Here is a 288,358-nt window from a genome sequence, read left to right as displayed (position 1 = left end):
AAAACAGTCGGCATATTGATAGTGCAGTAGGCTTCCTATAAAGCAAGTGTGAAAGCATGTTCACTAGGGTGGAGAATTAGGCGAGTTGGTACTGCATTCTAGAACTGTTACAGCGCAACTTAGAAAGGAAGAAACACTTGGAAGTCAGCGCTCTGTTTCTGTATTTGGCCGGCTCGGCTTGTTTCTTCCTTTCTATGTTGCGCTATACCAGTTTTAGAGTGTGAAAGCATGGGCAGGTTTTCTTGGCGCAAATCAAGTTCATGAGCTTAAACGCACGTGCCCAGCCGTGCACTTCTGCCTTTACAATGGATTATTCTACATTATACAAGAAGCTCCTGAGTGCTAGGTACATCACAGCAGATGTGCGAGAACATTTTGTGCGCTTCCGATTACATTTCTGATCGTTTCTGGCATCAGGCTCTATTTCCTGGTGTCATTGGGAATAAAAAGTCGGGGGACGCTTAAGCTTTGCCTTTAAGAGTGGAGCGCTATAGCATTCAAAGATCCCCGACTGCTTCTCACGCTTCCCGGCAACTGCAGCTTATGTAACTGTAATGTTTACCGGAAAACGCTGGCGGCGAACGTTACGCACGAAGGCGAGTGTTCTGGTAGAAACGCGGCCTCTTGCCTGAGCCGATCTCGGAGGTAGTGCACAGCCGCGCCAGTAAAATTGGATCATTTTCAGGTTTCTCACGTTGTTTAGCGCTTTTAATATTTCTGTTTTAGAAGAAGAGAAGGAAGGAAGGAAGGAAGGAAAAATAGAAGCAGAAGGCAGGGAGGTTAACCAGAATAATGTTCGTTTGGCTACCCTACACCGGGGGATCGAAAAGCGAAAAACAAAGATACAAGGGAGCGAGAGGAGTGAAGGAAAGAAGGAAATTAGCGGTGAGTTCGCTGATGCGTGTGATCTAATAGTAATTGTACTTATAGCCACAGTAGTTCACACAAGCCCGTCGTCCTCAAGAAGCACAAAAGCGCCTTCACCGCTTTATGGGCCGATGAGCGATGGGGGCGGTGTTCCAGCAGCACCTGCACGGAAAGCGGCCGATTGTCCAGTTTTTGGGGAGCGTTAACAAGTTCTTGTCTTTCTGAGGCATATCGTGGACAGTAGCACAGCAGATCGTCGATATTTTCTTCGCTGCCGCAGACCACGTATGCTGCACTGTCGGTCACTCAAATTAATGTAGAGTATGCCTTTGTGAAGGCAACTCCTAACGAAAGGCGACAGAGAAGCAAAGCTTCACGTTGAGGAAGTCCGAATGGAGGTCGGAGTTGCAGTGAGGGGTTCAATCGATTCAGTCGTGTAAGTCTTGAGAGACTGCGTGCCAGATGTCGAAGCTGCCTTGCGGCGTCTGTCCTCGAACGCTGAATTGGAACGATGTGCTCTTCTTGAAGTGATGTGCGAGCAGCGTTATCGGTGGAATCATTGCCATTGATTCCATAATGGCCAGGTACCCATTGAAAGACAACCTCGTGACCTTTTTGTTGGACGTGATGGTGAAGTTTCACGATTTCGTATGTCAGCTGCTCACGACAACCGCGTCGGAGAACTGAGTGCGTGCACTGTATGCCGGTTTTGAGTCAGAAAACACAGCCCGTTTTCTCAGTTTTCGATGATTTAACATAATAGGTATGCGCTGTCAATCCAGCAAGGCATGGCATATACATATGCCGAAATATGTACAAAAATGTTTGCTCACTGACAACGCTACCGACGCCGACACGATATGTTCTGAGACACGGGGCCCTTAACGGTTAAAACAGCGGCCTGCAGGGGAAAGCATTGCGTGCATGTATTCTTCAGTGCTTTTACCCGCCGTGGTTGCTCAGTGGCTGTGGTGTTGGGCTGCTGAGCACGAGGTCGCGGGATCGAATCCCGGCCACGGCGGCCGCATTTCGATGGGGACGAAATGCGAAAACACCCCTGTGCTTAGATTTAGGTGCACGTTAAAGAACCCCAGGTGGTCAAAATTTCCGGAGTCCTCCACTACGGCGTGCCTCATAATCAGAAAGTGGTTTTGGCACATAAAACCCCAAATATTATTATTATTCAGTGCTTTGTTACCGATGTAGCATGAGTGATCGAGGCATATAATTCGGCTGTCTAATGTTAAGACCTAAAAAAGTAAATACCGTGATTTTGTGACATTTATTGCTGACATATGTAGAGTAACGTGAAATATGAGCTCCGACACAGTGTCCGTGATGGAACTGGCCCCTACACTACAGGGCTTCATTGACACGCGAAATACTGGTTTAATAACTACCAGTAATCTGAAAGTGTTTAGCTCTGGAATTTTTTGTATGTCTGCGCCGCTGTGCAGTCTTGCGGGCCCCTTTTACCACGCGCAATATATTTCAGCTAATATTTGAAGCAACAGTACATTATTATCTTTTTTTACGGGTGAGCTTTCTTTACCGTCTCACCACGGTTCCAAAGTTATTGCTTAGCACAAGACGCGCCTGCATGTATTTCAAGTATCCAGAATGTCGTCACGGGATCAATAGCGAAAGAGAGTTATCTAACCAGATTGCGCGGGTGAATCGAATACTGGCGTATAAATTCTTGATTACATTTCAGCGCCCGCGATTGCGCTGCAATGTACGACCATTCCAATCTGATGAACCGATTGATTCATAGATTGATTCGTGGTGAGCCTTGATTCGTAGATCGGACTCAGAGGAAGCACTATTTTACGCGCCTTCATTGTGCTTTGATTGTTATTATCTTTTACAGCGCAAGCTCGCCTTATAATGAGTTATATTCGTGACTCACTCTTTTGGAACAGCCTTGTTCTTCACGTCACTGGAACTTGACAGTGTAGACGTTCTACATATTCATTGAATGAATACTAAGAAATGGGCTAGGATTTTTGTTGCGTGTGCGTTTACTCATTTATACAAATAATTCATTATTCACAACTGACTTTTTAATCTAAGAAGTTGTAAATGACAGCAACATGTACCCTCACAGAAGGTCTCAAGAATAAAGAAAATTTACATGCTTATTAGTATGCTTTTGCCTGATGGCAAGGAAGGAAATTTTAATAAAAATAGCCATAGGATAATTAAAAGCCTATCCACTTGAAAACGTTTCATCTGAGTTCCTCCTTTGTAAGCTGATACCCACTTGAAGCTGTTTCGTATTGTGGGTCCTTGACGTACGTCCAAGCTTTGAACAAAGGGTCATTCCTAATTTTTTCATTTCGGGAAGGCGTGTTACCCTCCTACCTTTCACTCCGGTTCACAACCATTCAAAAGACAGAAGTTCTGCGTGAGTAGCTTCGTTAGTCCAAACCCGCGAGCTACCGTAACTCGCCTCACCTGTATCGCTGTCATTTAGGCTTGGATATGAAATGTATCTTTTAAATCGACGCATCAGGAATCCAAAAAGGAAGCTGCCCTTGACTGTTACAGCTAGGTTTCTTTCATTTTGTGCTTCGTACTGTGAGAGATGAGGCAGGCCACCGACAAAAAAAAAATGTGCAACATACTAAAGAATAGGGCAGATAATGGAAGTGGGAAAGGCAAGGAGTTTAACCATGGACATGCCCTTTTGTCCACCGTACATATGGAGAGGAAAAAATATGAATGGTCATTTAGCGGTGGATGAGGTAAGCATTGCGTCGCACCTCTGTGAGGTCCGCGATGCATGATTTATGCCAAGTTTGCTGAACTGCAGTGTTGTTCAGTGCCTCACTCAACACACGTCCTGTCTCTTCTAGGAGCGAAGTGTAACCGACAGTGGGATCTGGAGCATGCCACCACGCATATACATACATACATACATACATACATACATACATACATACATACATACATACATACATACATACATACATACATACATACATACATACATACATACATACATACATACATACATACATACATACATACATACATACATACATACATACATACATACATACATACATACATACATACATACATACATACATACATACATACATACATACATACATACATACATACATACATACATACATACATACATACATACATACATACATACATACATACATACATACATACAATTTTCTAAGCGGTTCCATCTCCTCTCTACCTCTCTCACGTGACCAGCTTGCCAAACTTCACACGCTTACACTTTTTTTTCCTCTGTTAGAATCGTAATGCTACGTTATTAAAATATAAACAGAGAGATAAGGCAAAAGAATGAAGAAGCAGCGAGAGTGAACCCTGCAGTAAACATAGTGCAGGCACTTTCAAGAAGCACAGTTGGTCTTTTGTGGCCTTGTGAATCGAATAACGCTTCGACCAAGTTCGCAGGATATTTTTCTCTGATAGTGGTCTGCCTTCGAATCGGGTGATAGTTGCTCACGGAGCAGAACGCTGAGTGTGGAAGTGGCAGAGAAGGTGCTCTATACGTTCTCGTCACCCACCGAAAATTGCATGCGCGCTGCTGGACATTCCTAGAAAACTGTATATGCGACGCCCAGCCATATGGAACAAAACAGCACTGTTTTGCGATGGCAGATTCTAGGTGCGAGAAAGGATCATTATGGAGATGAAGATACGCTATCTTCTGCAGCAATTTAGGATTGAATAAATCAGTGAATGAATTCATTAAAAAAAGGAGGACCGAACGTCGGTGGGAGCACGTCTCTGTACATTGGGAAAGGAGTGAGGCACAAAACGAGAAAAAAAAAAGTGGAGTCCAGGTGGCAGGAGAAGTCGCAGTTAAGGGTCGAGAGAATATAAGTGGGAATTTCTGAAGCCATTTTAATTTCAGCGTAGGTGTGTGATGCAGCGAGCAAATGATTAGAGTCGCCGCCCAGCATGCGTCCTTTGCGGTAGTATCAGCACCCGCCGTTCTTGGTAATTAACCTTTACAAAATACAAATCTTGGCAATTATTTATTCATCGGCCATATCTCGCCGCGTATCCCTTAGTGACAGGCTCTGTGAACTACAGCTGTGCTGTCGCGACAACTTACGACCATACTGTGACTCTTGCGGTTACGACTGCCATACTCGTGACCCTTGCGTTTGCGGGAATACTATAAACATCGGTTTACTGCGCAGGTTAGAGAACAGACAGTTTAGAACAGTGTTTCTCGCCTTACATCCGCTCAACGCAAGCACATTTGCAGTATGTTCGGTGCGCGTCCCTTCAAGACAAAAGAGAGTTATAGCTCAGCGAGCCAGCAGACCAGCATGCCCAGTGGGCTAGTAGACGTTAGTGCGCATGCGTGGTACAACATGCGCATTGGCGTCTACGCTGGCCCGCTGTGCCCGGTGTTGCGTACTCCAGGGTTAGCGTATCGCACTGCTGCCGAGTTGTAGCGGCGCCTGCCTATCGAAGCTCGACCGACGTTACTTATTGGGTAGCGTGGCGTTGTCGGCGGGCTGCAGGCATCCAGTAGACCAGGGCGACCAAGCAAGGGCGAGACGATTTCTAGTGCTAAACTTGCACGGTTTATTCAAAGGTTGGTGAAAATGAAGAGAAGAGAATGAAGTGATCTAAAAAGTACATTTCGGAGCCCTTTACATAGGCTCTCTACAATCGTAAGAGGGATCTTGCTTCCGTCGACGTCACGTGACCGGCATACAAAGCCTGCTGCAAGGAGGAGGGCGTCGCGTCTCCTGGAATTGTAGACGCTCGCCCGTCTCTTTTGCGCGTTGCTGGTTCGTGGAAGTTCTCCTGTAGAGCTTGACCGTTCGAGGAAAGGATCCCTCTAAACTCGTACACACACACACACACACGCACAAAAGAGGCCTGTAAACACTGCGGGGCTTCCGCCAGACCGGCAGACACTCGAAATGGTCATGGAAAATTAGGAAGTCACGCTTCCTTTCGACGAGGCCTGGTGTCTGAAGGTCGGGTGAGAGAAATTCCTTTCTGCACGTGGTGCTGGATGCCAGCCGCAGCAGGAGCAGCCACGCCTCATTTCGACGAGGCATGGCGAGAGAAGGTCGGGTGAAATTCCTTTCCGCACTTGGTGCCAGACGCCAACCATAACAGCATTTCCGGCGGGGGAGGAAGATCCCGACGCGTAGGGGCCAGCAGCCGCTGTGCGAGGGATCCGCGTTTCAATAGCGGAATTCCTCTTAGAGGTGACGAACCCTTAGTTCGTAGCTGGTAGATTCCTGGGAGTTGTCATCAGTCCCCGTGGCGCTCTTGTGACTTTTCTCCCTGGTCCGGTCCGGTGAAATTGGTCTTGCACGCAGGTCTCGCAACTTGTCGTCTCCTGCGTGGGCAAGCAATCACCCCAGAACAGTGCCGGACCCACAAACACGAAGCAGCGAGCACAAGGCCACGCTCCTCCAAGATACACCAGGCTTTAAACAAAAAAGAAAACCCGCTACACCTTTCCCATTCCTTCGTGCGTCCTCCCCCACTGAACACTAAAAACAGCCATTTCTTGAAAGCGTTAAGATGTGGCTAAAACCCGGATGAGCTTGAGGCTTTCGTTACTCTAGCGGCAACGACTCAAGCCGTCGGCATTGCCGTTAAGCTTACCCTTCTTATAGCGAATATCGAAGCTGTACTGTTGAAGAGCCAAGCTCCATCGCAAAAGACGACCGTTTTTCGTAGACATGGACAGCAGCCATGTGAGGGGACAGTGGTCAGTCTCTATGTTGAACCTTGAACCAGCGATATAGCAAGCTAGCTTCTGCACCACCCATACTATATAGGCAGGCGCATTCCTTTTCTGATGCACTGTATGCTCCCTCACGAACTGAAAGCTTTCTACTGGCCTACAGTACAGGGTGTTCGTTCTCGTCATCTCTCTTTTGACAGAGCACCACCCCCATACCCCTGTCGCTGGCATCAGACTCAAGAATGAATAGCTTAGAGTAGTCGGGCGCTTTCAACAATGGCTGACTCGTTAGTGTTTTCAACAGCATACTAAAAGCATTTTCTTTTGCGTCATCCCACTTTACCGTTTGTGGCTCTCTTTTTCTGAGAGCATCCGTTAAAGAACTGGCAATCTCGGAATACCGCGGGATATATCTTTGGTAATAACCCGCCAAGCCAAGGAATGATCTGATGTCACCCTTGGTGCGTGGTTGCGGTAAGTTGTCTATTGCGGTCAGTTTAACCTCAGAAGGCCGGCGATGACCTTGCCCTATTACATGACCTAGATAAGCTACCTCCACGTGCCCTAATTAGCATTTGGGAGCCTTAACAGTTAAGTTGGCCTCTCGTAGACGACACAGCACGGTTCGCCGGTGCTTCATATGGTCCGCCCATGACGAAGAAAAGATTGCTATGTCATCAAGATACGGAAGTGCAAAGTCCTCCATTCCTCGTAGCACCTGGTCCATAAGGCTAGAGAAGCAATATGGCGCATTCTTCAATCCAAAGCTCAGGACTTTCGGACGAAAGGTTCCCATCGGGGAAATAAACGCTGCAAGCCTGCTTGCCCTCTCGGTCAACGGAACCTGCCAATACCCTCTGACTAAATCGAGCGTAGAAATGAAATTAACACTGCTCACTTTCTCAAGCCTTTCCTCGATATGAGGTGTTGGATAAGTCTGGTCCTTCGTGATTAAATTGAGCCTGCGGTAGTCGATACATGGCCGCGGCTCTTTTCCTGGGACCTCAACCAAGAGGCGAGGTATAATTACTCTCTCCTGGCTCGATTACACCTAGCTCTAACATTTTGTTTATTTCAGCGGCCATGACTTCACGTTGACGAGGCCAAACGCGATAAGCTTTCGAACGAACTGGGTCCGACGAGGTTAACTCGATATCGTGAACGATCACAGTGGTCCTGCCTGGTGTGGCTGAAGATACGTCTTTAAATTCACACATGAGTTCCCTCAGCTCGGCCCTTTGATTGCAATCCAACTCCGCCTGTTCTACTAACTTGTCAATGGTCTCGTGAATGTCTTTTGCCTCCGTCACTGCTGTTAACTCTGTAAAGTCGACAGGCATCTCCTCAGGTTGGTTGAAGGACATGTTCACAATGGCTTCCCTCTGCCGGTAGGGTTTAAGTAGATCGCTATGGTACACTTGGGGGGAGGGGGTGTCCTTCGTTTTCCCGGTACCGTGATTACGTAGTTTGTTTCAGATAATTTCTGAATTATGTCAACCGGTCCTTCCCATTGAACCTCTAGTTTGTGTTTCAAGGAGGGTTTCAGGAGCATTACCTTTTCCCCAACTTCAAAGCGTCGCGTGCGAGCCGTCCTGTCATAGTAACGCTTAGCCTTGCTTTGTGTCTTATGCATTTCCTGCCCTGCTAATTCCTGAGAAGCGTGCAGACGGTCCAGCAGCTCTAGCACGTATGCCACAACCGAAGGGTCGTCTGCACGGCCTTCCCAGGCTTCTCGAACAATGCGAAGAGGGGAGCGAACGCAGCGTCCGTAAACGACCTCTGAAGGTGAAAAACCTGTTGATTCGTGCGGTGCAGTTCGAAGCGCGAACATTGCTGCACGCAAGCAACTCTCCCAATCGGCTTTGTGCTCGTAACAAAGGGCTCGCAAAAACCGTTTCATGACTGAGTGGACTTTCTGTACCGCGTTTGACTGCGGGTGGTACACTGAGCTATGAATAATTTTAATACCGCACCTTTCCAGAAACGCTGAGGCCAGCGCGCTCGTAAAGATTGATCCTTGATCTGATTGGATTTCTGCGGAAAACCCTACTCGCGCGAAGATAGACAAAAGCGCGTTGACGACGTCCACCGAGCTTAGTTCTTTGAGGGGCACTGCCTCGGGAAATTTCGTTGCGGGGCATAGTGCAGTAAGAATATGTCGATAGACAGACTGCGTTGCAGGAAGTGCTCCCACTCTATATTATATTGACCGCAAATAAGACGGGGAAAGAGGGAGAGAACACATAAACAGCACGGGCGGTAACTTTCAACTGTTTTATTCACAGCAGCCCGTGGGCATATATAGGCAAATAGAACATGCGCAGATCGCAGCAAACAAGAATACACATCAGCTTAGCGTGGCAACCAATTATCAAAAAAATCTATTTCTGATTGAAACAACCTAATGGAGGTATCGCTAACACAGTCTTGGCCTTTCTTTTTTATGTGATAAGCCTTCATCAGTTCACGTGCAGTCTGGTCATGACTTCTCCCCAGAATCTTTATCTCCTCAAAAAGAGGTACAAAGCGACTGGCATTGCAGTGCGCAGGTAAGCGCGCCAATTCATCTTTCGTTAACTTTTGTTCATATTCCCTGGCTCGATCATTTAGGCACCGTGCTGTTTATGTGTTCTCTCCCTCTGTCCCCGTCTTACTTGTGGTCAATATGATATACAGTAAATACCAACTAGGCCAAAGTGAAGTTCTTCTGAAGTTCCCACTGTGTCTATTATGAGCCTGCGAAATGGCTCCGTTATAATGGGAACAAGTCTCATTGGCGCTTTAGCCTTATCTCCGGGCTTGCCTATGTGTTGACATGTGTCGCAGCTTCTTACAAAAGCTGCTACTTCTCGAAAGCAGCCGGGTCAGTAAAATTCCTGCAGTAAGCGGTCCTTTGTTTTGCGAATGCCCAGATTCCCTGTCCAAAAGCCCCCGTGAACCAGATGCAGGAGCTGCTCACGATAGGAATGCGGCACCACGAGTTGGTCGAATTGCACTCCCTTTCGATTGGTGTACCTTCTATAGAGGACGCCTGCCCTCTTGAGGAAATTCACGTTCTGTTTGGCCACACCTTCTTTAGCGTCCGGCCTTAGGTTACGCAGGGTGGTATCCTCTTCCTGCTCAGCAATCAATGTGGCTTGGCGTACATTCAATAACCTTGGTCTGCATTCTTCCGCGCGAGACATTTCAGGCTCTGCTGCTTTCCTGACCTCTTCATTAGCTGGTGTACTTTCCGCATTATCCCCTATAGGGCTGTCCTGTTTGGTGCTGGTTGATGAATCCTCCGTCAAACCGGTGTCCTCCACCACTGGACATTCGTACACTGCCTTGGCCACGAGCTCCCTTGCCTTGGAACGAGTTAAGGCTTGCACTATCCCTTCGCTAAACCCGATCCCCTTGCGTCGCAGCAAATCCTCAGATTTGTTAGAAAACAAATATGGATACTGAGGCGGGAGATATGTGCCGAGACGGCAGCTTCAGTGTCTAGTACTCCAAAAGGGCCTTCGATACGAACCTTGGCCACAGGGAGACAAACACTGGAGGTTTCCACGGCTTGCCTTATCCAAGCACATTCTCCCGTGAACTGGCCTTCCTCTACGTACGACGGATGCACCACGTCCATTGTGGCTGCCGAGTCGCGAAGCACTTTACACAGTTTGCCGTTTACCACGAGGTCTCGAATGTATGGTTCTAGCAAGTTCAGATTTTCTACGTTCCTATTTAGTGACATCAATACTACTTTGGGATTTCTGCACCCCACGGAGATATGCCCCGTTTGCTCGCAGTTGTAGCAAACAACTGGTTTCTTTGCCTCAAAAGTTTTTTCCTTCCGCCTTTCTGCACTCCGTTCGGGTGGTTTCTTCTCTCCCTCGCTGTCCTCGTCACTAGTTTTCACCGAATCTGACCTTTCCATTGTTTTATACTGACTCGACTTTGACCATCGATTTGGCTTGTCGGGTCTGTATTTATTCATCACCTTGTTAGGAGCTTCGTTGCCTTCGAACGCACGGCGGGTTACGTACTCCTCAGCGAGATTAGCCACTCTCGTGATAGTGTCTACGCCTGGCCTATCCTGAACCCAATGCTTGATGTTTACTGGCAGCCGGCGGTAGAACTGTTCTAAGGCAACGCACTGCATTGTCTTTTCGGCGCTGCCGAGTGCACCCTCTTCTCTGAGCCATTCCTTCAGGTTTACCTCCAAGGTGTATGCAAAATCTGAGTATGGCTCGCTTTTGGTCTTCTCGACTTCCCTGAATTTTCGCCAGAATGCTTCCGCTGATAATCTGCAATTTTTAAGCAGATTTGCTTTGACTTCATCGAAGTCCTCTGCTTCTTCTTTCCCCATGCGGGCAATGGTATCAGCTAGCTCACGTGACAGTAACGTAAGCAAGCGTCGGCCACGTGTTTCTCGCGAATTTTGCCTTCTCACACGTGCGCTCAAACCGTACTAGAAAAAGACCTATGTCCCCTCCTACTGCGTAGGGTGCCATCAAGTCTGTCATTCTGCACTCGCTTTCACGTGCCTCTGGGCTAGGTCTTCCAGTATTTTCAGCTTTCAGCAGCTCAATCTCTATGCGCTTCATTTCGAATGCGTCGCGTGCAACGCGCTCTCCCTTTTCCTCTAGGCGCTTACGCTCTTCTTTTTCCTGTAGGCGCTTACGCTCTTCCTCTGCAATGCTCTCTAGGCATTCCGTCAGTTCATCGTCATCGGCCCCGATCGCTTCGATCGCCTCAATGATCTCCGGCTTTCTCTTTGATTCGGCAATTTGGAGGCCCAACTCTTTGGCCAATCTCAACAATTCCGGCATCTTTAGTGCCTTCAAGTTCATGGCTGCCCTTAGTGCTGCTGACTCTTCACTCTATAACAACCTTGACATACTCAAAACTTCCGTCAACGGTTAAAGAAAAAAATCACTGCACTGTACTTTCCAAAAAATACGTAAAGCCAAGTGATATCTTAGTGACGAAAAGCCTTGCACTCACCATATGCAGTCATGAATCCTGACACTTTCCTTCCGAACGTTGTCACCAGGACGAAGAGGCTATGATCTCGTAGTTGTCGTCCAAGTTGGCGTCTCCAGGGTTGCGTATCCCAATCGCTGCCAGTCAGTTTGTTGCGTATACTCCAGGGTAGCGTATCGTACTGCTGCCGAGTTGTAGCGGCGCCTGCTTATCGAAGCTCGACCGACGTTACTTATTGGGTAGCGTAGCGTTGTCGACGGGATGCAGGCATCCGGTAGACCATGGCGACCAAGCTAGAGCGAGACGATTTCTAGCGCGAAACTTGCATAGTTTATTCAAAGGTTGATGAAAAATGAAGAGAAGAGAATGAAGTGATCTAAAAAGTACATTTCGGAGCCCCTTAAATAGGCTCTCTAGAATTGTGGCAGGGATCTTGCTTCCGTCGACGTCACGTGACCGGCATAGAAAGCCTGCTGCAAGGAGGAAGGCGTCCTGCCTCCTTCAATTGTAGGCGTTCGCCCGTCTCTTTTGAGCGTTGCTGGTTCGTGGAAGTTCTCCTGTAGAGTTTGACCGTTCGAGGAAAGGGTCCCTCTAAAGTCGCACGCACACACACACACACACACACACACACACACACACAAAAGAGGCCTGTAAACACTGCGGGGCTTCCACCAGACCGGCAGACACTCGAAATGGTAATGGCGAATTAGGAATTCACGCTTCGTTTCGACGAGGCCTGGTCTGTGAAGGTCGGGTGAGAGAAATTCCTTTCTGCACGTGGTGCTGGATGCAAACCACAGCAGGAGCAGTCACGCCTCATTTCGACGAGGCATGGCGAGAGAAGGTCGGGTGAAATTCCTTTCCGCACGTGGTGCAACACGCCAACCGTAACACCGGTGGCCCAAAGACGCGAACGCAAACATAAGAGCGCGTTAGAAGACAGGGTGCCGTCTCGGGCCTCATGCCAAACATATCCAAGCCAACAATATATTAGCAACAATGCTGTCGTTTCTATCCAAGGAGGTTATATGCTTAAACATCTGGAGTGCCAGTCCCAGCCGCCGCTTACGGGAGTGCGTGAAGCCTCCGGCGGCCATATTGCTAGAAGAAAGAGCGCGGCTCCAGCATATATCTGGCCGCGTTGTACGCGCGGCGCTCCCTGCACTTGAGGTTCCACAATGAAAACTAAAATTCACCCCTTTAAGAAGTATTTAAAAAGTAGTCAAGAAGTATACGATCAATAAATATCAGTCCGCCGTTGTGCGTCCCTGTTGTAGAAAAAAAATGTGTCATGGTGGCCCTTGCATTGTGTAGCATAAGTTGCGAGAACTGAAAAACAGTCATATTTTCTGTTTTCATCATTCAGTAAGCAGCTGCGTGCATCGCCAGTGTGATGCCCTTTCGTCGATATGTGGTGCCGACGCGTATTGGCAGCGACAAGACCTCGAAATATAGTATCTTTATGCCATTTCTTAAAAAATCGCTATTTGATTAAATGAGTGGTCAAGTCGCTGATAATGAAGCTGTTGCTGCTGTAAAGTTTGGAATAAGCGTTTTTGATTTAAACCTAGAAAATAAGCAAAAATATCCATGGGCACCTATCTCTGACTGCCTCTGTTCCTGTTGTCTGAACTGTTCTGCGAACGGACGCTGCCGTAGCCGGGAGATGGGATGCAATCACAGCCATATGGCTGCGAGGTTTGTCGCCAATGTGCGCGCACCCCCACGCGCATGTCCAAGCTCTCTCACGCGCCCACTCGCCCAGCGCTACTGGCATGGCACCTCCTCTCCTTGCTGCCCTCACAGGTGATCACCGCTTTCCTGCGTCCACCACGGAGTGCGCCCAGACACGCATGAGCCACTAAAGGCGTACGCTTTAATACAACAGTATGTCTCATTTTTCTCCAGCATTTCAGTTTTAACCGGAAAGACTCAATGAAAAAAATTTTAAATAAAGCTAAGGCGATGATCTGCACGCAGCCGCAAGTCCACATGCGCTCCGATGAGAGTAGCCTGTCAAAGCTAGCCATGTGTTAGCTAACGGCTCAAGCAATCTTCACTTTTTTTTCGTTTCTGCGTCTATTCTGCCTGCGTCAGTAACGAAAACGAGAAGTGGGAAGGCCTTCGATAAATCCACCACCTTCGATAAATCGAAGGTGGCGGGGGAAGGCGGTAGCGTAGTGGTTAGTCTGCCCAGCTCCAAATGTAGAACGCTGCGGATACAGGGGCTCGAATCACGTGGCTTGTTTGTGAAAAGACCTTTCTGTGCTCTCTGGTGACGACGAAGCTCAGAATGAGGCGGCGGCCTGACGACAACGGTCGCCGTCAACGTAACAGAATAAGCGGACGTGCAAAGTCGCATCTAAAGCCGAGGAGTATATTCAGAGGAAATACAGTATGCTCCTATCGACAAAAAGAACGTGAAGAATAACGAGCACTGTTCCTGAGCGAGGTTGTAGACAGATAATGTCACCAAGGACAGGGTAGCGCTCCTATCCCGGTTATTATAAGTAATTAGAGGGATGTAGGTCAACAGCATGTCAACTGGCGTGTAAGCGATACTTCATTAAGGGCATTGCGTGTTTGTGTTGTGTGTAGCACGAGCGAGTAGTGTAAGGAATGACACTGAAGAGAAAGCGGTGAGCGAAGCCCACGAAAAGTAGTTTAGGATAGCCATATTGAAGGTCAACTCCGTGTTGAATAAAGCCTGCGACTTCAGTTGCTCAGGTTGCCAGAAAGGCTTGAGTGGTAGCATACCGTTGGGCGTATTTGGTAACCACAGTGATAGACACACACTTGGCGAAAACTACGAGAGGAATAGGTCCGAGTGAGTTGAAAATTGATTGAAGATTGAAGAAGACAATCAGGTTAGATGGACGGGCTTTTCAAGCTAAATAGAATATGCCAATCCAAACGAATCAGTGTGGTCATACTTGCGCGACACGCCGTGGTTGCCTGCCACTGGGACATCGTGGAGTTACGGCGATGACAGTTTGCACTGGGTGCTTGAGAATGAAAACGAGCACATCAGAGACGTCCGAGGGACGCTTCTGCGATACAAGATCACATCCTAAAAAAAAGAAAGAAGAGCTTCCGAACAGGGGCATCAGAAAATCGAGTACTATGGCCCTTGTTGATTTTGTTCAGCATGATGTCAGCGTTTTATTCAGCGTTTATCTCTGAGAAAAATGAGTCCAATCTATGTTTATTTGCATAACAATGGTGGGCGTAATTAAGCAAAAGGTGAAAGCATTAGAGGGTGCCAGAGCACTATGTGTAGATTACGCACGACAATGATAGCAAGAATACAACATTATAAAAGAATATAATTCGAAAACAAGTTCACTTATTATTACAATGCAGTATAAAGGAACTGCCTCCACATTCAACCACTGGATGACGCAAATAATGAACATACTGAAAGAAAATTCTTGTTGGTCTGTAGTAAACTGGATAGACCATTCGCGTCTGTCATTGCGTCACATGTTCACAGTGCTCCCTGGGGCTCTCTGGGTGTCGTTAGATTAGCCTCTTTATAGCTGTAATTACCTGTGACCCCCCGCAAAAGCATTGCAGAAACTGCAGAGCTTACCGGTCTACTCACGTGCAAGCCCTAAGGAGAGGTAAATAGAATGGTAGACAGTGAGCAAGGAGATGAGGCAGAGAATGGGTAAAACCGGCGCAATCGCGAAAGGAGTGAATAATAGCCTTGCCGCTCTTCCCTCGCAGTTCCCAAACAGGAGGGAAGGTCGTGACAGGGAGAAGTTTACGTTAAGGAAATGAAGATAAGGAAACGCTACTACTATAGACACGACAACAGTTGCGGGCCAAATGCAAGGTACGGTACTGTACGTTCCGGCTATTTTCAAGAACAAACCCCATGCAAATTCGTCAAGCGGACTATGGACGCAGGGCGTGCAGATGCAAAGCCACATGAAATCACCGTAGGGTCTATGCAACAGTAAGGAAGCGGTCGCACGTCAAATCAACGCTTCTGTGCCCGCCGCGGTAGTTGTGCGGCTATGGCATCGCTCGACGTCGTGGTTTCGATCCCTACCGCGGTAGCTGGATTTCGACAGGAGCGAAACACAAAAACAGTCGCGCATTTAGATTTAGGTGCGCGTTAAAGAACACCAGAGTCCACCACTACCTTATTATAGTTTTAGCACGTAAAGCCTCATAGTTCTGTCAACCCGTCTGCCGCGATGCGATGTGCCATGTAAAGCAACGACAATGCTCAACCCTCTGATAATTTATAAACAATCGCGCACAACAACGCCTCAAGCAAACACGTCTCGCTGTGTGTTGTGTACTGCGCAGACAAAAAGCACGGGTGCACGCAAGGTAACATTTGCCATCAACTCGCTACTCTCGTATTGCACTAAACACTTAAGAAATTATACATTGCCAGTCATCATTACCGCTAATTATCGTCAATAAAAGCAAACAACACAAAAGCTTCGCTTACATCGATTCCCACAGTGCGTGGAGTCCGCATAATTTTTTACGCTGGGAATTTATATGCCTAAAATAGGCGCTCATTAATATAATATTTTCATTCGCAGTGAGGAAAGCGGCTGTAGTGTCCACGGTAGAACGGCTTCAATCCCATGGCCATTGCATCATTTCCAACTTCTGTGGGATCATAGTCATCATAGATATAAGACAGATAAGATAGGTATAAGTGACAGAGAAATCAGGAAGTTGATGAATGGCAAGAAGACAGAAGCTTGCACAAGACCTCAGGAAAATAAAATTACTTTTTGAGCACCATGGTCAGGGGGCCGTGCTATGGTTTCAACGTCCATTAAATATGCCCCAATATATGAAGAGAGGCCGACAGAACTGCAGGCATTTTGGGAAAGGTGAACCCGCTGGATATCTCAGGACAGTACTAGCTTAAATATAAAAGATGACTTAAAGATAAAAAACATAAATTTGGTAGCCATAATTCCGGACAAATAAATTGGCTGTTTAAGGAGTTCAGCCGAACCCGATGGTGCGAAATAAGGCGAGAATGTCGGCAAGTGTTTTAGAGCGGTCAAGTAGGTCCTTTGGCCGACGCCAGCGCCCGGCAACTGTCAGGCTACTTACTGCACATATAAGCGAGATGCCTGGTCGCCAGTCGTTACAGGGTCATTCGGGCATAAAGTGCTGGCCGCGGACTACACCACACCATATGCGATGCATTCTGCGCTGTCATTCTCCGCCATCTCGCGCCACGACGACGCAGGCAAATCGACTCGCGTGCCGTCTGTCGCCTTGCTCGAACGGCCAGCACCGCTTGCCCTCCGCGGTCGCTGAGTGGATGCAGTGCTGGGCTGCTAAGCACGAGGCCGCGAAATCCAATCCTAGTGACGGTGGCCGTATTTCGATGGGGGCGAAATGCGAAAACACCCGTGTGCTTACATTTAGTTGGACGGTAAAGAAGCCCAGCTGGTCCAAGTTATAACGGAATCCCCCACTACCGCGTGCCTCATCAGATCTTTCTTTCTTTATTGATTTATTTAAGACAATGAACAGATTGTCTTAGGGGACACGGCTAAAGGCAAACATTTGCCTGACTAGGCCGTGCCACCCGTACATCGTGGTTTTGGCACGTAAAACCCCACAATTTATTTTGTACCATTCCTTAAGGATGTCCTTAAGAATCGCACAACTCTTGAATGCAAGTAAGTGTCAGGAGTTGTGCGCGGGGTCTTTGAGTATGTGGGTAGCCATTTTGGCGTTCGATATCTGCTAGTCTACATTGCGGCTATATTATATAGAACAGACAAATCCCTCATATATTACTGCACAATAATCTTCAATAATGGTATTTCACGCACGTGGATAACCGTGACAGGACAGTACTTTCACAAATAACCGGAAGTACTGTATGTGTAATGCCCAAAAGTGTACCTGGCCCGGTGGCCAGTAAATGGGGTGTAAAATTGTGAGTAGCTTCGGCTATAGCATGTTAACGGACGACCACACCGAGACAGTTTGTACCATTCTTGTGTAGTGCCTTTTGCCTTAAGGTGCAAAGCCAACATATCCGTGTATCGATGCATGGATACATACAGATGTGCATCTATGTGCATACAGATGCGCATACAGATGTGCGTGTATCCATGCACATCTCGATTTGCAGCTGCTGCTGTAAGCCCATGAGTGCGGATAGCACTGTCGCTAGGGAAATAATTGGCGGCACATTAACGAAATCGATAAGTCAAAATCAAAAGCCGTCCACGACGGCGTCTCTCATAGACGCTGTGCGATGTTCGAACGTTAAGAATGTGTGCCGACTGAAGAAAGGCTGCTGCGGGGTGCTTCCGATGATTACCCTAGCTTATTTACTCCTTAGTATAAAAAAAAGGAAAAGAAAAAGAGAGCTGTGTCAAAAGCCCCGAATCAGTTGTCGCTCGTCGCGACTAAACGCTCTTTGGATGATAAGTCATTTCCAGGTGACGAGCGGCTACATTTTATCAAGAACATTGATAACGCCGGCGGGACAAGCATTGTGGCGAAGTTCAATGCGCAGGGATAGCTCATAATTCTTTTATTTTTGCTTTGTTGACGTCATCACGCGTCACCGCGGGAAGCTTGAAAAATTTAAGGTCAGTACGCCACGTGGTGGCACTCACACGAACTAAACCCTCGTGTCCAGAAAAGCTGGATACGGTTATAAATATTATCTGTAAATAGTTGCTAGTCTTACTGACTCGTCCTTCGCGTAACATTGTGTCGGTGGCGCTGGTTACCGTCAAGCACTTGTCATACCGCGGAACCCTTCTTTCGAGTTAGTTTGGACTTACTTGGCCCTTTTCCTCTTTCTACCTCTGGGAACAGGTAGATCGCTGTGGCCACGGATTACGCCACGCGCTACGCCATCACCCGAGCGCTTCCTACAAGCTGCGCCACAGATGTCACCGATTTTCTTCTACGCGACGTGATTTTATTACATGGAGCACCGCGACAACTTCTCACAGACTGTGGCCGGACATTCCTGTCAAAAGTTATCGCGGACATCCCGCAGTCCTGTGCCATGAGGCACAAGCGATCCACGTCATACCATCCGCAAACAAAGTGTCTCTTCATGTCTCTTCAGACCACACTGACTGGGACCTCGCTCTACCGTTTGCCACATTTGCTTATAGTTTCTCGCGCCACGACACCACCGGTTATTCCCCATTTTTCCTTCTGTTCGGCCGAGAACCAGCACTGCCCCTCGACACAACCCTCCCTGTTCACGCGGCACCGACCAGTGAATATGCACTTGACGCCATCGCCCGCGGTGCCCACGCAAGGGAAGTTGCCCATGACCGCCTTCTGAGAGTCGAAGGAGTTTGCACGACCGGCGACACCGAGACGGGCACTTCCCGCCTGGTTGGGTGGTGCTTCTATGGTCTCCGTCGCGCTCGGCCGGCCTGTCAGAAAAACTGCTGTCTTGTTACACAGGCCCATACCGAGTGCTTCGTGCCGTGACTCCCGTCTCCTACGAGATCGCCCCTGACGCCCCTTCTGCTTCCCAGTCCAGTGATATCGTGCACGTTACACGACTCAAGCAGTACCACCCTCCCAGTGATGACACTTAGACGCTCCGGGACGTCGTTTCTGCCGCTGGGGATTATGCTACACGCGTGTGGTATTTGATTGTTTGAGCGAGGCGCGTGGGCGCCATCACTCGAGAAAAGAGGAGGAAGAAGGAACTGGACTCGCGCTGTGAATCTAACCGGTCTGCGCTGCAACCGCTGTTGTAAATGTAATCTGTAAACCGGTCAGCGCTGCAACCGCTGCTGTAAATATGATCTGTAAATTGTTGCTCGCCTTGCTGACTCGTCCTTCGCGTAACAATATGTTAGCCAAATTAGTTTTTCTGAGTTAATATGTTAATATATTGATATCATTCGATTGTGGTCCAGCAGGCAAACATTCTCAACAGGGAGAAGTAATTTTAATTTGCGCTTAAGTTGTGCAAGCAAATCAATTAAGCTGTTACTCACGAAATGGGACATTTGTAGATGTGTTATACAATGCTGCAGTCCTGAATAGCTTTAGAGTTAAATGATACCTCTATAACTTCTCTGTAAAGCATGCAGCAAGGTTCAGCATTGTAGGAGGCTGGCATAAACCGAAGTCTATTTGCTGTGAAGTTCAAAAGAGGTGTTTCTGTTAGGGTGACTATATAAAATTTGTGGCTTAGTTCTACTCTTGTATGAGGCAGACATAGATGTGGAAATTTGTTTCTTTTGGACAATAGTAGAAATGCATGGGTAATACTTGTATACATAGACATTCCATCACTATTGTTTAACCAATTGGTGCCCCTGCATAGTAAAATTTACAGGGCTCTGATTGAATAATGTCCACTTTTGTTGTAATATTGACACGTGTACTTATCTTTATCGGGCGACCACGTTTCGCCGCCTAACAAATGTTATCGCACAGCGCGGGACGCGCCTGCATGTATCCGAAGTTTCTGGAAAGTTATCGATGCTTCTACCCGGCTGTCTGTTGCCGCCGAACCTTACGTTATCTGATTTCATCGCCTGACGCGAATGGTGTAGAACTTTGTGGAAGGCACGCGGGTCCCAACGATTAGTCTGGAACATTCGACGATTGATGTATAAAAGCCGACGCGCTTGACCCGTAGATCAGATTTTCGACGATTGCCGACCGTGTTCGCCGCTATCGTTGTGCTACAAGTGTAGCCTGTTTTGTGGGCACAGGTTCGCCCAATAAAAGTTAATTTTGTCTTTCACAGTATTTGCTACTGTGTTCTTCAACGTCACTACCACGTGACAATATTAAGGCAACGCCTTTTATATTCTGAGAGATGACCTCATTGCGTACCATGATATTGTAATATTTGCACTAAATGTATTTGATTTGTCTATAAAACCCTGCCCACTGGTGCATCATGAACATTTATCATGTGAAACATTTCATTCAACTTACCAATTTGCATGAATATAACGCAAAATTTTTTTATAGCTTCTGGCCTCGGAAGAAGGCCTCTGGCCTTCTGGCCTATAGCTTCTGGCCACTTCAGGTTATATTCTCATTCGCGACAAGACCATGATGCAGTTTTCTCTCTATATTTTCTGGTACAGCAAAGTGCAGTGAGCTAAACGACTCGGCAGCAATACTGGAATCGCTACAGCGTGTGGAGCTGTGTTCAAACACACGAGGAAACACGGCTTAGCCTTGTTTGAATGGGTCGCAGGCACTTCTGGAGTCCAATAACCTTGGTGGCATGGAAGCGCCGTCCACTTCTATGTCTTGCTTTCTGCTTAATTGTGGCATCACTTCACATTATAATCGTAATATATATGCTCTTTTTCTAAGAGATCCATAGTCCTCCTTTTGTGTTATATCTGAAGTCGCATTATGTATATGCTGATGACCAGTGCTCCAAGTTCCATTCTATTACAATGAAAAAAATATATTCTGGGGTTTTACGTGCCAAAAGCACTTTCTGATTATGAGGCACGCCGTAGTGAGGGACTGCGGAAATTTGGACCACTTGGGGTTCTTTAACGTGCACCTAAATTTGAGTACACGGGTGTTTCGCATTTCACCCCCATCGAGATGTGGCCGCCGCGGCCGGGATTCGATCCCGCGACCTCGTGCTCAGCAGCCCAACACCATAGCCACTCAGCAACCACGGCGGGCTTCCACTTCATCGCAAAAGTAAGCTACTAGTACCTAAACAATTCTGTATAGCAGAAAACAAAAGCCGAACTGTCAAACAATACCAAGCAGCAGCCTCGGTGCAGTCTCAAGTAGACAGAGTGCGTTGGTCATGCAGAGGTGCACAGCGCACCTCTTTATTACTTGCTGAACAATTCAGCTGTGTGAAAACTGTATATTTCACCATCATCATAATCAGCCTGGTTACGCCCATTGTAGGTCAAAGGCCTCTCCTATACTTCTCCAACTACCCCGGTCCTGTGATAATTTTTGCAATGTTGTCCCTGCGAACTTCTTAATCTCATCCGCCCACCTAACTTTCTCCCGCCCCATGCTACGCTTCCCTTTTCTTGGAATCCAGTCCGTAATCCTTAATGACCAACGAGTATCTTCCCTCCTCATTACATGTCCTGGCCATGCCCCCATTTCTTTTTCTTAATTTCAACTAAGATGTCATTAACTCGCGTTTGTTCCATCACTCAATCTGCTCTTTTCTTATCCCTTAACGTTACACCCACCATTCTTCTTTCCATAGCTGGTTGCGTCGTCCTCAATTTAAGTAGAACCCTTTTCGTAAGCCTCCAGGTTTCTGCCCCGCAGGTGAGTACTGGTAAGACACAGCTGTTATACACTTTTCTTTTGAGGGATAATGGCAACCTGCTGTTCATGATCTGAGAATGCCTGCCAAACGCGCCCCACCAGCCCATTCTTATTCTTCTGATTACTTCAGTCTCATAATCCGGATCCATGGTCACTACCTGCACTAAGTAAATGTATTCCTTTACCACTTCCAGTGCCTCGCTACCTATCGTAAACTGCTGTTCTCTTCCGAGACTGTTAAACATAACTTTAGTTTTCTGCAGATTAATTTTTAGACCCACCCTTCTGCTTTGCCTCTCCAGGTCAGTGAGCATGCATTGCACTTGGTCCCCTGAGTTGCTAATTAAGGCAATATCATCAGCGAATCTCAAGTCGCAAAGGTATTTTCCACTAACTCTTATCCCCAATTCTTCCCAAACCAGGTATCTGAATACCTCCTGTAAACACGCTGTGAATAGCATTGGAGAGATCGTATCTCCCTGCCTGACGCCTTTCTTTATTGGGATTTTGTTGCTTTCTTTATGGAGGACTACGGTGGCTGTGGAGCTGCTATAGATATCTTTCAGTATTTTTACATGCGGCTCTTCTACATCCTGGTTCCGTAATGCCTGCATGACTGCTCAGGTTTCTGCTGAATCAAACGCGTTCTCGTAATCAATGAAAGCTATATACAAGGATTGGTTATATTCTGCACATTTCTCTATCACTTGATTGATAGTGTGAATATGGTCTGTTGTTGAGTGGCCTTCACGGAATCCTGCCTGGTCCTTTAGTTGACGGAAGTCTGAGGTGTTCCTGATTCTATTTGCGATTACCTTAATAAATAATTTGTAGGCAACCGACAGTACGCTGATCGGTCTATAATTTTTCAAGTCTTTGGCGTCCCCTTTATGTATATATTTGTATATATTATGTATATACTGTATATTTATGTAGCTTCAACCACGCGCTTTTGGCCATTGCTCCTGGCCTCTGCAAATGTGGAAGATTATCACGGCACTTCTTTTTCTAACTCATTTTTCTTATAGCAATGGGATCACTGCAAGTGTAAGTAGGAAACAAATCACATGGGCAATCAAAAGCCAACAATGTGTAAATTTGGAACATTGATTGTGCAGTTTGATGGCTCAGAATAAGCATATATACACTATAAATAATTGACAATTAACTTTTACTTGACACAGGGCTAAAGCATACAGTAACCATACTGTATGCTCATTCAGTGTCACGTAAATTTAACTTGTAGTGTAGCTTTCCAGTGCATGCTTCTATTTTCGCATTCTGTCAGAGGGCTGGTAACGTGTTTCACACGTCCAGCAACAGTGGCAAAAATGTACCAACTGTATTTTTAATAATTTGATAGAATATGTAGGCAGTTCGCTTTGAAAAATAAAGCCATAGAATCAAGGAGGAAGAAATGCAAAATTACTTCCACACCGTATTCTAGACGGTATATTACAAGATCACCTGAAAAACCTTCATACAAACGTTGTAATTGCTACAGATGCTTCACAATGTGAAGAAAAGTCAGGTGTAGGAATATTTTCCCGGATTCTCGATTGGACATTTTCTCTTCGGCTGCCAGATTTCATACCGATTTTTTTAGCCGAATTCATGGCCGTGGTGCTGGCATTATGCAAATTAGGACCATCAATTACGTCAGCCGTGATAGTCACTGATTCTTTATCATTGTGCTCATCCCTTACTGCTTCTACTGATTCTCGCGTAATGAGGACATTCAATCATTGGTACCTGGTTACTTGAGAAGCGTGCGTTTGATTTGGGTGCCTGGCCATAAAGGACTAATCATTAATGAAATTGCAGACTCTCTAGCCAAGGCATCAATAAGTGGCCCGATTCTTCCTTGCTGCCCTTTGACTGCTTATGTTACTGCAGCTAGATTTCGCAGGAGTATCATTATACAGTCAGTACCAGGCTCCGCAATTACTAACTCTGTGGATTACGGACATCTCCTGCACCCTTGGAACAGAGATTTTTGCCGAACACGGTAAATTGAAGTGTCCATCACAAAGCTGCGCTGCCGTATACCTGCATTGAACTTCTACCTCCACAGGTCTGGTCTGGTCCCCTCACCATTATGCTCATTCTGTGGCGAAGCGGGGACAATCGACCATTTCTTGTTGTCTTGCAGACGTTTTTCTATTATAAGAAAACGACTACTCGAAATCCCGCTTCGCTCTATTGGTCTAACTTTATCAGTGCCTGTGATCCTATCTTTTGGATCCTCCATTGTTGGGTTCAGCAACAGAAATGTTTGCTTGGCGATCCAAAATTACCTAATTGAAACCAAGCGATTTCCGTGTTAGATTGATCGTTCTCCCTCCCAACCATAGCTTTCTTTTATTTCTTATCTTTTATTAACTATTATTGTTAATATTATTATTATATTATACCCGGTTTTCATCTGATTATTTCCTTTTTCTCCAAACACAAAACGTTTACTTTTAAACTCACACGCCCAAATTGTTAACTCCCTTGTTATCATTATTATTTAGGCACCTAATTAAACCGCCCGATTCTTGGCCAATCCCCCACTGTGGGTATGTGCCACGGCCACTCAGGACAACAACAACAACAACAAATAGTGCGGTCGTGCGAACATGGGCTCCCACTTCGATCAATGTTTTTGCGCCGAATTTTTGTGCCACTCCTGAGAACCTGGTGTCGATCGACGCGTCGTATCACAAGGATTCCGTGGATGCCCATTTTTTGCCGGTGGGTCCATTTTTCGCCTCTTTGCAAACTGTTTTCTGCGTGCCACGTAGAAAAGGTGCCAGCCCCTAACTCGCGCTGTAGGCCTAGGCCTCACGCGCAAGACGGAGTGTAGGCATGGCCTCCGGCTTAGCTGTTGAAGGCATGGAGATCACCTCGGAGGAAGATATCGGATGGATAACAGCCATCACTCGCCGAAGGAGACGCGCATTAGCCGCTGGCGGAAAATCCGTGGCTATAAAGGATACCAACCATGGCGGGAAAGGTAGCCGCCGCACGGCCACCTCGCAGAACGTGCTTAAGCGCGTCGCTACCGCCTCTAGGATCCCGATGCTACCGAGGGATCGCGTCAAGATAATTATCCGCCCCCGTGGCGGCCTCGATGTTAAAAAGTTCAGCCTGGTACATCTCTCCAGAGCGCTGGCCATGGAGGCAGCCTTAGCGCCGGAAGACACGACGGAGGACACGTACTGTCCGAACGGCTGTCAAAACATTTTGGTGGTATCGACTCCGCAGGAAGAAAACGCGAGAGCTTACGCTAAGGTACGCAAGATCCATACGAGGGATGGACCCTTCGAAGTGGCGGCCTACACCGCAGCAGGAGAAGATACATGTAAGGGTGTTGTTCGCGGTATCGACCTGGACATCAGCGACGCGGAACTGAAAACCCTTTTCGTCAATCACCAAAATCCGAGCCTCGTCGAGGTACGTCGGATCAAGCAAACTACAACGGTGGTGCTACGTTTTGAAGGACAAAGAGTGCCAAACCACGTTATTTGTGGTAACATACCCATGCCCTGTTATCTCTACCGACGACAGATAGATGTGTGCTACGGCTGTGGTGAAATCGGACATAGATTCGACGTGTGTCCCAATCCGGCAAGTGTTAGAAAGTGTAGGGGCTGTGGAATCACCTCCCCACCTGAAGATCATCATTGTGATTCCAAGTGCGCTATTTGCGGTGACGCACACCCAACTGGGGACCGAAAATGCAGTCGAAGATTCCAGATGCCTTATATTGTGAGACAAAGGCGTCGAAGGCGCCAACGACAGCAAGCACGCTATACACAGGTGGCCGACGACATTGAAGACAGCGACGATTCCCAGCGCAAAGGAATCATGCAAGAAAATGACGCCAACATGCGCTCTCGCACGAGAGGACGCTCCAGCTCACGAGGGCGCTCCCGCTCCAGGGGGCGTTCTCGATCTAGAGGACAACCCAGCTCTGGAGAATCTTCTGGTGTCGACCCGCAACCCCGAGGACCTGGGGCAAGATCGAGGTCCCGTTCACAGTCGACCCCAAGAGCAACCTGGGCCGATCGAGTCAAGAACGGAGGGCTTGGGAAACCAGGACAACAGACAAGGGCAAGGTCTAGGAGTACTAATGGTAGGGCACAGCCGGAACGTGAGTAAAATCCCCGAATATTGGCATTAGAATCAGAAAATCGGAAATTGAGACAAGAACTGTCTGAGCTCAGGGAGGCTTTCAAATCCTTTAAAGAAAGGTCCGAAACACCCCGTAGTCAGATGGAGACAACGGCTCCAAAACCCTTAGCCGGCAAACCTAAACGTAAAGCCCCCCACCCTGTTCCCATTAGCGAAACAGAGGAGGAAGATTTAGAAACCTCTGAGGCAGAGGAGATGGGATAGAGTGATGCACCCCCCAAACACAAAAAAAGTCAGAATAGCCTCAAGGTTAGCCACAATAGACAGGACTCTGGCGAAAATCATGGAGCTCATCCACTAATCTAGATGCTCGAGTGGGTCAACTAGAAGGGCCCAAAGTTAAGGCAAAGGCAAGCGCAGCGGCTGCATCGGCAGTCCACGGAGGCACAAACGGTAGCCCGATTGCGGGCTCTAGGGGTTCGGGTAGTCAACCAATGGTATCATAATGGCTTCAAACGACAAGAATAACATTAAAATATGGCAGTGGAATTGTGCGAGTTTCCGAAGGCGCAAGGCTCCCCTGCAGCAGCTCATTAGATCGGCAAAAGTTAAGCCGCACGTTATTCTCTTATAGGAAACATTAGCTAAGGAGGATATCTCTCTACCGGGTTACAACTCCGAAACCTTGACCATTCCAGGGGGTCGGGGAATAGCGGCTTTGGTTCGAAAGGGTACCTCCTATGAAACTCACGAGCTTCCCAAGTACAAGGTTGGTCTAGAAGCACAAATGATCGAACTCATCCTGAAGTACAAAAAAGCAGCTAACGTGTATATAGCTAACGTTTATAGCTCTCCGCAAGATAGGAAAACGGATTTTAAGACCCTCTTGGGCCGCATTTCCAGTAAGGCAGATACAGCCCCACTCGTAGTGGCTGGGGACGTCAACGCTCCCAACAAAGAATGGGGCTATGGTCATCAGAGCGTCAAGGGTACTAATTTAGCAACCACGGCAAGTGAATTAAAATTTGCTCTTATTACAGATGCTAACTTCCCCACGAGAACTGGTACCTCCACTACCAGTAATACAACCCCGGATGTAACATTCCTTCGGGGAATTGAAGGCTCGTGGGACAACTGCAGGAGAATTCAGGAAGTGATCATTACATAATTGAAGTCATCTTACAGACGCAACCACCACCACTAAGGAAATATGAGTACGTGGACTGGGATCTCTTTCGTAAGTTGCGTAAGGAAACCAGCATAGATGACCAATCTTATGAGGCGCTTTTAGATCAACTAAAGGCAACGATTAAGAAAGCTACTAAAGCAGTGTCAAAAGAAATCGAAGTCCCAAAAATGGACTCCAAGCTAGCTCACATGCTGGAAGCGAAAAATTCCCTCCTAACCAGATGGAAGAGTCACAGACTCAATAGAAGACTTAGAGCCAAGATCACCCAAGTTAATCGTGATATCGAAACATACGCGGCTCAACTTTCACGTCAACAATGGGACGAAACTTGCTCAGAAACAGACGGTAGATTGCGCAGAGGAGGCAAATGGAATCTATTGAAGAGCCTACTTAATGACAAGCTCTCCAGAGGTACTACAAACCTCGCCATAAACAGACTCGTCAATAAACAGATAGCTATAGGGCAGACAGCAAGAGAGGTCGCAAGCGACCTCGCACACATGTACCTGCCACTTAAAAATGAATATGAAAACGAAGAAGAAATAAGCGAACCTTACTCCGGAATATCGCAACCGGACTTGGACAGTGACTTCACTGCAGCTGAGATAAGGCATGTACTTATTAATTTAAATGGGAGATCTGCCCCGGGTCCGGATGGCATCACAAATAAACTTTTGCGAAACCTGGACGATGATGCCATAGACATAATCACGGTCAAAATTAATAGTCACTGGAGATCCGGCACTGTCCCACCGGAATGGAAGGATGCCAAGGTGACGTTTATACCGAAACCCGGCAAACCACTAACAAAGGAGAACCTCAGGCCCATATCACTTACATCCTGTATTGGGAAAGTAGCCGAACATGCTATTCATAACAGGATAATAGAACACATAGAAAACCAGGAGCTTTTTAGGCACTATCTCATAGGCTTTCGGAAGGCATTATCCACACAGGACGCCATGCTCATGATCAAACGGGCTATTATTGACGACCCTAGCAGGGACGTAAAGGGCCTCCTGGGTCTGGATCTTATCAAAGCATTTGATACGGTTGCACATAAACATATCCTACATGAAATCTCAACCTTGAACCTGGGAAGCAATTTTTACAATTATGTGAGGTCCTTTCTAGCTAATCGGAATAGCTCGGGTCAAACTCGGTATAGTCACAGGCGGTCCATACAATTTAGGCAACAACGGCACACCACAAGGTTCAGTATTGTCCCCACTCCTCTTTAACATTGCCATGCACAGGCTCTCGGAGGAATTGTCCAAAATCCCGAGCTTGGGGCACGTCATATACGCTGACGATATCACAGTGTGGGTCCCAAGGGGGTTACTCGCAGCACTAGAGCAGACACTAGAGGCAGCGGTAGACACCACAGAATCCTTCCTTAAGGGCACCGGACTCAGGCTATCACCTAGTAAATCTGAGCTGCTGCTCTTTAGACAGGGGAGACAAGGTGTTAGAAACCTTGCGCCTTTAGAAACTCTGCCAATTAAAATCACAGACAACACAGGACGGGTCATATCCAGAGTAGAGAAAATTAAAATTCTGGGTTTTCTCATTGACGCAAGGAGCTGTAGCGCTACGGCCCTGAACCGTCTCACAGGTAAGGCCAACAGTACTTTAAAGCTCCTGGGCAGGGTCTCAAATCGAAATGTAGGCCTCAAGGAGGACAATCTCATCAGAGCATATTATTCATTTTTCATCAGTCATGTGACGTACATTGCATCATACATGAACTGGGGAAAAGGAGAGAAGGCTAAGCTAAACGCACTTATATGCTCCGGACTCAAAAGGGCTCTGGGACTCCCGCACGGAACGAGTACCGAACTCCTCAACAAGTTAGGACTTCATAACACTATACATGAGCTCATTGAGGCACATTCGATGTCACAAATTGCAAGACTCTCCAACACTAAGCCAGGGTGTAAAATTCTAGATGAAGCCGGAATACTGCCTCGAGGAGGAGACGTCTCTAAGTTCAAAATACCCAAGGAGGTGGAGACACAATTAGTTGTAGACCCCATACCAAGAAATATTCATCCTGTCCACAACAAGAGCAGAAGGGACGCCAGGGCCAAATTCATTCTGGGTAAACTGCACCAACAACACAGCTCAGCTCTTTTTGTCGATGCAACTAGTTATGGATCGGCCAACCGCTACGCCATTGCCGTGGTAGATGAGAGCGGTACATTAATAAGCGCGGCATCACTAAGAACGAGCTCCATTCATGCCGCCGAAGAAGCAAGCATAGCACTTGCAATTACAATGAGGAGAGGCTCCACGATTTTCTCCGATTCCCGTACAGCTATCAGGAATTACTCAGCCGGCTTCGTCTCATTGGAAGCACACAAGTTACTTATACACAGTATTAATACTTATAATTACGACCAACTGGATAGCTCACACCTAGTCTGGTTTCCGGCTCATCAGGGCCACTCGGTCAGCTCCAATGGCTGCAATCCTAATGAGCAAGCTCACTCTGCTGTGCGAGATCTCACATGCCGCACATCAGATCAGGAACTGCTCCAGGATGACTGCGGCTCTACAAAGACCCACTTACTACTTTTCACGAGATCACCTCACACTATAGGGACGGCAGGAGGTCTTTTCCTCCCCCCCATCAGAAGCTCAACCGAGCTCAGGCAGTCACATTAAGAATGATTCAAACTAAATCTTATACCACACCTTTCGTGCTTAACAAAATTGACCAGGATTATCCCACGGAATGTAAAAGTTGTGGACACACTCCATGTCTATTTGATCATATGTTCTGGCTGGGCCCCAACCAAAGGGCTTCGGATCTCAACAGTGAGGATGACTGGAGTCGACGCATATCCAGCGAAGTCCTCCAAGATCAACTCCTGGCCGTCCGGAGAGCTCACGACATCGGGAAAGCCTTTGGCCTACCGGTGCCTACGTGGGCGGAGCCACCGACTTAGCCTGGGGGCTTGTGCCCTCGGACCCTAGTTTCTCTGGACTAAAATAAAGTTCTTGCCATGCCATGCCATAGAATCAATGCAAATAGATGTGATTTTCTCTGAATGTGCTGCAGGTACAAAAAAGCAAGGTGTGAGCGGTTGCCAAGGTTGCGACCAGAAAGGGCAACCAGTATAGAAGGGTTCACACCAGTGATCGCTACCACAGGGGGTAGATAGCACATCGAGCGCCCTCAACTGAAGCCAACCTTGTCCCGGAAGTTGGCGCTTCAGGACTTTGCAGCAGCACTTTGTCTGCACGGGTGTGTGGCATTGCTTCCCCTAAAATGCCTGCCTATTGTGCCATAAACTACCCAAGCAGGCCAGAGCAGTGTTTCGAAAAGGTGTCGAAAATTTTTCCATTGCAGCGCCCACAGCGTCGCTAACATAAGTGACGCGCACTGGAAAAACTCGTAAGTGAGGAAACACTTGATGTAAGAAAACACCATCGTATACGGGTTGACATAAAAGCGCTTACGAGACATGTAGAGGCAACATCTCCTGAAATGTGGAATAGCACGAAGAAAAATTCTTACGGTAGCAATATTATCTGATCACACGCAATAGTTAGTGCACCATACGCCCTGCTTCCAGAACAAGCCGCTGCACGACACCGCACGCAGTGAAGCCCTGTACTGCCACCGGCTTCACTTGCATCCGATGCAGCGAGCGGCATCCAGCAAAACATATTAGAAATCAGTGGTGCACTGTGTTTTGTGTCCCCTTTCTTGACGCCAACTGAACACATGGCAAACTGTTTCCAAAGCAGAAAAACAGAGGGCAAGGGCTCTGAACACACTGCATTTTAAAGTGGCTGGTACTGGGCAAAGCAAGTACTGCGGCACAGTAGATTTGTACGAGGCAAGCTAGGAACCAAAAAGACTGCTCATTTCATGCAAATGGCCAATCAATTATTAGCGTGTTTAAGTTCTTTGTTATACTTATCGCTCACTTGTGTAGTGGAGACAGCTTTCAGAACTGGAAAAGCCTTGGAAGCATGAAACACTTCACGAAACCAGCTTCAATATATCATGTGTCTGCATCACATAATTTCATGGCTGCGTGAGTGACCCCACTGGTTAACATGTAAAAGTACTCATGATATTCGCCATGCATTATCCACTTTATCTGCAGATCAACCCTATCTTGAGACTTAAGCTGGTGTTGCCTTTAGAGAAATTGTAGCTGCGAGCTTGCTTTCTGAGAGCTGGCTTTTGAGAATACAGATTGAGCTCAACACATGAAACGCCAGAAAAAGTTCTTGAGGATTTCAGATCGAGAATCTTCAACGCCCAATTCATTTAGCGGTGTTAATATTCTGCTGAAAGCTGTTGACTGTTCCGTTCATATGGTGCCCAAGCATTGCGGTAACAACTACTTCACTTGGAGTACATAGCCAGTATGTACTCCACATAAGCTGGTGGCTTTCTGCTGTATTTTCGAAAACTCGTTTCTTGTTCAGTTGAGATTTTCAAATTTTGGATTGTTTATTAGATATTGTGTCCTGTTTTCTTTTTCTACAGCTTCTTAGTTAAACATAAGAATAGTGAACACAACTTGACCTTTTGCTTGATTTTCTAGATTGCATGCCCTTGCTGCCAAACAGTTTAACTTCAAAACTGCTTGCACCTTACAGAAAGAATCATATTGAAGCAGGCATAGCCACCAATGACACGTACGATATGAATATGAAAATTGTGATATTGTTTTTTGATCGGCAGGGTGTCCCTTCTGTCATGCACCAAGATTTAGAAATATGTAAAAGCCATGTAACTAGACAGAACCAAGGTAATGCTTGCCGCCGCTTGGAGATACTCAGATTATTTTTTGCATTCCGCCTAATTACATAATTACTCTTAATTAGTTAATAAACCTCTGAAATAATTAGATTAAACGTGTCAATGAGAAAATTGTAGAGTAACATCAAAGCCTCCTGATATAGCTTTATGTTGCTCATCGTGTGCTACATAAAAGTGTTTTTCCAAGAAAGAAGCCCACGAATACACGCAAAGTGCCTTGAGGGGCCAGTCACATGGCAATTTTGTGTCGCAAAGCTACGAACACAACTTAAATGAGTTCTTTTAGGAAAAAGACGTAGCTCAGAAAATTATCCTTTTTTTACGCAGTCTGTGGAGACAATGTTTCTTAGACATAGCCATGGCCCTCAAGAAAGATGCCGAGGCCACAGCAGTTGACTGCAGAAGCCAAGACCACAAGCAGTTCCTCCAGTGAACGTGAGAAGGACCCCTGGGGCACAAGTCTAATTCGGTGCCGCCACCTTTCTCCTGCAGCTTTTCTACATATTTAGCTAACCAGGTGGATCAAACATGGCAAAAGAAAAAGGAATCAACAGCGTCAAACATAGAACTTGCTCAAACTCAATGCAGTTTAAGTGCGAAATTCCTCCATTATCATTTCTCGAAAAATGGGAAATAAGTAGATGGCATGGTCTTCATATGGACACCTCTTTCCCGCAGAGAATTTGCAGTGAAAGAAGCATCTTATGAAGGCTTGAATATCCGCCAGGATGATTTGGCGTAGATAGCATGATGATTATGAACGTTTGTGGTGAAGGTAGTGGTAGTAGAGTGAATAATCAAAGTTTAGATATAGATTACAAGATAGATTTCATTCCACTGCCAGAATTTTATGTCATCCCAATAATTCTTGCGTTTGAAAGTTTATGCGCATCGAGCGACAGTGCTTCCTGACACAGTGCTTCTCGATGTTTGCTTTTTGCTAACATCATTCTTATTCTGCATAATTCACCTGTTTAATTTCCCTGTTTCTCCCGCACAAGCAAATTTACATTCATCATAAGAAACCTTGTAGATTATTTCTGGTAACTGGCTGATGAGATTAGAGGGTGGCATGCACCCCAGGCTTAGATATACATTCAGCAGCCCCGTATCTTGCAAATGCTAAAGATATACTCCTGCTAAGCAACTTCAGCAACTTTTCCGGATGGTTTGAATCACTATTGTGGAATGCTGTTTCTTTCGCTCATTGTTACGAAACTTCACTTCGGTTGTGGCAACAAGTATAATGTAGTTTGTTAGCGCTCCTGCCAACATATATCATGTGTAGACATCTGTGTTTCAAAAAAGACCAGCTAATGGTTTGCCAGGAGCTAAGTAAGGTCCATTTAGACCATTAAATTTTTAGCTTACACTTGTGGGCATTACTGCCGAATGAATGCTCACCAAGGAAAACTGCCCGTAACATTTTCTTCTATTATAATAACACTAAAGCCTTGAACAGCATTTGAACTTAGAGTTGTTTGAAAAATGACCGATTTTCTTGTTCAAGTAGCACAAAGGTTCCAGAGGAAGACAGAAACTTGAAGCCATCAACAGTGGCATGAATATAAACAGCGCTCAACGTTTCGCAAACTTGCAAGTGGTTATCATATTGCCCATCCCATGCTTTTTTCACAGGCTGTTCTTTACTGTTTTATGGTCATACCCAGTTTAATTCTTATGTCCTTATTTTTTTATATATCGTGAATATATTTGTTTTTCGTCAGCTTTCAACAAAATGTGTATTCATAATGTGCCTTCATTTACCATTTACGCTGGACTTAACCAGATGCATCTTGATACATTTTTTTCCCCTTAATTCTTCGTTGCTTTTTCCAAATGTGCAAACAGTTCATCTTAATTCCTATTTTGACTTCTGGGAAGACTAAGCCTACTGGATTAATGATTGCTTACATGTGTAAATCGTTTTCTGTTTTGGTCATCCCTACTCTTTGCAAGAACTGACAGCAGTGCCCCTACCCGCTCCACCACGATCACCACCGCTAAGCACACCTTTCCAGCTTTTAACATTTTGGCTTCTCTTGACCTATTATATGCACCAGCTTCTCCCCCAATGAGGGCAGATACCAGTGAGCTATGCACAAAGAAACGATGCCAAGGAAAACATTTGCTACCCTAATGACAAGCACATTTGTTGAAATGTCAGCTACAGCGGCATCCCTCATTCCAATAATGTTGGTCTACGTACATGTTTTTCTAACACGGAAGTTACTGCTTTGTTGTGTTCTGTGATTATCCTTTCTTTTGTCGCTTTCCTTAGGATGGACATTTAGGCTGGACGAATACTATTTGTTTCTCCTAACAGCAGCAAGTTTATCCTTGCAAGGCGTTTGGGTTCAAGAACAACTTTCACCAGGAAAAGTGCAAGATGGGTGATTGAAGCAAATAAAGTTGCTCCTGTGATCTAAAGAACTTGAGGACTGAAATTTTGCACCTTTTTGTATATATGCTATGCAATGCATTCATATCACAAAGTGCAAAGTATTTTATCTTTTCAGCTATGTCAGTGTGTTGAAAGACAATCTTCTCAGTGGTGATCTACTGCTTTGGCTATGAGCTGCCTTCATGACGTTCGCATTAAAGGGTACGTACTATCGCGGGCAAAAGTACCCTGTAAGTGCGAGCGTCGACCAAATTGCATCTCTGCGTTCTAGACCGCTGGAAACAGTGCGTCACGCATGCACATTCCGAACGCAGCTGTTAGAGCGGCTGATCCCAGCAGATCCCTGCCCACTTTCCCCATCCTCTATTCCATTCTACCTAGCTTCCCTGTGGACTTGCACTTTGGTAGAAAGGTAAGCGCTTGCGGGGGGTCACAGCTGTCAAGAGGCTAATTCGATGACGACCCAGGAGCTCCGTAGGCATTGTGCACATTCGACGCGGTGCGGTCCAAACGAGTTCGCATATATTTTCTTCTCTGCCACGCTTATTCCATGTACGCTCTTAACCACCCCCCAACGCGGTGCGCCGGACAGCAGCAGCCACAGCAGCAGCAGTGGGAAAGTCGAAGGAAAAGGCAAAGAAAGTTTCGCTTTAAGAAACTGAGTTGTCCAATGACGGGGTTAGCCACGAAATTTATGGCGTTTTTCACTGGTCGATCTGGAGCGACCGCCGAAATCCTCGAACGAGCGCTCGGGTTTCACAAATCCGAATCGGTCGGCGGAGTGCAAAAACGCTTCGCGGGGGATCACACAGGAACTCTGCGTACACGTGGCACAAACCGGTTCCGGAAACCATGCCCAACTTTTGCTCTGTACGTTTCCACGGCAACCAAAGTCGCCGCGTCTCGTGCGTAATTTGACCGCTGCAGTCGCAGAGTCCGTCATTTCCATGTCGCACCCGCAAGGATTGTGCATGGACAACGTGCATATAGAAGGCTTCGTACAGCACTTGCCTCACCTCGTAATCGCTGCCATCCGAGCTCTCATCGCTAAACGCGAGCTCTGCAGTAGTACCGAACACATCCATATTGCGAAGCAATGCAATGTTGGGCATACCAACCGGGTACCAATTTCGCTTGAAGACGAAAGTGACGCGAGCTATTTCCGCCCTAATCCACGGCTCGGTGGCGGAGCAAGTGAGAGCGATTCGGCGCGGAGCGAGTTGATCCGACACGACCAGCGGAAAGCGCGAACCCGCTCCAGATCGACTAGTGAAATTCGGATTCGTTGCCACGGAGCAAGAAATCCTGCTCTGAATCGACCAGTGAAAAACGCCGTTAGCCAAAACATGCTAAAACACTTGCGAAAGCCTCGTCGCGGAAACTCGACGGCCTACTGTCTGGTGGCAAGTGCACCGAGCTGCGGAAAGGAAGGATAGAGGGAAAAAATTGGCAGTGGCTTAGCTCGGCTATGCCAGGATGTACGTAGCGAAAGCTACGGCATAGCATAGTTAGCCTTGGTTAATCTTGATTGCAAGTCCAAATTAGTCTGGTTGTCTAGCTATGTTGCGACGTTTAGCCAGTAGTTCGGCGCGCTGTTCGTCTGTTTCCTGGGCGATTCGTTTCCTCTTCATCTCGTTCCGATGTCGATTCCAGGCCTCCTCCTGCTTATCAGAATTGTCGCCGTCCATAGTGCCGCCTCAAGTGTAGTTGCGGCGCACGCGAGCTCTCCTTTTCAATCCTCCGACATGTTATCAGGCATGCGACGCAGCTGGCGAAGCGAGCGGAGGCGAGCGCAACGACGAGGAACGCGGTGTGACGTCATACCAAATGGCGGCGACGGAAAGGCGCGGCGCTGCGCAGCGGCGGAACACCTGTGGCTCGGTGCTACTAGTGGCGCAAACGCAGTAGTGACTAGGGAGCAAGAGAGAGACAGAAATATCCGTGGCGAGGCGCGTGTTGTGGCGTCATGTGCCTCCTCGGAGCACCGCCACGGCGAAATCGCAAGTTCGCGGCCAGTAAAGATTTCGCTTTAAAAATTATGCAGATCCCACGCACTGTGGGAATCGATGTAAGCGAAGATTTCCGTGCTGGATGCTTTGATTGACGATAATCAGCGGTGATGTTGACGGCTAAAGCTTAATTTCTTCAACGTTTAGGCTAACACGAGAGTGGTGGGTTGATGTTAAGCGTTACCTTGCGTGCACCCCTGCTGTTGGTTTGCGTAGCACACAGAACACACAGGGAGAGGTGTTTGCTTGAGGCGTTGTTGTGCGCCATATTTTATAACTTCTGAGAGGATTGAGCGTTGTCATTTCCTCACATGGCACATTACATTGTGGCAGAAGTATTAAAGTTGAATCGGATTATGGGGCTGTGCGTTCCAAAACCACACTCGGATTATGAGGCAAGCCGTAGTGGCCGACTCCGGTTTAATTTTGTCACCGTGATGTAATGTGTCCCAAAATCTAAGTGCACGTGCTTTTTCTATTTCGCCCGCGTCGAAATGCGGCTGCCGCGATTGGGATCAAATCCACGACTTCTATCAATGCCATAGCCGCAAAGCTAACGCGTCGGCCACAGAAGTGTTGATTTGACGGACGTAGTGTCTCCTGGAGCCTGCGGTGCGCTTTAATTAATGCAGCTCTGCTTCTGCACGCACCGTAAGTTGCCCGCCTCACATATTTGCATGGCGTTTACTTTTCAGAAATAGCAGCAACGTACTGTACCGTATGTTGAACTTAAGCTTATCCTGTTTCCCCGCAACCGCTGTCGTAAAGTAGCGGGGTCATAGAATCATAGAGTTACTATATTAACTCTATGCATAGAATAAAGAACCAACATTAGAGAAGGGAAACTGTACCTCCCTCTGTGGTATGAAAATAAGCAGCGGTTTACGTAGGTAACGCCAGATGCCGCTGCTCAACCAGGAAGGCAAAAGCACAGTGCGCAATAGGGGATCAGAAAATTTGGTTGTGGGAGTTCATAGTGTTTTTTTTATTTTTTTTTTTTTATTGTTTAACCTAGGCAGGCCATTAGGCAGTATAATAGCAAGGGCTCGGTGGCGCAACCCACCGCCCCGTTCGAAAGGGGACACTCATAACATCCATCCATCCGGGAAGTGGTTTTTCTTTTTAAAGCAAAATCCAATATGGTCGCTTTTCACCGGTAGCGTACGCTGATACGCGCCGTGCTCGGCCTGCGGGCTATGCGGCATGCCTCAATATTTTGGCTGCCGCGTAGCCGGTGCGTTCTAATTGCCAGGAGACCAAAGAGCCTCTACTGACGCCCATACAAACAAGCCACAAGTGAGTGAACAGAGCGTGCGACTTTATTGGCAGAAGACGAGCAGTGTACATTCTCGTACAAGAGCAGAAATAAAATTTGCACGTCGAGATACGCTGGAATCACTGACGCGAGCTCGTAAACGGCTCGCCGTCGTCGTCTCACGCGGCGGTCAGGTTAGCGAGCGACAGCCAGCAGCGCAAGCAGATTGGACAGAGTGTCCCGCCTGTTTGCAGCAACAGTCGTCGTTAAAGATCAGCAACCTGCATTGCGAAGCAATCGGGTGATGCAGGCAAGGTTCTGACTGCAGTCGTCGAAGTCGCGGGCGAGCGTTTCTCGTTGCTGGGTGCACGTCGGACAAACCTTATCGCACCGGCGGCGCTCGTGCTGAGTCAGTCATGCCAGATCATATCTTTTTCGCGGCTTACGGCGCTCTACCTTCAGTATCACATCACTGATTTTCCAGGGGGAGCAGTAGGGGCCGTAGTAGAGATCGGGCCTGCTGTCCTGGAGTCTGCGGGATCCGGCGCGTGACAGATTCCAACTGTCTGGGGCCAGGAACGCCTAGCAACATGGCCGCTTCTGCTCCGCGCCTTTTACAGATGTGTGTAGCTCATGCACAGGTTGTGGCGGCCATGAGCAACGTTTTCACACGTAGACAGTAATGATAACTTGAACAACGTACCAGAACATGAAATCCTTATTTATTTATTTATTTATTTATTTATTACAGTGCGAGTGGTTGGAATTTGACAGCAAGAACGAACTTGATGGTACAGCTGGACAGAGGTTCCGAAAATAATTATCCCCCCTCCCATTCATTAGCACCAGTAACACTTTTGTTGAAGTGCTCATTTTGTATCCGTATACTACGTGCGTCTGTATTCTTTTGCGTTGTATGTTTTCGTGGGGAAGTAGTGTTGCTTTAACTGGAACACTCAAGGCACACAAGACAGAGAAAAAAATTGATTCTTGGGTTTTAGGTGCGAAAACCGCGATCTCATTATAGGCACGCCGTAATGGGGGACTCCGAATTAATTTTGACCAGCTGGCGTTCTTTAACGTCCCCCCAGTGGACGGGACACGGGCGTCTTTGCATATAGCCCCCATCGAAATGCGGCCGCGATTCGATCCTGCGACCTGCCGCGATCAATCCGTCTGCGCTTACTTTCGTCGCACTGGGCCAGCAACGGCTAGTGTCCCTGTATATGCTCCCGCAGGGAGCATATCTTGCGGGAGCATATGCAGGAACACTAGCAATGGCGGTAGGACGACAACACCCTCTAGAGAACTGGGTAGCAGCACGCTGGAAAGAAAAAATATACAAAAGCGCGACGCGTGCTTCCACGAGGCACAGATTGGCCAATGGGGGAACGGAGGAGGCTGGGGCGACATGAGGCGTGGAGGAGGAAACGCCGGGTAGAGCGGGGGGGGAAATCTAAGAATGGTGCTACTTTTGAAAAACTGAGGGGCTTCAGTCACGAGTCATCATCATCATCATCAGCCTAGTTACGCCCACTGCAGGGCAAAGGCCTCTCCCATACTTCTCCAACTACCCCGGTCATGTACTAATTGTGGCCATGTTGTCCCTGCAAACGTCTTAATGTCATCCGCCCACCTAACTTTCTGCCGCCCCCTGCTACGCATCCCTTCCCTTGGAATCCAGTCCGTAACCCTTAGTGACCATCGGTTATCTTCCCTCCTCATTACATGTCCGGCCCATGCCCATTTCTTTTTCTTGATTTCAACTAAGATGTCGTTTACCCGCGTTTGTTGCCTCACCCAATCTGCTCTTTTCTTATCCCTTAACGTCACACCCATCATTCTTCTTTCCATAGCTCGTTGCGTCGTCCTCAATTTCAGCAGAACCCATTTCGTAAGTCTCCAGGTTTCTGCCCCATATGTGAGTACTGGTAACACACAGCTGTTATACACTTTCCTTTTGAGGGATAGTGGCAAACTGCTGTTCATGATTTTAGAATGCCTGCCAAACGCACCCCAGCCCATTCTTATTCTTCTGGTTATTTCAGTCTCATGATCCGGATCCGTGGTCACTACCTGCCCTAAGTAGATGTAGTCCCTTACCCCTTCCAGTGCTTCGCTACCTATCGTAAACTGCTGTTCTCTTCCGAGCCTGTTAAACATTACTTTAGTTTTCTGCAGATTAATTTTCAGACCCACCCTTCTGCTTTGCCTCTCCAGGTCAGTGAGCATGCATTGCAATTGGTCTCCTGAGTTACTAAGCAAGGCAATATCATCAGCGAATCGCAAGTTGCTAAGGTATTCTCCATCAACTTTTATCCCCAATTCTTCCCACTCCAGGCCTCTGAATAGCTCCTGTAAACATGCTGTGAATAGCATTGGAGATATCGTATCTCCCTGTTTGACGCCTTTCTTTATAGGGATTTTGTTGCTTTCTTTGTGGAGGACTACGGTGGCTGTGGAGCCGCTATAGATATCTTCCAGTATCTTTACATATGGCTCATCTACACCCTGATTCCGTAATGCCTCCATGACTGCTGAGGTTTCGACTGAATAAAACGCTTTCTCGTAATCAATGAAAGCTATATATAACGGTTGGTTATATTCTGCACATTTCTCTATCACTTGATTGATAGTGTGAATATGGTCTATTGTTGAGTAGCCTTTACGGAATCCTGCCTGGTCTTTTGGTTGACAGAAGTCTAAGGTGTTCCTGATTCTATTTGCGATTACCTTAGTAAATACTTTGTAGGCAACGGACAGTAAGCTGATCGGTCTATAATTTTTCAAGTCTTTGGCGTCCCCTTTCTTATGGATTAGGATTATGTTAGCGTTCTTCCAACATTCCGGTACGCTCGAGGTTATGAGGCATTGCGTATACAGGGTGGCCAGTTTCTCTAGAACAATCTGACCACCATCCTTCAACAAATCTGCTGTTACCTGATCCTCCCCAGCTGCCTTCCCCCTTTGCATAGCTCCTAAGGCTTTCTTTACTTCTTCTGGCGTTACCTGTGGGATTTTGAATTCCTCTAGGCTATTCTCTCTTCCACTATCGTCGTGGGTGCCACTGGTACTGTATAAATCTCTATAGAACTCCTCAGCCACTTGAACTATCTCATCCATATTAGTAACGATATTGCCGGCTTTGTGTCTTAACGCGCACATCTGATTCTTGCCTATTCCTAGTTTCTTCTTCACTGTTTTTAGGCTTCCTCCGTTCCTGAGAGCCTGTTCAATTCTATCCATATTATAGTTCCTGATGTCCGCTGTCTTACGCTTGTTGATTAACTTAGAAAGTTCTGCCAGTTCTATTCTAGCTGTAGGGTTAGAGGCTTTCATACATTGGCGTTTCTTGATCAGATCTTTCGTCTCCTGCGATAGCTTACTGGTTTCCTGTCTAACGGAGTTACCACCGACTTCTATTGCGCACTCCTTAATGGTTCCCATGAGATAGTCGTTCATTGCTTCAACACTAAGGTCCTCTTCCTGAGTTAAAGCCGAATACCTGTTCTATAGCTTGATCCGGAATTCCTCTAGTTTCCCTCTTACCGCTAACTCATTGATTGGCTTCTTGTGTACCAGTTTCTTCCGTTCCCTCCTCAAGCCTAGGCTAATTCGAGTTCTTACCATCCTATGGTCACTGCAGCGTACCTTGCCGAGTACGTCTACATCTTGTATGATGCCAGGGTTCGCGCAGAGTATGAAGTCGATTTCATTTCTAGTCTCACCATTCGGGCTCCTCCACGTCCACTTTCGACTAACCCGCTTGCGGAAAAAGGTGTTCATTATCCGCATATTATTCTGTTCTGCAAACTCTACTAATAACTCTCCTCTGCTATTCCTAGAGCCTATGCCATATTCCCCCACTGACTTGTTTCCAGCCTGCTTCTTGCCTACCCTGGCGTTGAAGTCGCCCATCAGTATAGTGTATTTTGTTTTGACTTTACCCATCGCCGATTCCACGTCTTCATAAAAGCTTTCGACTTCCTGGTCATCATGACTGCATGTTGGGGCATAGACTTGTACCACCTTCAATTTGTACCTCTTATTAAGTTTCACAACAAGACCTGCCACCCTCTCGTTAATGCTATAGAATTCCTGTATGTTACCAGCTATTTCCTTATTAATCAGGAATCCGACTCCTAGTTCTCGTCTCTCCGCTAAGCCCCGGTAACACAGTACATGCCCGCTTTTTAGCACTGTATATGCTTCTTTTGTCCTCCTAACCTCACTGAGCCCTATTATATCCCATCTACTACCCTCTAATTCCTCCAATAACACTGCTAGACTCGCCTCACTAGATAGCGTTCTAACGTTAAACGTTGCCAGGTTCAGATTCCAATGGCGGCCTGTCACGAGTAAAACCCCCTAAATGACCTAAAAGTAACGTCATCACCTCCTACGCTGGCGCTCCTTCTCTCGGCTCGCCGACAGTGGCGGCACCTAGAGTCCAGGCACAGCTAGCAGATGCTCCCAACGTTCGCCCCTTTGGCGCACTGCGCGCCTGAAAGATTTGGTTATTGCGTTCATGACAGGAGAGGTTCATAAATGAGTTGCTCCAGTAAATGCCGGTATCCACGCTCCACTGCTTTATCGAAGCTCCTTCCGCTGCGATCACTTTGACTGCTGTGTCAACGGTGGAGGTGGTGTGCGGAAGCGAGCTGATGGAGTGTGTTTTCTCGAACGGCGCCTTTTGATCAGCTTCATTTGGACTTCAACGCAGTCAAGAGAAATTGGAAAGACATACGCTTTGTATGAAGATATTTACCTCTTACTTTTTTTAAACACAGACGTCGGATCTAGGCTTTATATGAACCGATGGTGGAGTACTATACTTCCACAATATATTCTGTCAAAGGCGTGTTTGCTCGTACTACAAGGAGGCTTGGTAATACATCGGGCCTTAATTTCTCCATGCCGTAATTCCGAAGGATTTACCTTTCAAATTTGTCTTTGGTGAAGTGATCCTAAGATGAATAAGCTAAAATTTGGTGTAGTACAACTTTCTGATAAATGATACAAGGCACGAAAGAAAATATACGCCGTGACATTTCACAAATAATTTCGAAAATAAGAACTGTTGTTATGCCGGCCCGCCGTGTGCGTGGCCATAACAATTTTTATCAACGTCGAGCGTTGAAAATGGTCTGGGTCATTGGGTGCCACTTTGTTAGAGGTTTCTTTTACCAGATATATCCGCGTTAAAAAATATTTCGACCAGCATAGATTTGCATGACATCTTTGAACCCAATATATTTTCGGCTGTGTTTAGCGGATGTCTGCAATCTGATTTAGTATGCGCACAGATATGGCGTACTCAAAACATAGCTGCCGTTACAGGCACAGTAGCTGCCTACTTCGGTGACAACCCCACAAATACAATTACGCGCAGCAATGCACGCCACATAAAAGCTAGACCTGCACCGCAAATAGCACCAACAGCGGGGGCTCAAACGACGACAACCGTCATTTTAGTCTGGAATTCGTCAGCAGACTCCAACTAAAAAAAAAATGCGTCTACTAATACGCGTCACTTCACTGATAGACCCTCACAGCAAGCAGCGTAAACAGCATGGCCGAATTAACATATGAAGCGCAACTTTCGTGCCTGAGGCGAGCAACGGTTTCAACTACAGCGAAACGAGTGCGCGAAGCAATGAGCGCGACATCGTAATAATGCCTGCCGAACCAGAAGCATGAACGGCGAGGATCACACGACATGAAGCACAGCTTCCGTAGCGGCGAGTGAACGTTTCCAACTACAACCATGCCGAACGTTATTTAGTGCGAAGAAACGCTGCAGACGCTCGCGCTTCTCACCGGATCTTGCGAAAACATACGAGCGACTTCTGATGAGCGGCCACTTTCCTCACATAGGGGCGGGCCCCGCGCATTTTCAAAGCGAGCAGCCAAATCTTTCGGCGAGCGCTTTTTCCGGATGGAACGACCAACGGACTTTTCCCCTTGCCTCCTCGGTTTGTGCACCCATTAGCACAAGACAGGTTAGGCATCGCCGCAATACGTAAACGGCGCCAGCACTAGCGAAATGCTCCCCGCCGCCGCCAGAAACGAACCAAAGCGCGATTTTGATACCCGGCAATGGCGCCGGCGTCTGCTACGGACCAAAAAAGCGTGGGCTATTACGTGACCACGCGCTTCGACCAATAGGAGGGCCGCCTCTCAGGAAGCGCGGCAGACGAGAGAGAAGGCGGCAAAGTTCAGAGGAAGTCGCTACCTTTAAGTTAACTAACTCTAGAGGAAAAGCTGGCCCGAAAAAATTCGAACCGCAAGGGCGCCGCCCTGTTGCTACTTGTCAATGTGGCCAGCGCAATTACTACTGAAAGGGCTGCAAACAAGTACAGGTCGCCCTATGATTTATCAATAAAAAGAGCATACCTGATCGCTTTATGAAGGTGATGTGGGAATATTAAGTTCAGAGAGAACGCTTGCTAAGTGCGTAATTTATGTGAATCACATGTACGTATTCATTCAATAAAGCATGGCGCGAATTTCGGTTTCGAATCTCTGTTTTTTGCATGCATAGTAGTTTCGTACAGTTTAGATCTTACACGTCATCGCGCGACGACATCGCACGCTATGCCACATTTGTGTCTTTTGCATGCCTTTTGTGCAGCCCAAGCCCCGTGGAGCTCTGGCATATACCTTTACACGTAAGTAAACGAATAAATAAACGAATGTATCTTCTTGTTCAGAGCATCACGCTTGTGAGGCATCACATTTGTTTGAGAAACGCCACAGTAGAGAATTTTTTTGCATGCAAAATGGTCTATTTATTTGCAGGTTTCCCTTCAGTAATAGCGATAGCTGGACAGGTGGATCAGCGCATTCGGAATTATACTGGCGAATCTACTAGCAAGTCATAGAATTTATTCAATTGTTGCACTTTGAACAATCATGCATCTGCAAAGACCACAGCGCAAAAACAGCCTGATGGTGTGCCGAGTATTTCTGTGCCAGGAAGCAACCAAGAGGCGAGTGCCTAATACAGACGAAATCGAGTGCATGAACTCGCATAATAATAGCATAGGCGTTTTATTAACTGTGCAATATTTTCAACACTTCCTTGCATGTCATTGCATGTGGCATATCTTTTCTGGTCACAAATGTGTCCAGCGAATCTATTTGCATGATCGACTCCGGGACTGTGGGCCATTCACTTGCTCTTGATGCTGAGTCTTTTTACATGTATCCATATACTGCAGATATACACATCAGGGCGTACAGACACGGAAACAAGAGAAGTGGACAACACGAACGCAGGCGTCCAAGTTGTCCCCTCCTCTTCTGTCCGTGTCTGCACGCCTTACCTTTTTTGGCATTATTAATCCTTACCAACTAGCTCAGTCTTTTGTCGTTCTAAGCTTCATATTGTTACGCGAACGAAGGATTGAGACTGGAGACTACTTACAAAGTATATTTACGAGGGGCAACTGCAGCGCTGGCCAGTTCAGCTCGAGAGCCAGAGAGCGTTTGTCGTCTTTGTCGAGACGCCCGCGTGCATCGGCCACAAGAAACACGCAATATGCATGTATCATTACCCCCGGCGGCAGAAGCACCGTCCTGGGGCCTCTAAATATCGGTGATAACCGGAGAGTAATATGGCTTGAGGGGTGTGACATGCGCACCCCTCAAGCGACATGCACAACGTCAGTGGAATTTGGGGCAAATGAGGCACTGGTGCTGACTGGGGCGATTTTGTAAGTAACTGGAGTCACGGCCCGTAGCACTCGATATGGGCCTGTGTACCGAGACATGAGTTTTTCTGACAGGCCAACGTGAGGAATCGGGGACCGCAGGAGCACCAAAGATCCAGGTGAAAAGTGGACGTCTTTGTGTTTTCGATCGTACAAACGCCGTTGGTTCTCTTGAAAAGTCAGGAGGCGAGTGCGGGCAATTTCGCGTGCTTGGGCTGCCCTGCAGTGATGGCGTCAAGTGCATACTCGCTGGTATCAGCTGCGGCGGATGGAGGGGATGCGTCCACTGGCAATATGGGTTCTCGGCCGAACAGTAGAAAGAACGGGGAATAACCGGCAGTGTCGTGACACGATGAATTATATGCAAAAGTGACATAGGGTAGAGCTAGGTCCCAATCAGTATGGTCGGACGAGATGTACTTTGCAAGCATGTCTGTTAGGGTTCGATTCAGACGCTCAGTGAGACCATTAGTCTGTGGATGGTAAGACGTAGTCAGCTTGTGCTTGGTGTAGAAGGACTGCAGGATGTCGGCGATGACTAGAGAAAGAAATGTCCCATCACAGTCTGTGAGCAGTTGGTGTGGAGCACCATGTTGCATAATCACGTCACGTAAAAGAAAATCGGTGACATCTGTGGCACAGCTTGTTGGAAGCGCTGTGGCGTAACGCGTGGCGTAACTTGTCGCCACAGCGACACACTTATTGGCAGTCGTGGATGGAGGGAAACGGCCAATTAAGTCCAAGCCAACGCGAAAGAACGGCTCCGAAGGAATGTCGAGCGGTTGAAGACACCCGGCAGGGAGCGTCTATGGTGTTTTTCGGCGCTGGCATTTTTCACACGCCGCAACGTATTTCCGGACGGAGCGGCCGAGGCCTGGCCAAAAGCGTCGGCGAATACGGTCGTAGGTGCGGGAGACGCCAAGGTGACCTGCCGTTAGTAAATCATGAAGTTCTTTGAGAACAGCTGACCGGAGGTGTTTAGGAATGACAAGGAGTAGGGCAAGGACCGTCAGGGCATCATTGTGCGGCATAATGCACCATCACTTGGGGATAAGAGTTAATGGAGAATACCTTAGTAACTGGCGATTCGCTGATGATATTGCCTTGCTTAGTAACTCAGGAGACCAATTGCAATACATGCTCACTGAACTGGAGAGGCAAAGCAGAAGGGTGGGTCTAAAAATTAATCTGCAGAATACTAAAGTAATGTTTAACAGCCTCGGAAAAGAACAGCAGTTTACGATAGGTAGCGAGGCACTGGAAGTGGTAAGGGAATACATCTACTTAGGGCAGGTAGTGACCGCGTATCCGGATCATGAGACTGAAACAATCAGAAGAATAAGAATCGGCTGGGGTGCGTTTGGCAGGCATTCTCAGGTCATGAACAGCAGGTTGCCATTATCCCTCAAGAGAAAAGTGTATAACAGTTGTGTCTTACCAGTACTCACGTACGGGGCAGAATCCTGGAGGCTTACGAAAAGGGTTCTACTTAAATTGAGGACGATGCAACGAGCTATTGAAAGAAGAATGATGGGTGTAACTTTAAGGAATAAGAAAAGAGCAGATTGGGTGAGGGAACAAACGCGACTTATTGAGATCTTAGTTGAAATCAAGGAAAACAAATGGGCATGGGCAGGACATGTAATGAGGAGGGAAGATAAACGATGGTCATTAAGGGTTACGGACTGGATTCCAAGGGAAGGGAAGCGTAGCAGGGGACGGCAGAAAGTTATGTGGGCGGATGAGATTAAGAAGTTTGCAGGGACGACATGGCCACAATTAGTACATGACCGGGGTAGTTGAAGAAGTATGGGAGAGGCCTTTGCCCTGTAGTGGGCATAACCAGGCTGTTGAAGCTATCAATGATGGCGCACAAAGTGGCATCCCGGCGTTGCTCGTCGGCAACGTGTAGCAGCTGAGAAACGCAGAAAACGCGAACGTCTGTATCGGGGTCAGGGTCGGCGGGTGGTTCGTCCACTGGATAGCGTAATAAACAGTCTGCGTCTTGATTTGATTGGCCCGACTTGTACACTACTGCATAGGAATAATCTAGCAGCCGAGGAGCCCAGCGACCAAGCCAGCCGTTAGGATCCTTGAGTGAGGAAAGCCAGCAGAGCGCGTGGTGGTCCGTGATTACAGAGAAGGGCGTGCCATAGAAGTACGGGCGGAATTTGGAAACCGTCCAGACGAAAGCCGGGCATTCACGATCTGCCATTGAATAGTTGCGCTCTGCTGCTGTGAGAAGGCGGCTAGCGTATGGGATAACGCGATCTTGACCCTGTTGGCGCTGGGCTAAGACGGCTCCGAAACCGTGACCACTGGCATCGGTACGCACCTCTGTACGAGAGGACGGGTCAAAGTGGACCAGTATAGACGGCGTGGTGTGAATGTTGGTGAGGTGGGCAAACGCGGCAGTTTGAGCGGGGCCCCACATAAACGACACGTCCTTCTTCAGAAGATCAGTAAGAGGTCGGGCAATCGCTGCAAAGTTTTTAACGAAGTGTCGGAAGTAGGAGCAGAGACCTACAAAACTTCGGACGTCTTTGACAGACTGAGGTACAGGAAAGACGTGACAGCATGAATTTTCTCCGGGTCTGGTTGGATACCGGAAGCGTCGAAGAGGGGGCCAAGTACTGTAATCTGCCGACGACCGAAGTGACACTTCGAGAAATTTAGTTGGAGCCCCGGTGCGCGGAAGACTTGAACAGCTGATAAGCGCTCAAAGTGTGTCTCAAATGTAGGCGAAAATAGGAGAACGTCGTCTAGGTAGCAGAGGCATGTTTACCATTTGAACCCTTGAAGCAAAGAGTCCATCATACGTTCGAACGTGGCTGGGGCGTTGCATAGACCGAATGGCATAACTTTGAATTCACATAGACCATCAGGAGTGACGAACGCGGTCTTCTCTTGGTATTTTTCATCCACAGAAATCTGTCAATAACCAGACCGCAGGTCTATTGATGAAATGTAGTTGGCCCCGAGGAGACAATCGAGGGCATCGTCAGGGCGAGGCAATGGGTAGACTTCTTTCTTGGTAATGCGGTTTAGATGACGATAATCTACGCAGAAACGCCATGTGCCATCTTTCTTTTTAACAAGCACCACGGGCGACGCTCAAGGTCTTGGCGAAGGTTCAACAATGTCTTTGGCAAGCATCTTGTTCACTTCATTTTGAGTAAGCTTACGGTCTCAAGCAGAAACTCGATATGGCCGGCGATGAGTAGGACTGACATCACCAGCAGGGGCGTAGCCAGGTGGGGGGGGGGGGGCTTATGGGGCTTCAGCCCCCCCCCCCCCCGAAATTTTTTCGTGCTGTCCATGCACCGCCAACAAAAGCAACCCCCGGCGCCGGGAATCATTCTGGATTTTGTCTAGAGCTTCTTTTTCACGCTCGAAAAGCCAGTTCACCGCGAAAATTGCGAACTCTGGCTGAATTTCGCGGCAACGCCCATGCACCGGGAGTCACATAACGCAAGCAGCCCCATCTGAGCACAAAGTTTCAAGGATGTTTTCATGGCGAACGGGCTCGCCGCGACATTTCGCGGAGGCCGCGGAATCTACACTCAATCATGGAATTTACGGAGCGCGTGGATATCAATTCCGAAACTTTATGGGCATAAAGTTCTCATAAACTTTTGATGTGCAAGGTGCATTGACATTTCCAAACCTGTGCTTTAGATTTTCAATTGCGGAACTTTGTAAGTTTAATGCCCCATAAATATTTGACGCCAAAGGTGCATTGACTTTTCCAAAGTCGCACATCGGGCCATACAACGAGACAAGCCAAATGAACATGCTATCAGACAAGTTGACCAAGCCCGTAGCGAGGCCCGATGAGACGAAGCGTTGTGGTGGTTCATTCGTGCCGTCATGTCACATAAAAAATATATTTTTTTTTCACCCGCGCCAAAGCATCCAGTGAAGACACTAAAGCCAGCCAAGAACTACGTTCTTATTTATTTTTTCTACTTTGACTTTTAATCACGAGAACACATTGAGCCTCTTCAATTTTTTTGTTCTCGCTCCCCTACCTGTGCGCTGCCAGAGCCAGCCAGAGCGCATGCGTTTTTCTCGTGTTGCCCCGACCACCGCGCGGCGCACTTCGGTGCGCGTTCGGTTTTCTCTGGCCGAGTGCATTTTCGTCTGGCAGAGCTTTGGACGCTTTCTAGCTAGCAGACGAGAAAAAGAAACAATGGTCGCTAGCCGCCATCACTGTGGGGACTCGACGGATTGCAGCGCGTTCGCTTCAGCGCAACCTCTCCAGCAAGTCTTGTCTCGCCGGCGTAGGATACCGAGCAGTATGCGCATGGTTCTTGGTGGACCAAGCGTCTAGTGTTTTCTTCGATATTCCTTTAATAGCCATATCAGTTGCCCAAAGTAGGCATTCTATTGTGACCAACATACTTCGCGTTTTTTTTTTCATTACGGTGCCCCGCCCCACAAAAGGAAAAAAGAAGCGTTGTTGTGGTGCAGAGAATTGTCGTGTGGTGAAAGTGCTATTTTGTTACTTCTTTTGCGGAAAGTAATGGGCCATGAGACGCTTCATCTGCCGGATACTCTTATTATATTATTGCCATAGCAATTATATGGACACTCTAGGAGCATTCCTGCCGTCGCCCTCATGTTCCGCATGAAGTCCAAGTGCGATAACATCGTGACCCCGCGCCGCATGTTGTATGTGTGAGTGGAAGCGTATGAGGGGTGGGGAGACGCGCCGAGCGTCTCCGGCGCGTTGCTCCACCCCTGCTTCGTGGTTGGGGTGATTGACCCCGCCATTCGACTCGGCGGTCCGCGCTTGTTTTCTTATTTTCTTGCCCGTTCGAAGGGATAATGCTATTTGCCACTGACCTTGCTTGCTGATGTCCTCGGCGTTCTCAGCGTCGGTGGCGGACTCCTAGTAATTCACCTCATCAGGCGAGAGGAAGTCGTCATCAACACTCGTGACTGCCTCCATTTGATTTTCAGAGTCCTGGTCCTTGTGCGTTGTGGTCTTTGGTTGGTCCGGGTCCATATCGGGTGGAGTGCTGCTCGCCACGTAGCGGTTAGACCGCGTACGGGCTCCTGCAGTCGCGCTCTCCGCACCAGCTGTTAGGGTTAGCGTGGCGAGTCGAAGTACAGGCGATGGTCTTCGATTTCGGAAGAACCGGGATTCGCATCACCAAAAACTTGGTATCGGCGACATCCTTACGCCTTCCGGTATATCTGGTGCAATTTCGGGAGTTGTCCGTTGATTTCGGCCTCGACAGGATGCAATCGCAGACGGAGCCGTCGAGAGCGCACTGCTCGGCGCCACCTGGCGTTCCCTCTTCAGGAGGAGGTCCACCCGCAACGTGAGCCCCCCCTCTGAACGAAATTCCTGGCTACGCCACTGATCACCAGTATTTATGTGATGCTTAACAACTCAAGTCTGGCCCAATTGGCGATTCCTGAAGTCGAAGATGCCCCGGTAGGAAACCAAAAGGCGACACAGAGCTGCTGCTTGTTTAGGCAATAGGTCCGCAATAGCCATGGGACAGAATGTTGCGTCAGGGCAAATAGCATCCTGTGGACAGGCGGAAGAATCTGAGCAGACGTCTTCGAAAAACGTAGTGACGTGGTCATCTCCAATAGCACGGAGCGTTGCAACCGATATACCTTTGGGTAGAACATCCTTTATCAGGCCAAAATTGACGACGGGGAGGCATGTACGGTTATCGGCGACGGTGACGACGGAGTGGGGCACAGTGATATTGCGCATCAAAGGGACATCAGGAACAGGTGTGGCGACGTAATCAGCTTCGGGCACAGGAAAAGATGATAGCAAATCGAAGAAAGTCAAGGCTTTAGGCGGAAGGCGGACGACGGCGGTCGTACTAAAGTTTTCGGCAGTTCGGCATGAATATGCGCGAGTAGAGGAAGTTCGAGGCAAAGGGTACCGGCAGAACAGTCAATCAAATATGAATTCGCTGTAAGAAATTCTTGTCCGAGGATTAGGTCATGGGGACAATTGGTCAGCACTGTAAAAAGAACAGGAACGTGGCGGTCAGCGATACTTATAGGGGAAGTATACATTACAGTGACGTCAACAGTGCTGCCATCGGCCACGCGTACGGCTCGAGTACTAGGAGGCGCGAGAATCTTCCTCAGTCGATCGTCGAAGACGGTGGTTACAACTCATTATAGATACCTGGGCTCCGGTATCAACGCCGTCAAAGGGACACGTCGACGTGAACATCAAGTAAGTCCTGGTTCGTTGGGAGGGTCAATGGAGGATTTCGACACGACGAAGACAATGCTGCCCTACCCCCAGGGGCTGCATGGTCTAGTTTTCCGTCCGGGAGGGTCCTTAATTGGTCGGCGACGAATAGTGGCGTGACTGGGGCGACGAGGACCGACGGCACTGAGGTGACGGTGAGCGAGCAGCACGACTGACATCGACGGATACGTCACAGGTAGGAGGCATACGGCGACACGAGTAACGGCACGGGTAGGCATATGGGCGATGCGACGGTGAAAAGAAGTTCGAATATGGGGACGTCCAGGAAGTGTGGCAGTGGCGAGCGACGTGGCCAATGCGGAGGCAACGGAAGCAAATGGGCTTGTCGTCCGGAGTTCTCCACTCGGTAGGGCTGCGGTATCTGGGAGCTGAATACAGATCGCCGTGAGGCGTAGCAGTCGGCACCGGTCGGGCGTCAGGTCGGGAGATGGAGCAAGCAGCAGGAAAACCTAGGTTCGCGAATTCTTTCCGCTCAACTGCCTGAGTGAGAGAGATCGCTGGGGCTGGTTGGTCAATGGTGGGGTCAGGTGGGTGTGGATAGAACGACGCAGGAATTGTAGCCTCGAGCTGGCGGCGAACAATACGTGTGACGTGTTTATTTAAGGGTGGTGAAGCGGTGAGGTCGACGCAAGACGACGTCGCAGTCGTGTTAGGGAGCCCGGAGAACTGTGGAATGACACGGCGGTTTTTGGCGAGCTCAAATCGGCGCCATTCCTTGACAATGATGTCGCTGGCGGACACATTGTTGAAAACCAACAAGTTTAACGCGTTGCCTACGATCCCTTTGAGTACGTGGCCGACTTTGTCAACCTTGGCCAATTTCTCGTCGAATTTCCAGCAAAGAGCGAGCACGGCTTGTATGTACAAGACATAGGATTCAGTAGAAGACTGTACTCGGGTAGCAAGCTCTTTTCTAGCAGCCAGCTACCGACGGGTAGGATTTCCAAAGAGGTCGCTGAGCTTCTCGTTGAAAGCATCCCTGCAAGAGATCTCGTCCTGGTGTATTCGGAACCAGGCACGAGGAGTTCCGCCCAAGTACATTCGCTAGCATAATCGTAGGGTCCCAGCGGTTGTTTCTGCTAACACGCTAATACAGGCTGAGCCAGTCCTCAACGTGGACATTATCTTGGCCTGAGAATATGCCAGGATCGCGCGGATTGGTAACGGTAGCGTACGTTGTTGTCGGGGTCGCGGGAGTAGAAGGAGACGAGGTCTCGTCACCGGGAGCCATGGCGGAAGGCCGGACGGTGCGACCGCTGCGGAGCTCCGTGGCGAGTACGGGGAACGGCACCCTCCACCAAAATGTTACGCGAACGAAGGATTAAGACTGGAGACTGTTTACAAAGTATATTTACAAAGGATAATGCAGCGCTGGCCAGTTCAGCCGACAGCTCGAGAGCCAGAGAGCGTTCGTCGTCTTCGTCGGGGTGACCGCGTCCATCGGCCACAAGGAACACGCAATATGCTTGTATCAATATCAGACACCTTGTGAAACAATAAAGGAAAAATTCAATTTAGAGTTATGGCACTCGCCGCATAGATCACAGATGGGGGCGCCTTGCACCAATAGTGAGTTACCACTGCATTTACAATTTGGAAGCATCCATGCAGACAAGGATGATTCTTAATATTTTTGGCTACCACTTCAAATGCCTCCATCAAGTGTTAACAGTGCTGCACGCAGCTATACCAGGTATCTCACAGCAACACCTCCAGGTAGAAAGTAAAAGCAGTTAAGTTCTGGTGCATTCTGGACGCTATCTTTGAAAACCTTTAGTCAAGAACATTGCAAGCAAACATAAGAACTGTATTCATTTCCATAATTCCCCATTTGAAGGGCCTTTGCTTCTCTCGCTTAGACAACGCCATAGCCTAGCCACAGCAGCTCCCTTATGCAGACTCTGCAAGCCAAGACGCCGAAGATGTACATGTAGGTAAGAGGCAATAAGCAATGGCACTGGTATTGACAGTAATCCAATTCCTTTATTTTTCTTACCTTTAGGCAGCCATCACACCTCGAACAGCCACCTTGACTGTGGCTGACTTGGCGACTTGGGCGTATCACCCAAGTCGCCAAGGAAGCATTTGAGGGAAAGCGACAGGCAATAAAAACAGCCACTTCTCCATGTAAACCATACTCTTTCTCCTAGATGGCTTCTACCCTCACCACGCCAGCTCACCTGTGCAGACTCCACCAACAAAGATGCCGCGGAGACATGTGCTGGTCAAAGGCAAGAAGCAATGGCACTGGTGTTGACATTCACCCAATTTCTTTCTTTTTCTTTCGCTGAGGCAGCCAGCACACTTCAAACAGCCACCTTGACTGCGGTTGTGTACATGTGCACAAATGCTCATAATAAACTTGAACTTGATAGTAAACTTCAAGGCAAATGGGACACTGGTGCATTGCTTTTTTGAACATTTAGTGTACACATACATGTTATACTTTGCAGCACTACAGAGCATATTTTGAAGCTTCCCTTTATGTTTTTTACCCTTAATTATGAATGCGTTGTGTGGCCCTCAATGCTGCAGCTCATGTTGTAGCAGCTGATTTGTGTATTGCACACTGGAGTAAGCTTGTGATATCCACATGTGCAAAAGGCTTATGCTTCTCTGACAAATACATAATGAGATTTTAGGTACAGTTTTCAGTGTTATAACAAAAAAAGTAAACAATCTCATCGTGGAATTATGCTTATTACGGTAATGCCTATGACAGTTATTTTTTATTGACAACTTGAACTGATCAATCAGTCATGGGAAGGAATCTGTATACATATAGAAAAAAAAGGTGTGTGTGCGAGGGGTGGACAAGACTAGACGTGGTACGAAAAAAACGTACCAACACCGTCCTCTAGACCCATTCCTTTAAGGTACCGTAACAAAGCGTATGGTGCATAGAGTTCATACAACTAACTCCGGTATGACTACATACGCCCGGCGACGCGGCTACATATACCATCACTCGCATTACCGACTGCACTCGGTGCGCTCCATATTCTTCTGGTTAATCGTGGTAGCTGCACCGAGACAAGAAGGGCGCAGGTGCCTTCTCGACTTCGCGAGGCACCGCTGCGCGTGGAGCTGTCCGTGCCAACACTCCCTGGCACGCACCGGCCTCAACCTACGGACCGCACTGATTCGAGCTTTGATCCCGCCACTGTCCCTTGGGTGCCCTGGAGATCCTGCGCCGCCTGCTTTATTATAATCTTATATGCTCTCCTGAGACCACCGTTTGTCGGTTACATGTTCTCTCCTGCTGGATCAGTACTTGTATTAAAAAAAAAAACAACGGCAACAATCTATCGTCGCGACGAGAAAAGCACCCCGCAAAGATAAAAGCGCCCCGCGGCTTCGGCAAAATACCCCGTCCGTGCGAGGAGAGTTACGGAACGCCAACGAAGAATCTGCCGACCACAGCATCGAGCGCTCTCGTCGAGTGATGCAACAGCAAACAGTGCGTCACCGCTGAAAACCGCATACTGCCGGAAACATTAACAGGATCATCCTTCGGTTGCATAACTGACACCTGCACAGCCAACATCCATGCCAACACCGACCACACGCACATCAAAAAATAAAGAGCGAACTTATAGAACCCACACACACGGCTGCACGCAAACCATATCACATCAGTACAAGCGAGACGCCATGCTGCTACGCTGCTACGGTTGCCAGATTAAAACGGACTACTGTCGCCAAGTCTAGCAAGCGTCGTGGGAGCTGGCAACCTCAGCGGTAGCAACAGGGCGGCGCTATGATACTGCCATCGCGTACACCTCTGCGTCGATGTGTGAAGCATTACAAGAGTGGTTTTGCCCTCAGTGAAAAAGTCTTCGCTGCTGTGGCAGAGAAGACCAACTCAATGGATAACTTCCAGTGCCACGGAGGACTACTAATCTTCGAGATGAATATTTCTGAAAATCTTACTTTTTCACGCAGCGGAAAAATTGAAGGTTTTGTTGACTTGGGGAAGTTTACTGCCGAAAGCCAACGCTCCCTGACATGCTGACAAACGCTATTCACGAACAGTGCGGCCCAGCGCGGTGGGCGCATCGCGCTACGGAGAGCAGCGCCATCTACGCCAGGCATCAATCAGAGGAGCGGCGCTCGCCCCCCGTTGGTGTCACCTATGGCTTCTAGCCACCATAGCGGCGCTCTTGCGGTTCTCGATTTCAATGCATGGGCCCTATGGATGGCTCGTCCTAGACACAGTGTAGTAACTGTATGCGGCCGGCGGCTGCTATAGCTGCTCAGATGGAGGCCTCCGTGGCTGCTCAGCTGCTCTGCTTGTATGTCTGGTCGCATTTTTCTCTAGATGCTTGTTTCGCTTCGGTCGTTTTCTGCAAGGCATGTGTTTCGCACATTGGGCGAGTTGTGAGAGGTTCACAATCTAACGTCAGCGCATTTAGGGACAAGTATACGTCGGCCGAAGTAAAGTAAACAAACCGTTGTGAGGGACAATAAACCATATGTATTTACCACATTTCTGACCGAGGATTTGCCGGTGTGTGCTTTGCCCTGTTATGCGAGCTTTATTGATTTGCATTGTCGCTGGATCAGTGGCATCTTACGCATGAGGGCTTTCATGCATGCGATTGACCGCATTGCGAGAGCGAAGTCATCCTGGCAGGCCGAACGCTGTGGAGCTTATTAGAGAGTTTTAGAATAGGGGCCCCATAGGTTTTGGGGTCCCAAAGAAATAGCGTCGAAGCCACTGCGCATGCGCAAGACGCAAACTGCGTTTGGGTTTTGCGTTGGGAACGCTATTTCACCGATTTAGCGGGAGCCCGAATAGCGGACCCAAGAGCTTTGTGTCAGCAAACATGGCGGCACCCATCGAAGCGACGGCTCTAACCTAGCACCAAACTGGGTTCGATTCGTGGTAACGCGTGAAGTTCGCGAGCTAGGAGAAGTGACTGCGGCTATCGCTTTCTCTCAACTAGCGTGTATTATGAAGATTGATTCATTAGACGCCGCTGATTCCGAATTAGATGGTGGATTTTAGGCCTCGAGGCCTAAAATCCACCATCTAATTACCATCTAATCTACCATCGTAGGCCTAACACGGCTAAGCTTGGCTGGTAAAGGCACGTAAAGTTGGTTTGCTCGAAACTAAGCGCAACTAATTGTTTGCTGCTCACATAATAACCTCTAAATTGTAATAAAATGCGAATACACGCCGTAGTGGCGCTGTCAGCGCAAGACGCTATCCGCAAACGCAAAGCTCTATTCTAAAACTCTTCAGTCCTGCGTGCCCCAACGCTAACTCCCGCAAAGCTCTTTGGGGCCCCAAGCTAAATCTCTCTATTGCCTCAGATGACACTGACTCCCGCAAGAAACGGTGAGTTGCATTTGCTACGTACGTGCTATGCTGTTCTCTCGTGAAACGCGGTGCGTTGTTAGTTTATCTGCTCCCAAGAAAAATTGGAGGACGCTTAAGCTTCGCCTTCAAGAGTGGAATGCGACAGCGTTCCCGTCGACCCGCCAAGTGGTGTAAGTGAGTGAGTGTCAACTTTATTATTAGAAGGGGTAAGGGATAAGGGAGGCTAAGCTACGTAGGCTTCCAGGTTGTGCTTCACGATGGCGTCCTCAGCTCGTGCCAGGACCCGTGTTTGGATGTTTTGGTCGGTGCTGGAGAGAAGGGCCTCTCATTGTTCGTCGGTGGGGGGTGACGTGACGAGGTCGGCGGGCGGGGGGTCTTCCGGGCAGCCCCAGAGGACGTGGTTCAAGGAGGCAACGTCGCCGCACAGGCAGCAACGTGGATCAATGACACCAGGGTGGATGTGCGAATACACTAGGGGGCACGGAAAGGTGCGGGTCTGGAGGCGACGCCAGGCGATCTCGGACCGCTTGGGAAGACTGCCATGTGGGGGTGGGTAGGCGTACCGTTCGAGGCGATAGTGCTGGGTAATGTCGTGGTAGGTGACCAGGGGCTCCGGCACCGGGGCGTCCGACGCGGAGGGGCCCACCGCTCGGTCGACGAATCCTCGAGCGTGTTGGTGAGCCGACTCGTTGCCGGGGTGACCCGAGTGGGCGGGGACCCAGACCAGTTCAATGTGACACGGTTCGTCCTCCAGTAGGAGTGGGCGAAGGAGCCGTAAGGTGGTAGGCGAGACGAGACCTCGGGCGAAATTGGAGATGGCGTGCTTGGAGTCGGAGAGTATGACGCTGGCGTCGGTCGAGGTGGCGGCTAAAGCGATGGCCGCCTCCTCAGCCTCGACGACGTACGGCGTTCGAACGGTGGCGGCCGTGATTGTCGGCCCCGAAGGTGCCGAGGAGGGCGAGACGGAGACGACTGCGAAGGCGTCCCCGGGCGAGGCGTATCGGGCCGCATCCACGTAGGCGATGGCCGGCTGGTCGGCGTACTTGGCGTGAAGCATGGCCGCACGGGCTTGGCGACGGGCGTCGTGGTGTCCTGCGAGCATATTCTTGGGTAACGGCTTGATGGAAAACGCTGCCCGAAGAACATGCGGTACTGAGACCAGGTCTGGCGGGTGAGAAGAGGTGTCATGACCGATGGAAGAGAGGATGTAGCGACCGGTCGGCGAACGATGAAAGCGTTGCACCTGAGCGGTGCGGTGAGCTTCGATCAGTTCGTCGAGCGTGTTGTGGACTCCCAGGCGGAGGAGTCGCGCCGTGGACGCGTTGGCGGGAAGGCCGAGAGCAGTCTTGTATGCCCGGCGGATGAGGACGTCGACCTTGTCGCGTTCCGATTTGAGAAGGCGAGTATAAGGAAGGCCGTACGTGAGACGGGAAACGACGAAAGCGTCGACTAGGCGGAGGAGATCGTGTTCGCGCATGCCCATGCGCCGCGCTCGGACACGAGCGAGCATGCGCGCGGTTTGCTGAACCGAAAGCGAGAGCTGGTCGATGGTGTGAGCATTATGGCGGTTTGACTGTACTATGAGCCCGAGCACCCGGAGATGCGAGACGACGGGAACAGGTGTGCAATTGGCGTGAATCGTGATGGTGGGGGGAGGCGACTTGTGGCGACGCCGGTCGGGGGGCCGCATGAGGAGGAGGGCCGATTTGGCCGCCGAGCAAGCTAGACCGGCCGCGTGCACGTGACTTGTCACGACGTCAGTTGCGCGTTGCAACGTCTGCTCAATGTGTCCGTCGGAGCCAGACGTGACCCAAAGAGTTACGTCGTCCGCGTACAGGGTGTGTTTGAGATCGGGGATACGGTCGAGCTTGTCGGGAAGTGAGCGAAGGGCGAGATTGAAAAGGAAAGGCGACAAGACGGCGCCCTGAGGGGTACCACGAGATCCAAGCGCATACGTGGGAGACGAGATATCTCCCACGATGATTTCGGCCGTGCGGGCTGTGAGGAAGGAGCGAATATAGTGGTAGGTGCGAGAGCCGGGGTTGATGGTGGCGAGTTCGGTAAGAATGGCCAAATGGGAGACGTTATCGAACGCCTTGTGAAGGTCGAGGCTAAGGAGAGCCTTAGTGTCCGAGAAGGTGGGCGGATCGAGAAGGTCGTGGTGGAGTTGCAAGACGACGTCTTGTGTGGAGAGGTGGGGGCGGAAACCAATCATGGTGTGGGGAAGGAGGTGGTGAGCGTCCGTGTACGTTTGCAAGCGAGCTAGGACGACGTGCTCCATGAGCTTGCCGACGCACGAAGTGAGTGAGATGGGCCGGAGGTTCTCGATTGTGAGTTTCTTGCCCGGCTTCGGGATGAAAGCCACGCGAGCGTGTTTCCACGACTGGGGGAGGTTGCCGGAGCGCCAGCACTCATTCAGGAACGAAGTGAGGGCAACGACCGAAGGGGCATCAAGATTTCGGAGAAGTTTGTTGGGAATGCGATCTGGTCCGGGGGCGGAGGTGGTGCGGAGCTTGTGTAGCGCCGCGTAGACTTCAGCTTCCGTGATATCGGCGTCTAGTTCGGGGTTGGGGGCCCCGGAGTAGGATGCGAGAGGGGGAGAAGAGGTGCCAGGGGGTGGCAGCTGGAGGTATTTGGCGGCCAGGTCTGCTATCAGCGACGGTGTGTCACCGGGGTAGGCCCGGACAACGCGTTGTAATTGTTGGCGAGCGACTGACTTTGCGGAAGCAGGGTCGAGGAGGTGGCGGAGGAGATGCCAGGATTGCTTGCAGCCCAATTGACCGGAGATCCCTGAGCAAAGCTGCTCCCACTGTTGGCGGGCGAGCACATTGGTGTGATGCTCGATCTCGCGATCGAGATATGCGATGCGGCGGCGCAGGCGACGGTTGTGACGTTGCTTATGCCAACGGTTGGTGAGGCTCGTGCGAGCGGCTAACAGGTGGGCGAGGCGGGAGTCAATTGCCGGATGTTCCTCCGTGGTGGGGATCGAGGCGGTGACCCCGTCGAGGTCCGCCAGTAGCTGGTCGGTCCACATCGAAAGGTCCTCGATGTCGGGGGCGGCAGAGTGCAGCCGGCGGGCTCGGAACGCATCCCAATCCGTATAGCGGGTCGTGTGTGGGCGCGGCTTGCACGGGGAGGTACGGGCTTGGATGGCGAGGACGTAGTGGTCGCTGCCCAGGGACTGATGTGTATTGGACCAGCGCGCGTCGTTCACGTAACGGCAAAAGCTGAGGTCCGGAGTGGTGTCGCGGCACACGCTGTTGCCGATGCGCGTGGGTTGCGTGGAGTCGGTGAGCAGGAAGAGGTGGAGGTCGTGTGCGAGCTGCCACAGCCTCGTACCGGGGCCATCGGCCTTGGAGTAACCCCAGTCCGGATGCCTGACGTTGAAGTCGCCGAGAACGAGGAGGGGGATTTGGCTGCTCTCGCTGCAGCGGCACGGAGCAGAGCAACGAGCGAGAAGTCTTTGGTGACGCGTGGGGGGGGTGTAAACATTGAGAATAAAATGAGAGGGGTCTTCCCGTCGCTGAGGTAGGACCTAGATAAAGACATGGTGGACCGTAGGGAAGGGCAGGTCGGCTCGATTGACTGTGAGCGTCCGCCGAGTGAGGATGGCCGTGACGGGATGGGGCAGAGGGTGATGAGCTACTTGGTCGTGGGCGACGTAACCCGAGAGGTAAACGGTGGCGTGAGTCTCCTGTAGTACGATGACGTCAGGAGAGACCGAAGGGTCCAGTTGTTGAAGGTGTAGAAGGAGGTGGTTACGCTTGGGGCGAAAACCACGGCAGTTCCACTGCCAAACGGTGACGACAGAGCGGTCAGCCATGATTAGTAGCGGAAGAAAAAGGTGTTGCCTCGGCTGGTGCTTGCGAGGGTCGGGCGGCAGAGGATGAGGTGGTGCGGACGTGGAGGGGTGGCTTGGCTCGGATGGTTGCGAGCATGGAAGTTTGGAGGTTATCGACCGTCTCTTGGAGAGATTGGAAGGACGTGGCGGGGGGATAGGCAGTGAGGTCCGTGCGCATGGCATTGATGGCTTCTTGTTGTGCCGTGAGAAGCTGGTATATTGAGTTGAAACTGCTATCCAGCCGTTTTTCGAGGTCCACCAGGGCAGTCTTGATGGCTGCCTGGACCTCTTCGGAAAAGTGGAGAGATGCAAGGGGGGTGTTGGGTCTGCGGCGTTTGCTAGTGCCTCCTTCGGAAGTCTGAACATCCATGTCAGAGGAGGAGGCGATTGAGGAGGGCAGATAGGATGGTATCGTGATGGCTGCCTCGAGCTTCTCCTCAAGAGCTCGCAGTTGGAAATTGGAAGGATTCAATTTGGGTCTTCTGTGCCGCAAGTTGAGCGGTTTGTGCAGTGAGCTGCTGTCGTAGGGAGGCGTTTTCTTGCTGCAGTGCGACGACCTGCGACGAGGAGGACGCCGAGGGAGCGCCGGGGGGGCCGCGGGACCACGTCGACTGGGTGGGCTTAGAGGCTGGTTTGGGCGCCGCCGGGGCGAGGGGCGGGAAGTCAGTGGTCGACTTGGAGGGTGGAGGCGGCGGAGGACCGCGTGCCGCTTGCTTCGGGGGTTGAGGACGCTGCACGTAGCGGTGCTTACGTGGAGCTATGCGTGGAGTGATTCCCGTTGCAAACGATGCAGCGGGGGATGCAAGTCGGGGGCGAGCCCTCGAGCGGTGGGGGGTGAGTGTCGCCGCAACGACGGCACCTGTCCTGGTGTGGCTTGGGGCACACGTCGGTCCTGTGGCCAGTCGAGCGGCAGTTGAAACAGGCCTCCACCTTGTTGCGGAAAGGGAGGAGGCGAAGGTGGACTCCATGGTAGAAGATCCACCGGGGTAGTTTGGGGTCCGTGAGGGTGACCAAGATGTGGGGAGTCTTGCCCGTACGGCGGGCACCCACAATAGAAAGTGCAGGATTGCTTGCCTGCAGATCGTTAAGGATGGCTTCATCCGTGAAATCGTCGAAGGCGTGGTAGAGTATGCCCCTTAGGGCGTCGTCCGGCGGTGGCGCGTAGAGGTGGATGGTGAAAGTGGTGCCGGACACCGTGAGGGAGGTGATGCGGAGGTAGGCTTGAGCGCGAGCCGATTCCGCGACGCTGAGCGTAAAGGTGTTGTTGACCGGGTGGATCCGCACCGTGTCGCGAGATGCGGGCGGGAGGTCTTGCAGTCTCGCTGCTTGCAGCAAGGCGGTATATAAATGCCAAGGCTGGAGTTTGGTGAGGTCGACGGGGGTTTTGGGGCTGCCGACGACGTGAATCGTGTCGGCCGGGAGGCGAGGGAGTGGAGCGTGACGGCGGGGCTGAGGAGGCGAAGCACTTGCCTGCTTCGAACGCGGCGATTTAGCTGCGTCGGCGGTGGCGAGGTGCAACGCGGCGCGGCGTTGCTCTTGGGCGCGGAGGCCTGGCGTCTGCCAGGAAGCATCCGAAAGTTCTTCGGGGGTCACCTCTTGTCCTTGGACAGCAATCTCCATGGCGGTGGGCAGCCGGGAGATGGGCGACGAGGCGGTGGCGGGCGGCCGGGTGGTCGCCCCGTCGTCTGCGCGCTGGCGTGCGGGCGGCCGCACTCGAGCTAGGCCGGGTAGGCCTAGGTCGGCGCACGGCTTGGTCAAGGGCTTCCCAAAACTCTCCTGGGCCACCCCGGGCGAGTATTGGTATAAGATTGGTATCGAAATGGTCCTGACGACTTGTTTCACCCACTCGTGAAGAAACTGTCCGGATAGGGATAAAAGAACCGGCACGAGGGCCGAAAATTGGCGGATCCGACGCGAGGTGCGACTGCTCTCGACGCCGACGCCAGCGTCCTCTCCAAGTGGTGTAAGACAATGGGCTACGGCGCAGCAACTACGCGCCCCGCATCGGACGCGGTGAGCGTCGAGCAACGCAGCGTTCGGCGCGACAACGAAATGTGCGCCTGAGCAAGCGACGCACGCCTGAACCTTAGAAACAGCTCGTTTCTAAGGCAACACCGCGTTCACTAGAGGCGCTTTTGTACCGCTTTGAAGCATCGAACTCGTGGCTCAGTGGATTCCACTTCCGGCCACCACAGCAAACGGACGTGCAATCATGAGCTCCTATGGAGCGGCTCAGGCGGGCGTGTCCCGCGGTAACAGGCTCAACGAGAACGACGATAGTGACTATCAGATTGTTTTGCCGCAGCTGCCTACGGGTCGTGTCGCGTTGAACACCGTGTTTTTACACGGCGACATCCAGGCGACGCCTTTTAAGGTTGAAGATTTTCGTGACGTCCTGCGCCCTACCGGATTACTGCCTGAAGTCGTTGCGCTGGGAGCGTACCAGATAAACCATGTCTGGGCGGTCACCATGTGTGGCGCTGATGCAACAAAGCGTCTGCAGGCCGTCAGGGAGCTTCAGGTGAAGGGGCGGCGCTGCCTCATCATCGATCCGCAGGACCGGACTGTGAAGTTGCGGCTGCACTGGCTACTCCACGGTGTCGACGTCGAGGATGTGAAGACAGCATTTGCGGCCTTCGGCAAGGTGCTGGAGGTCAGCCGGGAGCGCTGGCGCGTTGAAGGCATCAGTGACAAAGGCTCGACGACGAGGACCGTGCTGTTGAACTTCAAGAGTGGTGTCACCGTGGATTACCAGCCCCATCAGATCCGGGTCGCCGGTGAGCTGGCCCTCGTCGTCGCCCCTGGACGGCCGATGCAGTGTTTGCGCTGCAAAGGAAACGGTCACGTACGCCGCGACTGTAAAGTACCCCGATGTTCTCTGTGCCGACGTTTCGGGCATGTTGACGCCAAATGTGAGCGTTCGTATGCCTAAGCGGTAGGTCAGCCTGAAGGTGACAAGACAGCAGAGGAAGCCATGGACGTGGCTGAAGCTGAGGAAGCTGCCAGAGGTACAGGAGACGTGGCCAAACTGCAGGAGACCACCACTACAGTGGCACCTGCTGCAGAGAAGACACATCGGCCCCCTAAACTCGCGAATAAATCTCCGAGGACACCGGCAACGGCAGAGAAAGACGTTGAGAAAGGGGAGTATTTTCCGCAAGTTGTGGTCGGCGCGCTGACCGACTGCAAGGACGAGGCAGCTGACGGGCCCACCAGTACATCGGTTGCTGGCGCGGCCGTCAAGCGACCGCTGGAAAAAGAAGACCTCAAAGGTAGCCATGAGGCAAACAAGACGGATGAACCGCCTTCAAAGGCGCCTCTGGGGAGACGCTCCGGCTACAAGCCAGTGCCGAACGTCGGGGCAGGGAGGCGTGTCGGGGACAATCCGGCGCCGCAACAAAACGACACCGGGCAACCGGACAAGCATGGTGACGTCTAGCGTTGTGCTAGACGTTAAAGGTAAACACCATGCTTCGGGTTTCCCTTTAAAAATATTAGTGAATGATGGCTTCCAACCTGTCTTTTAGTTTCGCCACACTTAATGTGCGAGGACTGGCTGCCAAGAAAAAGCAGAGTCAGGTCTATCGACTCTTGGTGGACCAGGACATTGACGTGTTGGCAGTACAAGAAACAAAAGTTGAAGGGGAGGAGGAAACCGGGGGTATGGTGCTTCGTTTCACGTCTAAGTATTTTGTGTTTGTTAGCCATGCCGTGGGAACATCTGCTGGCTGCATCGTTTTTGTTAAAAAATTGCAAAGCCTTGTGATACAAAATTATTTCTCATGTGTGTCGGGTAGGATTGTGTGGTGCGATTTTTCGTTGGGCGAGCGTGACTGTTGGGTCATTTGTATTTATGCACCAAACGCGGATAAAGACCGAACCATTTTCTTTTCGGAGATTAAGAAGCATCTCAATGTCACGAAACAACTGGTTTTGCTAGGGGATTTTAATAGCGTATTGAGTGGGAGGGATAGAGCGACAAAAAAGACACCGAACGACAAGAGCACCGTATTGTTAAAAGAACTGATAGACGAGCATGATATTGCCCACGTTTCCGAATGTCTAGAAGGGGAACGCGAGGTGCAGTACACGCATTTTCAGGGCTCTAGCCATGCTCGGCTAGACAGGATTTACGCGTCCCTTCAAGTCATACCTGCATGTAACACTTACACTGCACTACCCATCTCTTTCTCGGACCATTGCTTAGTGAAATGCAATGTGGGTGAAAAAAAAAAAGATGTAATAGTTTTAACTGGGATCTGTGGAAATTTAACGCAACGCTACTACGCGACAAGCACTTTATCCGTTTTGTGTCAGAAGAAATAAACGAGGTTAAACTGGATGGTAATAAGCAGATAGGTGCTCATTGGGAATTACTAAAACAAAGTTTTAAAATAAAGGCAATCGAAAGAAGCAGCGCCTTGAAATAACGTGAAAAAATGAGAGAGAACGGGCTGAAGGAAACATTGCGGAAACTAACTGCGCTGGAAAGCAAAGCGCCAGGTCTTTTTAAAGAAGACCTACTTAGGATAAAACAACAGCTGGAACAATTCGAGGAGAACCGCTATCGCGGGGCGCTCGTTCGAGCCAGAGCACAATCATGGGCCGTGGGTGAAACGCCCACGAAACGGGCGCTAGGTATCGAGAAGACACATGCGCGGCGAAACGAAATAGAAGTGATTGAAGAGAATGGCCAAGAACTGAATGACCGGGAGAGCATCGCAGGTGCTTTTCACCGGCATTACGAGCGGCTCTTTGCATACCAGCCAGTCGATATCGAGGCATACAGAGCAAACTATCTTTCCCGTATGCCTCAACTATCAGCGGAAACGAAGTCACTTCTAGAAGCACCCATTACGCATGCTGAAGTAGAAAGTGCTATAGATAACCTGAGCCCTAATAAGTCGCCAGGCCCGCATGGTCTTGGCGCGGCCTTTTATAAAGCGTTCAAGAACGAGTTGGTGCCTTTGTTGAAAGCGTTGTTTGACGAAGTTTTTGCTACCAACAGATTACCACCGTCTTTCTCTGAAGCCCATACCGTCCTTTTTCCTAAGACGAACCAAAAAGCAATGCTGAGGCTAGTCACAGCATACAGACCCATTTCATTGACCAACACGGATTACAAAGTTTTAATGAAAGTTCTTGCAAGCCGATTACAGTCAATGATTAAGGATCTTGTAGGACCACACCAGACTTGTGGTATAAAGGGACGCACTATTGCGACAAATGTACACACGATGAGAGGCGTCTTGGAATGCTGTGACGATTTTCAATATGCCGTTGCCATCCTGCAGATAGATTTAGAAAAAGCCTTTGATTTTGTCCCACATGAAATTTTGTTATTAGTTCTTGAGTACGTGAATGTAGGATCAATCATCGCTGATGGGGTAGCTCTGGCGTACCGGAACTGCTCAACACGGCTGATTATTAACAAGACACTGGGGGCCCCCATTAAGATAGAGCGTTCCGTGCGCCAGGGGTGTCCTCTCAGCCCGCTTTTGTTTGGCAATTATTCAAAACAGTAGCATAAAGGGCTTCAAACTCATGGAAGCCGAAGTGAAACTCCTGGCATATGCAGACGATGTAGCGGTGTGCTGTATAACTAAAAGCATTACAGAGGTAACAACCATTGTTAAACATTTCGGAAACACAACAGGGAGCTTTTCAAATTGGAATAAGTGTCTCGGTTTTTGGCATGGTGAATGGCAGTCAACACCGGAAATGTTCGCCAACATTAGATGGATTAAAGCGCCAGCTAAATACTTGGGCGTTCCGCTCGAACATTACCGGCGGAATGAGGACTATTGGCTAGAAGAGGCCAAACGACTCAAGGAAAAAACAACAGATTGGAAAGGTGCTCATCTCTCGATGTTTGCGAGAGCTACTGTATGTAACTTGTTTTTAATAAGCAAAGTATGGTACGTTATGCAAGTTTTCTGTTGCTCTCGTTTAAATGTGCAAAGGTTCCATAGAGTTTTTGCTGTGTTCATTTGGGCATCAGAATGGGAGAGGTGCAGCCGCACGAACTTGTTTAGGAGAGTCAAGGACGGGGGCTTAGGCCTGTCACATCTTTTTGTGAAGCAGCTAGTAAACCGGTTTTCTTTCTTTCGAGACGTGCATGACCCCTTTCTGCGCACAATGTGCCAGTTACGACTGAGCAAGCATCTGCCGATGTACGTGGTCTGCAATTTAAGTATGCCTGGTGCTCTTCGAGGGTACCTAAGAGAAGTCGTTGACAGTGTCCGTTTTCTGTCCGTACGTTTTTCTAATGATTATCTCTTTTCGGTGTCGCGGAAGAAATTGTACAGGGATGTAGTTGACATGATTATGCCGGTTCCGATGTACAGAGCCATAAACAGTGGAGGACAGGGAAACGACGTGTTAAGAAAATGCAGGTGCAGCCAAGCACTAAATCCTTTTTCTTTAAGTTCCATACCGGAACTTCGCCGGTACGGGCCTTTTTACAAGAGAAGGGTTTTTATTTACCATGGGGAGCAAACTGCCTTATATGTAAAAATTAGAAACAATTGACCATGTTTTTTTTTTCATTGTTGGGCAGGGGTTTTCTTTTGGGACGTTCTTCAAAGAACACTACAGAAAGAATTGCCTTTAAGCCCATTAGGTATTAGATTTTTGACGGTAGAAAATGAGGACGGCATGCCATTGGACTTAATTATGCTAATGGGCCTCCACTGTTTATGGAGGGCTCGAATGGCCGGTTTCTTTTGTGAGCCTGACAGCCGGCCTGCGCGGCTGCTCTTCCGGGAAGCTATTTCCAAGTTCATTGATGTAATTAAAGAACAAGAATGCCCTCCGGATTGGCTGGCGAGGATTGAGCCCCTCGCCACATTGAAGGAATTTTAAACTTGACATGGCCAGCCACAATGCGACTGACCGCATAATATGCATGCGCACAAAGTTGAATGTGTGTTAGTGTATATTTATGTATCGCTTACCTTATTTAAAGAAATGATGTCCTTTTTGTTAGCTTGGTGAAACTTCCGGCAATGAAGAAAAAAAAACTCGTGGCTCAGTGGTAACGTCTCCGTCTCATACTCCGGAGACCCTGGTTCGATTCCCACCCAGCCCATCTTGCAAGTTGTTTTTTATTCATGAAGTGCCTGCTGGGATTTATCGCTCACGGCCAACGCCGCCGACACCGACGCCGACTTTTCTGCGACACGAGCTCCTTAACGCTGTCGCGTTAAAAACAGCGACTACTGCAAACAGCGCTTGTTCCAGCTTTTGGCGTCTGAGACCGATATACGGCCGGCTCATGCGGTCTGCGCTATGCTCCCGAGCGCTGGCCCTGCTTCGAACACTGCGTACTGCGAACACGAACAAGCGGTTGGTCATTGGACGCATACGATCTTACTACAAAAAAATTATGGGGTTTCACGCGCCAAAACTACGATCTCATATGAGGCGCACCGCAGTGGACTCCTGAATAATTTGGGCAACCCGGAGTTCTTTAACGCGCATCTAAATCTAAGTTCACAGGTTTTTTCGCATTTAGCTCCGGTCGAAATGTGGCCGCCGTGGTCGGGATTCCATCTCGCGATGTCGTGCTTAGCAGCCCAACACCATAGGCACTAAGCAACCACGGCAGTTAAAACATAACGTGTATCGGCGAACGAAAGAGAAAGGTGCGCTCCAACTCGTAAACTAAACTTTGCTTTATCCCTTACACGAGAACTGACCAGTTTACAGCACAATTTGTAGCCTCCCTTTATAAGTGAAGGATACGCGTGCTTGGCTTCTGAAATGACAACATACATTACTATGGAATTTACTGCAACACGAACCGCAGCGCACACTTACCGCAAAGCCAGTCAGCAGTGTAGCAACGCCGCGTGCCTTTCGCAGATGCCTGCTGCATTTGCTTTCTTCAACTTCCGACACGCTTGGGAGGCATTCTCTCTGATGCGGCTCGCCGAACGGACACGCATAGCGCAACACTGCGATTCGATGCCACAATCCAGAAACTTGAGCGCGGCATAAAGCGAAACTGCCGCGGTGGTAGCCATGTTTTTTCTTTATTAGAAGAGTTTCGAATGCTTTCGAATGTCTATCGAAAAAAAATCAACCGTGAGTACGAAAACCTACCGCGCGCTCTGACGTTTTTGTCACGTGTTGGGCCGACACAACGGATTCAATCGTGTTGCGGCACGTTCCCTCCTATTATTTCCTTCCTCCATGGGCGCTATTCTCGACACGCATGGAGGCTGCACGGCTGCCATTATCCGCCATGTTTACTCTCTGATAGGCTGTCGAGAGCTCACGTGCCTTGAAATTTGTGCCAGGAAACGGAAGCTTTGCAAAATGCAATTTCGCGTTTTCATCAAGATGACGAAACGTGACATGAGCTGCAAATTTTATCGACTAATACTTTTTTTTTGTCCTTGGCAGCTATATTGCGACGTTACACTCTAAGAACAGTTTACACCCTTTGGCGTGCCCCTTCTGCCACACAACGATAATCGTCATCTGCCTTGATGTGTTTCCTTTCTTTAACGCTGCGAGCGCGGAACTTTTCAGTAACGAACGGCACGCGCGTTATCAGAAGGGGCACTCCAAAGGGTGTAAACTGCTCTATGCTGATAACGCGCATGCCGTTCGTTACTGGAAATTACCGAGCTCGCAGCGTTAAAGAAAGGAAACGCATCAAGGCATATGACGATTATCGTTGTGTGGCAGAAGGGGCACGCCAAAGGGTGTAAACTGTTCTTAGAGTGTAGCGCTTCAAAAAGAAAGCGAGTGGTAGCGTATAGAAATCAGTGCAATGCATCTGCAATTTCGCGAGTATGGGGTGGCGATCCAAGATATGCGCCGTGCCAGCTTGCTGATTGGCTGAAGGAATGTGCTGTGGGGAGCGTCACAGGAAGGGCCGTTTCGTAAACGTCAATTTGACGTTGCCTGACGTTGCGCTGGGCTGCCATTGCAGATATTTTCCGCCATAATTTGTGGTGCGACGAGCCGCGCGAATTATGCTAATGAGCAGCCATATGCAATGGCGGCTGAGAGGAATGCGTATCGCCACATTTTCCCCGTCGTTTTGGCGCCATGAAAATCTTTTGTTCATAACGCGTGCTCATAGTATTTGCATCGCTCTCGGGGGGTATTTGCATTTGTGTTTCGGGCCATCATTTTTTAAAAGAACGCGTTTATACGAAATAATATTGGTTGAACATAGCAAACTTTCTGCAACGTTGTCCGCTTATCACTGCTGAGTTTCTATTGCAATCAAGATTAATGCCTTTTCGAACAATCAAATCAAACAAACGGCGTCTTTTTAATTTATAAAAAGGAATGTACGCAAGGCGGCGCCTTGGAGTTTCCTCCTGCGGTGCGAGTAACCAGCGAACTGAACCACAGAACACCTATACAAACTTAGAGAAAGGAAACTGTACCTTCCATAGTGCTACGGAAATAAGCATAGAGTTTCTCACTATAACACCTAGAGGGTAATCTGGCGCCACCGTCTATGGGAGTTTCTTAAGGGGGCACCGTGCCGTCATGGGAATGACGGTATATGTGTCTGCGAGGCTCGTGTTGGTTGGTGTTGTAAGAGGCTTCATCTAAAACGTGGATATGGCTATGCAAATAATGCGTTCTCAAAGTAAAATCTTCATAAAATGTTTCTATTCACCCATATTACATCTTTACTCACCCACAATGCATGACCAAGCGAATAAAATCAAGAACAGACGACCAACTGTTTCAAAGCGAGCGCAAACCTTGTCGTCTGTCCTCCAACTTTAGCGGCCCGCTGATACTTTTTACGTAACATGTAGTCGTACACACAATAACAAGTTCTCATAGTTAAACAAAACATGTTTTCGCGTAATAATAAAGCTAAAACAGCTTTTTACGTGCTGTTTTAGTAGAAAATAAATTATTGTGACAGACGGAACGGTACTTGCCAAGCGCGTCTTCAAGGTGTCCTGCCTCTACGAGAACGATGCCAATCCGAAGTCACAATATACCGGCGTTCCCATGCATACCACAGTGCAGCAGCGCCAGATTTCCCTCTAGGTAATGTAGTGAGAAACTCTATGGAAATAAGCGTAGCGGTGGCGTCGTGAACTAAAGTATGCGACCACAGGTGGCGCTGTACAACAGGAAACGGAAACGGGGTTTTGCACATTATGGCCGTTGGCTTTACCAGGTGTTCTGTGGCTTTACTGGGTTTCTGGCTGCTGCGCCTCGATCGTGCACCCGCCAGTTTAGTTGCTGTGTGGCAGACGTAGCGCCTACATAGCAACCGAACTGGCGGTAGCACAATCGAGGCGCAGCAGAATACATGTAGCGCTGAGTCATATCGAGTTGAGGCACACTCTCAACTGACTTTTAAGGGCATCCCGAGCGGGTTTTCGTTTATTACGCCGCCGTTACCCCGAGTTGTGCCGCCGCGCTCCAGCTGTTGCATTTCGTGTAGGGCTACTGACAGAATTCGGTTTCCAGGTGGCACGATGGCCTCGACTGGAATAAACGCACACGACACCAAAGATTGAGTAAGCCTGAAAATATTTTATTTGCATTTTACAAGTACAACAAAGAGCACACGTCTACGCATCCACACAAACGCGGTTACATAGTCAAGAACATAGTCAAGAAATGGCTCATTAATAAGGGTAGCACAAGCGCACAAGAAAGAAGACCTAAGCTACAAAACGTACGGTCGGCTGCTAAGTATAATAATTTCCCTGTCACCGCGTGTCACTTTTGTACGGCATCTTTACAGCACTACCAGGCCGGGTAGTTTGGCGGAAAGAACGCAACAGCTTACGGCGGTCAGCTGCCTCTTCCTTACGGGTGTCATAATTATCCTAATCTCCGCATCAACGTCGTGCAAGTCCGCAAACAGGCATCTGTATCTGAACCATATGTGCCAGCTTAATACATGTGTAGTAAAATTATAACCACTGCGTCTTATCAAACGTATTGGTTTTGCAAATGCGCATTACAGCTGACGGAACGACATACTGTAAGTGAAGCACAAGAGAACAAGGACAAAAGGAGGGTACAACACTTGAAGAAGAAATGAAGAATTAGTAGGCGTACAGCAAACAAGCGATGACGGAGAACACACAATGATGCATCGGGTGTTCTGCGACATCGGTTTGCGTACTTACGGTGTTATGGAGATCAACGACTTAAAAACGTACCTTCAAGCGCACTCCCTCAACCTCCGCCGCATTCATTATGATAATCAACGCCCAAAACAAAATGAGGCACTATTTTTTGCCAAGAGTAGACCTCTTTACAGCAAGTCTATGTAATGACTCGCAGACGAAACCAGCATGCTTTCGAAAATGTTTTACCGCCGTAGTATTCGAACGCCAACGGCCAGGAAACACATCGATACCAATAGGCTGTCGGCTGTCGGTAGTTAATCAAGTACAAAAACCTTGACGCTATGACTAAAAAGCAGCTTCAACAATCGAATTTTAAAAAATCAACTGCCTATTTGTCTGAGGTAACAAAACATCCTTAGACACCTCGATTGTTTATGTCAATGGTTTGGGTAAAGTAAAAAATCCGGCATGTTCAGCGCCCCTAGCAGAGAAAGCACAAATTAAAGTATTCGACCAAATTACACTAGCTACACTTGCGCGCTTACGCTGAAACGCGCCTCGATTGATTTTTCGCCCTCTGTGGCCATTTGTTGAACTTGAGAGTGTGCGGGGCCTGACTGAACAAGAGATGGCAGCGCCGGCGCTTGCGTCGCGCTTGCGGATATCTTTGGTGCGCGCAACGCTATCGGTGATATGCGGCCTTTCTCAGCCAGCCGAGTCGGGCTGAGTCACTTACGTTTCACGAGATAGTGATAACATGGCCTAGAACGTGCGCGCATCACCGCTGGTAGGTCGCGTATGTTGTCTCAAGCAAGAAAACAAGCGCGTTGGCGCCAACGTACGATGACTCATTCTATTTCCCGGGGACACGCATCCTAGCTAATGAAGCAGACGACGGCTTGTACACAGCAGACGACGGAAGCGAGAAGCGTTTTCGACGGAATAATCATGCGCTTTGGGCTAGCTACTTTATTTTTACTGCGGAGGAAAACTGTTTTGCTTTACCGAGAAACATACGTTCAGTGCCTTCATTTCAGTTTCTTAAAACTTCAAGTTGGCGTCACTTAAGAAAGCAAAATTGGGCCATCAGCGCCGTTTTATTCGCGTCGCGCCTACGTCACGCATCGAAGAAAATGGCGGAATGTCCAGCAGATAACGCCCCATGCCTCTACCTCTAGCGTTGGGTGTCATAGAGTTTCTCACTACATTACCTAGAGGGAAATCTGGCGCTGCTGCGCTGTGGTATGCATGGGAATGCCGGTATACTGTGGATTCGGATTGGCATCGTTCTCGGAGAGACACGACACCATGAAGGCGCGCTTGGCAAGTACCGTTCCGTCTGTCACAATGATTCACTTTCTACTAAAAGAGCACGTGAAAAGCTGTTTTAGCTTTATTATTACGCGAAAACATGTTTTGTTTAACTATGAGAACTTGTTATTGTGTGTACGACTACATGTTACGTAAAAAGTATCAGCGGGCCGCTAAAGTTGGAGAACAGACGACAAGGTTCGCGCTCGCTTTGAAACAGTTAGTCGTCTGTTCTTGCTTTTCTTCGCTTGGTCATGCATCGTGGGTGAGTAATGATGTAATATGCGTGAATGGAAACATTTTATGAAGATTTTACTTTGAGAACGCGTTATTTGCATAGCCATATCCACGTTTTAGACGAAGCCTCTTACAACACCAGCCAACACGAGCCTCGCAGCCACATATACCGTCATTCCCGTGACGGCACGGTGCCCTCTTAAGAAACTCCCATAGACGGTGGCGCCAGATTACCCTCTAGGTGTTATAGTGAGAAACTATGTTGGGGGTGGATGGATGGATGTTATGAGGATAGATGTTATGAGCGTCCCCTTTGGAACGGGGCGGTGGGTTGCGCCACCAAGCTCTTGCTATTATACACTCTTAGGCAAAGTTACACCCTTTGGCTTGCCCCTTCTGCCACACAACAATAATCGTCATCTGCCTTGATGCGTTTCCTTTCTTTAACGCTGCGAGCCCGGTACATTACAGTAACGAACGGAACGCGCGTTATCAGCATAGAACAGTTTACACCCTTTGGAGTGCCCCTTCTGATAATGCGCGTGCCGTTCGTTACTGGAAAGTTCCGGGCTCGCAGCGTTAAAGAAAGGAAACGCATCAAGGCAGATAACGATTATTGTGTGGCAGAAGGGGCAAGCCAAAGGGTGTAACTTTGCCTAAGAGTGTACTGCCTAATGTCCTACCTAGATTAAACAATAAAAAAGAGGCAAGAAAACACTATGAACTACCCCACCCAACTTTTCTGATCCCCTATTTCGAACTGTGCTTTTGTACGTCTCCGTTTTTTGTCGTTTCCCTACTTTTCTTCCACCAATCCTCTAATCGCCTCTTACTAATGCCTACACTCTTAGGCAAAGTTACATCCTTTGGCTTGCCCCTTCTGCCACACAACGATAATCGTTATCTGCCTTGATGCGTTTCCTTTCCTTAACGCTGCGAGCCCGGAACTTTCCAGTAACGAACGGCGCGCGCGTTATCAGAAGGGGCACTCCAAAGGGTGTAAACTGTTTTATGCTGAGTGGACAACACGAACGCCGACTATCAACTGAAGGGGGCACTGAGGCGAAAAAAGGAAAGAAGACACAAAACTCATCTGCGCATGCTCAGGAATGGTAACACCACGTGTCAGTCGGGTACACGTGCTGGTCTACGTGAGAGATAACTGTTAAGGCACTTAATCTCTTCCTTATGTAAAGTAATCGAAGGCTGACTCACGCACGCACTTCCACCATTATAGATATGCCATGCCTCTACCATAAGACGCGTATCTTCATTCTTATGCCTGTACAATATCGCGCATTCATCTAACTCTTGCGTGCAGTTACAATCTCGGCAATGTAGCGAAAGATTAGAAGGAGATCCACGCGTTAACGACATTTTATGTTCCATTAGCCTCTGATTGATACACCGTCCCGTTTGCCCTACGTAGAACTGGCCACATCTAAGGGGAATTTTATACACCACACCCATACGACAGTCAGTAAAACTGTTGTTCTTATTGTCCTTCACTGGACAAATATCTGTTCGTTTTTTTTTGCCTTTTACCCGCTCCTTTTTATTTTGTATACGGCAGCGCATATCTTACCAACTTATTGGGAGCAGTGAAAGCAAGATTAACATCATATCTTCTTGCAACTTTTTTAAGCCTATGCGACACTGAATGAATATACGGAATAGCCACTACTCTTTTTTTGCTATTACTACTTTCTGTAATCACGTCCATCCCTCTCGAAACCGACTTCTTTAGGCGCTCAGCCACAGTGGCCACCGCTACACTAGGATAACCCGCTTCTAATAGGCGCCGGACCTGCGCATCAAAACTGGCACTCATTTTGTGCATGCAGGATCTGGTGAGGAAAGACTTAAGGCACGACATGGCAATTCCATTTTTTACTAAATTAGAATGCTTGGATTGAAAGTTTAGCAACGACTTCGAAGATCTTGGGGAGTACTGCCAACAAACATGATTTTGTTCGAAGATCAAGGAAATGTCAAGAAACTGAATTACGCGTCGCTGAGGAAATTCCTTGGTAAACTTTAATCCTCCCCCATAAGGTTTAAATTGCTCACTTACTGAGGTAGCAGCGGAATCGAATTCTTCCCTATTGCAGAAAATCAGGTAATCATCAACGTAACGAAATATATTGATAACGCTATCACCTAAGGCTTTCTCTAAGCAGTTGTCAACCTTACTCAGGTAAATGTTGCTAAGAACAGGGGCAACCTTTGAGCCAATACAAATGCCTGATTTCTGCAGAAAAACGCCATCTCTCCACCCAATCAGTGTCGACTTTAAGTACATTGAAAGAATTTCAAAAAAAGTTCCCGTGGAAACACCGTATCTGTCAATAAAAGCCGACTCTTGCACTTGTTCTTTAATGCACTCATTTACGGAATTTAGCAACCCGTCATGCGGCAAGGAATACTACAGGTCTTCGATACCCATACTAAATGCTGTACAATCACCAGGATTTTCCTCTCTCAAATACTGAACTAGTGCCTGAGAATTACGTAAGCAAAAAGGGTCTGAAAAAGCTAGTGAAGCTAAGCAGTTCTGTAGGTAAATAGCGACACAGACCTGCCACGTCCCTTTCTCTGACACTATAGCACGAAAAGGAATTTCTTGTTTATGGGTCTTAGCCGAAAAAAACAATTCTAAGGTGAGGGATTTAGCTTTCTTGACATTACAGACAAGCCTATCAAGATTATGTCTTGACAAGAGGTCAACCGCACGTTGCTTAACTACCGAAGGCTTGAGTTTTACTGGCTGTAAATTCTTTTATAAGGCTGAAATCGCTTTTTCTGAAAACGTCATCTGGCATAATTACGAAATAACCTTCCTTGTCAGATATTACTGGTCTAAGTTTATGCTCCACAAGATAATCAACTAACGGTCGGACAGGGTCAGGCGTCTTAAAATGAGAATTTGATTGTTTAATGCCAGCAATGCAATCCGAAATACAGCGTGAGCGTTCTTCCAGGACGAACCTGGTTATGCAGCGTGGTATGCTTAAAACGTCAACGGGTTTTATGTTAGGCTTAAAACAGTGCTTAGGACCTAAAGCAAGGGTTCTTCTATGGTTATCACTTACGATGGCGTCTCCAAGAACCAGTACGTTATTTGGCGGTGAATTATTAGAAAGGTGTTTCCTCTTACTTTGTTGAAGCTCCGGAAGTTTCATCCTCCATAGGAACTCCGCGTGCTGCACGGCTAACTTATTCCAATCGGCGTAGGGGCGGTTCCAATGGCGACCGTCTCCCAGGGCCGCGCAACGGACCCTTAGACACTCCTGGTAGAACCTAACTTGGCGCCATGATTCAGCGGAAAGAATAGCTGCAATCCTCCTGGCAAGCCCAGTTGATGGTTGAAGGAAGCCGCACATCATTTGAACTTCCAATGGGACGACACGATTACGACTAAAGGCTGTTTCACATGCTGCGACTGCAACGACGAAAATCGGTGCTGTCGCACGCGTCGCAATGCGATTTTTAGAGGGCTCATTTCACATGATTGCGATTTCAACAATGCGACTGGTGCGACGCCCAGGGTTGCTTACAGCCAGGTTTCGCGGCACACGCTGCATAATTACTTTATTGTAGTGAATAAAACGTTTACACTATAATATTATTGACTTATCTTGATTAGAAGCAAATAATATGTACGTTTACTAATTTAAAACCGTTAGTTAAGATTTGTCTTGGAGTGCGCGACGGCGGTTTCTGTAGTTCAGTGCAACATCGCGCACGTAAACAGCTGTTCGCAGGTGGTTCAGCAATTCTTTATTCTATGGTTCAGCGCTGTGTGTTGTCTTATCTACCTTCTATGACCGTTTCGTTTTGCCTGCGCTACAACAATCTACAAGATGGCCTACCGACAAGTTCATATAGCTGCCCTCACCGTATATGCAGTATTCGGAGTTCGGCTGCACGAAGTTGTCGTGTCAGCCCAACAAGATCCTCGCGCTACCCGTGCTCGGCGTCAGCTTTTGGAGAAATGATGCGTGTACAATGCCCGTCATTGCGCATATGTGGTGCCTGCTCCTAGCCATATTCTTACGCCAAACGCATCAAGAAGCACCAACCCGAACGCCCGCGTGTGCCCCTGAACGAAGCCTCAAACGATCTGTGTGATTACGACGTGGAATGAAAATTGTGTTGTGAAATTCAACCTTAGCGCTAGCCTGGTTCGTCCATCGCCGTGCTTGCGCTGCGAATATATATATGGGAGCCCTCTATAAATATTTCTAAAGGCGCAAAAGCCGACGAATCAAATGTTTCGAGCAGTTACCGTCACTTTTGTAGAAACCTGTACGTTGTAACATAGCATTCTAAAAGACACACTTCTCGTCCACTTTGTTGTCCCGTGTCTCGCGCTGGTACTATACTCGGCACTTCTAACAAGAAGACCATATCAATACGCGCTATCCATAATGCAGGATCGTGGGCCCACGGCAGGCGCACTTGCCGTAGAATTTTTCAGCTTTCTGCTCAGCCTCGCACGCCTCTCACGGTTAGCCTGTTCTGTGGAAATAAATATTATTATCAATGTTATTAGATATTATAGTTTCTTCACTGTAATTTATAGCAATCTTCCAGATTTCTTAAGATAGTCATGCATTTAACCTGTATTAGATCAACATTGTTACGACATGCTTATGGGAGTCATTCCAAACTAGATTGCGCAGCCAGAGAAAGTACAAATGCAAGCCTCCATGTTTATTCCAATTTGATATTCCTAAACAGATTATATTGGCAGAATTTTGTGTCTGCTTGCATTTCCTGCAATTCGATGTTCAAAGCTGGAAAAACTGATTCCTTTTCTTGCTGTCGAAAGGCTGCTTCAATGTCGATAGCAAGCTATAATTATTCATTTCGAAAGTGTTAAGCAATGACTATATGTCTAAGCTTATCAATGCATTTTTGTTCCACGAACACAATCAAGTTTTCTCTCTCCGTCTCATTGACAGCCATGGAATGAAACCGTTCACTTTCATAAGTATCAGGATGCAAACATTCTGGAGTTTGTCCTGAGCATTTGTCTGCATCCTATAGTGTGCATGTTTGTATCAAGTTATGGTGTTACAATCTATAGTAATTAACTATAGTGCAACAGAAATACGATGGACAGGAACGAAGTGAACACACAGAGCACTTCGTTCTTGTCTGTTGTCAATCTGTTGCACTTTAGTTAATAATGATTACACACAAAGTCATCTAGTTTTCAGTTATTATGTCGGGCTTATAAGCCTGCTTGTGTCCTGGAATATCTGCACGGTTATGTATCCTGTAATTTAATTTCTGGCCATGTGCTTGCAAGTCGCGTGTCAATCTCCTGATTTTCCTGACAATCTTGTGTGATGTGCAGGCCCAAATAGTTTCTAGTGAATCCATGCAGGGTGTTGTGCAGGGTGTAATCTGCACTACAAGTGCTGCTTTGATTGCTTTCAGTTCAGCTTTTCTAGGTGTAGGATGACCTGGAATGGTACTCACTTATATAGGGTTTAGCTTTATGTAGTGTCATACTACTGTTACACTGCTATTGCCATGCCATATGTGCCTTATGTTTGCTTGCATCTTCATGATTAGCAACCTCCTCTGTGTGTTTGGCAGTTGCATATAGTCTCCTGGCTTAATTGTTTGCCCCCATATTCCACGGTATGGGCCTGTTGTGTTTCAAGTTCAGGCACTCCCGAGGTTGTGTTTCCGAAGAGAGGGGTAGTCGTCTTTGCATCTCATATGCTAGCTGGCATAGTATCTTGGGACGAGGTTCTGAGCTCTTGAGACAAAGAATTTGTGCTGCAGGCTGCAACTCTACTGTCTAGGTGCTTGTTCGTTAGCTCTTTCTCATAGAGGTCTTCAAGCATGGTAAAGTTGGAAAGACCTGTTATTACTACCCGATGCCTGCATTCGACGAGTTGTCTTTTTTGTGTGCTGCTGGTAATTCATACCGTACCATACCTTGGACACAAGCACAGCATCTGCGATTTTCTATAGTATCCACTTGTCCACCCCCATTATTTCGAGATTATTCTTTTCACCAGGTGTGAAAGTTGCGTTCAGGCATTGCATAATTGTTTCACCCACGTGCTGGCTCTGCCGTCATGGGCTCACACTAGCTGAGGATTTGTGGATGTTGACTTGCGGGCATATTTGTCCAGCTATGTGGATCACAATGTGCAATCTGGGGTAGTTCTTGATTCTAGTCTTTCTTTTTTTTTCGACATCGATATGAGCTGACTTATCAGAAAGCGAGAGGCCAGACTGGCCAAGAAAGTCTGCAGTGTTGTCGAGGGCTTGTTGCATCATTCTTGATTTCTGCATAAGATAGCTTTCCCATAGACTGTAATACACCATAGGCTGTAGTGTTTCTTGTAGTATGCCCGTGTTGTTGGTATGTGTGGGCCAAATGTACCTCCAACTCTCACCTGGAATTTTCTGCCTTTCAGAAAGTTACTGTTTAAGTGCTCTACCAAAAATGTTTTTGCTCATCGTTCCTCTTATTAGAGCAGCATGAGGTACTCCTGTTAAAAGCCTCTTAACTCTCTTCATTCTTTCATAAGCGGTATTACACAATGTCCTGCAATAAAGTTCCTGCTGCTTATGGCCCACTCATATCTGCCAGAAGGGACAACTCTTGAAAAAGGTTTTCTTTGTGCTATGTGTGCGACGTATATGTAGTATGAGCATTCATGCCTTGATATTATACATCTGTAGAACCAGCTTCCTGACAGAGTACTTGCTATACCTGATCATGCTTATTTGTGCAGTGCTGTTGAACAATACATATTGATGCAATGAATATTTACACACTCGAATTATCACGAAACATGGTTGTTTTACAATTCTGCCCTTTGCTTTCTATTGGTGTTAGATTTTGCATAAGCATGCCCCCCTATGCAATAGTATATTGAAGTGTAAGGGTTCAATAAAAGGTGATGAACTAAATCTAAGTGCAAGAGCTTTTTTTTTCACCTATGACTCCCATTGAAATGCGACTTCCATGGCTGGCAAAACAACCCCTCGCCTTGTGTTAGCAGCAGAATGCTATAGCCACAGTGGCAGGTGAACAAATTGAAGAACAATATTTCTGTCTATAATTTTTTTTCTTGCCTGTATGTAAGTAAAGTTTGGAATAAGTTTGTCATTGCAAAAAAGCCCAGTTTGTGTTATTTTATTGAATAAACCACATATTGTGTATAGTTGAAATGCAGAAATTTGTTCTAAAATCCTCGGGTGATATATGTTCTTGCAAGTAGCATGGTATTTCATTATTTATAAAGATAGTAATCGCAGCGGATATCGTTATATGGTTTCACACACTAATATATGTGATCACAAACTTATTAGAAACTTACTAGAAACATGTAAGGCATGAATGTTTCTGCACACTTGATCAGCCGTGAACGTGCAAGAACTGCTTGTACTGGCTGACTTCACTGCACAGTTTTGATTTACTTTTCTTCAGCGTGTCGTTTTATACTGTTTTATCCCCACAAGAACAGGCCATTTGCCTGCTTTTCGCATTGTTGCACGAGTTCTACATAATTGTGCAGGAGGGTACGTTGTCACTGTGCCATTATAGCAAGCAATTTACTTAATCTACTAGCTGTACAGTTAAGTACCTTGCAGAGCATGTGTTCATACAGATGCAGTAAGGATACAAAGTCCGCAACATAGTCAATGTTTATTGGTTTCTGTGCAAGAAAAAAAAATATCCAGAGAAGAGGTGCAACTTAACGTGCATGTAATGTTTTATTCAAGCCACGGATTTAATGCTATCGTAGCAAATTCATTACGATAGCCTACACTTTCGCTCTGTCAAATTTAATAAGAGGCAAGATAAGCTTTCAAGATGCATCGGGAAATTCATGCTTGAAAACCGACAAGAAAATGCAGCGCAACGAAACAGAAAAAACAGAAACAGAAAGAAGCGCAACGTTGAAACTTCGGGTACTTTACTGTCTTGTCATTTGCCCTTGCCAAGTTTGAAGTAATTCAAGCTGCTTTGTAAGCGCGATTTCTGCATGCTACTCAGCAAAAGAAAATTGTGACGACCTCGTCGTCTGCTGGGGTTCGAACACCTCCTAGCACTGAGAACTCGCAAAGGCGTACGAAGCAAACGTGAAAATGCACTTCATTTGCTGTGTAGCGTGTCAACAAACGCATAGCAATCGGAGAATGCAATCTGCGGTACAAGTTTTTTATTCTCCCTTCGCGTACGTACCGAATTCGACGATCCACCTCTCCGCGCATTGCACTTGTCGTGCGAGACGCCATTTTCCAAAACAAACCGGCGGAATAGCTCCGTTGACAGCTCTCCGCGCAATTTCGACGGAAAATCGCAGCGATCGGTGCGACGGTGCGACTGTGCGACCAACCGGTTGGTCGCAGCCGAAAATCGGGGGGTCGGCACTGCGACTGCGATTTTCATCGCAAACGACGGAAATCGCACTTCCGGTGCGACGAAAATCGCATCATGTGAAACAGGCTTAAACCACGACATGGTTCTAGCGCGGAACATACATATCGCAATTAAGGAAGCTAACGAAGCAGGATTGTGCAGATACGTAGGGGAACATGGAAAAGGGCTCAAAGTACTAGAAATTAAGCTTAGAACGATAGAGAGCTGAGCAAGTTGGTAAGGATTTATTATGCAAAAAAGAAGTGAGGCGTGCAGACAGGACACAAGAGTAGAGAAGTGGACAACACGAACGCCGACTATCAACTGAAGGGAGCACTGAGGCGAAAAAAGAAAGAAGACACAAACCTCATCTGCGCATGCTCATGGTAACACCGCGTGTCAATCGGGTACGCGTGCCGGTGTACCCGATTGACCCGGTGTACCCTAGAATTCGCGGAAATGTCAAAACTGATAAACAACTATCTTCAGCATTGGCCAACATACGGGGAGTGCTTAACGCCTGCATCACCTCCGCCGCTAGTCGGCGCGGCTTTGCACTAACTTCAGGATCGGACCAGGCATGGGGAGTGCTTCATCATCATCATCATCATCATCATCATCATCATCAGCCTGGTTACGCCCACTGCAGGGCAAATGCCTCTCCCATACTTCTCCAACAACCCCGGTCATGTACTAATTGTGGCCATGCCATGCCTGCAAACTTCTTAATCTCATCCGCCCACCTAACTTTCTGCCGCCCCCTGCTACGCTTCCCTTCCCATGGGATCCAGTCCGTAACCCTTAATGACCATCGGTTATCTTCCCTCCTCATTACATGTCCTGCCCATTCCCATTTCTTTTTCTTGATTTCAACTAAGATGTCATTAACTCGCGTTTGTTCCCTCACCCAATCTGCTCTTTTCTTATCCCTTAACGTTACACCTATCATTCTTCTTTCCATCGCTCGTTGCGTCGTCCTCAATTTGAGTAAGCCTCCAGGTTTCTGCCCCGTAGGTGAGTACTGGTAAGACACAGCTATTATGTACTTTTCTCTTGAGGGATAATGGCAACCTGCTGTTCATGATCTGAGAATGCCTGCCAAACGCACCCCAGCCCATTCCTATTCTTCTGATTATTTCCGTCTCATGACCCGGATCCGCTGTCACTACCTGCCCTAAGTAGATGTATTCCCTTACGACTTCCAGTGCCTCGCTGCCTATTGTAAATCGCTGTTCTCTTCCGAGACTGTTAAGCATTACTTTAGTTTTCTGCAGATTAATTTTTAGACCCACTCTTCTGCTTTGCCTCTCCAGGTCAGTGAGCATGCATTGCAATTGGTCCCCTGAGTTACTAAGCAAGGCAATATCATCAGCGAATCGCAAGTTACTAAGGGACTTAGCGCCTGCTTTACCTACGCCGCGGTGCGGCGCGGCATTGCACTAACTTCAGGGTCGGTCGACGTATGGGGAATGCTTAAAGGGACACTAAAGGTTAATATTAAGTCAACGTGGACTGTTTAAATACCATCCCAGAAAGCTCGAAACGCTTGTTTCGTGCGAAGACGAGACTTATTTTAAGAGAAAATGCGTTCTGAAGCGTCCGCGTACCTCTAGCGCAGTTCAAATCACCCGCCCTCCGATCGAGGAGTATTGACGTCATGGTCTCATAGTGACGTTGCGCCGTCGGTGAGTAAAACGGTTCCCGCCGACGGCGCTACGGCTTTTCTGCACAAAACGCAAACGCGCGGCCAGAAACAGAGCCAAGACAGAGCCGACAGCAGCGCGAAAGCGGAACTATGGTGGCTAGCGGAAGGGAAAGCTCACGACGATAAGCTGGTTCTTTATTTTATGACGCCAACTCCGACGCTCGTTCCAATAGATGACCCTGACAACGACACATTAGCTCGCGATGCTGGGCTCGAGTTCAGCGATTTAAACACTGATGAACGTGACCTGCTGCTGGGGGCTCGCGCTGCCGCCGTCGTTGCGTACTACTACGACGACGGCCTGCTTTGAAAGGCACTTCACGAGACTTCAGTAAGTCGGCGTTGAACTCGTAATCCTCTGGACGAAAGTGCATCGAGCACACTACGTGATTCTTTTGGCTCTTTGCCAGCGCGCTGTGGCAGAGGTACGGCACTTAACCACTTCGAACGGAGAGGTTCACTCGTTGGCACACAGTGATAAGCAACGTTGGATATTCGTCGCTGCATCTGCCCTTGGCCAAGTTCCGCGGACCGTTCGCGCATCCTACGATATCACATGGACGTGGCATTCTCGCTGCTTGTTCCAAATGCAAGTTTCGCGAGCCAGCAGGACCACCGCAGGACGACGCGATAAAGAAACAACTGAAATTCCAAAGCGCGCGCGGCGCAAGGTCGAGCGCGCAGAGTCAAGCGAAAACGAAACCTTTCGATCACCCGTACTACTCAAGGGTAACGTCAAAATGTTGTTTTCTTAGAATCGAATAGAAGTAGACAAGTAGCATTTTCTTCCGTCTTATAATCTAATGAAATTATCATTTTAATACGAGTAGTTGATTACTAGTGACATAAATTATGATGAGGAGTGCTTTCGTCATCGGGCTAGTACTGGAATGTCGCTGGGGGGTCTCAAATCGTGTCGTGCATTTGCCTCAATTTCTCGCTTACTAAAGCTCTGTTCGCGATTATATTGACGCCTTAGCCTTAGACGTTCTAGAGCATTGCTTTATCACTTTAACTTGACTTTCTGGTAACCTTTAGTCTCCCTTTAACGCCTGCATCACCTCCGCCGCTGGTCGGCGCGGCTTTGCACTAACTTCAGGATCGGACCACGCATGGGGAGTGCTTAGCGCCTGCTTTATCTACGCCGCGGTGCGGCGCGGCATTGCACTAACTTCAGGGTCGGTCGACGTATGGGGAATGCTTAACGCCTGCTTCACCTCTGCCACGGGTCGACGCGGCCTTGCACGAACTTTAGTATCGGACCAGGTATGGGGAGTGCTTAACGCCTGCTTCACCTACGCCGCGGGTCGGCGCGGCATTGCACTATCTTCAGGATCGGACCACGTATGTGCGGCACTTCTGGCGTGACTGTGAAGCAGAAAGATTAATGCGGGCAATCTGGCGTGCTTGGGTCGCTGTGGCTATGGTATCACGAGTGTACTCCGTCGGCGAGCCGAGTGTAGTCGAAAGGAGAGCCTCGAAAGGCAATGTCGGCTCACGGCCGAAGAGGAGATAGAAGGGTGAATAGCCAGCTGTGTCGTGGCGCGAGGAATCAAAGGCGAACGTGACAAATGGCAGAGCAACGTCCCAGTCGCGATGATCGGGGAAACACACACACACACACACACACACACACACACACACACACACACACACACACACACACATATATATATATATATATATATATATATATATATATATATATATATATATATATATATATACATTGCTAGCATTTCAGTTAATCTGCGGTTCAGGCGTTCGGTACGACCGTTAGTCTGAGGATGGTAAGCGGTAGTAAGTTTGTGTTTAGTAGCACATGGTCGAAGTAGGTCGTCTATGACTTTGGCAAGAAAGTATCTGCGGTATCGAAAGGTATCGAATGCGGTCTTTTCACGGTCCATTTCATCCACGGCAATTTGCGAATATCCAGAGCGAAGGTCTATAGAAAAATAAGAGGCACCGTGGAGACAATCCAGAGCATTGTCAATGCGGGGAATAGGATATACATCTTTCTTGGTGATCGTGTTTAGATGACGATAGTCAACGCAGAATCGCCAGCTGTTAACCTTCTTTTTGACGAGAACAACAAGAGACGCCCAAGGTCTGGAAGAGTGTTCAATAATTCATTTGGCAAGCATCTTGTTAACCTAGCCCTGGATAACTTGTCACTCAGAGGGCGACACCCGGTACGGGCGTCGGCGAAGAGGTGCTGCATCGCCGGTATTTGCACGAGGCTTCACGACCGTCGTTTGACACAAAGGGCGATCATTCAGGTCGAAAATGTCGGACTCGAGGAGGCCACGGAGCTCTGCGGCTTCTCGGGTTGAGAGGTCCGGTGCGATCATCCTTCTAATGTCGTCGGTTGGGGCTGGTGCAGAAGGTGCAGAGTGAACATTGGTCGAAGGCGGCGCAACAGAGCGGAAATGTGGCACTCGTGCGTCGGTGACAACGTGGCAAGAGACATGTCTCGAGGAAGTACTTGTGGGCACTGTCAGAAATTTAGGATGGGAAGACATGTATGTTTAGAACGACAGAAAGCTGAGCTAATTGGTAAGGATTCATTATGCAAAATAGAAGTGAGGCGTGCAGACAGGACACAAGAGTAGAGAAGTGGACAACACGAACGCCGACTATCAACTGAATGGGGCACTGAGGCGAAAAAAGGAAAGAAGACACAAAACTCATCTGCGCATGCTCAGGAATGGTAACACCACGTGTCAGTCGGGTACACGTTCTGGTCTACGTGAGAGATAACTGTTAAGGCACTTAATCTCTTCCTTATGTAAAGTAATCGAAGGCTGACTCACGCACGTACTTCAACCATTATAGATATGCCATGCCTCTACCATAAGACGCGTATCTTCATTCTTATGCCTGTACAAAATCGCGCATTCCTCTAACTCTGGCGTGCAGTTACAATCTCGGCAATGCAGCGAAACATTTCTTCTCTACTCTTGTGTCCTGTCTGCACGCCTCACTTCTTCTTTGCATAATCAGCCCATATCACCCTGCACAGCTTCATTTGTAGTCTTCCCGTGAGCGCCCAATGCGAAGCGACCCACTGACCTCTGGTTCCCGTCGAGTCCTGATTGTACCCCTGATTTAAAGCAAACAACCGCATTTCCAAAAGTAAGTCCTGGAGCCATCACACCTTTCCACATACCTCGGAGGACCTCGTACCTATTGTATCCCCATAACGCTCTGTGCTTCGTTATGGCTGTATTTCTCGTCCCCTTCACTGTTATTGTTTTTTCATGTGTTTCCATATATCTATTGCCTTCGTTTATCCATTCCGTATACCAAGATATTTATATTCTGTTACCCAAAGTATTTCCTGGCCCTGTATCTCCACTGTCTGTTCACTGTTTTCATTGAATACCATAACACCTGATTTTCTAACACTAAATTTCAGACCTAAATTGTTGCCTTTCTGCCCACAGACGTTGAAAATCACTTTGCTTGTTAGCTAGCAACACAGTGTCGTCCGCATAAAATAAACCTCGGAGCTGCTGCTCTATTACTTTACCTGCCTGTTTGTATGAGAGATTAAACCCGACATTACTTCATTCAAGCGCCCTCTCCATCCTCACCATGTTCCGCGGGGATAAAGGGCACCCCTGCCTACCAGTATTTGAACCATAGACTTTTTCTCCCGGTATATTTCCCATTTACTGGTTACTTCATCATGCGGCAACTGCGCCTTCTTTGCCTGCCTGTGCTCTCGAGATGCTTTCTGTCGTTCGCCGATCGCTTCTCGTATCTCCATGTTCCACCAGCATTTCGGTTTCTTTTTTTCCTTTCCACTGAACATGTTGTTTCTTTTTCCGTATTTCTGTCGTTACTACACTTAGCAGCTCACCATATTCCCACTCTCTACTTGACCATTTGCCAAGTTCTTCCTCGACTCTAGTGACTATATTTGCTATTTGTTCAGCGTTCAAATTTGGACTGGCCATTCTGCGCTACTTGCTCTTTTTCTCAACTACATATCCCATTTTCAAAATGATGCTTTTATGGTCACTCCCTATGCTGCTATGCCCTTCCTCATTAATGACCATTTCCCTCAACTTATCACGAATTCCTTCTGTCATCAGACAGTAATCAATGGTTGATTGCCGCTTTCCCACTTCCCACGTGATCTGCCCTTCACACTTAGTATTCGCGATAATGAGGTTATGTTGCTCACAAAGATCTAGTATTGACTTCCCGTTGTTGTCGGCATAGCCATCTAAATCCTGTATGTGGGCATTCATGTCACCTAATAGGACAATTTCAGCACCATTCCGGAAACTCTTAATATCAGCGCTTATGCATTCCACTAACTCTTTATTCTTCTCTGTGCAATTATTTCCGGTCCACAAATACGTAACGCCCAGCCAAGTTTGTTTCCCACTCATTGTACCTGATAACCAAAGATGCTCTTGACATTTTGAATTTACTCTTTTCCATTTGGCTCCCTGATGGATGAGCATTCCGACTCGCCCTTCCTTTCTTTCCGACTTAGTTCTGTTGCACCCTTCCCAAACATAATTCTCAATAACTGGCGGCTCTCCTGAGTCTCTAAGGTGCGTTTCTGTAACCGCATACACTCCTATTTGTTCTCTATGTAACTGCTCCTTAATCTCTGCCCACTTTTTCTTTCTTCTGCCGCCCTGGATGTTTAGGTAGCCTATTGCATGGCGAGCTCTTTTTCTTGCTTTCCTCCTTTTTCTGTTATCGACCTTGATGCTCTTCTGAGGTTCCCCTAGGAGACCTTCTTCACTACTATCTACTCTGGCCTTCTGAGCCCCTGCGGGCCCCCTAAAAAAGCACCAGCGCGACCACCAAGTCGCCAGCCCACTTCTCGTGCCAGTCTGTAATTGAAGTGGATCCCGTCTCGTTTAAAACCACCACAACTTCTCACTTCCCTGTTTACTTCGACAACCTCGAAGCCTTTCTCTCGGCTCATTTTCCATATTGCCTCATTAGCAGCCACTACGCCTCTTTGTACGTGACTGTCACGTACAGGCACCTCCGGCACCGTGCACACCACGATCTGCACCTGAGGGGATAGCTCGCGCAAGTTGTCCACCCCCTTCGCCAAGCGCTGGGCTAGTCCAGTCCCTTTCCTGTTTAGAACGTCATTTAGCCCACCTGCTACTACGACAAGGTTGCGCACTTGGGTATTTTCTGCGAGCTTTTCTTTTGCTCGCTCCATGACAGAACTGTCTCCGCCCTGGAAATGTCCCTACCGCCACTCTTTTGTCGCCTTTCATCCTCTCCACAATTGCTTTTGAGCACCGAGCCAGGTTTGAGTCGCCGGCGATAATCACCCTTTCACTCTCTCCTACCTCGCCCTGCTTCTGTTTGTCCTTTTTCGCATGATTCGGACTCGACAAGGGGCATTGTCCCCTGGGCTCCTGCTTTTTCCGCGTGGCGGCCTCAAGGTAGGAGCCGCTCTTTCCAGCTAACCCTTCAACACGCTGCATGCATTCCACGTACTTCGCTGACACTTCCTCGCCTGTCGCGTCGGGGTTTTGTGTTCCATTGTCACGCACATTCTCGTTCACAATGGCGGCCCTGTTCAGCTTTTCCTTGGCTGCTTCAAGTCTATTTTCAACTACCTTCCGTGCATCACGCTCCCTGTTTAACTCATTTTTGAGCTCTTGCACCTGTTTGAGAAGCTCTTCCTGGAAATCCTCCATTTTCTGCAGCCTAGTATCGACATCACATTGTGTGCCGGTTGATTCGATGCCCTCTCCATTCTCATCCGTCTCCTCATCTGCCTTCAGGGACCCCCCGCGCACTGCTTGCTTTCCCGTCTTTCTCGCCATGGCTTTTTTAGCACGGCTTTTTGCAAATACTACAATACTATAATAATGCTACTACTGATGCAAATACTATAATGCTATATCAATGCAAAGCGCGTGCCTTTTAGCAAAAACCGATACGCACAGGATCAAAATCCTCAAAATGTCGCAAAGCAACTCTCACCACTGTTTCAAAAGCAATCAATGCCACGGAGACCGAAGGTATTACACGCTCTCGCACGCGCTCGACCACGCGGCCACGCTCTCACTTTCCTACCAAAACACGCACATTAAAACGACTAATAGCTATTTGTCTTGACACTTCCACGCTACCATTTAAAGACTACAAAGACTCAACGTCCCACCCGGCTGCACGTGTTAGAGCACGTGGCACGAAAGGATGCTCTAACCATCCTGCAAAACCAAATGTACACGAAGTACACCCGCGCAGCCTAAATACGAGAGACGAAACAAAGGAACGAAAAAAAGAACCACCCATTTACTATTTAAAGGCAAAAAATCGGCAAATCAAAAACAGAAGCAAGCTCAAAGCATGCACAAAAACTTATGATTTCGTCGCCGCCACGGAGCCCCGAAAAGCACGTCCATTCGCCACAATATCCAAACAAAAAAAGGTGAGGACTTACGGAGTCGCCATCTGTCGGAAGCGCCTCCCTGGTGCCTAGTACGAGGGATAACGCGGCGCGATCCTCATAGGTTTGGCTACAGTATTCTAGGCACTATAGTTTGGCTTACGGCGCTCAATAAGAACACCCCATGGCAGCCCTTCTGGACATTTCTCTAAGTACTCTCAAAACGAGGGAAGTTTTTACTGTCAAAATAATAATCTTGGGCAAACTGAAAGCATAGAATCATTTACAGACGCTATCTCTTTACCGAATATGTACAGTGAGCACCACTGCGCGCGGTCGCCGTGATGGAGTCTCCCGAACCGGCTTCTTGCGTGAAAGGCAGGCAAACGCTGTGAGTAAACTATGTGAAATATGTTCCTATGATGGGCTCTCTGCATAACCGAATGGAGCATATCAGAATGAAGCCTCAACGCAGCGACTGCACGGGTCCGCAGCGACTGACTGCGCGTCTGCATGCATGTCCGCGCACAATGTTTTGCTTTCGCTGCGGGCCCGTTTTCGTACCTAGCCGTGAGCTTTAGGCCGCAGAAATATGAGCATTTGACAGTACACAAGCAACCATTGTTGCGTGGACGCTATCAGAGCTGTTCAAAAATAATTTCATTATAGAGACTTCGACGCCTACGGCGACTGTGATGTGCCGTCGCGACGATTCAGTCTTTTTTTTTTTTTCTTGTAAATTCTTGGACGTTTCAATATTATTTCTCCCGTTGCGTCGCACTGTATGTTTATCGGTCTTCTCAGCGTGCGATTTCCCGCTGCTCCTTTTTCGTAATCCAGTACATTAATTCATAACACAAACATGACCATGTGTCATGCCGTTTTCTAATGTGCTTCTTACCGCTCCCTTTCCCTTCAGTGAACTTGCCAGGATCTAGCATTAACAAGTTCGTAGACAAAATAAAGCGTCATGACATTAGCCGGGCAGCGGGCGAGCATCTCAGTGCGCGTTTTCTGCCCTTACCGAACATCGCAGTCCCGATGCCGTAGCAGAAATCTTCCGCGCGTCTGTGCTTGCTGCATGCCCGAATCCTCCCTACCGCAGGCGTAGCTTATCTGTGCGCGCTAAAAGCGCAGGGAAGCGAAGGTTAGCGAATGCGCTGCAAGGATCAGCAAGGCTCCAAAGAACGTACGTGCGCCCACGAACACATCAAACGACTGTTCTGCACCGTGCGCCGGCTATCGCAAAACTTTGGTTCCGTGAAGCTTCACTTACCGTGGGAAGAAAGCACCTCAAGCCGCAGTCAACGAATCTAAATGCGAAGTCAGCCTCTTCGCCGGCACGTTGTCGTAGTGATGCGCGGCCACCTGAAGTTTGTTCAATAAAGCACGACAATTCCTCAAGCCACAGCGAGAATATGTGTTTGTGCTCATAAACTCCGAATGGATCGCAAATAGGTCCGTGTGTCGTACGTGTCTCCAGTGCGTTCTTGCAGTGCAGTGAGAATGCGAACATTTTTTTCGTATCGCCAGACGTCTAGCTCGCAAGACCGTCTGAGAGCCCCAGGAAGCCCAAGCAGAGAAAAGCAAGTAGAAGGCAGCGATAAAGGTGACCTTTTTTTAAAAAAACACGCAAGAACTGGGCAGCCGCCGGTACCTGCGGTTGATGGAAACAGTTCAGTTGGCAGACCTTATGAGGCATGTTTATTTTCATAAAAGCCGGTGAAAGCAACCGATTCGACCTCATGGCCCAATTTGCGAAGTTCATTATGGACTCGTTTTAACATGACTTCGGCAACGGTAGTGCAATGAGACATCGCAATTGTTTAGCACTGCTGCGGAGCGCGCGCGTCCGAGCAGCCCGGTTGCGCATAGCGCGGCGTGGTTTCGCGAGAAATGTAAACAAGAGAGGAGTGCTGGCCCGATAGGTAAAGCCCCTTAAACTTCGTAAAGTAGTGCCACGCTTTGAAGAACGCCGCCTCCTCCTCCAGCGCTCTGGCCGAAGCCGACGCCGCGTCGCTATTGGCCTAATGGCATCACGTGGCCCCTTGCGCCGGCTTCGTTTGTTTACAGTCGCGCTTCAGTGCCATCTTTGCTCGAAAAGCGGCGCTCGTTGGCGGCATTCCTTCCGTTCCTATTCTGTGTTGTTTTGATCTTGCGAACGCCTTGAAGGATGTTTTGTGGCAAGTGCGACGTCGCTTCACGCCATTTTCTGTTACCATGACCTGCTGCGCGTTTGGATGCCAATATAGTTTTAGCAAAGGCAAGAATATGTTCGCGATACCGTCCGGTAAGCGCAACGCGTTAAGAAGAAAGACATGGCTTCACCGAATCGGGAGGGAGAACTTCCGACCAACTTCCTCCGCGCGACTATGTGATGTAAGTTGTGGCTCTCTCAGAGTATTGTACGTGCCAGGCTTGCGTATTGTGCTGCGGGCAATAACGTAGTAGATATTGCACAGTTCACTGTGCATGTTGTCATTTGTACGCACGCTTTAACATGATTTTTACGCAACGTCTGCTTTGCTTATATGCGCACTACGTGGTCGTGTTAGTCATATTTGGTGCGCTTAATCGTTTTGAACGCCAACCTGCTTGAGTTCGCGGGCACGCGAGGTTGCGTGCGATAACGTGATTACGAAATTTTTAAGATTCAGCGCAGTCCTTTTGATAAAATTTCAGTCTCGATCATGAAAGCGCCTCAGGAGAGCAACTCTCTGCCTTTTGTGGTTACTTACTAGCCTTCTTTAGATAGACTAGCTTTGTTTGCCACATTTGTTCGTGTTCCTCGTTGGCGGTCGCCCGGTGGATTTGCGATACAGAGGCACCGATGAAAAGCGTGCGTGCTCTCCCGAAACCGTGTTACGCGGTGCGTTCGTCGTCGAGCGACCGCATCATAGGTAATTGAGACGTATGTGCTAATTCGCGTGAGCTTTAAAGTGTGCGAAGCTTAAGTTGCGGCGGTGGCGCACTCGCAAAGAAAACGTGCGGTCGCCCGCCTGTTCCCTGGCTGGTTTAGTCGTCGTTCGTGCTTAGTCGTTTGCTTGTTCGTTCGCACGCTCGTTTAGTCGTTTGCTCGCTCGTTTAGTTCGCGCGCTCATATAGTCGTTCGCTTGCTCGTCTATGCCCCTATTAGTTTCTACAGTCGTTATGCCTAATTGAGACGCGCTTGCTGTAGGACTCTTAGGCTGGTGCGTTTATTTACGCAATGAGACAATAAATGGGGCACACGGACTTGTGACTGCAAAGGCAAATCTGTAATGCATCTATGTGAAAATAAATTGTTAACTTGCAACTCGAATGCAGTTTCATATTATTCCAACCTATGAATAAAACATCATTTCACTTGCCGCAATTTCGGCCGCGTCATGGCGGGGGGATTCTTTGCGCGATCATGACTTCACTAGTAAAGTCATGTCTCGCAAATGTTACTTCGAAGGGAGTGCAACCGTCCTGAATGCATGCACCTCAGTGCAACTCGGTTCGCGACAAGTACGTCACTTAGTAAACGGACGAACCAACGCACGATGAAGTGTTATTCGTGATAAGTCATTAACCTGAAAAAATTACTGAAGGCCACAGTGGTCTTGTTTGAGATTGAGTCAAGCATTGTTATCGCGCTCACGCTTCGCGCACGAATGCTAAAAACTTATTTTCTTGTGTACGCACACTCCCGACTCGATGATCGGCTGCGGTATTTCTGTCGGCGTTGAGACACGAGAAACATAATAGCACCAGCGCCCACCTCTGAGGCTTTGCGCGCGCTTAGATTGGCAAGCACGCACGTTGGCGGCACTGTAGCTTGTAATACACTTTCGAACCTCCAGAGCAGTGATCTCCGTCAGCCTTTGTACGTCATAGCTCATACGCGCCGCGAATTCACATCGTAAGGGCGGCGCGGATTCTTTAGGCTGAGGGCTTGCTGGAAGGCAAGAGGTTGTCATTCGATGGTAAACGTGTTATTTACAACCATTCGCAACAAGATCTTGCGACACGCCCTTGACAAATGTTGCGTACCTAATTGTAGGGCACGCGATACATTCGCAGTCGTCAACGCACAGCGTTAACACTCCTTCAGAGACTTCTTTAAGAAATAGTTATCAAAAAATGAAACAAAAGCTGCCGTTACCGAATTTGTACAAGCACCCGCCTAGAAATTCTATGCTGTACACGAAGTTACGTGGAGCTGGAAAGCCAACGTGAACGCCTAAAGAGCACTGCCTTGCTACGCGTGCATTCACTCTGCGAAAGGTCGTCTGCTGCGCTCGAGCATCGTAGGCGGCGCCATGGTCGAGGAGGGAGCGTGAAAGAGGAGAAACGAGGAGGAGTGAACGCGGAGGAGGAGAGTGGCACTACTTTACGAAGTTTCAGGGGCTTTACCGATAGGCGGAGCAACGCCCCGCTGGCCGGCGTGGCCGCAGCGACTGTCACCGGAACTACCGGCGCTGCAGTCGCGTCTTTCGCCACGCGCCGCGCGTCGTCTGCTCTTGATGCGACGCGTCCTTCGCCACAACTGGTCTGTACTGCTTTTCCGTCAGTAAATGCAGTTTAGCTACACACTTTGAGTTTTGTGGCAAACCTTCCACGCTTAAGTGACGAGGACTTATGGTGTTTGTGTACTATCGGCTCTGCAGTGACGTATCTCTCGCGCAGCGCGCGTCGTCTACTCCGGCGATGTGATTTCTGCGGTGGATCGTTTTTCCCGACTGTCCAGTGCCGTTCGCTCTTTTACGACTGTGTTTTGGCTGCCCACAGAATATTTTATGCCAAGGACCCTCGAATGACATGTCTAGCTAGTGTTTAGAGGCTGCAGCTACACCGCAAGTGAGCGATCTTGCACTGCGATTTCGCTTTTAACCCAACTTTTTCTCTATAAAAGCGCCGCGGTGCTCTCTTCAGCGGGGGCTTTATTTTTTGCTGCTTAGACGGCGAGCGCCTGTGCAGACGTAGCGACATTAACGCATCACGCCCAGCAGTCACTTGAGACAACGCTGTGGTGAATTTAACCACGCCCGTCAACGCTTCTTCACCTAATAAACTTGTCACATGTATTTTTTAATAATTGTCCGCGGGTATTACGGGACGTGCAATGGCGTTGTAAGTGATCTTCGGGCAGTGACTAGGACGAAGTTAAATACTGTGAACATACTTAAGTCAAAGCTTAATTTATGTCCTTTTTGACGGACAAAACAAACGACAAACACGGTGACACTTTTTATTTACTTTTTTGCACAAAAAAAGTAATTGCGAGCCCATTTTGCTCAAAGTAATTTTGCCCTCTTTCTGGGTGCTTGCACCTGCTCCGTCAGCGATATGTCTCACTAGTTCTGTTTTTTTTTTTTTTTTTTGAAAAAGAAGTGCATGCGCATGACAAGATAGAACTTGATGAGCAGTCACCTCCTCATAATGAGTATCACATCCTAGTGTCGGCACAGATGCCTTGTCTAGCCCGTCCAGGATGCTCCAAATAAGTCGCCATAAACTGCGTTACTCTCGAGTGTGTGACGAATTATTTCTTCTATGTGTTTGGTGACGGTGATCATTCGAAAGACGGTTCGCATAAGCAACCTGGATTGAATTACCTCAGCTATGTCAGGTTATGCGAGGGTCGTGGGTCATGCGCACTTGGTGGCACAGAAGCACTTTCCAATGATTCAACACACTGTTCGCAAGACACAGATTTGGTAACTTCAGCCAGGTAGTAGACAACCATTTCTTGTGTTGCTGCTTTTTGGCACCCGTGGTCGCCCAAGTCATCCGTGTGGCCTACTGAAAGACTCCTCCCACAGAGCTTCTTGTATAGCTTTGCTTCAACTGCACCTTTCAGCTCAGCAACAGCCTTCGCCTTTCGCACCAGGCTGTCGTGAAGAGACAGCAGAACACCGTCAGGAGCGGAAGAGCAATTTCCTCTCGCTGCATTTTTCACAGGTGTGGACAAAGACAACAATCTATAAATCTGGCTGAATTGAACTACGGATGGGTGGTCATCGTCACCACGAAATGAATGGGCAACACAAAGAATTTCTGAAATCAATAAAGAAAGCATTCTGTAAGTGATCTTGCCTAAGCACTTTTTAATTTAATGGTCCTAGCGTGCAGTAATAAAAGTAATCACGATAAAACAAACTTCGCGTTTGCGGTTTGTGCATGCGTGTAGATTTTAAAAATTCAACAGCTCTCCACATTTTCAACAAGCATTTGCGCATTACTTCTTGCGGATCTTTGTTGAGCTTCACTGCCCGTAGGGAACATCAGCTTCGTGGAGCGCATCAATTATGTCGAGTACCGACATTAGCGTAACACGCAAAGCTTCGGCTGTCTGTCGCGAAGCAAACATAGGCATATTTCGGTGGTGGTAGTTGTGTTCCGTGATATGTTGAGCAGGTCGAGAACCTTCTTGATTATCTGCACAAATAAATGAATTTATAGTTTGCCCTAAACTGTAGGGCTTCATTAAAATATTACATTGAGTTGGACGCATGTACACTGGTTTAAAGCGAACCTCCATCTTCGGTGAGCGCTTTCGTATTCCTTCTGCAGGATGTTTTGTGTTGAGTGCATCAAAGACGTCATTCATTGTCATTGTAAAAGCTTCTGTTTCCTTCGAGTCTTGGAGGCCTTCAACGCTTTCTGCCCTGTATAACTGCAATCGGCCAGGCACGTACGCAGGATTTTTTTTTCGGGGGGGGGGGGGGGGCACCACCTCCATCATCATCATCATCATCATCATGTTTTATGTCCACTGCAGGACGAAGGCCTCTCCCTGCGATCTCCAATTACCCCTGTCCTGCGCCAACCGATTCCAACTAGCGCCCGCGAATTTCCAAATTTCATCGCTCCACCTAGTGTTTTGTCGTCCTCGATTGCGTTTTCCTTCTCTTGGTACCCATTCTGTAACCCTAATGGTCCAACGGTTATCTAACCGGCGCATTACATGACCTGCCCAGCTACATTTCTTCCTCTTCATGTCGATTAGAATATCGTCTATATCCGTTCGCTCTCTGATCCAAACCGCTCTCTTTCTCTCTCTTAACGTTATGCCTAGCAATCTTCGTTCGATCGCTCTTTGCGCGGTCCTTAACTTGCTCTCAAGTCTCTGCCCCATATGTCAGCTCTGGCAAAATGCGCTGACTGCATGCACACCTTACTTTTTAAATAATAATGGTAAGCTTCCAGTCAGGAGCTGGCAATGCCTGCCGTATGCGATCCAACTTATTTTTATTCTTCTGTGAATTTTCTTCTCATGATCAGCGTTCCCTGTGATTAATTGACCTAGGTAAAGGTACTCCTTCACAGTCTCTAGTGGCCGACTGGCGATCCTGATCTCTTGTTCCTTTGCCCGGCTAGTTATCATTATCTTCATCTTCTGCATATTAATATTCAACCCCACTCTTACACTCTCTCCGTTAAGGTCTCCAATCATTTGTTGTAACTCGTCTGCATTGTTCTTGAATAGAACAATGTCATCAACAAACCGAAGGTTACTGAGAGTTTTGCCGTCGATATTTACTCCTAAGCCTTCCCAGTTTATTGGCTTGAATTCTTCTAAGCATGCAGTGAATAGCTTTGGAGAAATTGTGTCTCCCTGTATGACCCCTTTCTCTATAGGTATCTCCCTGCTTTTCTTGTGTAGAATTAAGGTAGCTGTAGAACCTCTGTAGATATTCTTACGCGGAGGACGAGTCAGTAAGACGTGAAACTATTTACATATTATATTTACAACAACGGTTGCAGCGAAGACCGGTCAGATTCACAGCGCGAGCCCAGTTCGTTCTTCCTCCTCTTTTCTGGAGTGATGGCGCCCACGCGCCTCGTTCAAACAAACAAATACCACACGCATGTAGCAATATTTTCCAAGCTTTTTACGTAAGCGTTCTGTACTCCTTGATTACCTAGTGCCTCTATGACTGCTGGTATCTCTACTGAATCAAATGCATTTTCGTAATCTATATAAGCCACATAGAGAGGCTTATTGTACTCTGCAAATTTCGCGATAATCTGATTGATGACATGGATGTGAGCCATTGTAAAGTATCTCTTCCGGAAGCCAGCCTGTTCCCTTGGTTGACAAAATCGAGTGTTGCCCTTATTCTATTGGAGATTATTTTGGTAAATATTTTATATAATACTGGGACCAAGCAAGCTAAGGGTCCTATAATTTTTCAATTCTTTAACGTTTCCTTTTTTGTGGATTAGTATAATGTCTGCATTCTTCCAGTTTTCTGGGACCCTTGCAGCCGATAGACACTTCGTATAAAGAGCCGCCAGTTTTCCAAACATTATGTCGCCTCCATCTTTGATTAAATCGATAGTTATTCCAGCTTCTCCTCCCGCTCTTCATCATTTCATGTCTTGCAGGGCCCTTCTGACCTCATCGCTAGTTATAGAAGAGTTTCTGTATCCTGTTCATTACTGTTTCTAAGTGAGGTATCGTGACTCCTCTGGGTACTGTACATATACAGGTCAGCTTAAAATTTTTCCGCTGCTTTTACTATATCTTCGAGATTGCTGATGATATTATCCTTCTTATCTTTTAGTGCATACATCACGGTTTGTCCTAGGCCAGGTTTCTTTTTTACTGATTTCAGGCTGCGTTCATTTTTTATGGCTTCTTCAGTCTTTCTCATGTTATAGTTTCGAATATCAGTTATTTTCGCCTTGTTGATCAGTTCTGACAGTTCCGCGAATTGCGTAACGCTGTGCGGCCGCCAGGCCCATACAACCGCGTAGAGCGCAGGACTCTGCGATTCTAGACGTACTGCGCTCACCGCGAAAGGTTAAAAAACACCTACATAAGCACAGCAGAGAAGTGGCTACGTGAGGCAGTTCGACCGATAACTGTAGAAGCGTCATTGAAAACAAGTAATTGTTCTCCACTTCCGGCGGCGTTTTCTCTACTTCCTTTCTAAATAAAAAGAAGTTGATCCATAAATATTCTCATAAATAACGGTTAACTTTTTTATTATTCGCTTTTGCTTGCAGTTTGGTTGTTGCCTTGGCTCTCTCCCTTAGTAGATCGCTTAATTTCTCAACTCCTCGCGATTTTTGTTTCCAGTTTCCAATTTGGCACCAAAAGTGCTATAGAATTAGGGAAAAACAGACGAGGTAACGGGCGACAGTCATCATGCTTATGGGCTTAAGGGTTATTGCAGGGTTGCATGATGGACGTTCTTTCACATTATTTTATTTCCCACCTTATCTAACCCATATCACGTGTATATGGTTCCGGGCATCTGCCAGCGTCGCGGCGAGCCGTAACTCAAAGAAATAATGAAGCAAATGGAAAAGCTAAACGCAATTGGCGTTTTCTCCGCGGCCGCAACTCGTTCCATGGGAGTACAGACCAGCTGAGTAACAGCCGCATCCCTCTCCTGGTCTCAGGATCAGCATAAACAAAGAAGGTTGAACTAACAAAAGCAACAGCTATGCGCGTGACGGTTGAATAGATGGTGACAACTGAACGCATCACGAGTTAATCGCGCACGTGCGGAATCTATGAGAAAACTGTCCTTCACATTACAAGAGATGCCGATAACTACCGCCATCTAAAAGGAGTGAAAAAGGCAGCATAATGCTGACCGATGAACACCTGCCAAGTCTCAACATTGATCTGGCGGCGCTTCAGGAATGTGTGAGGAGTGGTGGCCTGGGTGGGGAGGGGGGGGGGGGGTATGCCACTTGATTTCGGGGGGGGGGGCGGGCCCCCCCGCCCCCCCCCCCCCTGGGTACGTGCCTGTGCAATCCAATAGCAGTACTACGGCTGAACAGCTGTGGAAGACAAAGTGTATCAGTTATTGTATTTGAAAAAACTTACAAAGCAACAAAGAGCCGCCTTCTATATTTAGGCATATTACTGTTGAAGTCAAACGAAAAGATGACAATATCGTCCAGATAACAAAGGCATGTCTTCCATTTTAGACCGCGAAGTACGTTGTCTATCATGCGCTCAAATGTGGCAGGAGCATTACAGAGGCCAAAAGGCATCACGTTAATAGTGCTTACACTATTTATAATAGCTCCCGTGTGCAGCAAGTTGCACGTTCATTATCTGCAAGTTTTGAGGGTTTGTGCGCTGCTGAGAGCTTGGGGACGACTTTGAGATGATGCTTTCTTCCGCATTCACAGAGGAATTGATAGTGGGCAAAGTTTATGCGGTAATCTCCAGCCTGAAAAAAAAAGTTGTCGACGCCAATTAGCACAGGTTGTTATGAAATAAAGTACGTTAGCTCACCTGACCATATTTGTGCTTGAGCAAATGGTTGCGTACACACTTCAGGGCACATATGTGGCACATCACAAATGAAATAAAGGTACACGCGCTCAGGCAGGCATGAATCTGGAATCTTGTGAGAAGGTCACGCTGATTCCCAACTGCTGCCACATCGAGCGATTGTTCCCAGCCCCGTCACGTGACTACGGCGATCGCCATAGCACCACGTTTATGCAATTGTATTACTGCTTGCAACACCAGCTCTGCTAAAATCTTGGCAGGAGCAGCACCTCTCGTGGCAAAGGTGGCAATCGGTTGCATCCAGCTCTGCAGAAGTGGTACGAACATCAGCACGAGCGCATGATCTGCAAGTTGGTCAGTTCCTTCATTTCAAATACCACCGTAGTCCACAAGACCATCAAGTTTGAAGGTTGACTTGTTGAAATCGTACGCCTGGCGTGTGGTATCCGTAACTTCTGGTTTCGGTTTTGGGTCTTTACATCAGGGCGCCACTCAGCGCCAAACGCTGTAAGTGCCTCCTGTAAATTGCCTCCTCAGAAATAAAGATTCATTCTTTGTCTGGTCCCCGACTGGAGCAGTCCGGCTCTTTTCTTGCAGCGCTGCGCGCCCCGGCCGTTTAGGCCTCATGCCGTAACCCTTTCGTCCGGCCGCCCCGTCGAAGCTACAACAAACTGACGACGAGGTAAACCATTGCTCTGCTTCCTACGTGCTCTTGCCGTACTTATGCTCCTCCTCCTGCTTCCGGCATGCAAGACGCCGCAGCTACGCCTCCTCCGTCAACTGCAACTCCCCCGCCTTTGTTCTCCGTGCCCAGCATGGCGTTCGCAGGAAGGAGGAGGAGGAAAAATTGGAGGACGCTTAAGCTTCGCCTTCAAGAGTGGAACGCGACAGCGTTCCCGTCGACCCGCCAAGGGGTGTAAGACAATGGGCTACGGCGCAGCGACTACGCGCCCCGCATCGGACGCGGTGAGCGTCGAGCAACGCAGCGTTCGGCGCGACAACGAAATGTGCGCCTGAGCAAGCGACGCACGCCTGAGCCTTAGAAACAGCTCGTTTCTAAGGCAACACCGCGTTCACTAGAGGCGCTTTTGTACCGTTTTGAAGCATCGAACTCGTGGCTCAGTGGTAACGTCTCCGTCTCACACTCCGGAGACCCTGGTTCGATTCCCACCCAACCCATCTTGGAAGTTGCTTTTTATTTATGAAGTGCCTGCCTTGATTTATCGCTCACGGCCAACGCCGCGGACGCCGACGTCGACGACACCGGCTTTTCTGCGACACGAGCTCCTTAACGCTATCGCGTTAAAAACTTTATTTGCTCTAATTGGTTAGAAATTAGCGGTGGCAGATGCGGTCGGCCGTCTTCACGGTCTTCTTCCCCATCTGCGCAGGGTCGACGCCCCTATTCCAGGGCACCACTGAGGGTGGCTACTCGGCGAGCGTGCCTTACTAGTCCATGCTGGACTTTCGGGTCGCTGCTGGAGAGCACCCTCTCCCACTGCTCCGCACTCTGGTCTTTTATTTGAAGGAATTGTTGATTCTGAACGCATTCCCATGTAATGTGATATAAGGTGGGCTTGGCGCCGCACCAGGGGCAAATGTCTCTATACTGGGTGGGAAACATCTTGCTTAGTCTGTTTAGGTTTGGATATGTTCCTGTCTGCAGCCTCCTCCAAGAGGTTGCTTCATGCTGATTTAGGCTGTTGTGGGGTGGAGGGTATTTGATTCGGACCCCCTTATAGTAATTCAAAATGTCTGAGTAGCTTGGGTTGACTGGTATGGGTTCCTCAGGGTCGGTGCTTGTGGCCGCTCGGTTTGTGTGCTCTCAAGCTGCCTTGTCCGCCCTTAGGTTCCCTTCTATTCCAGCGTGTCCCGGTACCCAGAAAATTGCATGCCTGACTTTGTTGTTAGCCCTGCAGGAGCGGAGGATGTGAAGCGCTCTGCGTCCTATTTTGCCGTTCATGTAATTCCGACACGTAGTTTGCGAGTCGGTGAGTATTGTTAAAGACCTTTCGGATCGGTAGCCCTCCACTGCCGCTAGAGCTACGGCTATTTCCTCAGCTTCCGTTACCGAGCAGTCCTTCATTGACGCGCTGCTGATCTCTTTGTAGTCCTGGCTTATTACTATCGCAGCTGTCTTTACTATGTTTGTGCCTCTTTGCTTGGCGTATACTGCAGCATCTGTGTATACTGTTGTGTTTTTTGTGGCCAGGTACTTTACGACGTATTTCGCCCTTGCGTCCCTTCGCGCCGTGTGGAGGTTTGGGTCCATGTTTTTGGGTAGGGGGCTAACAGTGTATGTTTTCCGATATTCATCAGGAATCCCCTCCGTTCTTTGGGTTTCTTTGATTGATTCCGCGAAGCCTAGCCTTATTAGCAGTTCCCTTCCCGTTTTGGTCTGCTGGAGTCTCATGAGCTGTGCGATACTTTGGGCTTCTTTTAATTCTTCGAAGGTGTTGCTTAAACCAAGTGCCATTAGTTTCTCTGTCGATGTATTGTTCGGCAGGTGAAGTGCTGTTTTGTACGCTTTGCGTAAAATTGTGTCCGCTTCTTGTATTTCCTGTTTGGTGCAGTTGAAGTACGGGAGTGAGTATGCGACCCTGCTGACCACCAGGTTGCCAACCAGCTTAAGTGTGTCTCCTTCTTTTATCCCATATCTCTTTTGTGACACCCGCGTGATCATGCGTGCTATTTGGGTTGTTGACTGCTTGAGTGTTTTCAGCGTGTGGGTGCAGCGCTGGTTGGATTGCACCCACATTCCAAGGATCCTGATTTGTTGGCTTTCGGGTATCGGCTGCCCCTTTAGCCATATGTTAAGGCTTTCTTCGCACCACCCATGCCGCCTTTCCTTGCATTACCCGGTACTCCTTCGGTACCGTGGCTCACATGGAAACGTTCTTTTTGCACGTTTCTTCAGGCGACCGGATGCGAAGCATTAGAAGACGAGAGGAAGAAGGCCATTTTACTGAGCAACTTAGGCTTCGAGGGGCAGCGTCTCTACTATGACCTCCCGTCGCAAACGGACCAGACGGCCGCTACGTTCGAAGACATTCTTCGCATCTTCGACCAGCACTACGAAGAAAGCTCAAATCCCCTGATGCACCGCATTATCTTCCGGGACAGGAAGCAACTACCTGGGGAAACCTTCCAGGACTTCGTCACCGCGCTACAAAGGCTAGCGCCTGCTTGTGCGTTCGGCGCTTGGCACGACGAGCCTCTTCGCGACCAAATTCTCCAAGGCGTCGCATCAAAAAGAGTTCGAGAACGGCTACTATACGCAGGATCGTCCCTCACGCTCAAGAAAGCCGAGGAAATCGGGCGAAGCGTAGAGCAAGTTGACAAGGAACTTGAAGTCTTCAGCAACTCGTCTATTCAGCGCGTCTATTCAACGCAACGCCAAGATGGCGTCGCCAGCCATCTCCTTCCTCGCCCGGGCGCGCAAGATGGTGGTCACCGCCCCCCTTCTCCCTCGACCCGGCGCCTTCAAGATGGCGATCAACGGCGTGGCGGGCAGTCGCATCGAGCGGCCGGCCAACGTGACGTCCGGCCCGAACCCTGCGAAGCCGCTGGAGAACTCGCACCCCATTGTCACCGATGTGGTTCACCTCGCCACATCGCATCCGATCCGGCTTGTCCAGCAAACCTGCCGTGCGTGCGGAAAAATGGGACATTACGCTTCGGTTTGCCGTTCGAGGAACCGAACGCAGCGACAGCCTCCTGCTCGAACGCAGCTTGTTTCCGTCACCGCTGATACAGAATCAGCCTCTACAGTCCCGTTTGTGCTTACAATTCAAGCACCGAATTTCCGTCCGGCAACAATTCGCGCCGAAGTCCTCATTGCGAATACTACACTCAAGTTGCTCGTGGACACAGGAGCTACAGTGTCGCTGATGAACAGTTCCCTATACGAAGAACATTTCAAGGTTTTTCCATTATCTCCTTCGAGTCTTCGACTCAAGAATTATTCGCAGCAAGAAATTCTGCATTCAGGACGTTTCTCCTAAAGCCCCTGCATCTACGCGCCACCGCCGCTTTGCATCTACGCGCCACCGCCGCTTTCTTAAGTAGCGACAACCTTTGTTGTGCGCCGCCTTTTCCCCTCACACCAAATCCGGTTCCGGTATTTCCGGTTCCGCCATTTCCGGTTCCGGCGTTTCCGCTTCCTGGAGTTGCGCTGCGGGAATTTCCGCTTTGACTGCTGTTGAACGATGGTGAGACGCCCGCGCGTGCTTAGCAGAGCTGTGGCAGTCACCATAAGGAGAATGCAAAGGGGACAAGTTGTATTCCGCTGAAGTAGTAGTTCGCGGTCGCTGTTGTCCAAACGCACGAAAAACGGCAGTGGTCTCCAAGCGCCCAGGCACTACATTCCACTGTACGTTGTCGCTCGTGCCACAAGCCGTCGCAGGTTGACGCGAAGCAGCGAACACGAGCAGATCGCTGGTTACAGTAGGCGGTGGTTCTCGGATGGAATCGCATTCAGAATTTCAACCGAAGCCTCTCCAGCGGCGCGAAAGTAAACAACGCTAAAAAACAGTGTCACTTCCACCCGGAACAGGAAGCTGCAGCTACGTAAGTTCCGCTTGACGCCGGAAGCTAAGGGGGTGAGTGAGAGGTGCGTGAAGGAGGAGGGCAGGTTGGCGGTACTTAACCTGGTCGGCGGAAACGTGTATGGAGGGGCTTTAGTTTCTCCGTGCTCGTCAAGTATCGCAACAACGCTGCAGTAGTGACATTTCACGTCACGAACCAAGGCACTTCTCTTCTGGGCTTAGATGCCATTCAAGCTTTGGGCATTGACATTCAAGGGTCTTCGCTCACATGTCAAGTATCAGGACTTCCAGCTGACCCAAGCGTTCAGCCTCCGTCTCTTCCGCACAACGCCCCAACAGAGTTCGCCCATCTGTTCTCAGGGCAATTGGGACTTGTAAAGGGCTTCGTCCACGATGTTCGTCTCAGACCTTCAGTGCAACCAGTCTCAGCGAAACTGCGTCCTCTACCTCTCGTTCTCCGGGAGCAAGTCTCTGCCGAGCTGCAACGCCTGGAATCAGCTGTCATCGAACGAGTCACTGCGTCCGAGTGGATTTCTCCGCTCGTCGTAGTTCGAAAGGACAATTCCATTCGACTTTGCGTCGATCTTCAGGACCCCAACAAGGCTATGATCATTGACGCCTTTCCACTACCGAGAGCTGACGAACTGTTGCATCGACTCGCTGGTGCTACTGTCTTTAGTAAGTTGGACTTGCAGTCCGCTTATCATCAGGTTTTATTATCCGAGAAAAGCCGTGAGCTGACTACTTTTATAACTCATGACGGTCTTTTCCGCTTCAAGCGTGTGTTTCGGTTTGGCATCTGCGCCATCCGCTTTCCAGCAGATCATGTCATCTGTTCTGAAAGACTGTCCAGGCACCTTGTGCTACCTTGAATGTGCTTTTATGGGGTCACACTCAACGTGACCACGACAGAAATTTGCAAACAGTCCTGTCTAGGATAAGTAATGCAGGCATGCAGCTTAACCACAAGTGCGTATTCAGTGTCCCAGAATTAACTTTCCTAGGGCATAAAATTTCCGCAAACGGCATTTCGCCGATGGATAGTAAAATTCAGGCAATCGTGGAGGCACCACAGCCGAAGGACAAAAAGGCTCTATATAGTCATTTCTGGGCCTCACGGGATATTATGCTAAATTTATCCCGCAGTATGGTGACGTAGTGGAACCGCTAAGAAAACTTCTAAGGCAAGGACAAGCCTTTGTCTGGGATCGGGATACTGAATGCAGCTTTCAGGCTATTAAAGACGTACTTGCATCACGCCCGGTGGTACGCATGTTCCAACCGCATCTGCCTATTGTGACGGTTGATGCTTCTGACGTTGGCATAGGAGCTGTCCTACAGCAAAAATGCGGAAATGAGCTCTTTACAGTAGCTTTTGCTTCTCGTACGTTATCTTCCGCAGAGCGATGGTACTCCGTAGGCGAACGGGAAGCATTGGCATGTCTGTTTGCGTGTAAAGGTGACCAAAATGTCATTGCGGACGCATTGTCACGCCTACCTGTCCCTCCCGAATGTGAACCAGCACTAGATGAGGAAATAGCGTCTTTAGTTTCATCTTGTATTACAAAGGAGGAATTCCAAGCAGCCACACAGGCCGATGCAGTGTGCCAAGCATTAAAAGACAAAATAGTAAAAGGATGGAGAACTGCGGCGGACCTTCCGCCAGAGTTACAGGCGTGTGTTGCTGTACAGTCCGAATTGTCCTACATGGATAATCTGCTTCTCCGAGGTGAAAGTATCGTTCCTCCTGCTTCCTTGCGTCAGACACTCCTTTCTATTGCTCATGAAGGTCACTTAGGCATTACTAAAACCAAGCTCAGATTGAGAGGCATCTACTGGTGGCCTCACATGGTGTAATGCCTCTAATATGGGGCAAAGGTTCGTGTGCTCAATGGTTCGGTTAGTTCTCTTAGGCGGAGCCTCCGGGAACCCAATTGAGGACAAAGCCGTCGGTTTGAACACACACACAAACTTTTAATGAAACAAAAGAAAGCTTAGAATAAGTAGAAGAAAATAGAAAACAGAAAACAAACACTCAAATAGACATAATCGCAGATAGAAACACATAGGGCTTGCATGCGGTTAACGAGTACGCGAGTCCGGGCTTGCCACGAGAGCAGGGACGCGTAAACAGTCTCGACGCGGCGACAGGCTAGCGAAAGGAGTGGCGTCTGTCTCACCATAGGTCGCGGTACAAGCTGATCGACCGGGCGAGCGACATGAGCGCGCCAGCTCTGGCTAGGCGAGGTAAAGCTGGCGGCTGGGTGGCAGGAGTAGACGGCGGCGGCGTTCTGGCCGGGCAACTGGATGTAGAGCGCGGGCCCGTAGCCCGACTGCTCTTGCCCTGCCCACGGGCACAGAAGCTCGAACGCCGGCCTCGGGCAGCAGGCGGCACGACAGATGGGGCGGCGTTCTGGCCGGGCAGCTGGCGTACAACTCGGGCCCGTAGCCCGACTGTTCTCGTCCTGCCCACTGGCGCAGAAGCTCGAACGCCGGCCTCGAGGAGCTGGCGGCACGCTCAGGTAGACGGGCGACGCACAGGAACAGGTTTGCAGGAGGCCCCGGTCGGGTGAAGTCCTGGTGGGCTCGGGTCCGGAACCCGACGGCCCGTCTTCAACGCCCGCTCCGGTGGTTGACCTCCTCCTGCCGTCGCTTCCTGGGACTCTCCTGGCGTCTCCCTGCGTGTCCTCGAGTGTCCGCCCTTTCTGCCAGCGCACCACGCTTTTTCTTCTGGTCTGGCCGATTCGGCATTCTCGGATTGGCTGCCTGACTCCCCGTGGTCTTTTCCGATTGGTTGCTTTTCTTCTTTTTGTTGTTTCATGCGCCGCGCGTTCTCGTGCCGGACGCTCTTCGGCGTCGTTGTTTTCCTCCTTCCGCCTCGGCGCGCGTGCACTCAGTGTCGTCTGCTCCTGACCGTCCCGAACACCGCACCGTGTCGCGCACCACACATCACACATGGACAGGCAAGTTGAGGAACTTGTGGGAAACTGCTTTGTGTGCCAACAAGCAGATAAATCTGCCAAACCATCTTTTGCGCCATTACAACCTGTCGAATGGCCATTAAGACCATGGGAAAAGTTAGCCATAGACATAATAGGCCCTCTTGATCGTGCGCCACAGTATGCTCGTTTTGCTTTGGTCATGGTTGACTATCATTCCAAATGGCCCGAAGTTGCTTTTATGCCTTCCGTCACATCGGAAGCCATCATGCACAGTCTCATGTCCATATTCAGTAGGGAAGGATTTCCTGATGCTATAGTGTCCGATAATGGACCACAGTTTGTTTCTGCACAATTCGAAAACTTCCTGAAGGAAAGAGGCATTAAGCATTTCTTATCCTCTCTTTACTACCCACAGGCCAATGGCCAGGTAGAAAGATTTAACCGTGTCCTTAAAGAATTCATACAGATTGCTATTTTGGAACAGCGAGACCTCAGACTTGCGGTCTTAGAATACTTGGCAATTTACTGGTTTACTCCCCATATGACTACCGGTGTGTCTCCAGCTATGCTGCTCCATAGTCAACCACGAACTCGGCTGGACGTTGCAAACATGCCTCCAATTCATCCTGAATTTGCTTCTCCAAAGTTGCGCCAGGAAGTGCAGAGTAGAGTACGTGAAAAACAGGAAAATACAAAAAAGTATGCGGATCGTCGTCGCGCAACTAAATGTCCTCAGTTTCAGCCAGGCGATCTGGTTAGGGTACGTACTTCACGGAAATCTGGTCCTAAATACTCCGGTCCGTTCAAGATTTACCGCAAAGTAGGTCGAAGTACTTTCCAGCTTGAAAATGGCAAGCGTGGAACGCGTCTAAACTGGTGAAGTACTCGGTACGTCAGGGGGAAACAAATGAAAGGAGTCATTTCAATGATGGAACATCCTTTGACGATGGTTTTCCACCTTTTCTTCCAGTTCCTACTGGTACTCATTTTCCTGCTGCAACCCCTTCTTTGCAACCACCTGTCTCACCACCACCACCACCACCTCCGGGTCCACCCCGGGCAGAACAGTCTCCTGAACGTCCGTGCGACACTCCTTCCCAAGACACTGCCCCTGAAGGCACTCAGGTCTCTGACACACCTTCTAGCCCCAGCACGAGTAACACTTCTGCTGTTCCTCCTCTACAACGTGAACCAGTCCTCCGTAGGTCTACACGCCATAGACAACCTCCGGAACGATTTAAGGATTGTTTCCAAGTAGCTTGTTGCCTTAGGTTACTGTCTACAGAGGTTTCAACCCTCCCATGCGAATTCGGCTCTTAACGCCAAAGGTATTTCCTTACATGTTTGTTAGCTGAATAAGACTTAAGCAGTATCCTTCAAATGGGGGGATTTCTGGCAGCATAAACGGTGCTATACGCACGCTGTACTTACTGCTATACTGCAGATTTATCAGTGGATCCTAGCTGTAGGAACACTTTTCATTTCTTAGCATCCCCGCAGAAGGGATACCATACATTTCTTGTATGTTACGTTTCTTGCAGCATAAACATGTATGCATTCTCACTACGGTAGTCGCCGCCATACTAATTTGTCTTTCATGCCAAAAAAGAAAGTTTCAACATTGAAAGTCGTTAGCATTCTTAAGGGCGGGGGGGGGGGGCACTATGGAGTGTAAAGTGCTTTTACGCACAATGCCAATCCACGACAGCCACAGAGACTGTCTCGAGTCAGGCTCAGGGCGAATGAGCCACCCATCAGTGCTGTCCCAGGGGGCATACAGATGGTTGTTACTGTATACTTATGTACTTTGTGAATTTTCTATGTGTTATCTGTGTGTGCAAGACTGCATCTCATCGTCCTCCCAAGACGGGTACTGGAACTGCAGATCTGGAGTGCAATAACTCATATTCAGTGTTCATGTGCGTTTTTTTTTAAATGGGGAAGCCAGAGATATCATTTTCTATTGTGTAAAGATGTATCACTAATCATGTGTGTTACAGTACTAACATGTGTTCTTTGACTCGTGACTTTTGTTGCGAGGAGAGCGAGTAGATCATGTTTCCTTTCAAGGGAGAGGTGATGTGGTATCCGTAACTTCTGGTTTCGGTTTTGGGTCTTTACATCAGGGCGCCACTCAGCGCCAAACGCTGTAAATGCCTCCTGTAAATTGCCTCCTCAGAAATAAAGATTCAATCTTTGGTCCCCGACTGGAGCAGTCCGGCTCTTTTCTTGCGGCGCTGCGCGCCCCGGCCGTTTAGGCCTCATGCCGTAACCCTTTCGTCCGGCCGCCCCGTCGAAGCTACAATATGGCGTAACTTAATTTCATACAGAATCAGTGTGCCGAATTTCCTCCCATCTGCTCTGTTGCCCAGCTGTTTTCCAATAGCTTCCATACAGAGAGGATTGAAACCATACTTGCATGGTATTTGTAACGTAGCCCAGCCTAGCGGGAGCGCATTGCCCAGCCGGCAACCCTGAGCTCCCAAGAGGCTGTTGCGCGTTCTCGAGTTACTCGAGTCGTCGGCGTGCGTTGCAATAAAGTCAGTCTTTGTTCAGCACTCGCCTTGGTGTGCGTGTCGTTACTCACGCTCGTTACATGGTGTCAGAAGTGGGGTAGCCGTTCCCGCGCAAGCGACCGTTGCATAGCAAGCTCGAATTTCAAGCCTGCGCATGGAAGCCCTACCGCCTCCTGCTCCGCTGGTGCTCGCTGAGAACGCGGCAGCCAATTGGAAGAAGTTCAGGCAACGCATCGAGCTATATTTCGTAGCCACGGGAAAGGAACGTACCAGCGCGGAGAAGGCTGCCATTTTTTTACATGTGGCCGGCCAGGAGGCCATTGATGTCTTCAACACTTTTCGACTTACGTCTGCCCAAGCGGAGGACTACGATGTGCTAGTGCGCAAGTTCGAAGAGTACTGTGCACAACAACAGAATGAAACATTTGAGCGATGCGTCTTCCGCATGCGACTCCAGAATGAAGGTGAGCCATTTGAACAGTTCTTGCGGGACGTGCAGCTCAAGGCGCAGTCGTGTAACTTTGGCGATCTCAAAAACTCCATGGTGCGTGACTAGTTAGTCTGTGGAACTCGGGACAAAAAGTTGCGCAACAGGCTGCTGCGCGAGAAGGACTTGACACTCGAGAAGGCCATTGATTTCTGCAAAGCGGCGGAGGCTGCCACGAGCCAGGCGCGAGTATGGGAGCAGGCAGAGACGGCACAGGTGATCGGCGCAGTGGAAGGAAAGTTAGACGGGCCGGCTCGGAGCAAGACTTTGCGGCGGTGCAACTTCTGCGGCAGCTGTCACCCGCCGCGAAAATGTCCGGCATGGGGAAAGAGGTGCGTGGTGTGCCGAAAACTGAACCACTTCGCGGCGTGCTGCAGAGCGAAGAGAAGCGTTCAAGAAGTTGAGTGCCCTGAAGAAAAGTCGGAAGATGATTTTGAAATATTAGACGTGCATATAGCCGGCGTCGCCAGCTCGAACGATTCGATCGTCCCGGTTAAAGTTGACACAGATACAGTGCACTTGAAGGTCGACACGGGAGCCCAGGCGAATTTGTTGCCGTTATCTTTATACCGGAGACTCAAGCGAAAGCCACCGTTGCGCCCCAGCCCGACTGTTCTTTCAGGCTATGGAGGCAATGCTATACAGCATGTTGGTACAACGGTGCCGCCTCTTCAAGTGGGCGATAAATGCGAACAGCTGGTTTTCTATGTGGTGAAGAAGGGCAAACAGGCATTACTCGGCCTTGAGGCATGTGAGAAATTCGGCTTTATAGCACGAGTCCGGTCAGTGTCACAAGAGGAAGGAATGGACAAGCAGCGGATTATTGAAGAGTTTCCCGCTCTATTCCGTGGCCTAGGATGTACGAGGCGGAAATACAGGATCAGCCTGAAAGACGATGCGCGACCTATAGCGCTACCATCGAGGAGGGTGCCACACGCACTGAAGGAGCCCCTGCGCCAGGAGTTGGACCGCATGGAGGCGGAAGGCATTATAACTCGGATGCAGAACCCAACTGATTGGGTAAGCCCGCTTGTCATCGTAACTAAGAAAAATGGGAGACTAAGAGTGTGCATGGACCCGCGACGTGTGAATGAGGGTATCCGAAGGGAGCACTACGAGCTGCGCCGAAGAGAGGACATTGAGGCAGAGCTGGCCGGGGCCAGGTATTTTAGCAAACTGGACGCTAATAGAGGCTTCTACCAGATACCTCTAGATGACTATACGTCCTGCATTTGCACGTTTAGCACGCCGTTTGGCAGGTACCGGTTCCTGAGGCTTCCATTTGGGCTGAGTTCAGCGCCGGAGGTTTTTCAGAAAGCCATGAGTGATGCCCTGGACAACCTCTCGGAGGTGCGAGTCTACATAGATGACATCTTAGTATGGGGAGCAACCAGGGAGGAGCACGACGCCCGACTGAAGGCGGCGCTCAGAGCAATTGAGACTGCAGGCTTTACCCTTAACCCGGAGAAGTGTGTAGTGGCCGCTGACAAGATCAAGTTCCTAGGTGATGTCCTCTCTAAAGAAGGAATACGGCCCGATCCGGATCTGGTGCGATGCGTAGCCAGCATGCCCTCACCCACGTGCAAACAGGAGGTGCAAAGACTCCTAGGCGCAGTCAACTATTTCGGAAAGTTTTTGCCTTGTCTGTCTGAAAAAACACACATGCTACGCTCCCTCGTGAGGAAGGACAGTGAATTCGAGTGGACAGAGGCGCATGACAAGGAATGGAAAAACTTGTGCGGCATGCTATCCTCTGCCCCCTTGTTGGCCATTTTCGACACTCAGAGGCCCACTAAAGTGTCAACCGATGCGTCCAACTTTGCCTTGTGTGCTGCTCTCCTCCAGCTACATGAGGGGGGTTGGAGACCGGTGGCGTATGCCTCGCGTGTTTTAACGCAAGCGGAAACGCAGTATTCTCAAATTGAGAAGGAGGCACTAGGAATAACATTCGACTGCGAACGCTTCAGAGAATTCATCGTGGGATCTCATGTCACCATAGAAACAGACCATCAGCTCCTTCTAGCTATTGCGAAAATGGGACTGAATGAAATGCCCCCTCGTGTTCAGCGTTTTTTCTTGCGTCTGATGCAGTTCGACTTCACCCTGCAGTTCGTGCCTGGAAAGCAGCTCCTACTGGCGGATGCGCTGTCGCGTCTGCGGATCCCACCAGACTCAACTCGGGCAGAGGAATATGAAGATGTAGCCATACATGCTGTGAACGTACTTTCAACCCTCGTCAGTGACGCCATGGTAAAGAGGCTGCAGGCAGCGACGGCTGAAGATGAAGACCTCAGGCAAGTGATGACCGCTCTCGAGAATCGTGAGGCCATTCAAGGGCAGTTATCGCCGGTGGCAGCGGAGTTGTCGGCTGTGAATGGTATCCTTATGAGAGGCGCTAAAGTAATAATACCTAAGAAGCTACGGAAAGAAATGCTGGACCGCGTGCACGAGGGGCACCTCGGGGTGAACAAGGCAAAGGCGAGAGCTAGAGCCCTAATGTATTTGCCGGCTATGCAAAAGGACATTGAGGAAAAAACGTCAAAATGTGAGACCTGCTGTCGCTACGCGTATCGGCAGCCATCAGAGCCAGTGCTAATGAAGCCTGCCCCTTTGTCGCCGTGGTCAAGAATAGGGTTGGACCTGTGTGAGCATGCGGGAGTGCACTACTTAGTGGGCTATGACGCTCACTCAAACTACCCAGAAGTAGAACAGCTGACTCAAACAACGAGCCACCAAGTCATCCAGAAACTGGAAATGTGGTTTGCCAGGCATGGGATACCTTTAGAAGTGTGCACGGAAGGGGGACCGCAGTTCTCCTCGAGGGAGTTCCTAGAGTTTGCCAAGCTACGCGACTTTCGACACGTGGTTTCGAGTCCGAGGTTTCCAAGGGCAAATGGGCTAGCCGAGAAAGGAGTACAAGTGTTCAAAAGACTCCTGAAGAAAACAAAGCATGCTAATGAGCCTCTGTGGCTTGGACTTCTAAACTACAGGTCATCGCCACTAGAGGATGGAAGGAGCCCTGCGCAGCTGCTGATGGGAAGACAACTTCGAGGCCGTCTTCCAGACTTCTCTACCCCTCAGGCAACCGAGGTGAAGCAGCAGACATAAAGGCACCGGCCAAGGCCGGAACTACCGCCACTCAGGACAGGAGACACGGCTCGCCTTTTAGAAGATCAGGGTTGGACTAGCAGAGCCAAAGTAACGCGGCAGGTCACACCACGATCATATTTGATGGAAACCGAAGGCCGGAGCCTACTGCGTCGAAATCGGCAGCACATCCTGCGGACGGCGGAGCCGTTCCACTCGCCTAGTGACACAGCGGGCAGCCCCCACCATCCTCAGAATGCTAATGGCAGCGGCCAAGAAACAAGCCCTGCAGGCACCCCTGAACCTCCACCAGCCTCTGGCCTGCACGACGCAGCAACTCCCATGCGCCGCCCTGTGCGGGCAAGGAACCCGCGAGTGCGTCTAACTTACGATGAGAACTTCGAGCAAGAACCTGGACCCTCACGTGGGAGTGAGGGAGGTGTAACGTAGCCCAGCCTAGCGGGAGCGCATTGCCCAGCCGGCAACCCTGAGCTCCCAAGAGGCTGTTGCGCGTTCTCGAGTCGTCGGCGTGCGTTGCAATAAAGTCAGTCTTTGTTCAGCACTCGCCTTGGTGTGCGTGTCGTTACTCACGCTCGTTACAGTATTCCTTTCAGAATTTGTGTGAGACGGCTCAGGGAGGGCAAGGGCAGCATGTTCATGTCAGATAGAAGCTTATATGCTCGAGGGCTCGCTATCCTCAGCATTAAACAATTCAGAAGCCAGTCCGCATTGTACCGCATGCCACACGGAGACTTTGCTTTCAGTTGTTTAAACGATGTCATAAATGCAAGTCGATGTAAAGGCGGAAGTACGGCCAACGCTTCCTTAATTCTGTTATCGGGCATTTCAGAAAGCCTTTTCTTCAGAGCCAAAATTTCCTTCTTTTGCTTTTGATGCGCAGCAGCCTCTTCTTCACATTGCATAGTTTGTGATATCGCTTGAGCGTTGTGCTCGGAGCCTTAATGCTCAGTCGAAGTTTCCTCTGTAGGCCGCGCAGACAACGCGCGCATACTAATTGCTTTGTAAGTACGTTGCACTGCTTGTGTTGCATATTATCTAGCTCGCCGTGTCACGCTGGCCTGCTTTCACGCCCGCGCATATGTTCAAGCTGTCTGCTAGTTTCTCTCAGGATTCTTCACACACTTGCAGTACTAGTCGCAGCTCGAAATAGCCTCTTGGGAATTTTGCTGTAGCCGTTTATACAGCAAGTGTCATCCTCTTCAAGCACAACAGTTTCCAATACTTGCAGATGCCCGGCTACCAGTTGCCTCATATAAAATATAGTCCACATCGCTTCTGTGTTGCGTCGTCCTCAACAATTTCGAACTTCCAGAGCGCAGAAGGCAGTGTCACGTTTGTGAGCTCGTTGAGCACAAAGTGTGTAGCGCATATTTCTGAAGTTCCTTCTTCCAAGTCCAACGGCAGGTTTGAAGTTGAAGCGCTATTACTGCAATTCTTTGCCCGATGTGCTTGCCGGCACTTAATTGCGCTCGTTCTTTTGGTGGACGTCGTTTTCGCTTCACATTTTTTGGGTTTGAGATGTGCTCAGGCAGCCCAGGAAAGAGCCGAGGAAGTGCGCCGGGAACAAGCATCCATTTCCCACGAGGAATCAATTAATATTTCTTTGTTACCCACAACATGCTTGTAGTATTTCAAAATGCCGTCTTCCTCAAACTGGCCTTCACACACTTTTGATTTGTTTGTAAGGCTTTTGTCGTTTCGGTGTAGCATGTGTTCCTAACTTTTAAACTCTCCAGCATCTTGCGGCGGTGCGAAAAAATGGTGACTAGCATCGTGTCTCAGGTCGCTGGTGAAGCCGGGGGCAAAACAGCACGACATAGGTAACTTCTTGCTGTCATGAGACGTGGAAACACTTCTTCAGGAAGCTTTCAAGAGAGTCAATCGCCACACATCACACAACACATACAAAACGGAGAAGGATAGCGTCAGACGATGCAGCGCAGCCAACATGAAACCAGAAGTGAAGCAGAAGTTAAGTTTCAAGTTTATTACTAGAAATGTATTCACAATACATAGCTGACATATGACAAATTTTTCACAAATAGGCTCAATATTAGGAACTGTGAGATAACTACTTCTCGAAATGGAAACCGGAAATCTACCATGAATGAAGGAACTTCTAACAGAAGCGAAACAAAAAGTGACAAAAGATGCGATTGCAGCGCTGCTAGTTCGCGTGATCACCACTTCGACCACCTCCCGAGCCGGGCTGTGAAACTGAAGCACTGAAGTATGTCAGAGTGTTGGTCAAAGTGGTGTTCGTCTCCACGGCTGTGTCTGTGTTGAATCAGTGGTTGAGTGGACGAACTGGAACAGTCTAACGGCAATTTTCAAAATTTCTACACTTAACTGCTCAGCAGTGCTAGTTTTATTAATTTGTACGCGTTTTCACGATCCTATCCAAGATGCCACGGATTATGATCAAAGGCGGTGTTTGGAGAAACACCGAGGTAAGAAGGAATAGGACTAATAAGTTTGGCATGCAGCTGCTTCGTTCACACCGATTTACCGCTTTTTTCATTGCTCGTAGCATTAAATATCGGGTACCAAAAAAAAAAAAAGCATTTGTGTGTATAACGTAACCTTACACACTAGCAACGCTGCTTGGAGCTCGTGATGGAAAAGTCGAAACCCGTTGCTACTCGCAGTATCCCACTTGCCGTTTACTTTTGCGCATTGCTCGTAGGGGATGTGATGCTGTAATCGCGCACTGCATTCTAGTCTAAACGGGATATAAATCTATGTTCTTTGGCACACATACCAAATAGCGGAGCCATTCGACTGCTGTCGCTTTTTTTTTTTTCGCTTTATTTACTATTTCCCTGCCACTTAATCGCTCGATTTTTGCAGCCCCAAGCAGCAAACGCCCCAGTCATAAAACTGCGAGGTATTAAGTAAACATGCATTGTATTGTAGGTTGGGCACTGGAATGGGTATGTTCAAAGGTGTAAATGTAAGATACCGAATTTGGATTACACCTCATAAATCGTGCACTTTCGGAAACGCAGCATGAGCTTGAGGACTCGTGGCTCGGTTACGTGATTGCACTGAGAAGCGTCATCGTTTGTGAAGTCGTCCTACGAGGCCCCACCTGCCTTGTTTTCTAAAGCACCCCCCCCCCCCCCTCCCAGAACGGGGTCTTCGTACGCTATTCTTACCTCAAACAAAAACTCAGTCCCGTTTAAAGCGCCGTTTTTATTTATTTATTTGTCTGTTTATTTTTGCTGTTGAAGTAGGTTGATTCAGTGGGAGGGAAAGACGTATAAGTTAGGCACGGTGGGCTATGACTATTCGGGGACCTTCTCCTGATGGGCGGATGGGCACTGGAACACAGCTGTTTCTTTGAGGCTTCCAGCCAGAGGGGTGACTCAAAAGTGCCGCATGTGCTGCACACACATTCTGGCCAATGCCGTAGTCTGCTTCCTACGCTGCCCCACATGTACTCTGTACACAACCTCTCCTGCCACATGTATGTTGCTCTTTGACGACCATAGCTGGAATGTGCAAGTCACTTCCAGTGCTGTTATCCTGACTTTGCCATTGGCACACCCCAGCGAATCATAACCACTTCGGAACAGAGGAAGTTGAAACAAAAACAAGCCACTGGCATGAGGAGTACTTGTTTGATCAGTGCATTTTGACTAGCTTAGTTTGCAGTTCTACAGCGAGTGACAACTGCCTAACTCCTACTTTGTTGTGACTGAGAACTGTCTGTCTCAATTAGCTAACATTGTGCTATACTACCTCAGTTTTTTAAAAACACTGTGGCATTAAACCAACATACACTGTGGAGTTGAGGTTGGCTTGCATGAAGTCGCACTGCTTTTCAAGTGTTGTACCATCATTAGAACCCACATACCAAATTTGCACTTAAATAACGTGACCACGAATATAACATAACGGAGAACTTTCAGTATATATATATATATATATATATATATATATATATATATATATATATATAATGATTATAGTGTAGTGTGATGCTGCAATGAAACTGGAAACTATGCATAAAAGTGGATGCTCGCAGGGATTTATTCATGTAATTTGCGAACAGTCATCCTAAAATAAAGTGAAAGGATGAGTGCTGACGCCTTTGCTGAAGGTTCATTTAATTCGCCATAACCACATTAATGTGGCTTGAACAGCGTTTGAAATCAGAACAAAGATTTTGCATAACTCACAGTGGCAACTCCCACTCTTGCACGAGTTGAAGTGGGCACAGTGAGCATGGTGAGCAGGTGAACCAAGCCAGGCCTAGTGCATGTGAGGTTATGGACAAAGAATTGCTTTATATTCATGTCACAAGCCCAAATATAACATGAAGCATGTTCTGAAGCCAGAATTAAAAATATATATATATACTTGCATTATATTCATCCTAATACGCTATTTACTTCTTGTACAATTAAGTGCTTTGTGTGTGTGTTAGTGTGTAAATAAAACAAACCTAACAACATACACATTTGTGTCCCTATGCAGACTATCATATGCTTGTTTGATGTGTGAAAATGTATAAAAGAAGCTTGTCATCGTAAAATAACGATGGCCTTTGACTAGGGGTATGCAAATTTCCTCAGTGCCATTAAATCCAAGTTGACCTAAGTAGCCAAATAATGGGCAGAGTCTGAATGTAATAGGCAAGGACCATATTCTGGATTGGTTGCCTTTGGTACACCAGGCTCAGTATTGCCAGTAGGTAGATAGCCAGAACCAGATTCTTGCAAAAGTTTTGTGGTACAGCATCTTCTACAGCCACTTTTGCTTCAAGGCAACATGCTGTTGTTTACACGGTGCTATCTGTGCTGTCGCTTTCTCTGTGTTGGCACTCGTGGTTGCTTTTCTTGCAAAATCTCTGCATAACCTCCTGATTGTTGTGCAACTTAGCTGGACAATCAATGCAAACAAAGCTTGACAATTCCAGAAGGCGTGAACTCTTCATCCTTCATCTAAGCGGTATACACCACTGCATGTGGTATGCTGTTTTGTAAGGGAGAAATTGTTTCACGCAAATGTTTTGTGCTACTAAAGACTTGCTTCATGTAACACCGTCATGCAAATATCACGTCCACTTACATGCGTGTAAATCTGTAGTTTTGATCTATCACACCCGAGAAACAATTTACTTACCTTCGTATTGCATACCCTTCCTTTAATTCAGGTAAAGCTTGAGTACTGGTAAATGGCTTGAGTGCAGCTTTTTTAACTATAAACCTGAATAAGCCTGGTGTTTTTTTATGCCTCTTAATTACGGCTTTACCAGAGTGTTCATTCCCCTGCTGCACTCGAGCTTCATGCTTAGCCACAGCCTAACACTGCATGTGCAACACATCTTCCTTCTGTGTTCAGTGCAAAGATATCAGCAGTTGAAACTTAAATTTCTTAGATAAAACAAAGGTGCCATACTGTGCTACTTTGCTCCGGGTCCTAGTAGTGACATCACTAGCCGAGCTGGTGCTTTGTTCTGCTGCCCATTCCCTGCTGAACATTCTTAATCTATATTTGACAGCAACTAGGCAACAGAGTATGTGATGCAAGTATGCTGAATTGGTGCCCTTTATCAAGCAGAGGACCTTTACTATTGTCAGAAGCCTTTATCACTTTTTGTGAAAATTTGTTAGTTGACATTTGGTACCATAGTTCGTATGTGGAAGCCATCGTCAGGCAACTACTGGTAACCTGATTCTTCAAGAATGCCCGTGTGTGGCAAAGCACAACCTTTCCCATATGCTCGCTGCTAATCTTGGGACCCAAGACCCACCGTTCCCTGTGGCTCAGTGGCAGCGACTGCCCATTTACACTTGTGCACTTCGTTCCATGGAATGCGAAACATTTTCTATTTACGGAAAAATTCAAGCAGACAATCGCTGAGCAGCCAGTCATAATCGTGCCACAGAAGCGTACATGGGAATGCTGGAGCAACAAAGAGTTGTGCCCCAAACCAAAAGTACAGTAGTAGACGACCCGCCATTTTGCTATCCACTTATTGCCCAAATCAGTGCAAGTGAATGAGGTAAAGAATGTCGGAGTGCCTGTGGACCTTTTGTCCTTAGTGAGCTTTACTTTACCATTGCATCCTAGTCAGGTCCTTTAAATGAATGGCCTAGATAAGTGTCACATTAAGGGATACCTATCTTTGCATTGATGCATCTTACTGGGTGTTGCGTAGTGAATGTCAATGTGTCCTGAAAAGTAATCATAGTAATTAAAGCCCCAGATAATGTTGGAAGCAGTAGTAGAAATCATGACTTGCTGTATGTTTAAGCAAGCCCTGTCTTCCAATGACTAATGGGGCATATAAAAAATGCTGTAAAGACAGGGTGCTTTTTTCATGCTCTTTATCATGAAATATCCATCTTTCAGGATGAAATCCTTAAAGCAGCAGTGATGAAATATGGCAAAAACCAGTGGTCACGAATAGCATCATTACTTCATCGCAAGTCTGCAAAGCAGTGCAAAGCTCGTTGGTGAGTAATTTTTTTGTTAATTCATTTGTCTGTAAAATTAAGCAAATATACTCTATTATACTGTTTGCTTGTGACTGTCGAATGAGGGTTTTGCTTGTAGCAAAGAAACAATGAGGCAGTCTCTTTACAACCCAAAGGTACACACTGCTTTATTCCAAGTTTATACCTGGACAGAGGCCCCTGCAAGACAACACCAGCACGTTACAGGAGAGCCTACCACTTTAATGGTTCCATGTTGGAAATCATATGATCCTTGATGCTTGGGCTAATTTGGATTCCAGACTAGATCGAGCTCTCCTGGTGGCGTACGCTACATCCTCCCTTTTGTAGAGAAAGCTGATAAGGGGCCCTTATCTCAGCATCATCTTCGCTGGTCTACCTGACCTTGCCGAGTACAATGGAGGACTGTCGGTGATGGCTTTTTTTGCCCTTTCTGCCCAGGGCCTATGACCATGGCTTTTGTTACACATTTCCTGAGCAGGCTCAAGTGTATAAATTTGGCTAAGGGCACATTTATCCAAAATAGGCGTCCTTAGATGTTGCAAGGTAAACTTGTGAATATTTTAAGTGTGAAAGTCAAGCGACACCAAGTGGCATTGGTTGGGCTGGACGACACCAGTGGACGTTTCTACCGCGTAGAAGTGCGGTCACCTGACTTCTCTCTGAACTTTACCTGCGAATTTCGTGGTTTGTATCCCCACCTCCTCAGCTGTGGAAAGTTGTCACAGTAGGCATACAGCATGACAGTTGTTAAAGCTCTCCCTCTGCTGCTTGCGAGCTGTTTCATCTTGTTTGTAGTATTCTCTGGGGGGCTACTCAGGTAGAAGGGACTTTGGGGAGGGAATTTATCCAGTTGAAACCTGGAATATCGCATCATGTGATGACTGCTGCACGAGGATCAGCAGACGCTGAAAAATTATTTAGTATCGGTTTGTACTGGTGCATTCTGCCTTGCCATTCACTTAAGGGAACTTGGGGCTTGAAGCGATGTGCTTGGAACTCTTACCTGAAGCTAAATTTCAGAACTGCTTTGACAAGAACTGTTAGCTTGCTTGTTTATTCCACAGAGTTATTTGTCTGAACATTTGATGCCCACTGTAAAATCCAGTGCTTCCTTTTTGGTGTGACTAAACCGCTTTTTAGCATTGGCCAGAGACCTTGATGCACACACAACAGTGTTGCTGACACTTAGTTGATCTTAAGGTAGAACAGCTCTGACACCAAATCAACTGTCATTGTCTGATAGCATAGCCATGCAGGAATGATTGCACTTGGCTCGGAAGTGAGCAAGCTTGTTGAGGCAGCTTCATTACTAATATTTGGAGAAGTGTGCATACTGATGCTATAACAGGTGACGAAGAAACTGTCCCATGTGGTTCACCATGTTGAACAAGACCTTCTTCATCTGCACTAATTATGATGCAAGAAACTTTATATGTTAGTTTAAAAGACGTACTACTTTGACTTGTTGATCTTCACTCCAGCTTCTTTTAGACATGGAATCAGGGTGTCTACCAACTGGGAAAACCGTGAATTCTCAGGAATTTTGAATAGTCTGGACGTACTCAGGGAATACTTGGGGAATTTGTGCTTCCATTAAGGGAATATTAGCTGTATTTATATTGAAAGGGAATGAAAGTCGCACTAATGCTGGCTCGCATAACAGAGAGGAATTGTAACGAATCGTCTTTTGAACGCCATGTTGTTGGCTGGAGGAGTTGCCAGTGTACAGAATAATAAAGAGCATTAGCTTGTCCAGTACTTCCGTTAACGCAGGCGAGCAGTGCGTCTTACCGGAGGGGCGTAGGCGTAAACGTGAGTAGTTGGGGCGGTGCAGCCACCTGGTGACGCAGAGCTCAACCAGACAACTACAGAGTTAATATTGGAGTAACAAAGTCGATTCTTTTTCACTGCTGGTCTAAATTTTCGCAGAGCCGTAATTGTGTGACGATGAATTGTGTGTGATGCAGAAAATTTGCATCAGCAACAAAGTAGAATATACTTGGTTGATGCAGTGTTAATTAGCTCTGTATTTGTCTGGTTGAGCTCTGTGTCACCAGGTTGCTGCATCTGTCAAGCCGCTAGCATTTATGCCTCTGGCCATCTGCTAATACGCCCAGCATGCCTGCATTTACCGGAATGCTGGACAAGCTAAAGCTTTCTAGTGACAGACTTTCCGGACGCCCGATAATTTGGACGGCTCCGCGGCACCACCAGGTACCCCATAGAGTCAATGTATAAGAACGTCTCAAATTTCGGATGCAAGAGCCCTTCGCCGTCAGATTTTCCAGGCTTTTTTGCCATTACCGCAAGTCCGAAATGGCATTACTCGAAGCCACCACTGCCGCCATTTTGATTACCTCGATGCCGTGGTAAATGCTAGGCCTAGCGGCTTTGACGTTCGCTGTCAAGAGGAAGTTTTAGCTCGAGGGCTCCTATCTAAATACATGTAAAAGAATTCGTTTTTCTCGGCAACCACTGCACCAAATTTGGCGAGGTTTGTTGCATTTAAAAGAAAAACGTAAAATCTAGTGACTTTGTTTTAAATTTTTTATGTAGGTCGTCAATTTTTTATTAAATATTGGCAAAAATGGAACATTTTCAGAAAATGCAACTATCAAGTTTACAACTCTGTAGCTCAGCAATGAAAAATTATATCAATTCTGTAAATTGTACCTAATAGTACATCTAAAGCGTACAAAATTGAAATGTTCCCACAAATCGTAAAAAATTTAGTAATATTAAAATACAGCTTTTGCAGAACCCTTGTACTCAATGTAACAATTTATGTAAGATATGAAATGACATATCGAATTTGTCCGCTTTGAATGATCTAATGGGTGCCGTTTACAGAACCGCGATATCTTCCTGATGGAGAACTATTAATTTGGAAACTTAGTGTTTCTATTCTTTTCAAACTTTCAAATTTTTGAAAATCTTCTTAACGAAACTCGGCCCCAAAATCGAAATTCTGCTTCCAAAAGTCACTAGAATTTAACTTTCTCTCAAGCCCCAAAATCGAAATTCTGCTTCCAACAGTCACTAGAATTTAACTTTCTCTCACAAATGCAACAAATTTCATTAAAATCGGTCAAGGGGTTATCTCAGAAAAATGTTTTTGCGTTTTACACGTATTTGAATAGGCCGCGTCAGAGTTCGGCCCGAGCTAAAGCTTCCTCTTATGCTTCTTGCCGTTTGGCGCCGTGTTTTTCATTGAAAGGACTCGCCGGTGTAAACAATGGCACCGGCTCCGTCTTAGTGGTCCTCGCGATTAGCTTCGAAGCTCGGAAAGCACGGCGCGTTGCATAATGCGGGTTCCCAAAAGTCAGCTTCGCCACACTACAGAAATGGAACGCGGTGAAGCATACTAGAAAGTATTGCGGTGAAGCATAACAAGCGTGGGAAGGGGCAATTGTCACGGGACAGAGTATCTATTCCTTAATTATACACGCGTCCATCCGCCGTCTCCTGTCACATTGCGAGCACCGATATGCCTAATAAGTGTGCTGGTAGGCCTTTCCGGATGTGCCTGTGGTGATTTGAGCCTTTAATGGCAGTAAAAGACATGCATTCATTTTTTCGGACTGCCCGATTTTACGGACGTTCTCGCGGCCCCAAGGGAGTCCAATAAATCGGACGTTGACTGTACGACTGACGAAGATGATGCTTCAAATTGTCCGTGGGGAGAACGCGCGGTGGAAGGAGGACAAGAACAGAAGGGATGTATGCATTAAGAAATGAACGGGAAAGGAAGCCTGCCGCTGCTTCTTTCAAGGAGCTTAAGTTCAGAAAACTAAGTGTTGGCTGACGCCGAGATGCAGGTGTCCCTTATCCAAACCAAAAGAACCTCTTGAAAGCAGTGAAACCCAACACTGAGGAGGTTGACACACCATCTGTTGAGAATCTCACTTGTGACAAAGTTCGGGCCGCATACCAATGAGCTTGTTATCAATTGATAAAAACAGCTCATATTCAAAAACATTTGTTTCTGTATGCATCTAATTTTCATATGTATTTGAGAATGTTCGACTCAATTTGCAATGAGTTTTACCATTTCTTTCTAAGATATTTTATTCACTGTGCATTTTACTAAGCCGTCTCTTCTGATTTCTTTTTGAATAAGAAAAATGATACTCGTTACTATTCAAACTGGATTAAGTCGTTTTTTAGCATGCTTACTAGAGAGTGACAGCATCGGGCAGCATGGTGTCAGCCTGTCTTGATGTAAAACAAAGTTCTATGTCACTCAGGGAATGTTGCAAAGGCACTTTGGAAAAACCTGGAACACTCTGGGAATTCAGAAATGTCAACTTCGTAGACACCCTGGGGATCAATACTTTGAGATGCTCACATGTACAACATGCATTGCTACAAAGACAAGGGTAGTGTCTATCAGGTGGACAGCTTTATCAAGGCATTAGAAAATCTTGCTCATTTATTGTTTAAAGTACTCGGGCACTCTGGAAGGTCTAAGCATTTTTCTACCGCTGCATAGAAGTCGTCAGCTGTCTCTACTTCCTCCTGGACGTGGTGGTGGAAGTCTACGCTCTCATAGACCTCATTGGTTGGGTGAATTAAGTGGCTGGTAAGCATTTTCTTCACCAGCTCCAGCGAGGAGCAGTCTTTGTCAGTCAGCGTTAAAGTGCCGAGGACACTACATGCCTCTCAAGAGCTCGTAGCACACAGAAATGTCCTGTCTTGAACTTTTTCCAGCACTCTGTTGAAGCCTGAAGCTTATCTGTAACCATTGAATAGCAACACCCATTCCTTTTATTCGCCGGGGTTCACAAAGTTGAATTTGTGTACCGGGTGGAAACCTGTGGCACTGAAAAGTGGAGAAAAACTGGCTGCGAGATTGCTTCCTTCATTTGCAGGGCTCTATTCGTTTGCTCTGATTGCAGGATTAACACCTCTGACTTAATTGGTCAGCTGCTGCTCCTTTGCTAACATTCCACTCTTGTTGGAGAGGGCAGGAGGCAGTCTCTTCAGAACCCAAGCACACACTGCTTTTATTCAAGTATACTATACGTGGTTGTGTAGACAACTGGGGTGTGTTAGTACTTGAGAGCCTGCCAAGGGGGGTTACACCTTGGCAGTCACATGGTCTTTGATGCTTCTAGTTATCTCGACTGAATAAAGCTCTTGGTGGAATGCATTAATATTGATATGATAATATCATATCATATGGATGATAATAATGCTGAAGCTTTATTATCATCCATTATTCTCTTTGACCTGTTGTATTTAAGAGAGGAAGCTTTACCCCAGGACTATCACTATCTAAAAATATGTGGGACCAAACATATTCTGCTCAGCATCCACTGCACCAAATTTGATGAGGTTTGTAAGATTTCAAAAGAATGTTAAGGTCTAGTGATTTTAGGAAGCAGACTTTTATTTACGCCATCAATTTTTTAAACAAAAACTTGAAAATTGCAGAACGAAAAAAATTACCATCAAGCTTTCAACTCTGTAACTTGCCAATGAATACAATATTGCTATTGTGTAAATGAATCTATTAAGACATAGAAAACAGACAAAATGTACAGTCTGCTCTTGTCAATTTGACCCTTGGGGAACCCCAAGATTTGTCGAATTATCCAAAATGTTGAATTAGCGAATGGCAGCCAAATGAACGAATTCCAATTCTTTTCTCTTATTGCTGTAGTTGTCTGTAATGTCTTTGTTGTCCTTGAAGTGCGACTCAACCATTATGAGGTGAAGAGCCATGACATGTTTAAACACCGACTCAGCGCAACATAGAACAAAACAAGCGGCAACAGATTGCTTCAAGAGCAGAAGGAGCTTTGACCACTAAATGATAAAAATTTACCGTATTTACACGATTGTAAGTCGACTCGAATGTAAGTCGACCCCCCCCCCCCCCCCCCCATATCGCTTGACCGAAAAAAAAAAAAATAAGAGAGCATACCCGAGGGCGCATTCGATAGCGAAAATTTATTAGTACCGTATTTACACGATTGTAAGTCGACCCCTTTTTTAAAATTTGAAAGTATGAAGTTGGGGGGGTCGACTTACAATCGAAACCAAAACATGGCCCCGCCAAAAAAAAGCGATACCAACGAGAGCTACAACGTAGTTACAATTTTATGTTTGCTCTATGGTCCTAGCCGTATCTTTTCGCTATCCCGCGTGTTTGTTCGCTTTTCGGAAGGGTTTTTCAACATTTTTGAGAGTCTTACAGTGCATGCAACACTCATGGGGGGTGTCGATAGTTGATGGAAGCGCCGCTATTCCCATTTGCGGCGGCACCCTTAGAACGGCGGCGCTTGCGGGGAGTATCGGTAGTTCATGGAAGAGCAGACACCGTTCGCGGGTTTCTCTTTCTCTGTTTAAAGGCATTGGTTTGACCAACTTTTTGACGCGCTCCACTTGACTGCCGGCTACGTGCTACTTCTTTGCTTCCCCAGTCGTCATGAGTGCTGCAGGCTCACTAATCTTTCGGCACTCGTTCACAGCAGCGTTCAAGAGGGCTGCCATCCTTTACGCCGAAGAAACAAATCACTGCGCAGCGGGCCTCCATTTCGATGTTTCTAAACGGGTGGTGCGAGAGTGGCGACTGCAGCGAAGCGAAATTTTCACCCTGTTGCGGCAAGTGAGAAATTTCCGACGTGCCGAAGTCTGGACGCTTTCCGGAGCTGTAGGCTAAGTTTGCGGCAGCGTTGCTGAAATGCGTGATCGGCCCCTGCCAGTGAAGTGTGACGTGGTCATGAAACAAGCCCGGACCTTCGCCTTAATTTTAAGGTTCTGCTCCGCCGTGAGTACGAGTGGCTGGCGGCAGAAGAATGCGAAATTACGCCAACCGGACCTGTCAAATGAGCCTCCCTGACGGCTGCGTGTGGTTGGGTGCATTTGGCGTGGGCTGCTGTTCTGCAAGATGTCCTGGTGTGGTCGTTTGCCAAATTTGAAATTTCGCTGGACCACGACGCGCTGTGGGACCACAGCAACGATGACGATGGCAGCACTAGTGAAGACGAGTAGTCCAGTGACCATGTCAGCTACTAATAAATTTTCGTTATCGAATGCGCCCTCGGGTTTTTTTTTTTTTTTTTTTTTTTTCCGGTCAAGCGATATGGGGGGTCGACTTACAATCGTGTAAATACGGTAGCTGACATGGTCACTGGACTACTCGTCTTCACTAGTGCTGCCATCGGCATCGTTGCTGCGGTCCCACAGCGCGTCGTGGTCCAGCGAAATTTCAAATTTGGCAAACGACCGCACCAGGACATCTTGCAGAACAGCAGCCCACGCCAAATGCACCCAACCACACGCAGCCATCAGGGAGGCTCTTTTGACAGGTCCGGTTGGCGTAATTTCGCAGTCTTCTGCCACCAGCCACTCGTTGTACTCACGGCGGAGCAGAACCTTAAAGGGACCCTGAAACGCTTTTGACGATTTTCTACAAACGTACTGAGTCGTTAGAGTAGGTCCTTCTGAACATTAATTGACACATCTAAGTGCTCTGCGTAAAGCGTGTAATTTTTTATAAGGTTTTGAAAATGCACATCGCTGCCGATCGCAGCGCACTGCTCGGCGGAATTTTAAGCCGCCCCTACCCATATGACCGAAATCACCCATATGACGTCAGTGGGGCGAGCTATCCGATTGGCTGACCAGGGTGCGTGATCGATAATTTTTCCAACTTTATGGTAAACAAATGATCTTCGTAATAGTTGGAATGTTAGTTAATTTGTTTTTATAAAAAGAAAGTAGCATAAAGAGAATGCACAAGAACAATTTTTCAGTACACTTAAGCACTTCCGGCACACAGCAAGTGTCGTCTGCTTGTGTTACAACGTACTCCATTTTGACGAGAGCTCCGCGGTCAGAGTTGGTCTCAGTCTTTTCGCGAGCACTATGATTCGACTTTGTTGCCTTGTGGACTGCAAACGTAGGGACTGGCAATATGTCAAGCTGCGAATCGTGTCCCTCTGCAAGGCAGCGTACGAGCGAACTGGCTGCTGCGCATCGGACTGCCGCTATACGATCGGCGCCAGGATTTGCGCGTTTGTGGCCGTCACTTTACACCGGAAGATTACTAACGCAATAGCGTTTCGCGAGTCCCGTATTAGGGCAAACATAAGCGCAAGGGGACAGGGTCTGGCCGCTTGACTGTGCCGTAACGGGATGAGCAGAGATGAGCAGAAGGGCAAATGTGAATGGTCTGCACGGTGCAGCCACCTGGTGGCATAGAGCTCAACCATACACAGTAGCAGCAACAAAGCGTATTCTTCTTTGCTGCAGGTGCGTATATTTCGCAGGAGTGTAATCATCAACACGTTGTTTTTATAAATGTTTAAAATGTTTTACACTTGGTTAGAGCAATATTAGCGCTTTGTTTGGCTGGTTAAGCGCTGCGCCAACAAGTGTCTGGACCATGCAGACCGATCAGGCCGCTCACGTACGTCTACGCCAAAGTTCCTTCATCAGCTTGAGTTTATGCCTCCAGTCATTTGCCGAAATGACCAGCTTGCCTGTGGTTAACGGAATACCAGACACGTTCGGCGCTACGACAGAATGCTCGCAACGCACGCTGCTTCGATAGCTCTCGCTTGGGGTCGACAGCCAAGCGGCTAGCGGAGAAGTTTCGCGCAGGTGGGGGCGGGCTCCAAAACAACCGGAAGTGGACGATGTGACGTCACATCGTGACGCTGGACCAGTGAAGGCGGAGCTTAGCCCCGCTCGCTCGGCGAACGAGTTGAGGAGGAAAAGCGTGGCTGGGGAGGAGGGTAACTTCTAATCGCTTGTAGCTCCATTAATACGTAACGCTTCACTTAAATTGTGGTGCGAATGTTCTACTTAAGCTGTACCCTACGCGTCTACAAAATTTGTCCGAACCGTTTCAGGGGCCCTTTAAAATTAAGGCGGAGGTCCGGGCTTATTTCATGATCACGTCGCACTTCACTGGCAGGGACCGATCACGCATTTCAGCGACGTACGCCGCAAGCTTCGCCTACAGCTCCGGAAAGCGTCCATACTTCAGCACGTGGGAAATTTCTCACTTGCCGTCACACAGGTGAAAATTTTGCTTCGCTGCAGTCGCCACTCTCGCACCACCCGTTTAGAAACATCGAAATCGCGGCCCGCTGCGCAGTGATTTGTTTCTTCGGCGTAAAGGATGGCAGCCCTCTTGAACGCTGCTGTGAACGAGTGCCGAACGATTAGTGGGCCTGGAGCACTCATGACGACTGGGGAAGCATAGAAGTAGCACGTAGCCGGCAGTCAAGTGGAACGCGTCAAACCAATACCAATGCCTTTAAACAGAGAAAGAGAAACTCGCGAGCGGTGTCTGCTCTTCCATGAACTACCGATACTCCCCGCAAGTACCGCCGTTCTGAGGGTGCCGCCGCAAATGAGAACAGCGGCGCTTCCATCAACTATCGACACTCCCCCATGAGTGTTGCATGCACTGTAAGACTCTCAAAAATGTTAAAGAACCCTTCCGAAAAGCGAACAAACACGCGGGATAGCGAAAAGATACGGATAGGGTCATAGAGCAAACATAAAATTGTAACTACGTTGTAGCTCCAGTTGGTATCGCTTTTTTTGGCGGGCCCATGTTTTGGTTTCGATTGTAAGTCGACCCCCAACTTCAGACTTTCAAATTTAAAAAAGGGGTCGACTTACAATCGTGTAAATACGGTATGTAAAACAACATCAGGCCTAGAGAAGCAGTAGCTAAACTTCTTGTGGTTTCATGCTTATAGCAACTGCTGCGTGCTTGAAGGGGCGCTGTTGGGTGTCACTAGGGGTTGAGCTAACCAAAGTGGCATGGTTTCAACTTCAAACTAAACAAATTTTTCTTTCATAGCAATGTATGGTTTTCTGCCAGGAATTTTCAGTGCATTCAAATTAAGCGAAAAGTTGAATTAACCAAAGCTGAACTAATGGTAGTCAACTGTGCTATATACCGCTCTCAAATACACCATTAATGTACAAGTAGGACTTATACAAAATCATTGTAAGCATTGTAACAATTTCATGTGTCCTGTAAACGCGTTACCAAATTTGTCCAGTTGAGATGCTCCAACAGGTGCAGTTCCAACAGATGCAGCTTATACAACTGCAGTATTTGTTTTATATGCAGGGTTACATTTTCGCAAGCTTTATGCTTCAATACTTTTTAAACTTACCAGTTTGCAACAATTTTTGTAACAAGTATGAAATATTGAATAAAAATTCTGATTCTTTGAGTCACTAGAATTTAAGTTTCTCAAGTTTCTCAACTTTTTCTTCTCTCTCTCAAGCTTCCCCTTGGCTCTGGTAGGGGAGAAAGCAGGAACACCACTTGCGAATGCTACTAGAGGGAGAGAGTGTCTTTGTTGGCATTGACACTCGCCTTCTGGCGGCATGGTAGCAGGACAGTTCATTTCTTCTATGTCCTCCAATAATGAACCAATTCGAAAAATTGTTTCGGTGAAATGCTCCTTAGATGACGTTTTACAGCTTGCAGTGCATAATTAAGGTTTGCAATGGGTCCTGGCGAGGAAGGAGGACATGTTCAGTATGTACTGCAATCGGACTTATGCAGATGCAATACCGTATTTTCTCGATTCTAATGTGCCCTCGATGGTAACACGCACCTGTTTGCCGTGACCTAAAAATAGAGAAGTCCTTTACGGTACCGTGCACCTCATTCTTTCGTACAGAAATACAATGTCACGATCCGCCTGGGTTCGTGAACAAGGGAGGGCTCAAGGCACCCTCCGCTAGACAGACACTCCACGGCAGGGTGGTGATGAACGATGACTGACCCCCTGAGCAGCTGTGCTTGCCGGTGTTTATTGGTGCGGTGACCAATGTTGCATAACTGAGCCTGGCAGGCCAACGAAGATTATGCCCAAGGGGGCATCACATGCTTGTTACATACCTAAACAGTCGCGGACTGCAGCTCTCACCGGAAAAAAAGTGCAACCATGGCATTTACACGAAAGTCAATGGCCTGCTACCCCGTTATGATTGATGGGAAGATTATACCTTCAGTTACCCACTACAAGTTTCTCGGAGTCATCATCGACCGTGACTTATCTTGGTCGAAGCACCTCTCAGGATTAAGAAAAAAGCTAGACAGCTTTACTCAGATCATTCGGCATATGTCTGGAAAATCATGGGGGCCATCCAAGTCATCTCTTCTGCAGCTCTACCAGGCACTTTTTGTTGGCTACTTCCGCTACAGTGTGCCTGTACTTTCTCGGGTTAGTACAACTGCTGTACGCACACTTGAAAGTGCTCAGGCTCGCGCACTGAGAATTTGCCTAGGACTACCACGATGTGCGTCTACTTGGGGCACTATTGCAGAGGCACGTGCGTGGCCAGCTCGAGTTTATCTGCAACATGAGCCATTGTGAGTGCATCTAAGGGTACTGACTAGACACAGGAACCATCCACTCACGAACGTCACAAGCGTACGGCCTGTGTCCGCCTACTCAGCAGCCGTGTTGTCGCAGCAAGACTTATTGCCGTCGGACTTCGAACCGTATGACATACCCGAAGTTCCACTCTGGACATTGGCAAAGCCAACGGTGAGGCTCTCAATCCCTGGAATAACGAAGAAGTCGAAGATGCCGCTTGCTGGCCTCAAGCATTTCACGCTATCATACATTACTTTCATGTATGGATATTACGAACATATTTTTACAGATGGTTCTGTGACACAGACCTCTTCCGCGGCGGCCTACACTGTGCCAGGAATGGGGATCGCACAACGGTTCAAGATAGGACACAGGACGTCGTCTACAGCAGCTGAGTTGACCGGAGTTCGAGAAGCAGTTCACTGCATACTGCAACAAAGTCTCGAGAAGTGGACAGTGTTCTGCGACTCAAAACCAGCACTGCAACTCATCAGCAATTATATGAGTGACAGAACCGCATATAGTCCCCTGGTTTATGACATCATGTATCTGCTTGCTGAGGCGTCTCATTCCGGACATACCATCGTGCTGCAGTGGATTCCTGGCCATTGTGGAATAGCTGGAAACGAACAGGCTGACGCAGAAGCAAAACAGGCACACACTGACGGAACTATTATACAAATTCATTTTTCCCGGTATGACATTAACGCCTTGCTCCATACCTCCCTTAAAACTTCTACGGCGCAACATTGGGACAACCCCGAACATCGACAAGAGCGCCTCCATAGACTTGACGCTGGATTACAATTCCGGCATCCACTTCGGTTGCGGAGAAGCCAGGAAACGCTCATTCATCGATTACGGCTGGGTGTGGCATACACCAATCGATACCTTCACAAGATTGGACAAACACGGGACCCTGAATGTAGCGTCTGTCACACTCTCGAGACAATAGCTCACGTACTTTGCGTGTGCCCTCAATATGCGGCCGAACGCAGAAAACTCAAATCTACAGTTGACAGCTTGGACTCCCGCCCCTTTTCAGAAGAAAAGGTTTTGGGCGCGCAGAGGAGTGTTGACTGTGCCCAACGTGCCATAAAAGCACTTTTGAACTTTTTAAGTGAGACTGGTTTAGACGATCGCCTCTAGAAGCTGTGAGACGTGTAGTCAGTGCGAAATGTGTTTGCGCAAAAACTTTTTGTGGCAAGATTACTTTTTGTATGGACAAGATTACTCTTAGTGTATTGCGTCTCCAGTGCATATCCGCATATTGGCCAACGTGTATATAGTATCTCATTGTACCATATCATAATCATCCGCCACCTACCTTTCCCTGTATTTCCCACTTCCCCATTCCCCAGTGAGGAGTAGCAGGCTAGAGACACGCTCTCCAGGCCGACCTCTCCTCCTTTCTCTCCATTAAAATCTACTCCTCCTCCTCCTTGTTACATACAACTTTCTCTCATTTGGAAAAAACAAACATTTACTCCCAATACACTAAAGTAGTGATAAATAAAAAAAGTCGCAGTTTGGTGCGAAAGGCGAAGCATCGATTACACTAGCAAATTAGTAGACAGCTATACGAAAAGTAAGAATAGTAGTTTTATTGGCCGTATAATATTTCTGAACATTCGCTTACTAACTAAATTAACAAGCATGGTGTCACACGCACACAAGCATAAACGTGATCGTGATGAACTCGGCGTGTGTTCGCACTTGGCACTTCCATGCTGATAGAGCAAATGCAGAAAACGGGAAGACAGATGGTGCACTAACCTGAGCCATAGGAAGCATTGCCTAAGCTTACGTACTGCAGCACATGGAGGAAGCTAAGGCAGCTAGGCACGAAGCGCGTACGAGGTGGCCATGTTGAAATGCCGATGGCGAGTCACGTGGTAGTGACGGTGAAGAAAGCAGCAATACGGTGAAATACAAAACTAACTTTTATTGGGCGAACCTGTGCCCACAAAAACAGGCTACGCTTATAGCACAACAATAGTGGCGAACACAGTCGGCGATCGTTGGAAATCTGATCAGCAGGTCAAGCGCGTCGGCTTTTATAGAGCAGTCGTCGAATGTTCCAGACTAATCGTTCGGACCCGCGTGCCTTCCACAAAGTTCTACACCATTCGCGTCAGGTGATGAAATCAGATAACATAAGGTTTGGCGATAACAAACAGTGGATAGAAGCATTGATAACTTTCCAGAAACTTCGGATACATGCAGGCACGTCCCACGCTGTGCGATTACATTTGTTAGGCGGGGAAACGTGGTTGCCCGATAAAGATAAGTACACATGTCAATACCCCCCTCCTAAAAAGCATCGTCCCGATGCTACAAATATAAGAGAGCGAAACACAAAAGGACACTTATTAAACATAAGTAACAAAACAACGAAAAGAAACAAAGTCCAAAGGTCAGTTACGCGAAGCCCCAAAGTTCATTAACGCTGGTAGTATGGCTTGAGTCGCACAACGTGGACTATTTCAGGTCGTGAGCGGCGGCGCTGTGATAGTGAAATTCCGTCTGGCACGACCTCATAGTCCAGTGCGCCAATACGTCAGATGATCTTGTACGGTCCGAAATAGCAACGCAAAAGCTTCTCGCTCAGTCCTTGTCGGCGTATAGGGGTCCAAACCCAAACAGTCACCGGGCTGGTACTCGACAAAGCGTCGTCGGAGGTTGTAGTGTCGGCTGTTGGTCCTCTGCTGGTTCTTGATTCGCAGGCGGGCGAGCTGTCGGGCTTCTTCAGCGCGCTGGAGATAGGTAGCGACGTCAGGATTTTCCTCGTCAGTAACGTGCGGCAGCATGGCGTCGAGCGTCGTCGTCGGGTTCCTGCCATAAACCAGCTTAAATAGCGTGATATGTGTTGTTTCTTGCGCTGCCGTCTTGTAAGCGAATGTTACGTACGACAGGACCGCATCCCATGTCTTGTGCTCGACGTCGACGTACATTGCTAGCATGTCAGCGAGGGTCTTGTTCAGGCGCTCCATGAGACCATTCGTCTGCGGATGGTAGGCAGTTGTCCTCCTGTGACTTGTCTGGCTGTATTGCAGAATGCCTTGCGTGAGCTCTGCTGTAAAAGCCGTTCCTCTGTCGGTGATGACGACTTCTGGAGCACCATGTTGCAGCAGGATGTTCTCGACGAAAAATTTCGCCACTTCGGCTGCGCTGCCTTTTGGTAGAGCTTTAGTTTCAGCGAAGCGGGTGCGATAGTCCGTCGCCACGACGATCCACTTATTTCCGGATGTTGATGTCGGAAACGGTCCTAACAAGTCCATCCCGATCTGCTGAAAAGGTCAGTAAGGAGGCTTGATCGGCTGTAGTAATCCCGCTGGCCTTGTCGGTGGTGTCTTGCGTCGCTGACAGTATCGGCATGTCTTGACGTAACGGGCGACATCGGCGGTTAGGTGCGGCCAGTAATACCTTTTTTGTATCCTCGATAGTGTCCGGGAGAAACCGAGGTGCCCAGCGGTCGGATCGTCATGTAGGGCGTGCAGTACTTCTGGACGCAGCGCCGACGGAACAACTAGGTAGTGGGCGCGGACTGGTGAGTTCTTCTTCACGAGTAGGTTGTTTTGAAGCGTGAACGAAGATAATCCACGCTTGAATGCCCTAAGGACAACGTCGGTGTGCCCTTCCAAATACTCGACTAGGGCTTTTAGCTCCGGGTCCCCTCGTTGTTGTTCGGCGAAGTCTTCCGCGCTTATTATGCCAAGGAAGGCGTCGTCATCCTCGTCATCTTGTGGTGGCGGGTCAATGGGGGCGCGTGATAGGCGATCGGCATCTGAGTGTTTTCGTCCGGACTTGTATGTTACAGTGATGTATTCTTGTAGTCTGAGGCTCCACCTTACCAGCCGTCCTGAAGGGTCCTTTAAGTTAGCTAGCCAACACAACGCGTCATGGTCGCTGACCACTTTGAATGGCCTGCTATGGAGGTAAGGGCGAAATTTCGCTGTAGCCCAAACAATGGCGAGGCATTCCTTTTCCGTTGTAGAATAATTGCCTTCCGTTTTTGACAACGACCGGCTAGTGTAAGCTATCACGTGTTCATGTCCATCTTTTCTCTGGACTAGGACGGCACCGAGGCCTAGGCTACTGGCGTCGGTGTGTATTTCGGTATCGGCGTGCTCGTCGAAGTGCGCAAGCAAGGGCGGCGACTGCATGCATCGTTTGAGTTCTTGAAATGCGTCGGCCTGCGGCGTTTCCCACTTGAACTCGACGTCACATTTAGTTCGCTTTGTCAGCGGCTCAGCGATGCATGAAAAGTCCTTGACAAATCGCCTGTAGTAGGCACACATGCCAAGAAATCTATGCACTGCCTTCTTATCGATGGGCTGCGGGAACTTTGCAATGGCAGCTGTCTTCTGCGGGTCGGGGCGGACTCCAGACTTGCTGATGATGTGGCCTAGGAACAGAAACTCATCGTAAGCGAAGCGGCACTTTTCTGGCTTCAGAGTAAGCCCTGATGACTTGATGGCCTCTAGTACTGTCGCAAGCCGCCTAAGGTGATCGTCGAAATTTCCGGCGAAGACAACGACGTCATCCAAGTAAACAAGACAGGTCTGCCACTTCAATCCTGCTAAAACAGTGTCCATCACACGTTGGAACGTTGCAGGCGCTGAGCACAGTCAAAATGGCATAACATTGAACTCGTAGAGGCCGTCTGGGGTGATGAAGGCGGTATTTTCGCGATCTCTTTTGTCGACTTCTATTTGCCAATAGCCAGACTTCAGGTCCATCGACGAAAAGTATTTAGCGTTGCAGAGCCGATCCAATGCGTCGTCTATCCGTGGGAGGGGGTATACGTCCTTCTTCGTGATTTTATTCAGATGACTATAATTGACGCAGAAACGTAGGGTTCCGTCCTTTTTCTTCACCAGGACAGCAGGGGATGCCCACGGGCTTTTCGACGGCTAGATGATGTCGTTGCGCAGCATTTCGTCGACTTGTTCTCTTATAGCTGCATGTTCTCGCGGCGAAACTCAGTAAGGGCTCTGGCGAAGTGGTCGAGTGCACTCCTGGGTGATTATGCGATGCTTGTAGACTGGTGTTTGTCGAATCCTCGATGACGTCTAAAAGCAGCCTTTGTATCATCGGAGCAGACTTCTCAGCTGCTGTTGCTTAACCACAGGGAGACTTGGATTAATGTCGTAGTCTGGTTCGGGAACCATGGTCGTCGGGATAGATACAACGGAATCCGAGAGGGCAAACGCGTTACTGGTTTCCAGAATTTCCTCGATGTACGCAATCGTCGTGCCCTTGTTGATGTGCTTGAACTCCCGGCTGAAGTTTGTCAGCAACACTTCGGTTTTCCCTCCATGCAGTCGAGCGATCCCTCTTGTGACGCAAATTTCACGGTCTAGCAGTAGACATCGGTCGCCTTCTATGACACCTTCTACGTCAGCGGGTGTTTTGGTGCCGACCGAAATAACAATGCTGGAGTGAGGCGGGATGCTCACTTGATCTTCAAGCACACTCAAAGCATGGTGACTACGAGGGCTCTCCGGCAGCATCGCTTTATCTTCCGACAGCGTTATTGACTTCAACTTCAGGTCGATGATTGCGCCGTGTTTGTCCAGGAAGTCCATACCGAGAATGACGTCTCGTGAACAATGTTGGAGGATAACGAAGGTGGCAGGGTAAGTCCGGTCATGAATGGTTATTCTTGCAGTGCAGATTTCAGTCGGCGTGTTGAGGTGTCCTCCAGCGGTCCGAATTTGAGGGCCTTCCCATGCAGTTTTAACTTTCTTCAACTGCGTTGCGATGGGTCCACTCATGACGGAGTAATCGCCTCCTGTGTCCACTAAAGCGGTGACTGCGTGGCCGTCGAGAAGCACGTCGAGGTCGGTGGTTCTTTGTCTGGCATTGCAATTAGGTCTTGGCGTCGGATCATGGCTGCGTCGTGTTGAACTGAAGCTGGAACGTCACGTCGTCAAGTCGTCTTTCGTCGGTGTAGTCTTGGCTTCCTGACTTCGTCGGGACGGCGGCGTGTCGTTATTACGTCGTCGAGATGGTCTCTTTGTCTACGGCGGCGGAGGATCTTCGTCAGTTCGACGAACAGCAACCGCACCTCCATCGGTTGCTGCTTTTAGCTTCCTGGATATGGGCTGACGGACCGACCCCGGACTGAGCCAGTGTATGGTCGGCGCTGCGGCGACAGGTAGCGGCCTGGTGACGGCGAAAGGGAAGGTCGTCGAGGGCTCCATTAAGTGGCGGCGAGGTAGTCGGCGATATCGCGAGGTCGTTTGCCAATCTGTGGCCGCGGCACGTTAACGGCGAAACCTCGCAGTCCCATCTCCCGGTATGGGCATCGGCGGTACACATGGCCGGCTTCTCCGCAGTGGTAGCAGAGCAGGCGGTGGTCGGGGGCTCGCCAAATGTCTGTCTTCCTCGCTAGCTGCGCTGGGCGACGGGTGGGCGTGCTGGCGGCGGTGGACGACGGAATTGCGGCGTTACAGGGCCCTGGCGTTGTCGCGGAGGGGGACCTTGACGGCAGGCGACGGCGGCATAGGTCATCGCTTCCGGCTGAGGTTGCGGTGATCGTGGTTGCACCTCAGGGACTCCAAGCGATCGCTGAACCTCTTATTTTACGATTTCAGCGATTGGATCCACTTGGGACTGCGACCTTGGGTAGAACTTCTGCAGCTCCTCTCGTACGACTGCTCTGATAGTCTCGCGTAGATCGTCGGTAGCCAGTGATTGAACCCCGGCGTAGTTTGTAGAGTTCGCGCGGCGATCGAATTGCCGGTTTCGGATCTCGAGTGTCTTCTCAATGCTGGTGGCCTCACAAAGGAACTCTTCGACGGTCTTCGGTGGGCTTCTTACCATTCCGGCAAAAACTTCCTGCTTTACACCACGCATCAGTAGGCGGACTTTCTTCTCCTCGGCCATATCCGGGTCGGCGTGGCAGAACAAACGGCTCATTTCTTCCGTAAAGATGGCGACGTTCTCGTTTGGTAGCTGCACTCGGGCGTCCAGCATAGCTTCAGCCCTTTCCTTGCACACGACGCTTGTAAAGGTGCGCAGGAAGCCGCTACGGAACATGTCCCACGTTGTCAAGGTCGATTCCCTGTTCTCAAACCAAGTTCTGGCGGCGTCTTCTAAGGCGAAGTAGACGTGCCGCAGCTTGTCGTCGGAGTCCCAGTTGAATGTCGCGATTCGTTCGTAGGTCTCCAGCCATGATTCCGGGTCTTCAGTCTCTGCTCGAGGGAAGGTTGGTGGGTCCCGAGGTTGTTGCAGGATAACGGGGGACGCTGGGGCAGCTGTTGGGGTTGTCTTGACGAAGATCTTCTTTGTCGTCTCAGGTAGAAGTCCGTGCTTTGGGGGTAGTCCTTGCATTCTGCGGCTAGCACGCTGGTCTTGGGCGATGTTGGTTCTGTCCTCGGGCTTCGGGCTTGGATCGCGGCTTTGCGGGGCGTTTGGTACATGAATGCACAAGCATCTCCACCAGATGTCACGTGGTAGTGACGGTGAAGAAGCAGCAATATGGTGAAATACAAAACTAACTTTTATTGGGCAAACCTGTGCCCACAAAAACAGGCTACACTTATAGCACAACGATAGCGGCGAACACGGTCGGCGATCGTCGGAAATCTGATCAGCGGGTCAAGTGCGTCGGCTTTTATAGAGCAGTCGTCGAATGTTCCAGACTAATCGTTTGGACCTGCGTGCCTTCCACAAAGTTCTACACCATTCGCGTCAAGTGATGAGATCAGATAACATAAGGTTCGGCGATAACAGACAGCAGATAGAAGCATCGATAACTTTCCAGAAACTTCGGATACATGCAGGCGCGTTCCACGCTGTGCGATTACATTTGTTAGGCGGCGAAACGTGGTTGCCCGATAAAGATAAGTACACGTGTCAATATGGTAACGCAGATTTAAGGTCATACCCAATTCTAACGCCTGCGCAATTTTTGGACCCGCTTTAGCGGAAAAAAAAGTGCACACCAGATTCGAGTAAATATGGTAATTGCCTCATTTACTCTACCACGCTCTTGATTGTAATTGAATTTTGAATGCACACATGCTGAATGGGTAGGTTGGTCGCTAGGCCTCAGTGTGGTTGGTCCTGGGGACTGTATTCAAAGATGTTGACATGCATCTAGTAGTGACAGTGTGTAACAATTAGTTGCCAACGCTTTTCTTGCAGGTATGAGTGGCTGGACCCAAGCATCAAGAAAACAGAATGGACACGAGAAGAGGAAGAGAAACTGCTTCACTTGGCAAAGCTGATGCCCACTCAGTGGCGAACCATTGCACCGATCATCGGCCGAACTGCTGCACAATGCCTGGAGCACTACGAGTACCTTCTGTGAGTGCTTTGTGACACTTTTATGCTTCCACAGTGCTCGGAACATGGCATTGTTGTTTACACATTGTGTCTTTTCTTTTGAGGAATGCCTTCACTTTAAAGGGACACTAAAGAAAAAAATCATGTGAGCTGTGTTAGTAAACAACCTTTCCCTGGAAAACTGAAAATATCGACACTTACTGCAAGAAGCTAGGAAAGACCGGTGGCAATGCCATTATGTCATTGACTTCGACGAAGTCTACTAGCGAAATTTTTACCTGTAAAAATAAACTACATAGTATTCCAAAAGAGCCAAAGGCTGAATTTAGGGAGCTTCAAGAACATTTATTTAACCATTAAGTACCTAGGTATTCACATTTACTGTGATCTAACATGGTCACAACTTGTTATTGACATTACTATTTCTGCTAATCGTTTCCTGGTTTATCTTCGTCACAACCTCACTTTGTCACATGCCATCTCAAAGTGAAGAGCTTATAAAACACTTGTAAGACCTTAAGTTGAGTATGCTAATACCATTTTTGACTCTCATCAAGCTAACCGTACAAATATGCTTGAATCCATATAGAACTGTGCCTCCAGGTTCATATCTCTAATTACTCAAACAACATCAGTATGAACTCTGCAAAATCTCAGCTTGGCCTTCCGTCTTTCTAATAAATTTTTTGTATTCCTTGCCACCAGGCAAGGCATTCACCAGACCAACCCATCAGACATATCGCCATTGTCATCCTAATGCCGTATATCCCGAGCACAATGCAAAGACCTTCCAGAGGTCTTTTTTTCTGGATACGGCACAAGACTGGAATAACCTTCCCGGCCACATCTCCATGTTAACAGATTGCACCCAGTTTAAAACAGCCATAGAGAGTAATTCAAGGTGTCTACTAACCGGGAAAACCGGGAATTCTCAGGGATTTTGAATAGTCTGGAAATACTCAGGGAATTTGTGCTTCTATCAGGGAGAGTTAGCTGTAATTTTATTGAAAGGGAACGAAAGTCGTAGTAATGCTGGCTCACGTAACAGAGAGGGATCATAATGAATCGTCTTTTGACGCCGTGCGTCGGCTGGAGGAGTTTACAGTGAATGGTCGACTTTCCGGACGCTCGACAGCTCCGCGGCACCATCACGTACCCCATAGAATCAATGGCTAAGAAAGAATGTCTGAAATTTCAGACACAAGGGCCCTTCGCCGTCTGATTTTCCGGACTTCTTGCTGTGACCACAGGTCCGAAACGGCATTAATCAAAGCTTAACTGCGAGTCGGCCTAGTTGGAACAGATTCATCTTAAAACTTTTTGTGCGCAAACAAACAGGGACAAAGAATAGAAGAAACACAAGGACGAGCGCTTTCTAACAACTGGTTTTATTTTTGAAGAACCACCTGCTTAAATACCCACAGATCTGCGCAATCTAGTCAACAAAGTACGCCTATAGCGCATATAATACACACAGATCTGCACTGTCAAGTCAAGAGAGCACGTCTATAGTACATATAACACTTGATAAAAAGACGTGGATCAAAGCCACCCGGTCAACATAAAAACAGCAAGGTGCATGAAACAACCACTTACGATAAAATGCGTTAAAGATGTGATGATAAAAGTGAATTTTCTTTATCCAACAATGAAATAGAAGGATGGCTGATGCATATTTCTTTTTGTTTTTCAATCCAGTGTGCTTCCACTATTTCCCTCGCGGTTTGGTTTCTGTGCCTATACATAATGTTGGTGCTACTAAGACAAGGTGAGCAATCATGTTCTTGGCAATGCATTGCCAAATGCGTACTAGGGCGACCTTTCAGACTGGACAACCTCGTGTTAATGCATCTCGCAGTCTGCCCTACGTACACATGGCCGCACGTCATAGAGATCTGATAAACAACATTCTTCGCGCAATCAACAAATTGGTTCTTGCGCGGATGTTTAACACTACATTCTTTCTTTGCATCATCCTTTCTTTCGAACTTATTTTTAACCTTAGAGCACACACTACCTATTTTGTTTTCTGCCGAAAATACCACTTTTACTGCGTAACTACCAGCTACCTCTTTAAGTCTGTGTGAAAGGCCGTGCACATACAGAATCACTGAAATCTTGGAAGCTACATCCTTGTGCCTTTGATTCTTTTTGCACTGTCCTTTATCCTGTTTAAGTTTTTTCATTAGTCTAGCGCACGACGCCAGCATCACAGCGAGCGGGTACCCAGCCTTTCTCAACCTCTCAACTTGCTCAAAAAATGCAATTTTTACAGTGTGGTGACATGGATTCAACATTGCTGACCGGAAACACGAAATGACTATGCCATTCTTCACAAGCCTGGAATGGTTTGAGGCATAGTTCATTAGCGGTTTCCCAGCTCGGGGTGAGAATGACCAACACACGTGTTCCGGTAGGAATTCTAACTTGACATCAAGAAATTGTAGCTTATTATCTGCCGGTACTTCAGAAGTAAATGTTAAGCCTTTGCCCAGAGAACGGAATGCTTCTACAACCCTATTCCTGAAAGCACCCTTGTCTACATGACAGCCTAAAATCAAGTAGTCATCGACATATCTGTATACCTTATTTACTACACCTTCTATATCTTTGGCCAACTCTCTGTCTATGCTTCCCAAAAAAATGCTGCTTAGGATGGGAGCTACTTTTAATCCAATGCACACACCCCTTGCCTGTATATACGTTTCACCACAGAACCCTACATGTGTATTCGCTAAATAAAAATGAAGAAGTTCAAGAAAGGATTCAACGCCCATGCCGCACAAGTTCCGGAATGACACCTTGTCATTCTCATTTGTTATCCAATCTTGAACACTGCACATTAGGGGCCCATGCGGTAAGGAATAGTAGAGATCTTGAACATCTATGCTGAATCCCCAGCTACAGCTTGTACTGTCTGATGCCAGAAAATTCACAAGGCCTTCCGAGTCTTTCAATAAGTACGGATCCTGTACTTCTAAGGAATTCAACATTTTTTGCAGGAACCCCGCGACCATAACCTGCCAACACCCTCGTTCGGACACAATTGGCCTAAACGGAATTCCTTTCTTGTGGGTTTTTGCTGTAAAAAATATCTCCAATTTCATTCCTTTTGAGTTCTTTACATGTGACGCAAGCTTTTCTTGGCCACATTTTTTCAATAGCTCCACCGCCTTCTTTTTTACGTTTTCTACATTCACGTCACATTTCTTAAAGCACTTGTTCACCACTAGGAAAGCCTTTTCTAAGTAACAATCATTTGGTAAAACAACCAGAAATCCTTCCTTGTCTGCTTGAACAACACGCAGATTATTCTCAACCAAATACTTAGCAGTCCTATCAACATTGGGTCTGGATCTATCGCTTACCAAAGCTTTGGCCACCACGTCCACACATTCCACCACACATCGTTCTTTTTCTTTCTCTGGTACACTCCTGGCAATGTCCCTTGTAAGTGCTAACCTGTCGACGATGTCGATCCTTGGTTCCACGCAGAACTTTTGTATACATTTGTATTTTTGTATAGGCCGACATTTTGTATAGGCATAGAAATCAAACCACGAGGGAAATAGTGGAAGCACACTGGATTGAAAAACAAAAAGAAAAATGCATCAGCCATCCTTCTGTTTCATTGTTGGATAAAGAAAATTCACTTCTATCATCACATCATTAACGCATTTTATCGTAAGTGGTTGTTTCATGCACCTTGCTGTTTTTATGTTGACAGGGTGGCTTTGATCCACGTCTTTTTATCAAGTGTTATATGTACTGTAGACGTGCTCTCTTGACTTGACAGCGCAGATCTGTGGGTATTTAAGCAGGTGGTTCTTCAAAAATAAAACCAGTTGTTAGAAAGCGCTCGTACTTGTGTTTCTTCTATTCTTTATCCCTGTTTGTTTGCGCATAAAACGTTTTAAGATAAAGCTACCACTTCCACCGTTTTGACACGGCCGCTCGATCCAAAAGCACAAGGTGCGGCCCGCTGCGTCGCGCCTGAACGGCGTCTTGGGCCTAGTTCTCCGTGCGCCCGCTGCGGCGCCACCGCTCGGGGATGGCTGCTGATAGAGAGCGCCTTCATAGCTGCGTCGGCACACGCGATCTCCACTCCATTCAAGGTGTAAATAATGCGTTTTATATTTGGAAATTGCAGACAAAATCTTTTAAGTCGTCATTGGAAGTGCTGATTACGCCACAAACGCCAACAGATTGTCACCAGGGGCGGAAAGCTGTTCTAGAATACGCCTGAACGCTATCCGTGACGGTTGCCCGTACAATTCACGACAGGTTGGTGCACTTCCATCGAGAGGTTCTGCTTGAAGCAATCTATCAGTACTTTTATTCACTTCTCGTGTACACTTACGCAAAATAAAAACTTTACATAGGGAGAACTTGTACCGAGTTTCCCAAGTAATTCAAACTAACTTAGATGAAACAAAAACACTTATCATTGCAAATAATCATCAGTAGATTGTTTCTCATGAAAACGAAGCATATTGAGTGATGCTAGAAGTTATCTAAGGAGTGCGTCCCTTTTAACGAAGCTTCAAAAGGCCTCTGCTTCGAACATGCTCGTACCCTTTATTTGAGCACACTTTCCATAAAACACATTCCCGAAGTATTCTTTCATTGTAGGCAGGTTTTTTCCCCCCTGAAGTGGCCACTTGGTTTCTGATAAAAACAGCAGCTTTGTCTCCTTTTTGCACTCTTTGTAATACCTGAACAAAGGACTGAATTTCGTTTTTTTTTTTATAAACTAAGAGGCGGTTTTTCATTTCGTCTCGTTCGGACTGCAATTTTTTCAACTCTTCTCCTTGAAGGGCAACTTTGTTTTCCAATCACTTGACTGCTTGCTTTGACTGTTCTAGGACGTCCACAATATCTAATGTAGTTTGGCAGGCCTGGTGAACAGAAAAACTACGTTCAGAGCATGATTCTAAGGCAGTCTCTTGAACTAGAGCTTCCACCTCGTCGCTGAGAAACTGCAAGGCACTTTCGATGTTGGGGCTTTCTCCTGAGCTGCCGCAATTATCGCTTGCCTCAACTAGTGTGTGATCAGTAACGTTTCCTCGATGGTGTTTTTTGGGCTGCACATTCTCTTTTTGCAGGTACTATGGATATTTGCAAAACACGGTCGGTACCTCATTCGGAAGCAGGAGCCTAGGTTCCGTGTTCGTTTTATAGTCACTTTCTGTAAAGTGCAGGGAACATACCAGAGATCTATCGCTCAGTTCCGACCTGCTTCCTTTTCCCGACACTCCTTGGCGAGAGATATTTTTTAGCCACACTACTCGACGCTCCAAGTCACATGGGAACTCGTGATGTTTCACAGTCGGGTCCTTTTTGGCATTTGTGTCGCAGAGTGGCACACAACAATTGCGCGGCATCGCGCCCCATGAACGAGGCTGGCTACGGGACACACGCACACCGAAGAGCCTTAACAAAGCACAGCAAGCACAGGCAAACTTGCTCACACACGCACGCGAAAAAACACGAGATTAATGCATACAGCACGAGGCAAACACTTTCTGACGCGAACCGACTTGCTCACACACGCACGCGAAAAAGCACGAGATCAATGCATATCGCGCGAGGCAAACACGTACTGACGCGAACCAACTTCTCACACACACGCAAGCGAAAAAGCACGAGATTAGTGCATAGAGCACGAGACAAACACATTCTGACGCGAGAACCAACGCCCGCTTAGCCCCGGCGCGAAGTCGCGAAAGCATCCCCGACCGGCGGCGCCCTCACCAAGAAAAGCGGTCGCAACTGTAAACTCGGCCAAGACGCGCCCGCCTATTGTCCGCGGCGCGACGTAGCTGGCCGCACCTTGCTTTGCATCGAGCGGCCGTGGTTTTGATTACCTTACCACCGTCGTAAACACTAGGCCTAGCAGCTTCAACGTTCGTTATAAAACTTCTTGCCGTTCGGCTCAGTGTTTTTCATTGAAAGAATTTGCCACTGTAAGCAGTGGCACTGACTCCATCTTTGTGGTCCTCGCGATTGGCTTCGAAGCTCGGAAAGTACGGCGCGTTGCATAATGCCGGTTCACAAAAGTCAGCTTTGCCTTAATACAAAAGTGTTACGCGGTGAAGCATAACAAGTGTGGGAAGGGGCAATTGTTACGGGACAATGTATCTATTCCTTAGTTATACATGCATCCATCCATCATCTCTTGTCACAGTACGGGCACCAGTAGGCCTAATAAACATGCTGGTAGGCCTTTTCGGATGTGCCTGTGGTGATTTCAGCCTTTAATTTAATGGCAGTAAAAGACATGCATTCATTTTTTCGGACTGCCCGATTTTTGCGGACGTTCTCACGGCCCTTAGGGAATCCGAAAAATCGGACGTTGACTGTACAGCTGACGAAGAGGATGTTTCAAATGGCCCACGGGGCAAATGCATGGTAGGAGGACGAAAACAGAAAGAACCTACGCATTGAGGAATGAACGGGAAAGGAAGCCTGCCGCCACTTTTTTCAAGGAGCTTGAGCTCAAAAAACAAAGTGTTGGCTGATGCTGGAACGCAGGTGTTCCTCATCCGAACAGAAATAAACTCGCTAAAGCAGTGAAATGCAACACTGAGGTGTTGTGCACAGGCTGAGAGTGTGTCAGGAGAGTTGAGGTTGACACACCAGCTGTTGAGAATCTCATTTATGACAAAGTTTGGGCCTCACACCAATGAGCTTCCTATAAATTGATAAAAGTAGCTCATATCGCCTTCACTCACGGCGTCCACATTTGTAGACGCGACCTGTTTTTGCCATCTCTGTGCAGTGATAGCAAGGAATGGAGCATGAACGTTAAGCTTACGGCAAATTGAAGATTCAGATAACCTAAAATACTTCCATTTTGCTTCTGAGTGGTATGTATCATTACAGAGTATCGCTTTGGTGCAGGCACTACCATGTTTTACATAACGCTTGATGTGGGGCATGTAGATAGCAACCTTGATATATATATATTCTTTTTCTTTCTTGAAATGCTTGACCATGAATCACTTGTGCATGTAATTCAAGTGGGGGATTTAATCCTTGTTATGGAAAAACATATGACTTACTTTACAATATTCAAATATTTAGTTACTCTTTAATTATAATGACTCATCATAAAATGCTCAGAGTCATTCTATCACCTTGATTTGCTTTCAGTGGAGTCTCAAGCACCACCTGTTTCACACATATGTATCAACAGTCGATCATAATTCATGACTGAAGTGGATATTCAAAAACATTTGCATCATGTTTTTATTCATATTTGAGAATGTTCCACTCGATTTGCCTTGAGTTTTACCATTCTTTTTTTTTCGAAGTTATTTTATTCGCTGTGCATTTTACTAACCCCTAGCTACAGATTCTTTTTTTATATAAAATAAATGATACTCCTTACTATTCAAACTACCCGCCGTGGTTGCTCAGTGGCTATGTTGTTGGCCTGCTGAGCACGAGGTCGCGGGATGGAATACCTGCCACGGCGGCCGCATTTCGATGGGGGCGAAATGCGAAAACACCCGTGTGCTTAGATTTAGGTGCACGTTAAAGAACTCCAGGTGGTCGAAATTTCCGGAGTCCTCCACTACAGCGTGCCTCATAATCAGAAAGTGGTTTTGGCATGTAAAACCCCATAATTTAATTTTTTTTTTTTTACTATTCAAACTGGATTCAGTCATTTCTCAGCATGCTTACTAGAGATTGACAGCATTGGGTGACATAGTGTCTGCCTGTCTTGATGTAAAACAAAGTTCTGTGTCACTCAGGGAATTTTTCAGAGGCACTCAGGGAAAACCTGGAAAACTCGGGGGATTTGGAAATGTCAACTTGGTGGACACCCTGGTCATTACGTAACATATTAACCGAAAACCACTGCTTTTTTCTTTTTTTCCACCCACTCCTCGTGTAATATCCCTCTGGGACACTTGAGGTACCAATAAATAGATAAGTAAATAACTGCCTAAATCCGAAAAAATACTTCGCAATCCGTGACTTCACACTGACCTATTGACCTTGGGATTTCGGTGCGTAATTAAACAAAGGTTTGACCGTCATATTCTAATAATCAAGCTATTAGAGCGAAGCCAATGAAAGTAGAGTTTTCAAGAATACTTTATTAATGTAGACTCATTCAGTGTTTCTCTTTAGTGCCCTTTTAATTACTGTATAGTATACTATTTGGAGAATGTAATCTTTTTGAAGATGGACGGTGTGGCCATTTTGCTGCATTGCCCTTTGGGCTCTCCTTGTTTTGCTTTTCCCACAAGACTGATTTTCTCTGCTGCGCTTTAGAGATCAAGCTCAGAAGAAAGAAGAAGAAGGGGAAATTCTTGATGACCCACGGAAGTTAAAGCCAGGCGAGATTGATCCCAACCCGGAGACAAAGCCTGCCCGTCCCGATCCAAAGGACATGGACGAAGATGGTGAGTCTGCAGTGCTTTTGTTTTCTCCTGCACTTGGCTGTTCACTTGAAAAAGGATGAGCCACTGAACTCTGCAAGTTCTACGTGCTCTGTTCTCTAACGTTACATGTTTCCATTAGGTGTGATCATCTCTACAACTTGCCATGATTAGTGTGTGAATGCAGTAGAGTAAGTTTATTTTCTAGTAGTGTGCCATTCAACTTTCGAAAAACATGGTTCCTGCTGGTGCTGTAGCATCAAATGTATAAGGGCAGACCCAAGAAAACGAAACTGACTTCATGAAGCTCTTCATACTTGTATTGCTGTCTTCGCCCACTAGGTCGTTAGGCAGGTGTACGTGGACACTTTACAAGACTGTAACCAAGCCAACATCACCATAAAATGCCCTATGTGTTTTACGGCGAAGCTGTATATGGCTAGGGTTCCGTGCATTTTTTGTTCTCCGTGAACAAAAACTATCATCTATGGATCATACCCCCATAAGCATTCATGCTCCTGTAAGCAAGAAAAATATGCAATGGCTCATAAGGCAGAGGCTATAAGCACTCAGCAAAGTGAAGCGAACAGTGCTTATATTTTTTCTAATCACACAACATACAGAACAGCATATCAAAAACTCTCATCATCAATGGTTCAATGCCCCTGTGAGCAATGGCTCATACCCCCGTGATCAATGGCTCATACCCCTGTAAGCAAGCAAAAAATGCAATGATTCATAGTCCCGTAAGGTTCATGGCTACTCACTTTGCTTCAATTAGCTGTGATGACACTACCCCTGTTGTCGTCGGTGATTTCAATGTGGATGTGTCGGTACCGAAAAGGGAGTGGTTTGCATGTTCTGCATTGCAGACATCCCTTGTGATGCCACACCGATCCGGCCCAGCCGACCACCCAGCGACTTATATGCATCAATTTGACATTATCAAAGTATGTGATTGCAGTTGCGAGTGAAATAATGACCACCGATCAACACAATGAATGAATGTGCATACCTTTCATCACAATGACCACCCATCAAGACAATAAACGAGTTCATGCCTTTGTTCAAAATTATGTGTCACCGTCGTGTCGTGTGCTAAACGGCTTCACTGGTCAACTGCCTTCACAGAGTAGAATGGCTCATGATTTTTTGGTTCATCATGCTACTCTTGCGAAATCATACATCTTTTCATGATGGACAGTGAATCTCCTAGACATATTCTTTGCTCCTTGCAGAAGTGACCACAGAAACATTTGAAACGCTTCAACTACTTTTATGGAGTAGGCACTGGGCTACACAAAAGTTTTTTTGTGGTTTGGCTTGTTCCAAGATGAGGAATGGGTGTTAAATACCATTCTCATTTTGGCCAACCTTCAGCCTGTTGTAGCTACGAGATTATTGAAAAGGTGTTCCCTTTAATAAGAATAGACCACACTGTATATCTTTATTTATATGTACCTAAGTTACTGATACCTTGCGACATCCTAGTTATGCAATGCTAAGAGACTCCTGAGCATGTTCATCACCATATTTGCTTGCCCAAAATTTGTATGAATTAAATGTTGTGAAACATTTTCAGATATTTTATATTCGACTCAGTATTTCACATTCTTTCTTGGCTCGATTTGATATTGGATTCAAAATGTACTATCCGGTATATGCACACCCCTAATTTTTAGTATGTAGGGTTGTGATGTGTTAGCATTAACGAAAATGACACAAAGCATGAAAAGTGCACCAGGTGCGGGGGGGGGGGGGGGCTTATGGGGCTGCAGCCCCCCCCCCCCTAAATTTTTTCGTGCTATCCATGCACCGCCGACCAAAGCAACCCCTCACGCCGGAAATCATTCTGGATTTTGTCTAGAATGGTCTTTTTGACGCTCAAAAAGACATTTAACCATGAAGATTGCGAACTCGGGCTGGATTTCGCGGCAACGCCCATACACCGGTAGTCACATAACGCCAAGCAGTCCCATCCAAGCACAAAGTTTCAAGGGCGTTTTGATGGCTCGCGGGCTCGCCGTGGCATCTCGCTGAGGCCGCGGAATCTATGGAGTGCATGGATATCAATTGCAAAACTTTCTCGGTATAAATCTCATAATCTCTTGATGTGAAAGATGCATTGACATTTCCAAAGTTATGCTTTAGATTTTCAGTTGCGGAACTTTGTGGCTTTAATGTTGTTACAAACATCTGATGCCAAAGGTCCATTGACTTTTCTAAAGTCTTACATTGGAACATACAACGAGACAAGCCAAATCAACACACTAGCAGACAAGTTGACAAAGCACCCAGCGAGGTCCAATGAGACTAAGCGTTGTGGTGGTTCATTTGTGCTGTCAGGTAACATAAAAAAAATAAAATTTTTTTTTAACCTACACCAAAACATCCATGTCAAGACACTAAAGCCAGCCAAAGTAATTACGTTCCTATTTATTTTTTCTACTTTGACTTTTATGCGCGAGGACACGTTGAGCCTCTTCAATTTTTTTTGTTCTCGCTACCCTACCCGCGGGCTGCCAGAGCCAGCCAGAGCGCATACATTTTTCTCGTGTTGCCGTGACCACCACGCGGCGCACTTCGGTGTGCGTTCGGTTTGCTCTTGCCGAGTAAATTTTCGCCTGGCAGAGTTTTGGATGCTTTCTTGCTAACGGACGAGAAAAAAGAACAATGGTCGCTCGCCGGCATCACTGTGGGGACTACAAGGATTGCACCGCGTTCGCTTGAGCGGAACCTCTCTGGAAAGTCTTGTTTCGCCGGTGTAGGATACTGAGCGGTATGCGTATGGTTCTCAGTGGACCAAGCGTATCATGTTTTCCGTGTCCTTCCGTAGCCCCATTAGGTGCCCAAAGTAGGCATTCAGTTCTGGCCAACATACTTTCCTATGCTTTCTTTTTTTTTCATTTCGGTTCCTGCGCCCCACAGAAGAAAAAAAAATACATTGTTGCGACGCAGCGAATTGTCGCATGGTGAAAGTTCGATTTTGTTACTTCTTCTTTTGCGGAAAGTAATGGGTGACGGGATGCTTTAGTTGCCGGATACGTTTATTATATTATTGCGATAGCAATTATATGGACACTTCAGGCGCATTCCTGCCGTCGCCCTCATGTTTCGTATAAAGTCCAAGGGCGATAACACAATGACCGCGCGCTGCATGCTGTATGTGCGAGTGAAAGCGTAGGGGGGGGAAGTGGAATGGGTGAGGTGACGATAGTGACTCAGTCCTGTGTGCACAAAGGAGAAAAGCGGGGAGCAAGCATCGTGCGCAATACATCGGGGGGAATAGATGGAATGGGGGCAGAATCTAGGATTCTGTGAATCTATGATGGCGCAACGTGTTTATTTGCCTTTGTCGCATTAAATACAGTTACTTTTTCTTACATAGACTTGTTGGAGACTTATATGTATACTTAAATATCTTGTTGCGAGGTTTTGTGTATACATGCAGTGAACTTTGTTTCCAGTGACACTTTTTTGTCCTTTATCAAGCCGTATTTTCGCATTTGCATATCCCATTGTATCTTTGCATTTCTAATGTACGAGGGGGAGTCAAATGAAAGTGAGCCTACCCTAACCGCGCAATAATGGTTTGGTTCATTAGCTACGAGGCATGCGCGTAGGAGAGCGGCATGTCTCATTTACAAAAGTGACACGCAGGTGTGAGGATAAATTTTCTTTAATGGTCTCATAAACTGGGTTGAATACGGTTGCGTGACATAATGGGCACTTCAAAATTTGAACAGCTGGGTGTCTCAAAGTTTTTGACAGCTGAAGGTGTTTTAATTAATCGTCATATGGCTGCCATGTACGTTGAACATTGCATTTCATTGGCCACTGTGAAGCGTTGGAGCAAACAGTTCAAAGAAGGACGGGAAAGTTGCAAAGATATTCCAAGACCGGGCCAAAACCATTGTGCAATCAACCCCCACACAATTTCAAAGGTTGATGAGCTGATGAGACAAGAACGAAGGATAAGCATAGATGAACTGGCAGACCATCTGAACATTAGTCACTGTTCGGTTTACGCTATAATTCATGAGCACCTCCGTTATCGGCTCTTGTGTGTGCAATGAATCACCAAGATTTTGATCCACCGCGAGAAGACTGAGAAGTTTCACACTGCCTTGACTCATCTGACCCCGTATCACAATGAGGATGACGACTTCTTGTTTGCAATTGTGATCAGGGACAAACCATGATGCCACTACTACGAGCCTAAAACACGTCGGCAAAGCTTAGTGAAAACATTCGAATTTACCATGCCCAAAGAATGCAAAGGCCATCATTTCTGCCGGAAAGGTGTTGTTTACTTTTTTTTTCGATTGTCAGGAGCCATTACTGATAGAATTTGCTAAATCTTGAGAGATCATCAATTGTTTCCAATATTGTGAAACGCCAAAATGGCAGCATGTCGCAATCAAGAACGAACAACGTGGAAAATTGACAAATGGGGTCATCTTGATCCATGACAGTGCCTGTCCCCACGTCGCTGATGTGGTTAATACAAAACTGGCAAAGTTCAAGTGGGAAACGCTGCAACATCCGCCATACAGCTCAGACCTGTCACCTTGCGACTTCCACATTTTCGGGCAACCGAAAAAACAGCTCAAGGGAACCATATTTGTACCGGACTATGGTGTGAAAGAGTCTGGTACAGACTTTTTGAAGCAGCAACCCAAGGAGTTTTATAAGACGGGAATCACGCGACTCGTTAGTCAACGGGACAAATGTCTAAATTCTCATGAAGACTACTTTTAAATAAAGTGCCCCGTTTGTCATATATTCGCATTGGCTCACATTCATTTGACTTGCCCTCATATATCTGGCAGAACTCCTGCTTTTTATAGGTGCTCTCTGTCGCGACTAGTACTTCGGTGCAATTATTCACGATACACGACAGGGGACAGCTGCTCCTGCGTAATACATTGGAACAAATGACAGCGTCATTGAGATTTTCCACTGGCCATTGCATATAGTATACAAGAAAGTAAACACGGTTCTTGAATGACAAAATTTCATTAACATATTTGTCCTCAACTTGTTCATTTCATTGCCTTTTCATTATTCATAGCAGCGGCAGGCACTGCTTTCCTGGTTTCCAACAGATATAGTTAGAAAGTTCGTGTGATATTTTCTTTACTTATTAAATAGACAAGAAATAAGGAAGCAATGATATCAGTTATTTTGGGCACAATTTTTGACAATACGAGTATATTCTTTTATGAAAAAATACATATTTTACTTGTTTTGACAGTGCGTAGCATTCAAGAATTCGTTTGCAGCATCTTTGGCAATGGCAATGCAGTTATTATTCGTTTATTTTAACCCTCGACAAATTGTTTAAGAGGAAGCTTTAGCTCGGGCCCGACTCCGACGCGGCCTATTCAAATACATGTAAAATGCAGAAACGCTTTCCTGAGATAATCCTGCTAATCGCTTTTATTGAAATTTGTTGCATTTGAGAGAGAAAGTTATACGTATCCTAGTGTCTGTTGGAAATGGAACTTCGATTTAGGGCCTGAATATTGTTTGAAGATACCTTGAAAAATTCGAAAGTTTGGAAAAATAGAAGTACGACGTTTACAAACTACTAGCAATGCATCAAGAACAGATATTTCGGTTCTGTAAACGGCATCTGTTGTAACAGTCAAAGCGGACATGTTTCCTTTGTCAATTTGTATCTTACGTGAACTGGTCATGTTGTGCACAACGGTTCTGCAAAAGCCGTATTTCCATAATACCTAATAATATGGATAATAATAATATGGAAGTATAATATGGATAGAATTGAACATGCTCTCAGGAACAGAGGAAGCCTAAAAGTAGTGAAGAAGAAACTAGGAATTGGCAAGAATCAGATGTATGCGCTAAGAGACAAAGCCAGCAATATCATTACTAATATGGATGAGATAGTTCATGGGGCTGAGGAGTTCTATAGAGATTTATACAGTACCAGTGGCACCCACAACGGTAATGGAAGAGAGAATAGTCTAGAGGAATTTGAAATCCCACAGGTAACTCCGGAAGAAGTAAAAAAAGCCTTGGGAGCTATGCAAAGGGGAAAGGCAGCTGGGCAGGATCAGGTAACAGCAGATTTGTTGAAGGATGGTGGGCAGATTGTTTTAGAGAAACTGGCCACCCTGTACACGCAATGCCTCATGACCTCGAGCGTACCAGAATCTTGGAAGAACGCTAACATAATCCTAATCCATAAGAAAGGGGACGCCAAAGACTTGAAAAATTATAGACCGATCAGCTTACTGTCAGTTGCCTACAAACTATTTACTAAGGCAATCGCAAATAGAATCAAGAACACCTTAGGCTTCTGTCAAGCAAAGGACCAGGCAGGATTCCGTAAAGGCTACTCAATAATAGACCATATTCACACTATCAATCAGGTGATAGAGAAATGTGCGGAATATAACCAACTCTTATATATAGCTTTCATTGATTACGAGAAAGCGTTTGATTCTGTCAAAACCTCAGCAGTCATGGAGGCATTACGGAATCAGGGTGTGGACGAGCCGTATGTAAAAATACTGAAAGATATCTATAGCGGCTCCACAGCCACCGTAGTCCTTCATAAAGAAAGCAACAAAATCCCAATAAAGAAAGGCGTCAGGCAGGGAGATACGATCTCTCCAATGCTATTCACAGCGTGTTTACAGGAGGTATTCAGAGACCTGGATTGGGAAGAACTGGGAACAAAAGTTAATGGAGAATACCTTAGTAACTTGCGATTCGCTGATAATATTGCCTTGCTTAGTAACTCAGGAGACCAAATGCAATGCATGCTCACTGACCTGGAGAGGCAAAGCAGAAGAGTGGGTCTAAAAATTAATCTGCAGAAAACTAATGTAATGCTTAACATTCTCGGAAGAGAACAGCAGAGTACGATAGGTAGCGAGGCACTGAAAGTGATAAGTATAAGATAATGCATCTGGTTAGGACAGGTAGTGACCGCGGATCCGGATCATGAGACTGAAATAATCAGAAGAATGAGAATGGGCTGGGGCGCGTTTGGCAGGCATTCTTAGATCATGAACATCAGGTTGCCGTTATCCCTCAAGAGAAAAGTGTATAATAGCTATGTCTTACCAGTACTCACCTACGGGGCAGAAACCTGGAGGCTTACGAAAAGGGTTCTACTTAAATTGAGGACGATGCAACGAGCTATGGAAAGAAGAATGATAGGTGTAACGTTAAAGGATAAGAAAAGAGCAGATTGGGTAAGGGAACAAACGCGAGTTAGTGACATCATAGTTGAAATCAAGAAAAAGAAATGGGCATGGGCAGGACATGTAATGAGGAGGGAAGATGGTCATTAAGGGTTATGGACTGGATTCCCAGGGAAGGGAAGCGTAGCAGGGGGCGGCAGAAAGTTAGGTGGGCGGATGAGATTAAGAAGTTTGCTGGGACGATATGGCCACAATTAGTACATGACCGGGGTTGTTGGAGAAGTATGGGAGAGGCCTTTGTCCTGCAGTGGGCGTGATCAGGCTGACGATGATGATGATTTATGTGTAACATATCTATTTTGTCCGCTGTAGATGTACTATTAGATGCAATTTACAGAATTGTGATATCATTTTTCATTGTTGAGTCACAGAGTTATAAACTTGGTAGTTCCGTTTTTTGAAAATTTGCGATCTTGGCCAATTTTTAATAAAGAATTTACCCCCTAATTGAAAAATTTGAAACCAACAGTCACTAGAATTAAGCTTTTTCTTTTAAATGCAACAAACCTCGTCAAATTTGGTGCAGTGGTTGCAGGGGAAAACGAATTCCCCTTCTACATGTATTTGAATAGCAGCACTTGAGCGAAAGCCTCCTCTTAAGGAGGAGGCCGAGCTGCAACGTGAGCCCTCCCCCCCCCCCCCCCCCCACCCCTTGAACGACATTTCTGGCTACGCCACTGCATGTGGGTGATGGGCATCTACGTGCTTTACTGCAACAAGGATTGCACCATTGTCCAGCGTAACAGTGGTGGTCCTGCCCATTTATTCTGCTTCATTGGGCCGTGTTTTTCGTGCGCCACTTAATACATTAAGAACTTAATACAAGAATTACACATATTGGAAAGCCAGAAAAAACACGGGGAAGGCAGGAAATGTAAATTCAAGACGATGAGCAAAATGAGAACAAAGTGAAAGCAGAAGCCAACGTTTCGACAAGTTAACTTCTCTTCTTTACGGCAACATATGCTTTTCTCGCCATAGTACAGTAAAAACGCACATATAATACGAGGTTTTTTCCCTATTATTAATGTTCCAAATTTTCGCCTCGTACGATATGCGGATCCGAATGAAAATTTCATTCAGAAATTTGGGCTAGTGGTTTCGTTATTGCTGCGTGGCTATGGCTTGACTTCGTTATTTCTGCATGGCTACGGCTTGGTTTCGTTATAGCTGCGTGACTACAGCATCGCGTTGCTTCAGTGTTGAGTGCACACCTTGGCAGCACACGTACGAACCACACTTCACTAAGTGCATCTTTTTGATTATGCATTGAAGGACCAAGATGTCTGGACCACAAAAACAGTACTTGGCTGCTTTCAAGAGAAAGGTTACGTTAGCTTAAGCAAAGGACATCGGCAACAGTGCAACCGGGACGTTGGCTCCTGCTTTCACCTTGTTCTCGTTTTGCTCAACATATTGGAAAGCTCACATTTATGGCAAGTGCTATTTTACAACATGATGAGCAAAACGAGAACAATGTAACAGGAGCCAACCTTTTGACAAGTGGACTTGTTTTTTTCGAGGTCAACATGTCACTCATGATCACTCATCATGCATGCGCTATACTACTCTATATTCGAGTAATTATATTTAACTAGGTGTGTGCAAATACTCAAATATTAGATTTTAAATTGAATAGTGAATGTTAGAAAATTTCTCAATCTTGCCGTGGGCCTCAATATTTGAGAACTCCTTACCGTCAGTTCCGACTGCACTCGATCCATGTGGCGCCGAGTGGCATGATGCGCATTCCCCGCTCTTGCCTGCCACGCAGGTTGGCTCCTGCTTTTACCTTGTTCTCGTTTTGCTCATCATGTTGTAAAATAGCAATTGCCATAAATGTGAGCTTAACGAACCGACGATAACCCACCTGCCATCTGCTTTCCTGTTTTCTGGAGCAAAACTGGAAAGCAAAACTTTCTAAGCGATAGAAGATTGCCATTAAGCATAGTATGGCCCACTAACAAACCGAAAACCACATTAGGACAACTTCGCTATTTCTTCAGCTTCAGAGGGATTCTATTTGACAGACATTCTATTGCTAGAAAATATTTTCTGGACCTTTGTATACAAACTGGGTTATCAGTGTTCGTATAACAATTTGGTGTTCGTTTTAATAAGAGTAGAGCATATTATACAGCTTGATTCATAGGTACCGAAGTTACTGATAGCTAGCAAGAAGATTATGGTTAAGCAATGTGATCAGCCTCCTGAGCATGTGAAGCAACGTGTTTTTCGCACAATATTTGGAATCATAAAGGTTTGTGTTAAATTTTCTGATGTTTGATATGATATTCGGCTCCCTTTTTTTTCTCGATTTGATTTAATTATTCCATTCTAAATTGTGGGGTTCTCCTCCCGTGCTCTTGGGACAAAGGAACGACAACACAGTAGTGCAAACAATCACAAGGGCAATCACAACGAAGCTCGCTTCCTTGAGTCGAACGAGTAATTTCAATTCGTGCGAGGCTAAATAGAATGAGGGAAGCAAATTGCAACACCTCAACGCCACGGTCCACCAGGTTGTGTCCCTCCACGTGCGACAGGCAGCTTCGTAAAGCCTTAGGCCTAAAGCGTCGCTACCCTGACAAGAACCGGCATCCAAACACAACACCTAAAATGAGCTCAAAACAGGCAGCCGCGAGGAGACGTCAGCTCTGTGAGGTGGTCCTACTCCGCTCGGTGCCCACAGCATCTGAGTTGACGGCGCCCACCGTCCCAAACGGTGTCGGAGCGCCCGGTGCCAGGCCGCAATACCAGTCAGCCCGCAGTGGCACCCGTGGCCCGCAGCCACCCGGCTCCCAGAGCCACGACTTCATCAGAGTCAAAGAGATAGAAGAAGCTATTTACATAAGAAATTCGGACCACCCACGAGGCTTCCGTACTCACTCGCTTCAGGCTTGCCAATGCTCCGCGGGCGCTAAGCGTCGCTCTCCCTGGATGCAGACCACATGGCTCTCGTAAAGCCCCTACATCCACGCGTCACCGCCGACCAGGTTAAGTACCGCCAACCTGCCCTCCTCCTCCACACTCCTCTCCCACTCACCCCCTCAGCTTCCGGCGTCAAGCGGAACTTACGTAGCTTCAGCTTCCTGTTCCGAGTGGAAGTGACCATATGTTTTTTTAGCGTTGTTTACTTTCGCGTCTACGGAGAGGCTTTAATTGCACCAGCTGCGGTTGAAACTGTTAATGCGATTCCATCCAAGAACCACCGCCTACTGTAATCGGCGATCTGGTCGTGTTCGCTGCTTCGCGTCAACCTGCGAAAAGTTGTGCCACGAGAGACAACGTACAGTGGAATGTAGTGCCTGGGTGCTTGGAGACCGCTCCTGTTTTTCGTGCATTTGGAAAACAGCGACCGCAAACTACTACTTCAGCGGAATACAACAGCTTGTCCCCTTTGAATTCTTGTTTTGAAGCATACATCCCCTCCAGCCAGCACGTATGGAGGGACTTTAGTGAAGGAGTTCGCGACGCCAATTTGTACGGCAGACGCATAGAGTTTATGCTGTTGATTCTGAGGTTGAACTTGTCTCGTACGGCAGATCGAAGGTAACGAACGTCCCAAGTGCGTGCACTGCGTGAAGAACTGCAATGACGTGAAGCTATGAAATATAACAAGTTCAAATTTGCGTGGAGGGCATTCAGTGACATGGTGAAAACAAGTGTGCTTTTCTTGTGCGATATGAGTGGAGGTGTGCAGTGAATTGGTGCGTACGCGCGTGTTGTAACGCATGCAAAGGTTTACGGCGAATTGTGTTAGTGTTGTGACGCGAGCAGATGTGTACGGCGAATTATGTTCGTGTGTTGTGCCCCAGCCCATGGCTCTCCGCACTTTGTCAGAGAAAGGGGACGACAGGCAAAAGCTTGCGGGCGCAGTTTACGCAAACAAGCACGTAGATGCACACGAATGACGCTTGGTGGAATGGCTAGAGCGAGCTACTCAAATTAGCACCGGTTGCTAAGCACGGGCGTCTCACCATCGTCTGCAATCACAGTGGAAATTCTCGCAGCGCAACTCCAGGAAGCGTAAACGCCGGAACCGGAAATCTTAAAACCGGACATGCCGGAACCGGAAATGCCGGAAGCGGAAATGCCGGAACCGGGTTTGGTGTGAGGGGAAAAGGCGGTTGTCGCTACTTAAGAAAGCGGCGGTGGCGCGTGGATGGAGGGGCTTTAGGCTCTCGTGCCGACGAATGCCATTAAAAAACACTTTAGAAAAGGCTTAGCATGTTGACATGTTCAAACACACTACAGCCACTGTCGCCTCGCTCAAGAAAGCACGCCGCCAACGCTAGCGATCAAAATCCACGCTAGCCCTACGCTTCGGTTCAAACAAAGGTCTCAAACGAAGCAAAACTGTCAAATCTATCGTACGATGCCCCAAGAGGTTCACGTTGGGCAGCCAGATGTGGGGTTCTCCTCCCGTGCTCTTGGGACAAAGGAACGACAACACAGTAGTGCAAACAATCACAAGGGCATTTATTGCACCTTTCATAGATCAATGCCTGCTAGCTGAGTTGCTATCCACAAAACATGCCGATGGGCACGCGACAAATCTAGGAAATCCGACTCACCGCGACCGGATAGCGAGCGAATTTGTTCACCCCATGCTGGATCCCAACGCCTGGTCGTTCGCTTGTACGGTCATGCGAATGGTAGCGCGTTCAAAGGTGGCCACGCGAGACGGTCTCGCAGAAGCATGGATCGGCGCACGCACGGCACGGCACGTCCGCACTGCTCGCTGTCTTGAACCAAAGAGAGCAAGTGCTTTGTCTTTCGGCGCCCAAGTAACCCCGCCTGTTGGCGGCGTTAGCAGCGCAACACTCGCGCCATCTCTCGTACTGCGCCTCAACCACTCCGACCACCGCGGGCGCCAGGCCACGCGGCGAAGCCGGATTACAGGAGACGCGCTATGCAGGAAAAACATATCAGGGGACGCGCGAGAGTCGCACATCCCCACAATATCTACTGTTTAGTAATTGCACTCCCCTATTTCTAACAATAAAATGAATGCTGACGCAGTCCTTCTGCCAGGATCACAATAGGCACACCAACTGCTCACATGTGTAAACAACTGATGGTCCAGTGGTTGTGTTTGTTTATCAAACAAGTTTACCAAAGACATGGCATGCCTCTCTCCATCTGGAGTGGCTGGTTGAAATGTTTGCTGCACCTGCTGTCTAGTTGTGAGCATTAGTGAATGAGTGCACCTGAAGAAATCAAAAGTTTGTACAAGGTTGTTGCTCTTTCTTGATGCCCTCAGTGACAATGACAGGTGCACAATTTACCCAGATGCTTAGGGAGCTTTCTTTTAACTGCTGTTCATAAAGTGTCCCTGTTGAGTACACTAAGACGTCATGCTCCCTTTGTTTTTTTTATAGTATAAGTGACAAATCACTGTTTGGAGCGAGGTGCAGTGACTAGAAGTAGTATTTTCATAGAGTGTGACATGTGTGCTTTGCTACAAGGCAGCAGATGCTTTCTTTTTAAAGGAGTTACCTGGCCCTATTGAGAAACGTATCTAGGTTGTGTGTGGCCATTCCAAGGTACAGGCTTAATATTGTTTGTTGACTTATTGTGCAATCAGTACAACAATGGTCTCTGTTAGATGTACAGTGCTCACGGAATGAAACGCGTCAATTTAGGGCTAAGTAATGCGCATATTTTAGTTTCAACCGGCTGCAGTTCGTGTCACATTGACGTAATTCTGGCGTGTACACTTGCATCGGGGTCCTCGTCACCTTTGGTGACCAAATTCCTAGCGACATGACATGGTGCTATCGCGTACTTTGCACATATGTAGGGTTCTACTAAATGCTCCGTGTCCCATTTCATTCCATGAGCACTGTACATCCTGCTTTGCATTGCATAAACCACATATATTCTGTATGTTGAAAGCGGTTAAATAATGGCAGCTGTGACTTGTCTCTTCAGAGCACACCAAATGTGCTGCAAAGGTAGTTAAAGACAGCATTCAAGATTTTATAATGAAACAAGGGACCTCGAATAGGTATAACCAGGCTTCATTATTGCCATCGGAGCCAGTTTCTGCCTGCTGTAAAGCTTTATCGATGTTTTATGTGAACTTGACAGCATTCTGATATGACCACTCAAAGATGCCCTGGGGGAAACAGCTGGGATGCATCTTATTTTGTTGTTCTCATTGTACAAAGCCGTGCAGTGCCTGAGCATTAATAAAATGAGGGGGGGGGGGATTCCTCCTTGGTGTGCAGAGCTGGAGATGCTGTCCGAGGCCAGAGCCCGATTGGCCAACACCCAGGGCAAGAAGGCCAAGCGCAAGGCCCGCGAGAAGCAGCTGGAAGAAGCGAGGCGCCTGGCAGCCCTGCAGAAGCGGCGAGAGCTGCGCATGGCTGGCATCACGCTGCCCCCGCGACGACGCAAACGCCATGCCATCGACTACAACAAGGAGATCCCGTTTGAGAAGCGCCCTGCCCCGGGGCTCCACGACACCTCCGAGGAAGTGTACGACCCAGCTGAGACCGACTTCCGGCGCTTGCGGCAGCAGCACCTCGATGGGGAACTGCGCAGCGAGAAGGAAGAGGTGAGAGTTCAGGCCTCCACTCCTAAAGGAGAGAGAGCAAAAGACGTAAAGGCAGGTAGGTTAACGTCCAGCTTGCTACCCTGAGTCTTTGTAAAGGATCCACTCCAAAGCGTGGCGAATTCGTAGTCATATCCCAGAAACCGCAGAAGCACCAGACTTGCTTGAGTAGAACACAAAACATAATCTTGCTGAAATCGGTCCCATTGAATTCATCCTTGGCACAGAGGTAACACTATGGTTGTGCTGTGTACAGCTGAATACTTTCATTGGCAACAGATTTGATTTTGCAGCCCTGCTAGATGGAGCCATATTCAGTGTATTGAGCACACACAAAAGCCTCCATTTATTGAGATGAGAAAGGTGTGGCTGGTGCCAGTATGATTTTATAGGCAGCAGAAGTGATGCTGAGGAGACAAAAAAGAGGAGGAGCCATGAAAATTCGTCTGTGCAACATCATGCACCTGCCTGGTTGGGAATGAGGTCTGGGGAAACCAAAGTTACCAACGATAATGCGACATCTTGGATCCAACTGGCTCCTCCTTCAAGGACAAGAGGGTGAGGGATGCATTTCGTGTGCATTATGGTAGCTTGTCAGGCATGCTGGCAAGTTACCGTTTCTTTATTTTCTGTTTTTTCTGAGCAAGGCTCATCAACATAGGAGCATGAATGATTCAGCCATTGTTAATTGTTCTTGTTGGCTGAGCGGTGTCAGGCGGGGTTCATTATTTTCAGGCCAGACATACGAATTCACTGCAGTGAATCATGCCGTACCAACAGGCCCAGTTAGCTACCCGCATGTCATTTGTAATTGACAGCAGTGAGCACGGTCTTAGGTTGCGCCAACTTCGTGAAACACACGAACCAAAGGGAGGCACACACACACCAAGCACCACAACTTTCAACTGAAGTTCATTGGAGGAAGACGTTTTTGTACATAATTAACAGAACTACCTAGAAAGCGAACAGTGAAATATACAAGGTCATTCCATGCCAGTCCCAACCATGGCACTCAACAAAAATCATTTGTCTAAAAAAATTACATGTATGTAAGCATTACTTACACAGTATCTTCCCACAATATTTTGAGCAGAAAAAAATTTGGGGGCATGTCAGGGCCATTTGAATTTCATGAAATAGTGGAAAAGCAGGTGCAAAAAACAATTTCGCCAATAATCTACCGTGTTGCGAATTCTCTCAAGATTTGCATTTCTGCATTGTCTGAACATTCTTCATTCCTTATGAAACTGTTTCATAATATAGCTTTGTTTTTTTACTCCTCTTGTGCCGAGGCAAAAATGCAAAAATGCAAAAATACAGTAATCCCTCATTATAACGAAGTCAGCGGGACGGCAAAAAAAATGCGTTATAAGTGGTAATTCGATATAAGCGACCACTCGAGAAAAGCTAAAGCAGTCAAGCTTTAATTGCGCCAAAACTGCGAGGAAGTAGAATACAGTGAAACCTCGTTAAACCGTAGTTGGCTAGAGCTCGGGAAAGGTACGTACTAAACGGTAGTACTGTTTAACCGAATAGCATGAGATCGCCCACTTACCTGTCGAAAACGGAACTCAGAGAGAGTGCGATGAAAGGGGAAAAAACATGCAGTATTTATTCACTTTGCGCGACAAAAGCGTTATTTTCGTTTGATGCCGCGGCGGCCTAGCACGCCGACGACAGCGGCCTCAAACTTACTGAAGCTGCGTGCCACCTTTTCAGCCAGCCCCCTCTTCTCGGCAAACACTCGCATGGCAGATTCCTCGTTGGCGTTACGTATTCACTGTGCACGTGCGCAGTAGTGCTGCAGAAGTCCCGGGGGCGCCTTTTTCATTACGGGTGCCGGAGTTTGGAATAATTTTCATTTGGAATAGAGTTACGTTATTGCGCCCCTATTGTCGTCGCGACGATTGCATTAATGAGGCTGACGCAACGCGCAGCTTATGCCACTGTTGGGCCTGAATCGCCCGTGCTATCGCTTTCCGTGTCGTCCAAGTCACTGTCGCTAGTCGACACTTCGGCAACAACAGAGGCAACGATGGCGAAAAGTCGAACCTCGTAGCCGACATATCTTCGCGGTCGCTGCAGCGCTGCCGAGCAACTTCTTCGCATTCCAAATGCCACACACTGTAGTCAACAGCAGATCCCTGTTGCGTGTCAGCGCCGACTTCTTCGTGTTACATTCGATAGCACGGACGATGTCTAATTTTGCTTCTATGCTGAGCACCCGGCGTCTTTTTTATCCAAGCTTTGGAACGACGCGAGTCCTCGCTTGCACGACGCCATAACGCTCTCTGGCACCGCGTCGAAATGATGTTGATGTTGATGTGGCTTCACGCGCAAACGCACAGGGCGCTTGGAGGCCGTTGTTCTGATCTCTGAGGCGTGTTGTTCTGCCGGGCCGCCCGATGGAGACGGCGCAGCGCCGTGTTTGCGCGACGAAAAGTTCGAACGCTACGTTTTAACCGATGCGTACGCAGTAAGCTGGTACGGTTTATGCGGATACGAAACACATTATGTTCAATGGCCGCTGAGTCGGGGATTTGACTTTACTACTTTTAGAACGAAACTACTGTTTAAGCGGGTACGGTTTAACGAGGTTTTACTGTACAATGTGTTCAGTGTAGCAAAACTTTATTCAGGTGCAGAAAAGGCAGTGAGCTTTGGCTGTTTCAAGTTCTTACCGGGCGCGAGCAACCCCTGCTATAAATTGACCAAGCATTGCACAAGGCCGTGGTCACTGCCCATGCATTCAACCTTATTACTCAGCAGGCGTAGGTACCCCGCATCTGCACCATAGTGGGCACTTCTCATGGCTCTTCGCCCTCATCAGGGCCACCAACAGTGTCAATTAGTATCTCCGCATCCATCACTCGGGGCGACCACGGGAGCAGCAGCGACGAATGTCTCGAAATCACCTTCTGTCTCTTAGCCAGCAGTATTATGGACAGCCTTCTACAAATCGCTACAAGTTTGGTCATCGTCAGGGTCACTAACGATGGCGCGGGAAAAGCCGGCGTGCGCAGAGCAGTTGGCGACCTTCCAGTTTTCAAGTCCTTTCCAAGAAAAGTTCAGCAAATGGATCACACCAAGCAAATGAATGTTGTACCTCTTGCTGGCGTCATGTGCTGTGAGCATGCACTGTGAAAGAGTCTTACGGTACAGCTTCCGGGTGGTATCAATGATGCCCTGATCCATTAGTTGCAGTATTGCGGTTGTGTTTACAGGCAAAAATTCTACAGTGATTGCCTTGAGGTTGTCGATCTTCCTCTGGCTCGGACAATTGTCAATTATGAAAAGCACTTGCCGATTCTTTGCGTCGAACTGTCTGTCCAGAAGGTGCACATAATCTTCAAAAATAGCAGCGGTCATCCATGCTCGCTTGTTATTTCTGTAGATGCGTTCCTTGGGAATAGTTGCATTTCGCAAGCACCGCGGCTTCTCCGCCTTCCCCAGTATCAACAAGGGAAGTTTGTCTTCGACTTTTGCATGGGTGCCAAACAGCACCGTGACACGCTGCTTGCCCTGTTTTCCTCCGGGTGAGGATCTGCCAGCGGTAGTGAATGTGCGATTTGGTAGCATCTTGTAGTACAATGCAGCCTCATCTGACATATTTACTCGATTCTAACGCGCCCTCGATTGTAACGCGCACCCGTTTCCTGCGAGAAAAAACAAAACGCAGTCGAGTGTAATGCGCTCGTTTGCCATGACCTAAAAAAAAAAAAAGAAAAGTCCTTCACAGCACCGCAGACCTCATTCTTTCATACAGAAATACAACTTTCTCTCATTTGGAAAAAACAAGGATTTACTCCCAGTGCTTTGAAGTTGTGATAAATAAAAAATGTTGCAGTTTTGCCTGAAAGGCAAAGCATCAATTATGATAGCAAATTAGTAGACAACTATACGAAACGTAAGGATAGTAGTTTTATCAGTAGTATAAACTTTTAAATATTCACTTACTAGCCATTAACAAGCACGGTGTCACGCACGCACAAGCAAACATGAACACGTCTCACTCAATGACTGTGGAAACTCTTTATCAAAACGCTGGAGTGAGGAATTGCAGTAGCAGGAGCGAGGGAATTGACCTTTGTGCGGCCTCTCGCATCAAGGTGACCTAAGCGATGAGACCACAGCACAGTGCTCCTAGATACGTAGACTCTTGTCTCTGTTGCAGATCGCTTTCAAGATAGGCACTGCGCGGGCGCGCCGTATGTAGCAGCCGCCAGTGTAGAATGCCTCTCCAGTTTGTGCCAGTCCCGCACGCAAGTTTCAGCAACTCCGAACGCACACCCTTGATGCGGCCCGATTTCAGTCCGTCTCCGCACACGTGATTGCTTTCCTTTTAATTGCAACATCGTGATGAACTCTGCATGTCTACTTTTAAAACGAAACTGCTCATTAAGTGGGTACGGTTTTACAAGGTTTTACTGTATTACAAAATAATGTGCCCAGAAAAGAGTGAGGAGCAGGCTTATGTTTAAAAGAGAGTGTTTGAGAGGAAGCTGACTTCGTGCTCTGCTTGTGAGCTCCACACGCACAGTGCACGACTGCAAAACTTGGCAGAGATGTTCACAGCTATCCGTGGACCATGTTTTTTCGCCAAGCCCGAGGGGTGGTCCAGGACACCTTTAAGTGGTGCTAATTTGTCTATGTGACACAGGTGAGACCTGCATGCGCATGCCTGATTTTGTGCTACATTGTGCCCCCACGTTTTCAGAGGTGGCACAATTAAGGCAAGCTTTTGGTCGGCCAATTAAGATGCTTTACAACCTTACGAGCAAAAAGGTCATGTGAGGGCTGGTGCACATTTCGAAAGCCAGGCAGTATAGTAGGTGGCAAAGCATGCTTACCAGCCAGCTTGGGGCCCTCGTGCGCTTCCATTGATATACAGCAACACCTCAGTGTAGCAAAGTTGAAGGAAGAGCCAAAGTAGTTTGACTATTGATTGCACCAACACATCTGCTAGGCCTGCACAGGCACATATTGCTGCAGAGTATCACCCATTGCTCAGACCCTAACCCAATCACCTGACATGCCAGAGATGCATGCACTGCAGTATCTGCTTTAATTTGCATTACAAGTGCAGAATATGCTGTTAGAACTTTCCTTGAAATTGCCGCTCAGTTATGTCGTCGCTTACACATCCCTTTCTTTTGCCTGCTTGTGCATATAGGCTACCCTGATGGTTGCGGCTCTGGCTTATTAGAAAAAGAATAAAAGGCAGCTTCTGCATTATATATTTGGTTCATGTTTCGCATGTCACACGCGATATTTTCTTGAGCGAGCAATTTCTAAAAAATGTGAAACCAGAGTAATTTTTATTAAATAATTACAAGATTTGTGCAAATACAATGAATGAAAGAAAACTTGTGCAATACAGAAAGCAGGCTCAGTGTAGGGCTTACATTTGCCATGCTACCTAGCTTACTAGTGAAGTGTTTTACCAACTCAAACTCTTAGCTGCTGCATAGCTGATCACCAAACGCAATGTTGGCAGCAGCAGTGTTTGATCTAACGTGTGTACCTCAACCGCACTTCAAGCAAACTCGTTGAGCGTAGCAGCACTTTGTGAGCTCCTCAGATCGCTGAGCACCGGAGCGTGTGAGGTGGTTGAGAGCCGCTTGTCTGTCCTGTGCAGCGCGAGCGCCGCAAGGACAAGCAGAAGCTGAAGCAGCGCAAGGAAAACGACCTGCCCCCATCACTCTTGTCAGCGGAACCTGTGCGCAAGCGCAGCAAGCTCGTGCTGCCAGAGCCGCAGATCTCGGAGCAGGAACTCGAGCAAGTGGTGAAGCTGGGCCGCGCTAGTGAGACTGCTCGTGAGGCCGCCCAGGAGGCAGGCCATCAGGCTTCGGACACTCTGCTGGCCGACTACAGCCTCACGCCTGGTGCAGCCGCCGCCGCTGGGGCACTGCGGACACCCAGGGCGCCTGCTCTCAGCCGTGACACCATACTGCAGGTGGGCATTCCATTTTGGTTCATTTAGTGTGACCCCACATCATGTTCGGAAGTCACCGTGAGCAAAAGTGCTTCCTTATTTGGATACAATTGGGTGTACCTTTGCTCCTATGTGACAACTTTCTTGCCAGCAAACAAGAGCATTGCAGTGCGGAATTGTGCTTACAGAACAAAACATTCTGCACCATGGTCATCACATACACTCAAGTGGTCACGACACTGCATGGGTGTGTAGTTGTTACCATTCAGATTCTTGCTGGTAAATGCAGTCACTGTTTTACCTTCCTATTTTACCTTACCCGGTACCAAATTAAGGAGAGGTCTATGGGGGCTTAGCCCTGGGCCCCAACTTCCGACAGTTGGGGAAAGTAGGCCGTCCTATTAGGCCCCGTTTATTTATCCGGCCATGCCCATTTTACAAGTTGTGGCCCGCATCAGCTGCCTAAGTGAGCGCTTATTTTGCCCTTTCAGTGCCCATATTTTTCTCAGATATTATAAAACTAGCACAACAGTTTATTTTCGGTTATTCTGGAGGGAAAAAGTGACAGATAATGGTAAATGCACTCTTAGTATGGCCCCCACATTCCTATCTTCTTTCTCTATGTCTTGCCTAGCTTCGTTCTGACGTGTACGCTTCCGTGATAGCGCCGCCGTGTCAGGCAAAATAAAAAAAAAAAAAAAAAAGCTACTATAAACGTACGACAGATGGCAGAAACTTGCAAGAGTGGTCCATGCACTACGGCGCAAATGGACAATTGCAGCAGTGCACAAGTCCGGAAGCCGCCTCTCCAATTGGCAGGTGCCCACTTTGCGCACCTGCCGACGCCCACAAAGGGGCACGTTCCACAGCCCACTAACAAAAACCCAGACTGAGCAAACCCAGAGAGGTGAGAAAATATGTTTCTATAAAAGCAGATAGCGAAACTCTTAGCTCGCCAACTTCGTGTTACTGCGCACATCTGACTGGAGAACATGCCAATACATCAGTAGCACTGAAAGGGCCAACTGCAACGAAATGTTGGGCCACGTAAGAAGCTAGCCTATGATGGTGATGATGAAAAACTTTATTAAGAAGGGGCATGGGTTCTAAAAATTGTTTTCTTTATTTTTTAGCTCAATCTGCACTAAACTTCACTGTATTGATCAATTTCTCACGCTGATTTCAAATCTATAATTACTGTATTTACTCAATTCTACCGCGCCCTCGATTATAAGGCGCATTCGTTTTTCGTAACCAAAGAAAAGGGGGAAAAAAAGACGCCCTCGATTGTAACGCGCACCCATTTGCCGTGACCTAAAGAAAGAAAAATCCTTTACAATACTGCGCTGCTCATTCTTTTATACAGAAATACAACTTTCTCTAATTTGGAAAAAACAAACATTTACTCCCAATACACTAAAGTTGCGATAAATAAAAAAAGTCGCAGTTTCGCGCGAAAGGCGAAGCATCGATTATGCTAGCAAATTAGTAGACAGCTATACGAAAAGTAAGGATAGTAGTTTTATTGGCCGTATAATACTTTTAAACATTCGCTTACTAACTAAATTAACAAGCATGGTGTCACACGCACACAAGCATGAACACGCCTCATTCAATGACCGCGGAAACTCTTTAAATGCTGGAGTGAGGAAGTGCGGTAGCAGGAGCGAGGGAAGTGACCTTTGTGCGGTCTCTTACTTCAACGCGAACTAAGCCACGAGAACACAGCTGAGTGCACCTAGATGTGTCGACTCTTGTCTCCGTTGCAAATCACTTTCAAGACGGGCCCCGCGCGGCCGTGCCGTACGTAGCAGCCGCTGGTGTAGAATGCCTCTCCTGTTTGCACCAGTGCTGCACCAACTCTGAACGCTTGTAATGCAGCCCGATTTCCGTCCGTCTCCGCACACGTCATCACTTTCCTTTTAATTGCGCCATCATGATGAACTCGGCGTGTGTTCGCAGTCGGCACTTCCATGCTGATAGAGCAAACACAGAAAACAGGAAGACAGACGGTGCACTAACCTAAGCCATAGAAAGCATTGCCTAAGCACACGTACTGTAGCACATAGAGGAAGCTACGGCAGCTAGGCTCAAAGCGTGTACGAGGCGGCCGTTTTGAAATGCCGATGGCGATATGGTAACGCAGATTTAGGCTCATACCCAATTCTAACGCACGCGCAATTTTTGGACCCGTTTTATCCGAAAAAAAGTGCGCATTAGATTTTAGTAAATACGGTAGTGTTTTGATAGCTACTCTGGCTCAGAAAGTATTAATGTCTGAAAATAAATTTAATGGGTACCGTATCTACAGGATTGTAAGTCGACCTATTTTTTAAATTTGAAAACCTAAGTGGGGGGGTCGACTTACAATTAAAACCAAAACATGGCACCGCCAAAAAAAGAAGCGAGACCAATGAGATATCAGGGGAGCTACAATGTAGTTGCAATTTTATGTTGGCTCTATGGCCCTACCCGTAGTTTTTGCTATCCTGTGCGTTCGTTCGCTATTTGGAAGGGTTTTTAAACATTTTTTAGGGTTTTACAGTGCACGCAACACTCATGGGGGTGTCGATAGTCGATTGAAGTGCCGCTGTTCCATTCACAGCGGCACTCCCAAAACGGCGGTGCTTGCAGGGACTATTGATAGTTCATGAAAGAGCAGACGCCGCTCACGTGTTTCTATTTCCCTGTAGCTTATATAGGTGTTCTATGGTAGCTTTTAGTTTGACACGTTCGACTCGACTGCCGGCTACGTGCTACTTCCATGCTTCCTCAGTCGTCATGAGTGCTCCAGGCCCACTAAACATTCGGCCCTCATTCACAGCAGCATTCAACAGGGCTGCCATCCTTTACGCCGAAGAGAGAGAAACAACTTCATCTAGTCGCCTGCAGAACGACACCATGACTAAATGGCACCGTGACACGGGCCCTGACGTCTTCTCGGCGAGTGGTCTCTACTCAACTCCAATGCGTGTTACTCCCGCGGTCCGTCGCCCTGAGGGGCCACGTTTCATCGGTTTCGCTCGGCCTTTGTCTTTCGAGAGCCGCCAAGACCTGCTGGATGGCCCAGGTTTGGCTTTCCTGGTCGTAGCATTCTGCCACAGCCGCGAGTCGTGGCGGAATCGTACTTGTTGAAGCTTCGTCAGGGTACTTGGTGCAATCCCATAGGATGTGCATCAATGTGGCCCTCTCCCGCTGGCAGACGCGGCACATCACACACGTATAATTTCGGGTATAGATTAGTCATTAACACTGCGGTGAGTAAGGAACCAGTTTGCAATTGTCTGAACAGCACCGCCTCTGCTCGGCTCAGCCCCGAGTGCGGGGGTGGGAAAGTCCTTCGAGCCAGGCGATGGAATTGTGTAAGTTCGTTGAACGTCGTCGTGCGGTCTTTGGCACTGCACCACATTAGACAGTCGGTTGCAGCGGCGCAGTTGGTTAGCGCTCGCGTCACTGCGTGTGCCGTCTCGTTGAGGTTATCGTGCTTCTCCGGCGCATTGCCGAAGAAACAAATCACTTCGCAGTGGGCCGCAAGTTCAATGTTTCCGAACGGTTGGTGCAACAGGGGCAACTGCAGTGAAGCAAAATTTTCACCTGTGATGGCAAGCGAAGAATTTCACACGGGCTGAAGTCGGGACACTTTCCGGAGCTGTAGATGACGCTTGCGGGGTACGCCGCTGAAGTGCGTGATCGCTCCCTACCAGTGAAGTGCAACATGGTCATGGAACAAGCCCAGATCTTCACCTTTGAGGACCTGCTTCGCCGTAGGCGGGATCAGGGTCTCTGTGGGAACGGCCACGGGGTGATTTCCACATGACGTGAGGCCCGCTGATGCTCCTGGCAGATTTGGCAGCTCTGGACCATTTGAGCGATGTCTTGGTCCAGGCCAGGCCACCAAACATGGGACCGGGCCACCATCTTGGTCTTTTGCACGCCTTCCTTGTCCTTCCTTGTCCTTGTCCAGCTGGCTGTAGCGTTGCTCTGCTGCATGAAGCCGACGTGAAGCAAACAACACAAGGCGTTCCTGGCCATCCTTGTCCCTGTGTGCCAGGATGGCTTCCACACCGTACGGCGACGCATCTACGATCAGGATGACAGGCATGGCAGGATCGAAGTGTACCAGCACTGGAGCCTTTGTGATTAGCTCCTTGCTGTGCTGGAAGGCTCGGTCCTGCTCCTTCTTCCAGACCCATTGCTGACCATCTCAAAGCAGAAGATGGAGCGGCTGTGGATGCTTCGACAGGTTCGGTAGAAAACTCCTGTAGAAGTTGATGAGGCTGAGGTAGCTGTGAAGCTCCTTCTTGTTCTGGGGCTTAGGCGCCTTGAGCACGGCATCAACTTTGCGGGGAGCCGGGGCTAGGCCAGCCTGGGAAACGAGATGTCCCAAGTACTCAACACTGGGGTCCAGGAAAATGCACTTTTCCAGCTTGAGCTTGAGGCCGGCATCCTGCAGTCGTGCCAGGACGTTGTGCAGGTTTTGCAGGTGGTCCCCATCGTTGCTGGCAGTAACCAGGATGTCATCCAAGTACACCGCCATGTGCCTCATGCCCCTGAAGAGGTTGTCCATCTCCCTCTGAAATATGGCTGAGGCTGAAGCCACTCCAAACGGTAAGCGCGTGTACTGGAAGAGCCCCAAAGTTGTCCATATTGTGACATAGTTCCGGGAGGCATCCTGGAGCACCAGCTGCTGGTAAGCATTTCCGAGGTCGAGCTTGGTGAACTTCTGTCCACCGGACAACACTGACCAGAGATCTTCAATCCGAGGCAAGGAGTACTTCTCGACGGTAGGGACAGGTTGATGGTAACCTTGAAATCCCTGCAGATCCTGACACTGCCGTTTCGCTTGAGAACTGGTACGATGAAAGCGGCCCATTCAGACATCTTGACAGGCACCAGGATGCCCTTTTGCCGTAACAGTTTTAGCTCTTGGGTGACCCCGTCCTTCAGGGTGAATGGCAGTGGGCGAGGCTTGAAAAAACATGGCTGAGCTTCCTCAGGTACATAGGTGGCAGCTGTCGTGCCGGCAAATGTGCCTACCCCTGGCTGGAATGGGGACTTGAACTTGGTCAGGAGGCTGGGGACGTCTTTTACCACATGCAGGCTGGCTTCCTGGTACTCTGGCGGACAAACGCCCAGTGCATGAATCCAGTTTCGGCCCAGCACCGTCGGCGACTACGCCTTGGTCAAGTAAAGGGTAAGGGCTGCCTCCCTGTCGCCAAAGCGAATACTGACCTATGCCTGACCCTGGACCTGGGAGAGCTGCCTGGAGTAGCTGCGCAGCATCACGCCCGAAGCCTTGACGGACACGCCAGAGAAAGTACACTTGAACAGTTTCCCGGCCATTACCAACATGCTGGCCCCTGTGTCCAGCTCCACGGAAATGGGGTGCCCGCAGATTTTGATGGTCAGTATGCACGGCGGCACAGATGACGATACAAAGCCTGTGTGCCACATGGCAAAAATCGGTGAGTCCTCGGCCACGGCGTGGAGCCTGGCCACGGAAGAGCTTGAGCCTGCTGCCGCACGCCCCTGCCGCGTACCCTTGCGACAGCTACCCTGGCCGCGGGCTTGTGTGGTACCTTGGCTTGAACCAGGCTGCTGCTGCTGTCCGCTGTTCGTCCTCCCCCTTCGGCATACCCGTCCCAGGTGCCCAGTTTTCCCACACTTGAAGCATTGTGCTTGAGAGAACTGGCACTGTGAGGGGGAGTGGACAGCACTACAGCGACTGCAGGTACTGCCCTTTGTCGCCAACTTGTTGACCGCCGCTTCAGCCGATGGTGAGCCAGTCGCACGGGCAATCTCGCCAGCGACCTTGGCGGCAGTTTCCATTGCCAGCGCTGCCTTAACGGCATCGTCCAGCAAGGGGTTGGGAAGCTCCAGGAGTCGTGTCTGCATGGCGGGGTTGTTGATGCCGCAGACGAAACGGTCCTGGAGCAGCAAGTCCAGCTGGTCCCCGAAAACGCAGACACTCGCTAACCCTCGTAGTGCAGCAACGAGCTTCCTGAGGGTCTCTCCTTCTCGGCGGCTCCGGTTGAAGGGGAAACGCTCCATTAGTGTGGACGGTGCTGGGTTGAAATGCTAGCGCAGTATGGCGAGCAGCTCACCCAGCGTCTTAACATGCGGCGTGGCTGGCTTGAGAAGGTCGAGCAGGAGACTGAAGACATGGGTTCCGCAGCTGGCCAGGAAAACATCCCGCTGTTTGGCCTCGGGTGTGTCGTTTGCTTGGAAGGACACGTGGACTTGTTCCTCATAAACTGTCCAGGCAGACCCATCTCCCTCGAACAGCTCAAGCCTTCTGTACAGCGGCATGGCGTCAGCAACAGGGGGCGGTGTTTCGCCGCCCGCGGCGGCGTCGGATGATCCGTGGGTACTCGTCGTCATTGTCACGATCCGCTCGGGTTCATGAACAAGGGAGGGCTCGAGGCACCCTCCGTTAGACAGATGCTCCGCAGCGTGGTGGTGATGATGACCGACCGCCGAGCAGCTGTGCTCGTCAGTGTTTATAGCGGTGCGGTGACCAATGGGGGGTTGCCTACTGAGTCTGGCGGGCCAACGAAGATTATGCCGGAGGGGACATCACATGCTTGTTACACTTAGATATAGTGTTTTTTTTTTTTCTTTTTCTTCAACGCAAGTTGAAGTTGCTTGCAGTGAATGATCCTTTTCTGACCAAGAACTCAGAAGAAGTAATACGTTACCTGAAGACGCATGTAGGCAGTAATTTTAAAGCTTTCTCTATAGATGTAAAAGATCTATATTATTCACTGCCACATGATGAGTTATTAGTATGTGTTCAAGAAGCTATTGATGCTTATGATGAACTGAAATTTGTAAACACCATCTGCATATGTACACAGGGTTTTCTTGAACTATTGTCCATGTACCTGCGTTCGACATTCTCCAAGTGGGATGAAAGTGTTTATCTTCAAAAACAAGGAATTTGCATTGGTTCCTGCATTGCACCAATTTTAAGTGACCTTTATCTTGCTCATGTAAACAGGATACTGGATGCCAAATTAGAAAACTCAAATGTAAAAAAGGTGTATAGGTTCGTTGACAACTACCTTGTGCTTCTTGATCCGAGTCCTAGCGGAGAGGCTCGTCTTGATGTCACGCAAGTGCTAGATCTTTTCAACAAGTGTTTACAACCGCTCACCGTTACGCATGAAATGCCACAGGATGGTACTTTGGGATTTCTCGATATAAGAATGTTTTTTGAGGGAGACCAGGTGTGGTGGGCATATGAACCAAGGGCGAACAAACCGCTACTGCCATTTTCATCGGGCCACTCTAAGTTGGTTAAGAGGGGGATCGCAAAGTCAACCCTAATCAATGCGCTTCGCCGCTCATGTCCTCACAAGTGTTTGTCCAGTTTTCTGGCGCAAGTGGATCGCCTGAAACAGGCCGGTTTCCCGCAGCATATCATCACAGCTGTGGCCGAAGGTCTCCTTAAGACCGCAAAATGCGGGCGACAGGATGAGCAGTTTACTTCACCGGAAAATGCGCGAGTGAAGCAGAAACGCGCAATCATACCGTACATCCACAATATCTCGCACAGACTGAAGAAGATTGGCAATAACACAAATATAAGCGTCATCTTTTCAGCGCCAATCAAGCTGTGCAACTTGTGAAAGGCCAGCTACTGTGGTTCTGAGAAGCCCAGTTGCCGGACAAATCACAAGGAATGCTGCGTTCATTGTGAGAACAATATTGTGTATGAACTGCCCCTGTCGTGCGGCAAAAAATACATCGGCCAAACGGGAAGGTGCGTAAATGACAGGTTGCGTGAACACGCAAATTATGTGCGAACTGGAGGATTGGGGCATCTGGCTTTTCACTGCAGAAAGCATGGGTGCAGTCCCATTTATAAACAGTGCACGGTGATAGGAAGAAGCGCAGCGCAAACAACACGTGAGATTATTGAAGCGGCGAAGATCGCTAGTTTAGGGAGCGCTTGTGTTAGTGCTCCTTCAATCGATCTTTCAAAAAAAGAATTCGATTTTTTAAACGTGACGCAGGGGGTGGTTTGATCAAGATGACATTTTAATCTTGCAATTACAAAAAAAAATTTTTTTTGCTATGCATGGTCGTTCTTTCATCTTTAATATCATCTTAACTTTCCATTACACATTTCTCGTTGCTGTCTCATTTGATTAAAAATCAGTACATATGCGCATGCGTACGGTGGTGTGTGTTACCTATATATATATATGTGTACCGCTTTGTGGAATAAAACAATTGTTGGAAGTTGGCGCTGTGTCCGCGTCTTGCCACTGTCTTTCGGCCCTTTTCGTGTGCTAAAAAACCTCGGTTATGGAATACCAACACGCCCTAACCTACGCTCTTTCAAGATTAACTTATATTTTCAGAGCAAAAAATGTTACAAAGCTTATGACAGATACAAAATAGTTAACTCTCCATAGCAGAATATCACAGCAAAATTGAAAGTCACAGCTCTATAACAATAACGATAGCTGCTTTGGACCGCTACTGAGCATCATCCCCCGGTCAATGCCCGGATCTCTCTGGGGTCGGAACTCCACGATTCCTTGAGCTGGTGGAAGCACGTCTTGCCCAAATGAAGTGGACACCCACTAAATAAAGAAAATAATATTTTGGACACCAACAGGGCAATTGAACCGGCTCTAGATATTCATACACAAAGTGGACGGCGAATCCGAAACTCATTTGTGGGTCACAACTGATGTTTCCGGCTGATCGGCTGCACCTTCCTTATCTCAGCTGAACTCCAACGACGCGACATCGATGTCCGAGTCATCTGTGCTCGATGAGCCTATAAGATCACTTGCCGGATCGTCGGAATCGAGCGAAACTGTGATCCTTCGAGCGTGCACGGTTGCAGATGTCGACACCATCGCGCCACTCAAGTGCATGTCAACCTTTGAGCTCATGCGCCCTTTAATAATAGCCGCCACTCTGTAAAAATATGAACCATGCAGAAACGGAAACTCTACTTTATATACAATCGCCGAGATGGCGCCACAAGTCCAGGGGCGCAGCGGTTTTTATAAATGCGCGCTCAAAAGCTTCGTTCACCGGTGAACGATGCGTAGTACCGTGGTAAGGAAAGAGTTAAGTCCATAAATAATTATGCATATTGGAAGCACCCTGTAAATCCTGTGAAGGCAACCATTGCTTTTTCATAGTGACAGAGCCCAAGCATAATACAGCCAATTTGGGCCGCTCGTATGCAGTCCATGCCTGTTACAATGGATCCATGTACAACATACTTTCTGATATAACGGACTATTCTTCTCATTTAGTTTGGTCTGCCTTTATTATCACTGCAACAAATTTCGATATTAATGGACCTGCTTATAGCGGACTATCCACTAACATGAACAAACTTTTGGGCAACTTTTTTCTTGATGGTTTAAATACAACACACTTTGCTGCAGCGAAGCATGCATAAGGCAGTGCACTGCAAGCCACTATTTCTGACCACCTGTGGAATTTGCGGAAATGCACTTTTCTTTAAGGAAAAAAATTATGCAGATCCCATGCACTGTGGGAATCAATGTAAGCGAAGCTTTCTGTGCTGTTTGCTTTGATTGATGATAATAAGCGGTGATGTTGACGGCGAATGTTTAATTGCTCCAACGTTTTGTCAACACCAAAGTGGTGAGTTGATGTTAAACATTACCTTGCGTGCATCACTGCTGTTTGTCTGTGTAGTACACAAAACACAAATTGAGAGGTGTTTGCTTGAGGCGTTGTTGTGCGCCATATTTCATAACCTCTGAGAGGGTTGAACATTGTCATTGCCTCACATGGCACATTGCATCGTGTCAGAAGCATTAAACTTGAATTGGGTTATGGGACTGTACGTGCCAAGACCACAATCGGATTATGAGGCAGGCTGTAGTGGCACACTCCGGATTAATTTTGGCACCGTGGTGTTCTTTAATGTGTCCCTAAATCAAAGTGCATGAGCATTTTTTATTTCGACCCCGTCAAAATGCGGCTGCCTCGGTTAAATCCACAGCTTTGAGCAATGTCATAGCCACAAAGCTATCATGGCAGGTGCAGAAGCGTTGATTTGACCTGCGACCGCTTCCACTGTGTCGCCTACATCCTGCAGTGTGCTTCAATTAATGTGGCTCTGCTTCTGCACGCCCTGCGTAAGTTGTCCGCCAGACATATTTGCATGCTTTCATTTTTCAGAAATTGCAGAAACGCACCGTACCTTGAACTTACATTTATCCAGCGTTTTCTTGCCTTCTTGCGTCACTAGGGTTGAACTTGCCTTATACCGCAGCTCTGGTTCAAGCCACAGATCTGATAGTGTTCGTCGCTTGTTGCGAAAAATAAAATTAGGACATTAGTTTATATTACTGGTCATTGTTCTGTGTGAAAAACAAACTGTAGCCACCGTTTGTGTCATTGGCAGTGTCAAAGGGATTGGGCCAGGCGGCCGGCACGACAGCACCGGCCGCTGTTTTACCGGCTGTTAATCTTGCCATTGTGCAAGTCACATTGTATGGGTAGGTATATGTTCTAATACAGGGAAACTGTCATGTGTCGTCAACCAACGGCTACCATGCTGGGAGGGCAGAGTGTATGGGGGTGCACCTGTTTGTGTAGGTAGTGGAATAGACGGGTGTATATCCAAGCGCATTTGGATTTGAATGACAAGGAAATGATGGTAGTGCCTCCTCATCCATTGTGTACTGCAGGAGGCGCAGAACATCATGGCCCTGACCAATGTGGACACTCCTCTAAAAGGTGGCCTCAACACGCCCCTGCACGAGACTGAGCTTAGTGGAGCAGCAACACCCAAGAAGGGGAGTGCAGCACTGACACCAAACAGCCTCATTGTCACACCGTTTCGGACGCCTAGCAGTGGAGCCACAGAGGGTGAGGCCTCTTTTTCACTGCATAACCAACTTGCAGAGCGCACACAAGCTGGCATTGATGTTTTCTCGTTTGCAATGCAGTCTTCTTCTTGTCCTTGTAGCAGTAGTCCATGTTCAGGTGTGCTGCAGCAGCGGGACTGCTCACAAAATCTGTATTCCCGCTTGCTAATTAAAGACAACCCCCTGACCTCAACCCAAAAATATATAAAAGGTGAGACCAGAGGCCACTGTGGCTCTTGCAATGAAACTCCAGGGGCTTCCACCCGAATGTGCCTGAATCTAATAAAATTGCAGTGGTGAACTCAAAACACCTGATGTCTCCTTCTGCAAAAACCCCACATAACAGAGGAATGCATATCTTATTACAAGACCCAAATTGTTGCCGCTGTAACTCCGCTGCAACAAAATCTTGTGCTGCTAATGCAACCTTGTACCAGGTATAAACGCAGCCATGTTAGCAAAATCTGACTGTCCATAGTACAGAATAGATGCACATTAAAAGAGGATTGACAGGAATATTTACGACTCTTTATTTCTTGCATTAAATGAAGGTCCTGGACCTTGAAACTATAAGATACTGGCAAGCCTGTGAGCATGCTAAATTATTTACTATGCAGTTGGACCCGCTTATAACATTATTCAAGTTCTAACAAAATCCCATTGTTATAACACAGTGGCAAGAAAAAGCAGAGAGGACAAACATAGAAATATCCTACTTAGACGCAAACAAGTCCAGTTGAACCCACTTATAGCACTATTGGTTTTAACAATACGGTTAAAACTTGGCGTAATAAAATTCTTGATATAACTAAGTATTTCACCTTTTATAACTTCTGGTGTGTGAACAGCGTGTGTTAGTTAATAAAAGAAAGTGTTTTTAAACTCAATTTCAACGAAACGAAATTTTACTGCAGCTGCGAAAGGATTTGGAGCAATGAATGCAATGAATGGAAACTTCCACAGAGCAATTGCTGAAGAGGAGCAGCGTCATGTTCCATGTAAAGTCCACATGCGATAACATCCTATTGTGCTCTGTGCACTGTGTGCTTTGAGTGCGAGTGAACACGTGCGAGGGTGAGCCGAGAAGGAGGGTGGTTTGATGAGCGGCGTCTTCCCACGTGAGCAAGGCGAGTGACCTTATGGCGACGCGATAGAGAAGGTGGGGGGGAGTTTGGGTCAGGTTGGTGGGCGTCTCCTTTTCTAGCGTGGCCAAAGCTGGGGATGGCCAAGCGCATATGCATTGCACACCCTGTTTTACCCACTCTTTGTGTGCAAGGAGTGGGCATGCCGAGATGCGGTGGCGCATTTAGCATTGGAGGTTCCATAATCTCGAGTTTCGGAGCCACGTTGAAGTGAGAGGCAGACAAAGCATTCGCTTCCTGCTGCCAGCGCTTTTCATGATAGCATTGCCCCACTACGGGCAACGCTATCTGTTCTGGGGACAGAGTGGATGGAAAAGCGTGATTGGCTTTGCTTTTTACCATCGATGTGATGATATCATTCACAAGGCATAAAACTATCTTTCATCGCCGACTGACAAGTTCAACAAAATTCATTTTTTTCTCATTCTAACTTGCTTTTTCCAATTGCTCAATAGTTCAGAAATTTTTTTTGTCCCTTTTGTGCTAAAAAAATCCATTGGTGACTATGCTTATTTGCATAAAAAGTTGAAAGGTTGAATTGCAATATAGCAAAATTTCGATATAATGAAGCAAATTGTCAATTTTACCTACTTCGTTATATCGAGTTTTAACTGTATGTTGAATGTAACAGTGCGCAGCCATGTGCAGTCAATTTTTGTTTGTGTTCTCATCATGATCCGAATAATGGGTCAGTTATTTTTGTTGGTGTCGCCTTCCTTCATCCATTGTTTTATTTGGCTCCTTCATTGTAATCATGTATAACCAACTCGCCCACCAGCACGTGGTCAGTGGCATAGTACTTGATGACATCACAGTCCATGCTTCTCTCACTTACGTTTTCCACTACCTATGTAGAACCCAACAATCGCCATGTCATGGGCTCGCATCTAACGGTCGGTGTAGAAATCATGCCAATGCTGTCGTACAATCGTCTACAATGTGGTTGCCATCGTGCTGCTGTGGTCACATACACATATGCTCGCTACCCACATGTACACTACTACTCAGTTTGCAGGAACACGTTCATCCACTTGGCATCGTTTTGCAAAACCCGAAACAATGCTAGACAACCAGGTGCCTGCAATATGTTTCGCATAACATAGCCAACAGACTTGGAACCACATTTTCGAGGCAGATAGTAGTGATACCGCTTACCTTAACTTCATCACTACATTCAAGGCTATATATGATGCACATTTTCCACTAAGAAAAACAGCCACGCCATCAAAAGCACGAAAACCCTGGATGTCGTCTGACTTGCTACAAATGATCAAGCATAAGAACCGATTGTACGCACAGTTTGTACAATCAAAAGATGAAGAGTTGCTTCGGCAATTCAAAAAGTACAGAAAGAATCTAACATCAAGACTAAGAATGGCTTGAGACGCCTATTTCACAAATGTATTTTGGAGCCCTGAAGAACAGCGATCGGATGTAATCTGGCGAAAACTGAATTGCTTATTGCAACAAAATACCCGTGATACTTCCGAAAACTTTCAGCATGAAGGAAAATGAATTTATGGGGCCTGTTTAGCTGACGCTTTCAACAATTTCTTTATTTTACAGGCATCTCAGAGTCAGGTAGAGTGCAGCCAAAATTACATGGAATCCATGAAGGGAAGCAGCTGTCCATCATCCCTTTTCGTTGCGCCCACGAACTGCACAGAAGTTTTCTCGTGCATAAGTAGTATTGAAAATAGCAAGTCAGTAGGTGCAACTGGTCTCCAAATAGCGCCCGTTAAACATGTTCTTCACCTAATATGTCCCGCTGTTACTCACATTTACAATCTCATATTATCTACCGCTGTATTTCCAAAGGCACTCCAAATGGCTCGAGTGATACCGGTTTTTAAAAGCGGCGACAAGAATTTGATTAGTAACTATCGTCCAATTTCTATACTGCCGGTGTTCTCGAAGGGTATAGAAAAATTAATGCATGGTAGGGTACTATCTTTCTTTGAAAAAAATAACCTGCTGCTTGACTTTCAGCACGGGTTTCGAAAGAATCGATCCACTGAAACAGCATTACTGACTCAAAAAGAAATCATTATAGATATGTTTCAAAATAAGGAAATAGGTGCAGGGATATATATAGATTTTACTAAGGCTTTTGACTTGATAAACCACAGAATTTTACTACATAAACTGGCAAACTATGGTGTCCGAGGAAAAGCTTATGATCTTATGAAATCTTACTTGTCGAACAGAACACAATATGTAGACTTTAAAAATTCGTTGTCTTCAATACAAAATATTTATGCAGGAGTCCCCAAGGAAGCGTTTTGGGACCGCTCTTATTTTTAATCTATATAAATGATATTGTGTAATGTGTAACTGATGGAAAGATTGTATCCTACGCTGGTGACACTTCGATGTTCATATCCGGGAGATCAGAAAGTGACATTGAAGAGAAAGCAATCAAAACACTGAATGCATTAAATACATGGGCAAAATAAAATTGTTTGAGGATTAATTCTAAAAAGACAAAAATAATATTGTACTTTCCAAAAGGAAAGATAATTTCTAGGCCATTGAACGTGTTCTTAAGCTCTGATACTTTTGAGATTGTGGATTCTGTTAAAATCCTTGGCGTTATATTTTCAAAGCATTTGACTTGGAATGATCATGTTGACTATATCAGATCAAAAGTGTCTTCAGCTGTTGGTGTCATGTTGCGCCTGCGCGGTATTCTTCCTTTCTAAGTTAGGCTATTACTACACAACTCATTAGTTCTTTCTCTTTTGCAATATTGTTGTACCATTTGGGGCACTACGGGTGTCACAAATTTATCCAAGCTTCACCTTCTTCAAAAAAGAGCTGTAAGATGCATTGCTGGTTTCCTTATTGTTCCCCCACACATTACTTGTTTTTAAAATATGAAATCCTGCCAATGTATAGTTTATAAAATTATAGACTTTTAATTATCTATAAATGCTCTTCACAAAGTGATGAACATTATATTTGTTATCTGGCAAAACTTGAGAAAAACACGCTTATCCTGTGGACTAGACAAAGAAATTTGGTTAGTGCCGACGCCTAGGGCATATTATATCGAGTAGTCACTTTCATATACTCTTCCAGTATTATTAACTAAATTAAACAAAGAATTGTTTGACCCCTTTCAGCATTCAAGTGATGTTATTAAGCAATTTTTTCTTAGCAAGATTACGGAATATTGCACTCAGTTTAAACCTATATCTGTTATTATTTTTTTTTCGTTTCCCCATGACCAGTTATTTGTTTTTCTAATACCTATGTTTGTGCTGCAATGCATAGCGCTGCTTTTTACAAAGTGTCTTGTTATTTTGTTTTAGTGTTTATTTGGAAAATTGAAAATCTCTTAGAACGACAGAAAGCTGAGCTAGTTGGTAAGGATTCATTATGCAAAATAGAAGTGAGGCGTGCAGACAGGACACCGGCGTTCGTGTTGTCCACTTCTCTACTCTTGTGTCCTGTCTGCACGCCTCACTTCTATTTTGCATAATGAAAATCTCTGCTGAGTACTGTACTGCCAAGTTGATGAAGGGGGCAGGACCTCTGTCAAGCTTGCGAGCTTTTAGTCCTGTCTCCTTCTCTGTCCAATAGAAAAATAAAGGCTGAATTGAATTGACTTGAATTGATTGTGTGGGATCTGCACAACCTTTCTTTAAGAATTTTTAGGGGGTTTTTTTTTCGGCCCCCCACATTCAATAGGCAAATTTAATAGTTCTTACCAATAATGCAGTGTAGGAGCATTGTACTAACTGGGGCCGTTCTCTGTAACGGTTCACTTTAAAACCGGTTTGCTCTGGCTGTTATGTCTGGGTTACGACACCTAGAGAAAGAGTGGAACATCCCGCCGCGAGGGAGACCAATGAACGAGCGGCTTTCTGCTGCAAGGTCACGTCATTATTTTTGTTTGCACTTTGGGGATGATATAGTAATTGAACCATGTTGCTAGATTGGTAAAAAAAATATTGTTTCGTATAGAACACTTGCACATTTAATTTCCAGTAATACCACATTTACTCGACGCTAACGCGCCCTTGATTGTAACACGCACCCGTTTTCCGTGACCAAAAAAAAAAGGGAAAAAAAACATCAATTGTAACCCGCACCCGTTTGCTGGGACTTAAAAAAAGAAAAGTCCTTTACAGTACCACGCACCTCATTCTTTCATACAGAAATACAAGTTTCTTTCATTTGGAAAAAAGATATTTACTCCCAGTGCACTAAAGTTGCGATAAATAAAAAAAGTCACAGATTGCCCAAAAGGCGAAGCATCGATTACGATAGCAAATTAGTAGACAGCTATACGAAAAGGATAGTAGTTTTATCGGCCGCATAATCTTTTAAACATTCGCTTACTAACTAAATTAACAAGCATGGTATCACACACAAGCATGAACATGCCTCACTCAGTGACCGTGGAAACTCTTTAAATGCTGGAGTGAGGAAGGGCGGTAGCAGGAGCGAGGAAATTGACCCTTGTGCGGTCTCTCACTTCGACGCGAACTAAGTGACGAGAACACAGCGCAGTGCACCTAGATGTGTAGACTCTTGTCTCCGTCGCAGATCTCTTTCAAGACAGGCACGGCGCGGCCGCGCCGTACGTAGCAGCCGCTGGCTTAGTTAGAACGCCTCTCCTGTTTGCACCAGTGCTGCATGCAAGTTTTGGGAACTCCGAACACCCGTGATGTGGCCCGATTTCCATCCGTCTCCGCACATGTGATCGCTTTCCTTTTAATTGAGGCATCGTTATGAACTCGGCATGCCTTTGCAGTCGGCACTTGTATGTTGATAGAGTAAACGTAGAAAATGGGATGACAGACGGTGCACTAACCTGAGCCAAAGGAAGCATTGCCTAAGCACACGTCACGCACTACAGCATGGCACGTACGAGGTGTCGATTTTGAAATGTCGATGGCGATATGATAACGTACATTTAGGGTTGTACTCGATTCTAACGCGCATGCAATTTTTGCACCTGTATTATCGGAAAAAAAGTGCACATTGCATTCGAGTAAATACGGTAACTGTGAGCTTCCGACACACAGCTGGTGATCTAATTTTATCTGCATTGTTTTAATTTTACTTTTTTCTTTTTTTGCTAGGTGATGCACCATACGTTAAGCAATCAAAGCGGTTCTCTGCATGTAGGCTGCGGTTCTAATAGGATTTCGTTTAGCTGTGGCTGAGCTTTTTAGGGCGGACCATTGCGATGAGAGTTCCATCCACACATCCCACAGCTTCGAGAACCTTGTTGTAGTCATGGCAGCGTTCTTGACTGCGGCTTTCTTCTGCACCACGGAGAGAAATCTCACACTTTTTCTTTTCGCTCAACCGTGATGACCCAAGCAACGGCGGAAATGATTCGACTGATGGTTGTGACAACCCAATAGCTTCTGCATTCCAGACGCACTGCCGAAAACAACCCATGGCAAAAAAAAAAGACCGCAGCTTGTACAGCACTTAGTCACAGTGTCAACGATATTAAATCTTGCGGTCTGCGATATTATAGCTCGTCACAAATCCATCGCACTCTGTTTTAGGAGAGCCTAAAATGCCATAGGAACTCTCCTTCACTTACATCAAATGTGTCGTGCCATTGCCTCTCATCACGTCATTGTCTTTGGCCAATGTTCGCCAGCAACACAACCAAAGACACTATAGGCATCTCTCTCATTGTGCCGGCCAGCACGAGACTAGCCACGGTTACCCTAGAAACCCTAGAGATCATGCTTGCAACCCTTGAGCAAACCACTTCTCTGTGGTTCCGCTCGTAGCAGATGATGGGTTCCCTTTCCAGATGATTGACAACTATGTGTGACAACAAAATTTGTAGTTACGCCCACCAGGGATCACGAAAATGAAGCGCTGACCAATGGCGTTCATGAGAGTGAACCAGTTCCAAAGCGAACCATTACAGAATATGTCCCCTGGCTTATTTTGGCATAGAAGACGTACAAAAGCGTACAGTGCATCTGCTACTCATTGTTATATCAGATGTATTGTTAAAGCCGATATTGTTATAAGAGGGTTCAACTGCATAGTAGTACAATGTCGCTAATTCGAACTCCAAACAAACTGGAAAGTTATTGGAATGAAACGAAGTTTGAACTAAGGTGAGCCTTTTTAAATATAGATTCCGATCCATTGTGCTGTTCTGCACGCAAAACGAAATCTGTCACTGGGCTTGCATGGAAAAAGCATTATCTTTCCTCCATCAGCGCACGACAACATTTATTATTTATTTATTTATTGATGAATACTGCGATCTTGTACACAAGATCATAGCAGGTGGGAAACATTGTGTTAAGATACAGAATTACAGACACAAAGAAAACAAAATTGCACATAGAAATTCAACAAGAGAATACAGCGACAAGGTCAATTAACAACAATCAATTCAAATGCTCTTGAAATGAATGTAATGATGTCTGTCTGACAACATCATCCGTGAGGTTATTCCAATCAGTGATGGTCCTTGGAAAAAAGGAATATTTAAAACAATTAACTTGCAGGTTTAATGGTGTTATAGAAAGAGAATGGTGATTTCTAGTTTGGTACCCCGAGGAATAGGTAAAGATATTGGAGGTGTCAACTTTGAAATTATTATTAATTAATTGATAGAAAAACTTTAATTAATTGAAGAAAAGCTTTTAAGCTTTGTACATATGCTATAGAAGCCTAGGCTTCGTATAAAGTCCCAAGGGCAATAAGGTCACGCCTTTTGCACCATTTGTTGTGGTTGCGAGGGTGATATGAGAAGGATATGAAACTTTCCAGTCTTATTTAGATCTTTGTACTGATTTCAAATTGTAATTATTTTTGTTGGTCAATTAGTTTCTACGATAATTAACATTTCACTTCCATTGTTTAAGGCCACAACAGAAAATAAATGGCACAATAAAAAATGTTTGTAAGGCATGTTTAGATAGCATAAAGAGTAAGGAATGAAAGGTAGCAAGCACATTTTTTATCTGACCCTTAATAGATATTTTACAGCCCACTGAATACAAGCCCACAAAATATGGCAGCCATATGGCAGAAATTTCACCAAAATAATTAATTTCCAAACTGAAAACAAAAAAACTACCTTGCTATACTTCAAAGAGTGTACAATAGGCTCCGTTCTGCAAAAAACATTTTAGTTCTGTCTGTTCTTGATGTTGAGGTAGCGAGGCCATAATATTACATGGAGCCCAAAATTTTTGTTTTGAGAAAAGTACAAAAAACACACAGCATAAAATATTGAGGTGACATGGCATCCAGAACAACCATTTTTGATACTCGCTCTAGACAAATGAAACTTTCAGGACCCATCCAATCGTGGGTGCTGCTTATAAATATGCAATCAGATTTTTCCTGAGGTCAATAAAAAAAAAAGTAGTTACAATTCTTCTTGTGTTAAAAATTTGGGGTGTGATATGCAAAAAGTTTACTGCAACAACATAACTAAAATTAAGCAGGTATGTTCCTAGGTGTTCAAATACTGCAAGTTAGCGCTTGGATGTTTGTATCTGTACTTTAGCCAAAGTTATGAAATTCTAAGGTTGCAGCTTTACAAATGTGAGTCCTTGTTAGTGATTTTTTACGGGATTTCTAAATATTTCAGTGTCCGAAGACTCTATGTCATAGTATTTTTGCACTCTCTGACTCGCTTGCATTCAGGAAAAAAAAATCATGTCGAGAATTGAATGAGTATAAGGGACACAGTGCTGATACCAAAATTTGAGACTAAAAAAGCTATACTTGAGAAAAAAAAACTAAAAGAACTGGGAAAATATAAATTTCAAGCTTTAAAACCAGGAAATAATAATTACAATATAATTAAAAACGCAAAATTCTTCCGCTGATGTATACGTTAGGCACACGTATAGGCTCCTAACAGAATCTGGAATGCACCAGCACGAACCCGTGTACGCGCGAGAGGGAATAGGCATCGGCACATTGTCTGCGGTATTCAAAGTAACCTGCACATGGGGATGAAGGCATAATAAAGGGCAATGGTTAGCTTCGCTGCAACGTCATTGCAGCTGCAGTGTGAGATAGCGCAACATGGGTTTTAGTTCTATCTCCTGCTGCAAGGTCGAATCTCCAGCGCGGTCTTGTCGGCTTGGCTGAACCTTGGGATAACTGCCTCCTCTTTCAAGCCGTAGGAAGCAGAGACTGCTTGCGCTTCGTTTTTCGTGGATGGTGATAGTGGTGGTAAAAACTTATTTATTTATTTGCAGTAAACTTGCTACAGAGAGACTTCGAATGGTCTGAGGTTCTTGGCTTGTGATGGGGCTCGGTCTTCGCTTGCTCAGTCCAGAATGGGGGAAGTCTGAAGCTTTTTGCTTCAGGGTGCTATATAAATTGACAATGATGATGCTTTACTTCTTTATTTTATTTCTTTTCCACCTGAGAAGTAGCTCCCCCATCACATGGTCGATGTTGGTGTCTTGGATGTTGTCGAGGCCAGTTACGGTTAGTGCTTTATTAATCAGGACTTTGTAATAAGGAAACTGCTCTACCTTTTGTTGGGCTATCGTAGTGTTGGTGATGTGCCAGGTTCCTGTAGCGCTATGACATCTGGTTGAGCAAGGTGTTTGTTAATGTATTGTTGGAGGAGGCTCCACTTTTTTGCGGAAGTCGCGGCAGTTCCATTGCCAGATTTCCAAACGTTTGCCAATGGGTGGGGTTGTGCTGCCCATGGTTAACTAGTGGTGTGGGGAAGGGTGGGGGGGGGGTCAAGTTGTCCATTTGCGAGGCCGATGTGGGAGCAAGGGTGAGGTCAGTGGGTGTCAACGCTGGTGTGGAAGAGTTAAGGGCAAGTGATTCCAGGCTTAATCTGAGAGAGACTTGATCTGCCGTGGTGCAGGAACTGTGGGTGGCCCTCTTCCTTCATATATTGCCGCCTGTTTCGGCACTTTGGGCCTCAAGGCGTGTCTCGAGGGAGTCGAGGCGGACTCCTAACTGTGGGAGGTATTGTGTGAAGACGGTACTGAAGTGTTGGGAGAGTTGTTGGGAGAGCGCAGAGAGCCCCAGCACCTGGTTCCTGCAGGTCAAGGTGCACTTCTATCTCTAGCTTATCACCAGTCAACAAACTAAGTTCTTACATCTGATGTCCTCTTTACCTCCGGACATCGCCAAGGACTTAGCGGATGTTATCACCTCTCCGGACCCGACCCATCCCTTTGACACGACGGCGGCTATCATTTCCCGCAAGTCAGAGTCTGAGCACAGCAGTCTCCAGCAGCTCCTCACAGCTACGGAGCTCGGTGACAATCACCCTTCACAGGTCCTTCGACACATGCACCAGCTTCTTTGCGGAGTCTCTGCCTTTCAACAGGACAAGCTGCTGCCTGAGTTGTTCCTCCAACACCTCCCGCAGAACATGATGCCAGTTCTTGCGGCACAGGTTATGAGGGTACCGGGCCGATGCCAGGCGGTGTAGAGTCAAAGGCACGAGATGGTAGGCAACATTGTGTGGCGGGGAGGTAGAACATGGGAGGCGTGTGTGTGCGGTTGGCACGCCGGGAGTGCGTGACAATGAACTGAGTGAGTGAAGTAATTGGCAGAGCAAGCCGCATACAATACGACAGGATGGAACGGAGAATGTACATGGACAAGTGGGTGCTCGTCCAGGATACCTTGCATATCTTGAAACCCAACATTCCGAGGCGCTCTCCTCAGTTGTTGCGGTGCCGAAGTGTAGTTGCCCCGTGTGTTCGGCGCGCGAGTGAACGGCACAGATTAGGGGTTCCACTCCGGTGCTCCAGCGTGAAGCGTCTTTGACCGCGGACACTCAGAAGCCGAAACTGCCTCAGGCTGCAGCTGCCACTCTTGTTGCTGGGCCGGGAGGGCTTGGTTGGGTGTTGCAGTGGTGTGCGGAGATGAATAGACGAAGGCCAAATCAGCTACTGCAGCTGCTGCAATGCCTAAAGTCTGGCCTGCTACCTGGTGACGCTAAAGAGTCCAAGAGGGTACAGGACCTAGCTGATGTTAGCAAAATCTCGAGCAATGGTTGGTCAACGAAAGGTCACCTGGCTTCCCCAACACTAGCGAGACATGGCAGTGAAAATGAAGCATGACCACCCCCTAAGTGCGCATTTTGGCTATTTTAAAACTTGGAAACGTGTGAAGAGCCGGTTAACATGGCTCGGTATCCGCTCCGATATCTCCTGTTACATCCGCAGCTGCCAGCAGTGCCAGGCTTTCAAACCTCACCGCCAAAAACCAAAGGACTGATGGACAGATCATGGGCCACCCACCCTATGCAGCAGCTAAATGTGGACCTTATTGGGCCACTCACTGCCCACAACCCCTCTGCACCACAAGCACATCCTGGTGGTGCTGGACAAGTTCGCGAAGCTTGTGGAACTTTTCCCATTACGTGCACCTACCTTTAAATTGATCATTGATAAAATGATCGACGTTTCTTGCTGGCATGGTATGCCTAGCGCCATCTCTGGCGACAGTGGCAAACCATTCATAAGCAAACTGTGGAAACGCATTCTCACTGGGGTATCAAGGAGAGCCACCCAGTCCCATACAGACCAGCAGGACAGACTGTGGAACGCCATAATGCAACGGTTAAACAATGCATGGTGGGCTACTGCACTTCCCACAGGGACTGGGACAAAAGGCTGCTCGAAGTGGTGTTTGCAATGCGCACGTCTGAAAGTGTAGTTACTGGCTTTATGCCTGCCTTCTTGTGCCATGGGCGAGAACTACGGAACCCATGGATCCATCACAATCAGGCAGCTGGCACCGAGGTGCCCCCTTTTGTGCCTCATGCCCTAGCTGCTGAACTGGATGTGTACCTTCAAGATGCATGGGCCTTTGTACAGCACCACCAAACTTTCGCAAAAGCCAGCCAGGCAAAGTATTGCAACAAAAAGCGCACTCCAGCTACCTTCCAGGTTGGAGACTTGGTTCTCCAGGACACGCACCCACTAAGTAAGGCAGCCATTGGATTCACAGCCAAGTTTGCCCCTCGACGCATAGGCCCATTTAGAGTGACTGCACACATTGGACGCAATACCTGCAGACTCAGAGACCCGGCAACAGGGTAACAGAAAGGCCTCGCTAATGCAGACTAATGCAGAATCATGTGCCTTGGAAGCCCTCTTCACAGGATAAAAGGGGGGGGGGGGGATCTGTGAGGTTACCGCGCTGACGCCAGGTGGCGTAGAGTCGCAGGCATGAGACGGTAGGCAACTGTGTAGAGTAGCAGGCACGGGACAGTAGGCAACGGTGTGTGGCGGATAGGGAGAACATGGAAGGCTTGTGTGCGCGGTCGGCATGTGGGTAGCGCGCGACAACGAACTGTGTGAGTGAAGCAGAGTAAGCTGCGTGCAGTGCAGTGAGATGGAACACAGACTGCGTGTGTGTGCGTGCGCCGAGGATTTCTTGAAATAAAGAATGTACATGACAGGGTGATGTGCCATTAGACAAGCTCGCTGAATTGGCTGACCGAGTTGCGGACTATTTGTTGGCCCTTAGCCTCAGCGCTGTTACGACTCCACCTCTGGCTACTGCCTCAGCCCTTAAGCTCGCAAACATAGAGGGCTGGGTGCATTTGGCTGGGTGCAAAATTGGCTTAGTTAAAGCTTATCATCAAATTGCTGTGGAACTTGTTGACGTTCCAAAGACGGCCATTACCCCACCCCTTTCGGTATCTTCAAGTATATGAGGATGCCTTTTGGATTGCGCAATGCTGCACATACTTTTCAGCGCACTATCAACCAGGTCACGTCTTGACTTCGTGTTCACCTACCTTGATGATCGCCTTGTCACTAGTTCATCTGGCCCCGAGCATGAAGCTCACCTGTGTGCCCTTTTCCAACACCTTTATGATTACGGTCTCATCATTAATCCAAACAAGTGCCTCTTCGGCGTCGTTAACATCAAGTTCTTATGCCACCTTGTCACCCCACAAGGTGTCTGGCCTCTCGACAGCAAAGTGAAGGCAATTCAAGACTTTCCACCCCCTACTTCACTAAAAAGACTCTGAGAATTCCTGCACCTACTGAACTTTCATCTCTGCTTTCTTCTGAAGTGTGCCAATTTCCTGAAGCCTCTGACCGACCTACTGGTTATCAAAAAAGATCTGGCTGTGCCACTTGAGTGGACTGAGGAAGCTGCATCTGCCTTCGCTACTGCCAAGAAGACGCTGGCAGATGCCACCATTCTCATACATCCCATTCCCGATGCCCCACTTCCTCTCATCACCGATGCATTGAGCATGGCAATCAGTGTAGTTCTCAAGTAAAACATATCTGGTTGGCAGCCTCTTGGCTTTTTCTCACAAAAACTGAAGCAACCTGAAGCTAAATAAAGTACATTCAATCGAGAGCTCCTTGCAATGTACCTCATCATTAAGCATTTTCACCACTTTCTGGAGGGCTGGGACTTTCACGTGGTCACAGACCATAAGCCCCTGACATTTGCCTTCCATCGGAACCACAGCAACTACACTGCACGGGAGATCCGCCAACTGGGCTTTATCTCCAGGTTCACTGTGGATCTCCGTCACGTGCATGGGCTGGAAAATACTGCCCCTGATGCACTCACCTGCGTCGATGTCCTGGCAGCCCAACCATCAGTAGACATAAGGAGCTAGCAGCCACCCAGCGCAATGACCCTGAGCAGCATTGCCTTCGTTCCTCATCCACGTCCCTATCCTTGACTGAGTGCCCGCTTCTGTTTTCTTCATCATTGATAATGTGTGAGACATCCACTGGTGTTCCTCGACCTTTCGTGTCTTTGGCTTTTCGTCGCGCAATTTTTGATCAACTGCACAACATGAGCCACCCTGGAATTCGTGCGAACCAGAAGCTAGCCACAACTCGATTCCTTTGGCCTAGCATCGATGCAGACGCTCGTCGCTGGATGTGAACCTGCCTTCAGTGCCAGCGTGTTAGTTCACCACCATACCGTCACGTCTGATTCCCCATTTCAGCCTCCATGCGCGAGGTTTTCCCATGTCCGCTTCGACATTGTCGGCCCTCTCCCACCATCACGTGGGGCCTCATACCTGCTCACTTGCATGGACCGCTTTATCCGATGGCCAGAGGCGTTTCCTATTACAGACACTATGGCAGAGACAGTTGCTACGACTTTCATGAGCGGCTGGGTGTCACATTTCGGATGCCCTTCTGTCACTGACGGAGGCCGCCAGTTTCGATAGGCCCTATTCACCACGCTTGCCAACATCCTTGGCGTTCGACGCATCCATATGACCGTCTACCATCCTTCCACCACTTATCAGCCAAGGGAACGTTGGCTCGTCCACCTTCCCTTCATCCTTCTGGGCATTCGATCAGCACTGAAGGCTGACCTAGGTCGCTCTTCCGCTGAACTCGTCTACGGCATTCTCTGCACCTTCCTGGAAAATTCTTCCTGCCATCGTCGCCACCTTGCATCCATGATGTTTCCACCTACATCTGGGAGCTGCGCAGCATGTTTCGTGACCTTTCTCCTGTAATTCCTACTCACTGACACCACCGGTCTGTATTTGTCAGCCAGGATATGGATTCCTGCAGCCATGTCTTCGTTCTGCGTGACCATGTGTGTCCACCCCGGCCTACGATGGACCACTCCACGTACTCCATCATACACCTAATACGTCCATGCTGGACATTAACGGTCGCGAAGACGTCGTGGCTGCAGACCGACTCAAACCTGCCTATGTCGCTGCTCTTGCACCCGCGATTCCTCCATTTAACCTGGCCTCTATTCCTTCATCACACTGGGCGGTCACATCTAAGCACGTTCACTGGGCAGCTCCTCTGGCTTCCGCTCTATGGGGGGAGCCCTGTAGCACCCCTTGCCTCGAGCCCAGGCCGCAGGCCACAACTTGCTCCGCGTGCAGGGCCCGTCAAGGAGGGGGAAGCTAGCTCTCGGCCGTGCGGCGTGCGCAGTGCGATATAAAAAATAAAAAGAACAGTTCAAAACTCAACGCTGCCGGAGCTGGGTCTTCCTTGCATTAGCTCCGACAGGGCCATGTAATGAGCAGCAGCATAGCAAATGACTGAGCAAGACAAAGCAAGTGCCAAGGTGTCCTTCTCCCACATAACCACCTTCTGCAACACAACACAAATACCTCCTGGAAAACAAAACCAAAGCTGGTCCATACAAAAGCTATTACAGTGAGACCTTAATAACATGGACCTGGTCAGAATACAGTGTAACTGCATACTAAACAGTAGCAGAAACTAACCACCAAGTACAAATTTGTGTTTTCGGACGGGTGCAGCTGCTACCAACAAAGAAATGCAGTGAACCCACCTATAACAATATTCAAGTAAAATCTTCAAGTAATAATACAGTTAAACCTCGATATATCAAACACGGATGTATCAAATTATAGCGTATATGGAACACTTTCTATATCACCTGGAAAATTGCATGCATTTATAATTTTTTAGTTCGAACGGTGTCGGACATAAAATGGATATATCGAACTCCGCCACCCCAGACCACGTGCGCCCTGTCAACAAGTGGCAAGCTTTCCCGCAACACTCTCAAAGGTAGCGGCAATGCAATGGGCGTTCCCGACTGCTGCACACTATAGCTGCATACATTGATTGCACCGAGGGTGCCATTTGAACGTAACAGCATACGCACGTGGCGGCTTGGCTAGTTTGAAAACGTCAATGCCGCATTGTGTTTGTTGCACTGACTCCTCCTTGGTGCCACACTCTGCACCTGCTGCTCCTCACGAGGACTGGCAATTTGCATCCACAAAGACTCGCTCACTGGGCTCACTCATAGATGCCTTGGCAGATGCCACTTTATTAGTACTTTGTTATTGACAGTGTTTGAAAATGCTTCGATTGACAGGCGTGGAGATCGCAGCAGAAGTAGCAGCCAAATGAAGGCACTGCCGAGGTTGATTCCACAAGCGCTGATGTTGCCCCGCTCCCGATTTCAACTGAGGCTGTAGCTGCTTTGGCCCGTCTACGCAGCTACTGCGCCGCAAAAGGGGGCACCAGCCTATTGCTTCTGGATCGTTTAGATTATGTTGAGGTTTCCGTGTTTAAGCATGCGGCTGCCAACAAGAAGCAGGCTATACTGCTGCAGTACTTTCAGCCAAATAAATAAATACTTTGTGTGAGCTTCAAGTGAGTATTTACTGTGCCATAATTGGGGCGCAATCAGGGATTGTTGTTCAGAACAAGCATTCGGTTGCGCCATGCATGATTGGCCTAGGTTGTGCCGACTTCACGCGGCTGACAAAGTCGGTGCGGCCTAGACCAATAGCGCACAGCGCAGCCGAACGTGCACTCCGAACAATAATCTCCGATCATGCCCTTGGTTCATTGATTGATTTGCACAAGTTCTTGATACGTTTTTTACATGATCTTATACCGTATTTACTCGCATAATAATCACACTCGCGTTATGATCGCACCCCTGAATTTTGTCGTCAAAATTCAATTTTTTTTTTTTTTTCCTTTTCCGTGTATTGATCGAACCCCGAACTTGTTGCAGCGATATGTCGTGTGCCAAGTCTAGGTAATGATGATCGCACTTACCATCTGTCGAATGCTGTCAAATGCTACGCAAACGACTCTTGAAGACATACCAAGCGGTCTGCACGCACCAGACATTCTTAAGCAGATACCCAATTTCATTCCTTTCATCACTTTCCGCACTCCGATGGAAAAAAGAAAAGCTACAGCCAAACTTGCCTCGGCTTTATTACTTGTAGGCTTCATAATGGTTTTGGCCAACAACAAAAAAGGCGCTTTTCGATTCTACTCGTCTGCACTCGTGAGCACGCAACAAATCATGAGCGGCAACTGTAGTGGCCACGTTTACACTAATATGTTAGAAGTGCACCCTATTCATACACCAACGCTTGTAACACAGCTAAGATATTCGCCCACCCTTAGCGGAAATGTGCTGTATTAGGACAGTAGTGAAGACAAATGCTGCAGTTTCCGCAGCATGCCCGCCATGTGTTTCTATGTCACTGGCAGCTACACGCGCCCATCTCTGTTTCTGTCCCCTCAAAGTGGTGATGGCTACGGTTTGTCGTAAACTTGCCGATATTAATGATATTATTCATTACTGATGCGAAAGAAACTTTCAATGCATGTGATATACTCACAAGAAGAAAAAAAATTGCGTTCAGCTTGCTCCGCCAGCCGCCATATTTGTTTTGGTGTCCCGCACTCTTACAGCGGCAGCCACCTGCTTGTTGACCTGTTGTCATCCCACAGCAAGCGCGGGATGAAAAAAAAAAATATTTTCGCAGGAAATTTAAGTCGTGTAATGATCGCACCCCTGAATTTGCATCAATTTTTTTTTTGACAAAAATGTGCGATCATTATGCGAGTAAATACAGTATATCGAATTATTTTGGGATCACTGCGCTGTTCAATATATTGAAGTTCGACTTTATCCAGGAAAGTCTTATTTTTATAACTGATAATTGTTATAATTGGGTTGCACGAAAAGAGCAGAGGGGGGACACACATTGGATAATTTTTATTAGACAGGAACAAGTACAGGTGAACCCACCTGTAGCCTTACCAGCTTTAACAATACTCAGATGTAAGAATGAGCAGCTGCGTCACTGTTAACTTTCGAGACCCTCGTTATGCTATGAACGAGAAGAAAGGGGGTTAACCGAGGGGCCCGATCTTTATTACTCATATCATAAGAAGCCAACAAGCAAAGACACCAAGGACAACATAGGGGAAATTAATGGAAATGACAGTGGATGAAAAAACGACTTGCCGCAGATGGGGAACGATCCCACAACCTTTGCATTTTGTGTGCGAACCGTGTCTTTGGTTAAACATCTTGAAGGGGCAGCGCAAGACGACGAAGACAGAAAGCGCAGCACGGCCCTGTGCGTCGCCTAGCTTCTGTCGCCTTGCGTTGCCCCTTCACTCGCCCAAATGTCGGTTCTTCTGCCTTCAGTAAAGCTCGTGGTAAAAACGGTGAGCGCAAACAAGCAAGTACTCCAGCCCTATGTGCCTCCCCTCCGAGTGCGCATCAGTGGGGGAATAAAGAACATTACGTGCTCTCACCGCCCTGATATAGTTCACAAAACAAAATTAAAATTAGCAGAATATCACACCTACGAAGTGGCCCTTCCTTAATGGGAAAATAAAAGAAAACTAATTTCAGCTGCACTAGTAAATGACTTACACAATAGCCCCTCTTACCATGAGAAGAGGCTTCGTAAGCTAGAAGAGGGGCTAGAACCAAGGAGTCCGCCTTGGATTTGGCGCTCCAGCTGACCGTGACATCGTAGATTCTGATGGCAACTGCTCAGCCACAGATAACTTATCTTCGGTGCAGTTGTACTACATTTCATCCTAAAAGAGCGAAGACTAATTAGCAAATTTCAAGAGCTTTTACAGGTTCACAGCGGGCCAAGTACAGAAAAGCACTTTGAAATCTGTCAAGTGAAGATAGTTCTGGTATTGCGGTGCAAAATTTATTGAGGACTGTGACCTTCATTTGCTGTTCTAATAATCTACTTAATACCACAACGTTGAAGAGTGTTTCTCTTTATGGTGTCCCTTTGATGCTCCTTGCGTGACTTTGCACAGCAGCACCGGTAGCATGTCGCTGTTAATGCGTGATCACCGCTACCGTCGTAACTTGCTATGGCGAATCACTTATATTGCTCCTAATTATTATGAGTAAATGATTATCTGAACTAAAGAGAACACTAAACTATATTTAGTTTTTCTGTGTACGCTTTCGTGGAAGGCTCCAAACCTGCTCCAAACGCAGAAGTGGCTGCTCCAAAATGCTGAAGGGCATTCCCACCACTGTTTTGGGGTAAAACTCAATAATTCCCAATTTTTGCACCCAAAACAATGTTTTGTCAAAATCGGGTTAAACTTGGTTTTTCACCAAAGTCTGCTCTTTCATCAAGGGTGCTAAACTAATAATAATTGCAAATGTTGCCTAACTAATCAACACTGCCCATCATCTGTGAGCAAATGGTCAAGATATATCATTATCGGTAACATGCTTTCATGAACATGATAGTATGCCTCTTTTTCACTTAACACTGAAGCGAAAATCGGCAAGTAAAATATATGCAGCGCCTGCCAGCCTTGAGTGAAAAAAAGGTTTTTGCTTTTTTGTAGCGATCCTTACATGAATATGGCAATGGCACATAGCATTGCATTTCTTGCACATTGGGTACGTGTAAATGGCAGTAACGCACTAGGAAGCGAAAGAACACAGCGTTCACATTGCTCTGCATTTTGAGTGGTATCTGTGACGTTGAAAGGACAGTTACTCAACTGTGCCGAGCTGACAGAAGGGTGGCTGATTCAGCTAGATGGTATACCATTAATTTTGTTGCAAGAACATCTGGCAGGAATCGGTAAGCCAGGACGACAACTGACAAGGGGCTCTATTCTGGACATTCCACCATTTTCTTCGAGGCGTGATGTAGGTGCGATGGATACAAAGTGGTTCTGATGATCCCTTCTCAGTAAAAATAAAGCAGCAAGCTCAACGCGCACATTTGTTCAGTCATAAATGCCTCTCACTTCCGCCATCTCCTACACTTACTAGGACGTGTCTTTACGAAATGAAATTAGTCGTCACATATTGGCGCTTACGCCCTTGTTTTCTACCTTGAGACTTCAAAAGCAACTGACCAGTTATACTATCTCATGAAACACAAGTTGCAGAAGGTTTGTAATGGTCAGTACTATTTCAAATAAACGCATCTTTCAAAAAGAATTATGGCCAAAAACACAAATACCAACACCACTCGAGAATGGCGTAAGCACTTATAAGCACAAATTATGAACAAAATAATCTTTTTGGCCCCAAACAACAGAGATACACATGCCTCTTGGCCACCATTGCATATGATTGCTCATTAGCATATTTTGGGCGGCTTGTCGCTCCACAAATTAAGGCGGCAAATCTCTGCGATGGTATCAACATGAAATTGTTGTTTACAAAACAGCCCTTCCTGTGACACTACTGACATTTCATCATCCAATCAACAAGCTGAGTGGAGGCTATCAGAGAATGCCACCACACACTATTCACAAACTTGCAAATACATTGCATGGGTTTCTGGCCTCTGCCCTTTTTTTTTTTTTTTTTTTTTTTTTTTTTTTTTTTAACGTGCCAGCATTGCAGTATAGCTGCTAAAGACCAGAAAAATTTTTCCTTCGAAACCGTTTACAGCTCCACATCCCATTTCGTCAAAAGCGCAGCAACGTTTCTTGCAATGCTTCCATTTCCAGGCACTAATTTAAAAAGACTCGCTTCTCCACAGTCAATCAGAGAGCCACCATGCACATCGAGAATAGAGCCTAAGGATGAAAGGCCCAACAGCTCCAGGATGGACATGGACAAAATCGTATGTCGCACATATCCAAGACGTGCTAGCCTTGTGCCGCACCATTGACAAAGACATGCCAGAGGTGGACAAGGTTGGCCATGTGTTGAATGGCATAGCTGACTATGCCTTCAACATACTGCAGCACTGCAGCACAGTTGACTCCATCATAACAGAAGGCCGTCGGTTCGAACAAGTGAAAAGCCGGCGCATTACTCAGCGCTTTACTAGACTCCCGAACACGGCTGCGACATCCTCATGCGAAGATCCCGTGACGCCCCCTCTGTTTTCGACACCTAACAACCTAACTAGTATTGTTTGCCAGGAGCTCGAAGCCATGGCTCCAGCCGCTTACCAGGCACCTGCTCACAACCATTTGGCTACAATATCCCTCATTCAAGCCATTGTCCATCATGAGTTTGCAAATGTGGGCCTCCTACAAGCCACCTGTCACACACTTCAGCCCATGTGAGCTTCCAGTCCTCACACTGAACACTACACCGCCCCAATTGTTGCTGCTGCTGCCTCCACTCCCCGATTCACACCCCGCTACAGAAACCCATCTGAGTGGAGTACGCCAGACAATCAACCAATCTGTTTTTCTTGCTCTCGCGTCGGCTACATTTCAGGCCACTGCCACAGTCGTTGGTATTACTGACCAAGCTTCCTCGGTGAACGCCGCCAGGATCATGGCCCCTCTTCTAGCACATCTCTTCTCGATGACCACCTTCTGGCCCGTGAACCTAACCGTCTATCTTCACGCTCTGCACCAACGTACACCAATATTGCTGCTCCAGGACACTGGTCTAGCCGATCGCTGTCACCTCAGAGTCGCCAGTCGTGCTCCGCTCAGCACCGTCGCCCTCCCTCCCCCACTTACCCTGGCCACCACCCGGGAAACTAGCCAGTGCAGCTCTGGGAGGTGAGGCTGCATTGAAGACAAGGACCGAGAAACCTCTATTTGCCCCCATTTCAAGACGCAATTTGCCCTGTGTTCTAGTCAATGGCATGACCGTTACTGCTCTCATTGATTCTGGCGCCCACATATCTGTTATGAGTTCTACACTCCGATGCTACCTACGAAAAGTGCTGACACCTGCCGTCTCTCCTACTGTGCGAGTAGCTGACGGCACCCAAACACCGGTTCTTGGTATGTGCACTGCCCGCATTACTGTTGCTGGCCACCACACTTAAGTTCTCTTCGCTGTTCTCGGCGCTTGCCCACATGATGTCATTCTTGGTATTGACTTCTTGACCGCCCACTCTGCCCTCATCGATTGTTCTACTGGCATTTTGCAGCTCGAACTGCCATTGTGTCCTGGTGACACCGCATCACGTAACACTCACCTACGTTCTGTGGAGTTTCTACGACTACCTGCTCAGGCTGCTACCTACATCCCTCAGTCACCATTTCCCCCAATCCCTGATGGTGACTATGTGGTCGCTTCCCTCACATATCTGATCCTGTCGCACAACATCGCGCTTCCTCACACTGTAGTGGTTGTTGCCAACAATAGAGTGATGCTTCCAGTCCCCAACTTTCCTACTTCAACCCATATTCTTCCACAAAGAATTTCACTCACCACTGGAAACTGTCACCACTGGAAGAATGTACAGTTTCTGAATTCACTGCTGACGATGAGACCGTGCCCCAACCTGTCATACTGGCGCCAACCAAGGCTCTTCTGAACCAAATGATATCCCCCAGCCTCTTACCTTCCCAAAGTGAAGCACTCCGTGCTGTCCTATTTTCTTACCATGACGTTGATGTTGCGAACAGTCCACTAGGCCGTACACATGTCATGGCCCACCTCATCGACACTGGAGATGCCAGCCCCCTTCACAAACACCCTTACAGAGTGTCTCACTCTGAGCGCCAAGTCATCCAGAGGGCGGTAGAGAAAATGCTTGACAAAGATGTGATAGAGCCTTCCTCTAGCCCTTGGGCATCCCTGTGGTGCTTGTGAAAAAGAAGGATAACAGCTGGCGATATTGCGTCGATTATTGCCATCTCAATTGGGTAACAAAGAAGGATGTGTATCCTCTCCCTCAAACTAGCCAGTGCCTCCATGCGCTCGAATGCCTCCATGATGCCAGATATTTCTCATCACTAGATCTCCACTCGGGATACTGGCAAATTGCCGTTGATGACTGCGACTGCAAGAAGACTGCTTTTATCACACCCGACAGCCTCTACCAATTTAAGGTCATGCCTTTTGGTTTGTGTAATGCACCTGCAACTTTCAAACGCATGGTGGACACTCTTCTACGCAGCCTTAAGTGGTCGACCTGTGTTTGTTATCTGGACGTCATCGTTTTCTCGCCCAGCTTTGAAAGCCATCTCCCTTGTCTGTAGGCTATTCTCTACATATTTTGCCGGGCTGGCCTCCAGCTCAATTCCTCTAAGTGCACCTTTAGGCACCGCCAGATCGAATTACTTGGACACCTAGTTGATGCTACCGGTGTCCAACCAGACCCTGACGAAGTCTGTGCCGTCTGTGAGTTCCCCGTTCCATGGTCCACGCATGAAGTACGCAGCTTTCTTGGGCTCTGCTCTTACTTTCGCCGCTTTGTTCTCAACTTCGCGGAGATTGCTCGACCCCTCATGGACCTCCTCAAAAAGGATGCGACCTTTTCTTGGGGCGCACACAAAGCAACTTCCTTTGTATCGCTGATTTCTGCCCTCACCTCACCACCCATGGTGGCTCATTTTGACCCAGCTGCTAGAACAGAGCTTCGCACTGATGCAAGCAGCCATGGCATAGGTGCTGTCCTCGCCCAAACACACAACGGAGCTAACCATGTGATAGCATATGTTAGCTGCCTCCTGTTACAGTCTGAAAAAAATTACACTATTACTGAGCAGGAGTGCCTAGCTCTTATCTCGGCTGTAGCGAAATTCCGTCTGTACCTATATGGACGGCCGTTCATAGTCATAACAGACCATCATGTGCTCTGCTGGCTCTCAACACTTTAAGACTCCACAGGGAGGCTTGGTCGTTGGGCATTATGATTACAGGAGTACACGTTCTCGGTTGTGTACAAATCTGGCAAGTTGCACACTGACGCCGACTGCCTATCCCGTCACCCCATTGAACCATCCGACTCCACTGAAATAGACCCCAACACCTGCGTCTTAGCAATCACAGACTTCACCCATTTGGCCGACGAACGTTGTAGAGATCCATCGTTGCTCTCTCTTATTGACCGTCTTCAATCCGGCACCCCTGACTCTTCACTCAACATGTTCTTGCTTCAGGATCACATTCTTTACCGTCGCAACATGCACCCCGACGGCGCAGAACTCCTGCTAGTTGTCCCGTGTCATCTACGTGGAGACGTCCTCTTCCAGTTTCACGACACCACAACTTCCGGGCACTTAGGCGTCTCTAGAACGTATGATCAGATATAATGACGTTTCTTCTAGAAGGGTCTTTATCATTCTGTTCGCGGCTATGTAACATCTTGTGACCTGCGTCAGTGCCACAAAAAAACCTGCAATTCGACCTGCTGGTCTCTTTCAGCCAATTGACGTTCCAGCCGAGCCGTTTTATCGAGCAGGCCTGGACTTGCTCGGCCCCTTTCCAATTTCCACGAAAGGTAACAAATGAATTGCAGTTGCTACAGATTATACCACGCAATGTGATCTTACCCAAGAGTTGCCAACCAGCTGTGCCACGTACGTAGCCGACTTCCTACTGTACGGCGCCATCCTCCATCATGGTGCTCCATGTCACCTGCTCACAGATCATGGTCAGTACTTCCTGTCTCGTGTGGTTGATCTACTTCGATCATGTGCTACTCATCACAACTTCACCTCATATCGCCCTCAAACCATTGGACTCACCAAATGCCTCAACCGTACACTGACTGACATGCTTTCCATGTACGTTTCTGATGATCACCACGATTGGGACGTTGCCCTTTCGTTCGTCACATTTGCATACAACACACAGCATCACGACACTGCCGGCTACTCACCCTTTTATCTTCTCTTTGGCTGCCATTCATTATAACCCTTTAACCCTAAGTCTGATCCAACGTCCACGACTTCCAATGCACAAGATGCCATTACGTGTGCGCTCATCGTGCGCACAGTAGCCCGCGCTCGGCTCTCGTCATTGTAGACTGCACAGAAGTCCATTTATGATCGTCGACACCAGGATACTGCTTTTCCAACGGGCTCTTTCGTCCTTCTCTGGCTCTCATCTCATCGTGTCAGCCTCAGTGAAAAGTTAATGTCGCAGTATGTCTGGCCCTACTGCGTGCTCCGCCAGGTGTCTCCTGTCACCTATGAGATAACTCCCATGGCATCCACTTCATCGATGGCCACACCACGAAGTGACATCGTACATGTTTCCTGCCTCAAGCATTACAACTGTGACCACCCATTTTGAACACCACCGACATCGGGACGGTGCTTCACCGGCCGGGGATAATGTCACAGATAATGAACAGTGGCAAAGACAAAGACGTTGTAGTGGGGCTGGGTGAGAGTCTCTCCTATCGGACTGCAAGAGCTGCTCAAACCTGTGTGCCCTGTGCAGTCTTGGCTAGCCAAGTGCTAGCCATTCTACTGTTGCATGAATAATCCTTGTAACAATATATGTACACACACACACACACACAGTTGCACCTCGATATATCGAGCAGTGCTGAGATCACAAAATAGTTCGATATAGCCAGAATTAGATATATAAAGTAAGGTAAAAAACTCGTCAAAAGTCGCTGCAAATCAATCAATGAACCAAGGGCACGATTGGGGATTATTGTTTGGAGCACACGTTTGGTTGCAACGTGCAATTAGCGTAGGCCGCACCGACTTCATCAGCTGCACGAAGTCAGCGCAGTCTAGGCCAATCGTGCGTGGCGCAACTGAATGCGCGCTCCAAGCAAGAATCCTCGATCGTGCCCCAATCATGGCACAGTAAATACTCACTTGAAGCCTCACAGAAAGTATTTATTTATTTATTTGGCTGAAAGTACTGCAGCAGTGTAGCCTGCTTCTTATTGGCAGCTGTATGCTTTAACACGGAGTCCTCAACATAGACTAAACGATCCACAAGTGATGGGTCGGTGCCCTCCTTTGCGCCGCAATAGTGGTGTAGAAGGGCCAAAGCAGCTACAGCCTCAGTTAAAGTCGGAAGTGGGGCAACATCAGCGCTTGCAGGATCAACCTCGGCAGCGTCTTCGTTTGGCCGGTACTTCTGTTGCGATCTCAACGTCTTGTCAATCGAAGCATTTTGAAACACTGTCAATAACCAAGTGGTGTCTGCAAATTAAGGCATCTGTGAGTAAGCCCAGTGAGGCAGCGCCGTTGTGGCACCGAGGAGGAGTCTGTACGGCAAATGCAATGAGTCGTGGACAATGTCGAATTTGGTCGAACTAGCCACGGCCTCCGCGCGTATACGCCGTTATGTTCAAATGGGGCCCTCAGCACGATTGATATGTGCAGCTATAGTGTGCAGCAGTCGGAAATGCCCATCGCGCCACTGCTACCTTCGAGGGTGTTGCAGGAAAGCTCACCGCCTCTCAACAGAGGGCACGTGGTTTGGGGTGGCAGAGCTCGATGTATCCTTGATATGTCCGGCCCCGTTCGAAATAAAAAAAATTAGGAAATTTGAGTGCATCCGGTACTCTGGCAAGCGTGGATGGTTTGCTAGTTGAGCGGGGCCGTAAACATGAGTGGCCAGATTGGTGGTGCCAGCTGGTGGTGCAAAGCTCAACTACACAAATACAAAGCCAATTACTGTTCTGCTTAGCTGCTGGTGTAAATTTTTGGCAGTGGCGTAATCGTGTTTACAATTATGCCTCTGCCAAAAATTTGCACCAGCAGCGAAGCGGATGTAGTGGGTTACTGCAATTCTAGCTCTGTGTTTGTCTGGTTGAACTCTATGCCACCAGGTGGCTGCACCGCTCCAGCTGCTCACGTTTACGCCCCCGCACGCCTGTCAATTTTCCCAAACCGCCCCATTTGCCGGAATAGTGGACATGCTAAGTCTCTATTAAAGATGCTTGTGATTTTCTAGGTGATATAGAAAGTGGTCCCCCCTCCCCCAGGATATGCAATAATTCGATATATTCGTGTTCGATATATCGAGGTTTCACTATATATATATATGTGTGCTACTGTGGGTTGTAATTGGGAACATTGGTTGCGCTTTCTAGACAATCGCATGTAAGAAGACAGGACAGGCGCAAACTAAGAACTGAGGTTTTATTCGAGGAAAAACACTTAAATATCTGACCATGCCAGCGCAGGCGCTTCAGGGTATCTATCAGTAGCATAACAGAAGAAAAAACCCAAAATCGGAAAAAGCCAATGGCGTGGCTTACCTAAACATACTATCTAAGAAACGTGCCTCCCTATCGTAAAGCATGACCGATGTGTCACTGATGCATGCTTGTCCCTTCTTTTTTATATAATATGGCTCAAGAAGTTCTCGTGCTTTTTCATTATGGCACTTGCGCAGTATCTTAACTTGGTTGAGCAGAGGCCTGCATTTGTGGTCTAAGCAATGCATGGGTAAATGACGTTGCTCCCGGTTTATAATTGATCTTTCGTGTTCTCGGATTCGCACGTTCAAACAAAGGCCCGTCTGGCCTATGTAGGTTTTGCCGCATGTCAGGGGAATCTGATACACAATGCCAACTTGGCAATCTAAATAGGTGTTCTTGTGTTTCATGCCGCAGCCACCTTGCTTCTTTCTGGCATGAAGTCTCCCAATGCGGGCGCAAAGGTGACTCAGCTTGCAGGGAGCCGAGAAAACGAGTGGGACACCATGCTTGGTTGCTATCTTCTTCAGATTATGTGCTGTTCTGTGAACATATGGAATTACAACTGGCTTTGAAGCTTTGTTGGCAACATCAGATTTTACTTTTTGGGGCGCTTTTAGCCTCTTTTCGAGCGTTTCAACCACTGCCAGCACAACCACATCAGGGAAGCCAGCCTCTTTCAGCCTGCAAATTTGCATGTCGAAGCTAGCCTGCATCGCATGCGTACATGACTTCTTCAAAGATTGCTCAATAATCTGTTTAGCAATTGCCCTTTTGGTGATTTTAGAGTGAGCTGAATCATATGGTAATGGTTGTTTTTGTGTGCGAGGGCAGAAACAGCTACAAACGTGCTCTTTTCCAAAGGTAAGTTTGAGGTCAAGGAACTGCAGAGTGTTATTGACAGGGAGCTCATGTGTAAAGGTTAGACCTAAGGCATTATTCTCAAAGAGATTTGAAATGTCTGCAATGGCATCGTCATACATAAAATCATTTCGTACTTTCAGCAGCACAAGAAAATCGTCAACATATCTGAAAACGTGTGCTACTTTGTCTTTGTCAAGTACACCAAACAAGGTGCGGTCAATACTCGATAAAAAGATGTTGCATAAAACTGGTGCTACGCACGACCCAATGCACACTCCCTGTCGCTGCAAAAAGGTTTGGTTGTCAAAGGTAATAAAAGTAGCACTGAGATAGAATTCTAAAAGAGCCAGGAAACTGTCTACCGAAATGCCTGCTGAGTTTTGGAAACCAATGACATCGTTAGCTTCAATGCAGCTACGCACTGATTCAAAAAGTGGCTGGTGAGGTATGGAGTAGAATAAATCTTCTACATCAACTGAGAACCCAAAATCCATTGAGTCAACTGTCTGCAGAAGCGAAAAAACATCTTCTGAATTCTTCGTGGCAAAAGGATCATCAATATGCAACATGTTCAAATGCTTCTGCAGAAAGACACAATTTCGTGTTGCCATGTGCCTTTCTCGCTAACAATGGCTCTGAAGGGTACATCAGCCTTGTGCGTTTTAGTGGAAAAAAACACAGACAAGCTATCGTTCTTGCTGTTGTTAACAACATGAGACAGTTTGGCTAGCTCTAGGTTATCGCATAAAGAGATTGCGGCTTGCTTTACGCGAGTACGCTTCACGAGTACCTTTTTAAAGTTCTTGAGCACAGCTGCAGTTGCTTTTTCGTTGAAAAGTCCGGAGTGAATTATAAACCGGGAGCAACGTCATTTACCCATGCATTGCTTAGACCACAAATGCAGGCCTCTGCTCAACCAAGTTAAGATACTGCACAAGTGCCATAATGAAAAAGCACGAGAACTTCTTGAGCCATATTATATAAAAAAGAAGGGACAAGCATGCATCAGTGACACATCGGTCATGCTTTACGATAGGGAGGCACGTTTCTTAGATAGTATGTTTATGTAAGCCACCCCATTGGCTTTTTCCGATTTTGGGTTTTTTCTTCTGTTATGCTACTGATAGATACCCTGAAGCGCCTGCGCTGGCATGGTCAGATATTTAAGTGTTTTTCCTCGAATAAAACCTCAGTTGTTAGTTTGCGCCTGTCCTGTCTTCTTACATGTGATTGTGTAGAAAGCGCAACCAATGTTTCCAATTACAATGAACCAACTTGCCCAACAACGCATCCTGCTATACTGTGGGTTGGATGATTCCCTTTGACACAATTACCATGTGCTTTATGAATTAGTTCAGAAAGTGCGTCTATACTTTTTGGTGCTGAATTTTATTACCTGCATACACATAAGCTTTTTTTTCTTAGAATACAGTAGACTTCGATTATGCAACGCTGGTGAATTAAATTGTTGGGTTAATTCAATCCCAACCGAAGATCCCGGCTGGCACCCATACACTTCTAGGTGCCCAAACGTTCCATATTCAGATCCTAAAATTGGCCTTCGTCAGATAAATTGAACTTGACTAGTCCACACACACGGGCACGATGCATATGGTGACACCAATGACAACCCTTTTAGTGGCAGTGGCAGTCTCGGTGTAGCATAGGGGATAGTGAGAGCATTGAACATGCGTCATGTCCTGTCAAAAACGCCTATTTTCAACCCGCCCTAGGAAGATTTTCAAGCAATAACGGTAGCTGAACATGTATGATTATGGTATTTACCTGATTCTTATGTGCGCCTTTTGTTTTCCAAGGAAATTGTGCCAGAAATTGCGTGCGTTGTGCAATCGAATATGAAAACAAAACTATCTTTGCAGTGTTTGTATGCTTTACAGCATCACATTGCTCTACTGTGGGGAAGCTGACTTTAAAACTGGCAGCAAAGCTGGCTTAAGGAAACCGGCCGCCATTCTAAAAAATTGGGTGTGTGTTAGATTTCTACTTTGGTTAAAAGTTTTATGTCATTTCTATGTTGGTTTTCTACTTTGGACACATAGAAAGTTGTTGCATGTCAGATTTGGAGGCATGTTAAGCTCAAGCCAATACTACAAAATGAATCTCCGGTGTTTTGGTGTTCTTTGCATCTTGTTTAATGCAACCCGCCAGATAATTCAATCAATTTCATCAGTCCTGTCAGGGTTGCATTAACGGAAGTCGATGGTACACAAATCAAGTAAAGTCATTTTTGTCAGCATTCCAGGTACCATATATTAGGGATATTGATTAGACTCCAGGGTGCTCACTTAGCTGACAAATGAATGAATTGCAGCACTAGCTCTACCACTTATCCAGGAATGACGCCACGAGGTGCCAGGACACCGGGAACCGCGACTGTTTCCACGTCCCAGACCAGTGCAACACCTCTGAGAGACAAGCTGAACATCAACCCAGAAGATCACCTTGATTTTGACTCCAGTCAGTCAGCAAAGCACTTCCAGGTTAGAATGTCTGTGTAGCCCGTATCAGGTCTTTACTTTGTATGCATGAATTTTGCAGAAGTACTGACTCTGACTTTTTTTGTCTGGGCTGCGTTTTTTTGTTCCACAGCCTGTCGAGTTCATAACAGTAGTATGAGGCCTGAATGCCTCAAATGCGCAAGTAATCGCAAATTATAATATTTAATGCAATGAATTAAAAACAAGCACCAAATGGAGCCTGACTGCGGATATGCTGATCAAGGCCACATCATGAAAATTGAGGAGTCATGTTGATGTGCTATCACCGATGCATGGCTTGTACCTATGGTAAAAGTTGCACTGGGATTGTCTTCCTGAAAGCTTTAGACAATAGAATAATAGGGCACAGAACGTGAAAAGGCTGTGGCACATTCTGAGGGAAGAGCAGAGGACTAAGCTTATCCTGTGTTGAGTGCAGACAAGTGAAAGAGTGGCTGACGTGATATGCACGCAACTTTTGGCGAGACGACCATGGTGTGGCTTGGAACCACTTCACCTGGCTAACTGATGTGTGCTTGTCGTTTGTGACACCACATGACAGCTGTATCCAATCTTTATGATGTAACGAGAGGCCCTCGTCAACGCACCCTAAGCCAAAGTTTTCAGTTCAAACTTGATGGCGAGACAAGCTTTCTTGGCATTTCTCTTTTATAACAAATGAAAAGAGCAACGAAACAACCAATAGTATTACACAGACAACTGTTTGTGGAATGCTAGTGTTACTGTTAAAAGGAAATGTACAGATTTGGATAAAGGATGACATGCCATGACTGTGGCTTACCTTCTGCATGACAAAACTGTGTATGTGCAGTGTGTGTTATAATAGTGTGCAGTGTGTGGTCAGCATGTGGTCGAATAGTTTGTGCATTGGGCTGAGGTGCTGAGGTAACAGGGTTCAAAATCAACAATTGGACCAACTTGGGTCACTGAGTATGTGCCAATGTCTACATGTGTGCTGTTGTTTAACATGGGTCACTGTAGATGCGGGACTGGGTACACACCGCTGTTGGAGGAAACCCTTTGACATTAACTTGGAGCACTGGGTACGTGCCACCTGGTCCATACCAGTCTTCAGTGAATCTCTTTGATGCCAACTTGAGTGACTGGGTATGGGCCAGTAGGTGTGTGCCGCTCTTCATGAACATATTTGACGCCAACTGGTAACTAGGTTTGTGCCACTGGGAATGCGCCGCTCTGCAATAGCACAAAAGATCCCTTAAATTTCTCTTTTGCTGAGCGGAGTTAAACCCATGTCACTAGGTTTGTCAAGGGCAGAAACCCGATGCATTAGCAGGATGCATCACAAAAGCACAGGTTATGTGACAGTTTCAATGGACAATTTTCACGCCAGTGCTTTAGCAAGCTTTGCCATGAATGCACTTAGTCACTCTTCACTGAACCTCTCGCCAGCTTGGATCACTGAGTATGTGCCACTGCATGTGCGGCAAGCAGGGAAGAATTCTCAGTGATCGAAGGCATTGTTCCACCATGTTTCTCATCTCCGAGGCCATGCGCGAACTTCTTAGCAGCGCCACTAGATGGCGCAGCTTGTCCAGAAAGAAGTGTGGAGGAGGAGCCCAGTTGCCGCATGACATGTTTCTCAGCGTTCGCACGCACTGGTGCACCGTGCATTTCAAAGGTCACATGCAGGCTTTGTGGCATCGCCCACACGGTGGCACCGAGTGTTCTTAGGTAAATTCTACAAGTAGGGTTACTTTGCACTGTGCCTTGTTAGTACAAGATGATGGTTGGTACTAGGGGAAACCCACGCGTGTGTTCTGTGTGCCAGCACTCTTCCGTGTTGGAAGAAACGTGGTTTGAGTCAGTACGCACAGCGAACGGTGCAGCTTTTATCTGTAGAATGTGTGTGCTAGGGTCACGGCTAGACCGTCTAGAGCAGGAGAACAATAAGCTAGCCAAGCTGGTTCGAAAGCTAGAAAAGGAACTCAGAAGCGAACAGAAGCAGAGGAAGGGAGTGGAATAAAAGCTAGACAACTTAGAAATGAAGTTGAGGGCCACCATTCTGCAAAGCAAAGGTGAACGCTTCAATGCGAGCACTGGCTCCGAAGTGAGGACAGCTAAGCAAGCCAGAACCACCATGCCGGAAAGAAGTGGCAGAAACGTCAGTGGTAGTCGCGAAGGGGCTACCTCTGACATGCTGGCCACGGCAGAAGACAACAAAGCAAAAGACAAGGATAAGGCAGTAGGGGAATGCATCGTGGCCTCAAGTGCAGATTTTGGTGGGGAGGAGGAGGAAAAGCATCAAGTTGTCATTCCAACATGCGTAAAGTAGAACCAGCAATGACAGAGAGGGTAGGTGCAGGCGAACAAGGCCAGGTTAGTGCGCTTTTGGGAAAAATGATTAGGGAGGTGATAGCGAAAGCCAAGGAACGCATGTGGGACACAATGAAGGATAGACACCTAGTGGTGATAATAAGCGGAGTGATTGACATACTGCAAAGACAAGGGGTAGGGATCGCGAAGGAAATAGCTTAAGGGTTTCACTGACCTGCAGAATGTTTCAAAGGAAGTATTGAAAAGGCAGTGCTTGCAGTAAACAGGGAAATTTGGACACTAGCTAAGGCAGTGAATTTTACAGTCGTTGACAACAACTGAGAAGTGCACTGAGCAGGCTGCGAAGGTGCTTTTGTGCATGACAGGATACATTTTAGCAAAAGTGCAGCAACACCGGTTGGACATAGATTCGTGGCACGGGCTTTAGCTTTTTTAGGCGAGCTCCAGGCAATCAGGAAGAAAGATTAAGTATTGATGGTAGCGACACACCAGTAGAGGGCAGAATTAGACCATAAGAAGTTAGGAAAAGATGCACAAAGGATAAGAATAGAGAAAGTAACATTTGTTGCGTAAACATGCAGGGTAGTCGTAAGCAAGAAAGATGGCTGGAAATTCAAATGCAGCTGGATGATGAAGCGATTAGCATGTATGCCTTGACCAAAATGCATCTACAAGATTTGGAGCAGCCGCCTGTTATTGACAATTTTGTATGGGAAGAGTGCAACAGAATTACTGGTTCAAGGAAAGGCGGAGGCATAGACATATGCTAATTAGGCGAGGTCTGAAGTGGCAGAGGGTAAAAAAAAGACATGTAAGGAGCATTTATGGATTAGCAGTACACGGCAGGGAAAAAGACGTGGCTGGGAGTAGCTTACCTATGTATAGGTGTTAATAGCAGAGGTAAAAGTAAGGAATTGATTGATTGCACTAGAAGCAATATTAATCAGTTCGAGAAATAAGGCCAGGTGATATTAGGGGGAGATATAAATGCGTACATGGATGATTTAGACATATACTGATTACAATGGTTCTCTGGTGGTGGATCTATATGATGAACAGAACCTTATACCAGTTAACAGGGAGAATAAGTATCAAGGACAGGTAACTTGGCAATGTGGAAACAGGCAGTCATCTATAAGCTACGCCTTAGTCTCAGAAATGGTCTATGAACAACTAGGCCAAATGATAATAGACAAACATGGAAGAAATAGCCTGGGTAGCAATGATAGACGTTTAAAGTAAAGTTTGAAAGATATACTAATGCAAAAGAAGAAACAACAGCACCAGAATTTCTAAGAATGAATGAAGAGCAAATAAGAGATGGCAAAAGACATAGAAGAAGATTAAGTATTTTCCTACAGCAGTCTGGGAATACAGTATAACCTCGTTGATACGTTCCCGTTACGTACGTTTTCCCAGCACCAACATTCACAATCAAGAACACAGAAAATGACCCAACAGAAGAGTACACATTTGGGCTGGTTAATTCATGTTACACTCTTTTTCCAGAGTTACGCTCCTCTTTTCCGGTTCATACATTCCCAGAACACACAATTTTTCGGCACTAGCGTTCAGTACGTCGCCAGACTGCGATGGTATAATATGTTTTCCGGCAGTTAGATCCCATGTAAACAAGAAAATATGCGAGGCGTGTGCAATCGAGAACAGTATATAGTATCTGACCGCTGCAGCAACTTCACTGCAATACTCGCCCGCCCGTCTCACGCGAAAATGCCGGCGCGCACTCAGTTTCTCATTTCAGTACCTGCAAATCTTCTCCGGGGTCGTCGCACGCAGAATTCAGAGCTACCACCACCAATCCTATGGCAATAAGCATCTTCGCCTACCTGTTTCACCGCACATGGTGCCGTCGTAAGCGTAGTGCACACGTTTAGTAGGCAATAACCAAAACGCGACGCTGTTCTCTGCTGCAGACTGCGATTGTATTCGTTTTCCAGCCACTAGATCCCATGGGAACAAGAAAATGCGCGAAGTGCATGTGATCGAGAACAGTATACAGTGCAACCCCGTTCATACGTTTTTCACCGGACCGAGGAAAAAAACGCAACAGTGAGGAAAGCTCCAAAAATGAATGCAAAAAGTGCAGCTTCAACTATAGACAATTTATTTCCACAGAGTGCGCTTAGACGTTAAAGAAGTCCAGAATGGTGGCTTGCCGTTTCTTTCGCTCGCTAGAAATCACCACACGTTTCTCAATAGCCTGGAAGGCCGCATTGCTGTCAGCATCGCTGCGAGGTGCGACGTACCTGCGGAGGAGGTCCAGAGCCACGACGGCTTCTCCAAAGCTAGGATTTGGCAACTCCCCGGCATCATGCGGCTCCTGCTCCTCGTCGTCACCGCGCCACGGCAATGGCAACGGACGAAGGAATATCCGCGGGAAATTTTGCCCTCTTGGGCGTAATCATTCTAACGTGCTAACGATTGTTTAGTATTGCTGCGGAGCGCGCGCGTTTGAGCAGCCCGGTTGCGCGCAGCGCGGCGTGGTTTCACGAGAAATGTAAACAAGAGAGGAGAGCTGGCCCGATAGGTGGAGCAACGCCATGAGCAACGCCATGAGCAACGCCAACTTCCGGCTTCCCTTTAGCTATAGCTTCACAAAGAGTGACGTCAGGGCCTCTCCCGAGTTTCCTTCCTCCGTGAGTCGACCCGTCCAACAAACCATGCGGTGACCATAATCACAGTGATAGTGAGAGCATTTTTCACGTATGGCCATCTATTGGCGGCCTCTAGAACTGGCGTGCGGCTTCTTGCAGCCAGTTCCATAGCCAAGCCCGGCCAAGCCCGGTCAAAACTCGTCACAAACCAAAATGGCGGTTGGAGCGCGTTGCCTACTTTAGCCCAGGCGGGCTCGGGTTGCGACGCATCATGCGGGAACGTTTTCACAGCTACTACGTAACAGCGGGGTTCCTTATACGTTGGATTCTATGGAAGCTATGCCGGGACCAGATGAAAACGACGCAGCAGCCGGGAAAATGCAGCAGTGAGGAATGTAACAGTGGGGTTCTACTGTATAGCCGCCCGTCTCACGTAAAAATGATTGCGCACACAGTTTTTTATTTCGGTACCAGCAGATCTCCAACCAGGTCGTCTCGCACCGCATTCACAGCTATGGCCGCCAAACCTATTGCGATAAGAATCTTCGCCTATCTGTTTTACAGCTTATGGTGCGTAGTGTCAGTGGTAGCGCTCTGCATGCATTTAGTAGGCGATAATCCAAATGCGCTGCCGTTCTCTGCTGCAGGCGGCATGATGGGGCCATCACGTCACTTCGGCGGCATCCGGTACCACCCACCAGCTCGATTTCGTTTCGGTTTCCCGTCGCCCTTTTAAAACCCCACGTAATAAGAAAATAAAAGTTATCTCCATTCGCCGGAGCACCTCCATCAGCTCGATACACGTTGGCGTCTCGTTCCATAAAGATCCGCGCGACACTTCGCATTATGTAGATGTCAACAATAGTGGAGTCTGTCAGATTTTTCAGTTACTTGGAATTGTATGCTTTCCCGGTTAGTAAATTTTTCTTGCGGCTTTTTTTAAGGTGTTGGAGATTCTACTGTTTAAGGAACTGGTAGACGTTATACAGCAGGAAATAAGACAGACACGGCAAAAAAAAATTGTTGGATTGGAAAGAGCAAACCACGTAAGTGCTGGAACAATGATATAAAGCAAGCTATAGAAAAGCACATGCAGGCATCTAGAGATCATTGAGAAGCCAGAAAGTTGGAATTACACAGAAAGTTACTCCTTAGATGGAACGCATCCGAAGAAAAGGAAAAGGTAGCAAAAGAGACAGAGGTGCCCCAAAAATATTTTGGAACTACATAAGAGCGCTGGGAGCTCCAATTAAATATTTGCAAACAGGTATAAGCAATGAAGACGGTAACGTCTACGAAGGAGACATTGCGCTGCAGTATAGTGTCACAGACGTTATTAGTGATAACTTCGGCACGAAGGAAAGCTTAGTTAGACTCAAACAGATGCAGTAACAACAGAGAAGTCTGAGGGATCAAAATTAAGCATAGAAAGCTTTTATTGAAAAAGAACCGAAGAAAATGTCCTTAATAATGCATCACCAGGACCCGATGAAATCCTAATACAGCTAATCAAAAAGCTCAGTCCAAAGAGCAAGGCACTGCTGACTAATGCTATAGAGCAAGTGATTAGAACGAAGAAAAATTTAGTTGGATGGCATGAAAACAAGATGAACCTCATCTACAAAGTAGTGTTGGGCAAATATTCAGATTTTTTAATAGTAGTTTCGAATAGTACGCTATTCGATATTTGCTCCGAAAGCAGCTGTAATCTTCGTGCTTTTCGAAGTGTTGACAAACTCACAGTTGCGAGTGTGGCGAGTATGTTTCGGACTCCCGATAATTCTGACGCCTTCGCAGCACTGCTATGGTACCCCACAGAATCAATGTATAAGAATGTCTGAAATTTCTAACACAAAAGACCCGTTGCCGTAAGACTGTCCGGACATTTTGCCATGACCGCAGGTTCGAAATGGCATTGATCGAAGCCACCACCTCCGCCATTTTGATTATCTCGCTGACTCGAACAGGCGCTCCCGCACGCAGAGCCACCACTGCGGTAACGCTAGGCCTAGCTACATCGACATTCGTTACCAAGCTTCTTGTTGGTCGGTGCTGTTTTTCATGAAAACAATTCGCTGCTGTCAGCAATGGCGCTGTCTCCGCCTTTATAATTCTCACCAATGGCTTCGAAGCTCGGAAAGCACAATGCATTGCATAATGCTAGTTCCAGAAAGTCAGCTTTGCCTCAATACAGCAGTGTTGCGTGGTGAAGAATGCACACAGTATTGCGATGAAGCATGTCAAGAGTGGGAAGAGGCAACTGTCGCGGGACACAGTATGTATTCCTTAATTATACACGCGTGCACCCACAGTCTCCTATCACACTAAGAGCACCGATATACCTATAAGTGTACTGGCAGGTCTTCAGAGCTATTTCAAGCATGCCTGTGGCGATTTGAGCCTCTGGGGGCAGTAAAAGACATGCATTCGCTTTTTCGAACTGCCCAATCTCCGAAGTTTTCGCGGCCCCTGGGGAGTCTGAAAAATTGTATGTTGTCAGTTATCAGTAATTCATGATTTTTAATATAAGAATAGACACGTTTGACAAAACTGTATAAATATTATGTTGGCTACTTACACATATGTTAGTTGTGGTCATTTCATCAACTTTGTTAAACAATGGGCAAAAGAAAGTGAGCGGCGAGCTCCAAATACGCCGGCGACACCTTTACCAATCTTGGCACCCTGTTTGCCTGCCCTCTTTTCCCACCACTGCCGCGTCCAGACACTAAGTTAGAAAAACAAGTTTTGGATAAAAATAAATACTTTAAAAATTTCTCAGAACATTCATAATTTCTTAGAAACTTTTGTTTGTGAGAAAACTCATAAACACTGTTTCAAAACATTTAAACTATAATATTCTTAAAGAAAGCGATAAGCTAAGTGAATGACGTCCACATTATCAAAATAGTAGAAGCTTGGTTGGTCAGCAAAAGAGACTCGAACAACAGCGAGAAAAATCCAGTTTGGAAGTATTTCTCAAACTTCTCTAAATGCGAAGCCCGGTGTTTCAGTAAATAAGTCATACTCATGCATTACACATAAGCATCGCAATAAACAAGTCATAGTTGAATTAATTATGTTCTCATTCTTGCGAATTAGTCCAGTTAATAATTGCATGTATCCAATAATTGACTTGCATGCCACATTGCAGCCAAGATTTTTGAACAGCAACTATTCAATATTCGATTAGAAAATATTCAGCCAAAATTACCATTCACTTTGAACTCAAAATCCACTATAACCTTACTACGAAGGCAAAGGTGATAAGATGAGCTCATACAGGCCAGTGACAGTAACATTGGTGATATATAGAATGGCAATGCATGTCATACAATTGAAACTGTCGAAGTGGGTGGAGAAAAATTATGTACTGGAGAAACTGCAGAATGGGATCAGGCCAGGCAGACACTTAGAGGATAATATTATTGTACTAACTCAGTGCATAGAGATTTCAGTAGCTCAGAACAGACCTTTATCGATAGAATTCATGGATATTAAAGGAGCCTATGACAATATAGACAGAGAATTGTTATGGGATATTCTTAAGCACGATGGCATAGAGGACGATTTAGTGGAGCTCCTTAAGGATATATATAGAGACAACTGAGTACAAGTTGTATGGTGTGGGGTTCTCACCCATGCTCTTGGGACAAAGAAACGACAACACAGTAGTGCAAACAATCACAAGGGCATTTATTGCACCTTCCATAGACTAATGCCTGCTAACCAACTTGCTATCCACAATATAGCCTGATGGGCACGCGATCGCGGAAGTCCGACTCACCGCGACCGGATAACGAGCGAATATGTTCGCCCCATGCTCACTAACAAAATCATTCACAAAAGCTCGGTAGGCCGGTTGGCTTTGGGAGCCTACAGTAAAACCACAAATGAGGCAGCGTAGGCTGACATGGGTTGGGCCTCTTTTGAAGTCAAAGAAGTGTAGAGCAAAACTAGTTTTGAAGAAAGGCTCAGGAACATGAATGAAAATAAATAGGCAGCTAACGTGCAAAAGTATCTATACTTAAAAATCGTAGACACAGAATGGAGGAAGAGGTCAAGAAAGTTGACAACCAAGTACAGGGCAATTAAAACTGTAAATAGAAAACCAGGAATAATCGGAAAGAGAGTGAGAGAAACAGAGACAGTACTTGGACGTAAAGAATGGAAACAAAAAGGACCATGGAGATTTACAAGAATGAGAAGAAAGAAATTATAAAGGAAAATCTGTACGATAACAGAGAGGGCAGTGCCTTGGTATTTGAGGCTCGATCCAGTTGCATACGGAAGAAAGCATACCGGAGCAAATATTTGGAACCTGATGCGGCATCTGTCTGCTGAAGCAAAAATCTGGAGACTACTCAGCACATCCTAATGGAATGCGAAGGGTTTCACCAGGTGAGAACCATAGGTAATGCGCACCTTCCAGAAGCGTTTGGGTTTAAAGTGGATGGAAGCATCAACCAGTCAGCAATTGAGATAATCAAGGGTAGTTTAGAGTATTGGTAGTAAAAAAGCAGGGGAGAGATTGATACCATCAAATTTGGCAGTCATAGGTAGCGGTACAAGGTAGATTTTAAAGGGGTGGAAAATTATTAAAGAGATGTATACAAAACATTAATGCAGATCCCACGCACTGTGGGAATTGATGTAAGCGAAGCTTTCCATGCTGGATGCTTTGATTGACGATAATTAGCGGTAATGTTGACGACTAAAGCTTAATTTCTTCAACATTTAATCTAACATGAGAGTGGTGAGTTGATGTTAAACATTACCTTGCGTGCACCACTGCTGTTGGTCTGTGTAGTACACAGAACACACAGGGAAAGGTGTTTGCTTGAGGTATTGTTGTACGCCATATTTTATAACCTCTGAGAAGGTTGAGTGTTGTCATTGCTTCGCATGGCACATCGCATTGTGGCAGAAGTATTAAACTTGAATTGGATTATCGGGATGTACATGGCAAAACCACACTCGGATTATGGGGCACGCCGTAGTGGCAGACTCCGGATTAGTTTTGACCCCGTGATGTCCTTTAACGTGTCCCAAAATCTAACTGCATGTGCGTTTTTTATTTCGCCCCATTGAAATGCGGCTGCCGCGATTGGGATCAAATCCGCGACCTCTAGCAATGCCATAGCCGCAAAGCTGACGCAGCGGGCACAGAAGTGTTGATTTGACGGTCGACCACTTCCGTAGTGTCTCCTGGACCCTGCGGTGCGCATTAATTATTGCGGCTCTGCTTCTGCACACCCTACGTAAGTTGCCTGCTTGACATATTTGCATGGCGTTTATTTTTCAGAAACAGCAGCAACGTACTGTAACCGTACCTTGAACTTAAGCTTATCGTGTGTCCCCGCAACCGCTGTGGTATAGTAGTGGGGTTTCCTTGCCTTCTCACGTCACCTCCCCCCTATCTTGTATGGCAACTGTCTCTTCTCCTGCCTCTCCTTATTCTCCTCTCGACAGTTCTATCTGCGTCCCCTCTGGCATTGCACGTTAGTAGAAAGGGAAGCTTGGTAGAAAGGGAAGCGCGGCAGTTTCTGCAAGGCTTCTGAGGAAAGTCACGGATAATTACAGGCATCAAGTGGCTAATGTGGCAATGGCCAGGGAGCTCCAGGGGGCATTGTGCACATTCAACGCGGTGGGGTGAAAACGAGTTTCTCCCATCGCCTTTCCTCTCTTACCTGTCACCTGTCATTTATATACACGCTCTGAACCAACCCCCAACACGGTGTCCTTGAAAGCAGCAGCCCACAGCAGCAGTAGCAGAAGCAGTGCGAAAATCGAAGTAAGAGGCAAAGAAAGCTTCGCTTTAAAAATGCTAGATAAAAACATGTATAGCATACCTGATTAAATCGAGCAGGCTAGGTGACTATTTGTCACTGCCTCATTTCAAAGGGGATGTCATTAAATCATCATCATCATCAATAAACGCGAAAGAGGAGTCCTGCTGCAGTACACGTCTGAAAACTCATTGTGACAGTGGCAATACGTTGTCGCCTATATTGATTTAATCCTAACGCATTACTGTCAGTAGTCATCATGAGATGGGTTCCGCTGCTTTCTTATGAATGTTGCATAGTGTTGCAATGCATAGTGAAGGAGTGTGTGTGCTCGTCACAGCTTTGAAATGTCTCACATGTTGGATTCTCGAACAATTATTTTTACTGTCCACCGGGAACGAAGTTTTTTGTTTCTCGGCACGACCATGACTCCGGTACCAGTGAAAGCGACGGATAAGCAGTGTGTGTCGTGAAGTGAGTGTTTGTTGACATCGAAGCGCCCGCATGCGAGCACATCTAAAATTTTCTTACAAGTTGCTTAATTGCATTACAGCCCTAGTGTAACTGAATGGAAGCCAATGATGCGCCCAGAAATTTGCAGCATGCACTTTGCTGACAATGAGACACTGACGAACCTGCATCTCCGTCATATGTGCCAACAATTTTTCTGCCGGCCAACTGCAACATGAGTGCTGCCGCAGGAGACAGAAAGTCACACAATCAATGTGCATGCAGTTTAAGTTTATGATGCACGCAAAAAGAAATTTCTATCTTGTTTCTAACTGCCTAGGATATCACCGTGGCATCTTTTGGTGCATTTTTTTAGAAAGAAAAGCACAAAAGTGTAAATGGTTAGGCCATATTCAGTGTAAAGAATTTCATGATTGTATTGTGCTTATTTTATACTGACGGAAGAACTTGAAGAATGAACATAAAAGAACAAAAAACTAACATGCTATTTACGCACTAGTTCATTGAACATGTTCATTGTACAAGTTATTCCATCGTTATAATACTAAGTGCAATACGTCAATTTCTTTTTCTTTTAGTAGCTTCGTTCAAGTTCTTTCGTCAGTATAATAGTAAGCGCAATACAATCATGAATGTCCACCACCTTGCCCTGTTGATTGCTTTACTAAATGTAAACAATTTACTGAGCATGTACAGATGTTTTCATGCTTGTCATGTCATGCTGTAGATGCATGTCACTCTTTTCATGACATTCCCTGCTACACATGCATGTCATTCGTATTATGATGTGAATGACATATTCCTAGGGGTAGGCAGCGCAGTATCGATAGCAGTACGATACTGCAGTACGATACGAGCACAGTATCGTGCACTTCCTTTTGGCCTTCGTCCGGGTTCCGCTTACACCCCTAGGAATATGTTCAGTCATAAACTCGCCCAGCTTGCTGTATTAATGACATGTCATGCGTGAATGTCTACGTATCTGCATTTTTATGTCATGCATGCATATCATTAATGATGTTGCGCCACTCATGGCAATAATGTCATGCATGGATGTGATTAATGTAACGTTATGTCACTAATTTCATGTCACACATGTTTCGGAAGCAGCGGATTGCGATGTTGATGGCTTTGAAGATAATGAAAACACTGCATTATGTCCTTAAAGTTGGCCTCACTGCATCGCAGCGAAACATTTGACGTCATTTTAGACCACGTGACGGCACTCGGTGAGTAACGGTGCAAGTGGTGAAACGAAAAGGTAGGCGCAATTACAGGGGCACTATTAAGGAGGTGCAAAAGAGGAGTCTGGCTGCAGTATGAACCTCTACATAACTCGTTACAACAATAGCAATACATTGGGTCGCTATATTGATTCATTGCTAAATGCATTACTGCTGACTTTTTTTTTTGTGACAATCATTCTGGTGACCGGGACTGGTTGCTGGACAACCATAGTGATGAAAATTTCACTTTAAAAAATCATCAAGCAGTAGTAGCTTAGATGACGAGTCAAACCACATGGCCAGCACCCAGAACTTTGGCTGCTTTGGCCAAAATTCTGCCTCCTGCATATCAGGGGTTCGCGTTCACTAGATCGCGTGTGTGCTGTGCAGTCAAGGTGCCTTTCAATGCTTTTTTTTTTTTTTTCATATATGTGTAAATAAAGATTGAGTTATTTTGTGATTTTGACACAAATAAATACTTATGCACAATTTATTTTGCTAATTTTTTTATGGTAGCACCAAGAGTGCTATAGGCATTCTTAATATACAGTAAACTCTCAGTTGTGCGAACATTGGTTTAACGAATATTTCAGAATAACAAACTTTTAGAAAATCCCCGGAGGTTTTCCTATGCATTCTATGCAAAAATATTTCAGTTAAACAAATTTCTGAAGAGATAATATTTGAGTTGGACGAACTTGATTAGTGGACCCGGGCTCATTCTTGAAATCAGTTCAACAAAGTTTTACACTCTGCAGCACTGACCTAGCCGATGCCCGCCGCCCCCAAATCACCCCTCCAGTGGCTGCTATGTGCAGTGTGACAGTGAGCTCATTACCTGTGCCGAACTCTCAGACCTGGAAATTGTTTCCAGTGTTTGTCTCGAAGAAGGAGAGTGCGACGAGGAAGATGCATTGTCAGAGGCAGATTCAAATCCTGTAATTCTAACGAAGCCTGTAGAATGCCTTGGGAAGTTGAGAGTCTTCATGTCTCAGCAGCAAGCTGTGCCAGAGGAAATGCACAAAAACATAGACTCTCTGGACAGCTTTGTTACATCTTGTGCTTTAAGAGCACCAGTGCAAATGAAAATTATTATCTTTTCTTCAAAATAAGATAGGCAGCAATGTAACTGTTACGCACTTTGTATATATATTGATGTACAGTCAGCTGCAGAAGTTTGCGGGATCTGCAATCCGCGGCGGAGTGAGACAAAACTGCATTGCTGCGCCGTCTACCATCACACAGCATGGTGTCGAGGCTGAGCAATGCGTGCCTGGCGCGGAAGTGCTGGGAGCCTTGATACAACGCTGTGGGAGGCTAGACAGCACAGCAGTGCAGTTTTGCGTTGCTCTGCCACGCATTGCAGATCCCGCAAGCTTCTGCGGCTGACTGTGCATAACTCCATAAATTGCATTTCACACTTTGGACAACGTCTGCTGTGCCCTATGGTATTCCATGTTCTAGTGAATATTCAATTTAGTGAAGTTTCGGTTTAGTGAACTATTTTCTTGAGTCCCTTGACGTTCACTCAAGTGAGAGTTCACTCTATTTCTTAGAAAAAGAATGGCAGTAAATAAATTCAAGTTCAAAAAGAAATCTGCACTTTTCATCAATTTTTGAAAAAGGTTCCCATGGCAGTTAAGGGGTTAATTAGCAACATGAATTTTACATATGGCTATCCTTGACAAATGTACTTTAGTAATTTCACAAGTGCTACTATTAAAGGGACAGAGAGACACTCAGAACATGAATTGAGATAACCACACTGATGGAATGATTCCCTATCATAATGACTAAAACAAGCCATGTCTTTTTCTTTACACATGGATTTATATATTTAATGAATCACTAAAAGTTGCAAAAAATTACCTTTGGTGCCCCACGCGGCAAAAACATGAAGCTGCATAAGAGGTTCATCACGTTACCTTCTACTAGTGTATGCGATCTTTTTATTAGTATTAAAATGCAGTATACTTTTCATTATAAGTTTTTCCTGACTTACAATGTGCTGATAAGCCTTCATTTGTAGTGAGCAGAAAAGTAGCACTGCCTTCATTTTCAACGAGTTGGCTTGGCTCGTCTATAGACAAAACAATGACGACGGGAGCTAGACAGGCATGACATAGGTGTGTACTTGGAAAAAAACATGGTACTAATATAAGAAATGTCTGTACAACAACACAAACTTATTGAACCAGCTTTTTATTTTCAAAAGTGGTTGAAAAAGTTATAATGTAGGCGGTTAACCACAGTTACACTCACTCCCGTGAAAGCAGTTAACCAAAGTTACACTTTCTCCCGTGAAAGCAGAGCGATGGGCGGCTTTCACAATTTGTGAGGCGGGCTGTCAACATCACTCACTTCTCAGGGTTGCTGGAGGAGGGACTCTTACTTCTCTAGAGGCTGCTCAGATCGAAAAATTCTGCTTACCAAATGTCCACTCACTTTTGGAAATAACCACTGCAGATGTAAACACTACCGAGGGTGAGCTTTGCATTGGGCCATAAAAAACTCAGTTCTTAAAAATTGCTTGTCAGTCCCTTTAAAGAAATCCCGGCTATTTTGTTGTTTTTGCTACCCCTTCCTTAAAGGAGTGCTGTCAGAAAATTCTTGCCCTGGTTTCATTACTTTATTGGATAGCCCTTGACCAAATAATTACATTATGAAGCCTCACTTTCCTGAGAGCACCACGTATAGTTGTAGCATTCCTGGTTAAAAGCACACAAGAGACTTAAAGCTTTCCTTTGGTACTGGCATCCATATTGTCTACATTTATTCCAACTTCATCCTACTTTTCTCCCCTCCCCAGGTTCCTGTGCTTCTTCATATTCTATCGGAAGGCTCATACTGCTTCAACCTTCCAGGTTTCCTTTGCTAACCCCTCCTTGAAAACTTGAAGACGTTTCCAATTGAAGCACATTCACTGATGTACCAAACAGTCTTCAATACTCCTTTCTGAGTGGCTGTCTTTGTCGCATAGAAGGACCACAAAATTTGGCACTGGAATCTCTTACTCCTTTCCTAACTAGAACGATATCGGTGACGAACATCTGGGATGTCTGAGCGATGTCTCTTGTCAAGAGTTTTTCTTTACTCATTTACGGTACCTCTCCACTTGGGATTTTTGTTTACTTTCCTTGACGATCGTGAGATTTTCTAAGAGCCCCAGGTCATGGTCCACTTGCAGAATAGGGGTTTCTCCTGAAGAAGCAAACTGTGGGCTGCATCCCACACCATGGGTGCAAGAGCAAGTGTAATGTTTTACAGCTGCGTCTGGAGAGCATTTCCATCCACCTGGGAAACTATCATACATCCTGATGTACTCATCTCATATAGGGCACTCTGCAAGCCCATTCACCACGGGATGGTATGGCACACAGCACTTGATCGATATACTGTGGTCTCGAGCCCATCTTGCTGGTTCTTCACTCTTGAACGCTGGACTGTTGTCGCATGCAATCGTCCTGTAAGTCCTAAACATATCCTGTTCGAGGAGGGTGATGACGCTATTTCCATCTTCTTTATCTGCCCGTGCTTCACCCATCCTGGTGCATTCATCTATGGCCAGAAGAAAAGCTTGTGTTTTTCTGACAATTCCTCGTTTCTTATTTAGCTAGCCAAAATCTATGTCTATAACTTCAAAAGGTGCATTCGAGTCGCAAGGTATTATCATGGCGTCCGTAGGCTGCTTATATTTCACTTTGTTGACTTGACAAATATGGCATGAGCGAAGTTATTGACTTCTTCCTTCATGTGAGGTCACATAGATCTCTCAGCTGGTTTGTTGTTGGTATGCCAAAATCCATCATGTCCTCCAGATTCTGGGCTGTCGTGCAAATAAGGCGCCCTGAAAACCAATGTTGGCGGGACTTGATGCCGACCTTCAATAAAAATTTGTTCAGTGCCTTCCCACAATTTTACTTCATTGATTTCTTCCGATTGTGCTTTGTTGGATTGTATAATCAGTCTAGGCAAAGTATCTGCATCAGTCAGAAGGGGTCCAGGTCAGTGAGAGAGGGTAAAGAATGACTGCTGCAAGTACGGGGGTTATTCAAAAAGTAAGGGCCGTTTGGTTCTAAAATTATATATATATTCGTAAGTAAAAGTTTTTATTGGTGGGTTTAGTTTAGTACAAGCCTACATCACTTTTCTACATATCACCGTTAACTTCTAAGCACTTTTCGTATCGCTGCACCAGTTTCTTTAGTCCCTCTGCATAGATGTTCGCCGCCTGGGAATTGAACCAGTTCACAACGGCGGTCTGGAGTTGAAGTAAAGTTGAAGTTGAAGTTTATTCGTATGAAAAAAAAAATAAGTACATAAATTTCTCAATGAATTACAGCAGAAATACTTAACACAGGCACCCCCTTGCATCTATCCTAGCTACAACGGGAATACAAACGCAAAATTAGACGAGGAACTCACGGAGGCAGAAATCCGCGCGGCCCTACAAAAGTTAAACACCAAATCCGCCCCAGGCCCGGACGGTATAACCAACAAGACTCTCAGGAACCTGGATGATGAATCGATAGCCAAACTAACAGAATACATAAACGAGTGTTGGGTAAAAGGAGAAGTGCCAGCTCAATGGAAGAAAGCGACGATAACGCTTATTCCAAAACCTGGTAAGAAGCTTGAGATAGACAACCTCAGACCAATCTCCCTAACATCCTGCGTCGGAAAATTAATGGAACATGTAATTTTAAACAGAGTAGACAACTTCTTAGAGGATAATACCATATACCCAGATACAATGATAGGATTTTGCAAAAATCTTTCGACACAAGATGCGATGCTCCAACTTAAGCATCAGATAATCGATTGTAACACGCGCTCGACAAGGGCCATCTTGGGCCTTGATCTTAAAAACGCTTTCGATAATGCCAACCACGCAACCATATTGGAAAACATCGAACGAATAGGACTAGGGCAACGGACGTATAACTACATCAAGAGCTTCCTATCAGATAGGAAAGCAGTCATCTCTGTCGGAGGGCTCAAGTCGCCCGAGATCGACATAGGAGGGGCCGGCACGCCGCAAGGCGCTGTCATCTCGCCGATGCTGTTTAATCTCGTCTTGATGGGACTCCCCGAAAAATTAAATCACATAGAGTCCCTGAATCACACAATCTACGCGGACGATATTACTATCTGGACCTGTGATGGCAGCGACGGATCAATAGAACAACGCCTCCAGACAGCAATTAACACAGTAGAGGAACACCTCATAGGAACAGGCCTCACATGCTCTGCAGAGAAATCTGAACTTCTATTGTACCGCCCCACACTTAGAGGCAGGCCTCCCAAAGGATACGACAGAAACAAGGCTCATGAGGAAATCAAGCTACACACCAAGAACGGGCGGAATATCCCAATAGTCAACCAGCTCAAAGTGCTGGGTCTGGTAATCGAGAACAAAGGCACAAATACGGAAACCGTAAAGAAGTTAGACACAAAGGTAACAAACACCATGAGATTAATCAAACGAATTACTAACAAGCACCAAGGTATGAAGGAAGAAAGTATCATACGGCTGATACAATCATTCGTAATCAGTCAGATCACATACATAGCAGCCTTCCACAATTGGTTTGCAGCTGAAAAGCGTAAAATTAACAACATGATAAAAAAGGCATACAAACTAGCGCTAGGGGTTCCCATCAGTACGAGCACGGATCTCTTGCTAAAGTTAGGACTCCACAACACACTGGACGAACTCATAGAAGCACAACAAACATCTCAAGCAGAGCGACTAACCAAAACCAAAACGGGACGGCATATACTAAGCAAACTAGGAATGAATTATCACAATCTATACGGGGAAAAGAGCACGATAACGAGAGAAATTCGTGACAAACTCCTAGTAGCAAATATATCCAAGAACATGCATCCAGGTTACAATGACGGCAGACGCAAGAGTAGAGCAGAGAAAATTATCCGAAGCTTTGGGTCAGACGACAGAGCAACCTTCGTAGACGCGGCTGAATACCCAGACAGAAATAGCTATGTAGCAGTAATCGTAGATCACACCCAAAAACCCGTTACAAGCGTATCAGTTAACACCAAACATTCCGAGACCGCAGAGGAGGTAGCCATTGCACTAGCATTGGTCTCCACGAATGCTCAGTACATCATTAGCGATTCTCAAGCGGCCATTAGAAATTATGCAAAGGGTAGGATCTCTCCTGAGGCATGGCACATCATCAGAGTCAATGAAGCAAAGTTCTCCAATGCAGAGAAGAACGGCAGGCAATTGATCTGGTTCCCAGCGCATACGACTCCAGACATTCCCGCAGTCAACCTCAACGAGGTAGCACACTGCGAAGCTCGAGGTCTTACTCGCCGAGCTGAGCAAAGAGTGACTTCCATCGGTCAGGAGAACGCCGAGGAGGAAATCTGGAGAGAAAAAGATGTATTAACAAGATTTAGTGATATTACCAAATTCTATCAAAATCGGAGGCGAGTATTACCACCGCCTCACACTAAACTGAACAGAGCTGAGTCCGTTACTTGGAGGCGACTACAAACAGAAACTTATACGAGTCCCGTGCAACTAAAAACTTTCTACCCCGATATATACGAGAGCGATATGTGCAAGCTATGCAAGTCTGTTAGAGCCACCCTTCAACACATGTTGTGGGGATGTGAAATATACCAAAATAAAATGGCAGTCTCCCCAGAAAATCTACGGGCGCGGTGGTCGGCCGTGCTGCTCAGCTCAGAACTCCAAGACCAACTTTGGGCCGTCCAGCGAGCCAAGGAAGCCGCACGGGAGCAGCAGCTCCCAGTGGCCATCTAGGCGGCCCCAGGCCCGGGCCTCCCAATCGCCGGATTCCAAATAAAGTTATCACACACACACACACACAATGTTATATACAGACGAGGGTCCCAAAGTAATGATACTGAAAACGGGACCCTCGGTTAGTAACTACAGCAGAATTGTAACATAGTAGGCAGTATAACAGTGGATAGCATAATAATATATTAGTTGCAAGAAAAGCAAATGATAACAAAAGGAAAAAAGAAGAAAAACCAAACAAACTATGCTCTAATCGATGTAGTGTAACAGAAATAACAACGGGAGTGACAAAATTTATACAATTGTTAAAGGCAAAAAGCAAAAAAAAAAAAGAAAGAACAAAGAGGAAAGAAAATGTGGCGCAATGTGAACACTGCAAAAAAAAAAAAGAATAGGTGATACTTATTGGTTAGGTGACTATGAAAATACAAGTATTTATTAGGAAAAATTATCAGGAGGTTAGCAAAAAGTCTTTTAGCGAAGCTTTGAAATGCTGAAATGTAGGTAGTATTTTAAGCGAAGCAGGCAAACGATTCCAAAGTGTAATGGTAGCGAATGTAGATTCTGCCGAGTTCAGTTCACGAGGTAGTTCCACCACTGATTCATCTTGAGCTTGGCATCTTGAAAAGATGATCTTCTCTGCGGAGGTCTCCTTGAGGAAAAATGTCACCCACATCTTGGAGTCAATTGTCGGCTGCGCCGAAATACTGTAGCCTTCCTTGTTAAAAGTACACAATAGCCTTAAAGCTTTGCTGTCAAACTGGCATCTATTTTGTCTACATTTATTCCAACTTCAGCTTGTGTTTCTCCCGTCTCTAGGTTCTTGCGCTTCAACTTCTACCTGTAGGCTCATACTTCTTCAATAGTTAATTGCGTTACCTATTAATGCAACCATTTCAAAATGCGTGGCAAGAGCAGTGCAGCTTTGGACACTGAACAGGTTACTTAATATGTTACCGAAAGCTGTTGTGGCAGTATCATAGTACCTGATACCGATGATTCGTACATGCACGCTGTAACAGTGGTGCCTAAAGCCAAGTCCATTGAGCACTCAATGAAACAGCAGGGTATAGTGTGTCCCTTTGTGTTTCTAAGAGAAGCGAAGAATTGGAAGGTCCAGTTTGGCAGCTTTCAGCAACACGGTCATCGTATGGCCTTCAACCACAACACCCCAGCAACTTCGCTGTCGGTGACATGGGAAGTCTCCTTTTTCTCGTCCAAAGCTGCACTGTGCTTGACACATGTTTTGGACAAGTCATACAAAAGGGTGCTGTATTTATTCATTTTTGGCACTCTCAAGGAAATGGAAGCTTATCGTAACTATGGAGTCGACCATTACCTATGAACGCAAGAAAAGTGGGACACCAAATTTTCTTGTCAGTAAGCCTTTAAACATTAAAAGGCAGCTGAGCCACACAGGCCACAGCAGTGTGGGAGCAGCCACACGTCCAACCTGCTCTGTGTTTTGTGCCGTGCATGTACGGCTTTGGGAAAAGTACTGAGGAGAAAGAGCCATCCATGCACTGTGCAAAACACCGGTATGAACTATTACCAACTCGCCCAAGCTTCCACCCTCTTACGCTCTTCTAGCTGTTTCATCAGAGTTAACAGGTGCAGTTTCAGAAGATATACAGATATTTTATTTCTTCATTTTTCTGCTGCAGCATTTGCATTCAGTCAGAATAAATTGTTTTTAGATCACCACAGTTATTGCTGTGCACTGTGTGCATTAAAATCTATACTGTCGATTTCGGCTATATCAAACCTGGATCTATTGAATTATTGTGTATATCAAACAGTTTTACATTCGCTTAGCTCTTCCAGGGTCAATGAAGTAAATATACAGCACCGTGAACAATTCCAAAATTGTCGATGCCTTATATTTGTGTCTCTGTCCATACATTTAAGAAGCGTGCCAATTTCCAAATCTTTTATTTCCTGGCATGTGCTGGCACTATGCGATAATACAGGGAATTTTTTTCTTCCGCCTCCATCGGTTTTTGTTGCATGGTTTGTTTTAGAGCTAGTATGTCTGCTCCGGCGCGTCTATGTACTACCGCTCGCACATTGGCGCGCGCGGGTGGGCGGTGGTTAGTTTGAGTTTTGTTCTGCGGACGGTTTCGACTTCTTGCGTTCGCAGAACTGATGGCTATCTCGTTACTAATCACTGAAAGGGTGACCATAATCACTGAAAGGGTGACCGCATGTTACTCGCTCGTTAATTGCTCACAGGGGTGCGCATATGAAGGATGCCACCCTGCATGCACCCCCCCCCCTTTTCTTTTTTTTTTTTTCTTTTGACTCGCGAAAACTAATCGCCCCTGGTTGGTGATAAGATGAAGATTAGCGGAAGTTTGTCACACGTTTTGCATTTTTGACAGGCACACAACTACACAGTTTTCTTGAGTGCGCTCACCTATGCAGGTCGATTACACTATGGACATAAATATTAGTGTAAGAGCAGGAACATTTGAGACTTGTGAAATATTCTCGCATGCACATTTTCTAAGCCTTGAACTATGTGTAAAAAAAGGCGTCAAATTTTTAATTCTTATAAGTTTATTTTTTTATTGTTGTTATTCATGAATGAACGGTACATACGTGCCAACGGAAAATATTTTTTTCTCACTTTACGGTCACCCTAGAAAAATTACGATAATTTTTTTTCGAAACAGGTCCCTCTGAAGAATTTAAATGTGCAATAAAGAAAATCGACCCTGGGCAGTCGCATATGGCAAAAAAAATGACCCTGGAAGGGTTAGAATGCCCATGCAGTAGCATAGCGCCGTACTACGCCTATACCGAACTGCCGTTTACTGCCGCATTTGATATATCGAATGCTGCACCATGCTGTGCCCCTGCAAATGTGCCTTTCTAACGGGATTACGATCAATTTTCTCGTCAATCAGAAATAGTCATGCCTTTGGCAAACAAGGTGAGTGTCTCCAAATATGGATGGCTCTTGCAGCAAAGGTCTTAGTTGCACTCTGTAATGACGGATTTGCTTTAGTAAGCTTCAGTGTTAGTATTAGTAGCTCCAGCTTTAGTATGCTGTTAAAGCATACTAATAGTGGAAAGAATAGCTGTGTAGTGAAGTGCACTACCTGCGGCTGTTCGTTATTGGAAAGATTGCCATGCTTTTTCAGGAAAGCAAGAGGTCTGTTCCAATATGTGCATTCCAAAAAAATAATAAACATGCAGATGTCTTTAAATCTTTTCATCGAGTGGCTCCAGGCATGTGATGCCAAACTGGAGATGTCTGCACTGCCGGATTTTTACTGCAAAGCAAGACTCGTTGCTGTGTGATGCACGGGCCTAGAACAAGCGCTGAAAGCATTTCATTCATGCTCGCAGGGATACATCAGTGGAAATCAACTCAGTTGCTCGGCAGGCTGAAAGCTGCTTTCGGATCTAACAGCGCCTGCCTGGTTGACTTGTTGCCGACATGTGACGATTGGTCGTTAAAATGTTCTATTGTACCGGACGTGCAGCTGGGCATGTTCATGCACAATTTACAGTACAAGTGCACTGATTGCGGCACAGTGCAGATCTACACAGGTTGATTTGTTTTTGCACTGGGTCCATGTTTACCTTATCCTGAATAAAAATGCGCAACAATTAATACTTGGACGCACGCAAGGCGTACTGTGTTCTCACGGTTTGGCAACACAGGCTTTCAGTGTTAACAGTGCAATCAGATTATCAAAGACCATCCCACAGCACAAGTGGCTAGCAACAATCGTCTGAAAAAAAAAAAAAAAGAGTTAGGTAAGCATTTGTGCGTTCAATGCAGCCTTGGAAAAACAAATTGGTAAATTCCTTATTTTCAAAATCGCGGGAACCTGCCCGAGACGTGCAGAACTGTCAGATAAGCTTTAGCTAGACATATTTTGTATTTCATATTATTGATATATTGAACTGTTTCGCAATTCCTTTCGTGTTCAATATATGAGGGATAGACTGTATTTACTACATTATGGAACATAAGTTGTAAATACTGTGGACACTTGCATAAGTGCATTAAAGTAGTGCCAACAGTTATTAGCTAGGCAGTTTATTTGCTTTTTTATGGTCCTTGTACAGAAACAAACAAAGCAGCAGCTGCTGAAAGCGCTGTCATCGTTGCCAACTCCAAAGAATGACTACGAAATAGTGGTGCCCGAGGAGGACCCCAGTGCCCAGGAGCCTTCTGCCCCAGACACATTTGTCGAGGACCAGGCAGACAGGGATGCTGCAAAGGAGCAGCAAAGGCTGGAAAAGTGTGAGCATGTCATGAAAGCAAGCATTTTGCGCAAGCATTCGGTTTTCACATTCCGATCAATTGTTCAGACAATTTCGAATGCCCTTTGCTAGTCAGAAGCATGTGTAATTCATATGCAAAAGTGCAAAATGACTGGCATCTCTCACGTTTTCCTTCAGAGTTCTTTTATTTTTGGACATTTTATATGCCTATCACTACATATACAATATCATCCAAAGGAAATCTTGAAGGACCATCCTGGTGTTAACGTAGACAGGAGACTAGACGAGAAGATGACACCACAAGCTTCGTCACAACCGTTAACGCCAGGATGGAAAACCAACAAGCCGAAGCTGCTACTCTATTGAAGGAACATCTTTCATCACGACTGTATTTCATTATTACAGTTTTCTGTTGCAAAAGCTTGCTTTTTAATTACATAAGATTGAGAACAAGAGCAATCAAAAAAAGATTGCCAATGTTCCATCACTAGGAGCAGCTTTAAACTGGGCTGGAAAAATGCTGTGCTTGAAAACCACAGTTCACTTATGATAGACAGAACTGGTCAGCCAGATATCAAGACCAGCATATGACATGAACAGCTAACATTCATAATCAACAACTTGCACAAACTCTTCAGGTAGAACACATCTAAAGGAAGCATCCACTCTATTCCATACTTGGGCACTTTCAGCGAGAAGAGCACTTAAAACAATGAAAATGTGATGGGACATGGTTTAGTGGATGCGTGTGACATGTGCGTGCACACTACTACGGCAAAGAGTGAATGGGCCTTTTTCAGCATGACAAGGCATTGTGGCAAACATTGTTGATCTGGATGCTCTAGGAAAAAATTGGGAGCATTTGATTTGGAGAGAAGTGCATAAAATTAGTGTAAAATTAATCTGAATGCTTCCTTCTGGATAAATGAGGGATTACTATAAAAACTTAGAGCGCTATAAACACACAGGATGTAGTGAGGCAACACACACCAGACCCGCTTAGAGATTTGCATCGTACAGTGAAACCTAGTTAATGCATGCCCGCTTCATATGTGCTAATGGTTAAAAACATAGTTGAGAAGAATCCCCGACACAGTTTCTTTAAAGCCTAATGTGTTTTCTAACTGTTTAAGCAGGCTGTTGGCTAAGGCGCTACCAGAGTAAGCCTTCATAGGCACTGGGTCATCAAGTGACATAGCAATACATTGTTGCCACGTGCTGTTGAGCTTGCCAATGGAAACCTTGGTTGCTGATTAGCAGTTGCCCTGTGTTATCAAGTTCTTAACCAAAGGACGAAGCGCAGACAGCATTGACAATGACATCTAAAGTCTGTGCAGCTTGCAAAAAGACCAAGCATGCTCTAGATAGTAGTGGTTACGGGGCCATGTGACACTTGTAGAGCGTAGTCTTAACAGAACTTTTGACCACGTCTCTACTAAACCTGCTCATACATGGGCTCATGCAACAAGGATGTTAGGCACAAATACGCTCTAAAGCACCCTTCATTGATTCTATCCATCATTTTGGCTTAGCTTATCAACTGTGTGTGGCATGGTGGCCCTCTGCTGAGCCGCCACTGCTTTATCTAATTTGCGAGCAAGTCTACTTCATGCATTGTGTAAGACAAGATTTTGCCCTTTCATAGCTCAAATGTCTGTTAAATCTGGTGGGTTTAAAAATAATGGCTCAGAATCTGTTGACACATTTTTGGGTACAGAAAAAAAAAAAAAAACTTGTGATGGGTTTATGCTGATATCCTCTTATTTAAGGATGTTAACTGGTTCAGCACCATGAGATCCGGCAAGTTCTTCTTGCACAGCGATGAAAATGCTGGCTTTGGCACTGGCACAGTGGAAGCCGAGCGGAAGCTGCAGTCCCAGGCGGTGCAGCGCAGCCTTCCCCGGCCCCTGGACGTAAATGCGTCGGTGCTCCGGCCTGCCCACACGGAGCCTCCGCTCACAGACCTGCAGAAGGCGGAGGAGCTCATTAAGCAGGAGATGCTGGTGATGCAGCACTACGATGCCTTGCACAATCCAACTGAGGCCCAGCAGTCTGGCCGCAAAGGAAGCGCTAATGTCACAGATGAGGCCGCACATCTGGCCTACCTTGAACGCCACCCCTACAGCAAGTACAACCAAGAGGAGCTTGCTGCGGTGAGGAGTGACTGCCGGCTATCGTCTTTGCCTGCCCACTGGTGGTGCAGGCGGCTTCCTCTTAAAATGATTGTACTTGGGCACAGACTTGGAACAGTTCTCATTTTAAATTTTTTATTATTGCCTCACAGGAAAGTACATGGTGGGAATGACGATAATTATAGAATAAGAATATAGAATTATATTTATAAAATATAGCCCCTGATATCATGCTGCATCAGTATTGTGAAATTGATTGAATGCTTGCTTTACGAGAATCTCAATTATACAAATTGTTTGGCACTGCACAAAAATTCATATTACCCGAAATTCGCATCACCCAAGAATGCAACAAACACAGCAATGGAATGGGCAATTTGCTCAACATTTGTTATTTCGTAATTTTTTTTCACAATCTTTAGACCTTCCATTATCTTATGGTAAAATATTTTATCATCATGTATCATTTATTGTCCCTTAAGGACCCCTTTCAGTGTATTACATAAGAAAGAAATACGCAGCAAAATTTGATAAAATTGCACTTCTTTAGTGCGTTCTTGAAATTTGGTAGGAAATTGGGCTTCAAGAGGTGCTATCACACCACTGATCGTGCAAGCACAGCCTTCTCTGGACCCAGCTCCGCCATCTTGGTATCGGTGTAAACACAATACCAAGATCGTATCGTGTTTACAACAGAAATTCAGATAGCCGCAGAACTTTACTTCTCCGTCCAGAAATGAAAGTAACAAAAGCGAGTGCAACAAGGGAGAACTAGTGCTGTGATTCATCGCTGCAGTCGTGGGGCTCAGCACTCCTATTGGCTTTTCTGAATTTAAATCACTGGTGCGCTCGTTTCCTCCATGTACTCCGCGTACTTCATCTGTTTCGAGGCCGACATTTGAAGATCTGCCTGGTTATGTAGAGTTTCTTTCATTGCTATGTCCTAACTGCTGCATGATGATGATAAGGACATGATTTGCGCAAGATAAGCAAATGTATTTACTTTTCTTTGTGGCAGGGAAGCTACTTCGTATCGTGTGATCTGATGGGTGATAAGGTAGATAAGTTTCAAATTGTCATCAGGCGTCGAAGATGACAGAAGGCGTAGTGTACAGAGATAAAGCTCCCCATGGAAGTGAATGCCACTGATCTTGCTGACGCGGCAAGACTGGGTCACCTGTAATTGCCGGCTTCTGATAAAGTTACAAGGTGTTTGATAATGGCCGACAAGATGCATGATGCTGCACAAAGCAAAGCAGAGCCCTGGCAACAGGAATCCGACCAGCGCATCAGCCTGCTGGCCTGACAGCAGCCAGTGTGTGCCACTACCAGCACGCTGGGGCCTCCTTGTCGGTTACGCCGAGGATCGCATGGTGTCTCAGTTGTTCGTTTCATCCGCTGTGGCGCAAAAAGTGGTTCGCAACATTCAGAATTTGGCACATTGTAAGCTAATGTACCTGAATCGGGACTGTTGAAAATTTGTATCACCGATATTCTACTTATTTGCTTGGTCTCAGTACATTGTAACAGGAGGTGGAGGGAAAAGCCATTAAAATGACGGCTTGAAGAGTCCTTCACCCCCTTTGTGAACAATGACAGCAGCTTCAGGACAGCACAATATCACAGCACTGTTTATTATTTAAGTTCCACATTGTTCTAAATAATGATCAAGCTATAGAAAGAAAACTGAAAAACACTGCTTGTACAACAAAGAAAGCCACTGTAATCTCCTGTACTTGAGGGGCACACACACAAGAGACGAAAAAGATCACTAAAATAAATCAATTTTTCTATTCTGGTATTTTCGTAATCTACATTTCATGACGTACCTGCCAGGTAAAAATTAGCTCGAAACGATGTGTAATTGAAAAAAAAATACTCTATACAGTTAAACCTGGATGTAACGAAATTGAAGAAAGTCTGCAATGTATTTTGTTATATACAGGTTTTCATTACATGCAGTTTCACATGAAAACCGGGAAGTATCATGCAAAAACAAAACCAAAATGAGATGGATTTCACTACAGGTGAGCTCACCTCTCAAACATTTATTGAGGAGAAAAAAACTGCGTGATTTTAGCTGGTTTCTTCTGCATGATTGATGACATCAAGCAGCAGTCCAAAGAAGCTAACTCATGCAATGTGGCTTCATCATCCTGCGCGCCAACGGAACGATGCAAGACGTCCTACGCAACCATCACCTCTCTCACGACAGGCGTAGCAAACAGCGGATCTGCCTCTGGTGCACCTTCCTCGTCACCGCCATCGTGCATGATTTCAACAAGCACCACATCTGACATTTCTTCAGTACACACACTGCCATCGTCAGCATACAAAAGTACACCAAGTTTGACATCATCGGGCATTCCACCATTCACACGTAGCACATCCTACGCTTCAGTGACATCAGGCAGATTTTCAGGCTCCTCTTGTTGTAGATTCCAGCTTGAAAGACCTTTATTTGGGCCTTGGCATAACAATTTGAAACCTTCTGGGTTTCAAACATCTGTTTATCTTTGTCTGCTGTTCAAAACGGATGTCTAGAAGGATCTTATCTATCGCCCGACAGTGGTAGCAGCATTTCAGGCTGTTGATAATTCCTTTGTCCAATGGCTGTATCAGGGATGTGCAATTGGGAGGAAAATATGTTAACTCAATATTTGATAGCTGAAAGCCGTCGACGTGGTGCACGGAGCAATTGTCGAGCACCAAGCAGATTTGGCGACCTCATCGCTTGATGTCTTCGTTGAACTCTTTCAACCAGTCAGAAAAGATCTCCCATGACATCCACGCTTTAGAATTGGCCACATATTTAACTGGCATTCACTTTATTCCCTTGAAGCATCTGGGCTGGGCACTTTTCCCAATAACTAATGGGATTCGTTTGTCGTTGCCATCGCTGTTGGCACAAAGCAAAACCATCACACGGAGTTTGCTTTGCTTGCCACTGCGGCAGTATTCTCCTTTAAGCGCCAGCATGTGATTTGGCAACATCTGATAAAACAGAGCAGTCTCATCAACGTTGTAGATGTCAGCCGCCTCATAGCGGCTGAAAGCGCCAAGCAGCTTCTCGGCAACCCACGATGCAGGAGCATCACTGTTGGCAGAGGCAGACTTGCCGCTAATGATTTTCCCAAAGACTCCGCTTCGGTTCTTAAATCCTTGCAGCCAGCCATTGCTAACATTGAAGTCCTCATGGCCCAGGATGCACGCAAAATCCTTCACTTTCTGCTTGCCCAGTTGGCACATTTCATGCCCATGTGTCCAAAAACTACGTACAGTGCAGTCCACTTGTAACGATGACATATATAACGATATATTGGTTATAATGATAAGTCGGCTTCAGAGTATCAACTTATGCATATGGGCTATGAGAAAAAAACCATATACAGTAGACTCCCTTTAAGACGAACTCGAAGGGGCCACAAAAATCTGTTTGTCTTATCAGAAGATAATTGGCAACATCATCCAAATATCTTACTTCAAAATGGTATGTGAAGTAGACTCAAAACAGGTGGAAAATGACATAAAAAGCATTTATTTAGCTGGACATGTTAGAAAACTGTTTTCAAGTGGTACTTTTACTTGGCTTCTTCCAGTCTGTGATGGATTTTTTTTGCTTCTGTGCAAATCTTCAAGCAGCCACAAACGATGTCAACTCACCTAATTACCTTAAAAATCCTTCTGTGCCTTCGGGCTGCTGAAAAAGTTCACTGGGGAGTTAAAGCAGGCGTCTGCTGCCTCACAGGTCATCGGTGCAGGCTCCGGGCTAGTGAAAGTACAAAGGAGCGTGCTGAGTGCGCGGCAAAGCAATGCAATCTAGAGGAAACTCTAGGTGACTTTGAGCGAAGTGGAAAACAAGAAACGAGGTGAAGCATTGCAGAGGAGGAAGGTAGGCAGAAGCGCACTGTCTTGTTCTCCTCTGGAAATTGCTGCAGGTTTCGTTTGCGATACGGGCGTACTGTGTTCGTCTCATGATAACATCGTCCTCACGCGTCATACACTGTGTGTGTGAGTGAAAGCATGCGACAGTGAGCCAACGATGGCAGCTCAATCTCGCACGCGCAAAGGAGGCCAGGAGGGGTTGGGGGGGTCAGAGTGCGCAGGCCTTATCTTGAACACAATCTGCTTTGGGGGCACAATCTAGGTGGGCCAATAGGTCATAGCTTTGCGTGCGCTGTGTTCTCAACGCTCAGTTTGTGTTGAAGCAATAGACAGCACAAAGGTCACTTTGCTCGCTGCTGCTTTCGTGATTCCTCACGCCAGCGTTTTGAAAGCAAAGGTCCGTGGTCATTGAGTGTAATGTGTTCAGGTTTACCTGTGCACACTGACACCATGCTTGTCAATTTAGTTAGTAAGGGAATGTTTACAAGGGGATGTTCTACTCTAGCGGCTGCTCTGTATGGCACGGCCGTGCGAGCCCTGTTTCGAATACAATCTGTGATAGAGACAGTTTAGGTGAACCGAGGGCCGACAGCTTTGCATGTGCTTTAGCACTCGTATGCTTGCACGTCACCTGCATTCACGAAGTGATATGTCACTGTCTCCTTTTGTTTCCTTCTCTTGTATTTGCCTCTGTCCACGGGCACTCTGCGCCGCAGGCCTTCAGTAGGGTGCCTTGATATGTGCACCCCTGGGCGCAGCGCATCGAGGCACTCTAGCCTCCAGGATCGGTAAAGGTGGCGGTCACTCCGAATGTTTGTCTTAAGGGAAGACACAGGTTTTAGGACGAAAGAACAGCGAAAAAACTGACTTTTTGAAAATGGTGTTTCTGAAATCTACAGCCTTTTTTACACAGAGTGAATTTCTAAACTATTCAATCAGTGTTTTAGCCGCAGCATTGCTTCATTTCATTGATACTAGAAAAATGTGAGCCGAAATTAATACTAAAACGGCACTTCTCCTGCGAAACGCAGCTACCGTTTCACGCATCGTAGCGCGGACATCTTGGTCTCGTTTCAAAGAGCGGTCTTTTTTCTTCAATTCCCCGCCAACGCCGGCTCTATGCAGCCATTGGATTCCTTCAGTTACCGGGCCAAAGAAAGGTCCCAACGCGCTCTCTTATTCATTGTTGAGCGCCTGTGACTTGAGGGCACCACACGATTGGCAGAATTCATTTCTCATCATCTGCTCCCCACTTCAGTCATCAGTGTGCCATCTGCCATATTGCCCTAGCATCAGTGTCTGCTGCGCGATGGCCGTTTGGGAAGAAAATTTCACACAAAGAACAAGTTTGGTGGAAGAAAGGTGCGACGTACATTGATTGAAAACCGCAAGAAGTGCTCCGCAACCCAACAAAGCGTCGAAATCGTGGCGCCCGCCGGCGCTATCGCCGATCCGATCGCCGATAACTCCGATGTAGGCCTAGGCCTAACAAGCCCTTTGCCCTCTTCGCCTGCCGGAGGTACCGAAGGTAGCGTGCGTCACGACACGAAGGTTCTGCAGCCTGCAGAATTGGAAGAGGGCAAAAGGAAAACGCAGGAAAGACTGCAGCGTCTCTCATCAACTCCCGCGACGAAGAGGAAGCAAGATTTGCTAGGTGATAGCACCGATAACGAGGCGCGCCCTGTTGACAGGACTGTGTTTACCGTTGTCAGTTTAGGTGCAGTGAACACTATGCTTGCGGTGGCCAGTTGCAGCATGTGTAGTGGGGGCTTAAATATAGTCATAAAGGAGCATGAATACGGACTTGCAGTCAAGTTGCTTCTTACGTGCCTGAACTGCGGTGTGTCGTCAAAGTGGAGCTCGCCGTGCGTGCGTGGTGCACAAAAAGTGAGCCCGTTTGCTGTGAACGTTCTCGCCGCTTGCGCTATGAAGGCAACTGGAAATGGCCAAACAGCCCTGAATGATGTGTTCTCAATAATGAACATAAGCCGTTGTAGACTCCACACGAAGACATGGCAAAGCTACGTCGAGGGAAAGCTGGCACCCGCAGCCGATCGCGCGGCCCGCAACCTGACAAGCAAGTGTGCACGGTCGGTTCGCAATCTTTACACTGAGTTGTGCCTTAGCAATCCCGGAAAAATCGCGGTGTCGTACGATGGATCATAGATGACCCGCGGACATTCCTTGCACATCAGCATCGGCACCGTGATTGAACTGTTCACTAGTTTTGTGATTTAACTATGTTGTCTTGAGCCATTTCTGCGCTGCATGTGAGCGGGACCCCAAAGAAGATAATCCTTCCTTCGAAGATTGGAAGGCCAGTCACCAGTCACAGTGCCAGAAGAACACTGACAAGAAGTCAGGATAAATGGAAGTGGAGGCCGCTCTTATTCTTTTCAGGAGGTCTCTCGAACAGCACAACCTTCGCTGCACCACTGTGCTCAGTGATGGGGACAGTCGCACGTACCTTGCCTTGCAAGAGAAAAGGTGCATGGATACATAGAGATTTACAAGGAGGATTGCGTAAATCATGTGCAAAAGCGCATGGGCACAGCTTTGCACAACCTTGTAACGAAGCACAAAGCACCGCGCTTTCAGAGCCTTTGCGGAAAGGGTCGACTGACAGCAGACCTTATAACAAGGCTGAGCACATACTATGGGTGGGCGCTGAAAACGCACAAAGGAGATGTGGATGGCATGCACAAGGCAGTAATGGCTACGTACCATCACATCACCTCCAACGACACTGTTGCAAACTGTACACTTTTCCCAACAGGCCCCAACTCCTGGTGCCGTCAAAATGCTGCACAGGCCAGGTGCGAGCTTGCACCGAAACATCCTCGCAACTTGCCTCCTCATGTTTGCCAGGCCTTACTCCCCATATACGAGCGCTTGAGTGATGAAAAACTGTTTCAAAGATGCCAACGGGGAAAGACCCAAAACAGCAACGAGAGCTTCCACTCAGTGATGTGGTCGTTTGCACCAAAGGAGCGCCATGCCTCTCTCTTCACTGTGGAGGCAGCTGTGGTGGAGGCAGTGCTGAAGTTTAATGCAGGCAACTTCAAAGCGTCGGCGTCTATACTCGAAGAGCTGAGCCTCAACCCCAGCAGAGTAAGCAATGACCGCATGCATGAGAAAGACCAGCGGTGAATGAAGGCTTCAGCTCGAAAGCATGGATCTGTAGAAAACATGAATCGAGCCTTGAAAAAGCGCCACACAGGGAACAGTTCCCAAGCTGACTATCTGCCAGGGGCATACTAGCCTGTTATGGCTGGTATTCCATGATATTCCTGAATAAACGAAGTTGTGTGTGTTCTTGCAATTTTCTCAAAATGAGCTTTTCATTCACCCTGCTTGTTTGTGGCAACAATATCTCAAGATCTAGAACAGCTAGAGCTGTAATTTTTTTTTGTATATAAAGCTAAATGCATAGAGCTTGAAGTGCTGCAAGCAGATGCTTGTTTTTCATTTCCCTATAATTCTGTTTTTCCCTTTTGTTGTTGTGACCTAGTAGCCATGGTGTAAACAATGGACTTTCATGAACTGCTAAATCATTAATTATTGTTGGATTTGAAAACTGCTTGCAGCATATCACTCCTTAAAGGGGTGGAGACATCAAAATTTTCGTTCATGCGTTTGTTGATTCAAACGTTGCGTCATGCTTTAGGGAGCACGATACACACAGCGGGATTCATATATATCCGATAAATAATTTAATAATAGCATTATTATACCGAGCGATTTCGGTTTCGGTTTCTGGGCTCCGGAGGATGCTATGACGTCACAGAGGAGGAAATGCAACATGGCTTGGTCATGTGGACCATAAAAATAGTGACGTAAAACTATGCTGCGTCGTCTGCTCGCGCATACGCGTGCTCTGCCAGCAGAGGTCAACAACTGGCGATTCGAAGTGCATGTCGCGATGATTATAATTATTGCGAAGAGCGACAACAACGGTAAGAAAATATTGCGGCTTGTGAGAGTCGGTGATTCATTCCGAAGCGCCGTAATTTAGCTTTGAAGTAAACCGGAAAAGGCCTAGCAACGATATCGGCGGCACCGAACGATCAGAGGCGGTGAAGCTGCGTCGGTGCCAGAGTGACCACTCCTCGGTCGCTGATTGGCCGCTTCGCCGTACGGCTGCCGCACAAATGGATCCCGGGCCCGTCCTCTCTACGGCAAGGAAATCTCGCCGTTCGCGAGCAAAACCGCCGGCGCACGGGGGCCCGCGAACGGCAAACGGCGTGCGGCGAGCTTCCGTGCCGGTAACGTGGACGGGCTCTCACGTTGAGAAAGGCCAAGCGAACGAGAGAACGCTCCGAGCTGCCGAACTATGCGACTATGCGAGGAGAGAAGCGGACAACACGAGTGCCGCATATCCTGGTCCCTTTCGGAGTCGGCCGGCTAGTGGACGGGCTTTACACTCAAACGTGTAAAGGCCCGTCCGCACGGCAACTCGCCGCACGCAGTTTGCTGTTCGCGGGCCGCCGTCCGGCGTTCGTGTTGTCCACTTCTCTCCTCTTGTGTCCGTGCCTGCACGCCTTACCCCTTCTTTGCATTAAGAAAGGATTTCTATATGCCTGTAGCTCGGTCATAGTGGAGGCTATGCTCGGTCGCTCGGCTCAGCAGGCTCCGTAATCGGCATTTCATCGCTACTCATCATACGTCACGTTTTTGTGCTAGTGTGCTATGACGTCAATATTTTCGTTCCTCCTCTGTGACGTAGTAACTGCCGCGCTAGCGATGGGTCTCGACTACGAGAAGGAGTTTTTAATTACTTTTTGGAGCTGAAGTAAAATTATTTTCAAATGTTTGCAGCGTCCAATACCTCATTCTGGGTGTCCTTGCATACGGAAGCAGCCTACAACATGCTTTTTATAGTCTCAAAATTTGGTGTCCCAACCCCTTTAAACAATTCACCTGTCCCCTCATGCATTTATTATAGCTTTCTGTCCAGGTTTTTTTTACCTATTGTCTCCACATATAATAGTAGTGTACTTTTAATTACCTCCATAATTACTTGACCTATAAAAATAATAATTGCACTTTTGAAATCAGCTTGAAAAACTGAACAAGTCATTGTATTTTAATTGAGTTTGGTCTAAAAATAAGTATATCTCTAATCGCCACGTTAACCGAAGAGCACGTCTGAGGTGGTTCGTCTTAAGCGGATTTTTTTGCATTGAGTCTATGGGAAGCTAAACAAATGTTCTCGTGTTGTTCCTTACATGCCAGAATTTGGCTTGACCGAGTTCGTCTGAACGAGAGTTCACTGTATAATGTTATTCACCACATATGGTGAGTGGGTCACTGCTACATGCTCACTCTTTTATTGCTCACAGGGATACGATTACATCTATTCACTGGTAGGCACTCATGCGCCGGTATATACAAATAATGCCGCCATATACAGTAAAACTTGTTTAATTCGAATTTCATGGGAACGAAAAAAATGTCTGAATTAACTGAATGACGAATTACCGAGGGTGTCAAGAAAACAGTAAATAAATGCATACTGCATGAACACTCATTTATTTACTGAATGAATCAGCAAATCCTGTTTCTATTTTGCACAAAAGCAGTGCAAAAGCTGCAATTCTCATCGTCTCGTGACGGATTAGAGCTCGCAGCGGTGTAGGCCTCGCGACTTCCTTTGCAGTGTGGCCGCAACACGCATTTTTTATCCGAGACACACATTTAACTACAATGCACACACCCCAATAATTTATTTGCCAGTGAGCTCGTTGTCAACGGATCTTCCGTCCATCATTATGTAACCAGCGCTCTTCATCCGTGACAGCTTCAGCCATGTTTGTGACATTGCATGCGCATCTGTTTGCCACATACGCTCTGAATGAAAATGCGGCCTCTATCGATACTATCATGAATGGTGACCATTCAGTTCTGATGGTACGTGGCCATCATGCCCATTGATTAAAAATAAAACTATTGTTTGCTGCAACCGCCGCGTACTAAACCAGGGTCACTATTGACGCAATCATGAATGACGACTACGCAGTTATGAAGACACGCAGCCAATGCGGTGTTATGTACAGTAGTAAGCGCATGAATAAAGGCCATGAAGGCACAAATAGGCATAAAGTGTTTTGCTGTTGCTAGCATTCACGTACAATTACTGCTGATGACTACGACGATGTAGAATCCGCCGCTTCGTTTTGATTGAATGCTACAGCCGTTTTTCGCTCTTTTATGGTGCTCCATGCTCTGAGAGTTATCCAAGTTAACCGATGTGCAGCCAAGTATGTCTGGATTAATAAGAGTTTGATTCCATTAAATAATGCATACGCCTGGCAGGACCAAAGGCTGAATCCAAGTAATCCGATTTTCTGAATTGACGAAGGTTGAATTAACAAGGTTTTACTGTACAAATGATGCTGCCATGCCGGCGCTTCTTTTCTCGAGACTCGCAAAAGCTGATTGCACCTCGTTGCCAGTGGGTTTGGTTTTTCTGACAGATGCACAACCATTGAGTTTTCGTCCATGCACTCACATACACAGTTCGAGTACACTATGGGCGTATGTGCCGGCTGCTCAGCTGCAAGGAAGTCGAGCAATGATTCCTCCAATGCAGACTACTGCTGAAGTGCCAAATCGGGATATATATCTATTTCAGTGCATCTAACTTTTAATTTTTATTATAAGTATTTATGCAAGCCCATCTGTATTCATGAATAAACAATGCATGTTTACTTAAAAAAAATATTTTGTGTCACTTTATGGTAACGCTAAAAAAAATTATGGAACATATTTTTAGAAATAGGTCAGTCTGAAGGTTTTAAATCTGCAATAAGAAAATTCGATCTTGGGAGATCGCATGTGGCGAAAAAAAATTGACCCTCAGTGGGTTAAGTTTGTGTTCACGCTGTCTCACCCATCCCCTTGCTGTGCTGCAATGCACCAGATATCTACATGCGGCTATTCTCACACCAAGTAACATGAGTAGCACTAGAACATTTCTTTTTGCACTTATCTGTGTGATCTCTACGACTATCACACAATATTTGAGGGTCGAAGAAAGTTCATCTTCAGTTGGGCAAGTACGCCAACAGCGTGCACATCGGCTAAGCAATGGATGCTGCACTCCGGACTCACGTTGAAAAGATTTCTATCATAATGAGCTTTGATCATGATGGCAACACGAGTCGAGGGCGTGCAGCTTGGGAAGCAGAGGACCTGTTCATCAGATGTTAGCGCTCGCAATCAGAGCTTGTCTTCAGCGAGTGCACTCGTCACGGTAGCCCGCGGCAGCTGCAGTATCTATGCTCTGCTGCATGGACATGCAACTTGTAGGTGGAGGTTCTCTCAAGCCAACTTCGTGCGTAAGGCTTAGGCTTGACAGCCCACTCCCTGTTGCTCTCCTTTTATGGTCAGATTTGGTGGCACCAGGACAAGCAAAAATACGACAGCACTGTGCTGAATAACAAGCACAACAAAGTTTATTGCTCCAGTGGATTCGCTTGGAAGCAGGCTACTTATCACTGAGGCATTTATGCAGACGTGTGGCAAACAAAGGTTGGGCGCAACAAAGGATAGGAACGATATGTTTACTTGAGGTCCATCATCATGAATCACTCTGCTCTCTTTATCGTTGTTCAACGCTCCAACAAAGACATTCCCTCACCAGCAGGGAAGAAGTTTGGGCGTGTTAGTAGTTCAATCGTAAACTGGGATACATAGTGCAAAAACCGACACAAGGAGAAAGCAGGAACATGGGATGAGCGCTAACTTAACTTACCGATCTTAACTTACCAGAACAGTAATTGGCCTCTCTGGTGCAGTATTTGGCCACTGCCTCCTGAATGATTCCTACAATTAACCCATGGTCCTCAGTCCCCAGCAGCTGTGGAGCACCTGACCAAGGTGGCAATCAGACCTGTAATGCAGCTGAGGGTGCTAAGAATCTCCGGGTCCGGGCAGGCCGCCAGTGGAAACTGACCCTGTCAACCTTTAATTTCCGAACTCTGTCGAGTGAGGCTAGCTTAGCAGGACTCTGAGGAACTATTAGACATTGTTTGGGATATCATTGGCCTTGGTGAGGTTAGAAGAACTTGTGAGGCTTATACATTGCTGACTAACGGACATGTCCTCTGCTATAGAGGTCTCCCAGATAAGAAGCAATACGGGGTAGGATTTCTAATCCATAAGGATATACAGTAAACTCTCAGTTGTACAAACGCCGGTTTATCGAATTATTCAGAATAACAAACTTTTTAAAAATCCCCGGCAGTTTTCTTATAGATTCTATGCAAAAATGTTTCACTTAAACGAATTTCGGAACAGTCAATATCTCAGTTTAACGAACTCGTTCAGAGGACCAAGCCTTGCACTGCAGGCGACACCGATACCCGCCCTCACCAAACCGCCGCTCCAGCGGCAATGTAACATCGCTGGCGCTAAGCGCCCCTGAGGCAAAGCAGCAGTGCGGATAACGAACGGCAACAAGGCATGGCCTCCGAGATCACCTGCACAAAACGAGCAACCATGTAATATCGCAGGCCATGAACAAAGTAACATAGCTGGTGCTTACAACGCTGCCAGAGCAAAGCGGTGATCTGTCACACCACAAACCACGTGGTGCGTGTGTGTTTTTTTTTTCCGACCGGCTAGTCCGTGGCATGGTCGTCGTCTCTTTCTTTCCAGTCTCGTCGGTTCTGCGTGTGCACACAAACGACCTATGTGGTGTGTTTTTCATTGATATGTACAAATTCCATTTCACACATTTCTAACACTATGGATGCCATGTCTTTTGCTCCATGAATTGCACTTCAAACTTTTGACTCCCTATGCCATGTCTTAAGTTGGTCTAGTGAATATTCAGTTTAGTGAACTTTCAGTTAAGTGAACTATTTCTTTCGGTCCCTTGAAGTTCACTCAAGTGAGAGTTCACTGTAGTGGGCAACATTGACGAATTCTACAGCATTAATGAGAGGATAGCTGTAGTCATAATCAAACTTAATAAGAGGTATAGATTAAAAGTAGTACAAACCTACACTCCAACATCCACTCATGATGATGATGAAGTAGATCAGTTTTATGAAGATGTTGAATTGGCAATCAGAAAAGTGCAAACTCAGTATACTGTAGTAATGGGCAACTTCAGTGCAAAAGTGGGGGAAAAGCAGGTGGGTGAACAAGCAACTGGCAACCACGGCGTCGATTCTAGGAACGCTAGTTGAGCGATGCCGGTAGAATTCATAGAAAGGAATAAGCTACGAATAATGAACACCTTTTTCAAGAAGCGTAGCAACAGAAAGTGGACCTGAAAAAGCCCTAATGGTGAAACAAAAAAAAATTAAATTGATTTCATACTTTCTGCTAATCCCAGTATAGTGCAGGATGTAGAAGCAATAGGTAAGGTAAAGTGCAGTGATCATGGGCTACTGAGGGCTAGGATTCACCTCAATTTGAAGAGAGAAAAAGTAAAATTGGTCAAGAAAAAACAGGTCAACCTAGAGGCAGTAAGGGTAAAAGCAGACGAATTCAGGCTGGTACTTGCAAACAAATATGGAGCCTTAGAACAGAGAGATGAAGATGACATACAGGGAATGAATGAGACCATAACTAGGCTGGCTTCAGAGGCAACAATTGAAGTGGGACGCAAGGCACTAAAGCAACCAGTAGGCAAGCTCTCTCAAGTAACAAAGGACCTAATAAATAAACGACAAAGAATGTATGCTTGAGCATGACAGGGCTTGGGTGCATTCTAGTGCCCATATGGGGCGAACATATTCGCTCGCTACCAGGTCGCGGTAAGTCGGACTTCTAGATTTGTCGCGCGCCCATCGGCATGTTTTGTGGATAGCGACTCGGCTAGCAGGCATTGATCTATGAAAGGTGCAATAAATGCCCGTGTGATTGTTTGCACTACTGTGTTGTCGTTCCTTTGTCCCGAGAGCACAGGTGTGAGAGACCCCACAGTCTTAAGACCTTTTCTTTCTTTAAGCCACGTATCTTTGAGGTCCTGGTAGACAAAATGACTGATCACTCCACGCTCTCTGCCCGACTTGGTTGCCATCTTGTGAATGCCGAAAATTTCCTTTAAAGGTTGCTTTAAATTCAAGTTTCTTGCAAGATCATTGACCTTAATTAAAAGATTTTCACCTGCAGTCTCAGGAATTCCAGACGTTTCTATTTTCAGACGTCTGCTGTGCCACTTGAGGTCATCAAACAAAAGCTGGGCATGACTTTAGCTTGATCCTCTTCTCAAGTTTGTCATTCTTGCATTTAATGTTCTTTATTTCTCTATCTTGTCCGCTCAAGCATTCCTGAATTTTATCAAAGTGATCCAACACCAACTGAATTGACCTGTCTATTCTGTCGATCTTTTCATTCTGAGAAAGAAGTTAATTTCTTGTGGATGTACAACCATCATAATCTTAAGCTCAGTATCTCCTCTTCGATTAGCAAATTGTGGGGTACAGTACTCTTGGGTTGCCTGCAGGCCTCATAATTGCATGTTACCCGACATTTCCTTTTTGGTATACCCCTGTTCACTCATGCCTGAGCATATTGAAGCATGAAAACAGAATTCGAACTTGGTGCACGAAATAGCATTTGTGGCATCTTTTTGTGCAACTGCAACACTTAGTCATCTTTGTGCCCCTAACTCATTCGTCACCAAAACCAATCGCTTGGCAGCACCACAGCACATGAAAAGTCTTGCACACAAAAAAGAGAGAAAGAGAAGGCTAACCAACCTATAAAACACAGCAGAGGTTATGCGATGTTCTTTCCTCACTGTATGCTGCTGAAACATGCCCCTGTGCAAAGCATTCATTGACGCAAAGTTAAAGCATGTTGCGGGGACAGACATTGAGAAGAAGAAAAATATTTGCATAAAAGGTGAGAACTGTGATCACAAGCTCCACATAACATGCTAGAAGCCGTTGTGATGACTCTCTGCCTTATGTCTCTAGGATATATCCTGGCCAGAGTGCTAACCAGTGCTTGAATAACCGCAGCAGTGTGTGGTAAGCATTTAACTGAGGTGTGTGCTTCTAGGCTCACGAGGTGCTTCAGGCTGAGATGGACGTGGTGAAGAAGGGCATGGGCCACGGGGATCTCAGCTTAGAGGCCTACTGCCAGGTGTGGGACGAGTGCCTCGCTCAAGTGTTATTCCTGCCTGCCCAAAACCGATACACACGTGCTAACCTTGCCTCCAAGAAGGACCGCATTGAATCACTGGACAAACGCCTGGAGGTGAGCCCTCTTCTCACCACAATGTGGTCATGCTATTCTCTGGCATAGCAAGTAAAGGAGAGTATTTGTAGTGCCCACAGTTTGTGATAGCTGCTTTATTTTTTGTTAGAAATTTTTGTTGTGCAAATTGTGGCATGCTACAATACTAGTTCTATTACAAGGTGATAAACTGCCAAAGGATACTTCCTAACGCAGAGTGCAACTGATTCCTGGGCAAGGAATGTTCTTGGGAGCACGGGAAAACTCACAGAGCTCAAAGTATTTTTTTTTTTTTTTTTTTGCAGATGCACTTCTTGAAGTACAGCATAGACCGCTTATAATGTAAGACGCCAGAGTCGCAAATAGCTGCTCTATAAGTGGTACTGCACTATAGCTAATACAATTTGAAAAGGCTGCACATGTGCAAAACATGTAGACTAATTAGTCACACGTATGTCTAGAATGGAAGCCTGCAATCAGGATGTGTGCATCAGTTCAGATTGACAAATGTTGAAAAGTCGTCATCCAAGGACTTGCAATCTTCGCATGAAGAAGACAACGTAACACAGAAACGAGAGAGAGAGAGAGAGAGAGAGAGTAACAGAAACATGCCACATAGAGGAAAGTAAATTGCCCACTCATCTTTCAGGCCTGCTCAATCACTCACCATTCCCTGCTGCACTGCCATGAACCTCACAGGCCCAATATAGAATGGCAACCGAACTTTTGCGTGCCGTACGGTGCCTTGTTCAATTCTTGGACTGATTGCCGGATGCGATTTCACGCATCCGATGCAATGGTGTTACACATACCAGTTGTGCCCTCATCTTCATTGTTGACATGTTTCCTCTCCTTTCCAAGTGCCGTACACAGTCACTGAAAAGCATTTCGTTGACTTGGCACCCTTTGGTCGCTGTCTACCGACGAGGCAGCACTGTTGGACCGAGTCATGTCAAGGCCTGCCCTTGACACCCGTAGACAATTGAATGTAGATCGCACAAAAGGGCTGAGCAAAGGGCAGTGTGCTTGAAGAGGAGCTTGGGCTTGCGCGCGATCGGCCATAAATCAGCCAGTTGCCAACCAAGTTTGTATGTGTATTTACTGCTAGGAACAAGAAAAGCTCATGTGCGGACATAAATCTTAAAGGTTCCAAACTAATTTGCGCAACACAGCTTAAACTGAAAGCGTCACAAAGTCAAGGTTGTGCGCACTAGGTATGTACCGCTGGGAATGCGCCGCTCCAAAATTACAAAAGATCCCTTGAAGTTCTCCAATGCTTGGTGCAATCAAACTCACGTCACACAGGTTCCTCAAGGACAGCAACCCGACGCTTTATCAGGATGCACCACAAACGTACCGGGTATGTGCACCTTTTCCATGAACGGCTGTCGTGCCACGGCTTTTGTGAGCTGCGCCATGAATGCACTAGGTATGTGCCACTGTGGCAAGCGAGGAAACCATTCTCAGCGTTAGCAGGCATTGGCGCAGCATGTCCAGAAAGGATCAAATTAAATCGTATTTTATTCTCCAGCAAGTATCTGGATGGTCACCTGGGCTAAAAGCTGTACGAACAGCTTGACGAAGGCCCAGGAAACCATTACATGGCAGCAGCAGACAGAACGAAATAACAATAGTGACACAGAAGTAGTCATCAAATCAAATTAAGTACAGCAAACAAGTACAGCATCAAATCAAGTACAGCAATAACACACAAGTTTTCTTAAACGACATATGAAGAAATACGGATTACATGCGCACAAAGGATGTTCGCAGTTGTTTTCGACTAAAACCAGCAGTATCCTTATGTTTATTGAGAAAAAATGGCAGATTGTGAGCCAAGGATTGCAGCTTGTAGTAATCGGTTCTAAACTGTGGTAAGGACCAAGTGTCAGTACAACGAGTCTTAACTATTGGTGTACGATATTAAGGGAAGCAAGTTGTGTGAGGAAATTACTCATACCTGTGGAAGAAAAGTATGTTATTTGTAACAAACGAAATTCATATATATTATCTACACGGATCAAATTGAATGATGCTATTGTGGGATTAACACTTGACGTTGGTTCAATGTTAACAATAAGGCGAATAATTTTCCTCTGCAATACAAGAAGCTTGTTCATATTTCTTTTAGTTGTTGTAGCCCATACCAATGTACAATAGTTAATGTGAGAAAGAAATAGGGCCTAATATATTTGTAGTTTAGCGCTTGTGGGAAGAAATGTGCGGCAGCATGAGATTACACCTATAACTGCAGACAGTTTTCTGGAGATGCAAACAGCATGAGCGTCCCATTTTAGATGGGCAGGAAAATACACACCGGGAACCTTGTGCTCGGTGACTGTTTCTGTATGCTGGTCTTGAAAAATGAATGAATTCACTGGAGGAACTGCTTTATTCTGAGCACGAAAAATAACTGCTTTGGATTTAGTTGGGTTTACTTCGATTTTATTTACTCTAGTCCATGCCGATAGTTTAGTAAGGATATCATTGCATTTTGGCTCTAGTGTACTAATATTACTCCCTGAAGTAAGTAAGGTGCTATCATCAGCATAGATTACGAATTCTACTGTGGTGTCGATATTTATGATATCATTGATAAAAGTATTAAATAAAAGGGGCCCCAATATACTTCCTTGTGGCACGCCACCTGCAATTGGTAAGAATGATGATCTTTGGTTGTTAATATACACGCACTGGTACCTATTTTCTAAGTAGGATTTAAGATTTAACTAAAGCCAAAGCTGTACCACGAATTCCATATGATGAAAGCTTACTAATGAGAATACTGTGATCAATGGAGTCAAATGCTTTACTAAAATCGAGGAAAATTCCGGCTGTTAGTAAATTATTATGAATATTTTCCAAAATTATTTCCTTCAGAGCTAACAAGACGGCTTCAGCCGACCGCCCCTTCCTAAAACCATACTGTGAGTTTGTCAAAATACTGTGCTTGTCATAAAAGTTTGTAATGCGAGAAAGAATAATTTTTTCCAATCCCTTCGAAAAAACTGGGAGGACAGAAATGGGACAGTAATTGGACGCGAGGTTGTGATCACTGCCTTTGTACAATGCAGATACCCTTGCACATTTGATGGAAGTTGGAAATATACCTGTCTCAAGGACAAGAATAAATATATGAGCAAGGGCAGACGTTAACAATTCTAATACATACTTAACGGGTTTAATTTGAATATCGTTTGTATCCAATGATCTACTGTTTTTTAGGCTTATGAATGTGCTGTATATTTCATTTTCATCTGTAGGAGCAAAAAATACGCTTTCAGCACAGCTATAAGCTAGGGTAACTGTATCCAAGGGAGTACTAATCGGTCTTGCAGCGTTTACAAAATAATGATTGAAGTATTCAGCTATACTAATCGGTCTTGCAGCGTTTACAAAATAATGATTGAAGTATTCAGCTATGTCACGATCTCCAAGTTCACGGCCATTAATAGTTATCTTTCTCGGAATTGAATGCGAGTCATCCCGTCCAAGGACATTGTTTATAACTTTCCATGCAGCACAAGGTCGTTGCCTATTTATATCTGCAAACAGTTTCTGGTAATATGCAGTCTTCGCACGTTTAATCAGGAAAGAGGAGCCTGGTTGTCGCGTGACGCATTTTCAGCGTTCGCATACTGGCACGCCATGCATTTTGGATACCACACATAGACTTCGTGGCGGTGGCACTAGATGGTGCAGAGTGTTCTTAGGGAAGCGCAAAAGAGAAGTCCTGCGGCAGAAGGTGCCTCACACTTAACTAGTTTCGACGGTGGCAATACATTGTGTTGCTATATTCGTTCATTGCTCACGCATTACCTTCAACAGTCATCGTGAGATGGGTTCTGCCGCTTTATTTATTTATATTTTTTTAAACATATTGTGTTTTTTCTAGAGGTGTGCGAATACCAAGCAGTAGATTTCGAACTGAATATCAAATGAAGAAAGTAAAGAGGAATATTGAATGAAATAATAAATATGAAAAAGTTTTTCTCTAAATTTAATGCTTACAAATTTGGGGCAAGAAAATACGCTGCTGCACATGCTAGTCTCCTAGCATTGCATAACAAGGATATAGCAAGCATCGGGAACTTCGGTAGACATCAATCAAGATATACTGTGTGGTCTACTCTTGTTAAAGGGCATGCCAAATTAGTATGCCAGTACTGATTATAGCTCAGTTCTAATATATGAACGTCTGGAAAATGTTTTTTTATCAATAGTTCCATTGAATAGAATGAAGTGCCTCTTTTTCCTCTGAAGCTAATGGATTAGTGTAATTCTGTTGTGCTGAATACCAATGAGGTTCACAGTTTAATAATAGAGCTATTAATTGTGGCATTCTTTTACTTATTGCATAAAATGTTTTGCATTCCAGTTTTCCTCCAAAATACAGAAGGGCTATCACAAGTTTACGGCAGCTGTGTTATTATAATACCAATCTACACAACAGATGAAATGACCGTGCATCACGTGACTCAATCACTGCTCCACACGTACCCAGTGCCGACAGTAGCGAGCAGGTGCCACACATGCTATTTGACTGTGTTGTTCAGCGTGATTTGCCACCTGTCAAAGATTCAGAAATCTGGAGGGCCATGGCTAATTCGTACGAGGCACCCCCTTCGTTCACTGTCCATGCAAATGTATGCAGCCGAGCAGTCAGCACACTAGTTACATGACACTTTTGCTTCCGCTGTTTAAATCCAAAACTAGTCTTGTGGTGGGTTTCCCGAAGCTACGAAAGGAGACCAATGTACATCTACAAATGACGTCTGGAATGAGAGGTCGCCGTACAATGTGTCACAAAGATGGTGGCCGTTAACAACTTTGTTGCCATCCCATGTACTAGCTTTCGTTTCCAAGGCGGTTCGGCAGCTCTCTGAGTATCACACAGCTGCTGCGAATAGATCTAAGTCGATTTGGCACCAAACTAAGTAAATGTATTCACCGACGTGCCCAGTGAAGCATAGCTATTAGGCGTAATGGCTTAGGTAGTGTGACCGTGATGAAAATTCGCTGCTGGCCAATGTAGTAATGGGCCATGAACCATTGCGGAATGCTTGTCACTAATATGTTTGTACGAGTGGCTCATCAGTGATTGACCCCAAGATCATGCTTGCAGGTTAGAGTGAAGGCTGTTGAAGTGGCAAGAAGTTCGTTGCCGCGTATCCAACACAATCTGCGTGCCTATTGGCAACTAATCGGCCCGATATTTGCACATGCTTTTGCACTTTATGAAATACACTATGGTTTTGTTGCTGTTCCCTTTGTGTGTGTCGCATTATTATATGGATCAGTCCAGTCAACTAGACGAACCTTGTACCTACAGAGGCGAGCCAGGCCAACGCAGCAGCGTTTTGCAAATTGCGGCATTCGGGCGCTATGTATTCGATCCCCACATCGGGCCGGCATCAGGGAATGCTCGCAGTGACAAAGCCCGCTACTGCGTCAGCCCACATTCATGTGTCGGCCCGGATTTCAGCATGATGCAGCAAAGAGTTCTTCAGGGGCTCATATTTTAGAAAGAAGTAAAACTGGCAAAGCTTCCATGTTTCCACTGTGCAAAAGAATGGTTGCAAAAGCCAGCAGACGAGCATCTTGAAGGCCAGGTGCATGTAACAGACAAATCGCAACAGTGCATTGTGTGCTGTTTGATGTCGGTTTCTAAACACTGCTTTTCATCTGTTTGAAAGTGAACTCGAAGAAGCATTGGTCTCTAGGTGCTGTTTTGATTGGCAATGCCATAAAGTCATAGACTAAACAGATCTCAAAGAGTGCTGCTTCTTGGGTGAGTTCGTACTTGAAACATGGGCTTGGATGGGGCTCTTGGAAGACTAAGATAGAGTGAAGCACACCCATATGTTGCCTTCTGTACCATACCTCAGCACGGCATAAACAGATCTCAATGCGCACATGAAATAGTGCGCACCTGTCACACCCAACACACTGTCCTGCCACCCTTTAAGCATTTTTGCTATGTGCATGACAAGGCTTCATCAGAAATGCCACTTCACATCAAAAATTAGGCGCATCAGCTGGTTAGGCAGTAGAGGGGGTAATGTAGGAGACTGGGTAATGAATGCAGGTTTGTTGAATTATTTGTGTTGCATTTGATGCCACCATTATCCCTCTGGGGTCGCTTTTTTTCTTCCTTTCCCCCTTTGTGTAAACTTTATCGGGCAAGTATCTTGTGGTAATAATTCAAGCTGTTAGAAATTATCATATAAAAAAGATATAGTACATAGCAAAGCACCACAAACGTAGATGGTGCTCGTAAAGGTAAGCAAGGTAAATTTAAAGGGGGACCCTGCGCTTGAAAACTTTTTTTTAAATTCTCGATCGATTTTGATGAAACTTGCGGAGTTTATGTATTTCAATGTACTAGTTTTAAATATACATCTAGTTTTCTTGCAGAATAAATGAACTTCCAGAAATTGAAGACATTCAGCTTTATTGCATAGTTTGCTTAGAGGTGAGCTATTTACCAAACGATATATGGCATAACAACAATTGACATACGGAAATGATTTGGAACTAACAAAACATGCAAATTAACAAGAATGGTGTTCTAACCCAATTTTATATAAAATGGGAACATTGCAAACTTCAGTGAGAAATCCATCTAACTGCAAAAAAGCGAATTTTTTTTAAATTTCTAATAAATACAACAACATTATTTCGTAAATTTGCACTCTGCACAGCTTTGCCTTTCTGGGGAAAAAAAGAATTACAGTGATATCACAAGTATAAGCAGAGATAATGCACCTCCAATATGGCATCATCATCAAAATTGTGGTTTTTGAGAAAACAAAAAACATTTCACAACTGATATATTGAAAGAAAGTTTGAAAAAACTGCACCAAAAGCCATCAGTAGGCACCGGGTATCATTTGTGGCCGTTGCCCGTCGACAACATAGTATGCACTGCAAGTATGTTTACTTTAAAAAGGCTGCGCATGTTCAGGCCCCAAATTCTCACGGCGAGCTCCATCCCGACGCAACTTCACCGGAAATCACGCAAACCACAGTCAGTTTTGTTGTGAGGCCATAATCTTGATAGCTTCGCAGAATCACAGCAAGTATCACACAAGAGAACGCCAAGAAGATTGTTCACTGCTGCAAATTCGACAACAACGTACGGAGCTGCAGGCTCCACAACCGAGGCTGTTGAACTATCGTTCAACAAAACGCCGAATCTTTCGCTACGTGGTCGGCGTAGATGCCATCTTGTCAAACGTAGCTTGCTCATGCACTCTTATCGTATCCACTTCCTCTTCAGTTACGACAGCTGTGTCAATCCTTACGAGAGTGTAATACCGGTGTCACACGGTCACTTTCGATCACAATCATGTCGATCCGGATCAAAATTCTCGACCACGATTTGCTCCTTCGCACAGCTTGCGCAAAGGAACCAATCGCGACCAAGAATTTCAATCCGTATCGCGCTTAATTGCAATCAGAAGATGATCATGCGACACCTATATAACAGGTGTGTGGAGATGCGTCATCCGGCAGAGCAGTTGAGGCGTCGACGTTCGGCAGCGGTACTTCAGCAGCGACCTGCCGGTAACCTGTGCCGACTGCAATGACGGAATCGCTTTCAGAAGTTCTTTGCGTCTTGCACGTTTCCACTCGTAACGATTCATAAAACGAAACTTTGTCGGACCTCCTGCATATCTAGCGTTGCACTCAGAGACTAAGGCAAATTGACGGCTGTTGTTGTTTGAGCATTCGTGGTCTTTAGAGCCAATCACTAGTCGCTACCTTCGCCACGTGCTCAGACTGGCCAATACTAGCATGTGTGACGAATTTCTTTTGCTGTTGTTATTTTGGGACCGCAGAGCCAGCAATGTTGCCAACCGATGAATAAAAAAGTCAGAAACATGAGCTTTCGAATGATACCAAAATGGTGCTGGCAGAGCATGTAGTTATCAAGCTATGTGCGGCGAAAATTGGGAGCGATTTGTCCCCAATTTAAAGGGCAACGCTAGCGGATTTTTGGTCCCAAAGACGCAGGTCGCGTGTTTCTATTTACGCGGAGATGCTATACATAGCCGCCACTCGAGTACGTTCATGGTTCATAATGGTTCGACGCGGATGGATAAGGCGCTAAAGAGCGATAAGGGCTTATAATGATCGGAACGTCATCAATGCTCCTTGAGCCGCCGTTGGCACCAGTTCATGTCGCCACTGCCCTATCATTAGTACTGGTCTAATCAAGTTGCATAATATTGGTAGTTACACCAGGGTATGTGGAGATAAGCAAGTGGCACAATGCTTATGCTGCTTATGCATATTAAGTCTAACTCCCACAGGAGTTCCTGTGCGATGTTTTTTTTTTCCCTGGACGCCGCACAATAGTTTGTTTAATATGCGTCATGTGTGGCACCTGCGCCTTACTGTTGTTTCGGCTGGAAGAGAGAGAGAGTGATGGTAAAGAAGGAAAGTACGCTTGATTACAGCGATATGGCTCGTGGTGCGAGAAACCCTCCAAGCCCCACGATTATCCCAGCTTTTGTAGATCGAAGCGCCTCGCACACCATGACCAACTTCTTATCACATCCCTTTATCCCCTTATCCAGACTGAAAATTTTCGTCCAGTGTTACTTCAGCTTCCGCACGCAACTTTTCTTTCAAGATAACCTAGGCGGTGTATTTTGGCAAGCCTATTCTCACTTAGCAACAGCTGGCTGAGCAGATTGTGTGCCCAGGCATAATATCTTCCTAGTCCCGCCAAGTACCTAGAAGGATCTAGGGCGCTCGCCGTGGTGCTTCGAGGGAAAAAGTACCTAGAAACGTGGTACACGCAAGCGGCGCAGTGGTTGAGCACTGGGCTTGGGCGTAAGTAGAAACACGCACCCAGGTCACCGCTTAGAGTAAAGGATTGGTTATGGCGTGAGCCAGGACACACCAGCACATTTGAACCAAAATGGATGAATGGGACAAAAGTTGAACTAAATACCAAGCTAGAAACATTGCATGCAGGCACTACAATGTCCAAAAACACGCACTTCATGCGGCGTACACTCTGTATCCACTGCTCTAGCTTGTCACAGAAGCGTGGCCACGTTGAAAAATAAATAATTTTTGTTCCCAGCTGTGTGGTCTCAAACGTGCCCTTGGGACAAAGGAATAATAACACAGTAGTGCAAACAATCAAAAGGGGCATTTATTGCACGTTTTATATAGCAATGTCAGCTAGCTTAATTACTATAAATAGAACATGCAGATAGACGCTGACAAATTCAGTAAATCTGACCCACTGCAACAGGATATTGTCACGTAGTAATGACGGTGAAGAAAGCAGCAAAACTAAGAATAACAAAACTAGCATTTTATTGGGCAAACTTGTGCATTCAAAAACAGGCTACACTCAAAGAACAGCGACAGCAGCGAACACAGGCGGCGATCGGCGAAAATCTGATCAGCGGCTCAAGTACGTCAGCTTTTATACATCAGTCATCGAAGATTGCAGAGTAATTGCTGGTGCCCACGTGTCTTCCAGAAAGTTCTACACTATTCGCGTCGTGCATACATGAAATCAGATTACGCAAGGTTCGGTGACAACAGACAGCAGATAGAACCATCGATAACGTTCAAGAAACTTCCTATACATGCAGGTGCATCCTGTGCTGTGCGATAACGTTTGTTAGACGGTGAAGCGTGGTCACTCGATAAAGATAAACAATTGCACATGTCAATACCCCCCTCTTAAAAACATCAACCCGATGCCACAAACAAGTGAAAGTAATAAACAAAAATACCCATAGAAACGAAACAATAAAATAAGGAAGTTTGTCAGTGTGCATAAAAGGGCTTAAGACGCAACACATGGACCACTTCAGATCGTGCGCGCCGCCGCTGTGAATGCAAAATGCCGTCTGGCACGACCTCATAGTCCAGTGTGCCAATACGTCAGATGATCTTGTAGGGTCCGAAATAGCGTTGCAATAGTTTCTCACTGAGTCCTCGGCGGCATATTGAGGGTCGAAACCCAAACACAGTCACCGCGTTGGTACTCGACGTAGCGTCATCAGAGGTTGTAGTGTTGGCTGTCAGTACTCTGCTGGCTCTTGATCCGTTGGCGGGCGAGCTGTCAGGCTTCTTTGGCGCGCTGGAGATAGGTGGCGAAGTCAAAATTCTCTTCGTCGGTGATGTGTGGCAGCGTGGCATGCAGAGTCCTCATCAGGTTCCATCCGTAAACCAGCTTGAACGGCATGATCTGTGTTGTTTCCTGCACCGCCGTGTTGTAAGCGAAGGTTACATACGGCAGGACGGCATCCCAGGTCTTGTGTTCAACGTCGATGTGCATTGCTAGCATGTCGGCGAGGGTCTTATTCAGGCGCTCCATACGACCATTCGTGTGTGGGTGGTAGGCAGTTGTCCTCCTGGCTTGTCTGGCTGTACTATAGAATGGCTTGGTTGAGCTCCGCTTTAAAGGCCCTTCCTCTGTCGGGGATGAGGACTTCTGGGGCACCATGTCACAGCAGGCTCTTCTCAACAAAAAATTTCGCCACTTCGGCTGCACTACCTTTTGGCAGAGCTTTCGTTTCAGCGAAGCGGGTGAGGTAGCCCATCGCCAAGACGATTCACTTATTTCAGATTGTTGACATCGGAAAGGGTCCCAACAAGTCCATCTCGATATACTGAAATGGTTGACAAGGAGGCTCGATCAGCTGTAGTAATCCCGCTGGCCTTGTCGGCAGTGGCTTGCATCACTTACAGTCTCGGCATGTCTTGACATAACAGCCGACGTCGGCAGTCAGGCGCGGCCAGTAATACTTTTCCTGTATCCTCGATAGCGTACAGGAGAATCCGAGGTGCCCAGCAGTCGGATCGCCATGTAGGGCATGCAGTACTTCTGTAGACAGTGCTGAGGGAACAACAAGAACGTAGTTGACGTGAACTGGTGAGAAGTTCTTCTTTATGAGTAGCTTGTTTTGAAGCGTGAACGGAGACAAACCACACTTAAATACCCTAGGGACAACGTCGGTGTTCCCTTCCAAATACTCAACGAGACCTTTAAGCTCCGGGTCTGCTCGTTGCTGTTTAGTGAAGTCTTCCGCGCTTATTATTCCAGGGAAGGCGTCGTTGTCCTCGTCGTCTTGCTGTGAGGGATCGATGGGGGCACGTGATAGGCAGTCGGTGTCAGAGTGTTTTCGTCCGGACTTGTAGATTACCGTGACGTCATTTTCTTGCAGTATGAGGCTACACCGTGCCAGCGGGGTCTTTTATGTTAGCTAGCCAACACAACGCGTAATGGTTGCTGACGAGTTTGAATGGCCTGCCATATAGGTAAGGGCGGAATTTTGCTGTGGCCCACATGATGGCGAGGCATTCCTTTTCAGTCGTAAAATAATTGCCTTCCGCTTTTGGCAGCAACCTGTTAGCATACCATATCACCGGTTCAAGTTCGTCTTTCCTCTGGACTAGGATGGCACCAAGGCCTAGGCTACTGGCGTCAGTGTGAATTTCGGTATCGGCGTCCTCGTCGAAGTGTGCAAGTACTGGTGGCAACTGCATGCATCGTTTGAGTTCTCTTGAAGTGCATCGCCCTGCGGTGTTTCCCACTTGAACTCGACACCACATTTAGTTGACGTTTCAGCGGCTCAGCGATGCTTGAAAAGTCCTTGACAAAGCACCTGTAGTAGGCACACATGCCAAGAAATCTACGCACTGCCTTCTTGTCGATGGGCTGCTGGAACTTTGCGATGGCAGCTGTCTTCTGCGGGTCAGGGTGGACTCCAGATTTGCTGGTGACGTGGCCCAGGAACAGAAGCTCATTGTAAGCGAAGCAGCAGTTATTCCGGCTTCAGGGTGAGCCCTGATGATTTGATGGCCTCTAGCACTGTCGCAAGCTGCCTAAGGCGATGGTCGAAATTTCTGGCGAAGACGACGATGTCATCCGAATAAACAAGACAGGTCTGCCACTTCAATCCCTCTAGCCCCGTGTCCATGACCCGCTGGAATGTTGCAGGTGCCGAGCACAGTCCGAACGGCATGACCTTGAACTCGTAGAGGCTGTCTGGGGTGATGAAGGCTGTCTTTTCCTGATCTCGTTTGTCGACTTCTATTTGCCAGTAGACAGACTTGAGATCCATTGACGAGAAGTGTTTAGCATAGCAGAGCCGATCTAATGCGTCGTCTATCCGTGGTAGAGGGTATACGTACTTTTTTGTGATCTTGTTCAGTCGACGATAATCGACACATAAACGTAAGGTTCCGTCCTTTTTCTTCACCAAGACAACAGGGGATACCCCCACAGGCTTTTCGACGGCTGGACGATGTCATCACTTAGCATTTTGTTGACTTGTTGTCTTATAGCTTCACAGTTCTCGCGTCGAAACTTGCTAAGGGCTCTGGCGGAGTGGTCGAGCGTACTCTTCGGTTATTATGCAATTCTTTGTGACTGGTGTTTGTTGAATCCTCGATGACGTTGAAAAGCAGTGTTTGTATCATCGAAGCAGACTTCTGAGCGGTCGCTGCTTAATCTGGGGAGACTTGGATTTATGCTGAAGTCTGGTTCGGGAACTATGGTCGTTGGGGTAAATGCGGCAGAATCCGATAAGCCAAACGCATTGCTAGTTTCCACAATTTTTTCGATGTATGTGATTGTCGTGCCCTTGTTGACATGCTTGAACTCCTGACTGAAGTTTGTCAGCATCACTTTCGCCTTCCCTCTGTGCAGTCAAGCGATCCCTAACCTAATAGGGATCATAGGGATCCCTAATATGGACGACAATGCTCAGACTGAATCAATATTCTTCGACTTCTCTAAAGCATTTAATCACGTGGCTCACTGTCGCCTCATTTCTAAACTCTCATGCTTAAACCTTGACGAACTAACTATTTCTTGGATAAGAAACTTTTTGTCTTTTCGAAAGCAGTCCACTGTCATTGACCAGTACTCTTCCCCTTTCAGTAACGTAACATCAGGCGTACCTCAGGGAAGTGTCCTTGGACCCTTACTCTTCCTGATTTTCATCAATGACTTGCCATTTAACATTACATCCAGTGTTCATTCGCAGATGACTGTGTTAGCTACTGTCAAATCCGCTCCCCCACTGATCACATTGCTCTTCAATGTGACCTTCAATGTGTCACTAACTGGTGTTTAGATTGGCAAATGACCCTAAACACTAACAAATGCAATCTGATGACATTTACTCCCAAGAAGTCCTTCTCCATTTTCAGTTACTCACTTGGCAATAGTATCGTCGCTCGCACATCTTCATACAAGTACCTTGGAATTATTCTAACACCTAGCCTTTCATGGTCATCCCACGTTGAGAAAATAACGGCTAAAGTATCGCGCACTCTCTGATACTTAAAACGTAACCTTCGCAGCGCTCCTTCCCTCACTGGAAAGATAGCCTACCAAAATTTAGTGCAACCGCAGCTCGAATTCGCAGCTTCTATATGGTCACCTCATCAGGCATATCTAATCCATCTTCTCGAGTCGATCCAAAACCGTGCTGCACGTTTCATTGCCAGAGATTATAGCCCATTTTCGAGCCTAACTAACATCAAGCTGTCGTTGTCGCTTTCATCTTTGGAATCGCGCAGGAATGTAGCATTACTTTGTCTTCTGCACAAGATCATGCATAATGTACGCCCATCTACTTCACCACTCGTTCGTCCCTCCCGCACATCTAGACGCCTGCATAATCATCTCAGTTTCCAACGCATCTTCGGTCACACCAATGCATTCAACTGCTCAGCTTTGCCACGTGTGATTGCACTGTGGAATGGTCTTCCTGATAACATCGCTGACATTAATGACCCATTAACCTTCAGACAAAAAGTCACTGCATATTTGGCTAGTACTTAGCTAAAAACAAGTGTCTGTTTAGTTTTGTTACTTTTAACTTCATTGTTATTTATTTATGTAAATATTTGTTCTAAGGTTGTTTGCTTTACTGTATACTGAAAAGCTAGCACCTGTTCGTTTACCTTCCTTGCTTTTTATCTTTGTTTACTTTGCATTCTTTGTTTATTATTTGATTCTCGTTTTTTTTCATATTTATGTAACAAAAACTACGTTCTTGCTCCGCAATTGTTATCTGTACCGCCTCCCTCACGCAATACTCCTTCTGGAGCCTGTGACGTATATGAAATAAATAAATAAATAAAACCATCGGTAATGTTCGAGAAACTTCCAATACATGCAGGTGTGTCCTGCGCTGTGCAATAACATTTGTTAGGCGGTGAAATGTGGGGCACTCTATAAGCAAGTACACGTGTCAATATCGAGCAAATATGTTCTCCCGCAAGCTGGATGCCAACACCTATTCGCTTACATGTACAGTCACGCGAATAGTGGTGCATTACAATGATCATATTCGTCCATCCCAGTGTACTTCTCCAAAGCCTTTCGCAAGACAGTCCTGCGAGCAAAAGAGAAAGAGGCTACTCCCTTTTGCGCCCAAGTAACCCCGCCATTGGGTGGCATTAGCAGCTGTACACTCACACCATCTCTCATACTATTCTGCAACTACACCAACCGCCAGCGTTGCTTAGCTACACAGGCAAGCTGGATTACAGGAAATACAAAAGCCATGCAGGGAAAACAACAAAAGGGAGTGCAAGAGAGTCCAGCATCCCCACACAGTGGACAATTAAAATAATTGTTCGAGCAAACCAACAGTGCAACAGCTCATATGGTACATTATATAGCTGCAACGTAAACCTGCACAGTGCCTTACTGCACGTTGGGTGCAACAACGTTCATGACAGGTGCCTTCTTTCCGTGCTGCATGGCGGCGGCGCCGTCATACCACGTGCTCCATATGCAGGCCACGTCTGTTGCTGGCTTTGTGATATTGTGCTTGTGAGAAAAAGCTGCTGGCACTGTGTTTTAGGCAACTACCTTTTAGCTCAAAGCACATGGGCATGGCAACATGACAGCGTAGCACTGGCTACCTGACAAGCTACTACATATCTGTGAGCATATTCAATGACACAGAGGCTGAAAAAGACCGCTATGTTAGAATGAGATGGGGTAAGCTTCAGGGTCCTTGAACCATAGGTGTGTGTGTGTGCGTGCTAATCCGCACCATGCACCGCAGATGTGAGTAGCCAATTTGAATGCCTCATGTGTGTACCCCTTCACATTTGTGGAAGAGTATGTGAACTTCCTTCTTTGAGCAATACAGAATAAGCACTGCAGTGTACAGTGGAACCCCGTTCATACGTTTTTCACCGGACCGGGGAAAAAAAACGTAACAGCCGGGAAAACGCAACAGTGAGGAAAGCTCCGAAAATGAATGAAAAAAAGTGCAGCTTCAACTATAGACAATTTATTTCCACAGAGTGTGCTTAGGACCTAAAAAAAAGTCCAGAATTGTGGCTTGCCGTTTCTTTCGCTCGCTAGAAATCACCGCACGTTTCTCAATAGCCTGGAAGGCCGCATTGCTGTCAGCGTCGCTGTGAGGTGCGACGTACCTGCGGAGGAGGTCCAGAGCCGCAACGGCTTTTCGAAAGCTACGATTTGGCAACTCCCCGGCATCATGCGGCTCGTGCATCGCAGTCTGCGACTTCACTCGCGACCGAGATCCCAACGATCTCGGCGATGCTCTGACACTCTGACGTCCCGACAACAACATCTACGTCGTCGTATGTGACCGCCATTTTGGCTTTTGGCGAGTTTTGGCCGGGCTTGGCTATGGAGCTGGCTGCAAGAAGCCGCACGCCAATTCGATGGCGGCCTCTCGAACTGGTGTGCGGCTTCTTGCAGCCAGTTCCATAGCCAAGCCCGGCCAAAACTCGTCAAAAGCCAAAATAGCGGTTGGAGCGCGTTGCCTACTTTAGCCCAGGCGGTTTCGGGGGGCTAAGTTGCGACGTATCATGCGGGAACGTTTTCACAGCTACGACGTAACAGCGGGGTTCCTTATACATTGGATCCTATGGAAGCTATGCCGGGACCAGATGAAAACGACGTAGCAGCCGGGAAAACGCAGCAGTGAGGAACGTAACAGCGGGGTTCTACTGTAGAGGGAAGCAGCTTCCATAAGGCTCACTGTAACTAGGGGCCATATTTTGCAACAGTCAATTTAGTTTTTCATTCTCCTAGTCACCAGCACAAAGCGGCTGATTCAGTCAATAATATTGCCATCCGAACTAATGGGAGATGTTGGAGAGAATGAAAAAGGGAATGGGTTGTTACAGAGTGCAACCCCAGCTCCATCATGTTTACCTTTCATGTCTTTTCACAGTGAGTCCAGGTGTATAATTAACTACTGATGTATTAAATGCTTTGTGCAGAATGATTCTCATTCATTATACAAAGTTTGACTATGCAGCCCACACAGTGACACACTTATTGCAAGTACAGTTTATAGCAACAAAGGGAAATTTATAGTGTCTAGTAGTGTCAACAAAGTTTGTGAACAATGATCAGTTTCTCCAGTACAAGCTTTCAAACAGCTCTGAAATTGACTATAGTAATTTGAGTTAATATTATTTCATTGAATATGTTGATTTAACACCCTGTTCCTGCATGAATGATGTTGAATTTTTCAGAGTTTGTAGTTACCATATTTACCTTGCTGTAATACGTGCTTTCTTGTGTTCATATGGATGAGGTCAACTGAAAATGGCATGTAAATTATGACCAAGTACAAAAATGAGGCTCTGTTAGCCACACTATGCCACCATTGGTGTCACTGCTGTTTAAAGTACATGTTTATGCACCTAGAAAACGCACTCACCTTGAAATGCAGTGCATTAAGCAAAGTATTGCATCAAACCATTTGTTAATTGTTCTATACTTTCCTGCAGCAAAACCGAGGTCACATGACAAGAGAAGCCAAGAAAGCAGCCAAAGTTGAAAAGAAGCTTCGAGTGCTGCTGGGAGGCTATCAGGTGTGGCACTCGTGACTTCCTTCTGCATGTGCACATTCAACATATGATGATATGATGCAGCAATTTCTTCAAACAGAACAGCAAAGATAGTTTCATTAACTTTGTGAAAGCACATAAGTGCTATTGTAGGACAATATGGATACAAGAAACAGCCATATTTGTCTTAGTGCCAGACAGTAGTATTGCCTTTATCATTTCTTTCTGCAGTAGCAGTACCTGTCTATGTGTTATTCTGAAGTATGGCATTCAACTAGTATTAATTCAGATTCATGGGCACCACATTTATTGTGATAGCAATTACAGTAGAACCTTGTTGATATTGTGGCTACAAGAGACCACATAGACCGGTAAAATCTCGGCCTTCCGAGAGAAAGAACAAACCAACACTCGTAGTGTATATATTTTTTTTAATTCCGAACGCCAGCATGTGCCGCCGCCTGCCAGCGGCACCCGTCTCGTGTAGACACAAGCATCCATGTAATTCTGATGCGACGCTGACGCTGCTGCTGCTACAGAGGGCTCCTCCTCTAGAGAGGAAGAAAGTTCAACGAACGATGGAAAATCCATGTGACGCAGTGTGTCTTGGGGATCACATACGGAGAAGGAGACGTCGAGGAATGCAGCAGGGTTGCATCGCACACTGGGGGTGTCAGCAGCAAGGGTGCTTCAATGTAGGCGGTCTTGAGACATTCCAAGGCAATTATGTCTGGTCGGCCATTGATGTTCGAGACAAAAGTCATTGGACGGCATTCGAGAGCAGAATATGGTCCGGAGTAGTGGCTGCAAAGGCTTCTGCACGGCACAGTTATGCACAAAAATGGGGGTAGTGGAGGGGATTGTGGGAGAAACGTACGGAGACCTTGCTTCTTGCAAACGCGTAAGCACAGGGCATATCTGGCTGGAGAAAGCTTGCAGTTCAACAACATAGTCAACAGGTGGTGGCATATGTCTTTTGGTAGTGGTGGCAAAGAAATCGCATGGAAGGCATAGGTGAGCGCTGTAAACTACCATATTTACACGATTATAAGTCGACCTTTTCTTTTTTTTAATTTGAAAATCTGAAGTGAGGGGGGGGGGGTCGACTTACACTTGAAACCAAAACATGGCACCCGCAAAAAATCGAGACCAATGAGACATCAGGGGAGCTACAACGTAGTTACAACTTTATGTTTGCCCTATGGCCCTACTCGTAGTTTTCGCTATCTCGCGCATTTGTTCGCATTTCGGAAGGATTTTTCAACATCTTTTAGGGTTTTACAGCACACACAACACTCACGAGGGGTGTCGATAGTTGATGGAAGTGCCGCTGTTCCATTCGCGGCGGCACCCCCAGAACGGCGGCGCTCACAGGGAGTGTCATAGTTCATGGAAGAGCAGACGCCTGCTCTCGTGTTTCAATTTCTGTGTATCTCTTAGTTTGATGCGTTCAACTCGACTGCTGGCTACGTGCTACTTCCATGCTTCCTCAGTCGTCATGACTGCTCCAGGCCCACAGAACATTCGGCCCTCGTTCGCAGCAGCGTTCAAGAGGGCTGCCATCCTTTACGCCAAAGAAACAAATCACTGCGCAGCGGGCCGCAAGTTCGATGTTTCTGAAAGGCTGGTGCGAGAGTGGCGACTGCAGCGAAGCTAGATTTTCACCTGTGATGGCAAGCGAAGAATTTCCCACGGGCCGAAGTCGGGACGCTTTCCGGAGCTGTAAGCCAAGCTTGCGGCATACGTCACTGGAATTCGTGATTGGTCCCTCTCAGTGAAGTGCGCCATGGTCATGAAACAAGCCCTGATCTTCGCTTATTAAGGACCTGCTCCGCCGTGAGTACAATGAGTGGCTGGCGGCAGAAGACAGCGAACTTACGCGAACCGGACCTGTCAAAGGAGCCTCCCTGACGGCTGCGTGTGGTTGGGTGCATTCAACGTGGGCTGCTGTTCCACAAGATGTCGTAGTGCGGTCGTTTGCCAAATGTGGAATTTCACTGGACGACAACGCACTGTGAGACCGTAACAGCAATGACAATGACAGCGCTAGTGAAAAGTAGTCCAGTGACCATGCCAGCTACTAATAAATTTTCGTTACAAAATACGCCCTCGGGTATGCTCTTTTATTTTTTCCCCTGTCATACGATATGGGGGGGTCATTGCTTTACAAGAAACGAATGGTTACGTTAAATTCCCCGGATACAACACATTCCAATGCAAAAGATGCGAACGTCCCAATACCGCGATCCTAGCACAAAAACATTTGACTGTTATTTGCTCCCATTTTGAGAATATCGACATTGATCACGACTTCGTAGAAATACTTTCTAAAAAGACCAGGTCAGCTCCTATTTACATCCTTAACGTTTACAGCAGTCCCAGCTCTAAACACCACCGTTTTACTACCGTTTTTGCTCGTGCTAAACAGGAAGCTCGAAGAAACCCGCTCCTCATTGTTGGCGATTTTAACTCTCCAAATCAACTATGGGGTCACAGTACTTCCACACCTAAGGGTCGAGCTTTATGGACCCACATTCAGGATCATCAGCTCACCCTCCACAATGACTTCGACACACCCACTCGCTTAGGAAATAGTGTCTCCATAGATACATCACCAGATCTTACCCTCACCTCTCGGGTTAACTTCACTAAATGGGAAAACCTTCAAATCAATTTTGGTAGCGATCACTACGTCATACAGATTTCTGTTACCTTCTCTCACAAGCCCTTTCACACTCTGCCTCCCAAACTTACGGATTGGGACAAATTTCGGAAAACTCGCGCAAATAATGCTCCCAATTCCATTCTTGATCTACAGCAATGGATTAGTCAACTCCAAACGGACGTTGACAATCATACTACAACTATGCCACCTGACGCTCCTTTTCAAACAGCTGATGCTAAACTCTTACACATGTGGCAAGCGAAGGAATCACTACTAAAGCGGTGGAAAAGACGCCGCCATAACCGCAGGCTTCGCATACGTGTAGCCAGACTTGATGATGACATACAAGCATATGTGACCCAACTAGTTAATCAACAATGGGGCCAAGTATGTGAGAGCATGCATGGTAATCTCAGTAGTAAAAAGACTTGGCAACTGCTGAGACATTTGCTTGATCCCTCGACCTCGCGCGCGCAACACAGTCACTACATCACTCAATTATTGCACAAACACAAGGATAATATTCCCCATCTTTCTCAGGAGCTTGCACGATTACACCTCCCTCCTACCACAACTCATGAGAATTCAGATTATACAGGCGATGTTAACGAACTTCTCGACGCCCCAATAACGGAGGCAGAAGTGCGACATGCCTTAGCTTCCCTTAACACTACATCTGCTCCCGGTATAGATAATGTAAATAATAAATTACTCCGAAATCTGGACGACAAATCAATCTCTGCCCTCACAGAATACTTTAACCATTGCTTCGATAACAGCTCTCTTCCGAGCTCATGGAAAACTGCTAAAGTAATCTTTATTCCCAAACCCAATAAACCATCTGACATAGCTAATCTTAGACCTATTTCCCTCACGTCATGCTTGGGCAAAACGCTCGAACATGTCATGCTTAATCGCGTCAATAAATACGCAGAAGACAATCAGTTATTCCCGCCGGAGATGATTGGCTTTCGCCAGTCGCTTTCTTGCCAGGACGCCATGCTAAGGCTCAAGCATGACTTTCTCACTCCTACGTTTAGTAAAGACACCCAAGCCATCTTAGGACTCGACCTTCGCAGTGCATTCAACAACATAGATCATGGATCTATCTTACGTGAGTTGAATGTTATTAACTGCGGTAGAAAAATGCATGACTACATCCGCGAATTTCTTACCAATTGCACAGCTATCATAAGTCTCAATGATCAAACTTCGCCCCCAATCACCCTAGGTAGCTTTGGCACTCCTCAGGGATCTGTGCTCTCGCCGTTTCTATTTAACCTAGCTATGAGGTCTATTGCTGGGAAGCTAGCACAAATACCGGATCTCCAATATTCCTTATATGCAGACGACATTACCCTATGGATTAAGGGTGGCTCGGATGGCTACATTCAAGATACCTTACAAGAGGCTGCAGACGCAGTGGCTACGAGAGCCGGGTTCATGAACCTCGAGTGCTCGCCCACCAAATCTGAGCTGTTAATTCTATCCGCAAATAAACGTGTTACGCCGAACATTCAGATTAACATTAACGGGAAGGAAGTTCCCGTAGTAGACAAAATCCGTGTACTTGGCATGCACATTCAATCTAACAGACTCAATACGTATACACTTCAAACGGTTACTGCCAGCGTAGGTCATACCACACGGCTAATAGGAAGGGTGTGCAATAAGCACGGAGGTGTCCGCGAGGCAGAATTGCTAAGACTGGTACAGGCGTTTTCTGTCAGTAAAATCACATTCTCCCTACCCTATCTCCACTTAACTAGGGCCGAGGAAGACAAAGTTAACTCATTGATACGCAGACTCTACAAATTTGCCCTTGGAGTGCCAAGTAGAGCTTCTACTGAGAGACTTTTGGCTACAGGTACCTTGAATACTTTTAGTGAGCTCGCAGAAGCCCACCTGACCGCTCAATACCAGTGCTTATCGAACACCCACACTGGTAGGCACATCCTAAACTCCCTAAGTATTGCCCCAGCACCCATGACCAATGAGAAATTCAATATTCCCCACTCGATACATGAGCACTTTCATATCCCTCCTCTACCTAAGAATATGCACCCTGTTCATCACGAACATAGAAGGCAACAACGAGCTAAAGCCCTGCAGAAAAAGTTATTTAACTACAAAGACGTGCTCTATGTCGATGCCGCAGAGTATCCGTGTAGACATAAATTCGCCATATCAGTTGTTGACTCCACTGGCAGTATTGCGACGGGAGCATCCATTATAGCCTGTTCCTCGGAGGAGGCAGAGGAGGCGGCGGTGGCACTCGCCGCGACAATACCCAATTACTCTGTCATAGTAAGTGACTCCAAAACTGCCATACACAACTTTGGAGCGGGTAGGGTTTGCAGGACAGCCCTGGCAATTCTATCTCACAATCCGCCAGCCCAACTTCTGAGTTTAATCTGGACACCTGCTCACGCAGGCCTAATCGGCAATGAAGCGGCCCACCTAAGTGCTCGAGCTTTCACGAACCGAGCACAGGCAGGGGACGGTTCAGACGCCAATAATCTCCCTCCAGCATTCACCTCCAAAGACAGATTACTTACTTACCACGACATTTGCGGGCATTACCGCCTAGGTCGCCTAACCCTACCTCCTTTAATGATTCGGTCGTCACGCATACACGAGGTACTATGGCGTAAACTACAGACTCGCACTTTTCTGTCTCCTGCCTTACGTCACAAAATTCACCCGGGAATATACCCTAATTCAGCCTGCAAGTTTTGTTCTGCCAGCAGAGCGGACCTTAACCACATTATGTGGCAATGCAAGAACCACTCCCCTCCTCCTAACCTTTGTAGAGCTTTAAGTAGTAGGGAGCTGTGGGAGGCTGCCATGCGCAGCTACAACCCCGAACTTCAGGAAGCTATCCTGAGGTGGGCTGAGGTGGTAGAGGAGGCCTACCGCGAGTAGGATAACCTCCCTCGCCTTCTTCCCGCACTTCCTTTCCCTTTAAGATGGGATAAATAAAGTTGTCTCTCTCTCTCTAAGGGAGGACATGAGATGCCGGTGCAAACATTCAACAAGTCTATTTGACTGCGGGTGGTAAGAAATCGTGCGAAAACATGTCGTTCCAAGAAGTTTTAGTAGCTCGTTGAACAATGCCTAGTTAACTGCTGACTACGATCGTTGACTGTTGTGGATGGGCACCTGAACCTCGCGGTCACCGTAGACACAAAAGCTGCTGCAACAGTGGGCGCTGAGATGTCAGATATAGGTGTGGCTTCTGGCCACCGTGTATAGCGGTCACATGTCAGTATGTTACATTAACCTTTCATAGGTGCTAGAGGGCCAACGAGGTCCAGCTGCACAGTGTCAAAGCAAGCATCCAGTGGAAGAAAAAGCTTGGAAAGCGGAACGGAACGATGCTGGATCTTGTAGCGTTGACACGGCTAACAGCAGTGAACCCAGTCGTGAACTTGCTCGTTTAGCTGAGGTCAAACGAAACGACTGCAAAGAAGCTTCTGTGTCGAGCATATTCCAGGATGTGACAAGTTGTGCACGGTTTTAAGTAGATGTCTGAAAGGATGCCGGAGTGTAGGGTCAAGGTGTGCCAGTAGAAGTGTCGCAGACGACGGACATGCCATGTCAAAACAATATCCTCCAATTTCATTGAAGTAGGTTGACACATTCTGGGGGGTACGAAGTTCGGTGTAGTCACTTGTTGACTGGCAAGCACCTTATTTACCAGAGTCTATCGTGCACCCGACTTCCGCAGCCGAAAAAGAAAACAACATCGAACCACGATTCCAACACACATGTGACTTCCATGACTGAAAGAAAACAAGGCTGAAGACTTTTCTATTTTAAACAGTGAACAACGTTTTCATTAGGCCCGTTCTTCATTCACTATCACTCTCAGAAAGCTCCCTTTCACTGTTAGACCACAGCATCTCGTCTTCAGTGCCGTCCATCGCGTTTGAAATGCCACAACTATAGTCGATGGAATCCCAATCCAACCTTCCGCCACCCACCTTGCCACTTCGTCGATCAAAGCACGCTTCATCCTATTGCTGGCTGTGAATTTGTGGCTTCCATTCATCAGCCGCTCATCATAAAGTGCCGAAAACGGTCCTTGACAGGCTTGTTCACGCACATGTCTAGTGGCTGCAGCTGCGAAGCCATCCCGCCTGGTATTACCATCAGGTCTGTGTGACAAGCTGCAAGCTTCTCCTTGACTAGCTGTTCCAGGTGGCACTTAAAGGCATCAAGCACAAGCATCGAGCAGAGCCCTAAGCTAGCACCAGGCATCTTGCGCCACACAGTCTATCCATTCAAGAACAAGGTCAGTGTCCATCCAACCTTTCTTGTTGGCGCACACTATGACACCTTGGGGAAAGTTCACAGCCTTTGGGAGAGACTTGCACTTAAAAACAAAGGGTGCCAACTTGTGGCCGTCTGCTGTACAGATCAGCATTGCCGTTACCTGCATCTTTTCATTCCTAGATGTAAGCAGGCGAACCTGTTTGGCCCCAGTCGACTCCACTGTTGAGTTGGCAGGCATACTACAGTATACCGGAGTCTGGTCAGCGTTACCGATCTGGCTGAGTTGATAAGCGTTGCTCTGTTGCAACGATAAAACATACTGCTGAAAAGAAAACAGCTTATCTTCAAATTCCTGCGGCAACTTCTGGCACATGCCTGTCCGCCTTCACAAAGAAAATCCTTTAAACTTCATAAATCTACTAATCCATTCCTGGCTTGCTTTACGGGGGAGACGCAGGTCTTGAAATAGCAAAGAATCGAAAAAAAAGTCTATTTTCAGACTGTGCATTTTCGCTAAATTATATAGGGGTATTACTCAAGTTCACGCGTGCGCACCTGACCCTTTCTCTGGATCGCACAGCACTGGCGGAGCGGCAGTCGCTCACTAGCACTTTCGCAGCAGCCGTAACAGTCAGAGCTGTGACCCCTAAACCGCAGTTCGCAGTGAGTTGCGACCACGGCGGGTTCAGGCCAGGGGGGACAGGGTGAGTCTCGACCTAAGGTGTTTATTCACCTTAGAGTACAAGTACACCAACTGGACAACAGTAGCAAACCAAATACAAAACAAATACAAAACAAAACCACAGTGGCGGAGCGCTCCGCACGTCTGGGGCGAAATAAACCGCACAATGTGGAAACCACAAAAGAGGCTGATAAGAGTTCAGCTCACCCAGAGTGGATCCGCGCTCGGGCCCTGGGGCGGTCAGTCGCTCACAAAGGCCGAGCGCAGCAGGGGGACGGCGTGCGGCGGTCTCAGCAGCTGAATTGAGATGCGGCCAGTCGCAAGCTCCTCAGCCGAAAGACAAAAATGCATCGGGGGAATAGCGCTTCTCCCAGAATGGCGGAGAGGGAGTCTCCCCAGTTCCAAGAAAGGGAAAGGAGGGAACGGGGTGCCTTGACTGCAGCGTCGCGGCCAGGCGCGAAGAGCAGCGGGAGCAGCGAAGGTGCCCTCTCCCCGCTACCCTCCGCGAGCGAGCACGTGACTATCGCGTGATAACCGTGTGGCCGCTGCGGAGATATCGGGATGCGCGTGCGATCCCACATCCCCGCCTCCTTAAGATAACCCTTTAGCCGCTAAGAGGCCGCCGTCACCTGAGGCTTTCCTGAGAAGGACATGCTACTCCAACAGCAACACGGTTTGAGTCCGTGTTGGTGAGGGGGTAGCTCTAGCTGCAGACCGCCGTTGTCGCCATGTAGGTAGTCGCGAGCCAGGCCGGAACATTGAATGATGCCTCGGAGCAGCTTGACAGTAACGGGATGTAGAAGGAGGCAAGAAGGCTGCTTGGTCTGGGTCACCTCGCTTCTCGGCGGCATCACCTGCCTAGTCGCACATGCCGGGTCCGTGGTGGCGAAATGGCCCCTGGATTTCTCTTGGCTGCTTCGATTACGCTGACGCGATCCCCGAACCAGCCTCGAGATGGCGCAGGACAGTTGTCTTCTGATGTTCGCGGAGGTTGTTGCCCTCTGGTATGGTCGAATGCGTATCTTTCTGTTCGTCCTGACCCAGCTCTCTGTGTCGTTGCGCAGCCTCGCGGGTTTCGGCACGCAAGATCGGCAAAGGCGCGGCCGACCCACTCCTGACGATGGCTTGCACCTCGCTGCGCAGCAGGGGTCCCCTCTGTCCTTGCGGGCGAAGTCTTTCCCTCGGCCTTGAGGCTGCGGGCTTGGTTGCAGGGCTCGCAACTCGGTCGCGGAGTTGTGCGGCGCGGTTCGGCGATTTCTGCGCCGCTGCGATCATTTCGGACATGAAGTCGCTCGCTGCGCTTCTCACCTCGTTGTTGGCTGCCGGAGGGTCCTCTTTTCTCGCCGCCTGTTGCGTGAACTGCGTTGCTGACTGCTTACGGTCTGCTCGTTCGCACCGGCAGTGGCGACGGTCTTTCTTTTTGCTTGATTGTTGTTGCACGGCTCCCGACGGGTGGTCTGCTGCTGCAACAATTTGGTTAGCCCCTCTCGCTTCTTCCAAAGAGAAAGCGCGTGCTCGCTCTGGAAGGCTGCATGCTAGACATTGGAGGACCGTTCCATCCGATATCGCGCACAATTAAATAGCCTCCGCGAACCGGACAGAGTTAGTTCTGCCGAGATCGCAAGTTGTAACGCCGCACTGGGCTCGAACGTCGAGCTGTGCCACCCGATGCCGCTGCCTGCGGGCGCGGGAGAGCGTTCTCCTCGAGCCACTCGTTCCCTCTGTCGTAGTAGGGTATGAGGTCACAGACATGCACCGGTCGGCTGATCGGTCTTAACTTCAAGTCCGCCAGGCTGTACACGAGCGAAGAGACAGTCTCTCGCACCCGGTACGGTCCTGTCCATTTCGGCGCCAGAGAAGCTGAGAATTTCTTACTGGCGTCGCTCAGGACGTGATTCTGCCTCAACACCAGGTCGCCCACTTTGTAGTGAACTTCCCTATGAGAGCGGTCGTACTGCGCTTTCTGCTCGGCATGTGCAGTGCTCAGGTTCCGTCGCGCTTTTCGTAAAGCCTCCGTTACCTTCGCGCGCAGCCCAGTCGCATAATCGGCGCGTGCCGACGAAACAACCAGTTCCATGCTGCTTCGTTCCTGTAGAGTAAGTTCTACCGGATTCAACAGCTCCCTCCCAAGGTTGAGGGTGGCGGGTGTATACCCAGTCGATCGATTCACTGTCGACCTGATCACAAATCCACTTTCAGGAAGACAAGCGTCCCACTCATTGTGCGTCCCCGCAAATGCAACGAGCATGTGCTTGATGTTGCGGTTCACACGCTCAGTGGAATTCGCCTGGGCATGGTACGTGGTTGTTCTCCTGTGCTTAATGCCGAGAGCTGCACAAGAGTCCACGAATAGTTTGGCAGTGAAGTAGGACGCATTGTCCGTTATCAACTGCTCAGAATAGCCGAATCGTGTAACCACCTCGATCAGCTTTCCCATGATTACGCGTGCCGTCAGCTTCCGTAGAGGGAACAGTTCCACACACTTGCTGAAATGGTCTGTGACTACGAGAAGGAATCGGTTCCTGCTCGGTGTCCTGGGGTAAGGTCCCATGATGTCACATGCCGCAATTTGCCACGGTGTTCGGCTATTGATCGGCTGCATGAGCCCGGGTGGTCATTCTTCACGCGGCTTCACACGTTGGCACACGTTGCAAGAGTGGGCGTAGCGCATCACATCCCACTTCATTCCAGGCCAGGTAGCAAAGTGGCACAACTTCAGATAAGTCTTAGGACCACTCGCATGCCCGGTGAGGCACGTATCGTGAAAGTAGCGTAAAAGTGCTCCTCTCAGGCATGCAGGGAATCACCGCTTTGAAGGACTCATGTGTATCCTTTTCCGGGGGAATATATCTCAGTAGGACGCCGTCATAGTCTAGCAGATAGGAATCCAACGCGCTCACAGCAATACCAGCTGTTTCGGAGCGCCGCGCGGCCGCGCTGCCGGGCTCCCGGAGCCCCTCAAACACTTTCTTACAAAACGGATCCTGCCGCTATGCCGCTAACAGCTCCTTTCTGACGAACACGCTCCCCACTGAACTGACGCAGTCCAAGTGGTTCACGCTTTCGTCCTGAGAAGGGGGTTCGTCCGCCCTTCCTTCGGGACCAGCGCCGTCGAGCATTGTAACAGTTACTCTGCTCTTAGGCTGAGTCACTGAGGAGTCACGATGAGTATTAATGTTGCCCCTCCTGACAACTTCAATCATCGCAGTGTTTAGTCCGCTCTCAAGCTCAGTTTCGGGCGGGGTGAGTTGAGTAGTAATGTTACTCTTCTCACACTCAACGGGCGCGCGAAAGTGTGTCCACCACAACGTTGTTCTTTCCTCTCCTGTAGCAAATGGTAAAGTTGTATCGTTGCAGAAGTGCCCATCGCGTGAGCCGGCCGCTAGGCTCTCCTAAGCGCCTAAGCCAAGTTAGTGCCATATGATCAGTCTCAATTATGAATGGGACTGCATCAATATAGTAGTCGAACATTTTCAGAGCGAAAATGATCGCCAGACATTCCTTTTCTGTCATGGAGTAATTTTCTCTGCGGGAGTCAAAGAGCGGCTGGCAAAAGCTACCGGACGCAAACTACCTTCGTGCTGTTAGAGCAAAACCGCTCCTACGCCAAGGTCGCTGGCGTCCGTATGTATGACAAATTCTTTGTTCAAGTCTGGTAGCCTTAACTCAGTGGTTTCCACGAGCGCGTTTGCGAGGTTGCGCAGTGCCTCCTCTTGCTCGGGACCCCACCTCCACTGCTCACCTTTCCTCAACAGCATAGTCAAGGGGGCTTGCAGTGCAGCGCAGTTTGGGATGACTGTCGGTAGAAGTTCGCCAGCCCAAAAAGCATCTCAGTCCGACTATGTCTGCCGGTTACGGGTAGTTCAACAATGCCTGAACCTTGCCATCACACGGGAGAAGGCGTCCGTTATCAAGTTTAAACCCCAGTAACGTTACTCGGGTTGCTGCGATCTGGGTTATCCCCGCCGACCTCAGATGCCCCAACACGTCCCTGAGACGGCGTAAGTGCCCATCAAAGGTACGCGAGTATACCACAACATCGTCCAGGTAAGCAAGAGCATAGTGCCACCTTGCGTCACCCAAGACACGGTCCAGCAGGCACTGGTAAGTCGCAGGCGCACTGACAAGTCCGAAGGGCATGGGTAAACTGGAAAAGGCCCCTGTGACAAGTGAAAGCAGTCTTCTCTCGGTCACAAGGATCTACCTCCAGATGTGGGATCGCACGCGCATCCCGATATCTCCGGAGCGGCCACGCGGTTATCACGCGATAATCACGTGCTCGCTCGCGGAGGGTAGCGGGGAGAGGGCACCTTCGCCGCTCCCGCTGCTCTTTACGCCTGGCTGCGACGCTGCAGCCAAGGCACCCCGTTCCCTCCTTTCCCTTTCTTGGAACCGGGGAGCCTCCCTCTCCGCCGCTCGGGGAGAAGCGCTATTTCCCCGATGCATTTTTGTCTTTCGGCTGAGGAGCTTGCGACTGGCCACATCTCAATTCAGCCGTTGAGACCGCCGCACGCCGTCCCCCTGCTGCGCTCGGCCTTTGTGAGCGACTGACCGCCTCAGGGCCCGAGCGAGGATCCGCTCTGGGTGAGCTGAACTCTTTATCAGCCTCTTTTGTGGTTTCCACATTGTGCGGTTTATTTCGCCCCAGACGTGCGGAACGCTCCACCGCTGTGGTTTTGTTTTGTATTTGTATGTGTGGTTTGCTGTTGTTGTCCAGTTGGTATACTTGTACTCTAAGGTGAATAAACACCTTAGGTCGAGACTCACCCTGTCCTCCCTGGCCTGAACCCGCCGTGGTCGCAACTCACTGCGAACCGCGGGTTAGGGGTCACAGCTCTGACTGTTAGGGCTGCTGCGAAAGTGCTAGTGAGCGACTGCCGCTCCGCAGCGCTGTGCGATCCACAGAAGGGTCAGGCGCGCGCGTGAACTTGAGTAATACCCCTATATTTGGCACCCAACGTGGGGCGCCAAATATAGGGGTACTACTCAAGTTTGCGCGTGCGCACCTGACCCTTCTCTTCGTCGCGAGTCACTTCCACCTGTTGTACGTGCCGTCTTTCTGGCTGTTTTCGAGCTTCGTGTGCGGCATACACTAGCAAAATGGTTTCGGCCATTACAGTTCTTGCAATACCTCCCTATTGCTGGACATCTTGCCGTTTTTTGATGTTGTAAGCCGCATTTCAGGAAGGTGGCAGTCTTTGCTTTTACAGCATCAATGTTCCTTTCCTATTCAAAAGAAGTGCTGCCACCCTGGTTGCCTCAGATTTCAGCAACGTGTTCTTTGCTCTGTTGTTTAGCACGGCAAATCTAAACCGCTTTTGCGTAGTTGGGATTTTCAGAAATAAGTCTCTGCTGCAGTTCTTTGTCTCGTATTCCAAGGATTATTTTACTGCATTGAAGTCTCACTTCAATCTCGCCAAATTAACACTGCGCAGCTAGAGCCTTCAGTTCTGTGAGCCATTCGTTAAATGACTCGCCCTCACGCTGGTTCCTGGAACCAAGCCAAAACTCGTTGTAGGTGAGATTTGTAACTGGTCTGTAATGCTCTTCAAACTTCTGCATTAAAACTTTCCGATCATTCTTCTGCCCCTCGTTTTCAAACTTGAAGGTTCGGTAAACACGCCTTGCATCTTCACCGATAGCCATTAAAAATGTAGCGGTCTGAACATCCTAGGGCCGTTGACTCAGCCTTGTCGCTTTTGCAAAAAATTCGAACACTTTTCCAGATGTTCCAGTTGTGGAAAATGTCGCCAGTAATGTCGAGCGGCTTGGGCAGTGGTAGCAGAGTCGAAGTCATCGTCATGGCTCGAGTTTGTCATTCCGGATGAACCCTTGTTTCCTTCATAGGAATTAATACTGCTGTATTGCTGCTGTTAAGCTGTGATCCTATGGCAAGACTTGCTGCATGGGCAGGAACTAACTTCCGTGCCCACTTCTGACACCATGTAAGCCAGACGAGTAGCAGGTAACAAAAAGCACTTTATTCAGAAACGCAGCTGAGTATATGAGGAGCATTGCAATAAGCAGTGGGCATGTTGCACATGTGCACTGGTTGACTTCCAGGCTTGATGTTGCACTCCAGTACATACATAATGTACAATTTGGTAAAAATAATGAATAAATAAATAAAATAAAAGTGACTGCAGCATGAAAAAAATTTACTTGCCATCCCAGCCCTGTGAAAGTGGATGCCCAGCGAAGCTGTTGCAAAACCACCTCTGCAACTACTGAGGGGGGTATGCAATGCTTAATTTATGGTTCAGATGCTTGTTTTGAACTTGTTCTTTTTGAAGTGTATGCTGTTCTGTGCATTGCATGGGTGATTTCAACGAATGTATACAACGTTTCGCTTCACTTTGCTGAGCACTTGCAACCTCTGCCTTATGGCAGTATGAGCCATTGCATTTTTTGCCTGATTACGGAGGTATGAGCCATTGCTTACGGGGGTATGAACCACTGATGATGATGATAGGGCTTGTTTTGAGCTTGTTCGTTATTGAAATGTAAGCTGTTCTGTACGTTGTATGCATGATTTTAATGAATGTATGTTGTGTTCACTTCACTTCGCTGGGTGCTTGTAGCCTCTGCATGATGAGGGAGATGAGCCATTGCATTTTTTGCTTGCTTACGGAGGTATGAACCACTGATGATGATGATAGGGGCTTGTTTTGAGCTTGTTCGTTATTGAAATGTAAGCTGTTCTCTACTTTGTATGCATGATTTTAATGAATGTATGTTGTGTTCACTTCACTTCGCTGGTGCTTGTAGCCTCTGCATGATGAGGGAGATGAGCCATTGCGTTTTTGCTTGTTTAGGGGCTTATGAGCCATTGCTGATGATGATAGTTTCTGCTCATGGATGACAGACACATAAAATGCCTACCACTGAGAGGCTGACAGCTTGGCTGTAAAACCATAATTCACTTGTAGTGAACTGTACCTTTACACATAATGTGCACATAATTTCCGTAATACATGTGAGTGCATCGTAGAGAACGAAACAAACACAATCGAGAAAAAAGAAATGTGGTTATCATCTTCTTTTACGAAAAAGAAAGAGAAAACAGGCTAATGTCGCAATACAATGTCGCATAGTCACACCGCACAATGTTTATAGATCTATAAACGTTGATTCCATATGCTTGGACCATGCACTATATAGTACAAAGATATCTGTAATCCAGCCCCTATCACTGCTTCGGACACTCGTGCAGTTCGTGAGCGGTCGCTTTGCTGGACAATTTTAATTCACACTGTAAGGTATGCTGTTATTATTAACCAAAACTATTTTATTCATGTGTGGAAACCTAATCCACCAAACAAAGTAGTAACACAATGTAATATAACAGTTTAAATGCTTGTCAAAGTATAACAGCACAGCTCCTATCATATCAGAACGGTACCCAAGCTGTTACGATCGTTCATGGCTCCTAAACTGCAGCATAGAACCATAGAAGAGTACTGCTATAAGGTGGCATTCGTGAATGGAACATTCAGAAATACACAATTGATCTCCGACGCTGATTGTAGACCAAAATATGCCCACACGCATTGCACTGCGTGCTTCATCCGCCTCAACGCCAGCAGAAACTCTGGCCATGCCGAATTACACGACTTCAGCATGTCTTACAGAACCGTTTACCACGTAGAAAATGCACGTCATACTAAATGGACCGCACAAGCGTTAAAATAAATGCCAGAAACTACTACCGAGCGTATACCTGCCATGCAAGACTGAGCGCTCGCTTAAGCCAGCATGCCCACTGCCCATAGATGGTGCCACTGCGTAGCAATATGGTGGCTCCTATGAAAAAACGGTGTATATGCTCGTCATAGGTGCAAGTCACCATAGACGAGCTCAAGTCTGAGCGAGGACCAAACAAAGGGGCCAGTGGATGAGAGGAAACATGTGTACGCACCTGATGCTGCCTCGAAGAGGTAGGCCTTACACTTGCTTTGCCGGTTCCACTGGTTATGCTGCTATGGCTGGTACGGCTGGCAGCACAACGTGCCGCCACTGAAAACTGGTCCGTGGAAAAAGCCCACCTCCGAAAACTGTCGCAGGTGAAAAGAAAGCGGCACTGGGGTGGCAGAATAGGTCAACGCCCGCACAATGGTGACAGGGTTCACCTCGGTCCTTTCAAGGTTTAGCTTAAATGTGCAGTGAATACTTACGTCCATGCGAACTAGAGTGCGAAACAGAGTAATGTGTGCCACCATGCAATAAGGGAGACCACAGTTCTGCTGTCTCACTCGCTCTGTAGGCAACACCGCTTGTAAGTGTGAACTTCCCATACATTGTAATTTGCATCGTATAAAAAGCAAACACCTATAATATATAAAGAATGTGATTTTCAACAATACACACACACAGTATTCCGGGGTTGCATGGTAATAATCTTCAGCCCTGGTAGCAGAACCTCACTATGAGGCGTCGTGGCATACAGTTTCTTGCAATTGTCTGTGCCAGTTTAAAGTTATAACCCCAACTTAATGCGCGAATGGCATGTTCGATTCTATCACTATAAATCATAGTCTTGTCATTTCCACCAAAATCTCAACGGCAGTTATCTCAAATCTCAACGGCAAACGGGTGCTTGACCACGTTTTCAGCACTGTCGTCTGTTCCCACTGTTCAAGTTTTTACACCTTCGGAGACGGTAGAGAAGAGTCCATGGGATCTTCATCTGAACACAGATGCTCTTCATCATCACTGGCACTTTCATCACCTTGGCTCTCCACATCGTCTAGCTGAACATCCTCATCATCGCTGATGTCGCTCTCGGCCTCACTGTTGAACACAAGTTCAGGAATTTCCTCTTGTGTCAAAGAATGTTTTTTCTGCGATGCCATGTTTTGCATGACACTGGGACGCAAGCTTTTTGCCTTCTAAAAAACAAAAATCAACCTCAAACAGTGGACAACTAGGTCCATCTAGTGGAAAACATATGAAGCAAAACGAAAACACCTTGTTTTGTGCTGCCATCTACTGAATAAAGTCACAAGCAACCATTTCCTGAGCGGCCGGCCATAGCGACTTTGGCCTTTCATGTCGCGGCCGGCAATCCGCCTTTCGCGTCACGGCCAGCGATCTGCCGCCCGCGGAAGCCAACGGGTGAAGGCTGATGGCTAGTGGTGAAGACTGTCTCTGTTCACAGTGTGCATCTTTGGCATTGCATTGACAAGTGTACGAAGCTGCATCCTGTTTATGCTGTGCATTTTCAAGCACAAAAAGCACATTAAATGTTTTATTAGTATTGTGACTTTCCTCAAGATTAAACATCTATTGCATCTGGTTGCGTAGTGTCCTGAAAGCACAGGTAAGCATTGTAATGTTTGCTGGGACACTCATACTGTTCTGCAGTAGATATTTTCATGCTGCATATAATGTCCTCATGTATTTTGAACTTTACCTGTAGTAAGTGATTGTTTCTGAATTTGATATTTGTTCAGTGAGACACCCATACTTTTACATCTTAATATTTCAGTCACGAGGACAGGCTTTGATAAAGCAGATCCAGGAACTTGCTGAGCAGATTGAGCAGACCCACTTGGAATTGAAGACTTTCCGAGCTCTTCAGGAGCATGAATCATTGGCCATCCCAAAAAGGGTTGAGGTAAGGAGATGCCTTCATCACAAGGCAGCAAGGGATACTTGCAGTAGAAGCTGCGGGGCCAATTTAAAAGCTTCCTTCCTCTTCGCATCATCAAAAATAAAATTATTTAGGAGCCTGCAGACCCATGATGATACATGCACAACCATCTTGCCTGTTCTTTATCTGCATTCTTACTAGCAAGCATCCAGCAATTCTAATAATAAATCTTGTCACTTTCCCCTGGCAAGCACAAAGGTAGTGAAAGATTACACAACTCTGTAGAGCAGGAAAAGACAAACGAGAGTATTGCAGAGCTGCCCATTTTGATAATGGGCCTCTTCGATTTTCGGAGTTCTGGCAGCCAGCTAGTTCCGTTCCTGATAGGAAGTCACATGGGCTAGGATCCCAAGACAATCCGAAACTGCCCAAAGTTTGCAAAATCGAACGCCGGGGCTGCTGGCCGCGGGATAATTGTAAACATGCTACCAGCATGGCAGCGCCCAGCAAGGCCGGTGCACACTCGGCGTAGTCGGCTCATTTATGCGGTGCCAACTTGAAAAGATATAGTTGCATTCAGGGACATAGTCACTTTCGCGATATTTTGCGCAACTCTGCACAGGACGCGCACTGAGCCAACCGCACTTTGCACAGTGCAACAACGGCGTCCAAGGCGTCCGATGCCAAGACGCGAAATCGGATGTGATTGTATCCCTGAAAACGATTGCTTGAAGATGCCTGCTCACAGCGATCACGTTGCCCATCGGTGACATTGATAAGTTGGCGCTTTGTCGTCACCTGAGAAGACATGAAAAAGCCGGATATCGGGTACATCTTATGCGCATAAAATTTCGTGCCAACATGCTTGGGCTTCGATTTCAGAAAGTTTGTTTCGGCTGATGGTGCTTCTGTTATGACCCTACAAAGTGGGGATGCGGATGGCACATGAAAATGCACGCCGCCTGTGACCAGTGAAAAGTTTCACACGAAAAGCAGTGTTGGTCGCCATCATGAGAGCAATAAGCTAATGTACGTGTGCCTAGTACTCAACCAGTGCATTCTTAACATCAACGGCCTGCAGTTCGAACACATTTCGGTCTCGAGCTGCCACCCAATCATACGACGGAGAGACAGAGTGAACACAGGCTAGCTGCAACACCTTCGCTATCTCGAGAAAAAGGGGATATCGCTGCATACATACGCGAGATATGTGAAAAAGAACACCATCAGAGAAAGATGAATGGAAAATGTACTGCAATGTGTGTGAATGAGCGTCTACAACTTGTGTGGAACACGATACAGATAACATGCACGCATGAGAGTGCGGCGCGCTGTTTACCACCAGGAAGGCGCCTTCATGGGAAACACGCACACACAAAAGCTTCAAATGGTTCACCGCCGCTTGTATCGCACCACCTCGCAATGCGGAACGGTGTGTTAGAACTTACGAAGATAACGCTAGAAGTAAGGAAATCCAAAGATGACCGTAGCCACTCAGCTGAGCGAGGCAAGTCCGCAAGTGCCCCGTTGCTATCCATCAAGTTCCCACAAAAATGGCGGAAAGCGCTTACCACCTCTTTTAGTTGTCTGCAAGCCAGAAAACTTCCAGGTAGCAGCCAGACCAAAATCATCCTGGAATGTTCTGGCAGCCCACGGGTATCCAGAACCGTCCAACCCGAATAACACGAATGCTCGGCGGAAGTGTGTGGTGGACAGAGCAGTCCGAGAAAAACAAAGACGCTCTGGTTTACTCTGGTAGCCAGTGCAAGCTTTTTTCACTTTAGGTCTTCACTCTTAAGTCAGCAGCAATGTCAGAGTGTCTACCAACTGGGAAAACCAGTAATTCTCAGTGATTCTGAATAGTCTAGAAATACTCAGGAAATTGTGCCTCTATGAGGAAAAATTAGCTGTAATTTTACTGAAAGGGAACGAAGATTGCGGTAATGCTGGCTCAATCAACAAAGAGGAATCGTAACGAATTGTCTTTAACGGGGTGTCGGCTGGAGTAGTTGCCAGAATACAGTCAATGACTGACTTTCCGGACGCCCGATAATTCAAACTGCTTTGCAGCACCACCATGGTACCCCAGAAAGTCAATATATAAGAACGTCTAAAATTTTGGATGCAAGAACCCTTCGCCGCCCAATTTTCCCGATTTTTTTGCCGTGACCGCAGGTTCGAAACGGCATTAATCAGACACCACCGCCGCCATTTTTATTACCTTGCCGCCTTGAACCGGCGCTCTCGCACACAGATCCGCTGGCAGCTGCAGCCAACACCGCGGCAAAGCTAGGCCTAGCTGCTTCAACATTCGCTATTAAGATTCATGCCATTCAGTGCCGTGTTTTTAATTGAAAGATTTCGCCACTGTCAGCAGTGGCACCGACTCCGCCTTTGTGGTCCTCGTGATTGGCTTCGAATCTCTGAAAGCACGGCGCGTTGCATAATGCAGGTTCCCGAAAGTCTGCCTTGCCTCATTAGAGCAATGTTACACGGTGATGGCAATTGTCACGGGACACAGTATGTATTCCTTAATTATACATGCCATCTCATGTCACAGTACGAGCACCAATATGCCTAATAAGTCTACTGGCAGGCCTTGAGAGCTTTTTTGGATGTACCTTTGGCGATTTGAGCCCTTACGGGCAGTAAAAAACATGCATTAATTTTTTAGAACTGTTCGATTTTTCAGATGTTTTCACGGCCCCTAGGGAGTCCGAAAAATCGGACGTTGGCTGTAAAACTGACCAAGAGGATGCTTCAAATGATCCGTGGGGCGAACGCGCGGCGGAAGGACAAGAATAGAAAGGACCTACACATTGAGCTTGAGCCCAAAACACAGCGTGTTGGCTAATGCTGAGATGCAGGTGTCCCTCATCCAAACCAAAATAAACTCTTTAAAGCAGTGAAACACAACACTGAGGCGATGTGCAGGGGCTGAGAATATGTTAGGACAATTGAGGTTGACTTACCAGCTGTTAAGAGAGAATCTCACTTGTGACAAAGTTTGGGCCTCATATCAATGAGCTTGCTATCAGTTGATAGCAATAGCTCACATTCGAAAAATAGTTGCTTTTGTACACATATGCTTTTTATACGTATTTGAGTATGTTCAACTCGATTTGCAGTGTGTTTTAGCAATTATTTCGAAGATATTTTATTGGCTGTGCATTTTACTAACCCCTTGCGTCTGTTTTCTTTTTTAATAATAAACACTACTCCTTACTATTCAAACTGGATTAAGTCATTTTTTTATGTTTTAACATGCTTACTGGAGAGTGACAGCATCAGGTTATATGGTGTCAGCCTGTACTGACCTAAAAAAATTTCTGTGTCACTCAGGGAATTTTGCAAAGGCACTCAGGGAAAACCTGGAAAACTCAGGGAATTTGGAAATGTCAACTTGTTAAGGCACCCTGAATATCTTGTTTTACAGCAAGTTGTCATACATTCAGGTGTGCTGCCTGCGTGGTTTATTATGGCCTCAAACATTGCCCCAGGTTTCAATTAAGCTTGAGTTACGTTGCACTCCCAATGTTGTTTTGCCTTAATGCACGCATGTCAGAGTGAAAAGAATGTCCATTTGTTGTAGGCTTTGACTGAAGATGTAAACCGTCAAGTGGAGAGAGAAAAGGCACTGCAGAAGCGCTATGATGACCTGCTTCAACAGAAGGAACTCATTGAAGAAGCCCTGCTGGACATCAGAGCATAGAGGTCTCAGAAGAGTCAGGCATACATCTGTCTTGGCCACTGCATCACCATTGTTACAACTAACCAACTTCAGTTGTAGTTTGCCAGCCTCTTGTGTGAGATAAAGGTGCTTAATAAACATGTTAGAATGTTAGTGTTTATGCATGTAAGCACACTCGTTTAACAGAACAGAAGCACATAATTTTTGATCCAACTTCTACATATTTGCATCATTCACGCATATTTATAACAGGCACAAAAGTATTGTAGATAATTAATCACTGTCATTAAATTTGTCAATAAAATTTCGTATTTTTTATTCACACTGACAGCACACTGAACCGTTATTGTGTCACAGTTGTGCAAGGGTTCCACAGCCAAGTGTCTCGGTTGTTATCCACAGACTGGCTACACCTAGGTTCTAAGGCCTGTTTCACGGCGGTGGTCGTAGCCACCGTTACTAGATTACTTCTTTCAGTTTGCAAACTCCGCCTGGATGCGGCGGCAAATGTGGCCCCCTTCGGTTCCCGCTCGCAAGATGGCGCTTCTGACACCATTGGCCCGGTCGCATCATCGTTACGGAGCCTGCGCGCTTCGTTCAACGCAATTTATGCAGTTAGTCATGTGTAATGGGAGTTATTTTCGAGATAGTGAGCAAATGTTATTTCCACTTCACTACTAGAGTATCATTTGAGCCATTAGAGCGATGCCACCCGACAGAGGTGCTACTGAGATGCCTGAACCTAGCTACTGCTGCACGGGACTCGTCTATTGAGCTGCGAGGATTCATCGGTTTCTTGTTCTTTTTAATTCAGTTTTGCATAAAATCACATGTTAGCGGTGAGCCACGTAAAATAGGTATCTGATGCCGCCGAAAATACTGAAACCTAAAGCTTAGAACCACCCTTTGCTCCAGAACACTTAATGCTAGGATACGCGTTTATTAAATGCAAGATACTCAACTACTTCAGTGAAAGCTCGCCGTTCTTAAGGCTATAAAACGCGAAAAATGACGAGAACA

The 288,358-nt window shown here is 47.0% G+C and overlaps 1 protein-coding gene across 2 annotated transcripts; it reads left to right on the top strand.

Annotated features, from left to right (window-relative positions):
• Positions 1 to 115,907: 115,907 nt before the first annotated feature.
• On the top strand, positions 115,908 to 287,666 carry Cdc5 (cell division cycle protein 21). 2 transcript variants are annotated; one of them, XM_075697260.1, is made up of 14 exons: positions 115,908 to 116,127; positions 120,041 to 120,144; positions 139,674 to 139,835; positions 148,101 to 148,231; positions 161,685 to 162,013; positions 167,649 to 167,966; positions 178,643 to 178,823; positions 208,772 to 208,917; positions 232,214 to 232,391; positions 234,224 to 234,525; positions 249,412 to 249,609; positions 266,371 to 266,454; positions 283,543 to 283,671; positions 287,240 to 287,666. In XM_075697260.1, the coding sequence occupies exons 1-14, from the start codon at positions 116,083 to 116,085 to the stop codon at positions 287,357 to 287,359; spliced, it is 2,427 nt and encodes an 808-aa protein (XP_075553375.1). In that variant the 5' UTR covers positions 115,908 to 116,082; the 3' UTR covers positions 287,360 to 287,666. The 2 variants fall into 2 exon arrangements, with proteins under 2 accessions (XP_075553375.1, XP_075553376.1); XM_075697261.1 differs by lacking the exon at positions 283,543 to 283,671.
• The last annotated feature ends 692 nt before the right edge of the window (positions 287,667 to 288,358 follow it).

This window comes from Dermacentor variabilis, chromosome 6, assembly GCF_050947875.1.
Source record: "Dermacentor variabilis isolate Ectoservices chromosome 6, ASM5094787v1, whole genome shotgun sequence".
In the NCBI taxonomy this organism is placed as follows: Eukaryota; Metazoa; Arthropoda; class Arachnida; order Ixodida; family Ixodidae; genus Dermacentor; species Dermacentor variabilis.
This window is presented reverse-complemented; position numbering and strand designations above follow the sequence as displayed.

Bases quoted from the DNA above. Each gene is read 5' to 3' on its own strand.
- Cdc5 (XM_075697260.1), top strand. From the start codon at position 116,083: ATGCCACGGATTATGATCAAAGGCGGTGTTTGGAGAAACACCGAG. The intron at 116,128-120,040 runs GTAAGAAGGAAT...TCCATCTTTCAG, and splicing joins GTGTTTGGAGAAACACCGAG to GATGAAATCCTTAAAGCAGC. The intron at 234,526-249,411 runs GTGAGGAGTGAC...GTGTGCTTCTAG, and splicing joins ACCAAGAGGAGCTTGCTGCG to GCTCACGAGGTGCTTCAGGC.